The sequence below is a fragment of the Doryrhamphus excisus genome, chromosome 15 (genome assembly GCF_030265055.1).
Source record: "Doryrhamphus excisus isolate RoL2022-K1 chromosome 15, RoL_Dexc_1.0, whole genome shotgun sequence".
Lineage (NCBI taxonomy): Eukaryota > Metazoa > Chordata > Actinopteri > Syngnathiformes > Syngnathidae > Doryrhamphus > Doryrhamphus excisus.
This window is the reverse complement of record NC_080480.1, coordinates 9,605,001-9,824,173: the sequence shown is the minus strand read 5'-3', so window position 1 is coordinate 9,824,173 and position 219,173 is coordinate 9,605,001. Positions and strand designations below refer to the sequence as shown.

The 219,173-nt window shown below is 41.7% G+C and overlaps 6 protein-coding genes and 2 long non-coding RNA genes across 19 annotated transcripts; 5 read left to right on the top strand and 3 right to left on the bottom strand.

Moving 5' to 3' along the window:
• The first annotated feature begins 7,436 nt into the window (after positions 1-7,436).
• Positions 7,437-9,980, top strand: LOC131103408 (peripheral myelin protein 22-like). The gene is made up of 5 exons (XM_058049688.1): positions 7,437-7,590; positions 8,127-8,212; positions 8,443-8,536; positions 8,617-8,757; positions 9,128-9,980. Exons 2-5 carry the CDS (start codon positions 8,135-8,137, stop codon positions 9,283-9,285), a joined length of 471 nt encoding a protein of 156 aa, XP_057905671.1. The 5' UTR covers positions 7,437-7,590; positions 8,127-8,134; the 3' UTR covers positions 9,286-9,980.
• A 262-nt stretch (positions 9,981-10,242) lies between these two features.
• LOC131103411 (uncharacterized) lies at positions 10,243-63,663 on the top strand. 2 transcript variants are annotated; one of them, XR_009119606.1, is made up of 4 exons: positions 10,243-10,413; positions 10,596-10,647; positions 36,996-37,118; positions 62,572-63,663. It is a non-coding gene; the product is annotated as an uncharacterized LOC131103411 (long non-coding RNA). The 2 variants fall into 2 exon arrangements; XR_009119607.1 differs by having other exon boundaries at positions 10,596-10,651.
• hs3st3b1a (heparan sulfate (glucosamine) 3-O-sulfotransferase 3B1a) lies at positions 28,350-56,351 on the bottom strand. The gene is made up of 2 exons (XM_058049674.1): positions 55,674-56,351; positions 28,350-38,953 (listed from the first exon to the last, which is right to left on the bottom strand). Exons 1-2 carry the CDS (start codon positions 56,144-56,146, stop codon positions 38,338-38,340), a joined length of 1,089 nt encoding a protein of 362 aa, XP_057905657.1. The 5' UTR covers positions 56,147-56,351; the 3' UTR covers positions 28,350-38,337.
• A 16,465-nt stretch (positions 63,664-80,128) lies between the features above and the next one.
• arhgap44a (Rho GTPase activating protein 44a) lies at positions 80,129-144,215 on the top strand. Of its 7 annotated transcripts, XM_058049668.1 has the most exons (23): positions 80,129-80,479; positions 110,203-110,242; positions 110,328-110,447; positions 110,528-110,607; positions 117,255-117,366; positions 117,460-117,536; positions 118,044-118,158; positions 119,418-119,486; positions 119,618-119,699; positions 121,957-122,084; positions 122,907-123,018; positions 123,244-123,325; positions 123,507-123,587; positions 123,670-123,783; positions 123,855-123,946; positions 125,516-125,705; positions 131,263-131,280; positions 131,385-131,573; positions 132,207-132,716; positions 134,676-134,821; positions 134,900-135,307; positions 137,624-137,674; positions 139,807-139,947. In XM_058049668.1, exons 1-22 carry the CDS (start codon positions 80,427-80,429, stop codon positions 137,629-137,631), a joined length of 2,826 nt encoding a protein of 941 aa, XP_057905651.1. In that variant the 5' UTR covers positions 80,129-80,426; the 3' UTR covers positions 137,632-137,674; positions 139,807-139,947. The 7 variants fall into 7 exon arrangements, with proteins under 7 accessions (XP_057905651.1, XP_057905648.1, XP_057905647.1 ...); XM_058049665.1 differs by lacking the exon at positions 137,624-137,674 and having other exon boundaries at positions 110,531-110,607; positions 139,807-144,215; XM_058049664.1 differs by lacking the exon at positions 137,624-137,674 and having other exon boundaries at positions 139,807-144,215.
• A 12,910-nt stretch (positions 144,216-157,125) lies between these two features.
• On the bottom strand, positions 157,126-158,758 carry LOC131103406 (RING finger protein 222). Its single transcript, XM_058049686.1, has one exon. The coding sequence runs from the start codon at positions 158,691-158,693 to the stop codon at positions 158,061-158,063; it is 633 nt and encodes a 210-aa protein (XP_057905669.1). The 5' UTR covers positions 158,694-158,758; the 3' UTR covers positions 157,126-158,060.
• A 1,801-nt stretch (positions 158,759-160,559) lies between these two features.
• On the top strand, positions 160,560-184,421 carry ndel1b (nudE neurodevelopment protein 1-like 1b). Of its 4 annotated transcripts, XM_058049677.1 has the most exons (10): positions 160,571-160,765; positions 168,355-168,426; positions 168,808-168,904; positions 175,399-175,552; positions 177,759-177,907; positions 182,540-182,676; positions 182,739-182,906; positions 182,981-183,072; positions 183,144-183,259; positions 183,365-184,421. In XM_058049677.1, exons 3-10 carry the CDS (start codon positions 168,819-168,821, stop codon positions 183,450-183,452), a joined length of 990 nt encoding a protein of 329 aa, XP_057905660.1. In that variant the 5' UTR covers positions 160,571-160,765; positions 168,355-168,426; positions 168,808-168,818; the 3' UTR covers positions 183,453-184,421. The 4 variants fall into 4 exon arrangements, with proteins under 4 accessions (XP_057905661.1, XP_057905662.1, XP_057905660.1 ...); XM_058049678.1 differs by lacking the exon at positions 168,355-168,426 and having other exon boundaries at positions 160,560-160,765; positions 183,368-184,421; XM_058049675.1 differs by lacking the exon at positions 168,355-168,426 and having other exon boundaries at positions 160,580-160,765.
• On the bottom strand, positions 184,144-207,274 carry LOC131103399 (medium-chain acyl-CoA ligase ACSF2, mitochondrial-like). Its single transcript, XM_058049672.1, has 16 exons — positions 207,008-207,274; positions 203,105-203,300; positions 202,902-203,030; positions 201,041-201,094; positions 200,861-200,979; positions 199,163-199,325; positions 198,990-199,085; positions 198,523-198,674; positions 195,765-195,856; positions 195,615-195,691; positions 195,396-195,503; positions 195,173-195,324; positions 188,174-188,315; positions 187,966-188,076; positions 184,638-184,706; positions 184,144-184,578 (listed from the first exon to the last, which is right to left on the bottom strand). Exons 1-16 carry the CDS (start codon positions 207,127-207,129, stop codon positions 184,522-184,524), a joined length of 1,839 nt encoding a protein of 612 aa, XP_057905655.1. The 5' UTR covers positions 207,130-207,274; the 3' UTR covers positions 184,144-184,521.
• Positions 189,796-205,481, top strand: LOC131103409 (uncharacterized). Of its 2 annotated transcripts, none has more exons than XR_009119604.1 (4): positions 189,796-189,988; positions 202,884-203,046; positions 203,150-203,303; positions 205,351-205,481. It is a non-coding gene; the product is annotated as an uncharacterized LOC131103409 (long non-coding RNA). The 2 variants fall into 2 exon arrangements; XR_009119605.1 differs by lacking the exon at positions 189,796-189,988 and adding an exon at positions 191,730-191,869.
• Positions 207,275-219,173: the final 11,899 nt, after the last annotated feature.

The window sequence follows — 219,173 nt, the reverse complement described above, 5'->3', positions numbered from 1 at the left end:
TCATCTTTGCTTAAGCATACTTCGTACTTGGAATGTTGTGAATGTATATATATATATGTATATATATATATATATGTGTGTGTGTGTGTGTGTGTGTGTGTGTGTGTGTGTGTGTGCACTGAGTTTATCAAGTCCTCACCTCCTCCACTGAGAGGATGAGTGGGCCCATTGTGATGACTTTATGTATGTGTGTGTCCGTGTGTGTGTGCGCTCATCCATCTGCATCAGTTTGGACCACAGCCTGGTTCAGCTACACACACACCCACGGACACACACATACATAAAGTCATCACATTGGGCCCACTCATCCTCTCAGTGGAGGAGGTGATGACTGATTGATAAACTCAGCACACACACACACGACACAGCCGTTTCTCTGCTCCAAACCAGCAGTGGCCACAGTTTCCTTTAGGGAAGCCACCATAATGACATTAAGTGAGCCGACACAGGCTGGATGTGCCCTACTAAACAAACGTTATTTTTTTTTGACTAAGCAGCTTCTGGAATGACAGAAGTCCATCACCAAGGGTAATAGTTCTCTATTAAATTCCATGATGACATATCACTAAATCACTCTTTTGGACTTTTAACGCAGAAAAATATTCTATTTTGTGACACAATGATACCCAATTGCCATGGCAAAACATCTTATTTTGCTGGGAAAACTGGGTGCTTGCTGGGTGTTTTGTGTCAGAAACATTGCATTTTTATGGCAAAATATGCTATTTTCTGGGACTGTCATGACATGAGTTTCTCCTTTCATTTCTCATTTACCAGACTGTGAACCATGGCACTACTCCTGTGAATGATACTATGGTATTAAGTGGCAATGTGCCAGACGGGATTGAGAACCACACTTTAAAGGGATAGTTTGGATTTTTGACATGATGTTATACAACATCCCCATCAGCAGTGTAGTTCATCAGCATTGAACACTCTAATACTTTGTCAGGTGAGCAGGCTGGCTGTTATGTTTATGATCAGTTTTTGGTGTTGAAGAAAGTAGTTCCGGCTAGTTGGTGGGGTCACAAAAGTGAAGTGCTCTGCTTCTGAAGCCAAATAAAAACACCGTCATAGATGTCCAGCGTCCTTTTGAAATCAGTCAAAATAACATGGGAAATAAGTGGAAACAAAGCACATGTAAACTGGTTGGGCAAACTCCCATGCACCCTAGCGAAAGTGTAAAGCTGGTCCAGTGTTCTGCGACCAGGACGAAAACCGCGTTGAAGCTCTTGTAGCAGAGGTTCTACCACCAGTCATACCCTTCTCTCCAGCACCCAGGAATAGATTTTCCCAGGGAGGCTGAGGAGTGTGATCCCCGGTCACCCTTCTTAAAGAGGGGCACTACCACCCCGGTCTGCCAATCCATAGATACTGTTCCACTCAATGTTGAAGAGACGTGTCAGCCAAGACTTCATGGCAAAACACGTCCATCCAGCTTTGCCACTGAGGAGCATTTTGACCAATCTACCAAAGCTTGGTTGCAGACGAAGGGCTGGGAGATTCTGGAGTGGCCATTGCAATCACCCGACTTAAATCAGATAGAGAATCTCTAGTGGGACTTGAAGAAGTGAGTTGCAGCATGAAAGCCCCAAAATGCCAGTAAACTAGAGGCCTTTGCCCATGAGGAATGGGGCTAAGATTCCTCTAGATCCCTGCAAGTGTCATGGTATGTGTCAGGTCTGAAGGACGTTATTATTGCCAAAGGGTGTTTGAGTAAGTATTAAAGACGTATGTGACCAAGGGGTTGAATAATTTAGTCAAAGTGGTAATCACAGAAAGGACATTTGTTGGTATATTACAAGAAATATTGTTTTGATTTAAGTTGCATTCGTCTAATTTACAAGTCCTTCTTTGATCTGATTATAAACGAGATAAAAAATGAAAGGCAAACTTGCTAAAATGTATTATTGCAGTGGGGATTGAATAATTTTGAACACAACTGTTTGTGGTTTAGAGGTCAATGAGGCAAGACTACATTTTTCCTAGAATTATGTTGTTTTTGTGGCATACCATGGAAAAAAATGTACAGTATGTTTCTGTGGCAAAATATTCAGTTTGGAAGCCAACAATGAAGGGAATTTAATGAGCTTCTTCTATGAGACACACTACTGAGAGAAATTTAAAAAACGGCTGATAATAAGTCGGTAAGAGCAGTTTCTGCTTTCAACTTTCAAAACATCCAGGAAAAAAATGAATAGCAATTCCAAAGAGGCTGGAATGCAAACTAAGAAAAGAAAGCTGTGATTCCATCCTCTGCAGCTTGGAGCCCTGCGGCCACTTGGACTCTGAGGTCATACGTTGGACTGGCCTGTTGTGATGCGTGCGATGACATCTCCTCAAACAGGAAGCCAGCAGCTAATGACAAGCACATGTTTGGGATCAGTGCGGTGCCATGAGCACACAAGGCCTTCATGCCGTATGTGTCTGATTTATTCTGTTGTTACCGCCTCAGAAGGAGGGGTCTGCCATTGCTCAGAGGACAGAAATGAAAGTCCTCCCCCTCTCATATGTCTTTATCTGATTCAACACCCAGCTGTTTGAGATCTCTCACTGTGGTCACAGCTCGTTTGTGAGTGTCAGAATGCTGCGGTTTCTGTTTTGTTTTTAAAGCACATGAAATGAAGCTGCAGGCTTTCCATTGTGTTGCGTATCAGTCTTGTTGAGCGGAAAAAGTTCTTGCTTGCAAAGTATGCAATCCTCCAACATGCAGCCCCCTCATATGGACGTGGTCTGCGGGATGATATTTGATAGTCACTAAGTGGCCAAACACAAACACTAAAGAGCTGCAGAGCTAAGCCACACTGGCCCTGGGGATATGATTGGGCCACAAGCACAGAATACATCTGGAATGTCTTCATCAATGTAGGCGATGTCTTCGATGACTGCAGATTTACCCATGGAGGACCACAATGAGATTGATGGGGGCTTCTACAGGTAAAGAAATGAATAAGCTGCCATGTTCGGCCACACTTTTTTTTTTTTACAATTTTTTTTTGCTACAAAATTTTTCATGTTTCCCACCACAATGCCATGTTTAGCCTTTAAAAAATTTATGTAGTTTGCAGTATGTGGCACAAAACTACTAGTTTCATACTATGGAATGCAATCTGTTGCTAAGAATAAACAGAATAACACTATATTTGCAAGGAAAATGCTATATTTTACTAAAAAGTACATAATTTATCAGGAAAATACAAACAGGGAAAGCACGTTATGTCATAAAAATGCAATATAAATGGCAGTTGACCCATGGATGACTCCAGTGGAATTGGTGGGGAAGGTGAAGGGTCACTGGGCGTGCCATCATTCTTTCATATCCCCATAAGTAGTACAGCCCAGTCCAGCTGTTTGCTGAAGACATCCTCAATGCCGCTAACTACGCTTGTTTCCAAAGTCCAATTACAATTATCTACCCAATTCCCTCCAGTGGTTTAGCTGTTCAGGTTTACTAATCAGGTTTACTCCTCTGGAGATGGAAACTCTGCAATATGGTTCAGTAGAAGGTCAGGTACCAGTCGGATGTCTGTTGTTTCTGAAATGAGTCAATAGGCCCTTCGTAGTTGAAGGGTCACTGGGTGTTTTATCATTCCTCCATTTTCCCATAAGTAGTACAGCTCAGTCCAGCTGTTCTGCCAAAACATCCTCAGTGTAGCTGGGTTCCAAAGTCCTATGCTGAATTGTCTACCCCAGTCCCATATGTACAGTCATACTCCTGCAGGTGTAGACTTACTGTAGGTCCAAAGCTATGACTAATGCTGACTGTATGCCAGAACTGTGTCTTCAGGACTTTGAACTCTCAGTATTGATTTAATTTCTCATGAAGATTTTGAATGAATGCCCAACCAACGCTAGTCTTCCTCTCCTTAAACCATCCTGACAAATGACTCGAGAATCAACTGTGCACATATAGTTTTCTATTTCATTGTGCACGATTGCTATTGGTAACCTCTCAAAATCTAGTCACCTCTACAATGAAAAGAAAGATTCAGCAAAAAGCACAAACATGGCAGACAAGATGCGAGACCCAGGTCCAGGTCGTGGGGGCAGTCGTGGGGCAGTCGGGAGGTCAGACTTCCCTATCTCCAGCCACCTCTTCCTCTTCCATCCGGAAGAGACCAAGGAGTTCCCAGGCCAGCTGTGAGACGTAACACCCCCAGAGTGTCCGAGGTCTTCCCCAGGGCCTTCTCTCAGCTGGGGCATGCCCGAGCCACCTCAACTCGCTCCTCTCGATGTGAAGGCGCAGCAGCTCTACTCTGAGCTTCTCCCTGGTGACCGAGCTCCTCATCTTTTTGAATGAGTCCAACCACCCTATGGAGGAAACTCATTTCCGCTGCTTGTGTCAGAATTTTTCCACAAAATGATTCTGGGGAAATGCTATATAGTATATTGCTTCAATGAAATAGTTTTTTGTGACATGAAAAGGTTTCTTTTTGCAAAAAAACTAAGAATATTTCCAGTCAGATGCAATACTTGCGGAATTTCTATTGCATCCTTCCGTGAATACTATTATACTATACTGTTTAAGTTGCAATCAAGCAGGATGATGGGCTCCATTTTTGTGCCACGCCTACGCCACACCAACGGGAAAATTATTGAAATTTTTGTGAGTGGAAGTAGGATATTGTAGGACAAAGTGCAATCCACTTCTCGAGGTTTAGGGCTGGACACAGCTAACACAGCTTTTCTCTTTGAATGAGATTCATGAGATGAGATAAACCAATGAAAATATATTTTGTATCGCATGCCGTGGCTGTTTGTGGTTGGCTGAAAAATGTGAAGTTATTAGTTGGCTTCATACTTTAAGCTGCCATCAGGTTGAGTTCCAATCATGTAGAACATATTTGATCTGACATCAGATGTAATGGGACAATTAATACAAAAATGTTCATGCTGGTTCAGATGGCTACATCCAATAGTGCATTGAATCGTTGCATTGAAATGCGCCTGACCCTCTGAAAAACCTGCCTGTGAGGTTTTGGTGATGTGTGTGCACTGTGTGCCTGTCAGCCAATTTACCACTGCGCATTGTGAGTTTCACCTGAACCAAGAATAGACAAAGTCGGAGCTGCTGCACAACATTTTCACTGCACCAAGCTGAAAATGTGGACACGCCCATCTCAGCGCAGTTGTGTCTACCACATTACCAAATTGGTTGCGCACATCGGTGCGGTGGACGAAATTATCACTGCATGGGGTGCTAAGTGTTAAGTTGTCCTGACCCATGGATGACTGTAGACAGATACAGCGTGATGGTCAAGGGTCACAGCGTGTTCTGTCATTTCTTTGTCATATTCATATCCATAAGTAATGAAACTCAGTCAAGATATTGTTCTGTCCATATCCAAATCCCAAACCCCATTTCCCCAGCCACAGTAACCTCAGTCATATGGACCTTGCTGGAGGTGGGGTCTGAAGTATGACTCATGTTGGCTCAATGCCAGAACTAGTTAGAAAATACTTGACAACTGTGGTATTGGTATTGATTGAACCCAGTCAGGTGATGTGACAGAATCAGATTCAGATCAACCAGAATTAACCCGAGGCACCAAATTCCAGAAATAACAATTAGGACTTTCATTAAATATCATTGATGACGTGCTTTGGTTTTGGGTCAGCTGCTTTGCTTTAGGTAATATTGTAGGAAAAGAATGTTGGAGTTTGCCCAAAAATTGCAACAATTTGTAAAAAGATATGTACATCTTTTGCAGGAAAACTCTGTATTACACAACAAAAATGCTTAATTTCACCAGAGCTGATTCTACTCTGAATAGTAACCAAGGGAAAAGGACTAACCCATAGATGATGGTGGTGCCGTTGGCAGGGACTTCTTTAGGTGAAGTATCACTGTGCATTACATCATCCATTCATATGTATGAAACAATCCTGGTTTTGCCACTACACATTTTTTCCAGGAAAATGTTATACCATTTTACCTAAAAACAGATGTTTTATTCTCCAGGAATTTGCAGTGTTTGCTGGGCTGCTACACAAATGTCCAAAACAATTCTGTAATTTAATATTTGCAAAGAAAATGCCAGGAAAATGCTACATTTGCTGCAAAAATGCCCTGTTTTGCCTTGAAAACATTAGATTTTGTCAGGAAATTGTATATTTTCCTGCACAATACTACACAAAATGTCTGGATTATGTCATGGAATAAAATGTGTAAAAACCCTGCAAAAATATTTCTATTACCAAAAAAGTGCAATATTTACCAGGAAAATGCTTTACCAAAAATCATGGATGACTGCAAAGCCATTTTTACACAAGTAAACCACAAAGAGGAAAGAGATAGTCCGAGCTTGTCTGCTTTCCCCCCAAATGAATCCCACAATAAGTTAAGGCGTGCCGGCTTCAGATTTCAGCTTCACAATGACAGCGATTTGAGTTACTTCCAGGCCTGTTTGCTGTAGAACCATTGTGTTGTCAGTCAGTGGCTTGGAAAAGAGCTCCATACTGTAATCAAAACCCCAAGCAACAATCGCTGTAAATGATTTTAAGAATCTAGCGTAAAGCATAATGAAATAATCTACTGGTACATGAACATTAGTATTTACAACTACACTTTCATCAATTGTGATTCTGCCATTCAGAAACCGTATTGGTTAACTTGATTGAGATAAAATAAATATAATACTAATGTATGTAATATTAAGTACTACTACTAGTGTCTACAGTGTGTGGCAGACGTATTGCATTGGTACGGAACAACATCTCTTACATCATATTGGGTGCCCCCTCCATGCCAGGACACGGTACAGCCAACGTCTTGACCCAACATCCCACCATAGTAAGTCTGGGAAGCTGTCCATGTTCCTCCCCTGTTTACAAACACACACCACAGGAATCCACCTGACGAGCCACAACTGGAGCAGCTCCAAAAACTACTTTTAGCTACATGTTTTAGCTACTTGTTTTTAGTTTGGGGCACTTGTTACGCAGGAATGTAGCAAGAGAGCGGGGCAGGTCATTTGTCCTCACTGGTTACTCCATCAGCGTAGCATGACCAAAACATTGCACCATGTTAAACCTCCCTCTTGGCGTTGTCTCTGCCTTCGCTTTGGGAGTAAGCACAAGGCATTCTGGGCATTCCACAGGGCCTCCACAGGGCGGGCCAGCCTGCCTGCTGGACATGTGTGTTTGATAAAGGCCAAGGAGTCACCTCTGTTTAGCCTGACACCCTTAGTGGATTTACTATACCATTATGGTTGCACATTAGCTGTGTCATATTCATTTTAACATGATATTGAAACAATAAGTGTGTCATTATTGACATGTGTGTTGAGAGCTTTTACTTGCAAAGTCTTCCAAAATAGCTAAACTCTCCAGTGTTTATATCAAGGTACACTGATGAAGTACAAGCAGAAACATTGAGATGACGGGCTTGGGCGGGAAGAGGAGTTAAAAAAGGGGGGGGGGGGATTGTGGGAGTTGGTCCATGATGACGTGCACGGCCCTGCAGGGCGGTGTTCTTCGGCCCAGAAAAAGACAGACTGGGGTGTGAGAGCAGCATCTGGAATAGTAGCGACAGAGGAAGGCGAGTCGAGAGGAGCACAATCATTTTCTCAAACCAACTTTTCACTTTTTGTAAGTTTGGACTACTTTTTCCTCTTTGTTCTTCTCTTGTGTTGTTCTCTTGAGCCTTTTCGCCTCTCGCCATGCAAGCAGGAACTTACCCCTTCTGGACTTTAATTCGAACTTTTTGGAGCTCTTGATCTATAAACTGCGAATTGAATGAACTTTGTTGTGTGTAAGAACATTTTGAACAAACGAAACCGTTTCCAGTAGTCAGTTCCAGTCCATGCGGACTTTCTCTTTCTGGTGGGCGTCATGCCGTCTTTTCCATAGTGTTTAGGCTTTCTAAGTGCTTTATTGTACATTTCCTTGCACCAACCATTGATTTAGGAATTATTTGCAATACTTTAAACTTAAACAGTCGTTCATTGTCTCTCTGTTTTTTTTACGTTTGTTTGTAACGAGATACTTTCTCATTGAGGTAAACATTGCGGTCTATTCGAGAAGTGAGGAAATGTTGCCCTCTAGCGTGAAAGCCTTGAAAGTACATTATTTAAATATTTTTAACTATGTCAAATGCTTCTCATTTTGTCTGTTTTTTGTCATAGAAATAAAAATGCTGCTCATCTTGCTTGGAGTGCTCCTCCTCCACCTCATTATCCTCATCCTTCTGATCGTATCAACAGCAGCCAGTGTAAGTTATTTATTGGGCATTATTCTTCTGCCATTAATTGTCATAACATGGGGAAATATTTGCATTTATTGATAAAAAAGAACAACAGTGGACTTGTGTATATTGGTGACCTAAAGCCCATTGTATCTATTATTTAAAAATATGGAATAACAGAAATAAGTAAACGTGAATTCAAAATATTATGCACTTTTGAATGTATTGAAATAGGTTTATGTTGTTGTGTTTAACAGGCCTGGTCTGTAGGTGGCGACACAAGCACAGATCTGTGGTACAACTGCCTGACCAACAATGGAGGCTACCAATGCAGCCCAGCCAGCAATGAAGGTTTGTCAAGCATTCTGTTAAAATATATGTTTTAATACACGTGTATTATAGTCAAATGGGTGTCAAATTATTGCTCATAGATTGGATCCAGGCGGTGCAAGCCCTCATGATCCTGGCTGTGCTCTTCTGCTTCTTCTCCCTCATCGCTTTCGTATTCCAACTGTTCAGACTGGTGAAGGGCGGACGCTTCTTCTTCACGGCCATCTTCCAGATCTTGGCCAGTGAGTATGCTCACACTCAAGAACAGACCAGTCGACCGGTCGAGAAGGGGGCAGGAGTGTGGTAGTAGAGTGGGGTAGTGTCAACAGCGTAGTTAACCTCCACCTTGTATAACCTCGTATACCCTCGAATAACGTTAATGTCTGATAAGCATCTTTGTTTGACAGTATACGTTTATAATCATCGCTTTACTAAAATGCCTCATTTTTAACCTTAAAGGCCACCATACTATGCCAAAGTAGAGCAAAACAGGCCAGGCTGCCGTGTATAACAGTAATAAAATACATACAGACAATTTGGTGATATTAAAATTAGTAATCCATGTTTTATATTTATTTTATTATTTATATTAAAATAATATATCCCTCCCAGGTCTGTTTGTGATGTGCGGGGCCATCATCTATACGGTGATGAGGGCGGACAATGTCCCCGGCTTAGAGTTTGGCTACGCTTACGTCCTGGCTTGGGTGGCGTTCCCGCTATGCCTCATCAGCGGCCTCATCTACATTGTGCTGAGGAAGAAGGAATGAGTATGAAGAGCTCGGGAGAAGGAGCAGGAGGAGAGTGAAGAAGAGGCGTCGCACTGTGCCTACTGCCCACAGACCAACACAGACTGACATCACTACCACACGACAAGCGTGCACGTGTCCCTGACCATCGTAAAACACACACACACCCCTTTTGAGTTGCTGAGCTGACACGTCGGACTTGTTGCCACGCAATGATACACCCTCCAGCGTGATGAGCAAAGACCTTCAAGATGTACATAGCGTCTGTGGTTTTTAGACATATTTATAGCATTTTTACATTACATGTTGTACATAGTGTTGTGTTAACATCGTCTCCCTCATTATTAAGAGTGTGTGTCTCCCACACAACATGCAGCTGTGCCAAAGAATTGTTGCTTCATCAGCCAGATATTATGCTTTTTGTTGTTGTTTTTTGCTTCATAATGTGCCTTAACTTTCTGAAGGAATTGACAAAACTATTAAATCATGAAGTGTCTTTATTATGTTTGCTGAAGTATGTTACTTGATATTCCAAATTAAAAATGTTGCATTTTGTATCCTAGTTTTGATAAAATGGTGCTTTAATAATTGTATACCCTCTTTTCTGTTTGTTTATGTACTTTTCAAACATGTCATGTTTTTGAATTTGCTTTGTCTAAGCATCAAGTTTTGAATATTGACAATATTCTTCAAAATAAACCTTCACTTGACAATAATAAAAGAAAAGAAAACACTAATTAAGTAGTACTGATTGGACCTTGCAGTAGCGACAATCTACCACTAGATGGAGGTGTACAGTAAAACGACAACATACAGAGGTGCTTGCAATGCACTGTTCTCTGAAAGAGAGAAAGCCTTTCATAACCCTATTTCAAGTGCAAGGCACTCTCCAAGGATTGCATCTATTGTGCTTTGCAGAGGACACCTTGGGCTTTCTAGTGATTTGCAGTGGTCTGTAACCAAAGTAATCCCTAAAAGGATACACACTGTGATACAGTAGTTGGCGCTATGCGCCTAAAACGCTGGTTGCGACGCGCCATAAACAAAATGAAGAAGATTACAGCCAGCTGAGAGCTAGCTTGCTAGTATAACAAAAACAACAGGTGTACATCATCAACAAACACAAGGAAAAGCCACAAATGCCAACTAGTAAGTTTATCACTTTGGAAGACCTTTCTTTGAGAATATCTTTAAAGAGCAAAGCTCTTGGGGGTAAATGGGGGCTAAATGGGGGTTAATGAATTGTTTGCTATTTGACAAATTGTTTTGCTAACCTAAACCAAAAAAGTTTCAATTTGTGCAACTGAACTAAATGTTATTACAATTTATAGACACCAATCTTTGGATTCCAGAGAAGCTGCTTGATCTGCCACAGACTCCTGAGTGAGTGAGTTACTTGACATCACACACTGCATTTATTTGTAAATTGGTAAAAAAAAAAAAAAAAAAGCAACAACAGAAACAACTTAATTTGATCTTAAATTGTGGCAAAAATAAATTCATTGCCAATAGTAGGGCAATCATGTCCTTAAAAATATGTATGTATATATATATATATATATATATATATACCAAAAGAAAACATTTTGTTGTTTTCTCCACGACTGATTCATGTAATTTAATCTTTTTCTATTGCTGAGTATTTTCACCCACATATGATATATTTTAGCACTTTTTTTTATTAATAGTAAAATATTAGGCGGAGTTTTGTTTAGCAAACGTTTGGAGACGTTCTCATTTTCACGTAATGATGTGTCATTGCCACTAGAGGGAGAAAGCAACGCACCTTTGTACACAATGGGAGTAACACCCATACCAATATATCAAATATGTAATCAATAGGATTTTATGTAAGACATGTTATAGAAATGTCCAACTCTTTTTTTTCCTCCCATGCTAAAATATCTCCCCTACCCACCCGCTTGCATCCCTGTTGAAAGCACACAATAGTGAAGTAACATGACACTAATCTTCTCATGCTTGCGCTCAGAAGTTGGCACCATGGTGGATTATTGAAAGAGGATTCTGCCTGTGATCAAAAGCACTTTAGATGTGTTACACTTTTTTGCATCTGAAACAAAGTTTCACTGAATTTTAGCTGTGTCCAAAATTAGATGCAAGCGAATGTGAAAAATAAATAAAAGCTGTGGCAGCCAGATCCATAACATATATTAGAGCATCTTCAGATGGCGGACATCTTCTCAGCCCTAAAATGATATGTAAGATAAACATGATGAGCCACACTTACCATCAGCACACAGAGGAACCAATGCCATCTGTGCACACATTCCTGGCTCCCAGTGAACACAGCCATGCATTTGACACAAGGCCTCACAGGGCCTACAACACGTGTACACACTAATTAAAACCTGCAGTATGCTCTTTGCTTGCTTGCATCGTTTATCCAGTGTGGACGTAGGTGAAGAAGAGCATCCACAGCTTGCATTTAACACATTGAGAATGCCAAGAAAACTCCAGAGGTCTATAATGGCCTCACAGCTCCATTTCAAACGCAATTAACCTGAAGAGTTATTTATCACTGGGAGGGTCACTGGTGGGCACTTAGTATTTACTGCAGGACGTGGACAATAGGGGCAAAGCCGGATGAAGCTGATGCATCAGCTTCACTAAACTTTCCTGGAATTTCTTAGGTTGAACACAAAACATTCAAACAATATTTGCAATAATTTTTCCTTCATAGACCACAATGTTAATGGAAATATTCAGAAATAATCAGTTTAAGAGTCAAGCTGTTGCCATCATAAAACCTGCTTGACATGTTTAAGTAACGTTCTAACTTTCCTTTATATGTAAAAATAAATGTATGAAATCATGGACTTAACCTTTACTTTGCTGTAAACATTCATAAATGGGGAGAAAACCCACACACGCACTGGGAAAACATGCAAACTCCACATGCCCAACAGAGATTCGATCTCCTGACTGTGTGGCCAACATACTAACTACTGGCCCACCGTGTGGCCCTGTGCCAGACATGATAGAGTGAAAAGAAGTTCTCATTCCATTTAATGTATAAGTGTTAAGTTTTGGGCTTCTTAGTCCCTCTTCCCCACTCTGTGTTAAACCCTTTCTTAAGTTTAGAATACAGTAAGTAAATCTAGGCTAACTAGTTCGCTTGCTGGCTTGCTAATGCTTAAAACCATGGCCATCTCTTGTGTTCCTGCAGTGATTCCAAAGTCCGCGCATTACAGTTTAGCAATGTGATGTAACAAAGACTAGTAAGACCATGTAGGGTGACTATAGGGGTGCTATTTCATGTCTACAGGGCTCTAATAATGGGAACAATTGTATTTAGAAAGTCAAACAGGTTTTATATGCTCAAACTATGAGAATTCCAGTTATAAATATAATCTTTGTGGAAATTCACTTATCACAGTCAGGTCTGGAACTTAAATTAAAATTGATATACAAGGGATGTAATTGAGAACCTGTAATTGAGGACTGTCTTGGCTGCCATGTCGGAAACAGAACCTGGATGGTGGTCCCTCTTTTTAAGATAGGTGTGTTCAAACTCTTTCCTCCTGGGAAAGTCTATTCCAGGGTGCTGGAGAGAAGGTTCCAACCGTTGTTAGTAAGTTACAAGAGGTTCAATGCAGTTTTTGTCCCAGTCGTGGAGTACTGGACTGGCTCTACACCCTCGCGAGGGTGCATGGGAGTGTGCCCAACCAGTCCACATGTGCTTTGTGGACTTGGAAAAGGCATTTGACCATATCCCCCATGGTGTCCTTTTGTGGCGAGCTACTTTGTGTCATTCAGTCCTTGTAAAATTGGGGCAGGAGCTTGGTTCGCATTGCAATAAGTCGAGCCTGCTTCCGATGAAAGTTGGCCTCCGCCAAGACCATGCTTTGTCAGCGATTCTGTTCATAATTCTCATGGACAGAATTTCTAGGCTCCTCGCTTAGCTACCACGGTTGATAGGCGGACAGGCGCAGCATCTGCAGTAATGCGGTCGCTGTACAGACTGTCGTGGTGAAAAGAGAGCTGAGCTGGAAGACACAGTTCTCAATTTACCGGTCGATCTATGTTCCCAACCTTGCCTATGATCATGAGCTTTGGATAGTGACCGAAAGAATGAGATTGTGGATACAAGCAGCTGAACTGAGTTTCCTCCATAGGGTAGCTGGACTCACTAAGACATACAGCGAGGAGCTCAGTCATCCAGGAGGGGCTCAGAGTAGAGCCGCTTCTCATTCACATTGAGGGGAGCCACTTGAGGTCTGGATGCCTCAGATGGACCACAGATGATTGGAGCTGTCCCTTCTGCTATTTATAACACTGAAGCTCAACTTAAAAAAGCACCACAGACAATAAGAGAAAGCTGTTTTTCAGATGTAGGTTCAATTGGTTACACTGGTGATGGTGAAACACTACTCGCTGATGCCTCCTCTGAATAACAAATGTGAGGTCTTCAGAGAAGCCTCACGCCCTCTGCTTCTCTTCAGATTTGTTGCTCCTCTTTCTTTTTTTTTTTTAAGAGTATGTCTGCCTCCCGGAACTAACCCGGCAGCCTTCAGATGGTGTTGATAGAGAAAGTGGGCGGGGACCCGGTTTATTCAGAGCTAATTTCATCACGCCTATAAATCTGTGGCGAAATCAAAGGCCATCTCATGCCCACCCTTCTCACCCCTTTTTGTTTTGCTAATACACATTAGAGCACGGCCGGCTGCTTTCTTTGACTGCAGTGCCGACAGGATCCGCAAAGTTGCACATGTGGAACCTGAATGCACCTTTGACCCGTGGAAGCCACCCCCCACAACCACTGTGAAATCCGGCTACTTGTGTATACCTTAGAACCCCGCCGTGCACAGGGATCTACAAGTTTCATTTTCCTGCATTCACCGCTCAGTTTGGGATGCATTCATTATTCATTTCTATAAGTACTACAGCATGAGTCATGCTCAGTTTGACACATTAGCATTGTTATGGCAAAATTATTGACAGCATGTCAATTTCATAAGTTTGATGTGCTGAGATCATTTGGTCAATCAATATGGTGTATCTCTCGTCGTTTCTGTGCATATGTGTGTGTAACATGTAGGCTTGACGGCCAACAAGTGTTTCTGTGTGAGTTGCAGCATGCAGCACCGGTAGTCACATCAACATAGTCATATGCTGTGGCGGGATGGCTGAGGTGGTCCAGTGGTTGTTGCGGGTTCGATCCGCCGTCCCTCGATGTTGATCATGTATCCTTGTACAAGATACTGAACCTCCATTTGATCCTGATCCTGCGTCATCAGTAGGTAAATGTGCTAAGAGTGTCAAAGCGCTTCTAGTGCCAGACCAGACCATTTACATCACCTTTATGGTAATCAATAATGCAGGCATAACAAAATTACAGAGAGTACCCGGAGACAAACTGCCTTTTCATAGTATATGGTACTGTGCAGAAGTCTTAGGCCAGGGGTCCCCAACCACTGGGGACGTACCAAGTTGCAGGTGTATTGATAAAAAAAATGAACTTCAAAAACAATATATTTAAAATAGCTACTAAAATGTCTTGTCAATGCAAATCAATTATGATATGCAATAATTATTTTATTTAAAAATACAGTTACAAATCTCATAGATTTTGCATGTATATATTGTTTGTTGCAAGCAGCGACCCTTCCCACCTGGTTTGACGGGTCTTGAACGCACCATTCTGTGTGTGCTAACTTTCTGCTGCACAAGTAGGCTACTCTACTGTACCGTTTTCTTTCACCTCATATTTGCTTTCAAATGCTGATACTATATGGGAATGCATAAACTAAAGTTTTGGTGACGTTATTGATGCAAATGTGCATGTTTGTTGGTGCACAATTCATGCTAGCACACTACCTTTTACCACACAGCGAACGGAAAAACAAACTCCAGGCTTGTACCGGTTGATGGTGGGTCTGTATTCATTTTGTGCTTTATGAGGATAAGCGGTAGAAAATGAATAAAAAAAAAAAGAAAATGTATGAATTAATTAGATGTTGTTCCTGTCATTTTTTACAATACATAATAAATAAGACGTATAAGATCATGAATTTAGACCTACTTGCAACTCCTACAATTTTTGAAAGTAGAATGTCAGGTAGAGCCTTTAGTTATCTCCCGGACTCAATCTGGGGGGCAGAACCCCTCTCTCTTAAAAGTAAACTCAAAACTCCTGATACGCCTCCCTGTTCCTTGGACTAAAATAAAAACTGCCCTGTTTTCTTGCTTGATTTAACATCTGTCCCTATACTTTAGTTTTTTCTTTACTAACCCAACCCAACCGGTTGAACAGATGGTCGCCCCACAAGCCTGGTTTCTTCCCCAGAGGGAGTTTTTCCTTGCCTTTCTCGCCAAATATTTTCTCATGTGGGGTTCAGTTGGCATCTCTTTTCATTTATGAGAAGTGTGGTCATAGACCTCATGTATCAAGTGTCTTGAGATAACTGAGATTTGATGTGATTTGTCGCTATGATATAAAATGGAATTTAATTGAAAATCTTGCTGTGGCTAATATAATGTTGCATTCTTATGAAATCACACACAGTCTTATATTCTTTTACATTTTTATTGCCAAGCGTGATGCCGGTAGGTGTGCTCAATTCCAACAAAGAATGCAGTTCGGCTGGCACACTTGTCTCCTCCCTCTCTCTCTCTCTCTCTCTCTCTTTCTCTCTCTCCACAGCAGCAACACTGATAACATTATCAGCAAGGTGCGTTCACAAACATAAGAATTTAGAGTATCAACCTTACAACACGGGCTGCAGCTCGGCTGAGGCCTCACAGCTATGAGATCCAAGTTCAATTCCACCCTATGCCATCTCTGTGTGGAGTTTGCATGTTCTCCCTGTGCATGCGTGTTTTTTTCTCCGGGTAATCCCGTTTCCTCCCACATTCCAAAACCAACCTAGGCTAATTGGCGACTCCAAATTGTCCATAGGTATGAATGTGAGTGTGAATGGTTGTTTGTCTATATGTGCCCTGTGACTGGCTGGTGACCTGTCCGGTGTGCTCTTGCCCGAAGACAGCTGGGATGGGCTCCAGCACCCCTTGCGACCCTCGTGAGGATAAGCAGTAGAAAATGAATGAATGAATGAATAAACTTTACAACACAAACAGGTCGTTACAGTGACATTACTGACACCTAGTGGCCAGTGTAGAATGCTACATTTCAAGGTGTCTTTCAATGCGTTATATCTTGCATTAAATCTGTTTGACCTAATGAGAGATGGCAGCTGTGGGTCAATCAGGGGTTGAAGTCGTAGTCTTATTTCAACCCCAGCTAGTGGTCCTGGTTTCCTCAGTAAATTTGGGAGCAGGACTGGCCCAAGACGTGTTTTATGTTTGTCTTCTCAGGCTAGACCTTCACTGGTGACTGATGATAATAGAGGGTCCTTAAGAAGTCTTGAGAGAGGAAAGCTAGAATTACACCTTTGGTAAACATGGAATAAAGAGCTAGAAAATGAAGTGATTGTTGCTTCAACTAGACAAAGGTGCCACATATCAGACTGCCAATAGACTTTAAGAACAGTTAATTAATCAATCATGGGTTGGGATAGACACCATAGATCCCCCTAAATTCTTCATCAAGATATGTATGCTTTCAACTTTAATTCTTCATCTTTAACAATATATTTTGGATATACTTCCAACTGGGATAGGCCCTTTTCTCTTCCAGAAGGAGAGTCCGTCACAGATATCTGGAAGGTGTTTTTGCTGCACTTCTTGTTTGTTGTTCTAGCCGTGCATTGGTAACATTGTTTTTTTGAATGGGATGTCAGCCTCTGCACACATTCCTACACAATCCTAAAACAATGCTTGTGATTAAGAAATATGTAGCCACCCATGCAATTCCAGTTGCATATGAAAGATGTTTTTTTTCTAATTTTTACACAGACATGGGGCAAACGGTGCTCTTATTTTGAAGGGTGGTCACAGAAGTGTATTCCCTGTGTGTGGGGAATGTGTATTTACGGCTAAGAGGGGCTATGTTAAAACATAAAGGTGCTTCTTGTATTTATTCATCCAGAACCTACACACCGTTGTCGGACATTGTAAAATGTTTCTTACATTAAAGCTGTTAAACACAACATGATGAAAATATACTCTTCATGCCTGAGTTGCACACGCACAACCCACACGAGCATGCAAAACTAGGCTAGCTTCCATTCACTCTCAAGAATGAATGGTCTGCAGAATACATACTTCCATACACAAATATTCCTTCTCTTCATGATGACTGTATTTCATTCATCTTATATAGGCTTGTGGTCATCAACTCGGCTTGTTTACATTATCATTTTTACAGGTATAAGTCATTGTCTTATCATTGGAAGAATCTATATTGATATAACGGTATAGAGAAAAATATCGCCCAACCCTAGTTCGTTTAATGAACAGGCCCATGCACGACATGAGGACCACCCAATGAGCAGTAAAGTGTTGTGATTGTGACTCTCAAGACTCTCATAGTTCTAGACTATGTTTGCGCTCTCCCTGTAAGTAACTAATGGACACTTTTATAGTGCACTCTGGGGTGAAATTTGGCCTTGTGTTTTATGTTGAGTTTATTTCCCTTAACAATTTCAAGTTTAAAGATAATAGCATAAAGTGACCTGCTGAGGCTTTGAAGTGGTGTTGACGTTGTGAGACTAGACAATGTAAGCAGCCCTTCTCAAGGTGCTGGCCCAAACTTATAAGCATAGAGTTCAAATCGTGTTAACCCCGTTACTGACAATGTTCGGAAATCTAAACATCACTGAGAGAGACATGTCCGGCCAGATCTCAATTCTCTCCATCCCCCTAAAAACATCTGTGTAAAGCAAATATTGACAGTGAGATGCCACGTAACTACCTGTTCCTCATCTGATTGAACCTTTTGCTTTGGAGCAAAGACACAGCGATCATGACTTGTTGACCCACATCGTTAATGATTAGCCACATCTTGCTCAATAAGGGACAATGGTTTTAGGGGTGAAGCGATCTGCAGCCTTTGGCTACAATGAAACCGCTGACAACAAAACTAATATAGTTAATAGAAATAAGCAGAATGGCTCAAAATTCATTCAGTAGATGTGCCAGAAATAAATAGTGCCATGTAGAAGCGTGTGTGTGCGTCTTATGTCTTTACGTTTATACATTAATTCGTTAATTTTCTAGCGCTTATCCTCACAGGGGTCGCGGGGGTGCTGGAGCCTATCCCAGCTGTCTTCAGTCGAGTGACGGGGTACACCCTGGACTGGTCGCAAGCCAATCACAGAGCACATATAGACAAACAACCATTCACACTCACATTCATACCTATGGACAATTTGGAGTCGCCAATTAGCCTAGGTTGGTTTTGGAATGTGGGAGAAAACCCACACATGCACAGAGAGAACATGCAAACTCCACACAGAGATGCCCAAGGGTGGAATCGAACTCCGGTCTCCTAGCTGTGTGGCCTGCGCACTAACCACAATCTGCCGTGCAGCCACGTTTATACATGTGAATGAAATTATTTTAAATTGTGGAATCAGACCACAATATTTCTTCATTGGTTTTGATCACTGCTTATAAACTGCACTGTTTTGATAAACTGCTTATAAGATTGTTATATTTATGTATCACAAAAATTACAAAAATTGTCAGTATGATAGTTTGTGATGGGAGTAAATGTACTCATCTAATGTGCATAATATGTCTGCTGAGAATTTATCAGATCCCTGTCTCCATGTTACACCTCATCAAAATGTCTGATCCACTTGTGATACTCCCTTTGCACATTTTGGGTTTCTGGCATACAGAGACTTCCACGTTTTCCACGTACATATTTATAGATGAGGACCCTGATACTTTCTGGTAAAAGTCTTATCACCTTCGGGAGCGCCACAAGCCGCAAATGCTAAAATTTTGTCATGATTTAGTTTTAGTTTAGTTTTTTTTCAAGTAACACATACAGTTTGTGTTACAGTATACTACTAAAAGAACAATACTTGTTGTCTCCTACTAAATTGTCATGATGACTGACATGACATTTTGACACAAAAACAAGAAACAGGGTTCCTTTGTAAGTATTTTTATGTAATACCTGAAAGAAAGTGCCACAGGGCTGCACAGGGCCGTAAACGTACTAAATGTGTTTTGGGAAAGTCTGAACTCGCAAGTCGTTTGTGGCTATGCATGAAAAAACACTTTGTAGATGCCTCACCACAAAACATCTCTGTTCCAAAAGGAAGCGTGCCGCGGCGGCTCTTCATGTCTGGAATGTACTGACTATACCTGCTTGTATCACGACAGCTGTATTTCCTAACAGGGCGATGTAATGAAGAACTTGTATAAAGAAATTGACTTTTCAATCATGTTAGAGGAGCAATATATCCTTAAGGCCTGTTTATGACACCAAACCTGAGAAAAATCTATCACTTTATTGCTTCATTTTGAGAGAAGAGGTGTTATATATATATTTTTAAAGTAAATAGCTCACATGGCTATGCTAGTGAGTGATGAGCCTAGACTACATAAACATTGAAACTAGGTGCATGTTGCTGTCATTACAGCCTGAATTCCGAATAGTTTGGGTACGTTTAATAATCATTTGTATGCCGTACTTACGGTGTAAGCCCTATTTACTTTAGTTAAATGATCGTATATAGTAGTTACAACTATTGACCTATTTATTTTGGGCGATTAAGCTAGCCAGCCACAGGAACAAGCGGTGCATAGAACCCTATTGTTGCTTGTGTGATTATGATCATGTCTATCTCTGAAACTTTCTCCTCCATAAGAAAATAAGTGGCGCATGAAAGTCCAGGTGCTGAAAAGATGAAAGTGAGGTGGCCTACACTTTTCTATATTAATGAACTAAATATTGTACATGTTTGCTTCATCCAGTCTGCCTCTTTTCATTGTGCATTTTCACTGTGTAGTGATCTCACTTTGTGTATTACAAGAATCACTATTGCCTTATAACCGAGCACAGCGTTACACCACTTTTTTAGTGTGCAACAGATGAATGCTGAATTTCAGCGAACTACAGCAACCTCTCATGATGACCTCTAGGCATGGTTGGGCAATGTTCAGCCTCTGCTGACACCAGTTTTCTAGAAAAAGGGTGGTGTCACTGGCCAGAAACTAGCCACAACTTCAGATCTTACAAGAGGTAACTGTTAATTTCATTGTTGTCTACATGTGTGCTTTGATATATTCTGTTTCAGTTAAGCTTGGATAATTAATGTAAATTTTTTTTACATGTTATGGTATCGCATAACCAGCCCTGTTTTCTCTGGTGGTCCAGTAAATTTACGGCACCTGCACTGAGCACAGTGCGTTCATCCTATAAATCCATACCATCCATACATGTCACATATTGTAACCACACCATTACAGTGGTGTGAAAGTGTTTGCCCCCTTTCCGGATTTCTTATTTTGTTGCATGTTTGTCACACTTAAATGTTTCAGCTCATCAAACAAATTTAAATATTAGTCAATGACAACACAACTCAACATAAAATGCTTTAAAGTTTTTAAATGAAACTTTTCATTAAGGGAGAAAAAAAATCCAAACTGACATGGCCCTATTTACTTAAAATATGCAGGACATCAAAGTCAAAGCCCCTCCGTGAATCACCACCTTATCGTGGTAGAGGGGTTTGAGTGCCCGAGTGATCCGAGGAGCTATATTGTCTGGGGCTATATGCCCCTGGTAGGGTCTCCCAAGGCAAACAGGTCCGAGGTGACGGGACAGACCAAGAGTGATTCAGAAGACCCATATGAATAAAAACAAGAGGAGGAACCGTACCTCACCCTGGAGCCAGGCCCGGGGGAGGGGCTCGCAGGCGAGCGCCTGATGGTCGGGCCTTCACCCGTGGGGCCCGGCCGGGTCCAGCCCGAAAAAGCCACACAGGATCTCACCCTCGTAGACCCACCACCTACGGGTGCAAGTATAAGGGTCCGGTGCATTGTGTGTTGGGTGGCGGTCAAGGGCGGGTGCCTGGGCGACCTGGTCTTCAGCGGCCAAATGTGGTTCTTGGGACATGGAATGTCACTTCTCTGGTGGGGAAAGAAGCTGAACTTGTGCGAGAGGTTGAGATATTCCGACTAGACATAGTTGGACTCACCTCAACCCACTGTTTGGGTTCCGGAACCAAACTCCTTGAGAGGGCTGGACCTTGTTCTACTCTGGAGTTGCTGCAGGGGAGAGGCGGCGAGCTGGTGTGGGCTTATTAATAGCCCCCCGGCTTGGTGCCTCTGTGTTGGAGTCAGCCCCGGTGAACGAGAGGGTAATTTCCCTACTCCTGCGGGCTGGGGAAAGGGTCCTGACTGTCATTTTTGCGTACGCGCCATTTACGGCATTTTGGAGTACCCGGCCTTCTTGGAGTCCATCAGGGGGGTGCTGGAGAGCACCCCAGCTGGTGACTCCTTCGTTCTACTGGGAGACTTCAATGCCCATGTGGGCAATGGCAGTGAGACCTGGAGGGGCGTGATTGGGAGGAACGGCCTCCCTGATCTGAACCCATGCGGTGTGATGTTACTGGACTTCTGTGCAAACCCCAGTTTGGCCATAACTAACACCATGTTCGAACATAGGGATGGCACTTGGCACCAGGACACCCTAGGCTGCAGGTCTATGATCGACTTTGTAGTGGTATCATCAGACCTGCGTCCGCATGTTCTGGGCCTGCTGACCTCGACTGGGGATGTAGTCAGACGGTGGATGGAATACTTTGAGGCCCTTCTCAATCCCACTGACATACCTTCAGGAAGCTGAAGTCTGAGGACACATACGTGGACACATACGTGGACAGTGCCATCACCGTGGCTGAGGTATCTGGGGTGGTTAAAACGCTCCTCGGTGGCAAAGCTCCGGGGGTGGACGAGTTCCGCCCAGAATTCCTCAAGGCTCTGGATGTTGAGGGACTGTCTTGGCTGGCACGTCTCAACATTGAGTGGAAGTCGGGAACAGTACCTTTGGATTGGCAGACCGGGGTGGTGGTCTCCCTTTTCAAGAAGGGTGATCGGAGGGTGTGTTCCAACTATATGGGGGATCACACTCCTCAGCCTCCCTGGGAAAGTCTATTCCAGGGTGCTGGAGAGAAGGGTACAACCGTTGTTACAAGGTTCATGGAAGTTTGTCAACCAGTCTACATGTGCTTTGTCGATCTGGAAAAGGCATTCGACCGTGTCCCTCATGGCGTCCTTTGGGGGGTGCTCCGGGAGTACGGGATTGGTGGCGCGCTACTACGTGCTATCCGGTCCTTGTACAAACGGGGCAGGAGTCTGGTTCGCATTGTCAGTAGTAAGTCAAGCCTGTTTCCGGTGAACGTTGGCCTCCGCCAAGGCTGCCCTTTGTCACGATTCTGTTCACAATTTTCATGGACAGAATTTAGAACTTAGAATCTCATCTCTGCTATTTGCAGATGATGTGGTTCTTATGGCCTCTTCGGGCTGTGGGCTGTGGGCACTTTGGTCACACACCCAAAGTGCTTCCTAACTATGAACCATATCAGGAAACCAGCCCCTCTGTGACATCACAAAGGAGCAGTTTTACCACGCCTTTTCAAACAGAACGTTTTGAGCCATCCCAAACTTCTTTGAGGGCTCACACAAATGTGCAAACCTCATTATCTGAAACTTTGGCATCGTTTAACACGAGAATACAACATTCTAACTACATTTATAGGTCAGAAAAGAGGAAAAAGCATAATAGGTCCTCTCTAAACTATGCTCAGCTAATACCAAAAGAACAAAATATGAAATGAAATGCCTTGTTATACAGTAGTATAAAAAGGTTTGGGCACCCGTGATAATTTTCAAATTTGCTTTATAAATCACTGGTTGTTGGGATTAGCAATTCCAGTTAACTATAAAGCCAGTGAACTGTGCCTATGGTCTTCCATTTCCACACTATGTTCCTCAGAGTGGAACCTGACAGCTGAAATCTCTGAGCTAGCTTTTTGTATCCTTCCCGTAGACTATGATGTTGAATAATCTTTGCTTTCAGGTCATTTGACAGTTGTTTGATAGTTCTTTGAGGCTACCATGTTGCTACTGTTCAGAGTAGATGCAACTTGCAATTGGCCACCTTTCTCGTGATTGGCTTCACTTGTGTATGCAGGTCAAGGGTCAGTGATCTTACCAAACAAATTTTGTGTTCCAATAATTAGTGTTAAAGGTTATAAAGGTTTTATATTAATAAAACAACAAGGGTGTGTATGCACGTGTGTATGCACCTGCCTACTTTTGTTTAAATAATTATCACACATTATTGTAAATGTCACGGTTGCGCATGTTGGCGTTGTGTTGCGTTGTGTTGCGTTGTGTTGCGTTGAGTTGAGTTGCATTGTTTTGCGTTGCGACCCCAGGATGCAGAGAACAGGCCCAAAATGCAGGCAAAAAGTATTTTTAATGATAATTGCGCTATGCAGCAGCAGAAAAATGGCAACTGGCCAAACCAAACAAACAAATGACAATGAGCTAACTGCCACATTGTGACAGTAAATACTATAAACTTCACTTCTCAAATATCTGCTATATGTCTGCTATATGATACTATATTTAACTGAAATTGCTGATCTGCACAACCAATGTTCATAAAGGAAAATCTTGAAAATGATCAGGGGTACCCAACTTTTTTCATACCACTATATAATACATCTACTGTATTGACAAGTGCAGAGATACAATATACGTGTAAATTTCAGATAAAGTGCACAGCAGCACTTCTTGGAGCTACACACTCACACAGCTCAAAGCTAGACACTCAGAACAGTGTCTCCAAAGTAGGGGCTTACTAAAACTACTTCTAAACCAGCATTTGTGGGGTAACACACGATTTAATACACTATTGTGGGACTTAATAATAACATAATAATATTAGCATGAGAGCAGCCTTTCAAATTGAATTATTTGATTCGTTATGGCAACAGCAAACAATAATGATCATAAGCTATCATAAAGAGCATCAGGTAAGGAGCCAGTTAACCTTTCAACCTGCACACACGCGCGCTAGCAATGTTGTTTAGCCAGTGAAGTCAAGCATGACATCATTTTTTAGAAGGCTTCAAACACAATGACAAGGGAGAGAAACTACCTAAAAGGGTACCTAATATCAATCAAAAACTGATCATTTATTTTTTCTTTATTTAGACAGCAGTTATCTCATTATATTGTGCAGGTGTACCTGATGAGGAAGGATAAACAAGCAGGTGATATAACATTGAGAACTAAAATAATATTGATTACATACATGTGCTAATTAGTCATTTAGCATACAGAGAATAGACTGCTGTAAAACACTGATGGGGTCATTCATTGTGTTCTCCGGTTATCAGAGAGGTCAGTTTGTTCTCAGGTTGATTAAGCAGCGACAGGACAGTAAGTCACACACCCCCATGAGCACCAGGGGTACCGTAAAAAACGCACAGCACCATAAAACCACCCTCAGTGGGATATAAAGGAGTAAACAAAGGCACAAATCCACACCTTTACTCTATGCTTATTCAGCCACATCTTCCCATCAGGACTGCAGGGGAATCTAAAGTTTAATGTCTCTGAATTTGTCATTGCTTTCAATGTTAACAATGATTAACTTCTTTTTACACTATGACAGTTAGGTGTTCGACAGTAATGTGACAGTACCTTGGTACATGTCTTATTTTTAGTTACTGTTAATACATACAAATATACACAATCCTGTCCTATAATTTGTCTTTCTTTCAATAAGAATACGGTAAAAATGGGCATATTTCAGACATAGTGAGACATAGTGAATAATCATGATTAATTAATTTGAAAACCATGATTAATCTGATTAAAAATCATTTGACAGCCCTAGTTTATTCACATAAAAATATATACTTTCTGTTAAACACGCTTTGGCCCAGCATAAAAACACAAACACAAATGACTCGTGCATTATATTGGTGCAGGGTTCCCCCCACATTCCAAAAACATGCACATTCGGTCAATCGGTGACTCTAAATTGTCCATAGGTTTGAATGTGAGTGTGAATAGTTGTTTGTCTATATGTGCCCTGTGATTGGCTAGTGACCAGTCCAGGGTGTACCCCGCTTCTTGCCCAAAAACAGCTGGGATAGGCTCCAGCATGCCTGCGACCCTAGTGAGGATAAGTGGTATAGAAAACGGATGGATTATATTGGTGCATTACTTTATATTGGTATGTTCCAATCCCGGAGGATAAGTGGTAAAAAAAGAATGAATGAATTATTTTGTATGGAAATAATATATAATATTTGATAATTTGATAGTTTTAGAGCTTCCACTGTATTTACCATGCAAAATCCTCCAAATTTCAGATATGTCAGTGTCAATGCCAGTTGTAATGCTAACAAACACTGCACATTTTGAGTGTTTGCATCACAACTGGCCCGTGATACAACACCATAGTGGCTTCATCGACCAATCCCTGGTATGGTGTACACTAACCTTGATAAAGTCCACAACATGGTCATCGTGTTCTTGCTTCCCAAGTACACATGTCCACTGGGGTCATGGATTTTTGTGGAAACAAAAAGTAAGGAGGGTGAAGCAGTGCATGATCCATGCCTGCTGTAATTACTCTGCCTTTAATTTAAATTAAGAAAATGCCTATCTTAAGCTTGAAATTAAGCTTTTGGATAAGCTTAAGCTTTTGGAAAGATTAATTGCTTCATAACGGGCTTTGTAATGTAGGCCATATTATTGTGTGTATGTATGTGGGTGTTCATCATGTGGAGGACAAGTGTCACTGAACTCTGGGAAGTTCTCCGTGAGCAATTTTTAAAAGTTTACAGGGCTGTGTGTCATGTTTGAAAGCTGCTTAAGGTCTTTCATTATGTAGTTTGCACTTTCCAAATTCTTAAAAGAAATTAGACCAAATAACCACTTGCAGCCTTTTCTCAGACTATTGTATCAGTAGAGAAATAATTGAATTAGCCTGTGCTGTCTCGCCTGATATAGAGCACGTCGCAAGACCCCGAGCCACGGACCACTGCTGCAGCCAATGGCCAAAGAGGAGATGTGAATTGTTTAACTGTGCACGGTTAATAAGTGGACCTAGCAAGGATAATGTCCTGCTACTGGAAATGTGGAGTGACGTGAACTAGAAAATGTGTGTGTGTGTGTGTGTGTGTGTGTGTAGCAATGACGATGTGAGTTCTCAAGTTCCCATCCCCCATTGCTGCTCGCCCATTATTAGAGGAGGCTGGTGGTGTTTAAGGTTACTGTCTTTCTGACCAAATGTACTTGATCAATCTATTTTCTATGCCGCTTGTCCTCACTAAGGTCACAGGGGTGTGATGGAACGTATCCCAGCTGGCTTTGATGAAGAGGCGGGTTGTACACTGGACTAGTCACCAGCCAATCACGGGGCACAATTAGACAAACAACCATTCACACTCATATTCATATTTTAACCCTATGGACAATTTGGAGTCACCAATTAACATTAACATGCATGTTTTTGGAATGTGGGAGGAAACCGGAGTACCCGGAGAAAACCCACGCACAGGCAGAATACGCAAACTCCACACAGACACGGCGCTGCCCAAAGGAGATCCGAACCCAGATCTTCCCAGTTTCCTGACTTTGTGGCCAACATGCTAACCCAAACCTTTACCAATCAAACAAAAATATTTATCAGTTTATCGGCAATGTCTGGTGGCATTGCATCATCTAGTTGATTTTAAAATAATATCTGACACAAGATGGTGGCACTGCAAAGTCAAAGGTCAAATATAGTATCTGCATGTTGTGTGCCATGTCACAATTGTGAGCCAATCTTCCTAAATCTTTGACGTCTAAAACTGCAAATTTTGAGTGATGTATGACACAGGTTACTAGAGGTAGCGTCATATCACGGACCTCATCCAAATTTACACTCCAAGGGCCAGCTCCAACTTCACTTATAGAGGACCTATTATGCTTTTTCTACTTTTCTGGCTTATAAATGTAGTTTGAATGTTGTATTCTCTTGTTAAACAGATCATGAGGATTGCGCATTTGGAAATGGGCCCTGAAAGAAGTTTGGGATGGCTCAAAACACTCTCTTGGGCGTTGGTAAAACTGCCCCTTTGTGTCAGAGGAGCTGACTTCCGTATTTGGTTGAGAAAAAATATTTTCACATGGGACTTTTTTTGTGTACATGAATGTGAAATATCCGCCAAACTATTGTTGGAGCCAGAAGCAGTGCGCTTTCACCGAGAGAGGTGCATTAATTTCAGACACAGCTTTCCTGTAAAATCAAGGGAGAGTGGGCCTTTTCTGTAGTCAGCCCAGAGCTGTGGAACGTTTAGCCCCCACAGTTTAATGTCTCATGTTAAAACCCACTTCTATTCTCTGGCTTTTAACTCCTTGTGACTTTTATTTGATTTGGATTTACCGATTTTTGTATTTTATTATTTATTGTTGTTTGAGTATATTGATTTTTGATGTATTGTTTTTTATCTGATCAATTTGCATTTTTATTGTTTTTACTTTTACTTGTTGTTGTACAACTTTGTACAGCACTGTGTTAGAAATGTGCTCTATAAATAAAGTGCATTGGATAATAGTGCCTGTCACCGCTCTACCAGGTCCAGCTCTCAACAGGGATTATTTTTCCGTCATGGCAAGAACGAAGATAACTGACACGAACATGATAAATTCTCTTCCCCGACAGCTTTGTCTCTCTGTGAAGGGTGCCCAACTCTGGTAGATTGAGAGGAAGTCAGCAATGAACTGCATTGTAGGTACTTGATTGAAATAAACCTTGATGGCTCAGAAACATCGCCTTCCAAAAGTGGCACAGTGGCACGCCACAATCACACCACGTCGCTGCTGATGTAAAATGTTACACTTGGCGAGAGGCTAAATAGAAGCTCACACCGCAACATTTGGTAAGATTTGTTCCCCCCCGTGCATGGGTTTTCTCTGGGTAGTCCAGTTTCCTCCTACATTCCAAAAACATGTTAGGTTAATTGGCGATTGTAAATTGTATGGTATGAATGTGAGTGTGAATAGTTGTTTGTCTATATGTTCCCTGTGATTGGCTGGTGACCAGTCCAGGGTGTACCCCGCCTCTTGCCCAAAAACAGCTGGGATAGGCTCCAGCATACCCCCACTGCCCTAGCCAGGATAAGCGGCATAGAAATTGGATAGACTTTACTTGAAAAAATTATGCAAACACGCTGCCTCACAAAACTTAGATAAATTACATCGGATTTAATTCATTATTGTGAGTGGGTAGTACTAATTAAACTAAATAATTTGATTCTAGGTTTTTTTCAATAATCATTCATTCATTCATTTTCTACCGCTTATCCTCACGAGGGTCGTGGGGGTGCTGGAGCCTATCCCAGCTGTCTTTGGTCGAGAGGCGGGCACACCCTGGCCTGGTCGCCAGCCAATCACAGGGCACATAACAACCATTCACACTCACATTCATACCTATGGACAATTTGGAGTCACCAATTAACCTAGCATGTTTTTGGAATGTGGGATGAAGGTGGAGTCCCCGGAGAAAACCCACGCATGCACGAGGAGAACATGCAAACTCCACACAGAGATGGCCGAGGGTGGAATCGAACTCGGATCTCCTAGCTGTGTGTCCTGCACGCTAACCACTCACCCCGATACTCAAATGATCTTATCTTATATTTTTTATTATATTTTATATTTTTTTATTTATTTATTTTTTTATTAGAGTGACTTGTTTATTTTGAGTATGGAGTACTCAAATTAACTTGAATTAATTACATTGTAGTGAGTTTTTTATTGTGAGCTTGCAGTACTCAAGAGATATCTCAATTCGCTTTAGTGTTGCTCAGCCATCATATTCAGGTCAACATAATCTAATCTATTACATAATTTACAAAGAAGACCCATAAAACAGATTGCATTGTTCTTTTCAAAAGTGGTTTCCTATAATCAAGTGTAACTTTCAAAATAAAATGTCTAAAGTAACTATACGTAAAGGACTGCTCTCGTGTAAAAAAATATCAGTTTTTCAATGTTTTGTCAACTTTTCTGTTGAAAAAAAAGGTTATAGGCAACCATCCTACGAGAACAGTACACAGTGCAGTTCATTAAAGTTAATGTTATTTTAAACAATACAAATACATGAATTATTTAACATGAAAAACCTTAGTGGCCATTGCCATTCCAGCAAGAAGTTATTTTAATACGTAATATGCTTCGAGAAACTCTCTTGATCACTAAATAATTCACTTTAATCACTAACAATTTTTAGCCCAATCAATTCTAAAAATGAAAAGTTTCATCCAAACCTTTATTGAGGAATATGAACAAGGAATCTTTCTTCAAGCTTCAAGCTTTCAAATTCATTCATTCATTCATTTTCTACTGCTTATCCTCACAAGGGTCGCGGGGGCTCGAGCCTATCCTAGATGTTTTTGGGTGCGAGGCGGGGTACACCCTGCACTGATTGCGAGCCAATCACAGGGCACACATAGACAAACAACCATTCACAGCCACATTCATACCTATGGACAATTTGGAGTTAATTAACCTTTTTGGAATGTGGGAGGAAGCTGGAGTATGTTTGGGAAGTATCATATGATGATATATAAATGATATAAAATTTTAATTCAGCGGAGTCTTGTAACTTTGCACTTTTCCTTTCATGAGCAATGGAACAGGAAAACGAAGCAAGCAACGGTCTTTGGGTTGTGGCAGGAATTTTGTGGAGTCGTGCAGCCGGGGCTGTTTCAGCTGACATGCCTCATGTTTGAGTTTGTGCCAAGATTTAGGATTTCTCCTAAGATGTCCTGGTCTCCCAACATTATATCACTTTTCTCATCATTTTACAACTGTGCCTTATTCTCGTTAGTTGACAGCTTAATTGTTTTCAATTGTTAATTGTTATTCTTAATTGTTGCAACGTTTTCTCCTATCTACTTGCTTGTCTCCCCAAATGCACCATTAGCATCACTTCGCTCCCATCGGCTGACATGTCTTGCCTTGTTGTCTGTTTGGTGTTGGTGCAACAACTCTGAAAATAGCAGATATGGTGTCGTCAAAAAAAGAAAACTCAAGCTTGTCATCTTCGCTAAGTGACACCGCCCGCTGATGCCATGGCAACACAAGGAATTCAAACTCAGTCAATCCAAAGATGAATTGGGCCCTTGATGTTGGCTGCTTTCTAACAAAAGACAGCACAGGGAGGGACATGAAGGACAAAACTCTTTCACATTAGCAATGGCTTGAGGACCCTCTACTCACTCTACACTCTACATTCAATCTACAAAGAAACAGGAAGGAAAGATAGCAGCCATGTTGCAGATTCAAGTTATTGAAATCTAACAGCAATTTTACCCAACAAGAAGAGCCTAAACAATTTGATGCAAACACAAGCAGCTGTAGTGGCACTGCCAGAGGGAAAATGAGTTGCCATTGTGTCATTTCCCTCCATTATCACTTAATTCCACCTGGAAAACAAAATACTCATTATAAAGTTTTTTGTGTCTTTTATTAGATTACCAAAGTTAACAGGTGGAAACTCAGAAGAAAAGAGTTCAATGTGTTTTATAATTCTTGTACAGTATTTTCTTAAACAATTTTTTTTAACCGACCCATATAGTTCTTTTCCATACCTGACAGCTTCGACCGTGTCATGCCATCTGATTCATGTGGATGTTTCCGCTGTCTTCCTGTCAATGAAGGCAGGGCCACAGCACTCATATTGCCACAAAAAAAGACTTTTTAAAAGTTCTCTTGTACTGATTACATTGTATTGTAGTATGTTATTGTAGTCGGCCATTTTCATCTATTTATTCATCTTCTTCCTACTTGTTCTGATTCTGCCTCATTTTATGTCTGATAACTATTCAATTTCTTAACCAATTCAAACAAATCCAACATCAAAATGTTCAGCTCACTCAGAATAAGTTGTCTACCTATTTAGACTTTTCAAAATAATCCAACATTTGGTGTAATTTCATATTTTCGTTATAAACAAGTATCCGGTTCATCGCTAATAAATACACACATTATATTTAAATACACTCTGTGTATCTACTTGTGTACATGGAATGACTAAAAAAGCAAATACAGAACACCAGTGAATTATTGGTAACGGTATAGGCCGATTTCACTCATGAATGATCAGTATTGGCTTTATAAAACGGCAATTGTAACATACCTAATTAATATAATAATACTAAAGCTACTACTAATAATATTTTACTGTACATACAGTGTATGACTTTTAAATTATTTCTTTTCAACCAGAAGATGATTAGATGATACCGACTGCAAACTATAAGCACAATAAACATTTCAAACATATATGAATATTTCCCTGACACAATAGGTCAAATTCTAATATGAGATTATTGACCTCATATATTGCACCTAATATTGTGGCCATGAAGGTATATACAGTAAGAGCATCAGTCTGTACAGCCTGGGATCTCGCCTAACTTAGAAATGAATAAAGATTTTCCGGCCCTTATCCTGCTTTCTCCCTAATGAGGTGTATAGAGACCACTATTCTTTGTGGACCAATGTCACCTTCATAATCCAAGATTTGGACTTCAAGAAGTGGAGGGGAGTGCAGGACCCTCAGTGGGATTACAGGCCGGATTGTCTGTGGTGTGGTCTGTCGTCTGTCTGCACCCGAAAAAAGCACAGTGAGCCCGGAGATCATTTTGGCCTTTAGTTTAGCTGCTAATCTGTAGTGCGTGGTCCTGTCTGAGCTGTGTACAGCTGGCCCAGAAGCAGACAGTTCTATCTATGTGAGCATAATGAGTGGCATAGATGAGGGTATTTTTACAAGTGTTGCTGTGGGACAAGCCTAGGATGAAATGCTGCTTTACAAAGAGATTTTGGAATAGGATGAGGAAGATGACTTTTGGTTAAAGAAGGAACATGATGATGAATAATACAGCCCTCCAAAATACAAGCACATCAAAGAAAACACTGAAAGATAATTTCCAAAAGATAATTTCCAATCCTTCAGGGATACAATCTGATTTTGCAATTAATTGTTTGGTTAAACTGGTGCTCCTGGGAGTGAGCACAAAAGGCAAAAAGGAGCAGGAAATTTCCCAAGACGGCCTTCCAAACCAGATTCTGTTTATCTCCCATCCGTATAAACAGGCGTCGCTTATCTCCAGTATTTCTGACGTCTGGCGCATATTTCCAATGTGCTTTAACCTTAATCCGTGCGTCTGGGCCCAGCCGATGCACATGCTACTTCCTGTCACCGTTCGTCTTTTATTCCTGTTTTGTTGTGACTTCTTTGTGAGTTCATTTTATGGTCATACTGTTTATACTCTGTTTAACCACATAATGTGCTTTGCAATTAAAACTAAATACATATACCGTATTTTCCGGACTATAAGTCTCACTTTTTTTCATAGGTTGGCTGTTCCTGCGACTTATACTCCAGAGCGACTTATAAATGAAAAAACTATTCATGTTACGTAAACACTGGACACCTTTTCTGTTCATGTTTATTTTTTGTGTAGCTGAATAACCATTGTGTTAGCATATCTTACACTTATTCAACCTGTTCTTGATTCTTTTATTGTTAGATCTTGCCTTCCAAGAGGTCTGTTTTGGTCAAGTAGTTTATAAAATAAATTACCCGCAAAAAGTGCGACTTATACTCCAGTGCGACTTATGTATGTTTTTTTCTACCTAATTGTGCATTTTTGGCCTTGTGCGACTTGTACTCCGGAGCGATTTATAGTCCAGAAAATACGGTATTATGGTGTGCACAGTATGCAAATATTTGTGCACTGGTGTTGTTGCTGGCTGGTATATGCTACAAATTTACTTTCCACACAAAATTGATATGTTAATATTAGGTGATTCAAACACATCATACTGGATAGACTAATTATAACAATTATACAATGTGTACAAGTGCACAATGTAATTAGATGATGCGATGTCAGCCGACATTGCTTGTGAATTCTAAAAAGTTGAAGACAAACTGAAATGCTTTGGAAAGGTGCGAAAATAGAAATTTTGAATGAACACTGGAGCAGTTTGGAAGCTGAAGCTAAAATGCTGTGGAAATATGCTAAAATGTATAATGACTTATGGAGACTTTTGATGTGAGAGCAGCTTGATGGTGCTGCAGCAGGAGCCCCTAACAAACCTACTGCAGCTTCCTCCTGTTTGACCAATCCAACCACTTCTCACCGGCCTCTGCTGGGCCCCTCCAGCTGCTGCCTTCTGAGCCGCAGATGCAGTCGGCCCCCTCTTCTGATGCCGGCACTCGTCTGTTAGCTTTGCACCACTGCTGAAAACAGTACACACAATGCTTGTTTTAAGCGCGGCACACATGCTCACTCGGCACCCAAATGCTGCACCAATCTAAAGCTTTTTAAAGTGCTATAGGCCGGATGCTGCAATGGGGCGGAGCTGATTGGTGGAGGCAATCTGCATTATAAAGCAAGTATTGGCCGATATCTATACCGTGCTTGGCCCATCACACAGCCACCAGTTTATTTACTACAGCCACCTGCCTGGCATCCCGCCCTGCTGATAGAAACGTGTGTCGCAGGCTATGACGCAAATCTTTGTTGACAGAAATAATGAATATTTACTCTTCTATTTACTCTTCACATTTTTACAGCATTGGAAAACGTTTAGAATGTTTGTGTCGTTTGTCCTCCAACAGAAACCATAAAATGAAAAAAAACTAATCATGCTGTTTATTTTTCAGTTTTTCCACACAAAACAATTTCTCCTCCTTTGGTCGGACTCATATAATGATTTCAACACCATACCGCTGAGATTTGAGGGTGAGGGGGTGGGTGGTTTTGTTCTAATGGATAGTCCAAAGTGGTACCAGGCAGGCGGGTTACAAGAACAAATGGTGCTGGGAAACCACAGAGTAATCCTTACAGGCACAAATGTATGTATTGGTAAGATGGCACTTCTCCTCTAGGGCAGCTCTGGTTACCACACTGGTGCTGATACAAGTTCCAGACGGCACAACATCTCTTCCATACGTGGCAGGTTTCGCCCATATCGAAACATCATAAGGTCAGACATATAGGTATTATAAAAGGAGGATATAAAAGAATACAAATAGCGATAGACCTTGAAATCAAACATACTTATGGGGTAATCTTTGGATCACATTTAAAAGAAACTAATTCCAGCTCAATCCTAATGATTTCTTCTCAATTTTGTAGGACAAGAATCTGTGAAAATCCTCAGGTCATTGAGCTTTCTCATTTTACCCGACAAGCCCAAAAGTGTGTCAGCATTACTGCACAAATTTACGATTTAGAGAAACAGCTGTCATCATCATCATTGTCATCATCTTCTAGGTCTAAATTCTCTGTCTGCCACATTTTATTTGAAGTTAGCGAAAACCAAGTTGGTTTCAAACAGCGCTAAGTAGCACCCTTTTTGGGAAGAGGATTTGCGATGACTCTGTCAGCACATATATGTCAACTCGGATTAATACTCACCCTTTCCTATCAGATTAGGATGAAGCACTAGGACAAAGCAGAATAAAAGATTAAGAGAGGAGACAATTGTCTTATAAACCTGTTAGACAAAGTTTACCTAAGAGATGTTCCCCCTTTTCTTGTAGGTCACAGAGTATTCTGTTATGATGTAAAATGTCTTGACAAGAGGTGTTCAATATCTATCAATTTCAGTTTGAGCTGTGGAATTTTGAGGAATGATGATACAGCTCCCAAATAACTGCCAAGATGGCAACATGATGACCTCACTGAAAACGGTGATCATGTCCAAATTGTGTCCAAATACTGATACTTGTGCACATTATGCCCCTCCACCTTCCGCTTGAGCAGTGATTCTCAACTAGTGGGTCATTGAGCCCTTTTCAGTAGGTCATGGAGTCTTTGCCTCCCCCCGCCCCCCAAAACTTATATAGCCCAATGTCCATGAATGCACCTCATGGCTGTGCTATTTGCATGCTAGACCATCATGAGGTCTTTAGTCGGGAGATCTTGGTTCATAGTTCTGTTGGAATATCTTTCCCCTCAAAATCTGCTCATCTGCTTGATAAAACCACTCCACTCTATGGGTCTATCTTTTATTATCACTATATTGTATTATTCAGCTGCTTTGTTTTGTTGTCCAATGATTGCTGCCAAAGTGGATATGTGTGCAATCTGGCTGCCAGGTGTTTATTTTCCCTTGTCTTTTCTCTCCTCCCCAACTTTCAAACAAAAGCAAGCCACACTTACAATTGCCTGGAGGGATGTGTGGTAACAACAATTCCCCAGTCGGGAGCCTGGCAGTTATTACACAGGCCTCTTCCATGGGCCATAATTGCAGTGGGAGCGGCTTAGTGACTGAGCAGACTGCTTGCCTTGCCACCAGGGAGACTGGCTTCATCAATTCTGGCAGCCTTAGGTAAATGAGGGCATTTTGGCTGAGGTGTTAAATAAAGGTTGAATGTTGGGGTGGTTCACACAGTAGCTCATTTTCAGGTTGACCTTTGCCCACCCAGATAAACATACTAAATATTCTCAAGTTAAAATAGTCATTGTGACTAGGATGTCATATCTGCAGCAGCTGACCTTACTTAACTTGCATATGGTGTCATCTGTCACAACATCACCACAGTTTATATATATTTGTTTAGTTTATTGTATTTATATACAGTAATAATTTCTTTTCTGTCTGCTAAAAACAGCTTAGAGCGTTTTGCTACTTAGCTCGTTAGCTAAGAAATGTGCAAGACGGCCAATTACATGAAGTGGTACTTTATTTATGATAAGTGGTATCATTCAGGATTGCTTTTCATCCCTTGCAAATAGGTAGTTATTAAAAAACAAACATTTGGGCAGACAGTCTTTTGTTTCCCTTTTTTTTGTGAAACAATTTTTGTACTTTTTGACACAAACCTGAATTTAATTTGATGCATGTTTTAGAGTAATACGGATACATGAGAAATAAACTGTTGATGATTTCATCTTGTTTGTAATAATTAAGAATTACTCCAAAATAACAAAATTAACCAAATAAAATGTGACAAAAATGTCAATGTGGTAAAAAGTCACATTTGGGGTCCAGAGACCGGCACAGCATGTAAACAAGAATAGAACTTCAATAGGTTTGGTAAGCGATCGATTGGCAACCCTACATGATACAGCAGACATGCAGGATTTTTCACTGTATGCCGATCGTTTTTTGTGATCGCCTTGGAAGGCCGTTTATCAACATATGCCAATCACATGTTTTTCATGGAAATCAGCCGATCTCGATCGGTGGCCGATCGATTGGAGCATCTCGAAGAATGACACTATTTAATTGAAAACCTTGGTCCAACCTACTTCATTTTAATATTCAAAGAACACAGAAATAGAGTGCGTCTATAACAACAGGGAATGGCATTTATTCATTTATTATATTGTTGTTGACTAAAACTCAACAATACATGACACTTGAATCACCCACTTTGGCCAGTGTTTATTATGTTTTTTCCTGTATAGTGGATTCTATCAGCTGAATTATCATAGACAAGGGCATCACTGGTACGTTTTCATTTATGCAGAATGATTCTCAAGAGCCATTTGGATGCAGCTCAAGCATCTTATGAATCATGTCTGCTGAAGAAAGCGCTCCAAACATGCATCTTTGGAAAACAGGTGGAATCCCCACCTATCAAAATGCATCTGACACAAGCCTCTTGTTGTAGAAATGTTATACACCAAATATTGTAATTATTGTATTGTATTTAAATATAAAGGAAATGTTAAATTACATTAAATAGAATTGGACTTAAAGGTCAGCCATACCCATGTGAACATTAATGGATCTGTGTTTTATTGCAGTGCTTGAACCATCACGGCAGCGCCATCTGTCAGGGCTAATTGACGTGATGAGGAGCTATTACAGTATCGATCGACCTGGCCGACTGACACTGGCTCATCGTAGGCCTGCATCGACCTTACTAAGTGAGTCCATACACCACCTAGGGTCAAGCAAATGTTAAGGGGATATTACAAGTTGGATCTCATATTCAGGTTGAGGTGAAGGCCCCTGAAGCAGCTTTTCAGAAAAAAAAGAAAATAAACTAAATTAAAAGACAAAAAGCAAGCTTGAAATACCCGTAACAACATTGTGCTTCGAGGATAATATTTATAACCTTGAAGTGTGTATTTAATCTAATGTTACATAGCTTAGTAATCATAGCAATAAATTATCATAAAATAGACTTCTTGACTTTTTACATATCTGGCAAATATACTCTCTACACCAGGGGTGCTCACACTTTTTCAGCATGCGAGCTACTTTTAAAATGACTGAGTCAAAATGATCTACCCACTACAAAAATGCAAAACATCTATTTATTTTCAAATGTATTGAGGATTATTTGTACGTACAATGTATGTTGATGTACCTTACATAACCAAATGAGCCAATATTGCAAAACACACATAATTAACTATTAACATTTTTTGTAATTACCTGAGTTTACTTTGATGACTTGCACTGAATTGAACCAGCCAGGGATGCATAGTCCGGACAGTAGCTGCTGATAGCCAGCCTCAAGCACACTTCCAAATGTTTATCAGTCATGGATAATATCCGTATCACAATATCTGTATAATATTCCATATCCGTATGGAAGTGATATGTTTTTTGCCTTTTTACTTGGTCCAGTTTTTGCCTTTTTACTTGGTCCAGCTCCTTCACTCATTTTAGTGACCATAAACTTTAGCGAGGGCTTTAAAATCTCGCAATTCGCCGACTAGCTTAGCACTTTGCATCGTTGTTTACGCATGAGCGGTGACCTAAAGGTCAAAATTCAGTTGTCATCTGATTGGTTGTCCTGTATGTCAATCAAGTAACGGGGATGGATGATAGGCTGACATCGTAAGTTCTGCTGCACTTAGAGACGTTGTTTGATTTGATTGGTCGCCCGAAGGGCAACATTCTGTTGTCATCTGAATGGCTGCCCTGTATATCAATCAAGTGACGGCATTGATGCTGGGATGATATTTTTTTAATGTCACGCCGCGATCGACCAGCGATCGACCAGCGATCGACCAGTACCACCTCCGCGATCGACCGGTAGCTCGCGATCGACTTAATGAGCACCCCTGCTCTACACCTTCTGCATGATACAATTATATAAAAAACAAAACTAGCATGAGCCTGCAGCCCGCCCTTTTAGTCCCAGCCAAAGTCATGGCCAGTCATCTGGTAAAACTTCCTGTTAAAGGGCTTGTAGAACTCCCGTAGTCTCTGCACCACATCAGGGTCAATGTTAGGATGGGTTCTACCTTTGGTTTTTCCCAGACAGTGAGGCTTGCTGTTCCCCTCCGGCCTCTTTAAGCAAGGGAAGCCCTTTGCCGGGTTAAAGTGGAAATGTTTTTCTGTGACAACCCTTCTGAGCCCGAGAAAATCCTGGACCCGCGCCACCTCTCCGGCAGGGTCACTAATGAGCCTCTCGCCGCTCACATACAGCATCTGCTCCATGGGGAAGTACTGGAGCCAGCGTTCCAGGTGCTTGGCGTACATGCCGATTTGGACGGCACTCCACGTTGCATCGATCACACCTGATGTGTTCTTAAAGGTCAGGCTCTCAAAGGACGGAATGTCTGGTTTCTTGGAGCGGGTCTGGGTGTAGTCCGAGATGGCTCGTGTGACTGGGTCACGGACGACCACAATCAGCCTTGTGTCTTTAGACATGGTATAAATACGAGCAGGGACCTCCTTGGTGATATAGTAGCTTGGTGTCTTTTCCATGGTCAGTTGGCCCTCGAATGACTTGGGCATCAGGTCCCTGCAAAGTACATTGTCATATCATTAAATGTGGGCCATACATGCAGCTTCACATTCACAATCACTGGTAATTGACTGGTGATCAATCAATTAATTTGGGATAGGCTCCAGCTACTGTGCAACCAAAACAAAAAAGAAAGCACCACCACTATCAAAAATAGAGAAAGGTCAAGCTCTGTCCTTCAAGGTACAGTTTATACCAATTCCCCCGAAGAGGTTAATTATGCAAATCTGAAAAATTTCCCAAATAATCAAACTTCAATCGTCAAACGTTTAGATTACTACCTTATTCAGGAGTCATTGAGAAGGTGCAACAGTATTTTTTTTTAAAGATTGGGTCAATACTTGGGGTGTCAGGAGTCACCCAACTCAGGAGACAAGGAACAAGATCGGGTTCAGGAAAACAAAACTAGGTTTTAATGATAATTTTAAGAAAGGTTAAACAAAAAATATTACTGAGCAAACAAACGGAATCACACAAATTGACACTAAATGATAAAATGATAGTATTGTCAACATTTTTTGATACCAAAATATAGATACATAAAAGATAGATACACAATGGATACAGATACTTCACCTTTTTTGACCGCTTGTATTTATTTTATTCCATTTATGTATTTATTTCACCTTTATTTATCCAGATTAACTTCATTGAGATTAAGAATCTCTTTTTCAAGAGGGACCTGGCCAAGAATTAATTAACAAATAAACGCAAGATGCAATCTTTCTCATTCAGCTTTTCCCTTCAGGGGTCGCCACAGCAAATCAATCTCCTCCATCCAACCCTGTCTTCTGCATCTGTCTCTCTCACACCAACTACCCTCATGTCCTCCTTCACTACATCCATAAACCTCCTCTAGGCGTCTTCCTCTACTGGTCTTCCGCTACGCCTCCTACCTGGCAGCCCTAAACGCAGCATCCTTCTACCATTATATTCACTATCTCTCCTCGGGACATGTCCGAACCATCTCAGTCTGGCCTCTTTGACTTTATCTCCAAGGCCTCCGACATGCACCTCAGCATCCTCATCTCTGCTATCTCCAGTTCTGCTTCCTGTCTTTTCCTCAGTGGCACTGTCTCGAGACCAAACAACATGGCTGGTCTTACCATAATTTGTACCTATAAAGTGTGTTATTAATAAGTTATGGTTGCCACAGTACCATTACTAATGAAACAAAACTTAACCCTTTATCTTCTAATACATCGTGTCCTTTTAAAGGTACCACCCCAACAACAAGCCATTGTATCTCCAAAGGCAGAAACATTTTAAATTGGAAGCTGTTGTACCTCTAAAATACATACAAAAGTCAAAAGAAAGTGAAGTTAGGCTTGCCAGCCGTCATTAAGAACATTAACAGTGCGTGTAAATAACGAAAACTAACATCTAGCTGTTTGCAATTGCATGTGAGCATCACATGCAATCCTAAACTGCAAGCCTAAAGGAAGACATTCATCTGCCGCCACTGCATTTAATCTACCGTGAAGCCTCAATCGTCATCCAGAACTCACATTGAAATATTCCACTCCCTTCATCGCCATACACAAAGGGCGGTTTAGCCTAGGTGGTCTTACGCTCCTTAATATCATGCCTACAAAAGACACCTCGACCTTTTCTGCGTCATTTTGATGAGATTTCTGTAACATAGCTTTTTTTCTTAGGGTTGGGTATGCAAACCTTCAGAGCTCTTTAATGCCTTAACTGTGTGTTCTTCTTGACCCTGGATTTCTCTAGTTGAGCGTAATGTAGCCTGTTAACTTCAGCCCCGACTGGGTAATGGCTAAAGTGAGACAAGGGGGATTAGATTTAAGCCAAACACACTGGAGCATTAGAGCGAGACTTGGTGGCTGACTTGTTCGTAATAAAAGAGATATATGACACAGGAACATCCAAGAACTCCACTAACTGGAGACCAAAAATGTACAAGAGAATTTGAATTAACACCATAAATTGGATGCATTGTTAAACTGGCGGCCTTTTTATTCAATGCATTTTGAGCGTTTTAATATTTTACCAGAGTGTGATGTGTTTACGGGAATCCACCCTACCAACTATCTCAAGCATGACATCTTAATATTGTAATTACTTTAATCATTCAAATGAAATGTTTTCTTAGTCAGCATTTGAGCAACAGAGAAGAGCGTGACACCGTGTCATTAAACATGATTACCGGTAATCTCATTTATGACAATGTGTTGTGACATGCTCAAGCAGCTCCAGCACCACTCACGTCAAAATCAGATACATTAATTTGTCACAAGTAGATACTATATGAAGCAAAACAAAATCTTTGTAGTAAACCCTCAGAACCTTTAATATTGATGGTATAAATTACCTTGCTATTAATGACACAAATAAACACACCTGGGCCACCTGCTACTCGGGGCCCTGGGGTCTTTATTATTATTACTGCACTTTACTCTCCCTCGGAGGCTCAGTAGTGATTGTATGTGGTGGAAAAAATTATTAAGCATGTCTGAGACTACAATCACACTATATTACCAAAACATGTGACTTGTAAATGTCAACAGAGTGTGTCTGTGAAGTAACGTACATGCAAAGTACAGAAGTACAGAAGTATGTAAATGTGGCTCCAATTTGTCGTCTTAGTCCTGGAGCATTTGTGGCAATTTCAAGGATTTTGTGCAACCAGGGTCAACATTTACCTATTATGGACCAATTATGTAAATTTTCGGCCCTTTGTATTGAGTTGCCGACTCGTATAGAGCAGCTACACACAATAAAAAGCACAGAAAGCTTTCGTCACCTTCCAGAATCTGCACCTTTTCGACCTGTATTTCCCTATAAAAAACAACAACAAAAACAGCAACAGTGGTCCATTTACATAACTGACTTGTACGCTATATTGCCAAAAGTATTTGCTCACCCATCCAAATGATCAGAATCAGGTATCCTAATGACTTGGCCTGGCCACAGATGTATAAAATCAAGCACTTAGGCATGCAGACTGTTTCTACAAATATTTGTGAAAGAATGGGCCGCTCAGTCAATTCCAGCATGGAAATACCAGCGTGTCATTGGATGCCACCTGTGCAACAAATCCAGTCGTGAAATTTCCTCGCTCCTAAATATTCCACAGTCAATTGTCAGCTTTAATATAAGAAAATGGAAGAGTTTGGGAACAACAGCAACTCAGCCACAAAGTGGTAGGCCATGTAAACTGATGGAGAGGGGAGTCAGCTGATGCTGAGGCGCATAGTGCAAAGAGGTCGCCGACACATGAAGCTCCAAACTTCATGTGGCCTTCAGATTAGCCCAAGTACAGTACACAGAGAGCTTCATGGAATGGGTTTCCTTGGTCGATCAGCTGCATCCAAGCCATGCATCACCAAGGCAATGCAAAGCGCCAGATGCAGTGGTGTAAAGCTCACCGCCACTGAACTACAGAGTAATGGAGACACGTTCTCTGGAGTGATGAATCACGCTTTTCAATCTGGCAATCTGATGGATGAGTCTGTGTTTGGAGGTTGCCAAGAGAACGGTACATTTGGGACTGCATTGTGCCGAGTGTGAAATTTGGTGGAGGAGGAATTATGGTGTGTGGTTGTTTTTCAGGAGTTGGGCTTGGCCCCTTAGTTTCAGTGAAAGGAACTTTGAATGCTACCAAAAAAAATTATACCAAAACATTTTGGACAATTCCATACCCCCAACCATGTGGGAACAGTTTGTAGTTTGTAACATCAGTGCGCGACCTCACCGATGTGCTTTTGGAAGAATGGTCAAAAATTCTGATAAACACACTCCTCAACCTTGTGGACAGCTTTCCCTGAAGAGTTGAAGCTGTAATAGCTGCGATATTATTATTGTAGCAGCTCACGTGAAAAACTATTTGTTAGGGCTGTCAAATTATTAAAATTTGTAATCATGATTAATCACCATTAACAACTATGTCTGAAATTTGCCAATTTTTACTGTATCAGAATCGTTTATTTAGACCGTGGTCCACAGTCTGCGTTTTACCCACACTCGTTCTTGTTCGCGATCAACCAATCAGCGATCATTTGACTACGATCTATCATGCCAACATCTGCCCTGCCAACATCGTCTAATTCTTCAACAACTTCTGAAGAAAAACACCAAAAACTGATGAAACGGTACCACCTAAACAAGTATTTTATTAGCGGCAGCAAATCAAATGATGGCACAGGTGAGTGAATCACATTGCTGTGACAATTTGAAGTGGTCACAATGAAACACCACCGATTAGATCCAATACCAAGTGCTGATTTTGCACAAGCTACAAAATCTAGCTGTTCCATTTCTCGGTGTATTTTTCTCACCTTTGCTTCACAAATTATTGTTTGACCATCGAGCATTTTTTTCTGGATTAAAAACACTTTACTAGTACACAAATGTGTCCATTCAATAATGTTTCATTGTGGTACACAACTTATAAAATACGGCAAGATACTGCAACTATTACATGTTATCATCAGTGTATGTATTAATGCATAATCACAGCATGGATATCAAACTATGCAAAGTTGTTAGAGGTTTATTTTTAGAGGGATTCAAACTCGAAAGTGTATCCCAATGACAACATTGTAATGAGTGAATGATGGGCAAAATTCCCCAAAAAGTGCAGTTCCCCTTTAAGACGCCCAAAACAAACCTAATTAAGTGACTCCCAAATAGATGTACTGTATGACCTCACAAAGTTACAAAAACAAATGGCTGACTCTTGCGAATGCCATTTAAAAGGTCGTTAAGGAGGAAATGTGTGCTTTCACATGGAGTTACCACTATACCTAGCGGTAAAGCTAGGTTTATACCTTAGTTTATGTGCTGTGACAATTAGTGATGTAATGATACACGGTAAAACTGTGTCTCGTTCAGTCAGCCCTGCACGAGACAATCCACCCTTATGGACTGCGGTTTTGCGATACATTTTGTACTGTGTGTGTGTATTTCAAGTTACTGCTCAGTAGAGATGAGAGTGGTGATGCAAACTATTAACTTTGCACTTCAGGTAAGGAACTTTACCAAAAATGAAGTAATCATCACCCCGGTCCAACTCTTGCACTTGCACCTTCATAAATCAGGGGTGTCCAAAGTATGGCTTCTGGGCCATTTTTAGCCTTTTTTAGCCTCTAGCTTCTTCTTTATGTCGCTGTTTATCCTAAAAATAAAGGCTGTTATTTATGAGATATAATGTATTATTCAATATTACACTAATTTGCTTAGTCACCTCAAACAAAAGCTTATGTAGCTTACAGCAGTGGGTCCCGAAGTGGAGTATCCACACCCCAACGGGTACGTCAACCGCTAGTGCGGTTTCACAGATGCAGTATGTCAAGTACGTGAATAAAAATGAAAAAACAATTAGCGCCTAACAATCTAAATTACAAGTGCGCCTGAACGCCTCACAGTGTGAGAATTCCTAGCAGCAAGGAGACAGAGCGGCAAGTTGTTCCCAGTCTGAATGATTACGTTTAATAAGTTGCCACTGAATTCAGGTTTGTAAATCTCAGCCACCCTGAGGAGACAAAAAAGTGAAGCTCAAATTAAGTCCATTCAAATTAAATAAATTCAAAGGGAAGGATGTCAACATCAGAGTGGAATAAAAGATATCACCAAGATGTCACCATGTAAAATACAGATTTTTACCCCGGAATTACTATAAAATGAATGAATCAATGATATATTTAAGTAAGTTATAATAAACATGACCTACATAGGATTGGTTTTAGCTTTAATGTAGACATTAAAGTGGCCCCACATCCTTCAATATTTCTGTATGCAATATCACTATTTTACATTTTATTTATCAGAGAATTACCTGCCAGTACCTCACAATTGCATTTTCATGCTTCATTTTCCATTTAATTATATCATATATAGTAAAAATGACAGCAATGAGCCTAAATAATTAGTCTATTCTACGTATGTCTTGGAAACTTTGAGTCCAATCCAGATGTAAATACCTGGAAATAAAAGCTGAAATGTTGCTCTCTGGTCTTATGGTCATCTATTGATCTATCAATCTATTGATCTGTATCTGGCATGTCTGCATGTCTTTTTTTCTGCATGCTGGTCTGTGTCTTTAGGATGTGTAACATCCACATTTGAGCTCAAGTGAATCGACAAAAGAATTCAGTTGCAAGAGGACCAGCTCAAACCAGGGTTTGGATTGATTACCTTCACACTAGAGTTGATTTTAATCGAACCAAGTGTGAACACACTCTTAAACTGTCCTGATGACCCCACAAAGGCTGGGAGATAGGCAAAAAGACGAAGGCAGTTACAAGAATGAGATAAAGCAATAGTAGTAGTCACTTCAAATGTCTTGAGTGTTGCAGAATCAGCAGTCGACAAGTGGCTTCGTTGTGTTGTGGCTGTTTAGTCTAGCACCCAGTCAGGTGTGTCCATTAAAGCAGCACCCAACATTTGAAACCTGCTGCCTTGTTTGCATTGACTGCTATCAGTAGAGCAGGTTCAAAGGTAGGAATTTACAACATGACTTTGTGCCTGGTTGCTGAATGATGGAGCCCTAGTAATGATTGAAGTGTGTTCCTGCTTGACAGCCAACCTCTCACAAAACAAAAAGCCTCAGCGCTATCTCACATCTTGATGAGTCCTAATTTGACACTTTGCAGCGCCAAGAGGGGTTGACTTACTGTGGGAATCGCTCAGGAAAGGATGGGAGGTGGTGGTATGTGACCACTTGGAATAATCAGAGCAAATTTTGAGTGAGACAAGTTCCAGACTCAAATCAAAAAGGGGGAAGGCAATTGGTCATATCACAGCAACACATCATCATGTACTGCATGCAGAATCTTGTTATGTGACAACAGAAGCAAAGGATAAGCATGTGTTATAATGGTTTCTGGAAAACAGGCAGCCTTGCATTTGTACATTATGGCAGAATCAGCATTGCATCAGACAGTCAGTGCTATCAGGATGACACTAGTGTGCTTCCAGGAATATACCACCAACTGTACGTGAGAACAACTACTGGAGCATATAGTACATTTACATGCACCAGAATTCTTGAAATAGTTCGGCTACATGTTACATCTAATGCTATGTGCCTCCCATATTCCGGGGGACGATTGTGGTCATTCCAGCTTTAGCTATGTGGGTAGAAGAAAAAGGATAATGACATTTGTTTATGTTCTTGTGGTTGTTGTCTGACTCTGTTCCTCAGCATCATTGAAAAAAAATTGCCATTGACCACAATGACGCCTGTTTAAAAACAAACTTTATCCTATGCAGTGAATTAGTTTTTATTTACGGATCACATTTTAATGTCGGGGCTGCACGGCGACCGAGTGGTTAGCACACAGGCCATACAACTAGGAGACCCGAGTCGATTCCACCCTCGGCCATCTCTGTGTGGAGTTCTCCCCATGCATGTGTGGGTTTTCTCCGGTTTCCGCCCACATTCCAAAAACATGCTAGGTTAATTGGCGACTCCAAATTGTCCATAGGTATGAATGTGAGTGTGAATGGTTGTTTGTCTATATGTGCCCTGTGATTGGCTGGCAGCCAGTCCAGGGTGTACCCCGCCTCTCGCCCAAAGACAGCTGGGATAGGCTCCAGCATTCCCGCGACCCTTATGAGGATAAGCGGTAGAAAATGAATGAATGAATGAATGTCGATGTCAAGCAGTGGTTCCCAAACCTTTTTTTGCAGCGCCCCTTTTTGGAGATGAAATTTGGAGATTAAATATTTAATTTCAACTGTGAATACAAAAAAATTGTTATTGTAATCAATTGTTTATTTTATTGCATATAAGCTAACTGTGCCTGAAGACATTGTTATGTTTGGACTAGGGGGCGAATGTGAACTCAAACAGCAAAAAACGCTAAATGTACTAAATGTGTTTAATTTGGAGCCAAAACAGTATTGCACAAGCTGAAGTGGTATGTGATAGGATCGCTCTTTAAGGAAATTAATCAAAAAACAAAAACAGTGAGTAAGCTTTCTAAGTGCAAGCACATAAATAATATTGGACTTTTCCCATGAGAAGATGAAAGCTGAGATCTTTGACAGACAACAAACAATAACTCGAGGACCACAGCACCAGCGGTTAAATAGAAAAGCATAACTAGACCCTTTCACGGAATGCAAAACATTCCCAATCTTCAGGCCAAATTCAGCCAGTCATTAAAAACAATTTGTTCGTTATTTGCGGCTTAATTGCTTAATGTCATGTAACACGACAGTATAGTTATTGAAAGTCACCATAACGCAGTGGTGAAATGCAATAACGTAGAGACCCTGTCATCCATCCATTTTCCTCTGCTTGTCTGGGTCCTGGTGACTTTTTACTCAGCAGTTTTGGTTATTTTTTTGACCTAATACCTAATAAAGTTGCACTGAGGTACATCATGTTAGTTGTGCAACATGCCCGAAAAGGAGCTGGAAGGAGTAGATCATATTCATAGTGGGAGGGTATGTGTACATTTGTATACAATTGCATTAAATGTTTACATTTTTCTGTTGTTTTTGATCGGATGCATCAAGGAATATAAATAAATAACAACGGTTGAAAACAGTTTAAAGGTCCTGATGCACATTACCGAGTATAGTCAAAGATTACAAATATGATGTTAAAGCATCCCTTTCCCGACAATGAAAGATCCATTCTACATTATTGTACTGTCGTGCCAGTACATCACATGCTGGTTGGGGAGTACGAACTAAAAAGCAAACAACATGGCATCAAAGAAAGCAAACAAAAGATGACTGTGGCGGATTGTTGCTTTCTGAAGTTGTTCAGACTTGCCATCAGGGAGGAGTCTCCAGTGGAGAGAAACACAGTGAGAGAGACAGTTGCCGGAAGAAGCGCAGTGTCTCTGAAGATGCTACAAAACAGTCACTTTCAGGGTTTCCAATATGCTGAAATAAGCGGTGCAGTTTCACATACTGCTTCAGGCAAAAGCCCATAGGGCTGCTACAGTGAGTTCTAAGAGAAAAAAAAGTGGTGGTGTGCGTTATCTGTGTTGTTGATCTGGTGCAATAGATTCTGTGAAAGCTGGAATCAAGTATGACATGTCTGTTATTTAAAAAAAAACTGTTGAGAAAATACTATAATAACAGACCTTAAATAAGTATCAGAGGTTCCACTGCAATGTATTGGGGCTTTGTTGGCCAAAATCTAGACATGATTCTGAAATTTAGACAAAAGTGTTGGGAACGCTATGGTTTGTATGTCTGCCATAAGTCTGTGCGGCTCCAACACCTACACAGAGGAGACAAATATTAGCAACATTAGCATTGCTATGTGAGCTACAGTGGTAATATTATAGTCATATTGTAACCGAAACATTCTAGCTGAGTCTATTTGCTGAAGAAACAAACTTCCTGTTCCCATGTCTATAGTTGACTGACGGATACGTACATGGCAGCTTTTTTTTTAAATGTGTAGCAAAGCCTTCCTTTGTAAAAGCTATCATCTAGCTAGGGCCGGGTCAGTGGCGGCATGTTCATATGGAAGGAGGTTCTATAAAATAAGGGACTCCAAAAGCAATGTAGCAAACAAGTGAAAAGAGATCATTTTTGTCATATTTGGAGCTCATGAATATGCTTTAGGGCATTCAATCATTCATTTTCTACCACTTGTCCTCACGAGGGTCGCGGGGGTGCTGGAGCCTATCCCAGCTGTCTTCGGATGAGAGGTGAGGTACACCCTGGACTGGTCGCCAGCCAATCACATTCAATCACACTCACATTCATACCTGTGGACAATTTGGAGTCACCAATTAACCTAGCATGTTTTTGAAATGTGGGAGGAAACTGGAGAAAACCAGCCACGGGGAGAACATGCAAACTCCACACAGAGATGGCAGAGGGTGGGATTGAACTCCGGTCTCCTAGCTGTGAGGTCTGCGCACTAACCACTAGACAGCCGCGCAGCCCTACTTTAGGGTAGTGGTTCTCAATTATTTTCGCACCGATTTTGAAATGCTGGTAATGTCTATTTATCTATCTGTACTGTACAGACTGAACTTGAAACTCTAACCAGCGTAACCAGCGAAATGCAACCAAACCAATATGAGAGCAGTAAAGTATACAAGCATATCAATTTGTCAAATTGGATGCTGAGTACGACAAATTCATACATGTTGGCAGGTCAGCACTAATATTGGAATCCCCCCAGTAGTTCACTGCGTTTGCCACTCCCCACCCAACTGAGAAGTACTGCTTTAGGGACACAGTTAGGACATTATTTTAGTGGTTGTAATGTTTGTGGTGGTATTTTATGGAAAGGTGGTGAGTGAGTAAGGACCTCTGATTGTCTTTAGCTGTGAAAAGTGCTGACACATTTGTTTGACGTTCCTCAAATCCAGAGCTCGCTTCCACTTCCACCATTTCACCATTGTGCTTGCTAAAGCTAAAAGTGCCTAGCCAGCAAAAACGAGCACCAGTTAAATAATGTAGCCAGGGATGAACCTCGCTCTTGGGGGAAACTTTCACCGACATCTCCCAAAGTCAAAACTTCTAAGCACAAAGTGGCTGGGACATTTGAAGCACATTTTCTTGGGCAGATCCCAGTGAATGCTCCCATTGTGGCGAACCCCTGCTGACTCTCGTCAAAGGGCACTTTCACCCCTTTTGAGCCAATTTGCATACAAAGTGAAGGCAGAGAAAACATGTTTCACACTAATTGTCTTCTTCTTTATTGTCAGGGTCAATGCAGACCCTAGGGGTTCCAGGAGTCCCCTTTCATGGAGCTCCATAATGCAGTTGTGCTTTTCTAAAGACGCACTCTGAATTTACTGCCCTCTATCTACCAGTGCATGCCAGTCAGCATCCCCCCACGGGCTTGGAGAATTAGCCTGTCCTCAGTGAGTTAGTAGGAAGGCTGCTCACTGTTCCATATATGGATCCTCAAGGGGTAAAACATGATTTGAGTAATTAAGTCACATCTCGCGAGCGGCACTTTAGGGGGAGACATAGTTAACTTTTAAAGAAAGGAGCTTGTTTCCTCATGAAGTGTGTAGCATTCGTCAATCTCTGCAAAATCGTGCGGCACTGTGGCCACCGTCCCGCTGTGTGGACCTCCAATGGCGCAGACACACCAATCACAAGCTATAAAACAGGACTCAATGCCACCACAGGAGCCCGATAGGCCCACCCAGTGAACCACTACCTCTTCCCAGGCTCCAGTAAACCGTTTGTCCGTGGAAAGTGAAGTGAAAAACACAGTATAGGTGCTCTCGGCTTCATCTCTGATGGTCTTTTGACAGGAGGAATATGGTTGTTATTGGACCTCCATTGTTGACCTCCAGAAACAAAAAGTACTGTATGTTCTAAAGCTATAATATCATATCATATAATATCATATACTACAGTAAACCTCGGATATATCGGAAATTCGCTCACAACGGACAGATAAAAAAGAACCGATTTTTCTGTAATGCATTTCCAATAAAAATTCATTGCATATATCAGATTTTTTATAACGGATTTTGCCTATTTCGGACAAAATCTCCAGTCCAATGCATTTCCATTAAATTTCCCTCGCATACAGTGCATCCGGAAAGTATTCACAGCGCATCACTTTTTCCACATTTTGTCATGTTACAGCCTCACTCCAAATGGTATTAATTTAATCTCTTACCTCAAAATTCTACACAAAATACTCCATTATGACAATGTGAAAACGTTTTTTTTTTTACTTTTTTTGAATTTATTAAAAATAGAAAACTAAGAAATCACATTTACATAAGTATTCACAGCCTTTGCCATGAAGCTCAAAATTGAGCTCAGGTGCATCTTTTTTCCACAGATCATCCTTGAGATCTTTCTACAGCTTAATTGTAGTCCACCTGCAGTAAATTCAGTTGATTGGACATGATTTGGAAAGGCACACACCTGTCTATATAAGGTCCCACAGTTGACTGTGCATGTCAGAGCACAAACACCAAGCATGAAGTCAAAAGAACTGTCTGTAGACCTGCGAGACAGGATTGTCTTGAGGCACAAATCTGGGGAAGGATACAGAAAAATTTCTGCTGCTTTGAAGGTTCCAATGAGCACAGTGGCCTCCATTATTCGTAAATGGAAGACGTTTGGAACCACCAGGACTCTTCCTAGAGCTGGCCGGCCTTCTAAACTGAGCGATCGGGGAAGAAGGGCCTTAGTCAGGGAGGTGACCAAGGCCACCAATCAGGCCTGTATGGTAGAGTGGCCAGACGAAAGCCACTCCTTAGTAAAAGGAACATGGCAGCCCGTCTGGAATTTGCCAAAAAGCACCTGAATGACTCTCAGACCATGAGAAACAAAATTCTCTGGTCTGATGAGACAAAGATTGAACTCTTTGGTGTGAATGCCAGGCGCCATGTTTGGAAGAAACCAGGCACTGCTCATCACCAGGCCAATACCATCCCTACAGTGAAGCATGGTGGTGGCAGCATCATGCTGTGGGGATGTTTTTCAGACTAGTCAGGATAGAAGGAAAAATGAATGCAGCAATATATAGAGATATCCTGGATGAAAACCTGCTCCAGAGCGCTCTTGTCCTGCTGAAAAATGAACCTTCGCCCCAGCCTGAGGTCAACGACCCGAAGCACACAGCCAAGATCTCAAAAGATTGGCTTCAGAACCACTCCGTGAATGTCCTGGAGTGGCCCAGCCAGAGTCCAGACTTGAATCCGACCGAACATCTCTGGAGAGATCTGAAAATGGCTGTGCACAGACGTCTCCCATCCAACCTGATGGAGCTTGAGACTTATTGCAAAGAAGAATGGGCAAAACTGCCTAAAGATAGGTGTGCTAAACTTGTGGGATCATATTCAAAAAGACTTGAGGCTGTAATTGCTGTCAAAGGTGGATCAACAAAGTATTAAGCAAAGGCTGTGAATACTTATGTAAATGTGATTTTTTTGTTTTCTATTTTTAATAAATTCAAAACATGTCAAAAAAAACTTTTTTCACATTGTCATAATGGAGTATTTTGTGTAGAATTTTGAGGTAAGAGATTAATTTAATACAGTTTGGAATGAGGCTGTAACATGACAAAATGTAGAAAAAGTGAAGCTCTGTGAATACTTCCCGGATGCACTGTATATCGGATGGCCGCATCGTTATGCTAATCTTGTTGATGTCACTGGCTATTGTCTTTCTCCTGGCTCCAGATTTAGGACAAATATAAAAGTGAGTGACGTCAATAATACTAGCACAGCAGTGAATGAGATCTTAACCTCACTATTGGAAATAACGTAGGCCTGACGGGTGTAACAGGGCCTAGCTTAATTAACAATTTGTTATGCTCAGAGTCCAATAAAGTTAAATTCTCATTACCTTACGTCTCTTTTCATTGCCCAGTTCAGGTACGTAGTCAAGGAAGTGCCTTTTTATAACGGATAAAATCCGATTTACGCATATACCGGATATAAATCCGATATATGCGTAAAACGGACATTTTCCGGTATACGCATATAACGGATTTCGCTTATATCGGACAAAACCAGTGGGAACAATTGAATCCGATATATCCGAGGTTTACTGTAATATCATATACAACACTCCTTATTTTCAGAATTTTGTTTTTCGGTACTGAACATAGAGGGGTACATAGAGAGAGGTACAGAGGGGTACCAAGTTCCCATATGATACCCATTCAGTGTCACACTTGTACTCTATAAAGTCATTGCTTGAAAACCTCTTGCATTGTTAAAGTCCTTCAATCCGGTTGAAAAATCCTAAAAAGCCATACAAATGAATAAAAGTTTAGTTTTTCCTCTTTCCAAATGGAATCTTTCCAAATGATTTTTCCGAAAACAATGATATACCAGGAATGCAATATTCCAATCTCCTGTCTAAATGTGCCGCTATAATCAAACAGAATAGTCAATGGGACATGCACAGTAAAGCATAAACATCAACATCACGTGATACCGGCTTCCCCAAGTTTTTCTTTCACTTGTTGGAATAACTCCTTATTATTGCGAGTTTTTCATTCGTCCAGTCTTGAAATTTTGTTTGGATCAAAAACAAACTTTCCGCAGCAGTCCAGTGCTGATTGCTCTCCTCCATTTTTAAAACTGAGGAACGTCTCAAGCTGTATGTGACATCATATCTGAACATGCGCTGAAAGAACGCACCCCGGATAAATTTAAACAGGAAATGATAAAATTCAATCTTGTTAATATTTTGTAATTAAACTAGGGAAATGTTTTATACATATACGTATATATATATATATATTCTTTTTAAAGAAAAACTAGACTTGTGAATAAAGTATAGAAGTGTTTAGTTTATGTTCCACAGATGGCGGTAATGCACACCGAAAGTTGTTTGCCAACCGCCAATAAACAGAAAAAGAAAAACATGACAAGAAAGAACACATGCTGACAACCTTCCGTTTGAGTGGGTACAAGATACCTCAAGATACCTGGGTACAAGATATAATTGGACTCACCTCTGTGAGTTCAGGAGACCAAACTTATACCTAGTATCTTTTTAAGGGTGGAATTGATGTGTTTGTGTCATAATTCTAGGAAGAGAAGCAAGCATACTGGAACCAGCTGATCCATGATCTCTGGTTTGGGTTAAGTGGGACACATCTGTTTCAACTGTAAAGAGAACCTCCAACAGTGTTTTATGGTTTTATATACATACTCTGACAATGCAGTAACAGGTACCTGCATGACAAAATGCAATATTTAGTGTTTTGCTGTATCTTCGCTGTATTTTTGTCTTTATGTGCCCTGTGATTGGCTGGCAACCAGTCCAGGGTGTACGCTGCTGGGTTAGGCTCCAGCACGCCTGCGACCCTTATGAGGATAAGCGGTAGAAAATGAATGAATGAATAAACATTACCGCTGTCAACGACTACTTTTGGACAAAATGAGGATCCAGAACCTTAACTCTTAACAGAGCCTGAAAATACAGAGAATGAGCCACAGATTTTAGACTGTAGCGTTGGGTGATGAGAGAGTCAGGACCAGCATGACTCTGTAAACGTGGACCTTGTCAAGTCATGCTGACAGAAACTGAGTGTTTCTGCTGCACTGAGTGGAATACAGTGTTAACTTCGATAGAAAGCCTTCACATATATATGGCAAGGAGGACATTCCGCCAAGAGATTGTATCACAACAAATGAAGAATTGCAGTGGTGCAACTTTTTTCACTTACCACTACCCGAAATTAAGTTGAAAAGTAGGCGGGTCCTATTAGTGCATTATTAACTTCCACATGCTATTTTTTTCTGTCTTTAGAATGTAGAATGCACAGAAAAGCTAAAGAAATGTGGTCATAAGGGCTGTGAATGATGGCGAAATTCCCCAAAAAGTGCTCCTGTCATACTCAGGATCTTTTTTAAAGTAGGTGCTTAAAAAGAAACATTGTGCTTCTTCATCTTAATTTATGACTTTATTACTTTGACTCATGTGGTGAAGTTAAAGTTTAAGGCTATGGCAGAGCCTTGAATTGACATGATATGCAAAATGTGAATTATAGTGACAGTCAAGGTGGTCCCTAGTCTTTAGTTTACTATATGTCCCTGAAACAATTAGGTCAGAGTTTTGATTGACACAGCCTTGTTATATAATGTTGTTTTGTGATATACAGTATATGATTGACATTCTACACTGCATTGATTTTGTTACTGGGCACAAAATATTGGAGACACCTCTCTCATTGCAAACTACAATCACAATCACGTATACGTACTGGTTAAACAGCTGTTGTATTGGATGTCATTAGATTGGTGTACCTACTGTACCCCTCAAATTAAAGATAATTAGAAAGGTGACAGCATGAAGTGGTTCATTGTTTTGTGTGCATTAGAGGAACAAATAAGTATGTTTGACAATGACATTGTGCACTGAAAGTGTTTCATCGTGACAATTTTTCAATTTAATTTACATTTGTGTGTGAAATGAGAGCTGGTATTTTGACATGGTGCTGTGGCTAATTAGTGTGTTTTCTGATCTTGTCATTAGTTTGTTGAATGGATGCACTGACTATGTTAGAAAGCCCTCCGATTTTGCACGTGTGTCTTCGAGCATGGCCGCAACTTTTTCAGCGGTCCTTTAACACACTATGTGTGATATAAATTGAGACTTGCGTGTATGACCTTCTCCAAAGCTGCACAGATAGATGTATATTTTCTGTTCTTATTTTCACCTCTGCCCTGTTCACAAATGTTATTTCTGTGTGTAAGTGCACAGAGGTGAGGTTTAACAAATGGTGCTGTACATATTTGCTTGCTGAATAATCTAATGCTATATACTGTGTGTGCTCATATGTTAATTCGGCTCAGTCATACCCTAAGCCTCACGTTGAATGTTACATGTAACATTAGTTGCATTGCACTGATTATTTCCATGTTGTTGCAGACCAAGGCACAGCAAGAGACCATGAAGATAAGTTCACCACATCTTACAATAGCTTGTTACCAATTAAATCTTAATAAATAAACCCACCAAATAGAAGACAAACCTGCCAGGAGATATTTACCCCTCTAAAACCCTCTGCGTTTTAAATTTGTAGACTATGTGTGCAGTTGATAACAAGAAACACGTTTTTTTTTAAATATATATCATAACATATGATATAATACAGTTTATAAAATATGTTTCATTGTGTGGTTTATGTTCTAAGTGTGCGGGAGGGGGTACATAATTTCCAGTCAGATGCCTGAATGGGAACCCGACTGTGAAAAGTTTGGAAACCAGTGGTCTAGGATTATAGTGGGATGAACATACAGTAGAATGAGCTGGAGGTAATACAAATGTTCCTCACTTGTACCACTCCAGTCCCTTGTCGTAGTTGCGGTCAAAGAAGTGTGGCTCAGCTCCGGCCGCTCGGACGTCAGGATGTAGCCGCAGGAACTCCAGCAGGGCGCGCGTTCCTCCTTTCTTCACCCCAATGATGATAGCCTGGGGCAACTTTTTAGTCTCCGATTCATTCAGGAAAGCCGACATGACATTATTGTTGCTAGTATCATTTTCGGTCCTCACGTCCTCCCAGTCGTCCCCTCTGCTGTCCAAGTCGTTGTCGTTATTCAGCAAGTCTCTTGACGGCCCCATGGAGGAGACTTGGGGCTCGGTGCGGGCGGTGTAAGCCCGCAGACTGGGTATGGTGGAACTGTAGCCGACACAACAGTAGATCATGTAGACCCACAGGGTGAGCATAATGCAGAAGACAAAAAGTTTGTTCTTCAGGTGGGATGATGGTACAACATGGAGACTGTGGAGGACTGGACTATATTCCATAGGAGCAGGTTACATTCCAGGTGGTGGGCATCTTGCTAAAGTGCGCCTCACTCATGGACTTAAATCCATCCAAAACAACCGCTAAGGACATTCCATGCGCATTGTGCATGGATGAACATCCGTATAGCTACACTCTAAAAACATTTGAATAGAAGAAAGTGTAGACGGTGAGCTCCCATCACTCGCTTTGCAGCGTGTGGCTGCTCACAAGCACAAGGCAAGTTGTCAGCGCCAGGCAATACCGTCAAACCACAACAGCAGATTGCCCTTCAAAGTAAAACAACCGTTGATTATGTACATCCCAGTGTTGCCTCCTATTTAGTGAAACACCATTACAATTACCCATCATATAGACAGAACGACGTTTAGGGTATTAGGTGCATATTTAATATCACTTTAACTAGAAATCAGACAAATATTCAACTGTCTCAAGGTGGGCGGCTTTTATTTTGGAAGTAACATTAGTTCCACCAGTATAGGGGTACAATAGATATTACGACTATTTAAAATTGTAATTTATGTGTGTGTGTGTGTGTGTGTGTGTGTGTGTGTGTGTGTGTGTGTATATATATATATATATATATATACGTATATATGTGTGTGTGTGTATATATATATATATATATATACGTATATATATATGTGTGTGTGTGTGTGTACGCATGTGTATATATATATATATATATATATATATATATATATATATATATATATATATATATATATATATATATATATATATATGTATATATATATATATATATATATATATATATATATATATGTATATATTTACATGCAGTCAAATAACCCCATCATAACTGGAATGTTAACAATAAACCGGTTGCACATGGCCATGTAAACACCAATAACCGGAATATTCTGTTTTTTAAAAACCCAAATATTACCCTTGGGCCTTTTCTAACTTGAATATTGACTGCATGTAAATGTAGTGCATTACTTACATAGGGATGGCAATAGGTTGTTACATCTAGAAATGTCTAGATGGCCAGACACTGCATGTATATGTACAGTACATTTCTTATATTACTATTATACCTCTTTTGTATATTATTATTAATATATTATTATTAATATATTATTGCTCTTCTTACAGTCCTTTCTTGTTAGCACATTTTCTTAAACAACTTGACACAATTCCCTGTGTTGTGTTACGAGCTGTGGAGGCGTCATAATTCCTGTCAATTGATCGTCCACACAATGTCAACATGCACTTGTACATGAGCACAGCTGAAATATTAGCACATCTTAGCCAGCCATAAACAGCAGTTGGTTCACTTCTGTCTGGGTGTGGTTTCAGCCACTGGAAGTCACAGCGAGGACGTGTGACTTTGAGTTGTAAAGTTGATATCTGGAGTGTGTGTGTGTGTTTGTTGGCACGTTGTCTCTAGGTGGGGTCAAAGGCCTCCCGCTCCAGTGCACCCCTGAGCTATCAGAGGATTACCAGGATTACCCCCTGAGCAGCCATGTCAGTCAACGTTTCACCAGAGACAACCCAGCCCCCTTCATCTAAGCCCCTTATCTCATCCCTCAGACTTCTATGAGATGTACACTCATGGGTCAATAAATTAGGTACACCTGCACAACTTACGATATCCAATACGAGCTGTATCAAAAAAAGCATCATCCAAAGGTTGACGACTCTTGAGTTTAGATCTACACACATTCTTCTTCTGTAGCTTGAAAACAGGCGACAAAAAGGCCTGCTTGAATAATTAATTGCGGACTTGTGCTGGCTCATTTTAAGGACAGAGATAAATACTTCTCACCGTTTTGTTGACTCGTCTGCAACTGGAAAACATTTTGACCATGCAGAAAACACTGCAATTAGACTGAAATGGAACACAACATTTGTGATTCAGTGGCACTTGGTCTTGGTCATTTTGAAAGACCCGAGTTTGCATGAGTGCCCTCTTAGCCACATATGCATAAAACAGAGTGTAGTACGCAATGGAGCAGAAATCATGAAACTTAGCATAAAGAATATAAATATGAACTGCTCAATGCAGTGTGTGAAATGAATGACACAGTTCCTTCAGTTCCACGTCTGTGACACTTTAATTAATTTTCAGCACTTCCTTTTGACTGTAATTCAATTTACCGTTGGCACAAAAAATCCCAATCATTTTTTTATGACTATAAGACAGAAATTTGGTTAAAAAGTACTTGCGTTATATGGATAATTAACTCAAAGTATTTATACATTTAAACATTTATTTCAGTTATTGCATTGCTAATAGACTTGATAGACTAAGTTCCAAATGATCATCACTGACTTGTCATTCGCAGCTTGAAGATACATAGGTACATTACATATGGTAATCTCTTGTTTATCATGGTTAATAAGTTCCAGAACCGACCGTGAATAGTACATTCCTGTGGATTAGGATTCCTTATTTATAAATGGAATATTTTTGCAGTTAGAGCATGCATAACCTGTTTATGACTTCAGAAATACAGGGTGTGTGGCTGACAGGAAGTGATATGGGGTTTCAGAGTTGAGTTGCAGCTTTGCCTGGGTAATGGCCACAACAGTACCCGGTGTTCTGATTATGGATTATGGGATTATTGTACCGGCAATTAAGTCTGGTCCTATCAAAAATAGGACACCACGCTGTTACTTCCTTATTTCTAGTTTTTAATGGCTTTATAGTTGTGGAATCCTAAACTCATAAAGGCACATGATGGTGTACCTCTGCTATGTCAGATGTCAAGAGATCTTAAGAGGCCTAAAAGGTCTGAGTGGATGATCTCATCTATCCCACAATAAGCAAACAAATCCTAACAACAGCAGGACCAAACCAAAGCCCTCTGCTCCTAATGGCAGGGTTATCAGGTGTGCCAAGACGCAGCTCAAGACACAGCCTGGACTTCCTTAAGGTCTTTAGCTGTAGCTAAGGCCATTTAAAATGTCTATAAATGCTGTGCAGCAGTGCTAACTGGGTATACAACCTGAGAGGATTTCCTGTCTTTATCCTGCAGAAACGCTTTTATCCCTTGCTTGCTTTTATCCCTTGCTTGCTGTCCTTCCTGAACATGAAGGCAGGAAACCTCACATGACCTTAGCTGCCAAATCTCACACACGTTCAAAAGCCGGTGAGCAATGAACAGCTGACCCATTTCTTTAACAAACCTTTTTACTTTTTGCACACGCTTTTTGATGATTTTAGTGGAATAAGAGTTGATGTAATGGCAAGTGGGTGTCCTCCATTGCCATTTCTTAAAGTGACGACGCTAATCCCGATGATGCACTTTAAAGGTATAAATCCTTGTTGACAAATATGAGCTCAATTGTGTTACTTTATAGGCTTAAAAGGTTTTAAATAATTTGAAAGCAAAACTGCTTTAAACATGTCCCATCCATTTTCTATACTACTTATCCTCATTAGGGTCGCGGGGGTATGCTGGAGAGTGTTTTTAATTCAGTTCAAGTGCTAGCATTTTGATAAAGAAGGTGACAAAAACCATTGAACTGAGTTGAATTCAAGAAATAACCAAAACCAAAATAGCCAAAACAAGAAGGTGGTGTGGGAGATGGTTCCACAAAGGAGTGGAATGGAAAGGAATTCCGGCAAATCAGGTCCAAACCGTAATATGGGCCAGAGAGGTGATACATAAAAACAAGTGCTTATGTTCATTCAAATGTTCATTCAAATGTTCATACATTCAAAGCAAATGTCTGATGTTGAGGTTTGCGGTATATATATAAGGATGGCTGCAACTCCTTCCCCCACCAGAGTCTCTTGGGATGTGGAAGTTGATGTACGTAAGTGAGAATAATGCGTTCCTTTAAAGGGATAGTTTGGATTTTTTTTTTTACATAAAGTTGTATGACACCCCCATGAGCAGTGAAGTCCGTCAACAGCGACTCACCCCCGACTTCGTGTCCTGAGCTGAGTTCTGGTCGGATTTCGGTGTTTCCTTAATGTGTTGTATGAAGTACTTCATGTCATCATGCTGTTTCTGGTATTTTGTTCACCCCGTCGACCTGCCTTTCATGTATTTGAACCTCTCAATTTCATTTAATTTCATTTAGACTACCTGAAAAAGTATAGGTATACAGAGGGACAGCAGCCACACACTGTCATTTCTTGCCTTCACTGAGGGTCTTAGACAAGGCTATGTGGTCCCAATTCCCTGGCCTCCCCTGTCCCTGTCGAACCACAAAGGCAGGGTCACTCCAAGGAGGGCAACATGCATGTTTTCTGAAAGTATGACCGATTGGATTCAAAAAGTAACTATGAATGAAGTCACATGATTTCTTTGAAGAACCTCAACCATTAGAAATGCTTCATGTCTTTTAGATAAGTAGTTTTTACACAGGTCCCAATCAGTTGTCAAGTCTGTTGCATGTATCCTCTTGTAGTTGAGTGTCAGAGCTAAAGCCTGTTTTTGAGCATGGAGAAGGAAGACAGAGAACAAACATGATAAGAGGCTGTTGCAAAAAATTACAGACTGCAAGCAGCTCTTTATGTATAGTTCAGCTCAGGGTTGAGGCAAGTAAGGTCGCTCAGTCATCGACACTCCCTGGCACTGATGCTTTCTGCATTCCTCAAATCCAAAGTAATTGGGATGAGAGGATGATTATTGCATTTGGTTCCAGCCTGTAAAATAATAATTACCAAGAAGAAAGACCACAAATGTGGCAGCAGTCATCAAGGAGGCGGATGAAAATCTTTTCCCAAACAGGGGGCTGTAGCAGTAGTCTGGATTTTTTTAAGTCACTACAGATCTGGAAGATGGGTCAAATGGGTTCTGCTGGGACATCATTGAGCACACACTTTTTCAGCCTGAGAGTTACTTATGACATGACCGAGTCAAAATGATCTACCACCTCGTAAAAATACAAAAACACATTATTTATAAATATATTGAGAATTATTTTTATATGTACAATATATGCTGGTGTACCTTCCATTACTGCATCAACCTATATTGCACAATACAACTCTGTACATTTTTTTTTCATTACCTTACTCTGATGACTTGCACTGAATGAAATCAGCCAGGGATGCATAGTGAAGTTAGCTGTGTGCAAAATGACTGCTGTCCGGACAGCTGGGAGTGTAGTTTCTTCACTTTTCTTCTTCTCACCTCGCTTTTCGGGGGAACTCGGTGTCATAGTTTTGATGAACAGTCGGAAAATGGCGCTCCACATTTTCCTTCTTCAGTAAAGCAATTGTAGACTGACAGATGAGGCAAATGCACTTCGAAAATTACATTGTGAAAAAGAAGTCCTCCTCCCACTCCGTATGATAGTGGTAGGTCTTTGGCTTTTTACTTGGTCCAGCTTTTCCAATTATTTTTATCCCCTTTCTTACTCGCTAGCTTGCAAGAGTTTTGCAATACTTAGCGCGGTTGTATGCGCATGCGCAGTGACCCGTGTGTCAGACAAAGGTCAGGTCAGATGTCATTGTGAGGATGGACGATGGCGGGCGCCAACTTTTTTTTCAATGCCATGCGATCTGCCCACAATGCCTTTGCGATCGACCAGTCGATCGTGATCGACGGCATGGGCACCCCTGTCATTGAGAGTTTGGGATGTTTTGTGGAACTCCTGTCCCCAATAGGGGCCATGCTACTAAGCTAAAATAACCTGCCAGGACCTCACTGAGATTGTGGGAGGTTTTTGAAAAGAACTCTTCTGGTAATTTTGGCCATTTTGGGGTCCTGCCAGGAATTCGGTGAGAGCATGGGGTAGTTTTCTGGACCTTTTGCCCTCCAAATAGGATTGCAGCAACCTTGAAAAGAACAAACAAACATTTATACTGGTATGCTAACTCTGAAAATCAACTGAAAATCCAACCTGTGGAAGAGGCTTATGTTTTATGCCATTTTTTGGGTCCTGCTTCTCAGACCTCCTGGCCCAAAAATAGGGTGTCGGCCATTTAAAAAAATAGCCTGTTTTTATCCAGGTGCGATTGACTAAACAGCTCAAAGTAAATCTTGTGGAACAGTTCCATTTTCTGTTTCCTGGATTTCCAATCTCAGAAATATGGTGGTTGGGTTATTTTTGCAACACGCCTGACTAAAACCTAGTTAGCTATTATTGTTGGTGCCATAAACTCGGGTAGTTTGTGAAACTAATGTGAGACCTCCCAATGGTCTGGCTGTGGAGGGATAATATATCATATACTGTATATGAAGAGCTCTGATGATGTTTGATTTGTGACGATTGCTCATTTTGGTGGAGTCCAACCCAAACCTTTTGCCCCGCATCCCCAGCCAGTGCAACAATATTTTAAGGGTGTCTCCATGAGCATTTTACTTTTCCCACTGTGTATAACAATTAGTCCTGCCTTTTAAATCAGCATCATTACAAGTGGGTACATGGCAGCCTTTGGGGGAAATGTTGGAGTAGTCACTTGCCTTAATTCATAAATCTTGCACCATCTGTCTTCCAGATCCCATGAAATGTCAAAGTTACATCACATCAGCGCATTGTGATCGTCTTGTCTCCAATGGCAGCATCCTCACTTTCAATGTCAAGTTGTGATTGTTTGGAGAAAACATCCGACTGATGGCTTTTTTCCAAATACTGTACATTGGCTACCTTTTTTTCTTTTAACTAAATGTGATTCCATGAGTCAATGTAACATCTACCCAGCATTGTGAAATACAAGCACATATTCTCATGCTTATGCTGCCCCACAGCCAGGCATATCTCGATAACAGGGATATTCAAAGCATGGTTTGGGGCCATTTGTGGTCTGTAACTTGTTTTTTATCAGCCCACAGAATATTATTTTATAGTCAACTGGGTTAAGCTCCAGCATGCCCGCAACGCTAGTGAGTATAAGTGGTATAGAAAATAGTTTGATGCAATTAAATTTATTTTAAAAGGTTAAATTGTTAAATATTGGCACTTCTTTATCACCTTTGCTACAACGACTGTTTTGTAATTATAGTTTTGTGGCACACTGTTGACACACTGTGTACTGCACAGCTGTTTCTCCTTCCGGTAACACACAACACAGTAGAGCAACATTACTGTGTGATCTGTAACCCAAGTGAAATTGATAATATAATTTATTTATATATATATTTGTATACTATATATTTTTATTTAATAATACCCTTTCATATAATTATAGGTGCATATATATATATATATATATATATATATGAAGTATAAATAAAATGTTTTAATATACAACACTTAGCAACAGGTGATTTGAATCAACACTTGCTGCACAGGTAGGCTTGCAAATGTATTTCAAACCAACAATATGTTTTAACACTGCTGCATCTAAATGCGTTATAGACACCAACTACCACTGCTGCGAGTGGGAGCACTACTGGGGGCATTTCATATATTATAGATTGAACAGAACTGGTAAGCTAAAATTAGCTTCACTTAGCTTAGCCACCCAGCCTCATTGTGTAGGCTGGTTCGCATGAACAGAACAGCATGAACTTTATGCAATTGAGAATTGAGTATTGTGTGCACACAGATCCTTACCAATAACACAGATCATGTGTTGTTCTGGTTAATTGATGTGGCCCTGTTTATACAGGCCAGTTTTGGTACAGGAAATTGATGGCAAGCTAAGCGAAGGAGGCCAAGAGCCAGGACCGGCTTGGACTCCATGTGGATGAACTGACGACCCAATCTCACATGTTGCATACTTGTATATTCTTGTAAATAGCACCCACTGAATGGCCATTCAATCAGGTACAACCTTGAGCACTTAAACTTTGAACCGTAATTGTCACTATATACCTTGTATTTTCTTTCTTTGTTGTTGTTATATTGTTTTGGGGTTTATGATATGGAATACACTGCCTAAACAAACTTGTATTGTGTATCTAGGTCATTTTTCCTCTCTCCCTGAGTCTTACCTAATGCTTCTGATCATAGTCGGATATTTTCCCAACAGTCAACTAATTACTACTAACTACAAGTAATTAACCACTGGTTACAGATCACTTCCAAAAAAATGCCATGAAAGCAATTTTCTCAGAAGCCTGTATAAAGCAGTGGGAAAAAAGAAAAAAAACTAGGTCAACGTGACAGTTGACAATCTTTTGACAATGTGGGAGCCATTGTGTTGTAATGGTTGCCTTATTTTGCAATAATGTTAAAAAAAGATTTTACTATGACATAGTGCATACAATCGTCATCAATTTCCACGTTGATAGCTGTGGTGAAAGCTGCCCTGTGAAAAATTTCAAAAGCACCATCTTCTCCAACATATGCTCACACCTTATAAATAGATTTCATGACTTATCCACACTTGTCTCCTGTTATCTCTCCTTTTTTTAATCGGCTTTTTTATTCCCATGCGCTGAACAAGCCATCGACAATGCTGCGTTGCCTGAACCCTTTGCTGTGAAGCAGCAGCAGCTCTATGTTTAGAGTCTGAAAGGTGTTTGTGATAACCATCATTTTGCTGCCATTTGATGTGTGTCAAAGCAGTCACTGTGACGCCTAAGACCTGTAATATCTTGGCTCCTCAGAAGTCCCGTGGTTTCATTAGGCCTTGCCTCACTAGGTCTCATTATGTCCACAGATAAACCTTTAAAGACACACTGCAGAGTCTGGCCCAACACACAGAGCTTTTTACAATGACCCAGGCCAAGTGGAGCAGTGTCCTATCAAATATGGTAGATGGTGCTGTATTTCTGTTATTTCTTGCAGAATGATAATGATAAAGTGGTAATGGTCCATAATGATATTCTGCTGTGTGCCCCAACTCTTGAAATATTTTTTCTTCTGTGTTGGTTTGTTGGCTAGTTTCAAATGCAACGGTAGTGGCATGTATGCCACGGTATGCCACAGAATGGAACATTGCCTAGTAAGTGGTTGAAAAAAACCCACGATCAATTCTGCAGACCACCAGTGGAACCAGTTTTTTTGTTATTAATCGGTTTCAAAAGGTAATGATTAGGGATGAGCCGGATACTCGTTATGAACGAGCCTCATTCACGTACACGGTGCAATTGGCAAGTTAAAAATGGCTTGTGTTGCGTTGGTCACACTACCTCAACTTTATTAGGTTTTCTTCAGTTCACCTCTATTTCAGTTTGTATCTAAAGGTACTTGGTAAACTTGTCTTGTAATTTACGCGGTCTGTTATGCATCAGGGGTAGCATGACTCCTTTTTGTCCACAAAGTCATCATAAAACAGGCGTGCTACTTACAATATAAGAATTTAGTTAATTTTCAGTTGGCAGTACACAGACAGTGTTAACAAACGATTGACTGCCGCATTGACTGGCCACAACATTTGGTACACCTGCACTGTATCAAACACTGCCTCATGGCTATCGTCAAATAATACACTCTCAATATGTTGCAGTATGCACGTTGTAATCATAAACTTGTTTCGTACGCGGTGCATTTCACAAGAATGCTGTATATGGCTCATTGTGTCACTGCCATTTTTTTTCTTCTAATTTGGCTGGCGATATGAAATCATTTGGGAAACTGTGCTTGAAATACTGAACGCTGTGATTTTTTTAATAGAAAAATGCAGTTTGCCATCATTTAATGTATGCATGAATTACCAACATCACACCGATAGTTAAAAAATGAAGTAAATAATAAAGTCTTACAAATCGGTCGCACGGTGACTGAGTGTTTAGCATGAAGGCCACACAGTCAGGAGATTAGGAAGATCTGGGTTCCATTCTCGGCTTGGACATCTCTGTGTGGACTTAGTATATTCTCGACCATGAGTGCTTGGGTTTTCTCTCAAAATGCATATTAGGTTAATTGACCACTCCAAACTGTCCATAGGTATGAATGTGAGTGTGAATGGTTGTTTGTCTATATGTGCCCTGTGATTGCCTGGCGACCAGTCCAGGGTGTACCCCGCCTCTCTCCCAGCTGGGATAGGCTCCAGCATACCCACGACCCTGTTGAGCATAAGCGGTAGAAAATGGATGGATGAAAGTCCTACAGATCACTTATACACATTGACAATCTGTGTCAATTTCAGACTTATTGTAATGTAATGTGATGTCATGGTAACAATGTGATGAAAGCGCCACCAATTTCCGGTTAAACCTGAAACTCCAAGTACAGATACAGATACAAATAATTTAGATCGGTGAACAGATACAGATAGTGGGCTACTCGCTCATCCCTAGTAATGATCATGGTAATGGTTTGGTTTATTTTGAATATTCAAAAAAAGGGGTTGTCTGTGTAGCATACAGGGAGCGCCATATCTGCATGCATGCACATTAAAAGCTCACCAATGTCTGGAGTTGCTAATAGCCTTTTCCACCACGATCAGTGGGTCTACACAAGTTTTTTTGTAATGGGTAGTCCTGCAAATAACGTAAAATGACCACATACCAATGTTGTGCTAAGATTGTCTGCACTCAATAAACACATCTTCATACACGTTAAGTCAGGGGTCCTCAACCAGTGGTTTGTGAGTTACCAGTAGCTCCTAACCACTTTTCAAGTAGCTCTCCAAAGGGTTTGCGTGTGTACGTAGCTGTTCTATAGCAACACACTCAATACAAAGGGCTGAAAAATGAGCATAATAGGTCTCCTTTAAAAATGTAATGTGAATTAACTTACTATGTGGAACACATTTGTGTGGAAGTGTGGTTAAAGCATAAAAGTTTAGACATAAAAGTCTATTATTTATCATCAGAGCTACGGAAGGTTAGGATTAAAATCTATATTTTGCAATATTTTTTAAATGTTTAGCTTTAATACATAAATATATATATATGTATTGCTTAAATATTGTACATGATTAATATACAATGGAACCTTGGAATTATGTTTCTCACCTCAGTAACCCAAAATGGAGTTATGACTTCACGAGAGTCGCGGGGGTGCTGGAGCCTATCCCAGCTGTCTTCGGGGGAGAGGCGGGGTACACCTTGGACTGGTCGCTAGCCAATCACAGGACACATATAGACAAACAACCATTCACACTCACAATTAACCTGACATGTTTTTGGAATGTGGGACAGAGAAAACCCAGGCATGCACAGGGAGAACTTGTTGAATGAACATTCATTCATTCATTCATTCATTTTCTACCGCTTTTTCCTCACAAGGGTCGCGGGGGGTGCTGGAGCCTATCCCAGCTGTCTTCGGGGGAGAGGCGGGGTACACCTTGGACTGGTCGCTAGCCAATCACAGGACACATATAGACAAACAACCATTCACACTCACAATTAACCTGACATGTTTTTGGAATGTGGGACAGAGAAAACCCAGGCATGCACAGGGAGAACTTGTTGAATGAACATGTTTTTATTTAATGAGATCAGTATACAATATAACACAAAACAAAAAGTCTTAGTCTTCAGTCCAATCAATAATAAATAAATAGTGCAAAGCCCCTCAAGCAATAACAAATTTCTTTGAACGTGTCAAAAATATGGAAAGAAAAATAAATAACACTATTCACTCCAAGTAGGTTAGAAAGTTACAAACCAAAAGTGCCCTAGTACACCGGGCACCATACTGTGTCACCTTTGTTGCGTGTTCCATTCTTTTACAATCCAAAGACATTCCAAACTTTAGATTTTTGTTTTGTGATTTGTGATTCATGTAATGATTTCCTATAAGTATCTCTTGTTTGTCACCAGATAACCGGCTCCATTGGTTTATCATTCACAATTTACCTGTTTGAAATGTAAATAAATGTAAATAGTCAATGAAGTACTGATGTGAGATAATGGTTCTGGGATCTTGAAGAACAATTTTATTGGTTTCTGTGTCAATTCCATTAAAATCAGTTACTGGTTTTGATTTACATTTGTTCTGTGTATATGATCATTTGTTCAGTGTATATGATTTCCTTATGTAGCTTCTGTAAGAAACTATCAAATTGAGGTTGATGTCTAGCAAAATCCAAATGTCCGGCGAAAACCGAAACACACAAAAAGCCGAATACTTGTTTCCCATAAGAAATAATGTAAGCTCAATTAATTCATTCCAAAAATTTTAACACATTTTAATGAGAATGATTATAGTTATATACATAGATATAGACACAAAATATAGTACATGCATACGTTTTGAACTTCCACTAATTACAGACCCTGGAGATGATTTGCTTCTGGTGAATACGCATCCAGTGACTTTTGGAGAATGATGTCAATTGAATAGCAAGTATAGCATTAATTGGAATATTTACAGAATGCGTGTGACGGCACGAGATATTGTGTTCACAAAAAACAGCACACTCACACCTCATTGTGGAACATGTCACACTTCTGCTTTAATGATAGACCGAAGGCTTGTCAGAACGCATCCCTTGCTCACGCCCCTTGTCTGATGTAGGTAACGCGACGCTGCACATTTTTGAGATAAAACGGCAGCATAACACACAATGGTCATTTCCCTCTGTTTAGCAGGTGGCTTTTAACCTGAGCTCATAACATCACCCTGCCCTTGTTTGTTTTATGGCAAATGAACACTGCATCCTTTTGTTTGTAGCAAGGCCTGACAAGAAGAATGCACAGTGCCTCGCCTGCCATATCAGTGGCAACAATGGGACATCAGTTGGAGAGGTTATGACCTTTGAGGATCGGTGCAGGGATGAATCTGGATATTTTGTTGGCTGACAAGATGTGACAAAACGCCCAGCGCTGATTTATCAGTGTCCATTGACCATTCAGGAGTGTAGGAAGTGGGTTGTGGAAGACCTCTTGTGGTGCTTAAAGGGGTCAGGGTTTGTGTCTGACCAGCTAATGAAAATAAATGATCTGACAGGGTCAAAAGGTGGAGCTCAAGGCTGAGGGATTCTCGCGGTAGATGAATGATGGCTGAAAAAAAAGCCATTTTGCTGTACTACTAACTCCCTGAGGCCTCTTCTTCGTGGCAGTGGTGCATAGCCCACCTGTTGTTCCATGAAGAAGATGTGGAGCCGCAGGGTTTCCTGATTTGACTTGTGTTGCTCTCATATTGCATGCAAACACATTAACGTGACATTTTTCTACACTACTGCCTGTCATTAAAAGTGACAGTCCACAATCATTCCAAAAACACTTACATAATGTTGGCTGGTGATGTTGCTTCTGACCAGTATCTATAGTGTAACTAATAATGTGTTACTAATAGCAAGACTGCCCTCTTGTGGACACCTTTGTTAAACGCAACACCTTTCTATCATTTATGCCATGACATGACTGGAGGTCATCATAAGGAACATCCCCGAGTTGTTTTAATGTCATAATTCAACAAAGGGCTTATAAATGAGAGAAGTGACTAAGATGAGCTCAACCAACTCATAATAGTGTATATAGGCTTATAGTGGATATAGGCCATGTATACCAACCCAGGATGAGTAGACTGATCAATCATGCCAGGGGAACCCCAGTCCTGAATCAGTGCGCATATGCGACTTCCTTAAATGGACCCCACCTCTTGATCACAAAGTCACCGATTCACCATGACAACTAGAGCGGCATACTTTCCCCCCAACAGAAGCAGAAATGCTCATTGACGCTTACAGCAGGCAAAAGGGAAAAAGAGGGAAAGACAACCCTAGCACAGGCATAAAACAGAAAGCATGGCAAAGATCTACAATGCTGTAGCGTCGTTGCCGACGCTATGGAATGTGGTCGATAGCAAACTTTTTATTGCACAACAATAATGGCTACTGTCGGTTGTAACCACACCGCTAAAACCACAGCCAGCAACTCAACAGTGCTTCCTCAACAACAACACGACCACACACCTGGTGCATTCCCAGTCACCCAGAACAGTCAGGCACTTAAGAGCACAACATGTCAACATGAACACGTCAGGGTCGCTACAATGCTCCCCTGTACAAAAACTCTCGAGGGGGTCACACAAAGTCCCTGAGGTGGCCCGGAGGCCTTCTCTCCCTCTGAGGCACCTGCAGTCTTGGGGAAACCTGCTGGGGGACAGGTGATAAGTCCCGGAATGGGGAAGAATGCAGGGAGCCCCCAGGGGAGTTCGGGTGTGGGGGTGTGGTTTCCTGGTGCTGCTGGGGAGGTGCCAGAGGCCTCTGGCGCTGCTGCGGGCCACCATTGCCCACCCGTCTCCCCCTTGGTGGCAGTTGGACCTTATATACCACCTCCCCCAGCTTCTCCAAGGCCCCACCCAGTGGTTGTCCAATTTGGGGCACCTGCCCCTCTTCCTCTTTGGGCTGTACACCGAAACCAAGTCCCCGGCTTCAAAATCTTTGCCCATGACCCTCATGTCGTAATTCCTTTTCTGCCTTACGCCCGCCTTTGCAGCTGGTCTCGAGCGAAAGCATGCGCTGAGTCCATCCTGTCCTACAGCCTCTTGGCATATTCAGGACCAGGCGGCACCCCCCGCGCATCAGGAGGCCTGCCAAAGACCATTTCTCCTGGCGTCCGCAGCTCACGAGCATGAGCAAGGCAGGTGTGCATGATGTGGACTCCTGCACAGCTGATCTGTAGGCCCACAACACAAAAGGAAGGTGCGTGTCCTAGTCCCCCTGATGCTCTGCCGTGAGGATGGTGAGCGGCTTCGCGAGGGTTCTGTTGAATCGCTCAACCAGCCCATCACTCTGCGGGCGTAGGGGGGTGGTCTACGCCTTCTGAATTCCCATTCGCCTGCACATTGCTGAGAACAGAGCCGACTCAAAGTTCCTCCCTTGGTCGCTGTGCAGGACCTCCGCTGCGCCGAATCGTACGAACATGCCCTCCACCAGAGAGTCTGCAACGGTGCCTGCTTCCTGGTCCGGGATGGCATATGCCTCTGGTCACTTGGTGAAGTAGTCCATGGCGACCAGAACGTACCGGTTGCCGTTGTCTGTGCGGGGGAACGGGTCCAGTATGTCCACCGCCACCCTCTCCATCGGGGCCCACACTGCCAGCTGCTAGAGTTGGGCACGTGACTGACCTGGGGGACCCTTGTGCGCCGTGCAGGGGTCACACCGTCGGCAGAAGTCCTCGACATCCCTCCTGAGCCATCCCCAGTAGAAACTTTGCCGGAGCCGACGAAGTGTCTTTGACACACTAAAGTGGTCTGCTCCAGTAGTCCCATGGGAGAAGTTCAGCACCTGTTGTGTCAGAGACCTGGGGACCGCCACCTGCCATCTTTCTTCTCCGGTGGCCGGCTCTTTCCAGGCCCTCTGGAGCACTCCATCCTTAATCCGAAGTGCTCAGAACTGTGCATACAGTCCTTTAGTGGTCGGGGAGTGCTGTGCCACCTCGTCCCATGACGGAGTCTGCCCTGACTCCACCCACTGCAGCACTGGAAGTATATCAGCATCCTTCTCCTGCTGCATCCTCCAATCAGGTGCGTCCACCATTTGTACCTCCCAACACGCAGTATCATCCCCGTCAAGCATGGGGCCTCGTTCCTCTCCACACAGTTCGTTCTCCCGGGCTTCTCTTTTTTCACAGTAACGGCAGCCAGCAGGAGCGCAAGGGTGCTGTGACATGGCATTACCACGTAATTACCAGCGTTACTACGGCGAGGACCAGCCCTGTACTCCACTTGGAAGACAAATGGCGACAGTTCTTCAAGCCAACGTGCAGTCTGTCCTTCTGGCTCTTGAAAGGACGTGAGCGACTGGAGTGCAGCGTGGTCAGTTCGGACTATGAAGTGCAGCCCACACACGTAATATTTGCAGCGCGTCAACGTGAGTAGGTGATGGGGTTGTGGAGGAGTTTATACTTGGAGGGTCTTGCCCCCGACAGGCCTCTACTGCCCTTGAGGTTGGGGGGTGTGGTCTAGGAGCCTGTGTGGGGTGCACCATTTCAACTGTGGGACCACCTGGGAAGGTCAGGATGTTCCTGCCCAGGTCCTACACACACCGGGCTGCCCGCAAGAAATCCATTCCTAATATGCAGGGGTCTTGCACTGCTGCCACCCACACCCAAAAGTTCATCTTCAGTTCCCCCACCTGAACGGCTACCACTCCCCTTCCAAGCATAGGGGCATGATCGCCAGTCACCGTTCTCAGCTTCACAGTGGTGGGCTCCAACTGCATCCCAGGTGGAACCACATCGGGTCTCATCAAAGTTGCTGTGGATCCGGTGTCGACAAGGGCTATGCATGGGCCTCACGCCAGGGGGATGGGGACATGGCAAAAATTCCCCACATTGGTCCACCCTACCACTCTTGCCGACTCAATGCTGTCATCTGCTGCGGGGGGAGCCACGCTCTCCCGCCTGTGCAGCCGGGCTCCGTCTTTGGGAAGCCAGGCTTCTGGGACATAGGTGCAGAGGTCTGTGTCGTCCCCATTACCGGATGTGTTGTTGCCCACTCTGACAAACTGGGTTCTATTCGTGAGGAAGTCAAACAACCAGTTGCACAGGGAGGTCTTGAGGCCCACCGTCGACCCACCGAGCCGTCATGCCGTCCGTTTTTTTTTTTTACTTCTGACACCAATGTAGCATCGTTGCCGACGCTATGGAAATGACACGACTGTGGTCGATAGCAAGCTTTTTATTGCACAACAATAATGGCTACTGTCGGCCGTGACCACGCCGCTAAAACCACAGCCAGCAACTCAACAACAACACGCACCCCACACCTGGTGCATTCACAGTCACCCAGAACAGTCAGACACTCAAGAGCACAACATGTCAACATGACCACGTCAGGGTCGCTACAATACAATGCTCCACTTAAACCATCACAATTAAAATCCAAATAGCTAGTTAATAATATGTTTGTTGTTTGTTTAGCAAATTAATACACTAATATCTATGAACTCTTTGATTAATTAGCATATCACCATCAGCCACACACGGAGCCACACACGGGAGGCGACAAGATATCCCGGCTTAATCCCTATTTTTGGCAATAGCCCCCTGAACTGTAGATAACTGTAGAAAAGATAGCCATCCCTAGCTTTATAAGTTGATGGTGTGTGTATGGTTAGACACCAAAATTAGTGGAACATTGGTCTGGAGCCCTGCAACGGCCTGCGTCACTGTTTGGCCTTACTATGACATAGTCTGTACACGAGGTGGCGACATTGTGTTTCACTAGTTAGTGTTTTCAAGTGCATTACTCTATTATATAGTTTTATGTTCTATTTGTGCTGTTTCTTTAAAAGTATTAATTACATGATCACTCTGATATATTTCCCCTTTCTGCATGTGTGTGAATTTCACTGAAAAACAATAAAATCTGCCTTGTATTTAAAAATATACCCTTTTTCAAATAAAACAATACTAATCACATTAGGTTATCATTGCTAACATTGTTTTTAATTCTTGCTATTTATGGTAATGGTAATGGTTTTATTTCATTTGAACATTCATCAGATTACAATTGAGTGCATCACATAATCAGTTCACAGTTCCACATGTCCAAAAGGAGTAGAAAGAAGCAAAGCAAAAAAAATTTGAACACTTCAAGCAGAAGGAGCAAGTGAAAGGCCAAGGCCGAGAGCTCAAGGGGACGGACTTCAGCGTGAACGACCAGTTTTCAAGGGAGATCCTCGACAGACACTGTCGCCTGATCCCTGTCCAAAAAAAAGTTCATCAACGAGGGGTGCCGAGCTGTCATCACAGTGGATAAACTCTTTGTTAATGGACAGCTATATCGCGACCGGGAAATTACACCATGGCTGTATTAAACATTCTATCGTGGTATCGTGGTATGCTTGGTAAGGTAAGGTAACATCCTACTTTTTCACACCAACATGATGAAGGTTCATAACGCGCTCATCCCTTGTTAACAACGCCTGCACCCTGCTTTCAAATTATCCCCCATTTCTCTGCCGTGCATGTCTCTTCATTCCTTTCCTCCCTGTCTCGCACACTTTCTCACTGTCTTTCCCCTCTTTCACTCACTTATATTCCTGTTTGTCACTTGTCTGTTTTCTGCACCAGCATGTCTACAGTTCACTTGGAATGTCAGGGGAGTCGGGTCTCAAGAAAAAAAGACAAAAAATGTTTAACCATCTAAAGAATATCCAAGCAGATATCCAAAGCAGCTGCCCATACATTTCACTCACCACAGTTTCTACATAAATACTTAGCAAATTACAACTCCAAACAGAGGGGCGTAGCCATTTTAATTAGCAGGAGGGTCAATTTTACACTGCACAACACTATTACAGATATAGAAGGTAGATATATAATAATTAACATATCTGTTGACAATGTAAAATGTTGCATTGCAAACATATATGACCCTAATGTTGATGACCCCTCTTTCTTTCACACCTTTTTTTCTTCTTCTTTCTCTGCACACCTGGATTCAAGCTTGATCTTGGGAGGGGACTTCAACTTAGTATTTAATCCAGATATAGACAGGTCTAGCCCAGCTGGGGGACATCGTGAGTCTCAATCAACAGCGACACTAAAGAAATATATGATTGATTTTGGTCTTTGTGATGCTTGGCGCTCTTATCACCCTACTCACAGAGAATATACTTATTTCTCTCCGGTGCACCACACTTACTCTCGAATTGACTACTTCTTAACAAGTAGCTCAATCTTATCAGACATATCAAATATTCACATACACCCTATCATTATTAGTGATCACGCACCAGTCTCTCTCTTTCTCACTAACCAAAGCACAAGTGCACCTACTAAATGCTGGAGATTTAATTCATCATTGCTTAAAGACCCAGACTTTCTAAACGACTTTGAGAGAGAGTGGACAATGTTTTTAGATTTTAATGACCAACCGGAAACCGCAGCTTGTGTTCTCTGGGAGACAGCAAAAGTAGCAATGCGCGGAAAAAATATCTCCTATTCATCATATAAGAAAAAGAAAGAAAGATTATTGGAATTGGAATTGGAGAAGAAAATCAAACTCCTTGAAACCGCTGATGCAGATGAGAATAGATGAGATGAGAATACTCTGAATAACCTTAGAAAATTGAAATTAGATTTAAAAGAAATTACTGATGAGAAAATTCAGTTCCAATTACAAAGACTACATTTGGGGAAGTTCGAACATGCCAATAAATCTGGAAAATACTTAGCTAACCAACTAAAATTTAATAAAGAAAAAAGCTCTATCTCTTCCATTAGAAACTCAGAAGGTAACCTCACTCACCTTCCGTAGGAAATTAATTCAGTTTTTAGGGACTTTTATAAAAAAAACTATGCACACCTCAGATTAACCCTTCTGTTCCAGACATTGAAACATTTCTTAGCACCATAGAATTACAAATTGGATAAAATTGGATAAAATTGGAAAAAGATCAGGTGACAACCCTGGACTTTGTCCGCCCCGGACCCTGGACCCATTTCATTAACAGATCTTTATGATGCGCTACCACACATGCTAAATAACAAAGCACCAGAACCAGACGGGTTCCCTGCCAAATTTTATAAAGCATTCTGGTACCAGTAGCACCAGTATTTTTTTTAAATGGTTCAGGAAATAAAAGAAAATGTACGCCTACCCCCATATATGAACTCTGCTGCAATCAGTCTCCTGCTAAGAAAAGGACCCAACATTACCTTCCAGTTATCGTCCAATTTCTGCAATTCAACAACATGTAAACATTAAAGGGATCCACACAACGAATGTTCATCATAAGATAAGCCTTTATGCTGATGATGTGTTACTCTTCCTAAAAAACTCACACTCCTCACTTCACCAATCTATCACATTCATCAACAACTTTAGCACCTTTTCGGACTACTCTATTAACTGGTCTAAATCCACAGAGCACCCCCTCTATACCACTGCGCTCAGGGAATATCAGGCATTTGGGTATCAACATTTCCTCCGATCTGTCAGACCTGATCAGCTTGAATTGAATAATTGAATACCCCACTGTTGAATATCAATTGAGGATGATCTTGACCGTTGGAGAACTTTGCCGATCTCTCTTATGGGCAGAGTATCCACTGTGAAAATGATTATAATACCAAGGATTAATTATCTCTTCTCTATGTTCCCAACCAAACCATCTATAACTTGGTTTAAGTCATTAGATTCATATATAAATAAATTTATTCAGAAAAAATATTTCTATTATTATTGTTATTATCAATTACTTTATCTATATAAATTTATTTTTTTTATTCTCTACTTTTGGCTCACGTTCCTTGGGGGTGTGGTTGTGCTCTGCCTCACGCGTGGTTTGTCCGCGGTTCCTGGTGGCCTGGGAGTGGCGTAACTGGCACAATCTCTGGTTGGGCCCTCTGCGTGGGGTGGCTGGAGGCCATCGCGGGGGTGGGGTCTGTGGCTGGTCCTGCAGCCCACGGCTTGCCCCGGGCGGTGCTGTGCTGGCTTGCCCCGCTCGGTTGGTCGGGAGTGCGGGGTGGGGTCCATGCTACTGGTGGCTTGAAATCTGCTGTGGTGGCTTGGGATTGCTGCGCTGTGGTGGCTGCTGCGGGGACCGGGCTGTGTGTTGGGATGGGGCCTGATCTCGCTCGTGGGGACGGGGGCCTGGGTGGCGTGTGGGGGTGGGGGGCACGCACCTCGGAGTCGGGCCTGCTGTGCGGGCCTCCCCCCTCACCCGCTCCTTTGTCTGCCTCACTGATGTAGCCCCGACGCCGTGGTCGAGGGGGGTCTGGGGTGCTATCCCTTAGCGGTCCGTGTCCCGTCTGGGCTCGGGGCCTGGTTGTGGATCTGGGACCTGTGTCCCCCGCCCTGGACGCCCCGGAAGCCCGACCCGGAGACGTCCACAGTGTGTGCTTGCATGTGTGCGTATTGAGTGGATGGGGTGTGTGCGTGTGTCTGAGCTATTTTTATGTATTTATTGTTTTAAATACTTATTAATTATTTGTTTTATTATATATATATGTATATATATATATATATATATACACGCATATGTATACATATATACATATATATGTGTGTGTGTATATATGTATAGCTATATAGATAGACGGGGTGGGCTCTGCAGGGGTCTGGCGCTGGGTGTTTCATCTCTGGCCGCCTGCCAGTGGGTCCGGGCCTCTTCTGTCCCGGCCGGGGCAGTCCTGTGTCGGTAGTCGGGCCTGGGGTTACCTGGGGCGGGCCGGGTTCCGCTTCCTGGGGGTGGGGGGCGGCGCCTCCGGTCGTGGGCGGGCTCCCTTCCGGTTGGCGGGGGCGCCCTTGTCCCCGCAGGTGTGTGGCCTGGAGGCCCTTCTGCCCTAGTGGTCTCCCGCTGGTCTCGGGGGTGTGGCTCTCCTCCGGCCTGCTGGCGCCCTGTTGCTGGTTGGGATTGCTCCTCCATAGCCCCTTGCTGGTCTCTTCGGGGGGATGCTTTGGGGGCGTGTCTTGGGGAGTCGGCCCTGGCTTTGCCCGCACCCACAGGGGCTGGTGGATCTCTGGCGGTGAGGGCTTGACCTGCATATGAGCACACTTACGCACACATATATGAATATGCACACCAACAGAAGTGCACACCTCCATATGGACACTCACAGCACTTGGGTGCTTCTCTACACAATCTACCATCTTATCCCTGATGTCTTTATGCTATTGGTATGCTATTATTACAGTAATAATTTTGTCAAGCAGTGAGATTTTAATTACTGCAAATGTATGGCTGTAATTGTGTTTACTATCACGGTTCATGTCTTCATTGTTACTAGGAATACTAGGAATTTGTTGTGGTGAAGTTGGTGCAGACACATCTATTAAAAATGAAAATACAAAATATAACAGTATAAATATATAAACACAATCTGTTTTTTTTTTTTTTTTTTTTTTTTTTTTTTCCAGAAACCCAGTCTGATTATTTTTTCAGAAAATGTCCAAACTGAGCGTTAATGTAACGCATAAAGTTGTGTGTGGCCTTGTTGATAAGGTTGACAGCAGACGGGAAAAAAATTGTGAGGTTCTTGTGGCGTGAGGTTTTGGTCCTGATGGACCGTAGCCCCCTCCCAGAGGGGAGCGTCTCTAAGAGTCTGTGTCCGGGGTGAGAGGGATCGGCCACAATCTTTTCTGCACGCCTCAGGGTCCTGGAGGCATCCTGGAGAGATGGGAGATTGCAGCCAATCACCTTCTCTGCAGATCGAACGACAGCCTGCATCAGTCCATCTTAGATGAGCTTGGGCCCAGCTATTGCTGTTGATAAATGGCTTTCGGTTTGCATTGTACAGTTTTAACTTGCACTTGCAGATGCAGCGGCGAATTGTAGTTACTGACAGTGTTTTTCTGAAGTGTTCCTGATCCCATGTGGTGATGTCCCTTACACACTGGTGTTGGTTTTTGATGAGTACCACCTGAGGGATCGACGATCACAGGCATTCAGTTGGTATTCAGCTTTGTCGCTTACGTGCAGATTCTCTGAATCATTTGATGATATTGTGGACTGTCGATGATGAAATCCCTAAATTTCTTGCAATAGCTCGTTGAGGAATGTTCTTAAACTCTTCAACAATCAGCTCATGCATTTGTTCACGAAGTGGAGACCCTCGCTCCATCATTTTTTGTGAATGCCATTTCAGGAAGCTGCTTTTATACCCAATGATTGCACCCAACTGTTCCCAATTAGCCCGTTCAGCTATGTGATGTTCCAAATAATAAGTGTTTGATGATCATTCCTCAACTTTCTGTCTTTTTGCCACTTTTGCTAGCTTTTTTTGAAACATGTTGCAGGCATCAAATTCCAAAGAAGCTAATATTTACAAAAAATTACAAAGTTTACCTGTTTGAAGTAACTTGTCTTTGCAGTGTATCCAATTGAATATAAGTTGAACAGGATTTGCAAATCATTGTATTCTATTTTTATTTACGATTTACATAACGTGCCAACGGTCGAGTCGTTAGCGCGCAGACCTCACAGCTAGGAGGACCAGGGTTCAATTCCACCCTCGGCCATCTCTGTGTGGAGTTTGCATGTTCTCCCTGTGCATGCGTGGGTTTTCTCCGGGTACTCCGGTTTCCTCCCACATTCCAAAAACATGCTAGGTTAATTGGCGACTCCAAATTGTCCATAGGTATGAATGTGAGTGTGAATGGTTGTTTGTCTATATGTGCCCTGTGATTGGCTGGCGACCAGTCCCCGCCTCTCGCCCGAAGACAGCTGGGATAGGCTCCAGCACCCCCCGCAACCCTCGTGAGGAAAAAGCGGTAGAAAATGAATGAATGAATGAATAACGTGCCAACTTCACTGGTTTTGGGTTTTGTAGTAGAAATTAAATTAATAGATAGCAATTATTGTCATGTATTTTTTTATTGTACCTTTCTTAAAAGCCATTAATATATTTCTAGATCCAATCCCATATATCGTCTCAAGTATATATATCGTGACATCCCTATTCATTACCATTCCAGTAATCCACTAATTACCACTCCAATATGTTGATTTTTAAAATCCTGGTTATTTCATGACTACGGGCTGTATAAACAACAGAAATCTGAATTAAAAGTTCTTCTATCAAATGGATAATTATCAATGGATAATTACACAATGTAAAAGTTACAGCGGTATGAAAAGGTTTAACACTTAACACTCAAAATTACTGCACTTTCTGTAAATCCTATAAACTTCATTTCACTTCTCAAATATCGCTCTGTTTGTCTGCTATATGATATATTTAACTGAAATGGCTGATCCAACAACCAGTGATTTATAAAGGAAAATCTTATTTTACTATCCGGGGAGCCCAAACCACTGTATTTCATGAATGGCATTGATACATTAAATCATCATCATCATCATCACTGATTTGACATGAATTAAATTCCACCCAGAGAAACAAAGCAGCTTGAAGATATCAAGTGTTGGCCATGTCCTGTTGATTTATAACAATCAATGTTATAAATCCACAAAGTTTTTATGACAAACCGGGTCTTTTGGACAGTATATGAGAGGAATTCATCGCTGAATATCTTAAGAATGCACTAGTTCTGGATTCTGCTTACCATCATGGCGACCAAACCGACGTAGGGCAGACGACGTCATGTAATGTGCCTTTGATTCACACAGTCCCCTTAATTATGCCACGGACATCGCAACGTCATGTTCTGACATCATGTCATATTTGCTAATAATATGAAATAGTATAAATATACGTAAGTTGTTTGTTTACGCCATACATCATTTGACTGTATTCCTTCTTCGGGCACGGACTCCATTTCCCACAATGCACTGCCGCAGAATCTCTTCTCGTGGATTGTGTGTTAGATGTGAGGGTGTGTGCGAGTGGCGGAGTTGAGCATTTCCAGCTCCAGCATCCTTTCCCAGGCAGTGCGTATGTGTGTGTGTGTGTGTCTCATAGATACACTGGGTCCTTTTTGGAAAGATGTAACCGTGAAAATAAACGTTTTGGGCGTGAGCACGATGAGGCGATGAGGACAGGAAATGACTGCAGAGCTGGAGTTTGGGGCTCTCCTTTAGAGCATTTATTTAATTTCATTTTTAGTGAGATAATGCGGAATCCTTGTAGGCGTTAATTTGCAGCATTCAAGAAGATGAAGAAGCAGTTCAATCGGATGAGGCAGCTCGCCAACCAAACGGTGGGAAGGTAAGAAGGGGCTCATCTCTGTGTGCGCCATTCTGCAACCCCCAGTAAAGCTCCCCTTGCACTTCATTGCCATTAACCATTTCGTGCGGTGTTTATTAACCCTATGGTGTTGTTATTAAATGCACGCCAGGATTAAATAAGCGCGTGTGCGTGGGGTCCATTGGTACAGGTTACCGCATTGGCAGCGTGTGGGAAGCGCACTGCCCCCACGCAGGCTCCCAGCCTGCCTGCCTGCCTGCCCACGGAAATGCGTACTATATGCACAAGAAGAGCAGGAACACATAAGATTGCTCTCCCATGCAAACAGAATGCATGCTTGTGTGTGTGTGTGTGTGCGTGGGGGGGGGGGGGGGTGTCATTTAGAGAGCACCAATGTAGAGCGGGCTGCGACATTAGAGCAAGTGCAGAGGAAAAGGCGCAATGTTTTCATTACGCAGTAATGTCAGCTGTTTGGAGGGGAACCACCCCCACTACCACCATGCGTGCAGCCTTGTCATAATTCCTAAAGGTCGTCTACTCCATCAAGCAATATTTTACTTCAATTTGGACTTTGCCTTTTTGCACATTATGACCTTTTTCCCACACCACTCACTTCTATTAAATATGTCGTCTCCTCAGTGTCACACCCAAAAGGTGCAGGTCAAAATTGATGGCAGTGTGTATGACTTAAGAATAAACTCCTAGCATACCTTTTTTGCTGTTTTTGAGTCATGCATGTGTGTGGGCGTGAATCTGATGTGTGGTGATGAAGAGGCTTGTGAAAAAGAGGAAAAAAAAGGGTGGGTCCTGGTTGAGGTGTGTGGTGCCTGCAGCCTCCAGATTTATTTCAGGGTTCGGAGTCATAGCTGTTATAGCATGTTATAGAATACTATAGAATACTATGGAAGTGCATGTTCACAGGTCATAGTCTTCTGTTGCCTTTTGACCAGTTAGGCCAGTAATTACCCCTAGTCCATTAGTGCGCTTTTAAGTACTGACTAAACATGAAGTACACTTGCACAATTCCGTCTCTTTATGCTGCAGTGCACTTCTACACCAGTGCACATCACAGCAATAAATATTCATACAATAGCACTGGATATTCATGAGACATATTTACCATACATTAAATGTTTTGGATTGTAGCAGGTGTGTCTAAAGATATGTCTTCACCTCTGTCGACCTTGAGCTCCGCCCCTCCCTATGTCAGAAAGGGAAACATAAAATATTGTGAGATTTATTGAAACTGTGAGGATTGACAGTGAAAGGTTGACGTCCAAATGTCCTACTTGGTCTTGATGAGGGAGATAATGAATTTTCTCTGGGAATTCTGGTCTATTCTTAGGGAAGTGTTGATGATGTGAATGGCTTTTGCTGTTGTACACTGTAAAGGCGGACAGGGATACAGCATACAGTAGCTGTACAATCGCCACACACTAACTATACTTTCAGGCTAAGTGTCAAGTATACAAAAGCACTACAACTATTTCCTTTTTAAAAACTGTAATCATGTGTTTGGATGAACATTATTCAGAATATGTGTCTAAACATTAATGTAACAAAATAATTCAGTGTTTCATTTCATCTCACGCATCATTTAAGCACCTTTTTCCATTTGTCAGGGTGGGATGATGTCCCATGATGACACTGTGAAACTATGATATCGCAAGTCATGTGCTTCAGACTCGGCTATCGTCGTATTTTGTGTCAATAATAGTGCTCGTCTGTAAAATAAAACAAAAAAGCATTGACAAGTTTAAAGCGAACCTAATTGGATGTAGATAATGTCTTTCTATGTTAGCCACACTTACTCCCTTGCTCAGCATTTTGAGTCAAAGTATCTTAAGTTCAACATGTTTTTAATTGCAAGTACGAAATCTTGATAATTTAAAAGGTTTTGCTATTGTACTCTTAATTATGATACCACCTCTGACCCGCTCCCAGCTAGATGAGCTCACGCTGTGTCTAAAAGGCTTTGCTACACATCTTAAAATAAAGCCTGGAGCTCTGCTAGCTAGAGACATGGGAGTTCCAATTTTGTTTTTCTTTAGTAAATAGGCTAACCCAGCATGATGTTGCTCTTAAAATGTGATTTGTAATGTTAGCAATGAAGCTCACCTAGCTCTGTTAGTGTTGCTAACATTTGTATCTTCCTGTCCCACTCCCTATTATGCTATTTTTTCCTGTATTGCGGTTCTACATGATAGCCAGCACACAAAGCCTTATGGTTCTTCCACAATATGCACTATTCAGCTGTATTTCTGAACGGTCTGTTTTAATGTATTCCACCCATGGCCCATTTCCAGACACGCCCACTCCGCTGTGTTTAGTCTAGCAAGTACGTAAAAGGAGTTCCTGTTTGTGCCGCTAGCTGCAAACGGTGTAGGAGTTGATAATAAACGGTGATTTATCTTATTAAAATTTTGGCTATTAACATACAGCCATATGTGTTGGATCCTGAGTCCGATCTGAAAGTAGGGACTGGACAGTCCAAAGTTTCTCAAGAAAAGAGCTTGCATCAAGACGTTTCTCAATGGAAAGTGGCTTTAGCATTTTAGTATTTCCCTACAGCAGCGGTAACCAAATGTGGCCACTAATTGTGGTGGGAAATGGCTATTAGCAACATTCCTGTATACAAGCACATTTGCTTCATGGCTTACACAAAATAAACAAAGTTAGGATAAATTGTTACTTAGGGCCTGCTCAGTCCACACAACCAAGTAACGTTGGAATGGCGTCGGCTAGTGCAGCTGCATACTGGTCCATGTTCACAAAACAGTCCAGAGTGAAATGCCATTGACAGACTAAAATCTATTCCTTCTGCTTCTGGAATCAGGAACTCCAACCACTTGTGCCTGACGGTGGTGTTGTTAGGAATTGTAAACAAATGTGTCTTTGCTAGCAAGTAAACAGAGTAGCAGAGCTTAGGGGAGGGTGGTGGAAGCAGAGCTTGGGGGAGGGCAGAGCGCTCATCTGCTTATAGGCACGCCCATATGAGGATGTCCACCCCTCTGTGACATCTCAAAAGGGGCAGTTTTATGACCGTGTGTTTTATGACCGAGTGTTTTGAGCAATCCCAAACTTCTTTCAGAGCTCACTTCCAAATGCGCAAACCTCATTATATGACACTTTGGGATCATTTAACACGAGAATACAACATTCTAACTACATTTATAGGTCAGAATAGTGGGAAAAAGCGTAATAGGTCCCCCTTAATGTTATATATATATATATATATATATGTATATATGGCATATATACATATATATAAACATATAAAAGTGCAGTTACAGTGTAACTGTAAGTGTACAATAGAGCTTCTTGGAGCACACACAGGTGTGGACAAATACAGGTCATTAGCATTGAAGCTGCACACACAGATGGTGTACTTACTTAAAGCACTTTTCAATTCCAGTATAGAGCCTCGATTTTGGACACCACCCTTGGACACCCATGCAAGACTGTGCATCCTGTGAGACATATAACGGCTTAGTCTGTTATGAGCCCTATGGATGCATTAGTACATTTTAAAGGGGAACTTTAATTTTGCCCATCATTCACACCTTTTCTGTCCATCCAAATGAGAGCGGACATGTTAAGTGCTGTTGCTGTATATGTACGTATATGCTGCTGGTGTTGACGGAACTAGCATAATAAGTTCCGTTAGTGTTTTAAATCATCAAAATAGGGCGATATACTGTAACATTACATGTTATCACTGTACTTGTTAATGCATGATCACAGCATCTATATCAACTTATGCAAGGTTGTTAGTTTTTTTTAGAGGGCTTCGTAGCCGATATAGGTGTGTTCCAATGACATGCATTGTTATCTAGCTCATTAACTAATTTTCTCATGTTATAATGCATAGAAAAGGAAATGTGTGTTCATGTTTCATGTTCCCTTTAAAGACCTCTAGTGTACTCATATTGCTGACAGTCCTGTGTCACTTAATATCAGTGAAAATATCAGTGCCCAAGTGATGCATGGCCTCACTCTTTTTATGAACTTTGTCTTTCCCAGGCAGAATTGACTGAGGTGATTTCCCAAGAATTCATTATATTGCTCCATTTTGTAATTACTGAAATTTAGGCTTGTGCTTATTCAAGCTTAAAACCAACATTTAGAGAGGGGGAGCTTTTAACCTTCTTGATGGAGCCATCAGTGGTGCTGAACTTTGCTCGCATGTAAACATAACCTATACTGTTGCAGCAGTTAAATTAGACAGATGTGTGTTTGGAGTGTTTTGTCATAGAATGATGGAGTTTTAAACCTTCCTGCTTCTTTTTGGCATGTAGCGTTGAGTAACTGCTATTTATTCAGAGCTTGAAGGTCTTTTGGTATCAGGGGGTGTGCGTAAGAAGGGTATCAGGTGTGCTGTGTCAGCATCTCACCAGCCATCCAAGGCTGCTGCTGCTGCCTCCCAGGGTGACATCCATGTCATGTGATCACCCGTTTGACCAATGGCCTCTGTGGAGCAATGCTGAATGCCTGAGGATGTGCAGCCATGCATGCACTACAGCGTAAAGGAGATGCATGAGGGTACAGTGGGAGAGGCAGTGCGCAAATTATTTCTGGCCTGCTTTTGTGCTCTCTACCCAACTGTAACTTTCACTGTAAAACCTGACAAGTTAGTTAAACTCAAATGGTTTGAGGAAACCGATTGCCTTAAATCATTTAAGTTTATTAACTCAAACATTATAAGTAGAACATTGTTTTTCAGTTAAGTCAAAGCAACCCTTATTGTTTAAGCTACAAAGACTCAATTTAAAGTTAGAATTACTTAAGCTAAATAAATAATTCAGATAGTATTGTTTGAGTACTAGAAACTCAAACATGTCTCGTTAACTCAAATCTAAAGGCACAAGTTTAGCTCACTTTGTTCAACCTATTAAGTGTACTCACCTCATTCTAGTGGTATAAACTGTTTTGCAGTAGTGATTACTCACTTCATTTAAGGAAACCGATTGCCTTAAACTGTTTAAGTTATATGAACACAAATGAGACAATTATTTAAAACAAATTTGCCATTTATTTAAAAACAATACAAGCATTCTTTATTGAAGATTGTTCAATAGACTGTTTAAGTCTACAAGACATTAAGAATTAAGGGAGGCAGCAACACACTTAACACCCTCAAAATAAAGCTGATCCACACAAAACTAGCAAACTGAGTAATTCTATATTACTTAAGACATTTCCAGAAATGTCAATGCTTTTCTGTGTTACCTTGTGTAGACTTCTAATTGAAATTACAAGACCATATTTTCGAGAATACAAACTTGAAACTCAAACATACAACTTAGATTGTTGTCACAATGAGACTGACTCATGGAAGTTTGAAAATGTAGAAATGTACTGGAATATCTTTTTTCAAATTGGAAAAGCATAATATTCAAAACAACAGCTACTCAAGGGATCTGTGAGACATTAGAACCTGACCCTCGAGGACGATGGACACATGGTGTGTTTCAAAAGGTATCCCAGTTGGCACCTCATCCTCACTGACCACAGTCAGCAGAGCCACTGCTTCACCATGGGGTGCCTCTACTTTGCCTCTTCAAAGTAGAAAATGTTCACCCATCATATTAATTCAAGCATTGACAGGAAATATTCAGTACATACTCCTGCTGATTTAAACGGTTTAAATGTTGTGCTCGCAGACTGCAAGTTAAGAATTGGTTATCTTATATCAAATACAAATAATTTAATCAAAATAAAAATGACTTTATCCTTGAGGAAATTGCAACGTAGTAAGGCTTTCTTTTTTCCCTTCAAAAAAGTGACACAAAGAAACGTTCGAGCTATTCACAGACTTTAAAGGAGTAGTTTGGATTTTTTAACATGAGGTTGTATGACATCCCCATCAGCAGTGTAGTTCATTACCCGTGACTTACCGCCCACTTTGTCCTGTGGGCGGTGTTCTGGTCGGATTTTGGTGAGGAGGAACATAGTTCACAGTGTAAAGAGTTTGGATTCTCATAACAATATGCGTTCAAAAGAGTATCACATTTGCATCACAAAAATGCCTCCTCAAAGAAAATCAAAACTCACAAATTGCTCGGCATTACATATGTATCCCTTCACATGGTCACCTGTCCATTGTTGAGTATGGTTCCACAGTGGATGAAGACGCAATGACGCAAGATGGACAGGCAAATACTCGTACTGATACAAATGGAGAGAAAATAACAGAGACTGAGAGGTCTGACGTTTTTGTGAGCAACGGTATTACTCTTTTGAAACCATATTGCTTTGAAAAGCCAAACTCTTTACTTAAGTTGCCCCACCAACTAACCGGAACTACAGTCTGCCTCACTGAAATCTGACCAGAACTCTGCTCAAGGGACCAGGTGGGGGGTAGGTCACTGTTGATGCACTACACTGCTGATGATGTCATACAACTTCATGTAATAACAAAAATCCCAACTATCCCTTGAAACTTACATCTGCTTCAAGACAGGATTTCTGTAAGGATTTTATTTCTTACAATATGTGATCACCAATGACATGTGATCAACTTTGATTAAAGAAATCCCAAAAAAATACCTGTGAAGTTTTGAAGACACCAGAAAAATCCTCCTTTAGGTACAGCGGGAGGCCGGCCAGGGCTGCTGTCCTCGCTGCAGTAATGTTGTTCTTGTCCTAAAGTACACAAAAAGGACAAGATGTGAACATGTGAAGTTAGACTGAATGCAATAATCAGATTTTATCATTGATTTATTGTATGGGAGTAGCTGTACCTGGTCCCATTAGAAGAGCTTGTAACCTTTCACCGAAACTTCAGATTTTCTTCATTTGGTAGAGCTTTAAAAGCTGAGGTGTGTGCTTGTCGAGTGCAGCAAAGAAGGAGTAGCGAAGACTCCGATTGGTGATGTGATGGAATTACAGTAATGGATTACAAAAAGAGACGGGCTTTTTTTTTTTACAGAGTACCCATTACACAATGAAAAAGTCCTGCATCTCAATTTTAAACTTATGATAGACTTATGTAGACAAAATAGACAGTTATTTTTACATTACATGTGCTCTTATATTTTTACCCACCTGGGCTTCACAGTAGAGTGCAGGCCATCTTGCAACAACATCAACAATGGGAGGGTCTGAATGTACTATTTCTTCCCGCCTCAGTGCGAAGGTCTGCTGCATATGTTGATGAATGAGAACCATAGCTTTCTCCATGGACATCTTCTTAAACTGCTCCACCATCTCGAGTCTCTGTGTCTCCAGTGTGTCCTTAGTCTGTCCTTGAGGGTAATTTAGAAGAAAGTTGAAGACGCAAGTCATAGGTCAAGTTCAACATGTATTTACCGTCATATATTAGGGCATTTACGCTCTCAGGACGGGACGGCAAAATAAGCCTCTCTGCATTTACATAATCAAGAATGACCCTGAGTTTCAAACTCTCATTTGTTCCCATTAGCACTGTTTTTAAAAAATCTGCAATACAGAAAGGGAAAAAACAAAATTAGTATAGTTTTCTTCAAAAACAAATAAAAAAACATTCCAGAGGCAAGCACATTGTCTAATAGCTTTCCTCTAGCTTTGTTACAAATCTTGAGAGGTCAAAATTGGAAAATGAAATTCCCCTTTAAGTGTATTGTCAGGAATATCCAAGACAGTTCTTAGAAATGTCCTTCAGGTCAGAAGACAGGACAGCTGCTGGATGAAATGTTGCTCTTACATCAACTCTGAAATGAAATGTTTAGTGATGAGAATGAGTTGGCAAACAAAGGTATCTAGTCAGTTATCTGGCACACAGACTTCACTGTATGGCCCTTGCTTTCATCATCTGTTAGCTTATAAGATCGTAGATGCTCAATGTACCATGTCTTATAGCTTTTCAGCAAAAACAACATCTCACTTCCAATAAGTTCCTGAATGCATGCCCTCAATGTTTGCTTGTTTTGAACAGTACATCTGTTACACAAGTTAAGGAAACAAAATCCGAAAATATACTCTTGTGAAAACCCCGGTTTATTTAAGTTAAGTTCGGTACAACGAACGTTAACTAGAGCCACCAAGCTAGTCATCAACTTCACGTTTTAAGCTGCCGAAAAATATAATTCTGTGGAAAGCGTCGATTTAAGTTACTAACTTTAGCTGCAACGAAAGTGTGCTATCGCTAACGGCCAACAACTTCACTCTTTAAACTGCCGGAAAAATATAATTCTTTGGAAAGCCTCATTTTAATAAACTAACATTAGCTACGACGAACGTTTGCTAGCGATACCAGTGAACAACTTCATTTATCAGGCAACATTTTTATTTGGCAATGTGACACGGTTTGGAGTTTTCTGTTCTGAGATATGTTAATTGGCTAACTTACCCTTAAAAGCAAACGTAAGCAAAGGGTGAAAGACAAAGCGGGGGGGAGGGGGGCATAAAAAATGTTCTTACCATAGACAAGACATGAAGGTCCATTCGCCGCTGGCCTCAGCAAAAGTGAAGAGGTCGTTTCTGATAGCCTTCTGATTTCTTGATAAAACTGAAATAATTCAGCTGTGCTCCCCGTGTGGGTACCGTGCTGCTGAAGATGTGAGGTTGAACAGGTGCAAACAGGTTCCAGCAGGTTTCACAAAACTCGCTCAAAAATTAAAATCAAATCAGAGAAGATGAGTTTATCTAACTAAATAGGTTTGTTTACATCTACTTGAAACCTTCTGTAACTTTAAATGAACTAAAAATGAAAGAGTTATTAAAACAATTGTTATCGTTTAAGTATATTCAATTCATTTTAAGTAAGTGAGTGTAATTTTTTTCAAGAATCAAGTCTAATTAACTTAAGTGGTTTAAAAAGATGTACTATTAGGTTTTACAGTGTTTTGAACACTTCCAATTTAGCTGAAGCAGGAGTTTGGAACCTTTTCTGTATTTTTTTACACTGAATACAGCTTAACGCATATGCATTTTTAGATCATCAATCAATTTTCCTCTTCCAACATGACTATGCACCAGTGCACAAAGCAAGGTCCATAAAGACATGGATGACAGAGTCTGGTGTGGATGAACCTGACTGGCCTGCACAGAGTCCTGACCTGAACCCTATAGAACACCTTTGGGATGAATTAGAGCGGAGACTTAGCGCCAGGCCTTCTCCACCAACATCAATGTATGACTTCACCAATGTGCTTTTTGAAGAATGGTCAAAAATTCCGATAAATACACTCCTCAACCTTGTGGACAGCCTTCCCAGAAGAGTTGAAGCCAAAGCTGCAAAAGTTGAAGTTGAAGCTGCAAAAGGTGGGCCGACATCATATTGAACCCTATGGGTTAGGAATGGGATGGCACTTACGTAAGTTCATATGTGAGTCACGGCAGGTGAACAAATACTTTTGGTCATATAGTGTATGTCAATAGGGCCATATGGCAAGCCAAATAAAGAAAATGTTGTTCATTATCAACTCCTATAAAGTTAGCAGCACAAACTGTGTGACCAACCACAGCCGAGTATCCATGCTTGGTGGCGGGCTGTGGGTCGAATACATTAAAACAGACCGTTTTTGCAGGAACCACAAAATCCAAAGAAATACCACTGAATAGGTGCAGATTCTGGAAGAACTACAACGCTGTACTGGTTATCGTGTGTAGCTCACAAATGCGATCTCTGGCTTTCCGCTCTTCACTATTGCTAAAAAAAAAATGGCAAATCTGGCCAGCTACAGAAATGCTGCTGATTAGCTTGAACTTTGGACAGTTGACATGCCGGTCTTCTTCCGGTTGTCCCCTGCGTGACATATAGATGCACTTGTAGCATGGCGTGTGTCAAAGTCCCGCTTTATATTTGACAATTTCATCGATGAAATGTTCTCACTGCATATTAGACACACCGCCAAACCTGCTCTCCCCACGGAGGCAAATTCCTCTGTCCATTCAAGCAGAAATGTACTGTACTTTTCGCCATTCTGTTTGTCAGTCAGCTAGCTAATTCTGTAACGCAATTTTTGCGTTACTGTCTGACTAAAGGCGGATGTTTACTTCTTGAGTGGTAGGCTACCGCATTATCGCAATTATAATGGTGTTTTGGCGTCTGACCAGGAAAAAGGATAGTTGGCATTGGCTATAGCCATACACATTGTGGTACAAAATGAATAAATGGATTTAAAATTCATTGTAATGTTTTATGTTTTGAACATTATGACCAAGTGGTTAGCGCGTTTGCCACACAGCTAGGAGACCCGGGTTCGTTCCCAGCTTGGGCATCTCTGTGTGGAGTTTGCATGCTATCCCTGTGTGTGCGTGGGTCTTCTCCAGGGACTTCGGCTTCCTCCCACATTCCAAAAACATGTTAGGTTAATTGCTGACTCCAAATTGTCCATAGGTATGAACGTGAGTGTGAATGGTTGTTTGTCTATATGTGCACTGTGATTGGCTGGTGACCAGTCCAGGGTGTGCCCCGCCTCTCGCCCAAAGACAGCTGGGATAGGCTCCAGCAAGGCCGCAACCCTTGTGAGGATAAACGGTAGAAAATGAATGAATTGAATGAATTAGGGATCGACCCATATGTTTTTTTTCGGGCAGATGCCGATACCGATTTTTTCCCATCACCCTTAGCCGATGGCCGATTTTGCTTAGGCCGATATTTGTGGCCGATACTGCTTTCGCTCCCTCAATTTACATGAAAAAATGAAAATGATGAATATTATAGGTCTCAAGTTCAAACAAATATTTATTGAAATGTAAATCCTGAACACAGTAGGATTCAGCTTTCTGAAACATACATTTACAAGGCATCAACTTTAAAAGGAATAAATATTCAACCATGTGCAAAACATTTCTGTCATAATTGAAGTTTTATCTAGCATCGATGTGATGACTGCTCCTCCGCCTCCACACACACAAACACATCACACTGACACAATTTAGTACGAGATATAAAACATTTCTCTCATCATTAAAGTTCGTGTTGTGCACGCTAAAGACCTCTGATAGCAGACACGGCTGCTCCAATTCGTTCTGTGTGTGTGTGCGTGCATGCTCGGAGAGAGCGCACACACATAATACGATACGCATTTAACTTCAGCCCGGCGTTCGCTGAATGAAACTCCTACACCATGGGACTGAATTGACAATGTTGACATTAAAACGGTGTTGGTAACAGCTGTACATATTAGCCTCCAACTACATCAACAGCTCCCTAATTACAATGGTACATTTAAAGATGAAGCATTCAGCTAGGGCTGGGTTAAACGATTATTACTGTAATCCATTAATCTAGAAAATAGTTTTCGATGCATCGATTAATCCCTGAAAGTCCCTGATTAGTCCCAGAAAACATAAACCACAAACACATGCACAGGTTAATAAAAATATATATATTTCTAAATGATCTGCCCATATCAATAAAGTATAATAACATGAATAATACCAATAATAATAATATAAATAAAACTATAGCATGTATTTGAGGAGTGTGTGTCTGTGTCAGTTAAAAAAAAGTGTCAGCAAGACGCCAGTGTGTGAGGAGTGTGTTTTTGTTTGGGCACATGCTCTGTGTGTGCGAGGCTGGAGCACAAGTTACGTGGTGCGGTTTGAATGAATGACGGGGTTAATCATTGCAAACAAGGAAATAAAAAAAAAGTTGAAAACGTACGGCATCTTCTCCTCACAAGCAGCTCCTGTGTTCTTCCTCAATAGGTGCTGGTGCATCGCCGTCGTGCTTTTGTGATATTCCATCTCAATTTTGCATAGGTCACAAACCATCACATCATTACCTTTTGGCGTGAAGTATTCCCATAGTTTGGATACTCTGTTGCGTGATCTTTTCTTCTAGCCGGACTCACTGAAACTTGTTGCCGTGGCCGCCGCCATGTTTTGATTCTGAGTAGTGGTGTGGCGTTAGTGAACGAACGGGTCAAAAGAACTAGTTCTTTTTTGCGTACAAATGAACCGTCCATAAAATACCCGTTCAGTCTGCCGGCCGTTTTGTTCATGACCGACACAGCACTAGTTGGTGAGCTGTTGAGTCGGAAAGAACGTGAACATGAGTGAACGGACTGACTAGACACGACTGACCGGGGGAGATCACAGGCTAACGACCAACTGACCAATCTTTTTACTGAATGAAGCAGAATGATCCTGAAGCGGAATGTTCACTGAAATGAATGTTTTTTTCCACCACGAATTCTGAGTGAAGGCGCATCAACATGCAGTTCAAGTGTCAACGTATTTTTTGTGTCGATGTCATCGATGACCTATGCATCAAACCTGCCCGGCGGATGCCTGTCTGTAAATCATGCGGTGGAAAAAAACATCGGCGAACACACGCGTGTATCGCCCAATACCGATTCAAGTAAAGAACGCAAATATCGGCCTGATATATCGGCCGACCGATGTATCGGTCGATCCTTAGAATAAATGAATGCATTAGGGAACACTAATTCCACACAAATGTAATGGTTTCTTCCTCTGCATGTTCAAACATTTTGTCAGGGCTCTACGTTAAAAACAAAAATTACTTGCCCATGGGGAATCCTTAAGGTGAGAACTACTTGCCCGAACTTGCCCCATGTAAAATGAAAAGACTGCCATAATGATATCATATATCAATATATGCTGATAATTCATCAGATAATAGTACTGATGCATTGTATTTGGAGGAATGTCTGAAAAATTGTGGAGATGTATGTTAACATGGCATACCATACTACCTTACACATGGTAGTCGTAGTAAGCAGTGATATTTATAAGTTGTGCACCACAATGAAACATTATTGAATAGACACATTTGTGTACTAGTAAAGTGTTTTTAATCCAGAAAAAAATGCTCAATGGTCAAACAATAATTTGTGAAGCAAAGGTGAGAAAAATACACAGAGAATTTGAACCGCTAGATTTTGTAGCTTGTGCAAAATCAGCACTTGGTATTGGATCTAATCGGTGGTGTTTCATTGTGACCACTTCAAATTGTCACAGCAATGTGATTCACTCACCTGTGCCATCATTTGATTTGCTGCCACTAATAAAATACTTGTTTAGGAGGCACTGTTTCATCACTTTTTGGTGTTTTCCTTCAGAAGTTGTTGAAGAATTAGACGATGTTGGCAGGGACACCATGATAGATGTTTTCCTAGTAAAACGATCGCTGATTGGTTGATCACGAACAAGAACAGGTGTGGGTAAAACACGGATTGTGGATTACGGACCGCGGTCTAAATAAACGATTCTGATTGGTCCATTTCAAGATTTGCAAGGATTGGTTTGCAAATTACCACCGGAATTACGCAGTCCGTGTTTTACCAACACCCAACAAGAACCGCTTTAAAAAAAAACTCTTGGCAGTACGGCATGCTATAGTGCACTTGCCCGACGGGAATATTAATGATTGGATTTACTTGCCCGAATTTTGTTTTAACTTGCCCCGGGCCATCGGTACATCGTTATTGTCGAGCCCTGTTAGTGGAGATATGTTCAGTAGTTTGTGCCAGATTTTGCCCGATTTTTTTTTTTACATGTGGTGTATGGCTTTGGTATGAGCTTCAGGCAAATTGATTAACTTTTGATTAGGTTCTGAATCCTGAACTCTGGGCCTGATCCCAAGTAAGTTGTGGTCTGCCAATAAGTGCCGTTCTAGTTGTCGTTTTGCCTTGCAGTGGTTGAGCTGTTACCTTTGTGACTCAGCTTTTGTACTTTAGTAGATTTGCATTTTATTTTTTTGTCACTTTGAATTTTAGATGTATTTTTGCCCTCATTCAATACAGGAAGAGACAGCACGCTTTCACTTAACCTGTTTCTCCAGTCCCCAACTCACTGGCCTATATACGTAGGTTGTCTGTGGCAATGCATCACATTCTTCCACATTCTTCCATTCTTTATGTGTTTTCACACATAAACCCCATCTGCCTGTGAGTATTCTCATTTATCCGGGTCATTATATACACAGGCATTCAATCGATGGCAACTGGACTGTTCAGGTTGTCTTAGAAGATATTTCACCTCTCATCCGAGCAGGCTTCATCAGTTCATGCTGAAAGACTAGGTGGGTGACTAGGTGACTAGGTGACTTGTGGGTGTCCACCCACAAGAGGATAGGACAGCTGTGTCCAGACTAGTAGCTACACTAGAGTTCTATCTATCTAGTACATCTCTACACTGGAGCTGTCATGTATACTAGTAGCTAGACTTCAGTCGGTCTATCTAATGCATTGACTGATTGAATTGCCTTAAGAATGAACCCCTTTTTTTCTCCAACACCACATCTTCATGCACTCGCCTGTGTGACACCAGTGTATCGAAATAGCTTCCCCACCTTCCTCTTGCTTTTAGGATTAGGCTCACCACCACTGAACAATGCTGTTATCAGAAAATGGCAGCCATTTGAGGGCTAGCTTTATAGTCGGAGATGCTTTTTTCTCTCGTGTTGGCTTTGCATGCATAAGTGCACTTGTAAGCAGTGTTTGGTCCATTTTGTTGAAACACTGCATGTGTGTACCCTTGGCTATTTTATTTGCATACATACACAATATGCTTTCATGTAAGCTGTCCTTGCCTGCCTTCCAATGTATTGCTATACAAGTGTGTCACACTCTCAAGGAGCATATGTCACCTGGCAGCTAGAATAAGCGTAGTTTGCCTTGCCGAGGTAGCAAATCAGGACACATGCACACTTCTATAGTTTTCTTCAGTTTTGAGTCCACTGTCAGTGAGAAATTAAGCTGTTATTCTTAGTTTTATAACCATATCTGTGCCTTTCTGAGACAGCATGTTGCAGTAATGCATTAGCAATAAGGACCCTTTGTTAGGGCGCCATCAAGAGATGATGTAATATTGGACGCTTCCCTTTCCACACTTTCGAATCTCTTAAAGAGCCTGTGTTCCTGATTCTTTAAAAACTACAGCAAAGAAGAAGAGGCAATGTGGGAGGAACAGCATGACGCACAAATAAGCGGACATATGGCATCTCCATCACAGACTTTCATTCGCGCTATGATTTTGTCGATAGCTGCCTGAAATTTGGCTCGAAGGAAAGCGAGTCCAATGCACGTCACAGGTGTCGAGGTCGACCTTTTAGCTGTGAGATCATTTGAACAGGAAGTGGCCTCAATGGCAGACAGAATAGATGCAAATTGTTAACAGGAAGTGGAAAGAAAGAATATCATATACTTCTCAAACACGTTGGCAATTGGGTGGTACAAATATATGTATATATGTGTTGGCTGATTGTTAAAGACAAGAACAGAGGCAAACAATGACTGTACTGTACGTATCTGTGTGAGCTAATTCTCCTACCCCTGAATCGGACCACACACAGGTTGGGCAAAACCTGACTGTGTATGTGGAAAATACACAGACAAAAATACACACACAATACATAACAAAAATATACATAACAAAATAGTCCAACATGACTAGTTCATAGGTGATCAGACACTATTGTGTCATAATATGTTGCTATGTCTTTTACATAAAGGGAAAATAATTTTGGAAATAAGGGGCATCATTTGGAAAAAATACTAATTTACATTCAGGAAGCACATTTTTCTTTATCAGCATATTACCTCTTAAACTTGCTGACAAAGGTTTAGCAAATACTAAATGTGAGCGAGTGAGACCTCTCACACAAACATATTTTTTTGTTTACAGTGTCAGCTCAAAGTAAGATTTGTTTATTTATTATACTGGTTTTAAATTCTCAATGTTTGTGAGTATAAGCCGCAGGCTGGCTCTGTATTCATTTAGTGCTTTTAATGATGTTGCCTGCCATAGTTTTACACGGCACATAATAAATAAGATGGATCAGATAATGTATGTATGTTTTACTGACGTGTTGAAAATCTTTCTAGCTAGTTTGATGCTGATCCTAGCACAACACTCGACATTTGTCCTACGTTAAACTGACGTGGTCACTGATGTTCCGCTGCATTTTGGAGATGATGCAACGCATAACGACACTGCTGAAAAAAACAGCATAGACCAGCTACCAGCATGACCAGCATAGACCAACATACCAGCATATGTTGTGTGGTATGTACGGACACACGTCACCGTATTTAACTTGCTGTTTAGCAACATTTTCTGTCATTTTTGTTTTCCTTCTCTTTCTTGACACATTCTCCCACACCTTCAAACCTCCTCTTCCTTCTTTGTTGTCTGCATGGGTGAAGTAATTGGTGACGTAAGTGATTCCTTAAGGCAGAAAAAAATCCTCGACTATTTTTTGTAACCAAGGTATTGAAATTATTTTGACTAATCGTTGTGCCCCTCGAATAACACAAAGTTTGCTAATATACATGTTTAGCCTCTTTACAATATGAAAATATATACAAATATCAACATGGCCACCACATCCTTTGATTTTTCAATGTGCAACCCCCAGTGAAAAACAACAATTCCAAAAAACAGGAAACTCTGATCTACTAGTCACACTTTACTTTCACTTACACACATGAGATTTTACAACCCTCTTTTTACACAACAGGCTTCACACTTTTTTGTTGCCTAGAAACTGGCATTCTGCCATTTCGTCTTATTTGTTTGATTCTTTCAGCTGGCTGTTATGGAAAAAATAGCGGACATGATGACAAGGACATGATTGCAGCAGGTGGTGATATGTGTTTCCTCTGTCTTCTTGTTGCAAACATCTTCTTTGCTTGAAGACTCAGAATAGATAGAGGCATATATTGAAGTGTAAGAACATACTGTACACTTAAAGGGGACCTGCACTTTTTGGGGAATTTTTTCCCCATCATTTACAATCCTTATGTGAAACATGAACACATATGTATTTCCCTTTTCTATACATTAAAACACAAGAAAACTAGTTAATATGAGGTAGCTAACAATGCACGTCATTAGGACACACTTATTTTGACGCTTAAGCCCTAAGAAAAATCTCCACAACTTTGTTCCATTTACATAACTGACCTAATAACTAACCTAACAACTAACCGAACGCCGTTGATATTGTTAATGTGGCAGCTAACACAAAGTATTATATTTCTGGCAGAGTAACACATGGCCTCACTATCGGCGTTGTGAGTGACAGGGTATACCAGCTCTCAACTGAGATCGACGACATCGCTACGGACGCTCAGGAAGATGATTGTTTGTTCTGAGCATTTTTGTTGTAATGAAAAATAACCAACAATTATGTGAGCTTTAAACATGTCATTTATTCAACATTTACAACAACAGTACAGCAAAGCACTCTGGGAAAAAGGAAGAGATCCCGTGCTGAGCATACTTCATCAACATCACAGCCCTGTTGTGTCAGGCGGGGCACGAGATGCCGACCTACCAACATGTACAAATTTATAGTACTCAAAAGGCAACATGACTCCTGAATACGTTTGTATGCTCTCCATTTTGTTGCATTTTCCTTGTTTCAGTTTCAAGTTCAGTCTGTACAGTACAGACAAATTAATAAATAGTATCACTTTCTCTAGTATTTCAAATCAGAGTGGCGCTAAAGTATTTTCGTCCTTTGGTAGGTCATGACAGAAAATAATTGAGAAACACGGCTCAATAAAAATGTGTTTACACATCGGTATCGGTTGATATCGGAATTTGAGTTTGACAATATCGGCATGTCGGTTATTGGCAAAAAAGTCATTATCAAACATCCCTATTCAAATTTCCTTGTACCTAAAGCATACCATCAGTAGTCATGGTAAAATAGGGAAGAGTATTCCAGCTTTAGCTTCTCCTCGGCACTACACAAGCCATGACTCCCTTTAGCCTCGTGGCTGGCAACATTTACTTTCAAAAGAGCCATTTTGCCTCCTATTCCTCTAAACGAAAATAGTTGGGTGCCCACAAAACACAAAATAGCTTATAAACTTGTAAAATGTGTCATCTCCTTTCCATTTTACCTTTTACAACAACAGAATACACCAAACAGAAGTTCAGTGCGACTATCCATCCACCCTTTTTCTTCCTCTTATCTGTGTTCTGGTCGCAGGGGCAGCAGCCTAAGCAGGGAAAAACTCCATGTCCTCCCCTATTCCATCTCCTCTCCTACTTCACCCAGCTTCTCCTGGTGGATCCTTAGGCGCTCCCAGACCAGTTGAGAGACAGTCTCTCCAACGTATCCTGGGTCTTCCCCGAGGCCTCCTATGAGCCAGACATGCTCTGAACACCTCCCCAGGCAGGCGTCCAGGAGGCATTTATAGAAGCCTCATCTGGCTTCCCTCATGCGGAAGAGCAGCAGTTCTACTCCGAGTCTACCTTGGATGACAGTACTTCCCACTTTCGTACTTCCCACCTTCTCCATAGGGTGGCTGGCCTATGGAGAAGAAAACAAAATTTGGCCGCTTGTATCTGCCATCTTGTCCTTTTTTCATCACTGCAGATGCTGCAGCAATCTGCCAGTTGATCTTGCATTTCATCCTTCCAAAAAATACCCCAAAGTACTTTACAATTCCTGTAAAGTCCTCTTCTTGGGGCAGGATCTCATCCCAGACCCAGAGATGGCACTTCACCCTTTTCCATGCAAGAACCATGGAGGTAGTGGTGGAGGTGGAGGTGGACTTGGAGGTGCTAATTCTCATCCCAGCCACTTTACACTCAGCTGCGAGTTTACAAGTGAGAGTTGAAGATCACGGTTCAAGATTCACATGTGATTCACATGTGATTCACATGTGATTGGTAGTCTTACTTTGAAATAAATGACGACATTTCCGAAAGTGCAGAGGGCGTTTTTTTTGCTTGTACATTTCTTGCCACATTCTGTGAAAGTTTTTAATTAGCCACCATTCTACTTGCATAGCTAACACAACTGTGACCTACTTTGCTGAACAAATACAGTAAAATGTTCTGTTTTAGAGATCCACCCATCTTTGGGGAGGAATGAGAGATTGTCCTCTGCAAAAGTGAATTGAGGAATATTCTAGCATGAGTACTGCTTGTGTGTCTTTTTTGTGTGGATCGGCTCCAGGCCATGCAGACCCCTGCTGAGGCCCACGGCCATCATTCTGCTCCACTACCTCTCCACTCCCCTTCACAGGAACCAACAAAAACATGTTCAGACCTATGAGCATCCCATGTTCTTCTTGACAATTTGGCTAGCTGGCCAGCAGATCCATGTGATTAAAAGGGCTACGATTGTTGTTCTGCACACATGAGGACACGCAAGGAATGTATTATTTCTGCTTTCATAAAGCAGTGAGCAATGCTGCCTGCGGGGGCTGAGCATGTAAGCAGCTGACCAACAGTCATTTATAGAGACGCATTCCTTATATAAGACATGTTTGTTACGGCGTGTGCAGCTCAGATGGTCAGCTGTGCACATTTTTGCTGAATGCTATGTGGAATATCGGAATGTCTGCTGCCGTTGGAAAAATATGCCTATCAGTTTGAGACACCTCTGCTTCTTCACAACTTTCACAACTTTCATATTAATGCTGCAGCCAGTGGAGGAAAAGTCTGGCTACGCACGTCTTAAATTCATGAATTCATCAATTATGGGTTTGGCTTGACCCCTGAAAGTTAGCCAGACATTTTCTACCATTCGCAAAATTATTTCTGTGTTCTAATTTTGTGACATCTCATATACTTCAGAATAGGGCTGGGTAATATGACCTTAAATCAATATCACGATAAATTTGACAATTTACATAATAATGATAAATGCCCAACCACTGTATATCGTTGCCATCTGAAAATAATCTGGAAATGCAAATTAATTGCTATTTGTTGATTTTTCGACCAACTGGTACACATGACTTTCAATGAAATATAATGCATCTATTCTGCCTAGATATCCTTCTGAAAAAAAACTCAAAAAAGCGCCAACAACGCTCCATTTATATAATGTGCATTGGGTGGTTACAACAGTTTTTATACTCACTTTGCATTTTGTGTTATTTTGCTCAACGTCATCATTGTGGTCCACAAATATAAATGTACCCTGTACATACCCTGGCATACTCCATCCTGTACATCAGGGGTGGGCAAATATTTGGACTCGAGGGCCGCATTGAGTTAACTAAATTGTCTGGGGGGCCAGAACATATATTTAACACACACACACTATTTTATGCTTATCATTTTCCTTGAATTATTTGTCTAATTTTATCTGTAAAAGTGTTATCCTATATCAGTTGTATGTTCTCATGTCCCTTTTTTAGGAGCACTTTAAACATCACACCACATCAAACTATGTCATTTAATTTTACAGTTTTGTTGTTTATTTTTTACTAAATCAGACATCCGACTTGCAAGTCATGTTGCCAGTTTGTATGTTAAAAGTTGAAGTTACTTAGAAAGCAACTGGCGGGCCGGATTCAAACGCTTGGTGGGCCGCATGTGGCCCCCGGGCCGTAGTTTGCCCACCCCTGCTGTACATGCATGTACTAAGATACACATACAGTCACATAGCATGAGTGACATCACGTCGTATTCAATGACATTACTGTCAGACTTATCAAGAAGAACAGTGTTGATATCCCTCAACCATGTCAGGTAGTATTTTCCAATAATAATACAATTTTTTAAATATAGTGATATTCTTATTTTTTTGACAATTCACACAGTCAAACTAGACAAATAATTTTGGTTTCTTTTTCATTTGCCGACATGGGCAAAATGTTGTAGTAAAACGCTAAACTTTCAGTTGATTGCCCAGGCCTACTTCAGAACTACTAATCATATTAAATATGTACGTATTTCACTAAATGCTATTGCAAAAAAATGGGAAAAACAACAAATTTTATCATCTTAACTAACCAGAACAATGTTGTGAAAAAGTGTTTTCCCCCTTCCTGATGTCTTATGTTTTTGCAGTTGATACTGTAGTACTCTAAGGTTCTTTGAGAAAGAGGTAACTTTTTACTAGATCTCACAAGGAACTTACCAGCTCCATAGAAATTGCGTGGAGGTTAGTATTCCACATTAGGGTGGGGCAATATTTTATACCGGTATAGATTCTTCCAATGATAAGATTACTTAATTACTTAATTATAAATAATAAAGGTAAACAAGTTGAGTTGATGACTGCACGCCTCTGGAGATATATAAGATGACTCAAATGCTGTCATCATGATGAGAAAGAACGTTCACGGGGGAAGTATTTACTCGGCGGACCGCCTTTCAACACGTTGAAATGGCAATAAACACCAGTGGATGTTGGCTGAATGTCCTCTTGTGAATGGAAGCTGGCGGGGGTTAGCTTAGGTTTAGCATGCTCTCGTGGTTGTATGTGTGCGACTCAGGTTGGATGAGTCGCACAGTATATTTTCACCAAGTTGTGTTTTTTGGCTTTAATGAAAAATCAAGAATACGAGAAAATGTTTATTTTTGAACGCAGCCCGTCTTAGCCACAAATACACATTCTCCACACATGGAACACACTTTAGTGACCATCCTTCAAAATAAGAACCCTGTTTGCCCCATGTCTGCTTAAGCAAAATAAGAATGTCATAAAAAAATATATCTACATATGCAGTTGGAATTGCATGTGTGACTACATCCTTCTTTAATCACAAGTGCAGGCATTACGGTTTGTTGAAGATTTTGTAGCAGTATGTGAAGATGCTGACATCCCATTAGAAAAGTTAGCCAGCTTGTTAACAATAAACAATAATGTGTGTGTATGTATATACATGTATATGCATTTAGAGCCCTGATCAAAATCAGACCTCGAATTTACCTTTTGTACATTTGGATCTTAATGAGGTTTTAAGGAGAGCTATGATATGTAAAACAAGAAGGGGGTGTGGGACAAAAAGCACTTAAAAAAGTTATTAATTGAAAAACAACTATTAAATCAAATAGGCTGTTCTCAACTGATCAAAAGTTTAAGACTATCGCTCAGAAAATGACAAAAAACTCTCCAAACCAGAACAAAAAAATGTCTCAGTAGGACGCATGCTTGGGCATGGTTTGGGCATGCTTGATGCGAGTGTTTCCAGGAGGCTTTTGGGAACATTGCTCCAAGTGGTGAAGCTGGCTTCATGTTTTCAACTGTCTGGAACTGATGGCCATTTTTATGAACTTCCCTTCCCATCCATCCCCAAATGTTCACTATGGGATTTACGTAAATCAGGAGAACATGCGGGGTGGTCTAAAAGAGTGATGTTATTCTCCCTGAAGAAGTCCTTGGGAAGTCATTGTGAACTGCAGCATTGTCCCTTTGAAAAACCCAGTTGTTACCACACAGACGAGGACCCGCGGTCATTAGGGTTGCCCGCTGCAACATCTGCACGTTTGACGACCCCGCACCACCTAAAGCTCCATCATGATCCAGGTTGTTTTTTCATTAAGTGGAAACTTAACACTGTGCCGGGTAGAAAACATGGTGGGATCTCCTTGTCACAGTAACATTGGAAGCCGTCTGGACCAACAAGGTAAATTTTTTTCTCATCAGAGAATAAAACTTTTTTCCACCTTTCACTGGCCCATATTTGATGCTCCCTGACAAAGTCGAAACAGGCAGTTTTGTGACGTTGAAGGAGACAAGGTCTTTGAATTCCCTTTTTGTTTTTTAAACCGGTTTCCCGCAGATGCTGTCTGATGGTTATTGCTGCAGTCCCACCAGTAATAGTGTCATGATCTATGATGTCGCTCTGCTGCCGCCTGCTGCCTCTTCTCTTCCAGTGCACCCCGATTGGCAGCAGGTGGTCTCCTCCTGTACACACCTGAGCCCAATTAGCCCTGGGACTACTTAAGCCCCACGGTTGTACCTGAAAACCGCCAGATTGTCCCTCAAGCTACATCAGGCTTCCCTTGTGACTGCCTGCTGCACACCCACGTGCACAAACTCTCAGACCCTTCACTTTCTGGCTTTTAACCCTTGTTGTGAGTTGTGAGTACTTGCCTGCTGGTTTCTGCCTTGAACTTTACCTGTTACCTCTGCCTTGTCTTTGCCCACTGACCTTCTGTCAGCTGTGTTTTTGTTCCCGTGCCTTGTGCCCCATTTTGCCTTTTGTTACAGTATTTTTGGTTTTGTACTATTTCTATATACTATTTGTACTATATAGTACTATGTACTATTAGCTTGGACTGCTCCCTTGGTTGTGCTCTTGATTTTCCTTTTTGGTATTTTGTTTTTACTGTACCCTTTGTGGACACCCTTGTGTAACAAAACATTTTTGGGCAACACCTTTTGCCTCTGCAAATCTTGTTCCGGTCCACTAGTTCCTGACAAAGTGCCTTCATTTGGGTCGAGGACAGCCAATTGGACCCTCCGGCTCAGAGCAGGTGTCATTTTTGGGGGTTTACTGCTTGACCTTTTTGTTCCATTATGCTCAGGATCTTTCAAAAAATGTAGAATGACTGTCTTACTGTGTCGAACCTCAGCAGCAATGGCACACTGCCAGAAGCCTTGCTTATGTAGCTCGACAATCCAACGTTGTTCAAGAAGAGAACACGTCTTAGCTTTAGCCATCAGGAGGGTTTGAATGCCTAACAGAAAATGAGACTTTTGAGCAGATTTGGGCTTCTGTAGCCTGTGGTCTGAAACATTTGATCAGGTGAAATACATGTTTCAGTTTTATTATTATTATTATTTCCACTGTACCAGCGGTGCCTATGTTACCACTTTCAGTTCATACACGGTAAGTCAGGGGTTTCCGAACAGTAGCTCATGAGCTACAAGTAACTTTTCATTCCCTGCATGCATTTTCAAACCCGCAGACAGCATGTAAAGCCCATGCCCAAGCCCATGCCACATGTAGTGCCTTATAAGAAAGGAGGATAATTTTAAACTTAATTCTACAAAAAATTTGTGAAAATTATCAGGGGTGCCCAAACAAATGCAAATTGTTCAACAACGGAGATCCACTGTACAGTGGGTGTCACCTGGAACAAGTGATTAATTCCAGTGTTTTAAACTTGTGTGTTTGGGTGTTTGCATGAGTGTGCCTCTTTGCGTCATCAGCAGCCTCAGGTAGAGGAATGCCGGCAATGTGGCAGATGGCTGGGATTAATGAGCGGTGCGCCCCCATGGCTGCCACGTCTCCCACAGTTTACTTTGCTCCCAGGACACATACTGTATGTAGAGAATAATCATTGCTACTCACCCCCCCAGTGTAGTCATGTAGTAGTATGCTTATATGCTTGCTCTAGCTGTGACTGTCCTAAGAGAGGCAGGGGTTACTGTTGGAGCCCATCTGTCTAGGTCACAATATCATCAATGCGGATGCTCAAATTTGTGTTTTAGATTCCACAGATATAGTACATTAAATAGACAGATGACTAAATGAACATCTTGATATTGTTATGTACAGTATCTTCATATTATTATTCTTTACTTGTATCCGCTTATCGGGCTCCGGGTCGCAGGGGGAGCAGTCCAGACTTCCGGGTCCCCATCCACCTCTTCCAATTCCACCGGCAGGGACAACAAGGCGTTCCCATTCCAGGCATATTCCCTTCTGCATGTCCTTGGTCCGTCAAGGGGCCTTCTTCCCCGGCTGGGCATGCCCAGAATACCTCACCAGCGAAGTGTCCGGAAGGCATCCAGACTAGATGCCGGAGCCACCTTAACCGAGTCCCTCACCTAACCTCACATAACCCATGTCAGCCGCTTGTGTCTGCGATCTTGTTCTTTTGGTCATGACCCAATGCTCATGACCAAGGGTTCAGTTCAGTTCAGTTCAGTACAATTTATTTGTCTCCCTTGGGATAAATTTGGTTTAGAGGCAGGGTACAGCTGCATACTACCAACAGAGACATACAGTACATGACAGACATAGTAAAACCATATACAACAAGCATAAACGAGAAATAAAAACACCAGAACCATACTGGTTCCCAGAGGGATCAATGGTAAGTTAAAGTGCACAGTATTTAAAATGCTAATTCAAAGTGCTAGTTCACACATAGACCAGATTTCACATTTGCTCGTTTATGAGGTTGACTGAGAGAGGGACAAATGAGTGTTTGTAACGGTTGTGTTTACATAGCGGAACCCTGTACCTTCTCCCTGAGTGCATTAATATGTATTCATTGAATAGAACGTGAGAACTGTCATGGAGGATGTTTTTTGCTTGGGTGATGGCGGCCTGATTGAACAGCTTAGGGTTGAGGGGGGAGTTGCCCATAATCTTTCCTGCTGCTCTGACCAGGTTGAGAATCTGGGATTTTGATTTGACGTTTAGATTCCCAAACCAACTGGTGATCCCGTACCGTAAGATGGACTCGATTGTTGCTCTGTAAAAAATTAGCATAATGTTTTTGCTGACACCGAACAACCGTAGTCTCCGCAGGAAGTGAAGGCGCTGATGGATTTTAGCACAGACAGTGGCGGCTTGTGTCTGCCTGCTCAGGTCACTGTCTATGTGAATGCCCAGGTACTTGTATGATGTCACCTGTTTTATATTGTTACCATGTATGGTCACAGGGCTTTGATCACCAGTTGATTTGGGGTCAAACAGCATTTCCACAGTTTTACAGGTGTTAATGTGAAGTTTGTGGTCCTCACACCAGTGCACAAATCTATCCACACCCCCTTTGTGGATGGATGCGTTGGAATTCTTGGTGAGCAGACTAAGGATAGCAGTGTCATCAGAAAACTTCACCACATATTGATTTGGCTCAGAACTAACACAGTCATTTGTGTACAGAATAAACAAGAATGGTGAACTGACACACCCCTGGGGGGCGTCACTGCTGCTTACTGCTGTATCTGACAGAGTCGAGTTAAATTTGACCTGCTGAGACCTCTGAGTCAGGAAGGAGTGATACCATCTGCTTAAAAAGGGGTTTACATTCAGCTGAGAAAGTTTCCTGAGGAGAATGTGAGGTTGGATGGAGTTAAAAGCAGAGCTAAAATCAATAAGGAGCAATCCGGCATATGCACCTGGAGTCTCAAGGTGTTTCAGTGTAAAGTGCATTATGGTGGAAATAGCATCACTTGTGCTGCGCTTGTTTGTATAAGCAAACTGGTATTCATCCAACTTCGACTGAACCTCTGCCCAAAGAACATTTAGCATGAGCCTTTCCAAAGATTTAAAAACATTTGAGGTGAGTGCAACAGGCCTGTAATCATTCTTCTCCTAAGGACATGCCATTTTAGGGACTGGGACTAGAGTGGACTTTTTCCAGATCTCCGGTACGACTTGTGTGTCGATGGAGAGCTGAAATAGCTGATGCCATGCAGGCGTCAGTTCCTCAGCAAATGTTTTTAAAAGAAAAGTGGACATGTTATCAGGCCCTGTCGCTTTTCTCAAGTGAATGGATCTAAAAACCTTGGTGACAGCGTGTGGATCTATATGAATCCTGTCTTTCACATCACAAGTTACATTTTCTAAAACAACACTGCAGTCTCTGATATTGTCGATTTCAAAACGCATGAAAAAATTGTTCAGTGCATTTGCCTTAGAGGTTTCATCCTGTGCAAAGAGAGGTTTCCTTTTTGCCTCCATGTTTGTCATTCCCCTGATCAAGTCCCACAGTCTCTTGGAGTTATGCCTGGACAGATCCTGTTATGCCCGCTCCTTGTACTGCAGCCTAGCCGCTCTCATCTGTTGGTTGAGATCTCGTTGAGCTGTTCTGATTTTTTTCCTGTTAATACACTCCTTGATGCCACTTGTGATGTAGGGTTTGTTGTTTGGATATATCTTAACAGTCTTCTGTGGTATGATTGAGTCTACACAAAAGGATATATAGTCAGTTATGGATTCTGTAGTGGTGTCAATGTCAGCGTCCTTGAAGAAGATCTCCCAGTCTGTACATAGGAAGCATCCTTTCAGTTCCTCGACTTTATCATTTGACCACACCTTTACAGTTCGGATTTCTGGTTTGCGAGACTTGAAAACTGTCCTATATGTGGGTAGCAGGTGGACTATGTTATGGTCAGAATTGCTGAGAGGAGGTTTGGCTCTGGCTGTATAGGCGTCCTTGACATTGCCATAGCACTTATCGAGGATGTTATTGTTTCTTGTGTTACATTTCACATACTGGTAGAAGCCAGGTAGAGTTTTGGTTAGGCTGCAGTGATTAAAATCCCCAAGTATCAGCATAGGAGCATCAGGTTTGTTCTGTAGGTGACGATGGACACAGTCAGCAATTTGACTTGCTGCTCTGGTGGCATTCCCACTTGGTGGGATATAAACAGCACATACAAATATGTTGGTGAATTCCCTTGGCAGGTAGTGTGGCCGCAAAGTTATACACAGCAGCTCCAAGTCCGAATTGCATAAGGTATCTCTTATTGCAAAGTTTGAACACCAACTGTCATTAATATAAATGCATACTCCTACTCCGCCTGATTTGCCCGAGTTTTCATCTCTGTCCAAACGTACATGGGAAAACCTGTCAATCTGTATAAGGGTATCTGGTACATCGCTGCTAAACCAAGTCTCTATGAAAACCATTAAGGCAGACTCACGGTATTCATAGCAGCATCTGGTCTGTACACGCAGTTCATCCACCTTGTTTCTCAGGGAGCAAGAGTTGCAAAGTACCATTTGCGGTAGTGGTAGCTTGGTAGCCCTCCGGAGCCGCTGCCTCACGCTGCCTCCGGCCTCTTTTCCTCGCCTTCCTGCCCCGTCGATAGCCTGCTCCATGATGCTGCCACAGTTCCCTGGGCACGTCATTTAGCAGGCTGGACGATGGTGTAACTCCACTGCCCCGTAGTGCCAGCAGCTCGGTCCCGGTGTAAGTTAGCTGGCCGATGATAGTGGTCCCCACAGCAGAGCATTGAATGAGGAGGCTCGACTGGACAGCTCACTCTTCACCACGACGGTCTTGTACAGCAACCACATTACTGTAGACTCTGTGCCGATCCACTTATCTACTTTGCGCTCCAATCTTCACTCATTCGTGGACAAGACCTTAAGATAGGAGAACTCCTCCACCTGGGGCAGAATTTCATTCCTAACCCAGATGGGTGCAGTCCACCCTTTTCTGACTGTGAGCCATGGCCTCTGATTTGGAGGTGCTGAGCTTCACATTTAGCTGCAAACCGCCCCAGTAATGCTGACGTCCTGATGAGGCCATCAGGACCACATTGTCTGAAAATATCAGAGAAGAGATCCTAAGCTCAACGAACTGGATGGCCTCGATGCCTTGGTTGCGACTAGAAATTCTGTCACCCCTCTTAAGGAACTGTCTGCGTTCGTGTCGTTAGACTGTGCTTCCTCCATGGAAGGTATGTCAGGCATTGAAAGGGCCTCTAAGTATTTCTAACACCATGCGACTACTTTAATTTCTGGTTTGGTTTTTCAAATTTGGAGGGAATACCAGATTTGTACTTATATAACCCACACCGGTATACAAGCCCAACAAGTGCACGTCATTCATTCATTCATTCATTCATTTTCTACCACTTATCTTCACGAAGGTCGCAGGGGTGCTGGAGCCTATTCCAGCTGTCTTTGGGCGAGAGGCGGGGTACACCCTGGACTGGTCGCCAGCCAATCACAGGGCACTAGGGCACTAGACAAAAAACTATTCACACTCACATTCACACCCATGGACTACGGTCAGCAATTAACCTAGCATGTTTTTGGAATGTGGAAGGAAACCGGAGAAAACCCACGCATGCACGGGTAGAACATGCAAACGCCACACAGAGATGGCCGAGAGTGGAATCGAATTCAGGTCTTCTAGATGTGTGGCCTGCGCGCTAACTACTCGTCCAAGTGCACGTTTTGTTTGTGATTGCAGACACTCTATTTCACACTAATTTGTGATTCAGTATGGTCTTGTAGCTCCTTCTTCTCCTTCCGCAAGGCTTGATTTCTATCTCGGTCATCCTTCTCACCCTGATTGACCCTATTTCTGATTTTGAGTCCGTAGTTCCAGGGCCTGTGTCATTTTGCTTTGTATTTTACATTGTTGCGAGGCAGCTACTTTGGACTTCAGCAGTTTTAGCTTGACTTGCTAGCAGCTATCAACACTTTTTATAAACACAGTTTATTTTAAGGAACCTGTACCTCTCTCCTATTCAACTTTAGGCTGGGGGAGTCAGCAGTGCTGATTGTAAAGTGTCGTCAGGAAAGCACCAAAATTATTCAAATTTCCAGTATCTTTAACAGAGCTCCTGACATGTACATCCTTTCCTTCCCAGTAAGGAAGGATCTTCTAAGACTTTCCCCAAGAATGGCTGCAATCTTACCCAAATATTATGAAACAGTTCTTATCATCACACAGACACAGTTTTTCAATAAATACGCTTAACTTACAAACATTATTCCTTGGTAACGAACAAAAAAACAAACAATAAAGTCCAACAAAAACCTAAAAAATAATTCTACTGTACACAGAAGGGGCTGCTCAGCGTCTGCACACTATGATACTTGACAAAGCAGCCCAAGAATGGCACGTGTTGGCAATAACGCCATTCCCCATGAGAACTGTGCCAAATTTTCCCGTGTTATTTTTGTCCCCCCCCTTTTGTCACATAATCAGCAATCTGTGATTAAATTTTTCACACTTTCCCATTTCTTTTTTTTTACTGGACTAGTGCTCTAAGTGCCTCTCATCGTTCTGTTTATTTTTGACTGTTTCATGTGATGTTATCTTGCTAAAATTCAGATTTTGTGATGAAAAATTGAAGCAACGTTCTACGTAACTGTTGCAGCTCTATTATTTTTGATTGACAATAAACCAGTCTTCTATTCTCTTACCAACCAAAAGCCAGCTTTTAAATGCATAATTCAAGAAGGCCGCTATTGACAAAGGCCTATAAGCATGGTGGTCCAGGCACAATTGTAGGAAGTGGTTACACACGCAGGCAGAAGTACAGTGGAAGTATTTGCTGCACGGAATGATTACTTCGGTGTTTCTGAAAGTCAGATATTGACCCAATTTAAGAGACCAAGGTGTCATTCTAATACTCAAGATACCATTTTCTGTTTTAGGGCCGAAAAAACAGAGGTGTTAAGCGAGGACCTCCTACAGGTGAGCTGTATATGTTTGCTGTTGTGCTTCTTTAATTAGTCAGCAATTAGCCATATTAAATACTTTTTATGTGCGTATGTTACAGGTGGAGAAGCGCCTGGACCTCGTCAAACAAGTGACACACAGCACTCACAAGAAGCTGACTGCTTGCCTGCAGGGTCAGCAGGGGGCTGACGTGGAGAAGAAATCTATCAAGTCACCCTCTGTGAGTCCAACATGCAATAATCAGCTTGTCTGTGATACACAGGGAAACTGATGACTAAAATCTGTCTCTCTCTGTTCTAGCAGAAAAAACTACCACTTACTATCTTGGCACAATGTATGGTGGAGGGAGCTGCAGTTTTGGGGGATGACTCCCTTCTGGGGTACGCCACGCAAAGCCTCACACATGATCGGTATCTTCAGCGCTCCCTGGTGCACTAGTCCAGTATTGAACCTTTTGACTTTACAGACAGACAGACCAACTGACAGACTTTCTTTGTCATTGCACAATAAAACGGCAGTGAAATTGCCAACAAAATGTTGTTGCCTGGCTCCCATATAATACCAGAGACAAAAGAAGATAATAATAATAAAAATATATATATATATTAAAAAAATAATAATAATAATGTGGAGAATAAATAGATGCCCATGTTGCCAAGAAAGTTAAAAAAAAACACAACACAATGATGGAAGATGGTGCAATGTCAGCAGACATTGCGTGTGAATTTATATACATGATGAATGCATAAGTACATTTGGGTTGGGAAGGACATACTTTTATCAACCAATCCATGCAATCATTGCTGAATCCGCTAAGTAATTCAGTAATGGAAAATTTTAAGTGACTTTTCACCAGCAGAGAACGCCATTTGAATTGCCCTTTAATTTTAATGGGACAGTTTTCACAGACAAAAATGAGGCGGAATAAGAAAAAGTAGGAAGAAGAGGAAGAGGAATAAATAGATGAAAATGGCTGTCAACAACAACAATAACATTTGTTGGAATGCTTTCAGCAGTTGTTGTGAAGTTGTGATTTTCAAATGAGTTGTCTGAACCGCCGCTATCCTGGCTGTGATGTCACATCATGGACGCACAACTACAGAAATTGAAATACAGTGAAGTGAATTTCTTTGAAGTTGGAATCCCTCTTTAGAAATGAAATATTTTTGCAAATACAAACATTGTGCATAAAGACACACATGCACGCACACAGGTGGCTTGTACTGTACATCTGACACATAATCCTACATCACTGCCACTTACACACATGCATATCTCACACATGCATACACCAATATTACACCTTCACTAGTTAGATCAGGAGGACTACATTATAATATGCCTATGTGCAATTTAAGCATATATTTAAATGTATATGCTTACATTACCTACAGGTACATATACTTCACACTTGCACATCTATACACACACATCACCATAATCTAGGATGTCCTCATTACAATTTGTCACTTGGAATGTCAGGGGAGTCGGGTCTCGAGAAAATAGACAAAGAATGTTTAACCATCTAAAGAATATCCAAGCAGACATTGTCTTATTGCAAGAGACTCACATCTCCAAAGCAGCTGCCCATACATTTCACTCACCTCAGTTTCCACATAAATAGTTAGCAAATTACAACTCCAAACAGAGGGACATCGGCATTTTAATTGGGTTGGTCACCTTTCAATTTTAACCGCACCTTAGACACTCTGGGGGATCTGGGCAGGCATGGGACCCACCATTGCCATTTTAATTCTTAATAATTTGCAGGAGGGTCAATTTTACACTGCACAACAATATTACAGATATAGAAGGTAGATATATAATAATTAACATATCTGTTGACAATGTAAAATGTTGCATTGCAAACATATATGACCCTAATGTTGATGACCCCTCTTTCTTTCACACCTTTTTTTCTTCTCTCTCTGCACACCTGGATTCAAGCTTGATCTTGGGAGGGGACTTCAACTTAGTATTTAATCCAGATATAGACAGGTCTAGCCCAGCTGGGGGACATCGTGAGTCTCAATCAACAGCGACACTAAAGAAATATATGATTGATTTTGGTCTTTGTGATGCTTGGCGCTCTTATCACCCTACTCACGGAGAATATACTTATTTCTCTCCGGTGCACCACACTTACTCTCGAATTGACTACTTCTTAACAAGTAGCTCAATCTTATCAGACATATCAAATAGTCACATACACCCTATCATTATTAGTGATCACGCACCAGTCTCTCTCTTTCTCACTAACCAAAGCACAAGTGCACCTACTAAATGCTGGAGATTTAATCCATCATTGCTTAAAGACCCAGACTTTCCAAACGACTTTGAGAGAGAGTGGACAATGTTTTTAGATTTTAATGACCAACCGGAAACCGCAGCTTGTGTTCTCTGGGAGACAGCAAAAGTAGTAATGCGCGGAAAAAATATCTCCTATTCATCATATAAGAAAAAGAAAGAATGAATTGGAGAAAAAATCTAACTCCTTGAAACCGCTGATGCAGATTCACGAGATGAGAATAGATGAGATGAGAATACTCTGAATAACCTTAGAAAATTGAAATTAGATTTAAAAAAAATTACTGATGAGAAAATTCAGTTCCAATTACAAAGACTACGTTTGGGGAAGTTCGAACATGCCAATAAATCTGGAAAATACTTAGCTAACCAACTAAAATTTAATAAAGAAAAAAGCTCTATCTCTTCCATTAGAAACTCAGAAGGTAACCTCACTCACCTTCCGTAGGAAATTAATTCAGTTTTTAGGGACTTTTATAAAAAACTATGCACACCTCAGATTAACCCTTCTGTTCCAGACATTGAAACATTTCTTAGCACCATAGAATTACCAAAATTGGAAAAAGATCAGGTGACAACCCTGGACTTACCCATTTCACTAACAGATCTTTATGATGCGCTACCGCAAATGCCAAATAACAAAGAACCAGGACCAGAAAGGTTCCCTGCCGAATTTTATAAAGCATTCTGGTACCAGTAGCACAAGTATTTTTTTTAATGGTTCAGGAAATAAAAGAAAATGTACGCCTACCCCCATATATGAACTCTGCTGCAATCAGTCTCCTGCTAAGAAAAGGACCCAACATTACCTACCAGTTATCGTCCAATTTCACTTATTAATGCAGATCTTAAAATAATATGCAAAGTATTAGCTAGAAGACTGGAAAAAGTCACCCCTCATATAATACATCCCAATCAATCAGGATTTATCAAGGGGAGACACTCAGTTAGCAATGTACGCCGCTTAACCAATCTGAGTGATCACTCTATCATCCATAATTTGGAAACCACAATCGTTTCATTAGACGCTGAAAAAGATTTGACAGAGTTAACTGGAAATTTCTCTTTGCAACCCTACAGAAATGTGGCTTTGGAGACTAATTTAGAACATGGATCAAAATATTATATAGCACCCCGAAGGCCTCCATTCGGACCAATAATCTGATCTCTCCAGAATTCACTTTACAAAGAGGTACTAGGCAAGGTTGTCCACTCTCTCCCTCATTGTTTTCTATCTTCATTGAACCTCTTGCAGCTGCAATTCGACAACATGTAAACATTAAAGGGATCCACACAACGAATGTTCATCATAAGATAAGACTTTATGCTGATGATGTGTTACTCTTCCTAAAAAACTCACACTCCTCACTTCACCAATCTATCACATTCATCAACAACTTAAGCACCTTTTCGGACTACTCTATTAACTGGTCTAAATCCACAGAGCACCCCCTCTATACCACTGCGTTCAGGGAATATCACGTATTTGGGTATCAACATTTCCTCCAATCTGTCAGACCTGATCAGCTTGAATTATACCCCACTGTTGAAAATCACTTGAACTTTGCCGATCTCTCTTATGGGCAGAGTATCCACTGTGAAAATGATTATAATACCAAGGATTAATTATCTGTTCTCTATGATCCCAACCAAACCATCTATAACTTGGTTTAAGTCATTAGATTCATATATAAATAAATGTATTTAGAAAAATAAGCCAGCACGAATAAGCCTAAAAACATACCAAAAATCTAAAGAATGTGGTGGCTTAGAACTTTCTCAAATTACTTCCTGGCAAGGAAGTATATTACAATATATTACAGTATATCTTAAAATGGATAAAGCCTAACCCCTTGGATCAGTTATGGCTAGACATCATTTAGCCAAGAAATCCCCATCTTTAACTTACATTTCATAAGCCAAATCCGTCGGAAAAATTATTGTTTTAAAAGTATAAATATGAACACCACTCTGACAGCTTGGTGGGAATTTTAAAAAATAACTAGGCCCTCGCTCACTCCTTGCCAATACACCCCAATCTGGAATAACCCTGATAAACCTTGGATTTTACAACATGGCATGAAAAAGGAATAAGTTGCATGGAAAATATAATAAAAGGGAAAAAAAAATATTCAATTACCTTGTTACACAGTATGGGTTAAGCCAGAATAATTTTCTTGAATACTTACAAATTAAATCCATAATTAGAGCTAATTTCCGTAACATATCTTGGGAAAGCTATCCCACCACTGATCAATTCTTAAATGTATCCGCTCCCCAAACATTATCCAAGCTGTACACTCTTTTGTCAAAGTGTGACAACACCGTCGAGGTTCCAGTCTCCAAATGGAACCTAGATTTATCTACAAGTTGTGACCCTGAGTTCTGGAAGCAAATATGCCTTAATTATTCCCGTCTAATAAAAAATCCCAACCTACAGTTGGTTCACTTCAAAACCCTTCATAGAGTACACTACACAGGACAGACAGACATGTTTGAAATGGGTCTAACTGACTCTAACATTGGGTTGCCCTGGCGTCTGGGTTGCTGGGTATCTCTGTCCCTTCTTGCTGGGCTTACTCCCTGGGGGTTCTGGTGGGGGTTGATGGGGGGCTGTCCGGATCTGGGGATGGGGCGTGGGTGGGGTGGTGGTGGTCGTCCCGGGGGCGGTGCAGGCCATCCCCTGGGGTGGTGGGTAGATGGGGTGCCGCATCCGGTGGTGGGTGCCTACTGCTGCCTGGGGGGGGCTTGTGTGCGCTCGGTGGTGCTGGTTCTTCTGCGGCCTCCCTCGCCTCTGGGGCTGGGCCGGGGTTTGCCCTGGGTGCTCTGGCTTGGCTACTGTGTGGGCTTTGGCCCTGCGCTTGGTGGTTGTACCCCGCTGCCCTTGCGGAGCCTTCTCCCTTAGGTATGTATATGGCTATATTTGTATATATGTGTGTGTATGTATGTACTATGTATGTATGTATGTATTTATTATCATGTCTAAAATAGCTAAAAAATCTATATTATTAAAAATTATTATTGTATATAAATTATTATTATATATTAAGTATTAATAGTAGTATTATTATTATACATACATAACTACATACATAATCATCAATTTATTATTATTATTATTATTATTATTATTATTATTATTATTATTATTATTATTATCAATTACTTTAGCTATTTTAATTTTTTTTTTTAATTCTCTACTTTTGGCTCACGTGCCTTGGGGGCGTGGTTTGTCCGCAGTTCCTGGTGGTCTGGGGGTGGCGTAGCTGGCACAATCTCTGGTTGGGCCCCCTGCGTGGGGTGGCCGGAGGCAATCGCTGGGGGGGTTGGCGGGCCGGACTGGTTGCCACGATGGGCTCGGTGGCGCCTGTGGCCGGTCCTGCAGCCCACGGCTTTCTCCGGGCGGTGCTGTGCTGGCTTGCCCCGCTCGGTTGGTCGGTAGTGTGGGGTGGGCGTGTGTGGGCCCCGGTCCTCCCTGGTGCACTGCACCACCTCACATATATGTAGGACCTTGGGGGGTGTTCTGCAATTGTGTGTGCCGGGGGTGAGGGGTTTCTTTGCGGATGCTTCTTTGTCCTCGGCATTCCTCTGGCTTGGTCACCTTTCAATTTTAACCGCACCTTAGACACTCAGTTCTGGGGGGTTCTGGGCAGGCATGGGACCCACCATTGCTCAGCTTCCCTCCATTTTTAATTACTCCATATGAGACATACACACACATACATACACCACACAGGTCCTCCCGGTGGATGGTGAGGTCCGGTGGTGGCCTAGTGCTGGTCTTGACTCCTCGTCTCTGGTGCTTGGCCTCCCCGTGGCTTGGAGCTGTGGCACTTCCTCTCTGGAGGTGAGCTGCCCAGCGGGTGTCGGCCGGCGCGATGGGGTTGCTTGTTCATGTGCGGGCCTCTGCCCCTCGCCTGCTCCTTTGTCTGCCTCACTGCTGTGGCCCCGACGCCATCTGGGGTGCTATCCCTTGGCGGTCCGTGTCTCCCTGGGCTCGGGGCCTGGATGTGGATCTGGGACCCCTGGGTTGTTGCTGCTGTCTTTGTCTCTCTCTCTCTACTGTCTCCCCCCAACCCCAGTTTATCTTCTTCTTCTTTACTGTGTTTCTTTTTGCTCCGGTTCGGACGCTCCAAATGCGCATAACAAAAACATCAAATAACGGCAAATAAAATTTCATAGTACAGGGAAGTTATAGCTTACACCTTTCCTGACACAGAGCAAATCTGGTCAGCATGGTCAGCAAGGGCATTTAGATCAACAATACGATATGCCCCAATGGCTGGACGGGACACACAAAAAAAAGAAAAAAGAAATGAAATATTTTTGCAGTTATTGTGTAGAAAACCTGTTCACGACTTTATAAATATATTTTTTTAACATTATTAGAGCCTTCAAGACGTTAAATAACATGCATATGGTCATCTTTGGATTTGTATTACTCCACCCATCCATTCTTTGCCATTTGTCCGCATTAGGGTTGTATGTTTACAGCTCAATGATTTGCCAAAATAACACTTAATAGTGATGAAAGATGGAAACATCAGATGAACAAAATTGTTTTTGGTGTTTTCGTGCTAAATGGGAGTTTTGGATACCAACATTTGGTGGGGCACTACTCCACTTGCCCTCCTTATGTCAAATCTCCTCTGTACTGGGATAGCTTTAATTGCTAATTCAGCCATTCACAATTTTAACTTTATTGGATTACCCCAATCAGGAAGATGCTGAAACTATGTGGAGAGACGGAAGAGAAGTTGGCCCAGGAGCTCATTGACTTTGAATTCCAGATAGAGAGAGATGTGGTTGAGCCTCTCTATGTTCTCGCTGAGGTCAGTGGACTTTGCTTTATAACAACACAATAATAACACTTGTTTTCCAGACAGAACGCTTATGCATAGCACCATGTTATGTTTGTGTCTTAGGTGGACATTCCCAACATACAGAAACAAAGAAAGCACTTAGCTAAGCTTGTCTTGGACATGGACTCAGCACGGGCAAGGTGAAGGACATCTTCTACTTCTACTACTGCTGGTATTGTTTATCGTGGGTAGCTCATACTGCTGAATGAGAAAGTCTGAACAATTTGGTTTTTTTTTCCCATGATCATGTGGCAACTCACATTTGCTGCCCAAAATGTGTTCTCATTTGAATTTAATGGAATATTTTACAAATTCACATGACTATCAATGACAGTTGTGGTCCCTTTATGTGTTGTGGTCATCATCAAGCTAGCAGCATGTAATACACATATACTCATGAGACTTATGACCATGAGACTTATGGTCAATAAGTTGCTAAATCCAGCCATATCCCTGCAAATACACTTTGTTGGAGGCCATGTTTTTCAACCAATCTCGGTTGTTTGAATTTGGTACTCAATCAAATTTCAGTCTTAAATAATTTCAGTATTTCATGTTGAAGGTTCAGTTCATGCATCTTAGTGCAAACTCTCACTGGATCCATTTAAACCCAACAGAATTGATGTTTGCTGACTTCCTGCTTACAGATACCAGCAGTCATCCAAGTCGTCCAGCCACCCCAGCAATCTGCAGCCCGGCACCAAGACAGAGTCACTCAGAGAGGAGATGGAGGAGGCAGCCACTCGGATGGAGATTTGCAGGGTCAGACTCACAATTACATAAAATGGTGTGAAAAAATGTTTGCCCTTTTCTGTTGTTTTATTTTTTGCATGTTTTACACACTATTTCAGAGCATCAAACTAATTTGAATATTAGTCAATGACAACACAACTGAATACAAAATGCAATTTTTACATTCAACTTTTTATTTTTAGGGGAGAAAAAAATCCAAACCTACGTACATGGCCCTATGTGACCAACCAAAATTACCCCAACAGCTCAGCGACAATTCATTCAAGAGTTCACAAATGGTACCACAACAGCATTCATAGAGCTGCAGGCCTCAACTGCCTCAGTTAAGATCAGTGTTCATGACTCCACCATAAGAAAGGTACTGGGCAAAAACGACCTGCATGGCAGAGTTGCAGGACAAAAACCACTGCTGAACAAAAATAACATAACGGCTCATCTCAATTTTGCCACAAAACGTCTTGATGATCTTGATGATCCCCAAGACTTTTGGGAAAATACTCTGGTCTGATGAGACAAAAGTAACTTTTTGGATGTCCTGTGTCTCATTACATCTGCCTTGAAAAAATGGCGCATTTCAGAAAAAGAACATCATACAGTAAAATATGGTGGTGGCAGTATGATGGTTGTGGGCTATTTTGCTGTTATTTTATCTAAATATAACTATAAATTCTGCTGTCTGGCAAAAAATCCTGAAGGAGAATGTCCGACCATCTGTTTATGACCTCAAGCTGAAGCCAACTTGGGTTGTGCAATAGGACAATGATCCAAAAAACACAAGCAAGTCCACCTCTGAATGGCTTATACAAAAAAAAGAAGACTTTAGAGTGGCCTACTCAAAGTCTGGACCTGATTCCTACTGAAATGCTGAAATGTCATGAACTTAAAAAGGCGCTTGGAAAACCCTCTAATGTGGCTAATTACAACAATTCTGCAAAGATGAGTGGGACCAAATTCCTCCACAGTGCTGTAAAAAACGTGTTGCAAGTTATCTTGAACGCTTGATTGCAGTTGCTGCTAAGGGTGGCTCAATGAGATATAGGTTTAGGGGGCAATTTCTTTTTCACACATCCATGTAGGGTTTGATTTTTTTTTTGTTAATAATAAAAAGGTTCATTTAAAAACTGCATCATATGTTCATCTGAACCACGTAAGTGTGACAAACGTGAAAGAAAATAAGAAATCAGGAAGGGGGCATCCACTTTTTCACGCCCCTGTACTGTTTTAACATAAACATGAACATTTCAATAAGTTTGAGGTTTTTGTTTCAGGATCAGTTGTCTGCAGACATGTACAGCTTCATGGCCAAAGAAATAGACTATGCAAATTATTTCCAGACAGTAAGTACTGCAGTAGTGTACTGTATATTCACAGCTGTGATCCCTGTGGCAAAATAACTCTGCATACTTTAGGTGCATGTTCTTTCTGCATGTAGACAATTGTTCATAGTCTCCCCTTCTCCCATCCACAGCTAATAGAGACACAGGCGGAATACCACAGGAAGTCACTAGAGATTCTTCACAGCATTCTGCCCCAAATTAAAGCGCACCAAGGTCAGGCATACACTGTATGTATGTGTGTGTGCTACAGTATGTGTGTCATTATCTGCCCTGATAATGCACCAGCAGGATTGATTGGATTGATGGCTGATTGACAAAATAATGGAATTTGCAGCACCGGATTTGTTTTCCAACGGTCTCATGAAGATTATATTTGTGTCCTGCAGCTTAATTAGTTGCACAAAGAGCGATCACGCGCTGGTTTAAATATCCAAATTAAAAGCACTTAGTATGCTTCTTATGCAATATTAAGTAATATTTTATCAGCCCACCGATCAGTATCTGATTTTCTTCCGACAATTTATATATTTTTAAAATGCTGTTTTGATGGACATTTTAATGTTGACATGGCCAGGATGAGACCCCAGTTTGTTCACATACAGTGCCAACCCACATCCTTTGTGCTTTCCACAGGTTCTTGTGTTCCTGGCTGCTCTGACTGTGCTGAAGTAGGCTAGCTCTTTATGTTAGCCTCTGGGACGCTAGCTCTTAGCCATTCAGTGAAGTACAAATTTGAAGGTCTGGACGTTCTTGCCAACTCGTCAATCTTTCTCGGTAGTGAATCCACGGTACCAACTCTGCACTTCCTTGCTGGCCCCAATCATACTGATGCCACATACGACGGCTTCCAAAATTTAGTCCAACTTTAAGCCCTTCAAACTCATGGTTTGGGTTTCAGGACAACATAGTAAAGGATGTGTGGAATATAAATTCACTTTAATATTTATCTGTAGATTAGAGTTAGGGGATAGATTTTTATATACTGCTATGGAGTGTCCCGATATTAAGAAAATAACTTAAACTGGTATAAATGATAAACATAAGCAAGCCAAGCTGATAAGATGAATCAAATGCCGTTATTCTGAGGAAAAGGAACATTGGTGTGGGGAAGTATTTACTCAGCGGACCGCCCGACCCAAACAGATTGAAATTACAATAAACGCTGGCGAAAGTTGTCTGAATCTCTTCTTACAGAGCGTAAATTGAAAGTAGCAGGAGTTAGCTTAGTTTAGCATGTTAAGTGGCTGTGTGTGTGCGCAACTCGGGCTGGATGAGTATATTTTCACCTCATTGTATTTCATCATATTGTGTGATACAGCCCAAAAATATTGTGATATATGCTAAGGTCCTTATCGCCCAAGCCTACTGTAGATGAAATGTCATTTAAATCTGGTGGTGCGAAATATGTTCATTTTGTTTCAGAATTACTGTGTACCTGCAATTTGTAGTGTGACATAGAAACCAACAAAAAGTGCTGCTGCTGTGGTAGAGCGACAGTACGTGGTGGCCAGTAAGTTGATACCTGGGTGGTCACAGACACCCCTGTGCCCACCCCAGGTATCAACGTATCGCCACCCCTATGTGACTAATGTTCTCAATGAAAGATTTATGGCTTTGCCACTTCTGCTGCACAACACACGTGAAACCGATATGTGTTAATTACACCACAGGAGATATGTCAGTTTACACATTGGTATCGGTATTAGGTGATATCGGTATCGGAAATCGGACAATATCGGCATATTGGTTATTGGGAAAAAAGCCAATGTCGGACATCCCTAGTTATATTATATCATGTAACATGTTATACTCCATTACCGAGGTCTCAAACTCAATTTACCTGGGGGCCACGGCGCTAGGGTCTGGGTGAAGCTCGGCCACATCAGTTTTTCCAAAAAAAAAACAGCATTTATTAAAAACAGAAAAAAAATAATAATAAAAAACTGTCTTCAATGTTTTTGCTTCTGCTATACCCTACACTTTTTCAGTGTTTTGGTTCCGGTTTTTCACAAGAAAAGCTCTGATAAAACATTCCACGGCTCTCAAATATCTTTTTTTTTTTTTTCAACACAAAGATGAAAAATATATAAACAAATCAAGAATAAAGAAAATCAATCAATCAGTAATAAATAAATAAAATAATAATGAAACAGCAAATAAGAAAAACTTACGAAACCACATATAGTTGGTGGGTAGGGACATTTTTTTATTGTAACCTTTAACATGAACATTAATGAAACTTAATAATTTCACACAATTTGTAAGTTAGCATCGTACTCAGTTCCATCTGGGAGCAGCGTCGTAACTTTAACCACATGTTTGATGAGCTGCTTTATCTTGTGACCAGTGTTGGGCACGTTACTTTAAAAAAGTAATTCGTTATAGTTACTAGTTACTTCTCCAAAAGAGTAACTGAGTTACTAACTGCTGTGGTTCTGTGTGTGACTGTGGTTGCGGTTCTGCATTGCAGAGGCATGGGTGGAGAAGCCGTCGTTCGGCAAGTCTCTGGAGGAGCACCTGAACATTAGTGGGAGAGAGATCGCCTTCCCCATCGAAGCATGTGTCACCATGCTGCTGGAATGCGGCATGCAAGAGGAGGTAGGCAATAACAATATTTATGTTTTTCTAAGGTAACATTTGTGTGTTTTTGTGAAGTTGTTTGATGAGTGTGGGTTAAGGTTAACTTATTTATTTTTTAAATAAGTTTCATAGTTCCCACAGAAGTGTGTTAGAAGTGTGTTAGCCAAAATCTAGACTTACTATCTAACTCTACACTTGTCCTACATAATAGATGCCATATATCACATACAAAAACGTAACATTAAGGAGTAGGAGGATACAGGAGGATACAAAACTTAACAACACACAGCTATGTGAGCTACAGTACTTACATTAACGTTACAATTTAACAGCAACATCATTCAACTATTCAATGAAGAATGAAGAAAGGGTCTGATACATTTTTCTCACATTTAGTGCTCATAAAGAGGCTCTAAGGACACATATTGCTGTTACAATCGCATTTAAAATTAATGATGCGTTCTTTAAAATGGTACATTATGTTATCAGGTGGCGCACGGTGGCTGGCATGGAGGCCACAGGAGGAGTTTGCATGTTCTCCCCGTGCATGGGTTTTTTCCGAGTACTGTGGTTTCCTACCACATTCCAAAAACATGCATGCTAGGTTAATTGGAGACTCCAAATTGTCCATAGGTATGAATGTGAGTGTGATTGATTGTTTGTCTATTTGTGTCCTGTGATTGGCTGGGGACCAGTCCAGGGTGGCACTCTGTGTCTTGCCTGAAGACAGCTGGGATAGGCTCCAGCATACTGTGACTCTACTGAAGATAAGCGGCATAGAAAATGGATGGATTAGGGAAGTTTTAGTAATTTTTTAATAATGATGTGTTTGGATGACAGGGCCTCTTCCGTGTGGCTCCATCAGCCTCCAAGCTGAAGAAGCTCAAAGCCTCCCTGGACTGCGGCGTTCTAGATGTGCAGGAGTATTCCTCTGACCCACACGCCATCGCAGGTGAGCTCCACCCACACCGATGTTCACATATTATCACTGTAACAACAACACCATCACCACTTACACTTCTGTCTTTAAAATAGTATTGCTCTTTATACAAGCAATGAAGTGGTCATTTGTCCATGTCACGCATGAACGAAAACCAAATGTGTGTTGGAGAAAATTGAGAAAATGTAATTGCTGCACTAGCTGCACAAGAGCTTTTAAGCCTTCTGTCACCCACAGGTGCTCTCAAATCTTACCTCCGTGAACTCCCTGAGCCATTGATGACCACTGAACTTTATGATGAATGGATTCAGGCCTCCAAGTGAGTCACTGATTCCTGTAATTTAAGAAACTCTTAAGACACTTCATTAGGTACATGTGCTCCACCTAACTTACACCTCAAAAGCAGTTTCAAAAAGCTGCAGATAAAAATGCTCAATTTTGATTATAATGAAGTGTTGACATTTGTATTGAAGAAGTATAATTCCCTTCTCTTTTCACAGCATTCAGGACATGGACAAGAGACTCCAAGCATTAATGGCAGCATGTGAGAAACTGCCCACAGATAACTTGAACAACTTCAGGTCAGTCAGTCACCATATCATTTATGATGTGCTTATCCTGCTGTAACATCTTTCAAATACCCACTTCTTCTTCATGCAACAGATATCTCATCAAATTCTTAGCCAAGTTGAGTGAGTATCAGGATGCCAACAAGATGACACCTGGTAACATGGCCATCGTCCTTGGCCCGAATTTACTCTGGACGCACACAGAGCCGTATGTATCCTTCCCGGCAAATAAATGCATAATGTCTCATGTAACTGGTCAGGTTTGGTTCCTCTTTGCAGGGACATGACAGAGATGATGACCACCCTGTCTCTGCAGATTGTAGGCATAATCGAGCCCATCATCCAACATGCTGACTGGTTCTTCCCTGGAGGTGAGGAATCCAATGCTTTGCATATACGTATGTGTAAAGGATGCCAGTCAGTGTGGCTTTGCAAGTGTACGTTGGTAAACCTCACTCCCTGAACCTTAGGAGCTGTGCTGAGCATCAACTTGACAGTCTGAGCTTTGAGAATACAACAGTAAAAAGTCAAATATTTTGGGGGATGTGCTCAAAACAGGTCAGTTTTAGCAGTAGTAATGTTGTTTCTATTTATTTATTTGCTTATTATTATAATTTAAAAAAAGCAGTGTTGTCTTCTTCTTCAGTTAAGTATTACATTCATTGGTGATACTGATTTACCACGTTTCCACTAGGCAGAGTGGAAACATAACCAATAACTGATACACTGTCTAACTCTCAACTTCTGATTCTGATATCAACCAATACAGATACCAATATGTGTAGCATCACATATATTTTTCTTGTGTAAAATTGTTGTAAAGTAACAATGCTCTTAAATAAGTACAGTTGTTTTGTTGGCTACTCCACCCATCTCCGAGTAGGTCATTCATGTATTACATAGTTTATATAAGAATACATTTGTGTTTCTTGTCCTTTGATTTCTGTTATTTTTGGAAAGATTTAATTTATTTTTTGTTAAAGACACAGGTTTGTGCTCTATAGCTGATTTAATGAGAATTACTACTGTGTGGGTTCTTATCTTAGCCATCTGAGAAGGACAAATACATGTATATTTATAATACAAGTATACTACTACGTGTGTGAATGTATAAACGAGATGGGCATGGACATGACCCGAATTCCTTTGTAGAAATGCGCTCAATGAAAGTAAGCGCCTTTACTTGTATTCACTTAAACCGCAGCCTTGCCACATCCAATATGGCGGCGACATTACATATGTACGCCTAGTGCTTTATGCAGGGTGTCAGTGTGCTATACTTACGCAACGCAATCAGTGTCCTGGTGCCAAGTGCACTAATGGACATCCCTATATTCGAACATGGTGTTAGTTATGGACAAGCTATGGTTCACACAGAAGTCCAATATCACACCGCACGGGTTCAGATTGGGGAGGCTGTTCCTCCCAATCCTGCCCCTACAGGTCACACTGCCATTGCCCACATGGACGTTGAAGTCTCCCAGTAGAACGATGGAGTCACCAGCTGGGGTGTTCTCCAGGACACCTCTGATGGACTCCAAGAAGGCTGGCTACTCTGAACTGCTGTTTATTAATGCTATGCCCGGTCTATTGGAATGTGGCTGTCCCGAACTAACCCAAACAATATTCTTAATTTGGATTTCGGCGTCCCCACCACAGCTAACCAAGGTCGTGTTGTGAAAACAACTTCTCCCAAGAAATTGCTGCAGCGTGATGCTCTGACCCTCCATTATTTCTTCACGGACACCTGTTGTTTCTCTTCTCTGGGCACACCACGGACTTCTCCATGGCAACTGCTATGTAGCGAAATGACACCCTGCGAACTGAGCTCCAGGTTCGGGCACCTGACAGGGAAAGCGTTGCAGACCACGCACTCATGCATCCAAAGACACACATATGTATTGCAATCACCCTCCCCATGTCTGCTCCATGCGCTACAGAGATTGAATTCAACCTGACTGGCAGCTACGGCAGCCCCATCCACACCAACCACAACTCCAACTACAGCTCCATGCCCTCCCCCGACATGGAGCAGTCTGACCGCAAGCAGCAACACCACCACGACCAGAACCGGCGCCCACTCAGCGTTGCCACGGACAACATGATGCTGGAGTTTTACAAGAAGGATGGGTAATGACATCAAGTGCATTTGACGCCTACTTCTCACTCTCTTGCCATTTTCCAGCCTCCCACGCCTCCTCTCACCTCTTCTGAAATTATCTAACACTTACATTAAAAAGCATCACTTTGAGGTCACCTGTCACACAAACACCCTGCCCCTTTTCATCAGACCCATCTTTCCAACAAGTCAAGGAAATACATGAGTCACGAATGCTTGAATGAAACTATCTCCATGGTGACAGAGCCTGTCGAGGTGGCTGCTTGTTGTCGCTTTTGCTCATTAAATATTTCTCCCCATCCTCCCACAGACAGCTCCGCCTTTACAGTCTGGCTGTATATGACACTTCCCAGGGCTAGAGTCATTAATGCGGCTGATGGAAAATCACTAGCAAAATTAGAAACCAATGTCCTCATGCCAAAAATATGCTGCTATCTGAGGCAGTTATCTAAATGTGCGCAGACCATTACAATGGAGGCTGTGGTTTGTTCCTGACTTAATGACTAAGGTGCCATCCTGGAACACTCAATCTCCTGTGGTGTGTCCTTTACTGTTGGCAGTGGCTTCTTCAGTGGATTGAACATGTTGAATCGGCGTCAGAGGTTGAATTGAATGCAGGCTCATCAGTGGTATTACTAAGCAAGATGGGGTGTGCAAGATGAGCAATCGTTTGTGATGTGTTTGGAGGGGACATCAGCTGTGCTAATTTGGCCTGTGTTAGTATGCCTCTTTCACAAAAGTGAGCAAAAGACCAAAAAGTCCCAATGCAGATTGCAGTTATATATATATAACTTTTAGCTAAACTTTCCTACCAAGGATGTGACTACTAGTTTGTATTTGTGTAAGTGTTCTACTTCTGAAACTCCTGAAAATGCTAAAAATGTGTCAATAGATGTTCCTTTGCTGTGTTGCTTGGAACATCAGGGTGTTTAGCCAAATCAACACAGAATTTGGTGCCCATCTTTTGGGGACAGATAAACATGTGTGTACAATTTCACCAAGGTTGGTTGAAAAACAGGCCGCATGGTGGATGAGTGTTTAGCATGTAGGCTAGGGGTTTGAATCTCTGTGTGGAGTTTGCATGTTCTCCCCTATGTGTGGGTTTTCTCCAGGTACTCTGGTTTCCAAAAAATATGCATGTTAGGTTAATTGTCGACCCCAAATTGTCTATAGGTATGAATGTGAGTGTGAATGGTTGTCTATATGTGCCCTGCGATTGGCTGGCGACCAGTCCAGTCAATCCCTGGCCTCCTCTCGCCCAAAGTCAGCTGGGGTAGGCTCCAGCATACCCGCGATCCCAGTGGGGTTAGGGTTAGCAGCATAGAAAATGAATGGATGGTTGGAAAAACATGGCCGCCATCAATCAATCAATCAATCAATCAAACTTTATTTGTAGAGCACTTTTCATACATAAAATGTAGCACAAAGTGCTTTACATGTTAAAACAAAAAAAGAAAAACAACAACAAGGCACACATACACACACACAGACACACACACATACACACAAGTTGTTTGTTTGCCTGAGTATAGAGGAACCAGGTCAGGAAGCGCTGCCATCTGCGCTGGGGGCTGCCCACGGCCCAGGCCAGAATGCCACAACTCAGGGGCCCACCAAACAACAGGTAGGCAGGGGACTCACAGCGCTGCAGTGGGGCACCGCCACAGAGCTCCCACCCACCCCAGCCGGTGAGTCCCCGAGAAGGGACGCCCCAGCCCCCAACCGAGAACAGCCCCCAGTGCAGACGGCCCCCACTGAGGAAAAACTCGATATATGGGATAAAAAATATAAAAACATATGAAATAACAATATAGACAGTATATATAGAGATAACGACATAAAAAGTACAGAACATTAATAAAAAACTAAAATAAGCATGTGTAAACATATAAAGACATTTGGTTAAGAGCCAAAACAAAAGGTATAAGGTATAAAATAACCATTAGATAAAAGTCAAGTTCAAAGGGTTAAAAAAGAGTATATTAAGAGCCTATTTTTAAAAATATCAACGTTCTCTACGGCCCTCAGGTCCTCCGGCAGGCTGTTCCACAAACGGGGGCCATAAAACTGGAAAGATGCCTCACCGTGTGTTCGTGTTTTAACTCTGGGAATACATAACAGGCCAGTGTCGGAGGACCTGAGGGTCCGCGAGGGTTCATAACGTAAAAGCAATTCAGAAAGATAAGAAGGCCCACAACCCCTAAAACCCCTAAAATCTATTAGGAGAACCTTAAAATCGACCCTGAAACATACAGGGAGCCAATGCAGTGATTGTGTGGTCCTCGTCAGCACACATGCAGCTGAGTTCTGTAAAAGTTGTAGACTTGTGACGTTTCTTTTAGGAAGACCAGAAAGCAGGGCATTGCAATAGTCAATATGACTGGAAATAATCTCTGTATTTGCCCGAGAGAGAAACGGGCAAATATTCTTTAAATGATAAAATCCTGTTTTTAATGTGTGGAATAAATAAATAGTTCAGAGTCAAAAATGACGCCCAGATTTTTTACGTAATTGGATGGGTTTAAATACAGTGTTTGTAATTCTGGTAAAAGTTTCACTCTCTGGGCCTCAGGACCGATGATTAAAACTTAAGTTTTATCCTGGTTGAGCTGCAGGAAGTTTTCTGCCATCCAAGATTCGATTTCTGAAATACAGTTAAAAAGCGTATCAAGTGGACCTGTGTCACCAGGAGACATAAATATAGGAAATATACAGCTGTGTGTCATCGGCATAACTGTGAAAATTGATCACGTCTCCTGGTGACACTGCCAAGTGGGAGCATATGTATATGATTTAAAAAGAATGGGGCCTAAAATTTATCCTTGGGGCACACCACATTTTATCTCATGTATCCAAGTTTACCATGAATTATCTTGCTGTGACATAGGAAGTGAACCACTTAAGAACAGTGCCAGAGAGGCCAACCAGGTGTCTGAGTCTACTTGAAAGAATAGTGTGATCTACTGTATCGAAAGCAGCGCTTAGATCCAGTAGCACAAGGACCTGAAAGCTTGTGTGTCCAAATTGCACCTGAGGTCATTAACAATTTTCAACAGGGCAGTCTCTGTACTTTGATTCAACCTAAAACCAGACTTAAACTTGTCAAAGAAACTTGAATGGCTAATTAAAAAAATATTCAGCTGAGTAAAAACCTTTTTTTCTAAAATTTTACTTAAAAATGGTAAGTTGGATACAGGTCTGTAATTATTAAGAATGTTGGGATCCAAGTTTTTCTTCTACAGAAGGGGCCTCACTACAGCTGTTTTAAAAGCTGCATGGAAGACGCCTATCTGAAGAGACAATGTTTAAAAGCTCAACTTCAAAGAATCCATACAATGTTTTAAAAAGTGATGTTGGGATCGGGTCTAAAAGGCAGGTTGTTGGTTTAACTAGGGAACTTACTCTACCAAGCATGTCAGCATCAACCAGGACAAAACTGTCCAGTAAAACAGACGTTCAACTGAATTAAAATTAGTATTTTGATTACCTAAAATTGTGGATCTGATTGAATCAATTTTACCTCTGAAGTGGACTGCAATGTACACGCAAAGAGAGTTTGTTGGAGTGGCTGTCTTTAATTAACTGTAAATCATCAACAATAAAATCACAGGGTGCAGGTAAAGAAACTGGAGGATGTTTGTCTAAAATGTCAATACAATTTGCAGCCACTTCAGAGGTGATATAGCGCAACCGGTGGTATTAAAAAACACGTAGTAGTGGTCGGACACAGCCAAGTCAACAACAGAGGACACACCAGCTGAGAGGCCATGGCTAATGACCAGATCCAGGGTGCATCCCCTGTTGTGAGTTGGCCGTGTGATGTGTAAAATCCATGCAGCTGAGGAGGTTTAAAAACTCTTTGGACATGTGATCTGATAAAATTGTAAGTGGCATGGATTATTGATGAAAATTCTGAGAAATCACTGATAAAAGCAGCATCAAATTTGGTGGTCTGTAGATTGTGATGCAGAGAATGGAGGGGCCTGCTAAAAACAAAAGAGAGCGAACATTAGAAAGAGCCATGTTGATGGTGACAGGTGGCTTATTGTGTAAAAAGGTTGATTGCTGGTGTTTTGGGAGAGATTATTGCAGTTCACAGAGGGAACATGGTGGTGTCTGGTGTGTTGACGTAGTGTTATGATAACGGGAATGGGTGAGGCTCTGGGTCGTGGGGGGGCCTCAACCAAGGGTTGTCTCTCCCTCTACTCTCCCCCCCCCACCTTTCTCTTCTTCTTTTCTGTTCTTCTTCTTGCTCCGGTCCGGTCGCTCCAAATGGCATAACAAAAACATCAAATAACGGCAAATAAAATTTCATGGTACAGACAAAAAAAATGGACAAATGGACACAAAAAAAAAAAAAAACACTCACCTGGAACTGTGACAAGGTTTTAAGAAGGTGGGTGAAGTCCCGCTTTAAAAGTTCAGACTGCTGCCTGACGATGCCATTAGCTCCTGCGTGGATAATAATCCTTTTCGCGTAGGGATGCGCACTGAGGATGTCCAGGATTTTCCTTGTGATGTCCATGGCGGTAGCGCCGGGAACGACAAGGTGAGCGCCCCTCTCATGCGGACATGCCTCACGAAAGAGTCCCAGGTGATGATAGTTGTGGGAGCATCCGCTCGATCTCCAGGGGGGCATGTTTGCTCAGCCGCCATGACACCCACACCAGGACCCCGGGTGTGATCCCTCGTCTGGTGGGGAGAACGGGAAGAGTGCCAGCGCACCGCGTCCTTAACCAGCCGCTTGCGCTGGGATGATGGACACCCATCCGATGCTGGAGGGCAGCTAGCCTTGAGCGGAGGGAAGGCTGTGGTGTCCGTCAACGGGGCCATGATGTCTGGGGCCGTAGGCCATGATGTCTGGGGCCGTAGAAACAGGCGCAGTTTCCTAGTACGGGTCCCCGGCCGCCGGCTTCCTGCTCACAGACAAAGCCGCATACTTATTCAAGAGCGACAGGCTCTTGAATAGCGACGATGTTCTGTGGTGCGGGGTCACCGGTTACTGAGGACTCTAGCCCGTTGGATAGTGTTGGGAGACGAGACCTGATGGTGGTCAGCAGGAATCTTTCCTCTGCAGCTCGCCCGACATTCTTTCAATGTCCTCGAGAAGGTCAGCAATCCTTTTGTTTGCCCTTTTTAATAATAGTTCCACTTCTCCAGGCGAGTCAGAGTTCAATGTTGGCATGGCGAGTGTAGCTTGCCTAGCCTCCAGGCAGCGTCAGCGGTCCAAGGTAGCACTTGGAGAGATTTGCTTGCTGGCTTGCGAATACAGAGCTGGCTAGCTAACACATCAATTAAAATGACTTTTCAGGGACACATGTGGGACTTTGCAACCAACTGGCCTTGAGTCATTGACCACAACCCACAATGAGCGCCGCAAATGTCATTACTGTAGTAGATAAATCAGTTATGATAGATTTGTCCAATAAGTAAAGAAAGTACACACGTGTATGTCATGAGTATGCATCCAAAGTTCTTCAGTTAGTTTCACTGTGTAAATTAATCAAGTGTTTTTTTATTTCTGATGTCTTATGCCCTTTTTCCCTGCTATTTGCTTTATTAATGCAGCATTAGGAAAATCCAAAGGTACTGTATCATGGCATTTTCCCCACATCTCTCCGGCATCCTCATCCATCCATCTATCACTGCCTACAGTTTTCATCATCACTAATGACTGTGTGTGTCTCCAGCATGGGTGTCCGGGTCATGGATACTTCCTGGGTATCACGTAAGGGCTCATCCACACTGGCACGCAAGACCTGCTCCACCCCTCCAGGCATGCAAGGCCCCTGCTCCCCGGCGGACTCGCTCATCTCCGAGCAGGCCGGAGAGTTTGTAATCTCTCCATCTGCCACGCCTCCTCCTGGAGAACGAATCCGGTAATACCGCTGCCTCTATTTGCTCTTCTTCCTCACTGTTATCTGTCATCACCATCAAGCTTTGTGCGATCACTTTCACTTTTGGTTTATGGGGTGTCAATAAATACATTGTTTCATGCATGCTGACATACAATAATCCATCAACATGGCTACCCTTTTTCTGTCACCATGTCAAGCGTTACCACCAAGATAACAAATATGGCTTTCTTGTGGCCCTTTCAGCCAGTGAAAGGGTGTTGTGTCTGTTGCTCTCTGCCGGTGGACTTTATAGGACCTTTTGGATCAGGGCCCTAATAGTATCAATCTCGATAGTGCAAACAGATATTCACAGCTCCAAGCAGCGTGCAGACACAAGACAATATAAGTTCTCACCTGACAACAGTGCCACTTTTTTTCTTTCTTTGCAGTTCCTTTGCGCTTGTCTATTTATTTGCATTAAGATGACTGTGTTGCGAAGCTTAATGCCCACCACCCACCTAAAAGGCTATTTCTTTTCTCTTTTTTCTTCTTATTTTGGATCGACTAACCCCTCTGATCATCCAAGCAGCTTCTCCTCCTTTCGCTCTAGTACATCTCCCTGTTCAGTCATTAGAGCTGTGTCTTTTGTGCTGTTTATTCTGTTAATATCTACAGCTCAGACGTGTCGCCCAATCGGCCGGACACCATTCATGCCCACCCACCCCCGGGGGAGGACCGGCCGCCCCCTCCTTACCCCTCCTCCTCTTGCCACACTGCCCACCACCACTTCTACCCCAAGCCACCTCCCTGCGCTCGCCCCGTGGCCCCAGGTCCGGAGTCGCAACCCCCGGCCTCGCCTCCGCCCCCTCAGCGTTGGTCCGGTTTCACTCCCCCTGCTCCTCTGCCATCCTCCTCGTCTTCCTCCTCCTCCTCCTCACTCGACATCAATTCCAACCCCAAGCCCAGCTGTCTGCACTTCCCCAAGCACAGCCCTCCCGGTGACATGACGCATGCCCCCCCACCCGACATTAATGCATCACCGCTCTACATCAAACCCCCCCTGGTGCTAACCCGCCACGAGCAGTCCCTCGGCAACCCCCCTAGCCTCCCTTCCTCTGCACCCCCGCCCCCACCGTGGGCTGCCTGTCCATGTGCCAGAGAGAGAGGACTCCCCAGGCTGACTAGGTAAATATGACACACCCAATAGCGAGTGGCGCCCTTTGTCAGTCCTCTTGCTCACTGCATTTTCTTTTCCTTCTTTCTTTTTTCCCCACCCCTTCAAATAATGCACCTCCAACTGCATAACATTCGCAGGATTTCCTTTCACTTGGGTTGCTTAGCAACCGAGGATGTTGAATTCATGTTGACATACAATAAATACATGTACATATGGCTCTTAAATAGCTTATGGATGTATTTATTACACAGTATGCAGTAAGCTTTTAAAAACCTGCAAGAACATTTGTGTTATAATAGAAATAATGTTTTTTTTAAGGTTGATAAGGCATGTTTACACCTACACAAAATGTCATGAAATAAAAATACCACAGCAGCTTTGAACAGTTGTGTAGACCTGCACTTCATCATCCTGAGATCTGAGGAGTTGTGAACGGTATTATAAGAAGACTTCTGAATGTAATTCTGCACCACAATTATAAACAAACTGTTCAGTGAATACCTCTCAGACAGTCTCAATACAAACTGAACAGTGTTATTTTTGTAAAGGCACAATATTTAATACACTCTGATATGTTCTCTCATTAGAGAGTGTCTGCTGAATACAGCAGTGCTCCAACTATATGTTGCGTGTGACAGTGGCAGTTATTATTTGCGGGTGTTTTTTGTTGGGAGACAGAACTCAAATGATGGCACAGTTAATTTGAAGTTGATGATGAGTCATTTTAGGCTGTATGGTATTTATCTAATAGCACCTTTGCACAGATGTATTCATGCATTTTGCGTCTACATTCTACCTGCTCTACTCTGTTCTTTCTACTGTAAATACAGGATATATTCAATTTACCGGGTATGTTATGTATGTAATTGATGATGCCACTTTCAGTTTGTTGCTGGGCCGGAATGTCTACATGTTTTGTTGTGTTCACGCTGTTGCTGAAAACTGGGTATACCTCACAATCTAATAAATTTATATCAAACATTATGTCTTTACAAGATAATAATGCTCAGTTTTGGTAATAATTTACATGGCAATATGTTAAAAAGGCAGAACTTTTGATAAAACTGTTATATTGGACCTTCTTAGATGTACAGTAATATTCAGTGTCTTATTAGAAGTGCATATGTACCTGATATTGTGTGATGTAGTCTTCTAATTCTAATGTGCCTGGTGTGTCTGGTGTAAGCATGTATTGAATCCATTTACTGTTTTACTGATGTTTTTTGACTTACCATTATCTCAGTAGACATGTTTGTCCATGTCATTGTAACTACCTTTGGTGATGTTTAATTAAGCCTGAGTCACGCCATTGTGAGCTCATCTTTAAGGGAATGCTTAGTCAAGGTCTGCATGGGGTTACATATTCATTGCTACTTTGCATTCACGGTAAATGCTATAGTTATAGTTTGGAAAGTCAATTGAAAGGAATTGATATTTGGAGAGAGGCTTTTATTTTCAACATTTCGAAACTCTTTGTAACTAATAATGCATGAGAAGTGGAAAGGACAAATTTAGCTCTTTGACCACATGTTCAACTATTGTGCAGCACAGCATAAAAAGAGCCTATGTTGTTAACAGTGGTTAGGATCAACGTGGTCAGCCAGCATTAATACTGCTGATATAGACAAGAGTACAAGTGTAAGCAAGAGAAGCACAACCGACTTTTTAAAGTGCATGCAGAGGTAGATGACGCAACTGGATGCTAACCACTAGTTCAAATGCAACTACTGCCATCTTGTGGAGTTAAAACTATCTAAGGAGGTTGCTTACAGCCATTGCTGTTAGTGGAACTGTTTTTTCATTTGTAGTTGCTGTTGACTACAACGGATAATAATTGGAGCTTTTACAGTAATATCATTTAACAGGATGTGATGGTGATGGTGGCTCTTATGGTATGAAGCAACACAAGGTGTTCACCTTTAGCTTTGATGCATGGACTGATATTAAGGTGTGTTTGCCTTTCTTAGTTCGTTGAAGAGTAAAGAGCACTCCCCTGTCATTGGACACAAAGCCATCCAAGTGGCAAGTCCAACAGTGCCCCCCATCTGCAGTCCCCAGAGCAGCAGTCAGTGTCCCCATTCCACAGAGCACAGCCCACACACCCTACGCAAAGGTCAGCTTTACTTGCCTTTATTGTGTAACTCCAATTTCCAATTAACAGGAAGTAACATAATGTGATATGTGTACCCAGGTTCCAAAAAGTTGGCCCCCGTGCCTCCAAAGGTCCCCTATTGCCAATCTGGTGTGATGTCAGAGCAGTCGACAGGCCACCCCTCACCGGTCAGTCTGTCCCCCACCCCTCCAAGCACCCCTTCCCCTTACGGACTGGTGTGCAGTCCAGGGCAAGTACCCTCATCGTTCCCTGGGCAGACCCCATTGGGGGCACCTCACTCCCTTTCATCCCCACCCTCCTTAACGGGTACACTCACCAAGACACGACCTGCTCCTAAGCCAAGGCAGAGACCCAGCCTCCCCCCTCCGCAGCCGCCTACCGTCCCCACCGGGTTTGCCCCCCCACCCCCGGTCCCAGCTCCAGTTCCCCAGCCTCTGGAACAGGGCCTCCTGGATGGACTGTCTCCTGGAGAGAGCATGTCTACAGGTAAACAGCAACCACGACCCCCACAGATGGAGCTGCAGCAGCCCTCACTCAGACTCGCTGTGGCTCTATCCAGTGGAGACAGTGAACGAGTGTAGGACACTGTAGGACTTTAGACACAGACATTATTTTATTTTACCTTTCCCAAGTCTGACTGACTAACAGCCTTTCTAGACACAAAAGGCCAATAAATACAAGAATGTGGGTACACTATATGGACAAAAGTATTTATAAATTGGATTTATTGTTGTTGGGCCATTGCATACTTGAGATCTCAACATGGCCTCATGGTCTTCTATCTTTGTTAGCTACTTTTCATTCATATTATTTATTATGTTTTGCTAATCCACCATCTAGCAGGGTTGGTACGCAAGTAGAATTTGATATCCAGGTCTGAAAAAGTATGGAAAATGGAAATTCAAGTATGGAAAAGTATTCACTTTTCCAACAGTGTACCCACTGTTGATGATGATGATGATGATGTAGCCCTTTATTCTTGTCACTTATACAGAAGTAGGAGCGAAATGGTGCAAATCATCCGTCCATACATATACAACATACTATGCAGTGAGACAAGGGGTGACAGGACAAGATAATTGGGCGATGAAGGGAGGGAAGAAGGGGGACAACACTAGGAGAGGGGAGGAAAAAAACAACAACTCCAAACTAGATTCTTAAATGAAGGAGCACAGTGTGGGACTGTTAAAAAAAACTTCGGCATACAAATTGGCATACAAGTAAAAACATTGTTCACACACATAGACACAAGACCAGCGCCACAAAGGGAAAATAGCCGATACGAGCAGCGGCCACTACCGCTACCACTACCTGGCTACCTGCAGCCGTGGCCCCCGTCATGCCCGCACCGGGGGCATATAGCGGCAAAGGCGTTGGATTGGGGGGGGGGGTTAGTGCCTGCGATGCTTCCCCCGCCCACCTGGAGCTCAGTTCGCAGGGTGTCATTGCGATACATAGCAGTTGCCATGGAGAAGTCTGTGGTGGGCCAAGAGAAGAGAAACAACAGGTGTCCGTGAAGAAATGACGGAGGGTCGGAGCGTCCCGCTCTTGGGAGAAGTTGTTTTCACAACACTGACGCCGAAATCAAGATTAAGAATATTGTTTGGGTTAGTTTGGGCAGCCACATTCCAATAGACCGGACCACCCTATTGTCCATTCTGGCCTCCCAATTGATCCAACTGCTTTTGCAAAGCCGAAATCTTCACCAAGATGGCATCCTTGTTGTGATTGGCAGTCACAGTCAGAGTGTGAACGGCTTTGCCCACCAAATCATTCATGATGGGCAGCTGTGAGCCAACTTGATCCGGTGCCTTCATCATAGGTGACGCATCCCGGAAAACATTTGGGAAGTTTGACACATTGAACGGCCAAACCACTGCTCTTAACAAATGATGAATTCCATAATTTATTTACATGATACTAGGGCTGCTTGATTAACACATTTAAATAACCAGTTAGGCTTTAGACGGATCAAATCAACATGAATTAAACACAGTTAGTGGTTTGGTCCGTAACATATGATATATAACATATCAGAAAACAGGCACTGTTTTACAAAGTCAAAGCTGATGTGCGTGACTATCCTGTTTTGTCTAAAATGCAAAGTCTGCTTTAATGGGTGACTATGTAAAAAAAAATCACATTTGAGAGGCTGAAATCAGGGTATTTACATTTTAAAATTAAAAAACATTGATCGAATATCAATATAATTGATTAATTGGCTAATCAGTTAATCATCGATACATTGGTCAGTTGTTGCTCAAACGCTACATATCTATTTACTGAGTCTGGAAAAAGTAAGGTACATTGGTTAAATTGCAGTCATCTACCAACATGCATTTCAATCAGAGATTATCTTGAGACACAAACTATGACTCAGCACTAAATCCCTGTAGAAACACTTCAAAATTTTGCATAAATACTCCCTAGGAACTCCATATCAAGTACTTTTGTCCACTGTGTGTATTAGCATTTGCTTCACAAACTTGGCAATGAGGGTTCTCTGCCTTTGTATTCATCGCTTGTGTTATGTGACGATGTTTCCTGTTTACTGCGCGGAAACATCCAACAAAGCATAGCTCGTCCTGCTTGTACGAAGTTGCCATTAGAATCATCATGTGCTCTCTCTGTATATATCTGTTACCCCGCAGCGCTTGTCCAGTTGAGTGAAACCTCAAGATACAGTGTAATGTTCTGATGATGAGGTGTTCTGTCAATATATACCACTCATCTTGTTTTCTATATTTTGTATATATTTATCGTTCTCTTGTTCCCCCCTTGCTACTATTTTGTACTTTGCAGCTGTGTGAGGCCAGGGCTTCAGTGTGAGCTAAGTGTGAGGGGGACATTAGGGTAAGCCAGACCGCCCACGCCCCATGCGCTCCCATCTTCACTGCCTGGCCTGGTGTGGTTGTGCTGCCTCTGGGCTCTCCTGCAGCCTGCCTCAAAACATGCCAGCTCCCCGATCGATCAAGTCATAGCTGACCCCCCTGTAATTCATTCTTAGCGGGTGGACACCATCTCATGTCTCTTTGCATGACAGTGCATGGCTCAAGGACTTCCCAGAGTGCATCACAGCACGCTCACATTGCAGATGCTTACATAGGTTCATTTGATAGTCCTTTTCTTTACAGTGGAACCTCTAAGGACCAACACAATCTATTACGGGAGGCCAATCATCAGTTCCAGGGTTAACCTGTTGCCATCATAACAACTTTAATATTCATATCTTCTGCATCACGACCCTGCTAACCTCAGGTGTCACCATTAGTTTGGGTGACACTGCCACTGATGAAAACTTACAAAATGTATGAACTTATATAAACAGCTCAGATCGGTCGACTCAGGCTACGAATACCGCCCCATTCGGACTCAATATCCTCGTCCTGTCTCGGGATGCAGGCAAAGCATTGCTGGATGGAAGAATTGAAGACTGCAAACAGGGACTGCCAAACAACATGACAGCAACCACTATTTAATGCAATCATCTGTACCAGCATGTACATTTTTGTATTCATTGCCACACAGCTAGGAGACCCGGGTTCAATTCCCCGCTCTGGCATCTCTGTGTGGTGTTTGCGTGTTATCCCCATACGTGCGTGTGTTTTCTCTGGGTACTCCCGTTTCCTCCCACATTCCAAATCAGCTAACATGCAGCGTGGATTTTGTGAAAACAGTGACCCAACAACTAAAACAATAATTAATATAAGAAGACTAATCTAAGGGTGGTTGTTAAAATCTGACTGTAGGATATACATATTTTTTAATGTTCATTTTTTTCCTCGAGGAGGATTAAAAGGAGATACCGCAAATATACCAACAAAGTTTCACTCCTATTTGGCCAGGGAGAGCAGGAATTCTCTTGGAAAACAAGCAAGGATTAGCCTGCTGCTGTGTTTAATGTAACTGTGAGGAACAGATGACGTGTCCCACGAGGTGGGGTACGTGGTGAATGATGCACATTGTGGCCTCTGATGCGCAGTCCAGTCCTGTGCATCGAAAGGCAATGAGAGGTGTTCGTTTGATTGGTTAGGATTACACTCGGCTGTGTTCCCTCATGCCTTCTCTCCTCCCTCTTTGCCACTTCCACCGGTGGGAGGGACGGAGGCGTAGGTGTGCGGCGCTGCGCCGGACTGCGCTGCTCCCGAAAATTGCAAAGTGCGCCAGCCACACCCCGTTGGTGCCTGGTCTATGAAATGAGTGACCAATTATCCTTGCATGCCTAAAGTTTTTACGTAAAAAAAAACTGAATAACAAATGCTAATATTTTCATACAATTGTTCCAAGTATAAAGAGTTTTTGTTTTTTTAATCTTAACAGTGGTTAGTTAACCACTGTTAAGATTAAAAAAACAAAAACATTGAAACACCCAGTTTTAGCTGAACTGAGGACCATTGAACAGTGACGTCCGGGCCATTGCACTTTAGAGGTTCCACTGTATGTACACATTCTTAGCGTTATTCTAGCTAACATCGCCCAATAAACTAGCGCCAATTAATATAACAGGTGGGCGGTGGCCCTAAGTAGCCATCAGTCTCTGCAGTCCCTGCTTGGACCCTGAAAACAATTCAGCACACAGAAGCTGAGCAGTATTTTAAGACTTAGTGGTGTTTAGCGGGCCACATGGTCCTCATGAGTGTCCATCTAGGCCTATTTGGAGCCACACACACACACATGCACACGCATACATACATACACATTTTGTTGCCTCTGTGTTGGTTCACCTGGCCTTTGTTGTCAAAAGTGTAGTGTCATTGTGTGATCATTTTAAGTTGAAAGGATATGGTATTGGCCACAAAATGCTGCTTCAGGTGGGACTAGCTGCAAGCTAATCAATCCTGTGGAGTGTGATTTCATATACGTACCTCCCCTCAAAAAAATAATACCTCTGCTCTCTTTCACTTTTTTACACCTCATTTTCCATGTTCTCCCTTTTCTTCCTCCTACTCCTCACCGTCACCATTCCACATACCCACCACTATTAGATATCTTCAATTACGAAATCCCCAGCATCAATGTCAATCTGGACAGCCTCATCGATGAGTTCAGCGGTGGCCCCTGCAGAAGGTCCCTTCCGGTGATGGACTCTCAGGCAGTGGAGGCTGTGCCCGAGGAAGAACCCCAGACAACCACTCTATGACCTATGATCCCAGTTAACAGTGCCCCCAAGTGGCTGTTCCAGTTGTCACCACCAAGGCCTGAAGGGAATCATCAATAACCGCCCCTACCCCTCAAAACAACCCCAAAAACTCCATCCTCACATGTGCTCCAAACTGCAAAAACACGTCTCTCTTACCATCGTTCACAAGAACTTGCAAACACCCCACCAAAATGCCACCATAAGAGGAGGAACTGATGCCTTTTGGACGAAAGACTGGATTAATATTTAAGATTAATTTATCGAATTTATCTTTTTTATCCTGCTTTTGCTTTGTTCACTGGTCTTGCTGTTGTGAGTGAGTTTTAATTTAGTTTGCTTTAAGTCAAATATAATTAATTTTGAGGAGAAACTGAACCTGATGTTGATATGTTTGCTCACAGGGTATCTTCATGCTTTGTGCACACGAGGCCTAGCCTGAGTGACAGGATTTGCATGCAGGTGAAATTTACTAAGCCGTTTACCGTATTTCCTCATATAGCTTTTATACACAACTGCATAGAGTACTAGGGGTTTACAAGAGGGTAGGGCATTGTTATAATATTCATAGTTTTTGTAATTTTACCATGCATAAATAAGATCATGTATTCCATGACAATGTGTCTTAAATGAAGTATATATTATTATTGTTGTATTATGGCCATTGTCAGTCACTTAAGGGGAGATGTCATATTTTTTGCTGGACACACTCAATTGCGTCTTTTCTTTTGTCAACTTTTTCTTGTTTACCTTTTAAATTTCACCTCCTAACTTCAGCTTTAGTCACAACCTCTGCAGGGGGTGGTCCTGACTTATCAGTCAACAGACTTATCAGTATCAGTCACAGAAAAGGTCATGACTATGCTGCAAAAACTGGTTAGATTAAATCAGATTAAATATCTGTAATTGAAAAAACGTAAAAACAAATATTTATTTTAAATAATATAGAAAAAATAATTTTAAACATAATTTTTGACAATCAATTTGTGTTTTCTTTCAATGTTACACCAATTTGCTTATCTTAAGTCCCGTGATGTGCAACATGGTCACCAAGTTGTTAGCATGTTGGCCTCGCCATCAGGAAGAGGGTTTGAATCCCCTTTTGGAATCTCTAAGGAGTTTGCATGTTCTCCCCATGGTTTTTCACTGGGTACTCCGGCTTCCTCCCACATCCTAAAAACATGTTAGGTTAATTGGTGACTCCAAATTGTCCATAGGTATGAATGTGAGTGTGAATGGTGTGTGAATGTTTGTTTGTCTATAAACAAACATTCATGATTCGTGATTGACTTACCCGTCATTTGTATGCCCAGTATTTCTAAAATCATCTCTGGTGTCCCTGAGTACCATGAGGTAGAGTCCTCGTACCACCTTGTATTTGGGGCATAATTTAAAAATCAATTTTCCAAAATTACTAAAAATAAGCAAAATAATCTACCAACAGAACAAGAACAATTACTTGAATGGCTTGAAACAAATGAAATGACTTATTTTAGAAAGCATATTCTCCATGTCCATGTTACACACATTAAGCAAACTGGTGCCTGGTAAGAATAAAAAATGTTTAGTTCAAAAGAAGTAATGTCAGATATTGATTTTAGATATTTAGTTTTGCTTAGGGTTTAGTTTTTGATTTTTTTTTCTTGGGGGGGATAAGGGAGGCATTTATTTGAGGTGCAGAGTTTATCTGATTAATCGGGGTACAGCGTCTATTTGAGGGAATATGGTACTTATGAGCCTGTCTGCTAGTTTTAACCCCAAATACAAAGACTCACATTTGGTTGTACCAGTTGAACCAGCACAATAATAGAAGAATGTTTAAAGCCGGGATAAATAAATTGCTTCCTATTGAGGACCCCAGAATGACAGAGGGTGATGAGTTTACTGTAAAGTTTGATATTGGTTTAATGGAAAACTCTACACTGCCTTTTGCTTTTTTGTTGACATTATTTTCTCTTTTATTTACCTCATTGAATGACCTTTGAGTGTAAATACAAAAACTGTACTGTATATAATTCGATGTATATAAAGCTGAGAGGAAAGGTGTGTGTATAAAATGTAAATACAGTGGTATGAAAAAGATTTTATATATCTATAAATCATATATTTATAAATCACTGGTGGTTTGGATCAGTCAACAAAGACGATGATGATGTTTGAGAAAATTAAGTTTATAGGATTTACAGAAAGTGTGCAATAATTATTTAAATAAAAGTATGCAGGCGCATAAATTTGGGCACCCTTGTTGTTTTATTGATTTGAATACTTTGCCTACTTACTTTTGTTTAAATAATTATTGCACACTTTCTGTAAATCCTACAAACGTCATTTCCCTTCTCATCTATCACTGTGTTTGTATGCTATATGACATATTTAACTGGAATGGCTGATCCCAACAACCAGTGATTTATAAAAGAAAATCTTGAAAATGATCAGTTGTGCCCTAACTTTTTCATACCCCTGTATATATTATATATACACACACATACACACACACACACACACCTACACATACACATGTGGGTATTTTTGTCTCCAGCACACAATTGTGAACGGTTTTATTGTATTATGTCACACATTTAACGAAACATGTTTTTGGGGGGGGGGGGTTTATACACTTATTTAGGTAGACTCTATTGCGGTCTTTTGGAATAATATTGCGGATGACAATGCAAGATTTCCCCAACTTCCCAAAATCTCAAGACCCAAATTTTCTCAGATATTTCCAATCACATGTACTGTGAATGATTAGAGAAGACATGGCTTTATTGCTCAAACCACCACCTCAAAAATACGTAAGAAGTACCGCCACTTTTGCTACCTCTGCTTACCATCACGGTTTGGCTTCCAATATCTACTCGCTTGGTAATTGGCTTTATTGGCTTTTGTTTTGTTTTTTATCTTGGGTGTTCTTTCGTAACACTTGCTGGAGTACCGCCAGTGGTACTTGTAGCACAAATTGACTTATAGTATTTTACATACTTACAGTATAGTATACTATACTATACTTATAGTATTTTATTTTACATACTTACGTAAATTTGTTTTAATTGTAGTTCCATAGTTACTAAAAGTGTGCACTCTTGCATCCTCTGTAAAGGTCTTTTTTCAAACGGCTCTTCATCAATATGCTCTACTTCACAGTCAATTGGAACAAAAATATAATCTGTCACTTATGTCACTCCACAAATGTGGAGGTACATGCCTTTTATTGGACACTGAGGATATTTTATTTATAACCGATGTCTCACTCATACCTTTTTGTTATTGTAGTCAAACTGGATTACGTGAATTTACAGTTTTTCTGTTTTTCAGCCCACATCTCTGTCTGTTTTAATTTTGTTTCCTTTTGCATAAGAAGAACACACTTCAGAAGTCATGTATGGTACAGTATGTATCATGTGTGCATCGTGTGTGTGTGTGTTATGAAGATTTTGGTGGTCATGATATAGGTTTTTGTGATGACTATATGCCAACATTGCAAGTGCCCTCATATACATAGACCTTTGATGTTTTTGGAACTATAGGCATAATCAATGTGGACTAAAGATTTTTATTTTCCATGCTTGGATCTGTACATTTTTACAAGGAGGCCGATTGAATGTGGTACACTTCAAACAGCGTTATTATTATTAATGTCAGATGCCTGATTTTGTAATGAGGGTGGCATGTGTTATCAATAGCGGAAGAATGGAGATTACAGCACATGTGCCAAAATGCATGCATTCACGGTCATATGGAAGAGGCTGCTCTTACAACACGAGGAAGTTCAGGAGCTTTTTCCCAACATGGGATGTTCATAAGATCCACTTTTTGTAACGGATGGGTTTCACTGAACATTTTAACATTTTGTAACTCACCACCCGGGGCTATATCATGTTTTCATTTGAGGGCAGGGTTTAAATTAGTTCATAAAACGAATGGAAATTCTGAAAAAGCATGCACCTATCGATAGTCTTGATGTCCATCACTGTCTTTTTTAGGGAGAACGAGGGGTGCAGATCACACACACACAAAAAGGAAGAAATAAATCAAATGTGTGTGGGAGCAATATGAGGTGGGGGGGGGCAGATGATATTGCCCATGGATGTCCTGCCTCCCTCTGCTTGTATAGACAAACAGAAACCACAGTGATACCCCCCAACCTAACCCCCTCCTCTTGTGCTTAGCTTATCAAGTGGAACACAGTGTGTACTGTGAAGCCTTTCTGCAATCCTGATCAGAATGTCAGACATAAATAGATCTCTATATATTAAAGTCTACGTTTTTAATAATTGCTTTCGTGTTTTTTTTACATTTTAATGACATTTTTGTTATTAGTTTTGTTATCTATCTATCTATCTATCTATCTATCTATCTATCTATCTATCTATCTATCTATCTATCTATCTATCTATCTATCTATCTATCTATCTATCTATCTATCTATCTATACACAAAGTCAAGCAAAATGATCTGACACATTTGTAGGTTAAATAAAAGTCAAATAAAGTAAAGAAACAAAAAAAATATTTTCGAAAAGTACATAAAATGGCATTCTGTTTCATTATGTTTTAAAAATGTAATCAGTCAAATGAGATCCATTATTGTCCACACACTGATTTTCATTTCAATGCCGATCCAGTAACTCTGAAGTTGGTAACCCATAACTGGTACCGAGCTGGTACAGGATCATGTCTACCAAGATTGAACTGCAAACCGAACACTCACTGTGTGCAGTTACAGTTTCGTTTGTTTTGGAAATAATTTCCACAATGACAGCACGATTCTCACCAGTCCAATTCTTGGCAGCAACTGAAAAAGAAACAAATAACAATGACATTATAAATAAAACAAAGCAAAATGGCGAAAATAAAACACTTTTTTGTTTCTTTACTTTATTTGCCTTTTATTTAATCTACAAATGTGTCACATCATTTTGCCTGACCCTCAACAAATATACATCCAGAACTGTGTTGCCAGAATCCTGATGAGGGTGCGAAAGTTTGACCACATCACCCCCACCCTCAAATCCCTCCACTGGCTCCCTGTTAAATACCGGATTGAGTTTAAGGTCTCCCTCCTGACCGACAAGTACCTCTATGGCACTGCCCCCCCAACTCCTCCAAGGACCAAGCTCAAAACTATGGGTGACAGCTGCCCCAAGTCTGTGGAAGGGACTCCCCAATCATCTGAGGGCGCCACAGACATTAGACTGTTTCAAAAAAGAGTTAAAAACATATCTTTTTAGAAAAGCTTTTACATACCTTGCCTATTTTGATACATATTTAACATTTTCGGTTCACTGTGTTGTGTTAGTTAGGCTTTGGTAATTTCCACCTCCACTGCTCTACTTATTTTGGTTGTTCTTATTGTGTTTATTGTGCACTTTGAGATCATTCATTTGATGTAACGTGCGTTATAAATTACATTTATTTTCATTATTATTATTATACACTCAACAAAAATATAATGCAACACTTTTTTTGCTCCCATTTTTCATGAGATGGACTCAAAGATCTAAATTTCATTCCAGATAAACAATATTGCCATTTCTTTGAAATGTTGTTCACAAATCTGTCTAAATGTTTGATAGTGAGCACTCCTGCTTTGCTGAGATAATCCATCCCACCTCATTGGTATGCCACATTAAGATGCTGATCTGACATTATAATTAGTGCACAGGTGTACCTTATACTGCCCACAATAAAAGGCCACTCTGAAATGTCCAGTTTTGTCTCAAAGTAAAATGCCACAGATGTTGCAAGCATTGAGGGAGCCTGCAATTGGCATACTGACAGCAGGATCTGTTGCTTGTGCATTGAATGTTCATTTCCCCACCATAAGCCGTTTCCAAAGGTGTTTTAAAGAATATGGCAGTACATCCAACCAGCCTCACAACCGCAGACCATGTGTAACCACACCAGCTCAGGACCTCCACTTCCAGCATGTTCACCTCCAAGATCAGACAGCTGCTGAAACAATTGGTGCATAACCAAATAATTTCTGCACAAACTGTCAGAAAACGTCTCAGGGAACCTCAACAGACCCTCGTCATCGGGGTCTTAACCTGACTCCAGATCATTGCCATAACAGATTTGAGTGGGCAAATGCTCACATTCAATGGCGTCTGGCACGTTGGGGAAGTGTTCTCTTCACGGAATCTGTTTACATTGTTCAGGGCCGATGGCAGACAGCGTGTGTGGTGTCGTGCGGGTGAGTGCTTTGGTGGGGTTATGTTATGGGCAGGCATCTGTTATGGACTAAGAACACAGGTGCATTTTATTGATGGCATTTTGAATACACAGAGATACCGTGATCTGTGCACAATTCTTGGAAGCTGAAAACGGCCCAATTCTTGAATGGCCAGCATACTCACCGGACATATCACCCATTGAGCATGTTTGGGATGTGCTTGACAGGCGTATATGACAGCATGTAGTTTCCACTGATAGCCGGCAACTTTGCACAGCCGTTGAAGAGGAGTGGACCAACATTTCACAGGCCACAATTGACAATCTGATAAACTCAAAGATGTGTTGCACTGCGTGAGACAAATGGTGGTCACACCAGATACTGACTGAGTCCCCAGACCCCCAATAAAGCAAAAAAAAAAAAAAAGCACATTGTTTGAGAGAAATTGTATAATTGTGTATTTGGAATGAATTTTAAATCTTTAAGTCCATCTCATGAAAAAAGGGAGCAAAAACAAAAGTGTTGCTTTTATATTTATAGAGTATGTTTATACTCTGTAGCCACAGGCTGGAACAAATATTGAGCAGATTGGAGAAAGAAAAGAGTAGTTGGGATCAAAGTTATTAGTGTCTACTGTCGCTGTGTTTGAATTATCAAGGATTACATGGCCTGCCAGAGATTGGAGCAGTGCAGGTATTGTTTTTATTTTCATATACAGTGCTACCTTGGCATAAGTGTCCTAACTAGCCAGTGTTTTGTTTTTTTTTTTACATTTTTACATCTCTCTGCTGGCTGCACGGTGAGAGTGGGTAATGTGCAGGCCACACAGTCAGGAGACCCGAGTTTGATTCCACTCTCGGGCATCATATTCTCCCTGTGTATGCGTGGGTTTTCTCCGGGTACTCCGGTTTCCTCCCACATTCCAAAAACATGCTAGGTTAATTGGTGACTCCAAATTGTCCATAGGTATGAATGTGAGTGTGAATGGTTGTTTGTCTGTACACCCTGTGATTGGCTGGCAACCAGTCCAGGGTGTACCCTGCCTCTCCCCGGAAGACAGCTGAGATAGGCTCCAGCACGCCTGTGACGCTCATTGAGGATAAGCGTTAGAAAATTAATGAATGAACATCTCTGCTGATTTTTGCATCAACAGCCAGCTGGAATTGGAGTTCTAGCTGCTATTGAAGTAGTTGGTAGTTGCACATCGAATCGTTTTAGAGGTTTTGTTTCCTAAATCGACATCGTGCATAGTGTAAGTGGTGGTTATTTTTAATACTATTTACCCAGGGGGTGCAAGACCCTCGTTCCCCTCATGTTAAAGAAGCAGGCGTACCTCCCTGCCTGACTACTCCGCTTAAAGGGTTATGGTCTCTCCATTAGAGGGAAGGAAGACCTCTAAGTCAGGTGCGAGAGAAACTCACCCAGGTATTAACAGCCGCGGTAGTGCAGAGGCGGCCCCTCTGCATCCGAGCCTACGCATAACCAGAGTAACCCCAGGTTGGTTGTACGCGACACCGGACCCTCTGAATCAGATAGTTGGGTTATTTACCTATCTGCTAGCAATCAGAGGGACCTGTCACAAAAAGGTTACCCGAACAACCTCAAAGGAATTCTTATGCAACACATTGCCTACTCTTGTACATCACAGAAGTAGGTACGGGAGACAACTCTTAGTACAAGAGTGAAAGGTTTTATTAGAAAAGTTGGCAAGGGCATCTCAGCAGGTATAAGATGAACTATACGGGTATTATACTTAAAGGACTAGCTGCAATGAGCTCCACTCACATTTACCTAGACAAGAAGAAGCGTAAGGCTGCCGGCCAGCGCCTCAATCCTACCTCGATAATGAAGCCAGATGTGAAGATGAAAAGTCTGGTAAGATAAAATTCTGCTGCGTGACAATTCAGTCTTGAGCTGGTTGGAAGTCGGGTGATCAGGTCGACATCCTTCCCTTGTGCTACTGGTGGCTCTAGGTTGCACTCAAGAGCAGGTTGGGGACAGCTGCCACGGTGGCTGGCTCTGTGCTCACACAGCCTCGACTCTACTCTAGATAGCACTCAAGTATAAGTATCTTTAACCACATTTGGGAGCTCACTTTGGCAGGCTTATGACTACTTTAGTTTCACTTCTGTCATGGTCGTGCATGGTTGGCTTTGTGTAGCGACCCCAGGATGCAGAGATGAGGACCAAATGCAGGTAAAAAGATTTATTTTCTGTAGCAGGATAAAGCACACAGGTAGGCAGACGGACAAATGATAATGATCCCACGCAGGGAGAAGCACACACCCGAACTAAATACAAACAGTAGAAATTAGGACAGGTGTGGGTGATGAGGATAACTAAGGAAGACGAGGCAAAGCAGGAAGTAACATACAAAGTGGAGTGTCCGAACAGAAACTAAAGCCCAAGAAGGTGACATAAACCAAACTGTCACGCGGGAGCCTGCACAGGGCGTGGTAACTTTTCCATAGTTATTTTGACATTCCAGTCATAATCAACATTTGAACATTGTTATCTTTTACATATACAGCTGTTTAGACATCCAATAGTTGTTCCATTCAGACATCAAGTTGACAGCTGCTATAAATCAAGTTACTGAATAATACTGATTAATATGTTACGGAGTACAAGTGCTTAGCATTGTGATAATTTATGCAAGAGTCCCTACTGTGGTGTAGTTTGAGGGTGTGTGTGCTTTTTCTCTATATTTGCACATGTTCACTAACATGAGGTACCAGCTGACTTATGTGTTGTATGGTTACCTAAAAGTGCTAGATATACCGAGCATGCTAGACCGTGTTATGTTTCATGACTGTTGCAACTTTAATCTGATTTCTGATTTCTACTTTAATATTGCAGGACCCATTTCCTCACCGTCTCATCGATCTGGTCCAGCTTTGCATCCGACTTCAGGATCACAAAGAGCTGCTCACTCTCACCTCCTTTCACCGGGTGGTAGGGCTCCTACATAGCTGGAGGTGCCCACATCTGACTTCATAAGATGCCAAAGCAGGGTCAAAGCCTGGCCTTGCTTTAGCTTTTCCCGGGCAGCTGCGATGAAAGTATCTTCATCATGCTCCTTGGCGATGACACATCTTTCATAGACCTCTTGAGCGGTCTCCTCCCGACTCACTTCTTCTGTGGTGACAAACTGCAACCAGTTTTTTTTGGTTCTGTTCAGCTCTGAACAAGCCTCCACATTTTTCGGAGGTAGGCTTCAACTGACTCCCCAGATTTCATGGGTCTTATCAGGTTCTTAAGGGTTTTCAATCCTTCATAACCTCCCCTTGCTGATCCGTCGTCTCATCGTTGGGGAACCGGAGCGACCTCAGACATGGTGCCTGGGTCTGGAGCTTACTGGGGCAATGTCATGACAGTTGCCCTGTCCTCTTGGTCCACAACATCGCAGATGGTTAGATCTCTCTTGGTTAGGCTTGTCTGCGTCAGTCGTCTTAGCAATGTGTCATATAGTACTGCCACAAAGCCTTCTCTGAATTTCTTGGTTAGGTTTCGATAGTTCACCAGGGTATGGTAGGATGGTCTCATAAGACAGTTGGCCATCTCGCCCCAAGTCATGCAAACCCCAAATTCTGTTTCTTGGTCCATCTTATGTTGCCATGCTGGTGTTATAGTATAGTTTGTTTGTCCTGCTTCTGTTATGTCGGCCTTTCTTCCATCTCGGGTTTCCAAATATCCCCATTGCATGTCTCGGGACAGTCTCTCTGATGCTCGGTAGATGTCAAGGACCTGCACCACACTCCCCTATCCCTTGTAGAACCCTGACTTCAACGCTTGCTGTGGGGGTTCCGTGTGTTCAGCTTCAGAGTGCTGGCTTTGGTTTCCCTGGTCTCCATCATCATCATCAGCTGGGTCAGTGGGATCTGGTCTTGGCTCTCCTCTCTTCTTCAGCCTGTTGTTGTGCAGCCAGAGCACATCGCTCTGCTCTTCTTGGTTGTTCGGCTTCAGCAGGCTGAGGTTCAAATACTGGATCCCGTTCCTCTTCCACCAAGATGAGACTGTGTGCGGCCACACTCCCTTGGCGTGAGGCTGGATGTTCTCTCCCAGCTGCTGCTCCACTTGGACCTGGTGTCACGTCTCTGGGCCGATGGCGCGAGGGTGATGGACACCTACTGAGATCCCTTCCTCGATCCCTGGTCCCTTGTTGCGAGATGTTACTCACAGGGACTCTCTCTGGGATCCTTCCTGGGCGAGGCTTTGGGGTTGATACAGCTGCTTCAGCAGATGGCCACTGGAGTAAAGGGACAGAGTCTTGCTTCTGAGGGGTAGTCTAGGTTGAACCAGCCAGGGCAGCAGCATACCTCTCCTCATTTTGCTTTGGAGAGGACGCTACTATTGTTATTATTATTATACTACTATTAAATGGCTTAGTTTGAGGCACACTTGGCCTGCCACTTCAGCAGCTAGTCGGTCTTCAAGCCATGTAAGGGTATGAAAACATAGTCCAGCGTGATCACTAGGTTCTGAGGACACGGCTTAGCCCCCTGGAGATGCACAGGATATAAATGAATGTAGTATACATTAGGAAATCCAAAAAACAAATAACGAACAAGAACCGAGATATAACTTGCCCACTTTTGGACAGATTTAGTAGAGATACTCAATTGTTTTAGACCATTAAATTAACACAAGTACACACATTCTACACTGCAAAACCGCTGCTCAAGCTCTGCAACCATTCTGTACAGTGGACAGTGATCAGTTATATAATAGTCATTATTATATCATTAATTAGCCTATTATTATTACTATATATATATATATATGTGTGTATATATATATATGTGTGTATATATATATATATATATATATATATATATATATTCTTCTTCTGCTGATTATTACTACTACTAGTCGAATTGTAGGCTTATTATTACTATTATTATCATTATTATTATCATCCACTGTTACACCCGCAATAACGTAATAACTGCCCACAAACGTAATAAACCACAAATGTAATACAAATCTGCAGCTTTGAATGTAATAATCTCGCAAATGTAATAAATTTCCCGCAAACGTAATACTGAATCTCCTGCAAATGTAATAACTACTACATTTGCAGGAAATTCCGTATACTGAATACTACATAATACTGAATAATACAGAATATTAATTCATTCATTCATTCATTTTCTACCGCTTTTTCCTCACGAGGGTCGTGGGGGGTGCTGGAGCCTATCCCAGCTGTCTTTGGGCGAGAGGCGGGGTACACCCTGGACTGGTCGCCAGCCAATCACAGGGCACATATAAACAAACAACCATTCACACTCACATTCATACCTATGGACAATTTGGAGTCGCCAATTAACCTAGCATGTTTTTGGAATGTGGGAGGAAACCGGAGTACCCGGAGAAAACCCACGCATGCACGGGGAGAACATGCAAACTCCACACAGAGATGGCCGAGGGTGGAATTGAACCCTGGTCTCCTAGCTGTGAGGTTACAGAATATTCATTCATTCATTCATTCATTTTCTACCGTTTTTTTCCTCACGAGGGTCGCGGGGGGTGCTGGAGCCTATCCCAGCTGTTTTCGGGCGTAAGGCGGGGTACACCCTGGACTGGTCACCAGCCAATCACAGGGCACATATAGACAAACAACCATTCACACTCACATTCATACCTATGGACAATTTGGAGTCGCCAATTAACCTAGCATGTTTTTGGAATGTGGGAGGAAACCGGAGTACCCGGAGAAAACCCACGCATGCACGGGGAGAACATGCAAACTCCACACAGAGATGGCCGAGTGTGGAATTGAACCCTGGTCTCCTAGCTGTGAGGTTACAGAATATTCATGATGGATTAAATTCTACATTTTAGGTGAAATGGCACATGTTCGCGCTGGATGGTCAGCCTTGAGGGACACATGATATGTGAGGGGATTCAGGCTACGTTCTTGACGGGGCTTGCTGCCTTGTTTTCCACCTTCTACATCTTTAATCTCCAGTACCAAGAAGAGGCTCCATGCACCCTCAAGTTCATCCAGAGGTTAGATACATTAATTAAATAGAACTTGAATTTTTCTCATGTTTTGATCCTACATCTATACATTTTCTACCTTTTATTGTGTTATTAATCTGATTGAGTTCAACACCTTGATTTTTATAAACTGAATAATCACAATCATTTTTCAGACGTTTCGCTGGAATAAACCCGGAGAGAGGCACCAAGATGTTTGAGGCAAATTTGTATCCAAGAAAACGGGCAAAGTCACAACCAAAAACAGTCAACCCACATGCAACACCACACAGCTAAAGAGACTCTAGATTTTGAATGGGACTTAATTTGAGATGGGGAGATTACTCATTCATTCATTCATTTTCTACCGCTTTTCCTCACGAGGGTCGCGGGGGTGCTGGAGCCTATCCCAGCTGTCTTCGGGCGTGAGGCGGGGTACACCCTGGACTGGTCGCCAGCCAATCACAGGGCACATATAGACAAACAACCATTCACACTCACATTCATACCTATGGACAATTTGGAGTCGCCAATTAACCTAGCATGTTTTTGGAATGTGGGAGGAAACCGGAGTACCCGGAGAAAACCCACGCATGCACGGGGAAAACATGCAAACTCCACACAGAGATGGCCGAGGGTGGAATTGAACCCTGGTCTCCTAGCTGTGAGGTCTGCGCGCTAACCACTAGACCACCGTGCCGCCCGGGAGATTACTCAATCTCATTAATATGTTTGTCAAAAACACCAGTTTGTCTCAATCTTCTAATTCTCTCTCCCTCTTCCTCTCAATGTTACTTATGTGAACTTATTTCCTTCATCTCTCTCCCTTATACGTATAGTAGTCTTAAACCCTCTTTTCTTCTTGCTCTCTAATAATTTTTTTATTCTCAGTCATTCTTTTACTCATGACATCTCTTTTTCTTACACCTTGTATTCATTCTACTATTTTCTCTGTTATTGTGTTCTGTTTCTGAAACTACATATAAACTGTTTCAAATGTTTCAGCCTCTCCATCCTCTTCATTGCAGGGTCTTTTAACCTTATATTTTGTAAAAAAGCAGAGGTTTATTTTGATACCGCGGTGACTCTCCTACTAGTATGCTGCTGAATTTATGCATAAACACATAAAAAATATTTTGCGTCACATCAAAACACAACATGTGTCAGACACACATGACGCCAGCTGGTGTGAATTGCCAGATGGATTTTTTAAAAAGCAAACAAATGAAGCGCTGCTACGCCCGCACGATGTGACGCCCCTGGTGTGAATTTGAATTTACATGCTTTATTTTAAGTCACTAGTACTATGGTCACATAGGCTACAACAACATGTGAAATTCTGATTTATCCAGTTTCTAAAACCAACATGGCACACATATAGGCAAATCCCACATTTAACATAGGCCAAACGGTGGACGAGTGGTTAGCATGTTAGCACAGGAGATCCGGAGATAGGAGATAGTGGTCCGACAGCAAACTATCTATCTTTTTTGATTTTGGAATTGTTGGACGTCTGGGATCCATCCTTGAAAGTGTGTACTGTCAGGTTCTGTGAGTGAGTTAATGTGATCGTTTATGTTACCTTTTTATGCCTTAGTTCCAGTTTTGATTATGTGATTTTGTTTACTTCTCACCAATTTACTTTCTAATTTGCCTTGTTCTGTGTTTTCCTGCTTTGCATGTATCACTTGCACCTGTTTCTAATTTTAGTTCCACTTCCTTTGTTTAACATTGTCATATGACCCTGGGCTCACACTGAATCCGTCACAGCTCCATTGCGTTCATTCATTCATTCATTTTCTACCGTTTTTTTCCTCACGAGGGTCGCGGGGGGTGCTGGAGCCTATCCCAGCTGTTTTCGGGCGTAAGGCGGGGTACACCCTGGACTGGTCACCAGCCAATCACAGGGCACATATAGACAAACAACCATTCACACTCACATTCATACCTATGGACAATTTGGAGTCGCCAATTAACCTAGCATGTTTTTGGAATGTGGGAGGAAACCGGAGTACCCGGAGAAAACCCACGCATGCACGGGGAGAACATGCAAACTCCACACAGAGATGGCCGAGTGTGGAATTGAACCCTGGTCTCCTAGCTGTGAGGTTACAGAATATTCATGATGGATTAAATTCTACATTTTAGGTGAAATGGCACATGTTCGCGCTGGATGGTCAGCCTTGAGGGACACATGATATGTGAGGGGATTCAGGCTACGTTCTTGACGGGGCTTGCTGCCTTGTTTTCCACCTTCTACATCTTTAATCTCCAGTACCAAGAAGAGGCTCCATGCACCCTCAAGTTCATCCAGAGGTTAGATACATTAATTAAATAGAACTTGAATTTTTCTCATGTTTTGATCCTACATCTATACATTTTCTACCTTTTATTGTGTTATTAATCTGATTGAGTTCAACACCTTGATTTTTATAAACTGAATAATCACAATCATTTTTCAGACGTTTCGCTGGAATAAACCCGGAGAGAGGCACCAAGATGTTTGAGGCAAATTTGTATCCAAGAAAACGGGCAAAGTCACAACCAAAAACAGTCAACCCACATGCAACACCACACAGCTAAAGAGACTCTAGATTTTGAATGGGACTTAATTTGAGATGGGGAGATTACTCATTCATTCATTCATTTTCTACCGCTTTTCCTCACGAGGGTCGCGGGGGTGCTGGAGCCTATCCCAGCTGTCTTCGGGCGTGAGGCGGGGTACACCCTGGACTGGTCGCCAGCCAATCACAGGGCACATATAGACAAACAACCATTCACACTCACATTCATACCTATGGACAATTTGGAGTCGCCAATTAACCTAGCATGTTTTTGGAATGTGGGAGGAAACCGGAGTACCCGGAGAAAACCCACGCATGCACGGGGAAAACATGCAAACTCCACACAGAGATGGCCGAGGGTGGAATTGAACCCTGGTCTCCTAGCTGTGAGGTCTGCGCGCTAACCACTAGACCACCGTGCCGCCCGGGAGATTACTCAATCTCATTAATATGTTTGTCAAAAACACCAGTTTGTCTCAATCTTCTAATTCTCTCTCCCTCTTCCTCTCAATGTTACTTATGTGAACTTATTTCCTTCATCTCTCTCCCTTATACGTATAGTAGTCTTAAACCCTCTTTTCTTCTTGCTCTCTAATAATTTTTTTATTCTCAGTCATTCTTTTACTCATGACATCTCTTTTTCTTACACCTTGTATTCATTCTACTATTTTCTCTGTTATTGTGTTCTGTTTCTGAAACTACATATAAACTGTTTCAAATGTTTCAGCCTCTCCATCCTCTTCATTGCAGGGTCTTTTAACCTTATATTTTGTAAAAAAGCAGAGGTTTATTTTGATACCGCGGTGACTCTCCTACTAGTATGCTGCTGAATTTATGCATAAACACATAAAAAATATTTTGCGTCACATCAAAACACAACATGTGTCAGACACACATGACGCCAGCTGGTGTGAATTGCCAGATGGATTTTTTAAAAAGCAAACAAATGAAGCGCTGCTACGCCCGCACGATGTGACGCCCCTGGTGTGAATTTGAATTTACATGCTTTATTTTAAGTCACTAGTACTATGGTCACATAGGCTACAACAACATGTGAAATTCTGATTTATCCAGTTTCTAAAACCAACATGGCACACATATAGGCAAATCCCACATTTAACATAGGCCAAACGGTGGACGAGTGGTTAGCATGTTAGCACAGGAGATCCGGAGATAGGAGATAGTGGTCCGACAGCAAACTATCTATCTTTTTTGATTTTGGAATTGTTGGACGTCTGGGATCCATCCTTGAAAGTGTGTACTGTCAGGTTCTGTGAGTGAGTTAATGTGATCGTTTATGTTACCTTTTTATGCCTTAGTTCCAGTTTTGATTATGTGATTTTGTTTACTTCTCACCAATTTACTTTCTAATTTGCCTTGTTCTGTGTTTTCCTGCTTTGCATGTATCACTTGCACCTGTTTCTAATTTTAGTTCCACTTCCTTTGTTTAACATTGTCATATGACCCTGGGCTCACACTGAATCCGTCACAGCTCCATTGCGTTCATTCATTCATTCATTTTCTTTTACCGCTTTTTCCTCACGAGGGTCGCGGGGGGTGCTGGAGCCTATCCCAGCTGTCATCGGGCGAGAGGCGGGGTACACCCTGGACTGGTCGCCAGCCAATCACAGGGCACATATAGACAAACAACCATTCACACTCACATTCATACCTATGGACAATTTGGAGTCGCCAATTACCCTAGCATTTTTTTGGAATGTGGGAGGAAACCGAAGTACCCGGAGAAAACCCACGCATGCACGGGGAGAACATGCAAACTCCACACAGAGATGGCCGAGGATGGACTTGAACTCTGGTTTCCTCGCTGTGCGGCCTGTGGCCTGTGTAACAATTAGACCGCCTTGCAGCCACATTCTAAACACTCCCATTCATACCTATGGACAATTCTTTTTTTTTTGGTAATGTGGGCAGGGGACCCAGTGATCCCACATCCACAATCAATCCAGACCCAGAGCCGCAGAGAGCGCGGACATTTTTGGAATGTGGGAGGAAACCGGAGTACCCGGAGAAAACCCACGCATGCACGGGGAGAACATGCAAACTCCACACAGAGATGGCCGAGGGTGGAATTGAACCCTGGTCGTGCCGCCGTCTTGCCCGGTCGTTCAGAGAGATTGAAATCCCCATTATAGGTTGATACTAGCTCCGTGCGTCACAGCTCCGGCAGATGTACAGCCAAACACCACAGAAGCCGGTCACGCTGGTCAAGCAGGGGGTTTCCACAGCCAGAGCGAGGCTCGTTGTTGCATCGACCGGAGTCAGTGTGGCACTTTGCCGCAACGGATTCAGGTGCAGCCTGGGGTGACTGCTTATTGTTGCTATCGCTACTTGCAGCATTACGATTAAAATAAAAAATGTACTTGCAATTAGGTTTCTTGCACACGTCAACATCAGACACAAAGCAAATAGTTATTTGTGTAATATAATAATATATTTGTGTCCGATCTAATGATATATCTTAGATCTTTGCTGCGATACAGAACACTATTGTTATGAAATGGTTCTCCACTTCAGAAATCCCTGATCTAAAAGAAGTCTAAAGTGGCATTAACTTAATATCATTTGTAAACATTTGCTAACATAAATACGCTTACTGAACACTTCACAGCACTTATCAATTTCAACAATACCAACTAAAGCTCACTCGCTCTGCAAATAGTAGCTTCACTTTATTCCACAGTTCCTTTCCACTTGTGATTGACAGAGAATGTGATTTTTACTATTCAATTAATGAATTGCAACAAGTTTGTGAAGAGAGAAAGCTATTATTTTCAACCTGCCCCTTCTCTACATGCAGAGAAGGCAGGTATGTTGGGTTCAGTTTGTAACAAGTAAGACTGGCCAGACGGGATGCATGCTTCTTAGACACACAAGGAAACGTTTGTGTCTGAATCTCAGTGTTGTGTAATGCAAGTCAGAGCTTTAAAGAGCCACAATAATGTTCTGTATAGCAGCAAAGATCAAATTATCTGTTGGGGGTAATTCAATGCTACACTATTGTTAGGTGGGGTGTATCGCCTTGCAGCATCTCCTTCAGATGAAGGTGCATCATCGATAATTTAAACACTTGAGCTGCACACAAAGTTAAAATAGGAGCTTTATAATCTCCTGAGATGATAAAACATGATGCTGGCACGTTTTCCTGTTGCTTGGAAACATGTGTCCAACAACATTGGGAGTCGGCACAACTTTTCTTGCATTGTATTGTAGTATTTTCAAGGTTGCACTTCATTACTTACAGTACAGTATGGATAGGACAGGCAATGAATGCAACATAAGAAAACAGCAGGTGCTCTTTGGAATGTTGCCCCACGCAAGACGATATTCATATATTTTGTAAATGGCACCTTGTCCTTCATTCTCAGGCCAATAGGATCCATGGTAATATTGCAGCCACCAGTGCGAGCATTGTAAATGCGGACAGCAGCACCAGCAAACACCGGGCAGTGGTGCACAGTCTGTACCTATGCCTACGATGCGGATGCACCACAGTCATTACCATGCTGAAGGCGTCCTCCTCAGTCATGGGTCTCCCTTGGGTGCTTATGATGAAGATCTGGGAGGCGCTGTGACATGGCCCGATGAGTCTCTGCCGACGGAAGCGTTCTGAAACCCCATGAAAACAGTTTCTAATCCACCTGACTCCTGTGGGTGAAGCTGGTGTCTCCTGAACCTGGACCAGTGGTGGTGGTAGAGTCATCATGGGAACCTCCAGGGTCTGTCGTCCTCCTCCATCCTCTGGGTCCCCATTCGTCTCTGTCAAGGTGAGCAGCTCATCTTTTTGCTTCCTGATGAAGGTGAGGTGTCTGCAGATTGGACACACGATGGTGTCCCTGATGTTTCCATCAGTGTGGATGCTCACCAGTGTTTTGACCAGGCAGTCGTGACAGAACACATGTCCACAGCTGAGAGTCCTTTCAGTACCACACAGACTCTCATAGCAAACTGGACATTCGCTCACGTCCTCCTGAGCATCATCCTTGTAAAACGCCATTAAAGAAAAATGTTAGCGATGATAGCAAAGGCAGAGCTGTAGCTTGTCTGTCTTCCCCCTCTGCGTTCCTGACTTCAGTGGGTGGAGGCGAGGCTGTAGCATGCATAAACCCTTGCCAAACTGGGCCTGCCACCTGTGTACTTGCTGCACACTAACTCACTTTGCTCACAATGCTCACCTAGGAGGACAATTGTGTGTGATACCTGGCATATCCTTCACATTACACAAGTTGCTTTTCTGATTTTTTTCCCCCATTTTGTTGGACTTAATAAATATTATGGTATCATTTTATGGAAAGATATTTATGCATTCAATTATTGTAATATGTGATGAAATATTATTTTCACTCTGCTGGTCATTGCCTTAAATACAGTACGGTGTTCTATTCCGTGGTCATGCCATGTTGATATAGATATTTAGGCTGGGCCTGGGCCATTCTTGCTCCGGGAATTTGCTACCCGGAGGGTGTCAGCTGGCGCCCACCCACTTGCTCATGTGCTGGCTTTTGTCAGCCTCATTGTTGTCATCCTGACGATGGGATCGGAGGACCTGGGGTTTTCTTGTCCCTTAGCTGTCCGCGCTCTCTGCGGCTCTGGGTCTGGATTGATTGTGGATGTGGGATCACTGGGTCCCCTGCCCACATTACCAAAAAAAAAAGAATTGTCCATAGGTATGAATGGGAGTGTTTAGAATGTGGCTGCAAGGCGGTCTAATTGTTACACAGGCCACAGGCCGCACAGCGAGGAAACCAGAGTTCAAGTCCATCCTCGGCCATCTCTGTGTGGAGTTTGCATGTTCTACCCGTGCATGCGTGGGTTTTCTCCGGGGGCTCCGGTTTCCTCCCATATTGCAAAAACATGCTAGGTTAATTGGTGACTCCAAATTGTCCATAGGTATGAATGGGAGTGTGAATGGTTGTTTGTCTATATGTGCCCTGTGATTGGCTGGCGACCAGTGCAGGGTGTACGCCGCCTCTCGCCCGAAGACAGCTGGGATAGGCTCCAGCACCTCCGCAACCCTCTTGAGGATAAGCGGTAGAAAATGAATGAATGAATACTTGCAACTGAATTGTACTGTTATGCTGGTATTTTAATACAGTATTAGCTATCTAATAATGACTAATGTAATGCAGCATAACGTAGTGATGTCTGTTTGCTGAATTATAGCCACCTTAGTCCACCCAAAATTCTCGTGGTGAGATATGTGAGATAAACCCCAAAACAGGGTTTTTTTTATACCTTGTAATAACGGCTGGTATTCTTTATACATTTGTTGATGTTCATAAAGTTTGTTATGTTATCATGTTTCCTACCATAAAGCACGATTCACAAATTTCTACATCATTTCAATGTTATGTATCCTCCCTCAGAATTACATTTATTGACAAATATAAGTTTGTTATGTTATCATATATATATATATATATATATATATATATATATATATATATATATATATATATATACATGTTCAATTCTTTTTAGAAATGTTGTTAGAGGGCTGCTTGTTAGCTGTTTTTTCTTAGAGTTGTTTGTTATTTGTCAATAAATGTAATTCTGAGGGAGGATACATAACATTGAAATGATGTAGAAATTTGTGAATCGTGCTTTATGGTAGGAAACATTTATTATTAACAATTTAATTAACTTGTGATCTGCCTACTCACATCCAGCGAGCGGTGAAGACGAAATCACCTGCTGGAGAAACTGGTGAGAAAGAAAACCTGCAGTGTTTCGGCCCTCTCTCGACACATGTGGGCTAAGGGGTAGAATCAATGGCAACGGGACTATGCTGAGTCCAACAGTCTGGTGGGGCGCGGTTCAACCCAGCACATATATTTCTATTGTGACTCATCACGGTTGGGTGACGCTAAAAAGTGACGTAGGCACGCACACCCCCGCATGGGCGTTCCGCCGCTTCCGGGAGACGCGTTGGCAATTTCCTAAACACGACAACGCGACAATTCAGCAGCTAGCGAGGCCGAGGGACGAGGGCCTGTGGTGTGTCTTCATTTTTGGATTATCGCGACGGGGAAGCCAGCTAACCAATTGACAGCTATTTATCATGAACAGGTACCGAATTTAAGTTTCATATGAATCGCTTTTGAATGTATTTCAGTCGAAGCAATTCGACCTCTGTGGTGAATGTCTCAAACCTTCTGTGTCGTGCGGCTTTGACGGGTAGTTTTAACAAACATGTACATTTCAAAACTGACCATTCCACATGTATTTTTCCCTTAAAACGCTGACATAAACGTTTTAAATGTGCCAAATAATTGGTGGCCAAATAATTGTGTTGAAATTAATGTAAAATGGTAGATTGTTGTGGTCGTTCTTTTTTTATTTACGGTATTCTTATTTAGATGGGTACACCCGCTGTGTCGTCACCGTCAGCTCATGTTCTTCAGTTGTTGTTGTTTATTCTTTTAACCAGCACATTTCCTTTAGAAATTGATGTCCGATTATAGTGGATCAAACTAGTCATGCGTTTAATCCTCAGACACTTGTGATAAGAGGATGGATAAACCAAAAATGTAAAAAAAATAAATAGGAGAACTCTGTTTTGAACTCTTGTTCTCCTTAAATTTAACTCACATTTTGACAAGAAATGCTGTAGATGTATGTGTGTGTGTGTGTGTATATATATATATATATATATATATATATATATATATATATATGTGTGTGTATATATATATATATGTGTGTGTGTATATATATATATATATACAGTGAAGAAAATAAGTATTTGAACACCCTGCTATTTTGCTATTTCTCCCACTTAGAAATCATGGAGGGGTCTGAAATTTTCATCGTAGGTGCATGTCCACTGTGAGAGAGATAAACTAAAAAGAAAAATCCAGAAATCACAATGCATGATTTTTTTAACAATTTATTTGTGTGATACAGCTGCTAATAAGTATTTGAACACCTGAGAAAATGAATGTTAATATTTGGTACAGTAGCCTTTGTTTGCTATTACAGAGGTCAAACGTTTCCTGTAGTTTTTCACCAGGTTTGCACACACTGCAGGAGGGATCTTGGCCCACTCCTCCACACAGATCTTCTCTAGATCAGTCAGGTTTCTGGGCTGTCGCTGAGAAACACGGAGTTTGAGCTCCCTCCAAAGATTTTCGATTGGGTTCAGGTCTGGAGACTGGCTGGGCCATGCTAGAACCTTGATATGCTTCTTACGGAGCCACTCCTTGGTTTTCCTGGCTGTGTGCTTCGGGTCGTTGTCGTGTTGGAAGACCCAGCCACGACCCATCTTCAATGCTCTGACAGAGGGAAGGAGGTTGTTCCCCAAAATCTCACAATACACGGCCCCAGTCATCCTCTCTTTAATGCAGTGCACTCGTCCTGTCCCATGTGCAGAAAAACACCCCCAAAGCATGATGCTACCACCCCCATGCTTCACAGTAGGGATGGTGTTCTTCGGATTGTACTCTTCATTCTTCTTCCTCCAAACACGCTTATTGGAATTATGACCAAAAAGTTCTATTTTGGTCTCATCTGACCATAAAACTTTCTCCCATGACTCCTCTGTATCATCCAAATGGTCATATGCAAACTTAAGACGGGCCTTGACATGTGCTGGTTTAAGCAGGGGAACCTTTCGTGCCATGCATGATTTCACATCATGACGTCTTAGTGTATTACCTACAGTAACCTTGGAAACGGTGGTCCCAGCTCTTTTCAGGTCATTGACCAAGTCCTGTCGTGTAGTTCTGGGCTGATTCCTCACCTTTCTTAGAATCATTGAGACCCCACGAGGTGATATCTTGCATGGGGCTCCACTCCGATTGAGATTGACCGTCATGTTTAGCTTCTTCCATTTTCTAATGATAGCTCCAACAGTGGACCTTTTTTCACCAAGCTGCTTGGTAATTGCTCCGTAGCCCTTTCCAGCCTTGTGGAGGTGTACAATTTTGTCTCTGGTGTCTTTGGACAGCTCTTTGGTCTTCGCCATGTTACAAGTTAAAGTCTTACTGATTGTATGGGGTGGACAGGTGTCTTTATGCAGCTAACGACCTCAAACAGGTGCATCTGATTCAGGATGATACATGGAGTGCAGGTGGACTTCTAATGGGCAGACTAACAGGTCTTTCAGGGTCAGAATTCTAGATGATACACAGGTGTTCAAATACTTATTTGCAGCTGTATCACACAAATAAATTGTTAAAAAATCATGCATTGTGATTTCTGGATTTTTCTTTTTAGTTTATCTCTCTCACAGTGGACATGCACCTACGATGAAAATTTCAGACCCCTCCATGATTTCTAAGTGGGAGAAATAGCAAAATAGCAGGGTGTTCAAATACTTATTTTCTTCACTGTATGTGTGTGTGTGTGTATATATATATATGTGTGTGTGTATATATACATATGTGTGTGTGTGTGTATATATATATATGTGTGTGTGTATATATACATATATATATATGTGTGTGTGTGTGTATATATATATATATATATATATATGTACATATATATATGTATATATATATGTATATATGTATATATATGTGTATGTATGTATGTGTGTGTGTGTGTATATATATATATGTGTGTGTGTGTGTATATATATATATGTGTGTGTGTGTGTGTGTGTGTGTGTGTGTGTGTGTATATATATATATATACACACACACAGTTGTGCTCATAAGTTGAGCACCTCCCTCCGCAGTCCCACCGCAGTTCCTCAGCTGTCACTCATGCCTGAGACTTTGTCGAGCACTACTGTCTAAAAACATAAAATAATCATCACAACTCCAGCATGTCTTATGGGCACCATAGAACTGAGGAGGGGAGGGTGGGTGGATATGTCAATGTATGAGTGTCAGTCTTTCACAGAAATTGTGAATATGTGTGTGTGTGTGTATATATACATATGTATTAGTGTTTGTGTGTGTGTGTGTGTATACAGTTGCATTCAAAAATTTTCAACCCCATTGCAGGAAAGGATGTTCGGGAATTGAAAAAAACATTTAATTGTGTTTATAATAAAATCTTACAAGGACTTCTAAAATAACTAAATGCAACTAAAATTACAACAATTTTTCTGATACAATGACAAATGCCCTTTGAGTGGTTTGCTCACTGACGCAATTATTCACCCCTGAAGATGACCACATATGAACAGAGGTTTCAAACAGGTGTTTTCAGTCAAGTGTTGAAAACACCTGTAGATGTGGACAGAAAAACAATGCAGCAGATTTAAAACGACTGTGATGCTCAGCTCCGTGGTTAGTAAGACACCACGTCTTTGAAGTCCAGGGAATGGTCAAAGAAGTCCAGAGAGGAAGGTTTCTTTACAGAAGCAAGGACAATGATATAAAAACATAGCAAAGGCATTCAACATCTCAAAAGACATAATCTGAAGCATTATTTGCAAATTTAAAACTCAAGGCACAGTGAAAACGCGACCTGGGCTGAGGATGTTGTCAGCGACTGCTGTCCGGTACCTGAAGCAAAAGGTGGAGAAAAATCCTCGAGTGACAGCTGAGGAACTGCTTTGGGACTTATCAGAGGGAGGTGCTCAAGTTTTGGCCCAGACCATAAAAAAGTACCTTTTTACCTCCAAATCTACCAAAGCTTTGTTGTTGCAGACAAAGTGCTGGAAGATTTTGGAATGGCCATCGCAATCGCTTGACTTAAATCAGATAGAGAATCTCTGGTGGGACTTGAAGAAGGAAGTTGTAGCATGAAAGCCCAAAAATGCCAGTAAACTGGAGTCCTTTGCCCATGAGGAATGGGCTAAGATTCCTCTAGATCAGGGGTGGGCAATTAATTTTTATCAGGGGCCGCATGAGAAGCCTGAATTGTGTCAGAGGGCCACCAACTTTCTTTCATTGTAAAATACTTAAATTAAATATTTTGAATAGCTCTAAGTTCCCCGCGATGTCCTCAATCCGCCTCGTTACAGTGCGTCGGGAGAGTGAAACGTTCTCAAATGCGCCTTTTTTCTCTGGGCACATCAGCGCAGCAGAGTCCAATAAACACTCCTTAATAAACTCTCCGTCGGAAAACGCCTTACTTTTTCTGCCGATTTTGTGAGAAATGACATAACTTGTCCTGACGGCTGCATCTCTGGGAGTGTGAAGTTTAGTGAAAAATCCTTGTTGGGTTTGTAGTTTTGCAAGCAATGCATCAGACTCCCTTGCACGCTCTTCACCAGACAGATTTCTGTATTTATCTTCATGCTTGGTGGTGTAGTGGCGATTCAAATTATATTCTTTAAACACAGCAACCTGTGTACCACAGACTAAGCACACTGCTTTGCCTTTACTTTCTGTAAAGAAATATTTGGAAGTCCATGTTTTGTTGAAAATACGGCATTCGTTATCAACTTTTCTTTTCTTGGGGTGTGCCGACATCTTGGGGATAACCTCGCGAACAGCATCACCTTCACTCACACACGTGTATACGCGAGTGAAGGTGCTACGTCTACGACGTGCATACGTAGCGACGTAACGCTTTTCAAAATAAAATTTCAAAATAAAAGTTAAAAAAAAGTTTAATTTATGGTGTTTATGATTGGCCTCACGCGGGCCGGACAGGGACGTACAAAGGGCCGGATGTGGCCCGCGGGCCTTAATTTGCCCAGGTCTGCTCTAGATCGCTGCAAGAAACTTGTGTCAAGCTATGTGTCATGTCTGAAGGACGTTATTATTGCCAAAAGGTGTTTGACTAAGTGAATTACATGAATGTACCCGTTACTACATAGTCACCGCATGTACTGTATATAAAACCATAAAACGCTGTTGGTTTTTGGAAATGTATTAATAGTAGCCAGCATCGGCAGATCCCATCATGTGCAGTACTTTTCATCTGTTTTTGTATCTTTGGAAGGAACACGCAGAAAAGACAGACATCCAGGTATGTGTTTGTGTCTCACATAAAGATTGTGCATGATGGGCTAAATGCCTAAAAAGTGCAGTTTTCCTTTTAAGAGGAAGGCTTAAGAGAGCGAACGACAGTGAGTAATGCACCATTTTGTGCTGTTTTGTTTATTTACTCTGCCGAGCAAATGCCTCAGTAAGCGTTGGGATGAAGGCTCCGTTGCATCTCCATCCATAGTTTTTTTTCCCAGTTGGGAAGGGGAGGATGGTTCTGACAGGATGGTTATGTCATACAGTTGGTCGTACTTTTGATGTATGTATTTTTCAAAATATGCTTTTTATGTGCAGAGCAAGGGGTTGTGGACCACTCGAGAACCTGATATGGAGTTGCCCTTACTATTATTAAATTTTTTTAAAAAGAAAGATGCTAAGTTTTGTTGTAAAAGATAGTTAGTTACTCGGTTACTTAATGTAATCATGACTCTTGACTGGTCCAGCTTTGTTTTTTGTAATTCAAGTCACAGTATTGTCCAATTCACAGCACCATCTCCTGACAGAATAGCAGTTTCTGTGGCAGATTACTCGGGATGAGCAACTACACCTTTCCGTTCGCCAATCTAGTTCTGACATACACTTTCGGTGCAAGTTAGACACATCATCAACGACATAATAGTGACGGGGCTGAAGATCAAACCCAGGTCTTATGCCAGGGCAGTCAGGAACAGGGAGGAAGCAGACTAAATGGATGTCACCTCAACGGAGCAACAAGTAATGGATTTCCTAACATCGAAAGAGGTAGATGTTGACATCCTATCCATCGACACTTGCATCCCACTGTATGGCAAGAACAGAACCACACCCGTCAAGTTCACTAACAGGAAATCCAAGACCACTGTACTAAAACAGTGAAAGAAGCTGAAAGTTACAAATGTCTACATGAATGACCACCTGGCTAAACGTAATGCTGAAATCGCGGAGAAACCATGTGACCTGAGAAAGCAGGGAAAGATTCAGGCTAACTTGGAGTGCCACCTGCCAGTGTGCTCGTTGTCAAAAATACCAAGGATCTGGAACAATACTGAAATGGAAATGGAAAATGGCTTAAACATCACCATTATGACACAAGAAGATCTACAATTGGACACCTTTGGCTCTACAAATCACACACAATTGGAATTGGAAAAGGATATAGATCCGGACAAAAAAAAAAAAAAAAAAATTCACACATGAGAATTGACTGTCGTTATTATACAGAAGAGCAATACAATAACAATATTGGCGACAAGTTGTCAGTCATACATATAAACTGCAGAAGCATGTACGCAAACTATGACAACATCAAACAGTATTTGAATTTATTCAAGGAGCCTTTCAAAGTAATCGCAATCTGGGAAACCTGGCTGAACAACAATAAAGGCACAGACTTTGAGCTGGAAACAACTACATTACAAAGTAGTAAAGAATGTCAGTTGCTATTGACAATAATTTAGAATGCATAACTATTGAAATCTGTAAAGAGCAAAGCAAAAACTTGTTCATAAGTTGCCTTTATTGTTGTGTGTATGTGTATGTATATATACTATATGTGTGTGTATATGTATATATACTATATGTGTGTGTGTGTGTGTGTATATGTGTATGTATATATATATGTGTGTGTGTGTGTGTATTTATATATGTGTGTGTGTGTGTGTGTGTGTGTGTGTGTGTGTGTGTGTGTGTATATATATATATATATGTGTGTGTATATATATATGTGTATGTGTGTGTGTGTGTGTGTGTGTGTATATGTATATATATACACACACACACACATATATAGGTGTGTGTATATATACACGTACTATATATATTCTAAGGGTTGACATGCACTGTCAACCCTGGTATGGGATGGTATAGACAGGTGTGAGCCTTTCCACATCATGTCCAATCAACTGACTTTACCACAGGTGGACTCCAATGAAGCTATTGAAACATCTCAAGGATGATCAGTGGAAACAGAATGCACTTAAGCTAAAGTTTGAGCTTCATGGCAAAGTCTATGAATACTTACGTAAATGTGATTATTCTTCTTTTTATTTGTAATAAATTTGCACTATGGGGTGGTGTGTGTAGAATTTTTGAATTGTAGAATTTAATCAATTTTGGAATAAGGCTGTGACAAACATTCATTCATTTTCTACCGCTTTTTCCTCACGAGGGTCGCGGGGGTGCTGGAGCCTATCCCAGCTGTCTTCGGGCGAGAGGCAGGGTACACCCTGGACTGGTCGCCAGCCAATCACAGGGCACATATAGACAAACAACCATTCACACTCGCATTCATACCTATGGACAATTTGGAGTGGCCAATTAACCTAGCATGTTTTTGGAATGTGGGAGGAAACCGGAGTACCCGGAGAAAACCCACGCATGCACGGGGAGAACATGCAAACTCCACACAGAGATGGCCGAGGGCGGGGACCGAACCCTGGTCTCCTAGCTGTGAGGTCTGCGCACTAACCACCAGACCGCCGTGCCGCCTCGCTGTGACAAACAAATGTGGGGAAAAAATGAATAGCTGTGAATACTTTACAAATGCACCGTACACCCCAAAAATATTGTGATATATGCCGAGGTCCATATCACCCAACCATATTGTACATGCATGCAAACTGCTGATTCCCAATGTTTCAGAAACCAGTCTAATATTGACTGCATGTAAACGTACTCATTGATTAATTATATTAAATTGTTGCTTTCACTGAAGAGTGTGGTCATTTCCTTGCCACTCTTGTGTAATTAGGATTGTTGTGTAATTATTCACATATGTTCTCATTTCAGTATGTTTTCTGGTTTTCTGTGGGTGGTGCCTCTCTGTACATCTTGGATCACCATGGCACAAGATTTTTCCCAGTAGGTGTTAATGTTGAAAGCAGAGAGTCGGGCATTTGCCATTTTTTTTGTCCCACAAAACTATGCCACCGTGTTTTTTTTCTTTGTTTCCCTCATGATTATGGGGAGCACACAGACACGTGAGTGCGGGTGAGAGGGAATGTTGATGATGCAATTTCTGAGGACTGTTCAGCAAGAATGGCTTCTGCAGCAATGGAAGTTCTACGAATGAAATAGCTGAAAAGAAGTGTGTCCATTTTTACAGGCCACTGAGAGGTTGTGGATGCATTCAGAGACTTGTGTGACGTGATTTTGCTGGGGGGGTTTTCACACGGCTTTGAAACTCATTCCGCTTTTGCATCTCTTTCATGGAAGCTCATGACTATTCTCCTGAACCTGCAGGTGGTCCTGATATGGATAAACAGATGAGTCCCAAATTTTCCTCAAAAGACGAAGAAGTGGATTACTGGAAGTCCCAAGCCATTAAATATAAGAAAAGGTATGATTTATGCCTCAAATGTACTGCCACAAAGTTTTAGGAAAAGTGGGTTACATAACAATGTCCGAGTTTACTCTGTGTTTGGACTTGGAACAATCCAGATTCCTTTCACTAATATACACAGTGGAAAAGAAATATATGAAATCACTTCAGGACAGCAGTTTGTTCCAGACAAGCAAGACGCTGAGTTGCTGATTACGTGAGTAGCTGTGGTTTTGACCAACTGTTTTTTAAATATTTGCAGTTATCCTTCATCTTAAAGTTTCAACCCCTTTGAGGAAAATGATAATCAGACAAGCATTTTGAAATCTGTGGCTACATAACGATGTTTGAATTGCACTTGAATAAATAATTAACATTGGGTATTATTCCTTAAAGAACTGTGCATGAACATGAACACGTATGTCTTTTTTTTCTGTGTGTTTAAAAAAAATAGCACAATGCTGCAAGTATGGGACCCACCTATAAGCCTTCTGCAAAATACTTAAACAGCGCCAACAATGGTCCATTTACATAGAATGTGACCTGCATAATACCCAGGCTACAGTGACATTATTATTATCGTTAACATTGTTAGTATTGACACTTGGCCATAACAAACCAGCTAGCTACTAGCCAGCTAGCAAATAGCGCCTCACATCAGGTAGGCTACATATTTGAGCTGACACCACAGGGCTTGACAATAACGATGTACCGATGGCCCGGGACAAGTTAAAACAAAATTCGGGCAAGTAAATCCAATCACTGATATTCCTGTCAGGCAAGTGCACTTTGGCATGCCATACTGCAAAGAGTTTTTTTAAAAGTGGTTCTTGTTGGGTGTTGGTAAAACACAGACTGCGTAATTCCGGTGGTAATTTGCAAACCAATCCTTGCAAGTCTTGAAATGGACCAATCAGAATCGTTTATTTAGACCACGGTCCGCAATCCACAGTCCGCGTTTTACCCACACCCGTTCTTGTTCGCGATCAACCAATCAGCGATCGTTTGACTAGGAAAACATCTATCATGGTGTCCCTGCCAACATCGTCTAATTCTTCAACAACTTCTGAAGGAAAACACCAAAAAGTGATGAAATAGTGCCTCCTAAAGAAGTATTTTATTAGCGGCAGCAAATCAAATGATGGCACAGATGAGTGAATCACATTGCTGTGGCAATTTAAAGTGGTCACAATGAAACACCACCAATTAGATCCAATACGTTGTGCTGATTTTGCACAAGCTACAAAATCTAGCGGTTCCATTTCTCTGTGTATTTTCCTCACCTTTGCTTCACAAATTATTGTTTGACCATTGAGCATTTTTTTCTGGATTAAAAACACTTTACTAGTACACAAATGTGTCTATTCAATAATATTTCATTGTGGTGCACAACTTATAAATATCACTGCTTACTACGATGTGTAAGGTAGTATGGTAGTATGTTAACATACATCTCCACAATTTTTCAGACATTCCTCCAAATACAATGTGTCAGTACTATTATCTGATGAATTATCAGCATATATTGATATATGATATCATTATGGCAGTCTTTTCATTTTACATGGGGCAAGTTCGGGCAAGTAGTTCTCACCTTAAGGACTCCCCATGGGCAAGTATTTTTTGTTTTTAATGTGGAGCCCTGCACCACTGCTGCTGTGTTTAATTCCTGAGTTTAGAAAAGTTAACGCAAGGTGTAGGTGTTCTTTTCTATATTGCTGTGTGAAATCAATGTGCCAAGTACTTCAAACCTCCACTAATGCTTAGAATGACCAAAATACTAGGTCAATATTTACATGAATATACCCGTTACTACATAGTCACCGCATGTACTGTATATAAAACCATAAAACGCTGTTGGTTTTTGGAATTGTATTAATAGTAGCCAGCATCGGCAGATCCCATCATGTGCAGTACTTTTCATCTGTGTTTGTATCTTTGGAAGGAGCATGCAGAAAAGACAGACATCCAGGTATGTGTTTGTGTCTCACATAAAGATTGTGCATGATGGGCTAAATGCCTAAAAAGTGCAGTTTTCCTTTTAAGAGGAAGGCTTAAGAGAGCGAACGACACTGAGTAATGCACCATTTTGCGCTGTTTTGTTCATTTACTCTGCCGCGCAAACGCCTCAGTTGGGATGAAGGCTCCGTTGCATCTCCATCCATAGTTTTTTTTTCCTAGTTGGGAAGGGTAGGATGGGGAAGGGAAGGGGAAACCCCAGCGTAAGAGGTTTGACGGGCTTGGGAGCACATCATACACTGACCGGATGAGGAACTCGATCCGGTGTGGCTCAAATCGCCATAGCTCTGTCCACGATATCTTCCGGTCAGCTGCCTCCTCCCATCGGGTCCATGCTCCCTGCTGCCGCATCCCTACTGTCCTAGTGCAGTGGGCTTCCTCTACCCCTGCACGGACCTCCTCCTGGATCACCTGACGCCTTTCCTTTCCCTGGGCCTCGTTGAAGTGAGGTCTTTGGTTGCTCCCGAGGCCTGACTATCCGGAAGCCACTGTTCCCACCAGCTCACTGTGTCGCAAGCAGGACTCAGCCTGGTCTACTGCCTCGTGATCCTTCCACTTCTTGCCAGTTCGTACTTCTATGCCAGCCGAGGAGACTTTCATGTCACTGGATTCCCTATACAGCAGCACCTCTCTTGCTCGGGTGACCATAAACTCCTCCATCAGACTACTATAGGGCAGTTTCAGCTTGATGCTCCTCCCGTACAAGGTGATGCTGCTGAGGCTTTGTGGTAAGACCAACCACCTCCGCAGGAAACAGCTGACCTTGCTCTCAAAGCCCTCGATGGTGGTTAGTGGCACATTGTAGACCAGCAGCGGCCAGAGTAGACGTGGCAGGATGCCGTGCTGGTAGATCCAGGCTATAAACTTGCCTGGTATTGACTGCTGCCAGCCAGGTTCCCAACTCCTCTGATGTCGCTTGGAGTGCTGCGGTGTCCTTCAAGGTGCAGTCATAGGTCTAACCCAGACTTTTAACAGGCTTCTCTTATCTATTTTTTTTTCCCTCTTATCTAAATTATCTGTATCCGTATCTGTACTCTGAATGAGTGGGTCAAAACCCAGATGTGGGCGTGGTTTAGCCAGAAATGGGTGGGGCTTAAATCACTACATTGTTTTAAGTCTGAAATTAACATCAGAAGTTGCTATATTTATTATTATTCCGCTATATGTGTACTGTGTATGTGTAAGTGATCTTGAATACTTTTTTAGTATCAACTCTTCTACAACTTTGTTTTTTCTTAGTTACTTTATGCTTTTTTTTTGTCATTATACCATTACTCAAAAAGTCCAGTCTTGACCCCTGATGATCCTGCCAATTACCGCCCCATCTCCAACCTCCCCTTTCTTTCCAAAGTACTGGAAAAGGTGGTTTTTGCACAGCTCCACAGCCACCTCGAGTCAAACTGCCTGTACGAGAAGTTCCAGTCCGGGTTTCGTTCAGGCCACAGTACCGAAACAGCACTGGTTAGGGTCATCAATGACCTAATAATGGCAGCTGATGCTGGCTCTCCATCATTGCTCATCCTTTTCGACCTCACTGCAGCCTTCGACACGGTTGACCATCACATCCTTCTTCACCGCTTACACTCCTACGTCGGACTCTCTGACTCCCCCCTTGGGTGATTCACATCATACCTCACAGGCAGAACGGAATATGTGTCCTTGGGGGGTCATAAATCAGTCATCCTCCCTGTCACTTGTGGTGTCCCTCTCCCTTGGCCATGTTATCAGCCGGCATGGAATATGATTCCATTGCTACGCGGACGACACGCAGTTGTACATCAGAACAAGTCGGGCACCCTCTGTCGCTCTGTCCACACTCTCCACCTGCCTGAACGAGATAAAGGCATGGATGACAGCTAACTTCCTCCAGTTAAACAGTTTCAAAATGGAAGCTATCCTCATTGGCACCCCACACCAGACCCGGTCATCCACTATCACCACCATCACCGTCTCTGGCCAGGATAGCCACCTCTCATCTGCAGTTGCCAACCTCGGTGTCAAAATGGACCCCCACCTGACTTTCGAAGGTCACATCAAAAATCTGTGCAAAACCTCCTTTTTCCATCTCAGGAATATAGCAAAACTCCACCCCACACTTATCCTCACTGACGCCAAAAAACTTGTCCATGCCTTTGTCTCCTCTAGGCTGGACTACTGCAACACACTCCCGATCAGGCTTCCCAGCAAAAACATCCAGCTGCTGCAGCACATCCAGAACTCTGCTGCCAGAATCCTGATGAGGGTGCGAAAGTTTGACCACATCACCCCCACCCTCAAATCCCTCCACTGGCTCCCTGTTAAATATCGGATTGAGTTTAAGGTCTCCCTCCTGACCTGTAAGTTCCTCTATGGCACTGCCCCCCCCCCCCACCTCGAAGAACTCTTCACCCCACAAGCCTCCTCAAGCCACCTCCGCTCAGGGCAGGCCAATCTCCTCCTCCCCGATCATCTGAGGGCGCCACAGACATTAGACTGTTTCAAAAAAGGATTAAAAACATATCTTTTTAGAAAAGCTTTTACATAGCTTGCCTATTTTAATGCATATTTAACATTTTCAGTTCACTGTGTTGTGTTAGTTTAGCTTTGGTAATTTCTACCTCCACTGCTCTACTTATTTTGGTTGTTCTTATTGTGTTATTGTGACATTTGCTGTTAACTTTGATTCTTCTATTGTAACTGTTGCACTGTGAGATCATTAATTATGGACTTGCATTATGAGCAACCCCATATTGTTATTCCTGTTTAGCTATTATTATTATTATATCTTAATCTTCCCATTTTTGTGCGCGTAATGCAGCCAAACCCGTAAAGAGGACTCCCACATGGTACACCGCTGGGATCGTGACGCTCAGGACTACAGCGGCATTTATTTTTTAGAAAGGTTCGTGTAACCATGGCGACGCTGTTAACCAAAACGTTCAAAAATTGGCCACTAGATTAGGTACACCTGTTTCTATTTTTAGAACAGCACATGCCAGAGAAAAGATGAGAATCTACAGACTTTTCACAGCCTTGTAGCTCAGCCATACAGCCACGTAGAAATGTGATTAATGGCTAATTTATTAGATAAACTTCTCAACTCTCTCTGTGGCTAATTAGTTTTTTCGTTGGATGTTTAGTTTTGGCTCTATCTTCGTCAGAAGGAGGTTTGCGCAGGGCCCTCGTCTCCCACTGAGCTAGAGCAGGGGAGGCGAAAAGATAACTTTTCTTTTTGCAAACAACTCCTCTTCCTGGCCACACCGTTTTAGCTAGCTTGATTTATTTTGGTGAAAACGTAGGAATTTTTCTCCCCTTTCCAAAAATGGAAATGATGTCTATTATGTCTGAGAGATGTACGGATTGCCTTCTGGGCCCCTAGAAGCGAGAAGAGTGCAAAATTTCACCCGTTGACTCCCATGTGAAAGACACTCTTCAATTTTCTATGTTTTCGACTCGTCCTCTTGCAGTCGTTTCTCAACCGATATGCAAAACGAGCAGATCTATGCGAAGCCCTGACCCTCGGGCCACTCACGGTCGTCTTGTGGTGTCAATATCTTGAATCGTTTGGCCGTATGAAGCTTCTGTTCGATTCAGCCTTTTCAGTCATTTGTGCTCATTCATTGTAATGGCCGCCATCTCCTCCTCCTCACCGCCCCTCCCTTCAAAAACGACGGTGTGTCGACATGTGCGATTACAATGATTCCCTTCCCGGCTGACACCATACAGTACAAAGTTTTATTTAAGTAATGAAGCACAGTGACTATAGGCACCTCAAAGACCGGAGTATCAAAATATCAAAATGTTTATAGAATCCATCATACAGCATTATGCTGTGTTATCAGGAATCGATAGTTCAGTATCGACCTGCACGTCACTACCTCTCTGCTCTTTAGTACTCCATGACAAGGCAAGTGCTGCTTTCAATTGAAAAACAACACATGACATGTACAGACACCACAGCAGTGCCTGGCAACTTTCATGACTTGATGCTGTGTTGCTCGGTGCTAGCATGCTAATTGCTAGCATGTTAGCATTTAAGCTAATTTACTCATGTCTAAAGGCAAATACACACGTGCCATGATGTAGGGAGGTTATAGGACAACCTCGGCACTTTCTAAACTTGAGGCTCTCTTGCTAGGTGCTAGCATGATAACTATTAGCATGTTAGCATTTCAGCTAAGTTACTCATGTCTAAAGGCAAACATACATGGTATGATGTGGGGACACTATGGGACTGCCTCAAACTTTTCGGGACCTGAGGCCCTCTTGCTATGTGCTAGCATGGTAGCCGTTAGCATGTTAGCATTTAAACTAATGTACTCATGTCTAAAGGCAAATACACACATGGCATGATGTAGGAGGTTATCGGACAACCTGGCACTTTCTAAACCTGAGGCTCTCTTGCTAGGTGCTAGCATGGTAGCTGTTAGCATGTTAGCATTTTAGCTAATTTACTCATGTCTAAAAGCAAAATGACCGTTTGTCTAACCCCTGTGTGTGTTTGTGCCATCCAGCTGCCATGACACCCAGGAGGAGCTTCAGGAGTTCCAGGAGGGGAGTCGAGAGCTAGAGGCTGAGTTGGAGGCACAGCTTGGCCAGGCTGAACATCGGCTGCGAGACTTTCAGACTGAGAATGAGAGGCTGAAGAATGAGGTGGACAACCTCAAGGTAATGGCTTGAGTGGGGTATTTATTTTGTTTCTTTTGTTTCTGACTTATGGTTACTTAACGGTCATCTAAGTGAGAAAGGTTATTTAGGTTTTACTACAAAAAAAGTAAGTTTTTAAAGGTGACCTAATATGCTAATTTTTTGGCCCTTTGTATTGAGTTTTGGACTCCTATAGAACAGCTACACACGATAACCAGCACAGTAATCGTTGTAGTCCTTCCAGAATCTGCACATATTCAGCTGTTTTCTCTTTGGGCAGATTGGGTATTTCTCAAAATTCAACTTTCAAGATTCTCCATTCATTTGTCCTATTGACAAAATGAATGGCGGTAAATGGGACATGTTCACATGGCCTTACCCTGAATTTTATGTAGCAGTGATGGATATTTGACATACATATAAAGTTGAAACACTTTATTGTTTTTTTTATTTTACTTTTATTTTATTGTAAAAACAATAGTAACATTAAATGGTAACACATTTAAATAACAAATTCTCTCTACTGGCAAAATCACTAGAAACTCACAGGGATAAGAATATTAACTAAACTTCAAACTTGATTGCTCAGTCTATTTTGCCAGAGTCCTCTCCACTGAGCAAGATCACAAGGGAGAGATGAAATCTGAACTGAACCTCACCAGTGCATCCAACTTGTCATCCCCCTGCCACCCAGGAGTAACCCTCCTATTCAGGGATCAGCTTGCGTTTGCAGCGACGAAGGTTTGGCTGTTGGCTGTGGTCATGCAGGTGCTGCTCCTTCCTGGCCACAGCGACAAAGTCGGATGTGAGTTTGACCCCACGCTCGGCACAGTCATTCACCACATTCACCGCACGGACATTGACCTGACTTTTTTTGAACGCAGCATTGGTAGCCCATTCTCGGTCAGCTGTTGCATAGGATGCAGCGAGATGTGTATAATCACCGCCTGATTCTGTCACCAGGCCACGCATGAAGGAAGCCTGTTGCATTGGTGACATCTTCAACCTTGCAGCCAGTGACACAACACTTGGTCAGCTAAGGATATCAGGCGGAATGAAGACGTGTGTTCCACTCTTCTTACGCTTCAGGGATGGTTTGCCTTCAGATGGTGGACAGACTGTGTTAGAATCATCCTCTGGCTCCTCATCACTTTCTGACACCAAGATGGACATTTTCATCATCTCCTTCAGCTTCTTTTCACAGCAGGAGCCTGGCTGCTGCGGCAGCTTGACACTCCTCTCGCCGCTTCACCTTGAGCTGCAGCTTTTTATCTAATGCACCAAATGTGGCCACTCTGTCCGTCTTCAGGGTTATCAATCAGCTTCTCAACATTTGGAGGCCACAGCGGAAATGTGGCATCAAGTCTGCACTCCATTTTCTCCAGCTGTTGCACTGCAGCCTCACTGGAATGCTTGGTTTGGGAGATTTTCCACAGCTTGTTGTTGGCATTGACTACATTCACCAATCTTGTGGCAGGCACGCTTGTCACTCACCATTGGGATGTTGGCCTTCTTGAAAAATGGCCGCAACTGCTCCAGGACATCCTTAGCTGCCTTGAACAGCGACAACGCTCCATTTGCACCAGGTTGCTTGGCAAGCATGCAGCGTAAGATCTGACGACCGGTTGGTAGCTTGGCACCGGTGATGATGCCATCCTCACTAGTGATTCTGGGGCCCAGACCAAAGACCAAGCTGCGACTGCTAGTCTGAAAGGAACTAGTTGTTGAGGGCAGCATCTTAGGAGAGCTGGTGGGTTGTGCTGCACAGTGCCTAAAATAATAAATGGACAAGTGTATATCAGATTATGTAGGACTACAGTACTACTACAGTACTGCTCTATAAATATGCCTTTTCAAACCGAGAGTTTTGAGCCATCCCAAACTTCTTTTAGGGCTCACTTCCAAATGCGCAAACCTCATTATCTGAAACTTTGGCATTGTTTAACTGTGAAAAAGTTTGTTTAAAGTGAAAGAGCATAATAGGTCCCCTTTAAGCTATAGTGCTATAGTCTTACATTTAGGTAAGCCTATTCGCTGAGGAAAAACAAAAAGGATGAAACTTGCAGTTCCCACATCTGTACCTGACTGACAGATAGTTGGCAGGATTTATTTTAACATGATGTAGCAAAGCCTGCTTTTTGTTTTTCCTCTGAGGTTGTGAGTACATCCATGAGGCATTTTGCATAATAGGCAATTGATTTCTCCTCCTCTATCCTCTTATTGTCAGGAAAAACTGGAGCTGCAGTATGCTCAGAGCTTCAAGCAGATCTCTGTGTTGGAGGATGACCTGGGCCAGACACGAAGCATCAAGGAGCAGCTCCACAAATATGTACGTGAGCTTGAGCAAGCCAACGACGACCTGGAGAGAGCCAAAAGGTCAGACGTTTGGAGCATATCTCAATACACGTGTTTGGATGATTTGTTTCCTTGCCACTAGGCTGAGTTCACACGGCTCTATAAACTTATAAATCCCTGCCAAATCTATTCAATTCAATTAAACTTTTATTGTCAATTCTGCCATATGTACAGGACATAGACGGGATTGCAATGCCGTTTCTCTCAGACTTCTCTCTCAGAAAAAAAAAACATGCAAGGCACAGTGGAAGACTAAAACTCAAGACTGGAAAAAAAGCTGTCAGGAGGCTGAACTCAGTCTGGTGGAGCCATTTCTTGGTAATAGGTTGTGAGCTTGATGCATTATTTAGCTGTTTGAAAATTATATCAAGTTTTAGTATTTCTGATTTTAGAAATAAGGAGTTTGTGTGTTCTCTATGAGCGGCATTATGGATTATTCTTGCTGATCTTTTTTGCAGGACATTTAGCGAATTCTGTATAGGCAACTAATAAACACGTTTTTGCTTTTTTCTTTACAGATCTCAATGGTCATACATTGTAAAATATTGTCAATGGCAGTTGACATGTTCTTTACCACTTTGTAATGCAGTTGTTTGTCCACATACAGGGCGACTCCTCCTCCCTTGTCGTTCCGGTTGATGCAGGTCATCTTGTGACCTTCCAGCTCAAAGTCCATGCCTTTATCTGCGTTCAGCCAAGTTTCTGAGATTGCGATTACTTTTGAAGGGTTGAATAGATTAAAATATTGTTGAATGTTATCATAATTTGCGTACATGCTTCTGCAGTTTATATGAATGATTGACAACTTGTTGCCAATGTTAAAACTTTTATTGTATTGCTCCACTGTGTAATAACGACAGTCATTTCTGATGTGAGAGAAAAAAATTGTGTCTGTATCAAAATCTTATGCTGATTCCAGTTTGTGATTTGTAGTGCTAAAGGTGTGCAATCGCAGATATTTTTGTGTCATACTGATGATGTTTAAGCCTTTTTCCGTTTCCACTATGGAGTAATCTTAGAATTTTTCCAGATCCTTTATATTTTTGAGAATGAGCACTCTGGTCTACGGCCCTCCTTTTCGCTTCATGAAAATCTTGCAGTTGAGACTCCAAGTAGCTTTCCCTGCTTTCTCAGGTCACATGCTTTCTTAGTGATTCGTAGACTATTGTACCTCTCAGCTGCTTTCCCTGTTTTAGTATGGCGGTCTTGAATTTCCTGTTAGTGAACTTCACGATGACGAAAGGTGTGATGGTGTTCCTACCATACAGTGGGATGCAAGTGTCGATGGATTGGATGTCAACATCTACCTCTTTAGATGTTGGGAAATCAACCAATTGTTGCTCCGTAGAAGCAACATCCATTACGTTTAGCTCATCCCTGTTCCCAACTGTCCTGGCATAAGACCTGGGTTTCCATGTATGTATGTTAGTATGTAATCCATCGTTGTGTTCTGATCTATGTCGTCGATTGCAATTTTCAGCTCCTCAGTTATTTTATCTTCTTCTCATGATCTTTTTTGATGGTGGCCCTCAGTGTGGCATTACTCTCTTGTAATTCTTTATTCACTGCTTTCAAATCTTGAATCTCCTGCATTAGGGTTTGATTGGAACAGATGGATCAGAAAGTGGATCTACACAGTATTTTGCCCCATATATTCCAACTTTCCAACTTCGTACCTTACTGTCAATGTGATCCAGCCTCCGGTTTGGGTAATCCAGCTTCGTTAGCAACTTTGTTATGCCCTCTTGTGTGCTAATCTCCTCCATTAGCGACTGCACCGACTGGTGGTAGGGATAGTTTTCATACTGCTCAGCGGGTCTCGGCAGCGGCGGCTCATTCGAAGCTGTCTGTGTGTTTATAATCATGTCTGGAGTCCTTCAGCCAGAGCTACATGAGCTAGAAGGTGCGCTAGTTTGTCTGCAGGGTCAACCCTTCCCCTAAAACCTAGGCATTGTTGCGGTTGTTAGTCAACACCGTCCATCGATTAGCCCGTTAGCTTGCCTTAACAACTATTATCAGTGTTTAATGTTTATTGTTCTAGCGAGTGTTGTCTCTCCCCACTCGTTGTTATAGTCCACAAAGATCCCAAGATGTTAGTTCAAGCTAGGAGCAGCTAGTAGCTGTAGCGGCTGTCGGCTCCTTACTGTTCATTTGTTATAGTGAGTTTAGACCTCACTTGTCCTGAATTAAGACAAAGGTGTCAGCGTACTTATTAGAGGTGCTGACACAAGTAATGGTCTGGAATTTTCCCCAAAGAAGTTTACAACTCCGGTAGCAAAGTCAGAGCTCCTGCCATGCATGTCCTTCATAAATATGGCTGAATTTGTGTCAAAGTAAAAGTTATGCTTGAAATTTATCTTTTCACAAAAAGCCTTTGTAAGCAACTGATGTTTTGCTGAAAATGACCATGTTCGATTGCTGATTAGAAAACGGGAAGAAACAAGCTTTTTTTGGCTGATGAAAGACGAGTCTAAATGTTTTTTTGGTATAGCCCTGGGACACAATGTTCTGTGTGCCTTGAAAAATCAAGCAAAAACATCAAAAGATGGGGTACCCGCCATTTTGTGCATTTGGTGGTGAGTAATAAAAAAGAAAAATTCAAAAGTAGTAATAAAACTAAGGGCATGCAAAATAAAAATGCACTTCAGAAATTTAGACAACATACACGATATAAAATAAATATACTAAACTCGTGTACAAAAAATTTAATTTCTGCATCCAGAACAAATCAAAGCAAAGTGAACGTGTGTGTGTGTGTGTGTATGTATGTACGTACAGTATGGAATAATGGCAGTGGGTGTTCTGATGGCAGATGGGAAGAAGCTGTTTTGGGGCTGGAGGTTTTACTCTGATAGAGCGTTTCCTGAGGGGAGGGGGACAAATGGACTGTGTACAGGGTGAGAGGGGTCAGCTGTGATCTGATTTGCACGTCTCCGGGTCCTGGAGGCAAACAGGTCCAGGAGAGATGGGAAACTGCAGCCGATCACCTTTTCAGCAGCACACACAATTGGCTGCACTCTGTGCCCGTCCCTGGCAGTGGCCCCAGTATACCACACAGTGATGGAAGAGGTGAGGATGGACTAGATCAGGGATGTGAAACCTATGGCACGTGGGCCAGTTCAGGCCCGCAGATGAGCTTAATCTGGCCCGCAAGACGACTTTATAAGGATTGTGTTAAGCAAGCAAGTTGTTTGTATCGGTGCAGAGCAAGTAAAGTGCAGCCAGCCACCTGATGTTTTCCCTGCGTCATCTATTACAGCTTCCACATTTAACATGACGTGCTTTGGCACCCTCATTATCCCAATCTCTGTCAAAAAAGAGAAAATGGACACAGAGTGCCAAGTGTTCTAATAGAAATGGGAAAGCTGCATGTTCGTTCATTCATAGCATGTTGCAGTGCTGAAGGAATATAACCTTCATTGCCACTATGTGAGTCTCCATGCTGACAATTGTGAAGAGAACTTTCATTGACAGTGGAGAAGAGAGAAGGTGAATAAACTGTTGACGGATCTGATGAAACAGCAGAGCGTGAGTGGAACCCAGCAGTGATTATTAGCTTGTGTGGTTTTGTGTGCTTGACTCGATGCATATATTTTCACCACATTGTATTCTATGGCTTTAATGTAAGGAAGTTTTTAAAGTGCCGGTGACGATGTGGAAGTTCTGGGAGAATGTAGCTCGTCTTTGCCACAAATACACATTCTCCACACACACTGAACACACTTCCGTGACTGTCCTCCACGTCTGCGTAAACAAAACAAGAGTGTCATAAGTGCAGTGGGAATTGCATGGGTGACTACATCTTCCGTAATCGCAAACACAGGCATTTCAGTTTGTTGAAGATATAGTAGCATTGTGTGTAGAGGAAGATATCCCATTAGGAAAAGCCACTTTTTTACCAATAAATACATCTATGCCGCTTATCCTCACGAGGGTTGTGGGGGTGTGCTGGGGCCTATCCTCGCTGTTTTTGGGCAAGAGGCAGGGTACACCCTGGACTGGTCGCCAGCCAATGGCAGGGCACATTTAGACAAACTATTCACCTTCATACCTATGGACAATTTGGAGTCACCAATTAACCTAGCATGTTTTTGCAATGTGGGAGGAAACCGGAGTACCCAGAGAAAACCCACGCACGCAGGGGGAGAACAGGCAAACTCTACACAGAGATTTGAACCCAGGTCTTCCCAATCTCCTGACTATGTGGCCAACATGCTAACCACTCAAGCACCGTTGCCCCCCCCCCCCCCCCCCCCCCAATAAATACATGTGCTTTACAATTTCAGACAAGTGTATTTCATCATATGGCCTAAGGGTTGTAGCTTTATGTACAAGACTGATGAATTTTAATTTAATATTTTCATATTGTGATACATGCTAAAAATACAGTGATATAAGTCCATATCACCCAGTTCTATATCAGATTATTTGTTTTATTAAAATCATGGTATATGATATATATATAATGATATATATATACTGTAAATATAAAAATGGCTGTTATTATAAGTTAAAAGCTGCATTGTGTTTTTTACAACTGAATGTCAACTGCTGTTGAATATAAAATACAGTAAATGTTACAAAAAATGCATAACAGTGCCATCAACTGGGTCTGATGCAGAACTGACACCACACTACCATGTTCCTGTGCAGGGCAACAATTGTGTCACTTGAGGACTTTGAGAGCCGTTTAAACCAAGCCATTGAGAGAAATGCCTTCTTGGAGAGCGAGCTGGATGAGAAGGAGTCCCTGTTGGTGTCTGTGCAGCGACTCAAAGATGAAGCGCGGGGTATGCACTCAAGGACTCAACTTGGCAAAAGCGTCATGACTTTATCTTGTTATCCTCCACAGACCTCAGGCAGGAGCTAGCGGTAAGAGAGAGGACCACAGACAGGATGTCAGCGCCCAGCTCACCCACGTTAGACATTGACAAGGCAGACTCGGCCGTGCAGGCGTCTCTCTCATTGCCAGCCACGCCGGTGGGAAAAAGCATGGAACATCCCTTTGTTGGTCCAAAAGGTCAGCTTTACATCTATTTAATTACAGCAAAAAGTGCATTTTTTATGTGAGCATGTGCTGCTGTGTGTTCTCAGCATTGACCAACGGCTGCGGCAACTCATCCCTCACACCTTCAGGCAGAATCTCAGCTCTTAACATTGTTGGTGATCTGCTGAGAAAAGTTGGGGTATGTCTTTTTTGGCCAAAGATACAATGGACACAAATGTTACAACTGGGTCTAAATGAGGCTGTTGTTAGGCTTTGGAATCCAAACTGGCCGCATGCAGGAGCTTTGCTAAGGACCAGGCGGCAAGGCAAAACCTTGCCATGGGCAATCCCGCTCTCATCAAGCACAGCACCTACTTTGACAAAAAGTGAGTCTGCATTTGTATACTTCCAGATGCACTGACATACACACACAGACCCAAAGGCACACAGATCACTAATTGTGTATGTGGTCACTGTCATGTTTTCTACAGCAGCACTCGTCATGGACTGGACCCCAGTGTTTTGACCTCCATGACAGCTTCCAGAACCATTTGTCCACCAAGCCTGCTGAGTATGTGAGGTGATGATGGGATATAACAGGACACATGCCACTGAGGGTGTGTGTGTGTGAGTGAGGGGAGTTCGCACAAGAGAGGCTCAACAAGGCACACTTGTCATTTGTGCATTCTTTCTCTCGCACATAAACGCTTTTGCAGAATGCAGCTCTTTTTACACTGCACCATGTCTGAATGACATCGGCAACGTGTCACCCCTTGGGACGGCACCCCCAATCTCCCACCCCATACATACACACACCATGACAAAAGGTCCCATTTGACCTCACTTCTTCACTTTCTTTACACAGTTCAACTAGTTATTCCCATCTAGAATGTATGATATTTTTTCAAAAGGGATGTGTTCACGTGTACTAACTGATGTCAACAGTTGTTTTATAATGCAGTATTCTGTTGCATGGGTGCTCACGGAGTGTGTGGAATGTGTGCCAGGGGCGCTTGGCCCGACCCACACTTGACTGAAGTGAATGTTGATCATTCAAGTGTAGTGTGTGTGAAGTGCTCATTTTTTGAAATGCATTAAATATCATTTTTAATATATTTATGGTACCTCATTTTTAAAGTTGCAGCTGGCTCTTTAAATTCAACAGTGCATTTTTGCTACTATACATTTCAGTCAAGCAGCGAGGGAACACATTGAACCAAATGTTGACCAGGTTTCATTTCAGAGCTCAAAAGCTCCTCACGGGTTCCTGTTGCCAATTTTCCATTTTTACCATGACAAATTGTTTCATAGTTATTTAATGCTACAAAGTGTTCTTTGGCACAAAGCCTGTTTTATTATAATGTGTTCCTATGCTCAGTGTGTACTGTACAATGCTTGCAAGGCTGGTTGTTTAGCCACCTTTTGGACATGAAGGTCTTTTTATTTATTCCAAAGTTTGTATGGCATGTGTTTAAACAGTGATGCACAGTGCTTAAAGCCATTGTGGAATGATCTTGACATTAAATAAACATTGAGATTAACAGTGTTTACGCCATGACTTGTGCTTCTAATGTGAGGAATCAAAAGGTGACTTTATCCATCCATGATTCCACTGCCTTGAGGACTTTTCCATGTCAAAGGTATCACCTCAAGCTTCAAGGCCTAGTTGGTTTTCCATGTTCACCTTCAATACGTTCTTCTTGACCTAGGAAAAAAAAAAATAGCAGCCATGTATGCGCCTGGATTCAATGGCTCTTGTCTTACCTTTCCAGATGCAGTCACGGGGTAGCTGTCCACAAAGATCACGTAGTGAGGAACTTTGAAGTGGGAAATCTATAAGCATAGAAACACCTAACCATTAGTCTTCTTGTAAAGGCAAAATACAGTCTATCCATTTGTTACAATTATAGTTTTACATTCAGAAACAGCAACCTATAGAAACATGATGAATGAAAGGGATTCATGAACATTGACGGTTCCTTTTACCTTCATTGAAGATGTGCTCCTTCACTATTGACTGTTCCGAAAGACCAGGTGTGGCAGCGAGAGCGATACCTCCCAACACCACCTTCCTGTTTTGCCATGAGTTATTTTTTGAGTTCAATTGTATTCCTCACCTCACTTCACACAAAATGGAGTCAAAGAAAGGTGCAATGAAGGGGCACCATTCTAATAAAGAAGGTGGAAAATAGTATTATAATAGTATATAATGAATTCACAAGGAAGGTGTTGATCTCGTTGCCACAGTCTTTCAGAAGAGTCACGTCTTAAATGAAGGTGAAAGTAACGTAATGGTCATATATCTCTAATTTGTCATTCACATGGATTATTATTGTTTTATGCTTGTAAAGCTATTATAAAACTATTAAAAACATTTTTGAGAGTCAAATCAACTGCTGATGACGGACTTCTGGTTCCAGTAACCAAGCTAAAGATGCCTGTGTTAAAAATACATTAGGAAGACTGTTGGACATAACACGACTATCTAGCATGCCATAGTGCATCCCAGAAAATGTATGCGAACCGGGGAAAGATTTTGGCATACATTTTCAAAAAACAAGCTTCAACAAGGTTCCACAAAGTTAGGAGTGCTCCCATCGATGGGCCACCAATCGGTATCGTACAATATCAGTGAAAAAGGACTATCGACATTGGCCGATACTTTAAAATGCCGATCCCTTCCACCGATCAGCTCCGCTCCCACTACAGTATTCAGAACAAGCGTGTGTGTGGGACTTCCAGTCTTTGTGAGAGTGCTAAGTTTGCGCCCTGCAAAACGTGCCTCAAAGTCAGCTACAATATGTGCAATACTACCTTTTGTTTACTGCAATTCCACATTTTGGTTACTGCAATTCTACATGTTGATACTGTATAGGTTATTGTTTTTGATGTACATATATTTACATTTATTCTCAACAACACCTGCCAATTTTAAATGTATATTATTATTCCTTGTTTTATTTATATTCTTCCCATATTTTTATTTTTATTTTCTACAAAATGCACCGTGGAGTTGCACTCAAATTTCGTTGTATTCAATACAATGACAATAAAGGCGATTCTGATTCTGCAAAACATGCCTCAAAGATGTCTCACCAGGGTGAGGCTTTTGAAAAGCTTTAGATTGGTGCAGCATTTGGGGCAGAACACTCGGCAGGGTGTGGTGAGTTTGAGTCTCACGATGTGATCATCCATCAGGCAGAGCCTATCAAGCCCAAGACAAGTCCCAACCCGCTGTACTTGCAAGTGTGGGCAAAATTTGGGGGATGAGTACCACCTCAGGAAGGATTTGGGAGCATGCAGACACTATGTAGCACTTTTAGTGCAGGAGGAACTTCCATTGTGTGCGAGGCTTGCGTTGGACTGATGCGTATCATGCAACAAGTGTGACGCATGACGAGTGAGCATTTGAAACAGGAGTTGTGAACACTATCACATAGTAGATATTGTATCACCTCTCGGGACACATGCGCTTCAGAAGCCAGCGGATGTGGCTGGAGGGACCCAGTAGAGGTGCATAAACTTGCTTTTCATTCAGGTTTTCAATGAATAATGTAAGAAGACTAAAAATAAATGCATTGTGAAATACAAAAGATGAGTTTCGGATACTAGCATTTTGTTCATGTTCTGGCTTTGTTTTTGGCTTGAAATAAGCTATGAAAATAAATGTTTCAAAAACGGCCATTTTCAATTTGTAAAAGTAACTCTCATAAGAAAAATCCATGGTGACCTCTAATATAGCCAGTAGTGCAACATTTACACATTTTTGTGATCATTATTAGTATTGGGTGATTTCACTCATGGATTATCAGGGTCTGTATCGGCAGCACAAAATCCTGATCGGAACATCCCTACATTAAATCAATCCTAATACATGGGAAATTAATTGATCAGTAATATAGTGATTCCCACCCACTGTGCCATTAAAGCTCATCAGGTGTGCCACGGGAAATTAATCCAACTTAAACCAATAAATTGTACTGATGATACAGGGCTGCATGGTGTATAAGTGGTTATCACGGAGGCAACAAAGCTTGGAGACCTGGGTTCGATTGCTCAGGCATCTCTGTGTGGAGTTTGCATGTTCTTCCCATGCGTGGGTTTTCTCCGGGTACACCGGTTTCCTCCCACATTCCAAAAACATGTTAGGTTAATTGGTGACTCCAAATTGTCCATAGGTGTGAATGTGTGTGTGGTTTGTATATATGTGCCCTGTGATTGGCTATCGTCCAGTCCAGGGTGTACCCCACCTACTGAGGACAGCTGGGATAGGCTCCGGCATACCCGCAAACCTATTGAGTATATCGGGCATGAGGCGGGGTTCACCAAGGGCTGGTCGCCAGCCAATCACAGGGCACATATAGACGAACAACCATTCACACTCACATTCATACCTATGGACAATTTGGAGTCGCCAATTAACCTAACATGTTTTTGGAAAGTGGGAGGAACCGGAGTTCGGGGGAGAACATGCAAACTCCACACAGAGGGTCCACAAGGGTGGAATTGAACTCCGGTCTCCTAGCTGTGAGGCCTGCGTGCTAACCACACGCCGCCATGCAGCCACTTCAAATAGATGACAAAAAAAAAATTTAATCAGCTTTTAGTGGAAACCTTGGGGCCCTAGGCAGTTGCCTGTGACACCCTTGTGTGTCAAGGCAGAGAATATTTAGTTATGTTTTTTACTTTCTATACACAACAGACCAAAAATTAACTATTCAGTATTGTTTCGCCTCCTTATTCAGTGTTTTTGCAGTATATTGTTATTTGGTTAAAGCTGCAAATCACAGTAATCTGTGTGTTATGCCCCACAAAATGTCGGCATCCTCTCTGTACCCCTTTCAGGCAAATGGCCCTATGATGCTGTACATGCGATACTATGCTATTATTATTTTTTATTATAAATTGTTATCAACTTGGAGTGAATTACATGGGCTTTCTTTGAAAATATTTGAAGAGAGAGTGCATAATTGGATCACATTTTATTACATGGATTTAAAAATGTATTTTGAGAAGAAATACGCAAATACGTGGGATAGCAAACGCAAGCTGCAAATATGCAGCAATATACATTATCCACCTGTGCACTCACTTGGCCTTTGCAGAATGCTCTTATCTCCTCTGCAGTCGATGTTTGCCCTTCCTTTAGTCTGATGGCTGCACACACTTGCTCTGCGAGCCTCTCATCTTTCACTCCAACCACCTTCAAGAAAGAAACACACAGCATCCTGTTTTTTTAATTCATAACAAACGCTAAACAATGTTTCTCTGCTGCCTTCCAGTGGTAAAAATGTCCTAACCTGCACATCCTGCACTTTGGGGTGAGAGAGGAGAAAATTCTCTATCTCTGCAGGGTAGATGTTCTCTCCTCCTCGGATGATCATGTCCTTTATGCGTCCCTCAATACGGCAGTATCCCAGCGCAGTCAGACTGGCGATGTCACTAAATACAAGTATAACTGTATCACGTATACTGTTATGAAACAGGTGGTCCTGTATGAGGACATAACATACAAGCCAGAGCCAAGCAACTTTCCACTTCAATATTAAAGGGACAGTTGTTGGGTTTTTTTGGGTTTGTTTTTTTGACACAAAGTTGTATGCCATCCCCACCAGCAGTGTACTGCATTTTATCCCACACTTCATCACATGAGTTGAGTTCTGGATGGGTTTTGGCGGTCATGAAAATAGTTCCAGTGGCAACACAAAAATAAAGAGTTTTGCTTCTCGATATGTGTTCAAAAGAGTAGTACATTTGAATCACAAAGCTGTTTTCCACGAAAAAGTCACATCTCACAACTGCCCAGCGTTATTTCCACTCCTTATTCCTTCTCCCTTCACTGTGTGGTACTGCCTGCTTATATGTTCAACAGTGCTTACATGTGCAGATGACGAATGATGAATATGCAGCGCAAATATATAAAATTTGAGTTAGGCAAGAATACTAGCGTCAAGAAAGTATAACTAAAAAAACAAATGGCACAGACTTGTGTCTGAATCACCATCTTTTTCCTTTCACAGACATTGCTATTAGCTATTGCTATTGCTATTAACTTGGACTTTTTGCCATATTGGCTATAATGTGGGAACCAAGTGGCCAGGACAGAATAGCTTTGTGTGTGTAGTGCACACTTCAGTGAGGAAGAATAGTGTCTACATGCCCAAGACAGATGAAGAAACATGATTTTTAGAGTTCTGCTGCACCAGCTAACAGCTAATTAGATGCTACCTACGACCATGTTTAGAAGCTAACGCTATGGCACTTGAAACAAGCATGTTTTAAAGTATGCACCGTGATAAAAAAAAAAAAACCCAAACAATCACGTTAAGATTCAAGGCAAAAAATTGTGCATGAGAGGAAAGGGGGACTTATGAATCATACCCCCAATAACGATGCTGACATTAGCTTCCAATTCGACAGCCTCCAATTCGATTTAAGTTGGTATTAACCTAAAATGCAACGTGACTGTTTCTTCACTGATTGTCTGTTTTTTGTGACACTTGATGTAAAAACATTTCAGGACACCCACTATTGTTTTTTTTTTCCTGTGCTGGACGAGGTTGTGCACAGTGAACTTTGTAAAGACACAACCCCTCAAAAGACATATATTCGCATCTCTATGTGAGGAAATGGAAGCGAAGCATAAAGCCTTATTGCTCCATACGGAGGTCCAATGGTTGTTGCGCGGTAAGGTTCTGACCCGTGTGTATGGCTGTGAGAGGAACTTAAAATGTTTCTGACAAATGAGAGGTCTGATTGCTCTAAATTGTTTGCAAGTGAAAAGTGCTGCACAAAGCAGGGACATTTCATCCCTACTTTAATATTGTGTTACTGTGTCTTTAAATGTGCCGAATATCTGTAAACGGCTGTTAAAAGCACACAAAAAAGTGCAGCGTGATCATCTTACTCTAGCTAAGATCTTTGTCTCCTCCTTTAGTGCTCAGCTTGGAAGTGCTCTGCGCAGACCTGTCAAGGTTCCCAAGTATAAGAGAGCTTAAGAGTCAGATAACCATTGGATTTTGTGCTGGAAACTATCATAAATTTTCAGAATTTGATCAGAAAGCCACAACGTCAAGCTGAACCACCTACTGTATTGGTACAGACAATCTATCCCGGTGAGTCCATTACTGTGATATCCAGTGTTAGCCACATTAGCATAAAGCACCTGTTGATTAGCTGTAAGGATAGCCTCTTGCTTTATTAAAAAAAAACAGCTGGGATAACTGCAGATGATGGAACTGTTTTTGCCCATGTGAAGGTGTTGTTCTTTCTTTTGTGCGGTTGCACTTGAGTCTGTTGTAATATGATGTTTTGGCGAACTTTGGCTCTCAGGCCCATTTAATGCAACAAGTAGATTAAGTTATGTTGAGATTCTCCTGTATGGATCCTTCATTCATTCATTAATTTTCTACCGTTAATATTTGTTAAAACTGTCATTATAAAAACTAGTGTAGTTATAGTAGTTACATTAAAGTGCACTGTGCATTTGTGAGACAAAAACCAAAGATACATTTCATTGTTTGTAAGAAATACTTAAATATTAATGCTGTGTGATGGGCCATGGATCTCAAAGGGAAAAAGAGAAAAATAACTGAAGTGAACAGAGGATGAAACGTTTCTTGGACCGAATCATTGGCATTCATTGCATTCATCTTACATGCCCGATGTTGAGAAGCTGACGAGTCATGTCCGAAAACAGAAGTCACATTAAACGGGTAAGAACACAATCCTGTCATAGGCACATATTTAGTAACAAGCTGTTTTTATAAAGTGATTTCTGATTTTCGCCAGTATATATTTGGAATGACACGTAGGGATATTATTGTGTTTTGTTGCTTGGTCCGAGTGTTACAGGCATTTACCTTGGACAGCTATGTAGGGTGAACTTGCATGACCTTTGAACCAGGAAGTTCGTCCAATGTGAAATGCCTCAGGGCTGGAATGTTAAAATAAAGTTGGTTGGAAGCAACGAGTATTTTCCTTCTCTGCTGAAGTCAGGTCGCCCTTACTATGGTTCAGAGCTGAATAACACTGACAAGTTAACACGAGGATAGCTACGTTGGTTAGGTAGATACTTTATACATCTATCTACCTACCTATCTACCTACCTGACAAGTTAACACGAGGATAGCTACGTTGGTTGTGTGTCAAAAGAGAAGAGGACAGCTTTTACCCTTTGTTTTACCCTTGCACCGACTTGCTTGGCATTTGCACAGAAATCAAACTTAAACTGTATTAATTTGATTTTATACACTTTACCTTTTCGAAAGGCTGCTGTTTTATTTTTATAAATCTAGGCTGCGTTTTATTGCACTCTGTTTGTTGCCCATATCAGGGGCACATTATGCATGTTCCATTTTGTTGTTGTTTTTTTTTCGAATCCTCAAACTAAAAATGACATAAAAAAATCTGATTTCTTCGTTGCATTTCTTTAATTTCATCAAAGCAATGAACATAATTTATTAATATTGTAATGAAGTTAAACTTGAGGCGCCGTTGCTGACCCCTGGATTAACCTAACATGTTTTTGGAATGTGGGGGACATCAGGGGACTCAGGTTAATTGGCTACTCCATATTGTCCATAGGTATGAATGTGAGTGTGAGTGGTTGTTTGTTTATAGAAGACACCCCCTTGATCCTTGTGAGGATAAGCGGTAGAAAATGAATGAATGAATGACTAATGCTGAATTCATGTTCAGTGTTAATGGTAAATAGTTTCATTGTAAAATGCATTTCTTTTGTAATATGGTACACTTGAAATAAGATTCATAGAGCAGCTGTTGTGCAAAAGAAGATCCCAATGGTAATTTATGATTCTGATTTGAAGACTTATGAAACTTTGGGTAGTAATTGTCGCTGTTTTGTGGATTGCATCATCCATCGACCACCACATCCGCCTACTCCATCGATCGCCTCATCTCCATTACCCATCCATGCTTCAGCTTCACTCCGCCAGTCATCTCCTGGATTAATTCTACTGTGGGAAAAAAGCGTGGTAGGACATTGTATGAGTGCACTAATTTTATTTATGTGGGGATTTTATGGTCATAATCTATTTGTGTACCGAACTTTAATGTTGTGTTCATCCGTTTGGGACCGGTAGTTTTTTTTTAATAGGCCAAATCATTTAAATTAATCTACTTCAAACTGGCAAGGTTGTTTATGTATGCATTATTTATTTCAATAGTTACAGTAAGCAGACACCAGCCAAGTTCCTCCTAAACCCAGATACTAGATAGCCCCAGATCTAAGTGAGATATTGTCACTGTCTTAAAAGGACAGGCACCAAAGTGGGGTTACACTGGCATACCTTGGGAAAGTTGGCTTCAAAGCCCTGTCAGATGGCTCTTGTAGCAAGACCAAAGTTATTTGTATCTACTGTTGCTGTGTTTGACTATCACATGGCCTGCCAGAGACTGGAGCAGTGCAGGTATAGTTTTTATTGTCATATACAGTGGTACGTTGGCATAAGAGTGGGCCAACTAACCAGTGTCTTTCACATTTTTACATCTCTCTGCTGATTTTTGCATTGAACTGCCAGCTAAATTGGAGTTACACCTGCTATTGACGGACTGTCAATGTGATGACCGTGGCTGAAGTCCAGTGTTGTGCTAGCATTAACGATTTAGCATCGAACTACCACAATGATGCACATTAGCACGCAGAGTCATCAAATCTTACCTTTATGCATTCCCACATACATAGTTTCAGCATTTGGTGGGAGGTAGAAAGTTAAAGAAAAACGGGTAAAATATATCCAAACATCCCTCTGTGCAGCGGTGCGTCCAATGACCGTCACAAAAGTAGGACAAATCATAGCTCACATTAAACATTCATAAGCTGGGGGATTTGTAAGTAATAGTTACTGTATTGTAATAAAATAATATTTACTGTAATATAATGATTAATGTGTATTTATATTAAAAGAGAAATTAAATTATTATTGAGTTTGCCCAGTTTGACTCTCGCCCTATGTTTTTTGCCCTAGGTATTTTCATTTGTATTGCATTGTGGCAATCCTTTCTGAATGTTCCTAAATAGGCTTTTTTATTCACAAACATTTAGAATTTAAAACCAGTATCATAAATAAACAAATCTTATTTTGAGCTGACACTGTAATAAAAAAAAATGTTTGTTGTCAGTGTGAGACGTCTCACTTGCTCACATTTTGTATTTGCTGAACATTTGTGGGGGGTTTAAGAGCTAATATACTAATAATACAAAAATATACTTGCAGACTGTATTGTTTTAAATAACACTCCGAGTTCCGAAATTGATATAATTTACATAATAATCTGATGTAATTATCGTTGTAGTTGCACATCAAATCGTTTACTAGAAAGAGCTTTACCCTATTATTACTATAGATAAAAACTTTAATGTTCTGTATAAATTTGTTTTTTTGTTAGTGGTGTGCTGCCAGATTTTTGCAATGTAAAAAACATGCCGTAGCTCCAAAAAGGTTGAAAACACTGGTCTACCATATGAAAATATTCAATTTATTAACATTGAATCATAACGTGCAAATTAATTAATCGCGGTCAGGTCTGAAACCAATTAATTGCTATAAATAATGGTCGACTGTATTACTTTGAGCGACACAACCATATGCATCTGTTGATTTAAAGTGTTTTTCGGTGTACCAGAGGAGAGTCAGGTTGATCAGGTTGCTTGTACTCATGGAGCTCTGGTGAAGAGTGGATGGCAGTGATTGGCACTCGTGTAAGTAACCACTAACCCACAGTAGCTAACAACTTTTACTGTAATTCATGGAAACCGGTTGTTGCAATTTTTGTAAACTGAACAACAAAATATTATTATTCTATGTAATTTTAATATTATGTGGGCCAAGACTCAAGAAGAAGAAATACAAGATGAAACGTAGTACGTGAAACTGAAGTTTCTTTGTGCTGGAAGGGCATCTGTTCTGTATAAAGCTCTGGAATAGCAAGAGAGTACTTATAAAGAAGTGGTGGATGTCTATGTATGTGCTCGCAGATACAATCTCAAAGCTGCCCTATTATGTCAATTTTCGGCCCTTTGACTTTCTGATAGTAATTTATTCTTATTAATGAATTTGTCCAACCTGTTCAGGGCTCTACATTAAAAACAATGTTATTACTTGTCCTTGGGGAATCCTTAAGGTGAGAACTACTTGCCCGAACTTACCTGAATATGCTGATAATTCATTAGATAATAGTACTGATGCATTGTATTTGGAGGAATGTCTGAAACGTATGTTAACATGGCATGCCATACTACCTTACACATCGTAGTCGTAGTAAGCAGTGATATTTATAAGTTGTGCACCACAATGAAACATTATTGAATAGACACATTTGTGTACTAGTAAAGTGTTTTTAATCCAGAAAAAATGCTCAATGGTCAAACAATAATTTGTGAAGCAAAGGTGAGAAAAATACACAGAGAAATGGAACTGCTAGATTTTGTAGCTTGTGCAAAATCAGCACTTGGTATTGGATCTAATCGGTGGTGTTTCATTGTGACCACCTCAAATTGTCACAGCAATGTGATTCACTCACCTGTGCCATCATTTGATTAGCTGCCGCTAATAAAATACTTGTTTAGGAGGCACTGTTTCATCAATTTTTGGTGTTTTCCTTCAGAAGTTGTTGAAGAATTAGACCATGTTGGCAGGGACGCCATGATAGATTCCTATTCAAAAGATCGCTGATTGGTTGATCACGAACAAGAACGGGTGTGGGTAAAACGTGGACTGTGGATTGCGGACCGCGGCCTAAATAAATGATTCTGATTGGTCCATTTCAAGATTTGCAAGGATTGGTTTGCAAATTACCACCGGAATTACGCAGTCCGTGTTTTACCAACACCCAACAAGAACCGCTTTAAAAAAAAACTCTTTGCAGTATGGCATGCCAAAGTGCACTTGCCCGACAGGAATATCACTGATTGGATTTACTTGCCCAAATTTGCCCTACTTGCCCTAATTTTCTTTAGTCGAGAGGCAGGGTACATCCTGAACTGGCCGCCAGCCAATCACAGGGCACATATAGACAAACAACCATTCCCACTCACATTCATACCTATGGACAGTTTGGAGTCGCCAATTAAACTAGCATGTTTTTGGAATGTGGGAAACCGTATCCCCCGGAGAAAACCCACGTATGCACAGGGAGAACATGCAAACTCCACACAGTGATGGCAGAGGGTGGAATTGAACTCAGGTCTCCTAGCTGTGAGGTCTGTGCGCTAAACACTCAACCACCATGCAGCGGCCTTGGACATATACAGTATAATTATATGAAGAGCAACTCACCCAGTCCTGTACCAGCGGTCTTGGGAGATGACCTCTTGGGTTTTCTCATGCTCATCCCAGTATCCATGCATCACACAGCTGCCTCGGATTAGCAGCTCACCTGTGCTCCCCAGAGGTACTGTCTCATTAGTGTTGACATCCACCACTTTAGCCTGTTGTGACACAAGTCCACTATAAATTGACATGAACTTAATTTGATAGGAAACACCAGAAAAAAAAATACCTCAACATGGTGCATGACGCAGCCAACAGTGTGCAATTTCAGCTCGTCATTGTCAAGTGGGAATCCCAGAAATGTGACAGGGCTGTTCTCAGTTGTGCCATAACCTATCTGATCAACACATGATGCATAGTATACATACACACATCTCATGGTATCCAGTAGAAGTTGATTTGGGTGTCGTTAGATTGTGCTCATGAAGTGTTCACTCAGTGTACCCACCATAAGCTCTTTCATGTTCATGTTTGCTCTCACTTTTGCAAGAAGCTCTGGGGGACATGGGGAAGCTGCCATGATGCCTAATGCACAACATAATAAGTAAATCAGTCGATTCGGTATTTATTACAGTTGCCGTTCTCACATTTTTCTTACCAGCTTCCACTGATGAAAAATCATACTTTTGTAGATCTTGCCGGCTGACCATGTCTGTGTACATGGTTGGAGTGCCGTAGATGAAATTGCACCTTGAAGGAATACATTTTAAATTAGTATATATGCTGATGCACAGTAATTTTGAAATGTTTCAAGGTGTTAAGGTTGGCATAAAACCGAAAACGTGTCAAACTATTTGTTTGTTTTCTTTCAGCTTTTTCCTTACGGAGTATCAGGATACTATACTACTAGTATATATTCATATTTGCAAAATTCTTTGTTCAGACGCGTTTCAACTTTTTTGTTATTTGAATTTTTGGCTGTTCTGTCAGGCAAAAACAAAATGATACACAAAAAAATCAGACAAATGACAGGTCTATGGCCCACGTTGTTGTTTTGTGTATATGATGCAAACAATAATGTTTATTATTGTTAGCTCTTTAAGCGCCAGTCACAAAATTGTGACAAGCAACATTGGTGAATTGCTGAATTTAAATTAAACCAGCATCTGTAACGTCAATGTGAGCATCCATCAATTTTCTATACCGCTTAGGGTCGTGGAGCATATCCCAGCTGACTTCTATTCCAGCTGAGAGGCAGGATACACTGGACTGATCACCAGGGCACATCGCAGAACACATATAGACAAACAACCATTCAAGTCCATACCTATGAACAATTTATAGACTCCAATAAACGTAACATGCATGTTTTTGGAATGTGGGAGGGAACCGGAGCGACCCACCCTGGGAGAACATGCAAACTCCACACAGAAGATGCCCAAGGGGAGATTTGAACCCAGGTCTCCTGACTGTGTGGCCAACATGCTAACCACCCGTCCCTCAATCTGAGCAAAGTTTGTAAATTCATGGACTTTGAAGCCCATGTTTGTGCTCGCCACGACAGTCCACTTGAGTTGATTATTTGCTAAACCATGTTCAGGGAAGGTAAAATATAGTGGCATAAACAATACAATCTGCAAGAGACTCCTCTGCAAAAATGCACTGCTAATAGATAAAAGTGGCCAGAGAATACAATGACCTGGATGAATGAGAATATCCACAGGCATAAAAAAAAATCCAAACTCACATGGCCCTGTGTGAAAAGTGCCGCCCTCTAACATAACTATGGTATCACACCTGACTTTCTCTTGCTACACCTTGGTGTGGCCTGATTACTGCCACACATGTTCTCAATCAAGAAATCACTTAAATAGGACTTGCCTGACTAAGGGAATCATGCAGAGGAACAAGTACAACGTTCTGGAATTCCCATCTCAGTCCCCAAATCAGATCAGTTTTGGTCAAAAAGGAATGGTCAAAAATACCTTCAACCAGAATCCAGACCCTCATTTGAAGCTATAGGAAGCATTTATTTCTGCAAAAGGAGGAGAATCTACTAAATATTGATGTCATTTTATTTTTTGGGGGGGTGACCAAATTTATGCACCTGCTTACTTTTGTTTCAATAATTATTGCATGCTTTCTGTAAATCCGATAAACTTCATTTCACTTCTCATCTATCACTGTGTTTTTCTGCTATATGATATTTAACTGAAATCGCTGATCCCAACAACCAGTGGTTTATAAAGGTAAATCTTGAAAATGATCAGTGGGGCCCAAACTTTTTCATACCTGTGTGTGTGTGTGTGTATGTGTGTGTATGTATATTAGGGGTGGAGCCAAACCCGAATACGTATTCAGAACAGAACAATAATGAATTCAAACCAATACTTTTTAAAATATTTGTATTTGGGGACAATGAAAACATATCAGAAAGCTGCGTGTCTTCGTGAGGCCGCAGTGCATGCCTGGATCAGCGAATGTAATGAGTAATTAATGTTTAGCAGTTGGGGGCAGGGACAGAGAGACAGAGAGACACAGACTGCTCGCCTCAAAGCTGGCTGACTGCTCCTCACAAGTTCAGGGAGGAGGCTCTACTTCATTGCATCCGTATTTTGCTTTGTAAATATACTACCCTTCATGTCAACTGGGTTTCAGATTCTGTTTTCAACTATTACTGATTGAATCCCTGAGGAAACAGTTGCACTTTCTTTAGCAGTTGTCAATCACTAGCTAGAAGGGAACGACGAGCTTGTCACACAAGGAAATCACACAACATCATAACAGTCGGACTCACAGTGTTATTTTAGAAAAAACACAAAATCATCGAGTAACCTAACACTGAAAAGGTAGGTAAGGTGGACAGAAGCAGCCAAATGAATTATTGCCGCACCCTGGCAGCCACGTTCAATGAAATGCTTTGCTGGGAATAAATGCATGGAAATCCTTTAAATAGTTGATGTTTTTTTTATTCTAAACTCGTATTGGTACTTGTATACCTGTATTTCTCACCTACCTTTTGAGTGCTGAGTTGCTGTGTGATGATTTTAGTGGTGTTTCGAAGATGGCACCATGTGTCATGATGTGAAAGTTGCCCCCGTGACCGCTTGTTTAGTTTCCTTCTATGCCTTAGTTCCTGTTTCCATGTTTCCTGTTTCCTGATTTTGTAGCCACTTCCTTTGTTGTTCCTTTCTGTTTGTTCCCACTTTGACTTGTTTCACACTGTAATTTTCTGTTGCCTATTTAATTCAGGTGTGCACTTTTTCCTGGTGTGCCAAAACGTGATCTCCTGCAATTTCCGATTAAGTTGCCTCATGGCTCATTTTAGGCTCTTGTCAAATCAAGAGCTACCTGGTGTGCATCACTGTTTATCGGTCTAAATTTAGTGGGTGTGAACAGATGTGTGGTGGAGCTACCTTTCATTGTGAATGGCCTCCAGGTTGGCCTGGCTGTCATAGGCAGTGGAAGGAAAGACCAGTGTGATTCCATGCAAAGCCATGCACATTCCTCCCAACACAGACCCAAAGCAATGGTACAATGGCACCGGCAAACACACCTTCACACGAGGCTGATGGGAAATAATGTCAACAGGGCTCACATATAATACTTGCATTGAAACATGTAAACCAAATTTTAACTGAGATTGCTTTCACACTTGTTGTGACACGCATGTTTGATTAAACAGCTCTGCTCATACGATTCATTTGGTGTCGTCTGAAAATGGGAACTATAAAGCAGAATATAAAATAAGATCAAGACAGCAGACTGCATATTGTAGTAGTCATGTAGTACCAATGTGCACACAGAGTATTTTTTAAAATATATGTTTCGTCTAGACAAGAGTGCCAAACTGGGTGAAAAAAGTGTGTGAATGCAGCCTTACTCTCCAGTTGTAACCCGCTCTAAGCCCAAGGAAGTAGGCATTATTGACAATGTTGTGATGGGATAGCGTGACTCCCTTTGGATTGCCGGTGGTGCCCTGAAAGGAGGGAACAAGTAAGTGCATGCCAAATGGGGTGACACAAGAAGCATGACAAGGAAGCAGGGTCATGTTACAGAGGTGAACTGAATGTTAATGGCTTCATCGCATGATATCTTGCTGTGGAGCTCCATCAGCTGTCCGTAGTGATGACTCTCTGCCGCTTGGAAGACGTCATCCACGTGCAGCATGCCTGGCTGACGGCTGTCCGTCACAATCACCATGCGGAGGTCAGGTAGCCTTTATGTCATTATTACAAAAATAATAGCACATCAAACAAATGTCTCAAAAAACAATAACAAAATGAAAGTACTCACTTAATAAAAGGGTTTTGTATAATGGTTGATCACATCAAGAAGTAACAAAACAAAGCGAAGAAAGTGAAATATTCACAAATATAACACAATAATACCATTCACTCATGTTGTGTTGTGATGAGTATGATACTGTATAACACATACAAAATGGGACACAACAGGTATGTTATTGGACTGGCAGAGATTGATACTGGCAGCTCTATGCATAGCCTGGGATGAGTGGCCGCTCACTCATCTTGTATCTGGCAGAATAAGAGCAAGCTAGCTCGCCCAGAAATTTGGCATTATTCAAAGATTTGTAGAATATATCTAGTAAAATAATTTTTTTTCCACGGCCTGGGTTGAAGAAAAATGGAAAAGCACCCTCCAGTAATACACATGCAGTCCCAAACTTTCTTTTATCTGAGGAACAGTTTCGTATCAAAATAACTGCCCTCTAAATCTGCTGAAATGCGATACAGAAAAATCTGATGCAGCACATGACATCTTTTGGAAATGAGAACAGGCTTACTCCATCTAAAATATAATAATAATAACCGAACATCAACAACAAATGCACCACAACAATGTACAGTAAACCTCGTATATATCGGATTCAATTGTTCCCACTGGTTTTGTCCGATATAAGCGAAATCCGTTATATGCGTATACCGGAAAATGTCCGTTTTACGCATATATCGGATTTATATCCGGTATATGCGTAAATCGGATTTTATCCGTTATGAAAAGGCACTTCTTTGACTATGTTTCCAATGTACCTGGACTGGGCAATGAAAAGAGACGTAAGGTAATGAGAATTTAACTTTATTGGACTCTGAGCATAACAAATTGTTAATTAAGCTAGGCCGTGTTACGCCCGTCAGGCTTACGTTATTTCCAATAGTGAGGTTAAGATCTCATTCACTGCTGTGCTAGTATTATTGACGTCACTCACTTTTATATTTGTCCTAAATCTGGAGCCAGGAGAAAGACAATAGCCAGTGACATCAACAAGATTAGCATAACGATGCGGCCATCCGATATATGCGAGGGAAATTTAATGGAAATGCATTGGAACGGGACTGGAGATTTAGTCTGAAATGGGCGAAATCCGTTATAAAAAATCCAATATATGCAATGAATTTTTATTGGAAATGCATTACAGAAAAATCGGTTCTTTTTTATCTGTCCGTTGTGAGCGAATTTCCGATATATCCGAGTCCGATATATCCGAGGTTTACTGTATAAGTAATATATTCTCTGTGTAGCTGTGGGTTCTCGAGGCCACGTCACTTCTTCAATCTCCAGTCTCCCAAGGAAGACTTTATGAACAGTGTAAAAAAGAATAAATATGTAATTTGACGCACACATCTAACACAAAAATTATTAATTGGTACTTTTCACTGCAAAAATAACAAGATTAATGTGTGACATGAACACTTTAATAATAATAATAAAATAATAAAAATAATCTTGTACCTGGAGCTCTTGATGGCCTCTGCTTGTGACATGTCAATTTCTGGGCAGAGCTCCCGCAGCATGTCACAGAACCTTTGGGTCTTAAAATAGCTGGGACACACCACAGCTTTACACTGGACCTACAGTAAGCATCAGGTTATTTCATAATGAAAATAATACAAAAGAATGTTGAAAACAAACCTTTTTAAGAGTGAACTCCACTTCTTTCAGTTGATAGGCTGGGTTCAAAGACACCTGTCAGAATCAGGTCACAGCATCATAACTTGTATAAAGTACATTTATTTTATGTAATTTTATGTCATTGCGGTAAATCTTTGTGAAGCCAGTCAGTGTCACTCGTTCTTGGCATACAGCTTGAGGTCATCCATGTGACGAGGTAGAGATGAACTCCTCATTGAGTTCTTGTCCTTTTGATGTTGTGCAGTTCCAGGCACTCCAATATCCATGTATGTGGCATTGAGTCGTAGGTTTTTTGTAATCAGTGCACATGTTGGTGCTTCTGGTCTTACAGTCTTGGCTGATTGCCCTGACAACCAGCAGCTAGTGTTTGACTCCACTGGTGTTACTGCCAATACCTGTCTGCGCTCTGCTCATTTAGTGATCCATATGCCTATGATGTATATATACTTTACATTGGCTACTATAATGCTTGATAGCAGCTCCCATGTGGTGCTGAGGAAGGTTATTGGTCAGTAGTTTGATGTTGCTTACATCTGAACTTTGGTTAACTATTCTGGGTGGGTCTCCGATTATTATTCTGCAGCCAGTCGGCATGAATCATGTCTGGCCATGCATGGTGCTGTTCAGCTCTTCATCTTGGACACTTTTGCTTGGATTTGCCATTGTTATGATTTCTGGGAGGTCACTCTGCTCTGCTTGTAAGTCTGCCATCCATTGGGCTGAGTTGTGTGACTCTCAGTTTGAGTATTGCTCAGTCTCTGAGTCTGTTATGGTCGTGTTATCCTGCTACTGACAATGCAGCTAATTTAGCTGTGTTGTTGGAGAACATCACATGTAACAAGGTCATGCCACAGCATCTCAATGAGATTAAGTCAGGACTTTGACTAGGTCACTTCAAACTCTTCTTTTTGTTTTTCTTCAGCCATTCAAGATGTTTTCTGGCAAAATTGAGACAAGCCTTAATGTTCGTTTTGTTCAGCAGTGGTTTTCTTCTTGGAAATCACACACGGCCATGTAGGTTTTATATTTGTTTGACAATGTCGAACATTTAAGTGTGACGGCACGGTGGTGGATCAACATCAATGTGTCATATTTTAACACAAAATTCAAGTTTCAAATGTCAATAGCTAAAATACTAAGCATGCAAGTAATGCTGGCATTGTAATTATTATGACAAAAATGGTACGTGTCTGAGTTTAAACCAAAGATGAGTGGGACACTGTTGTTGCTGCTAAGGGTGGCCCAATGAGTTATTAGTTGTAGGGGCATTCACGTTTTCACACAGGGCCATATAGGTTTGTATTTTTTTCTCCCTTAATAATCAAAAGTTCAATTTAAAAACAGCTTTTGTGTTCAGTTTTTTTGTCATTGACTATATATGTATGTATATGTAAATGTGTTTTGATAATACGAAACATTTAAGTATGACAAAAATAAGAAATCAGCAAGTGAGCAAATACTTTTTCACACCACTCACACAACCATACACACACACACACACACACACACGCTTAATTTATAATCTCAGCAGAATTTAATGGGAGGCTTCTTGGAGATGGTGTACCTAATGTAATGGTAATAAATTAATAACAGTAATAATGACTGTTTATGAGCATAAAATATTTACTGATTTATGTGTACAGTATGCCTATGAATGCATTTTAAATCTTGCATATTTCCAATGATGATAATTTTATGTTTAAAAAAATGTCACATTTTGCCAGTTATTTTGTCTAAGCAAACATTTGTGCATGCTAAGCAAACTGAGTAACTTCATGGGTCTAAAGTTACCTTACATTCGGTAATATTCAACAGGTTCCATGCACTTGCCCTGTTTCACCAGGACCAAAAGTCAGCTGACCTGTATGATTCCCGCCTTGGCTGAAGCAAACTGGAAGAGGACCCATTCATATGTATTGGGTCCCCAAATACCTAGACGGTCCCCTCTCTGCAGGCCCAGTGCCAGAAGACCTGCCGCCACCTTGTTAACCTGCACAGACATCATAGTAAGTTAGCTCTATGACGACATCATCTTTGAATTTGACACAGTCCAAGTTTTCCTACATCCTGCTGAAACTGTGCAAACGTTTTCCTAACACCATTCTGCAGGAAGACCAAGGCCTCACGGTCAGGCCAGCGCTGCGCAGCATCTTCCAGGCTCTGTCCCACTGTCTGGTTGAGTAGGGAGATGGTGGAGGTGCCGTGGACATAGCTACTGGTCAGAGAGGGTCGACATGGAGGACTGTCCACATGGAGTCGCCTGGTAATGCATTAAATAAAACCTACATGTGAGCACAATTATTAGGCAAGTCAGTATTTATGTCATATTTCTGCATATTTTCCAACTCCAATTTCTATAAACTGGAATGCTAATGGAATTTAAGCAGATCAGGTCATGTTTATTGGTGTAACGAGAGACGTCACAGTATAACTGTGCACTGTGAAAGGTGATAACACACTTGTCCCTGCAAGGACATTCTAATCAAATCATAAAACTAAAAAAAAAACATCATGATGTATGGAATGGAATGGCCTTTATAAAAGATGTACAATGAGATTGGAAAGCTTCTCTTTTCAGTGCAATAGTTAAGTAAAAGAAAGAAAGTATACAAAAAGTAAAAAAAAAGAAAGTTTAACAAGATATCCAAGATATACACATAATATATCTATGGAAAGTTACAGCTACAATTGAAACCAGAAGTTTGAAATTTTAGTTTGGACTTATATTTTTTGTGAAAAAATGTACTGCTATTTTTACACAAAAGAACAACTTGATAAGAAACTTGCTATCAGCTGTCCCTGTATATCGAGTCTCGCTGCCCGGACCAAACGCTCCAACATAGCATCTCAAGCCATTCACCAGGAAGTTGAAACGTGGTCACGAACTGGTCTTTGCAATGAACAATGATCCTAAGCATACCACCATCAACGTTCATTAATACCTACAACTGTATTTGTATTTAATAGTAGTTAATTTTGCCATTTTTATGCTTAAAAATGCTTAATTTAGGCCGAGGATACATATAATGTGCTTAATATGCATATTATATTTGGCTGTATTCAACCACAAAACAGCAATAATTTATTGATACATTTTTGGAAAACCATTATAGGGCGATGGTGTGATGTTCGCACCGTGAAGTGACGAGATAGCTATCTACAAAAAATACAGTAAGAAATACAGGTGTGGAAAGGTTTGGTCACACCTGATAACTTCCAACATTTTCATTTATAAATCACTCATTTTGGGATCAGGCATTTCAGTTAAATACATATATCATATAGCAGACGAACACAGTGATAGATGAGAAATGGGGCTGACAATCTATTAAAATATTTGATTGTGATTAATCACATTTTGTCTAAAGTTAACTCACAATCACATTTAATCGCAGATGGAAATAAGTTTTTATCTATAATAAGTAGGCAAAATCTCTTTGTGGTAAACGATTAGATGTGCAACTACAATGATAATTACATAAAATATCATGTAAAGGGATATCAATTTGGGAACTTTGGCCCATTATTTTAACAAATACAGTCAGCAAGCATATTTTTGTATTAATATTTTTCTATATTATTAGCATATTTTCTTAATTCTCTTAATGCTCTTAAACTCGCCCACAAACGTTCAACAAATACAAAAGTTAGTGTGACCTGTTCACACTAACATGTTTTTGTTTATTTGTGTCGGCTCAAAATAAGATTTATTTATGATAATAAGATTTATTTATGATACTGGTTTTAAATTCTAAATGTTTGTGAGTAAAAAGCCCAAAATCCCAACATTCAGAAAGGATTATTATTAAAGAATTGCCTCAATGCACCTTTCCTTCATGAAATGAAAAAAATAGGGCGAGAGTCATAAAACATTTCATCCAAATTGCAAATCTAATGTAATGGTAATATTTCATTTGAACATGCATCGGATTACAATTGAGTGCATCACATAATCAGTTCACAGTTCCACATGTCCAAAAGGAGTAGGAAGAAGCAAAGCGTATTAAATCTTATCCCTCCATCGGTACTTTTACAATCAGTAACTGTTACATTTGTTCACTTCCTGCTTTTCTAATATAGTTTGACTTTTATTTTTTATTTTCATTTTTTGTCACGCACCAAAGTACGAGATGATATAACCATACAAAGACATAATCAGTACCATAGTAACTGTAATGTCATTTCATTTATCTTTTAAAACACATACATAGAAAATAATCTTTATATTACATATAATATTATTTTATTCCAATACTCCATGTTTCCACAGTTTTTTAATGTTTAATGCGATTTGTCCTACTTTTTCGAAGGTCATTGAACGCACCGATGCACCGTTCTCCGATGCAAAGATGGCTGTATGGATGGATTTGGATGTATTTTCCCCATTTTTCTTTCACCTCATACTTGCTCCCGAATGATGATACTATGTGGGAATGCATAAGGTAATTTTTGATGACTTTGAGTGCTCATGTGCATCATTGTGGTAGTTCGATGCTAAATCAGTAAGCACAACAGTGGACTTCAACCACGGTCATCACATTGACAGCCCGTCAATAGCAGCTGTAACTCCAATTTAGCTTTAGCTTTTCAATGCAAAACTCAGCAGAGAGCTGTAAAAATGTAAAAAAAAACACTAGTTAGTTGGGCCACTCTTAGCCACGGTAGCACTGCATATGACAATAAAAACAATACCTGCACTGCTCCAGTCTCTGGCAGGCCATCCATGATTCATCAAACACAGCGACAGTTGATACAAATAATTTGGTCTCACTACAAGAGCCATCTGCCAGGGCGTTGAAGCTAACTTTACCAATCTAAATACTCTTCTTCTTCTCAATTTCTGCTCAATATTTGTTTCAGCTTGTGGCTACAGAGTTACCGTGCTTCAATCAAACTACTGTGGGGGCTGAGGGTCAAACAGGAGGAGTGCACATTAATCGCATTGCATCAAAAAATTGTCCTCCTTTTGCAGAAATAAATGCTTCCTATAGCATCCAATGAGGGTTCTGGTTGAAGGTATTTGTGACCATTCCTCATGTGTTGTTGGAAGTATCCAGCCCCGGCGAAACTGATTCTTGAGCATTTTTAGCAAGAATCTGCTGATACTGACTGGAATTCATGCCATCTTCAACTTGAAGATTTCCAGTACCTGCACTGGCCACACAGCCCCACGGCATGATGGAACCACCACCAAATTTTACTGTGGGTAGCAAGTGTTTGTGATTTAGAATACTGTGTTCTTCATCAGCCATGCATATCGCCATTTGGTATGGCCAAATAACTCAATTTTAGTTAAGTCCACAGCATATTATTCCAAAATGAAGCTGGCTTGTCCAAATTTCATTGTGCATACCTCAAGCAACATGTGCCCAGAAAAGACTTCTTCCCCATGAGTTTCCTTTTCAGCATCCCCCTGTGCAAAGGCCCTGAGTAATTGAACGATGCACAGCATTACCATCTGTCCAAAGATCATGTTGTAGGTCTTTGGAGGTGAACTATTTTCACCATCTTTCACCTCTGTTTATCTGAAGTTTTTCTTGGCCTGCCGCACGAGGCCTTAACTAGAACTGTGCCTGTGGTCTTCCATTTCCTCACTATGTTCCTCGAGAACCTGACAGCTGAAATCTCTCAGCTCGCTTTTTGTATCCTTCCCTTAGACCAGGGGTGTCAAACTCATGCCACAGAGGGCTGAGACACTACAGGTTTTCTTTCCAGCCAGTCACTGAAGCAGGTGATTTTAATGATTAACCCTCCTTTGGTTTGAGGTGTCAATTAAATCACCTGCTGGAGAAACTGGTTGGAAAAAAAACCTGTAATGTCTCGGCCCTCCATGGCATGTGGTTGACACCCCTGCCTTAGACCTTTTGAAAGTCAAAACCAACATAGAAATATATTGCAGCTTGTGAAGGTCTGTAGAGAAATTTGAGAAATACACACACATACAAACTTTTATGTGGACCAACTTACCGACACAGCTGAAGCCAGCTTGCACTGCATGTCCGCCACATTGTGCTGTTTTTAAGTCCATCCACACATCTGAGACTTTGACAACATGGCCGCAACCATAACAAAGAAATGAGCGCTGACATTACAAAGTCAAAATGAAGTGAAAACACTTCTAAAATGTCCGGGCTGATTGACAGCCCCAGCAAGAAAATTGCAGCTTGTCTTTTCTTTGTTGCTCCAGTGTGTAATCGTTAACTGCTTAACAGCGACAAAGTGACCCCTGTCTCACTCACCAGTGATCCAAAGTACAGCGTAGTCTTGAAATAAAAAAAAAAGCATTTCAAAGCTGATTCATTCAGCTGCTTTGTCCACCAGCGGAAGCCAGAGGCTATAGGCTTCTGCTGTTCATTACAATATTGTATGCCTTCCATCGAAAAAGACCAAAACATATATTAAGTAAAGTAGAAGAAACAAAAATGGAAGCAAAAGTTATTCGTTTTTTTAAATGTTGTTTTTGCATAAGAGAGAAGAGACTCCACCAGCTACACTAGAAATATACGTACAATACTAATATCATTTATTACGTTTTGGCTACTTTGTTCATTCGTACAACACTCTGATCAGCAACACATTATTTTTGAAATGTGTTTGTAGATACATATGAGCATTTACGGAAGACCTTCACTAACTTGCATATTTATTTATTTAAGTTTTAACATATGTATTCTTTGAACACATGACTTGATGCAATAAAACAACGCAACATCCAATGTACAGTAGCATCAGCCATACATCCTTAAGATGAGTGTAGAGACATACACCAAGTATGAGTGATTTTGTGATGATTTCGTGTAAAATTCAGGCTGGTAAACAGAGACTTCAGATAATTCATTTAATGTGTTTTAACAATTAGTCTATTTAACATCATAGTATAAAAAATATTCCATTAATGTATGAACTATGGGCATGCACTGCATTGCAGAGCAGTCCATCTTATCCTGTTTAGCTATTATTATATCTTAATCTTCCCATTTTTGTGCGCATAATGCGACTCTCTCTGTGGCTAATTAGTTTTTTCGTTGGATGTTTAGTTTTGGCTCTATCTTCATCAGAAGGACCCTTATCTCGCACTCTGACGCTAGAGCATGGGAGGCGGAAAGATAATTGTTTTGTGCAAACAACTCCTCCTCCTGGCCACACCGTTTTAGCTACCTTGATTTATTTTGGTGAAAACGTAGGGATTTTCGTCTCCTTTCCTAAAATGTCACGCTTATGTCTGAGAGATGTTCGGATTGCCTTCTGTGGCCCCTAGAAGCGACAAAAGTCAAGAATTTTTGCCAGTGACTCCCACGTTAAAGACGCCGTCTTTTTTTTTCTCCAGCTCTTCAATTTTCTATGTTTTTGACTTGTCCTCTTGCGGCCATTCCTCAACCGATATGCAAAACGAGCAGATCTACGCGAAGCCCCAACCCTCGGCCCACTCACGGTCGTCTTGTGGTGTCAATATCTCAAATTTTGCCGTAAGAAACTTCTGTTCAACATGTGTGATTCAGCCTTTTCAGTCATTTGTGCCCATTCATTGTCATGGCCGCCATCTCCTCCTCTTCCCAGCCCCTCCCTTTGAAAACAATGGTGTGTAGACATGTGTGATTACACTGATTCCCTTCCCAGCTGATACCAGACAACTCGTGTATTTGGTAGATTCTTAAAGTTTTATTTTTCTAATTAAGAACAGTGACCCCAGGCACCTCAAATGATTGGAGTATCAAAATATCAACATTTTCATAGAATCCATGATGCAGCATTAAGCTGTGTTATCATCTCAGGAATCGATATTTTGGTATCGACCCACACGTCACTACCTCTCTGCCCTTTAGTACTCCATGACAAGGCAAGTGCTGCATGCAATTGGAAAACAACACATGACATCTTTTTAGTGTGACCATTTATTCTCTGACCTTTCCAATGATTTCGTCTGTACTCCCTCCGGAACAAAAAGCAATGGTATCATCCGCAAATAATACCAGCTTTAAGTCTTTTGTGACTTTGGAGATATCATTGATGTACAAGTTGAACAGTTTTGGTCCCAGTATTGACCCCTGGGCTACTCCACACATGATATATGAACTTGCAGATGTGTATTCTCTTAGCTTTACGTATTGCTTCCTGTCAGCTAAGTAGCTTTTGACCCAGTTCAGAACTAATCCTCTTATTCCGTGCCTTTCTAATTTAGTTGTTAGAATGTCATGATTGATTGTATCAAAGGCTTTTGTCATATCCATGAATACTGGGGCTGCACACTTTCTATGATGTATAGCGTTAGTGATTTCCTCCATAATTTTGATCAGTGGCATGGAGGTAGAAATGCTCGCTCTCTATTCATACTGACTTTCTGATCCAGCCTACCCAGCCTATTGTTGAATAGCTTCTCAATAATTTTGGAGAATTGTGGTAGTAAAGAGACTGGCCGATAGTTTGTAAATTGGTGTTTGTCACATTTTTAAAAATTGGAACAACCTTAGCTGTTTTAATTTATTGGGGAAATCTGAAAAGAAAAATTACTGATGTACATAAGCGGTTCTACGATCTTGTTGACTACCATTTTTATAGTGTCCATTTCAATCAGTTGATGTTTTTGCTTTACAATTTTTGACAATGTCGATGATTTCCTTTTTTGTTACATCTATCAGAAACATAGAATTAGGATTCCTTTTCTATTGTTTCATTCCTTTCCTCGCTTGTCCTTTGTTTTGGACTCGCTCCTTCTAGTTTGGGACAAATATTGACAAAGTAGTTATTGAACTTTTCAACTGTCTCATCCATATCCTCATTATAGGTGTTTCTCACCATGAAATAATTAGGGTAGTCTGTCTTCTTGTTACTTTTCCTGATAATAATATTTAGAATGCCCCAGGTTGCTCGAATATTGTTTTTGTGCTTGTCTAATAGATGTAATATTCCTTCTTACACACTCTTGTGAATGTAGTAAACTTATTTTTATAAGTCTTGTGTGTTCTTTCTGATTCTTTAGTCTGTTGAACGATGAATTTCCTGTATAGTGTGTTCTTCTTCTTGCAAGCATTAGGAAAGCCCTTTTGTCAACCATGGCTGGTTGTTTTTCTTTTGCTTTTTTTTACTTTTCTCTCCAGGGACAGTTCTTATCGTACAGCTTCATATAAGTATGTAGAAAGTGTTGGTATGCTTCATCCACATTTCTGGCGTGGCCAGAGGGAGCTATGCCTGCCCTGCAAGACTGTTTTGAGTGTACCGAATAGGTATGTTCAGAGAGGCTGCAACAGACAACCAGCAGACCAACGGGGTAGAGGATGCTGCATCTGTAACAGGCTACATACAGTGGTGCATGGAGGAGGTTACAGTCACCAAGACGATCATCACACGGGACAACCAGAAACCTTGGCTGACTAAAGAGGTGCGTGAAAGACTGAGGGAACGCAATGTTGCTTTCAAATCTGGTGATGTGATGGCACTCAGATCAGCAAGGGCAAATCTGAACCGTGCCATCAGAGTAGCAAAGCGTGCCCACAGTCAGAAGATCCAAAGCTTCTTCCAGGACCCATGCAACACCAGACTACTGTGGCAGGGCATCCAGTCTGTCACTGGCTACAAAGCCACACCTGCACCCTGCCAGAATGACATCAGCTTCCTCAATGAGCTAAATAAATTATTTGGAAGGTTTGAAGCTCTAAACCACAACCCTGCTAGGAAGGCTACCCCCCACCCCGATGAACTTTTCAAGTCAAGTTGGATGCCGCTGCAGTGTGGAGAGTCCTGAGGAAGGTCAACGTGCGGAAAGCTGCAGGCCCCGACGCCATTCCAGGATGGGTGATCAAGGAATGTGCAGACCAGCTGGCCCATGTGCTCACGGACATCTTCAACACCTCACTGGCCCAGGCTGTCGTCCCCCCATGTTTCAAGTCTGCCACATTATTCCAGTGCCCAAGAAATCCTCCATCACATGTCTAAACGACTTCCGGCCCATTGCACTTACATCCACCATCATGAAATGCTTCGAGAGGGTGGTTAAGGACCATATCACCTCCAAACTCCCCCCATCACTCAACCCATTGCAATTCGCATACCAGCCAAACCGCTCCACTGAGGACGCCATCTCCACTACTCTCCATCTGAGCCTGGAGCATCTGGAGAAGAGAAACAACTCGCTGTTCCTGGAGCATTCAACACGATCATCCCCCAGGACCTGGTATGCAAGTTGGAGCCGCTGGGTCTAAGACCTCCCTGTGCAACTGGCTGCTTGACTTCCTCACGAATAGAACCCAGAGTGGGCAACAACACATCCAGTGTCATCTCCCTGAACACCGGCTCACCCCAGGGATGTGTTCTCAGCCCCCTGTTGTTTACCCTGATGACCCATGACTGTCGCCCCAGATACAGCAGCAACCACATCCTGAAGCACGCGGACGACACAACAGTTGTGGGCCTCATTCAGGACAACAACGAACTGGCTTACTGGGTCGAAGTGAAACACTCGTGGATTGGTGCAAGGCGAACAACCTGGTCCTGAACATTGACAGAACAAAAGAGATCATCGTCGACTTCAGGAGATCCAGACCCAGCCACACTCCACTTTGCATCAACGACACAGCCATAGAAGTTGTGAGCGCAACTTGGGGGTGCACATCACATACAACCCCGGCTGGTCACTCCACGCCTCCTCTCTGGCAAAGAAAGCACAGCAGCGACTGCACTTCCTGCGGAGCCCCCCCCCCATTAAGGACATAGCAAACACCCGCTGCGTGTCAAGAGCCCGTCAAATCTACTCTGACCCCACACACCCGCAGCATGGACTGTTTTCTCGCCTGGCGTCGGGGAGAAGGCTCTGCAGCATCCGCTGTAGAACAACCAGGTTTAGAGATAGCTACTTCCCTCTGGCCATCAGACTGCTGAATGCCAAATAAGCCCTTCTACCTGCCCACACGCACATGCAAAACTTAAATTATTATTATTTATTCTAAATTATTTAAATGATTTGTACAAATTACTGTTTACGCTGTACATTGTTCATATTTGATGACATCTATTGATTCTCCACATTATTATTTATTATTTATTATTACAGGCAACGACATTTCGTTGGCAATTTCACTGTTGTGTTATTGTGCAATGACAATAAAGAAAGTCTATATCTATGGCTCTGTACACACACTCCCATTTTTGTTCTTCTAGATCCTTCTTGAAAGCATTGACTTTGTCATCTGCCATCATGCCACCAATATCTATTTTAACTTTAATTTTAACATCCAGCTCTGCATTTAAGTTTTTGCCAAACAACACAAGGTTTCACTGAATTTAAACCAACACACCATCTGGTCTGAATTTGCATTAAGATGGACATTGTCACACTGTAGTAGTGTTCCTTGCTCACAGCTGGAAATTTGGGTTTCAATGGACCATTTGCTCTCATTAACATGACCATTGGCACTATGGAAGGCAAAGTACCAAATACAGTAATATAGTAAAGAAAAAACAAGATACAGTAACTTACCAAAGTCTTCAGCGTGTTGTACAATCCATGGAGTGTCATTACTACTGCTGATCACTGATCATTATCAACCTCTAATGTTGGAACTCATACCTACCTTTGTTTCACTCACTTTGGTTTTGGAGAAACCAATTTTAGCAAAAAAAATATCCTGTCCAATTGTTAACCATGATTACTCAACAAAATCATATTCTCCCCCCTTTTGACACATGTATTTCCCATGTGTCAACTTGGCAGTTCCCTGTAAAATCAAATGACGTTATATTTTTTTTATACATCTGCAAACAGTAATCTGTGAAGCTGGACAACATCAAACAAAGTTACAACAATTCAAACTGTGGATCCTGAAGAAGTGTCCTGTTGAACAAACTGAAGTTAAAATGATGACACACCCTCCCAGGTGTGTGAATGACCTCAAGTGTTACAGTGTTAATGTTAGTACATGTTAGTACTGTTAAACAGTTTTAAACAAAAAAGATGTCATGTTTCGGCCACATATGACATTTGTCTTCTCCTCCTCCAGGAGAATGTGCTTTCCTAATGTGGAACAATGAAGGTTAGGCTGGAATAGTTCATAGTAGTTGATGTCTCTCCACAACACAAGAACAACCCTGAAAGAACAATTAACACATTTCAATTTCAGTCAATTAAAATTTTTGGCCCAGTCCACTGTCCCCCATGAAGAACCCTGCTGTCGGTGTGTCGCACTCATAGTCGTCATGTCAGGATGTCATTTGCAACACTTAAAAGGTCCAAGTTCCTTTGAAAGTCGGATTGTCCTAATTTACAAGGCCTTTTTCGGAATAGCTAATTTTTAGATGAAGGTTCTGCATACCCTAAATGAACTATCTACATTTTAGCAGATTTAATTTATGCCTATTGATGCTAAAAGAGCAGAACAGCCTAATATGTTCTTTGCATGTGTCTATTAGTAAACTAATCATTGGGTTTGTTCTGTATTGCAATACATTTGTTTCCTTTTTCCAAAGTGATGGTCAGGGATGGCTTCAGCCTCACATTCACACTCACACAGACAAACAAGACAACACAACAATGAAAAACCAGCTGGACAGTCCTTTCTGAGTGTATTTTTGCCGAAAACACTTTTCAAAAAATCAAATTCCGGTCTGTAATAAATTAGCCAATTGAATGTAAAATAGCATGCTTGTACAAAAAAGGCCCACATTATTCCATTTGTCACTGTGTCTCTTTTAGATAGAGACCCATGAGGAATGGAATCATTGACGTCAAAAAAAAAAAAAAAAACGGTACCCGAGTAACCCAAATGTGCATCAAGGCAGCACTTATGCCCAGAACAAAATATTTGTGAGATAAACATTCCCTAAGCAGCTATCCCTATGTCAATATCTTTTATCAAATTTCTCATCACCATAGTATGATGTGCATTGAAGACCTTGCAGAGCAACAATTTGCATTAATTGTATGTGTGTGTGTGTGTATGCGTGTGAGAAAGTACATTCTTAACCTCCTCCACCAGTTGAGCCCTCATGTCACCAGTTTGCATCTTCCTTTGATATGCATACAGCTGATTGGCATCTTGCTTCACCAAAGTGTGAACATCAGGGTCAGTGTAAGTTTTTACAACTTCACCTCCATCTGAATTAGAAAATAGGCCATTTGGTCCTTTGCACCATATGCCAACAAACTTAATTTTTGAAGTTGAATTTTCTCTTCAACAGAAAATCCAATGGTGACTTGCCTAACCCTAACCCTAACCCTAACCCTAACCCTAACCCTAACCCTAACCCTAACCCTAACCCTAACCCTAACCCTCTGAGCGAGTGGAGCGCTTTTTTGGATGTGGCACACATGTGCCATATATATGGAGAAGATTTAACTCCACAGCAGTGCTTCTCAGTCACGTGAAACTGTTGCCTATAGGACTGGATGTGATGCTGCGCCAGGCACACTTGGAATGAGCCTCCTGGCACCTTCCGCTGGCTCACGATGAGCCACCGTATCATCCTTTGCTCACAATGTTTTTCAGAGTGAATAAATTACATTTTCGAACAATGGTTGTGTGTGCCAAGCAGTAAAGCACATCACACTAAATGTGTTCCATAAGTGCCAAAACGCTCTTCGGAGGCCTTCTCTGAGCGGAGTGGAGTGCTTTTTTGGACATGGCACACATGTGGCCATATATGGAGAAGATTTTTACCACAAAGCCTATAGGTTGCTAACCCTAACCCTAACCCTAACCCTAACCCTAACCCTAACCCTAACCCTAACCCTAACCCTAACCCTAACCCTAACCCTAACCCACAGGGATGGAAACACTTTTTCTCATTTTCGCTCTAACTCCACAGCAGTGCTTCTCAGCCCCATGAAATTGTTGCAGATAGAACTGGATGCGAAGCTGCGTCAGGCACACTTGGAATAAGCCTCCTGGCACCTTCGGCTGACTCACAATATCCCGCCGTATCATCCTTTGCTCACAATGTGTTTGAGAGTGAATAAAGTGCAATTTCGAACAATGATTGTGTGTGCCAAGCAATAAAGCACATCACAGTAAATGTGTTCCATAAGTGCCAAAACCCTAACCCTTAACCTAACCCTAACCCTAACACTAACCCTAACCCTAACCCTAACCCTAACCCTAACCCTAACCCTAACCCTAACCCTAACCCTAACCCTAACCCTTAACCTAACCCTAACCCTAACCCTTAACCTAACCCTAACCCTAACCCTAACCCTAACCCTAACCCTAACACTAACACTAACCCAAACCCTTAACCTAACCCTAACCCTAAACCTAACCCTAACCCTAACCCTAACCCTAACCCTAACCCTAACCCTAACCCTAACACTAACCCTTCTTCTCTGAGCGAATGGAGTGCTTTTTTGGACGTGGCACACATGTGCCATATGTGGAAAAGATTTTTACCACTAAGCCTATAGGTTGCTTGAAATACATTATCACAGCGAGTGAAACACTTTTTCTCATTTTCGCTCTAACTCCACAGCAGCGCTTCTCAGCACCATGAAACTGTTGAAGATAGAATGGGATGCGAAGCTGCGTCAGGACACTTGGAATGAGCCTCCTCGCACCTTCCGCTGGCTCACAATGACCTGCCGTATCATCCTTTGCTCACAATGTGTTTTAGAGTGAATAAAGTGCATTTTCAAACAATGATTGTGTGTGCCAAGCAATAAAGCACATCACACTAAATGTGTTCCATAAGTGCCAAAACCCTAACCCTTAACCTAACCCTAACCCTAATCCTTACCCTTAACCTAACCCTAACCCTAACCCTAACCCTAACCCTTCTTCTCTGAGCGAGTGGAGTGCTTTTTTGGACGTGGCACACATGTGCCATATATGGACAAGATTTTTACCACAAAGCCTATAATAGGTTGCTTGAAATACATTATCACAGCGAGCGAAACACTTTTTCTCATTTTCTCTCTAACTCCGCAGCAGTGCTTCTCAGCCATATGAAACTGTTGCAGAATGGGATGTCAAGCTGCGTCGGGACACTTGTAATGAGCCTCCTGGCACCTTCCGCTGGCTCACAATGACCTGCCGTATCATCCTTTGCTCACAATGTGTTTGAGAGTGAATAAAGTGCATTTTCAAACAATGATTGCGTGTGCCAAGCAATAAAGCACATCACAGTAAATGTGTTCCATAAGTGACATAACCCTAACCCTAACCCTAACCCTAACCCTAACCCTAACTCTAACCCTAACCCTTAACCTAACCCTAACCCTAACCCTAATTCTAACCCTAACCCTTCTTCTCTGACCGAGTGGAGTGCTTTTTTGCACGTGGCACACATGTGCCATGTATGGAGTGGATTTTTACCACAAAGCCTATAGGTTGCTTGAAATACATTATCACAGCGAGCGAAACACTTTTTGTCATTTTCGCTCTAACTCTGCAGCAGTGCTTCTCAGCCATATGACACTGTTGCAGATAGAACGGGATGTCAAGCTGCGTCGGGACACATGTAATGAGCCTCCTGGCACCTTCCGCTGGCTCACAATGACCTGCCGTATCATCCTTTGCTCACTGTGTTTGAGAGTGAATAAAGTGCATTTTCAAACAATGGTCGTGTGTGCCAAGCAATAAAGCACATCACAGTAAATGTGTTCCATAAGTGCCAAAACCCTAACCCTAACCCTAACCCTTAACCTAACCCTAATCCTAACCCTAACCCTAACCCTACCCTAACCCTAACCCTAACCCTAACCCCAACCCTAACCCTAACCCTAACCCTTAACCTAACCCTAACCCTAACCCTAACACTAACACTAACACTAACACTAACACTAACCCAAACCCTTAACCTAACCCTAACCCTAAACCTAACCCTAACCCTAACCCTAACCCTAACCCTAACCCTAACCCTAACCCTAACCCTAACACTAACACTAACCCTTCTTCTCTGAGCGAATGGAGTGCTTTTTTGGACGTGGCACACATGTGCCATATGTGGAAAAGATTTTTACCACTAAGCCTATAGGTTGCTTGAAATACATTATCACAGCGAGTGAAACACTTTTTCTCATTTTCGCTCTAACTCCACAGCAGCGCTTCTCAGCACCATGAAACTGTTGAAGATAGAATGGGATGCGAAGCTGCGTCAGGACACTTGGAATGAGCCTCCTCGCACCTTCCGCTGGCTCACAATGACCTGCCGTATCATCCTTTGCTCACAATGTGTTTTAGAGTGAATAAAGTGCATTTTCAAACAATGATTGTGTGTGCCAAGCAATAAAGCACATCACACTAAATGTGTTCCATAAGTGCCAAAACCCTAACCCTTAACCTAACCCTAACCCTAATCCTTACCCTTAACCTAACCCTAACCCTAACCCTAACCCTAACCCTAACCCTAACCCTAACCCTTCTTCTCTGAGCGAGTGGAGTGCTTTTTTGGACGTGGCACACATGTGCCATATATGGACAAGATTTTTACCACAAAGCCTATAATAGGTTGCTTGAAATACATTATCACAGCGAGCGAAACACTTTTTCTCATTTTCTCTCTAACTCCGCAGCAGTGCTTCTCAGCCATATGAAACTGTTGCAGAATGGGATGTCAAGCTGCGTCGGGACACTTGTAATGAGCCTCCTGGCACCTTCCGCTGGCTCACAATGACCTGCCGTATCATCCTTTGCTCACAATGTGTTTGAGAGTGAATAAAGTGCATTTTCAAACAATGATTGCGTGTGCCAAGCAATAAAGCACATCACAGTAAATGTGTTCCATAAGTGACAAAACCCTAACCCTAACCCTAACCCTTAACCTAACCCTAACCCTTGACCTAACCCTAACCCTAATCCTAACTCTAACCCTAACCCTAACCCTAACCCTAACCCTAACCCTAACCCTAACCCTAACCCTAACCCTAACCCTTAACCTAACCCTTCTTCTCTGAGCGAATGGAGTGCTTTTTTGGACGTGGCACACATGTGCCATGTATGGAGAAGATTTTTACCACTAAGCCTATAGGTTGCTTGAAATAAATTATCACAGCTAGTGAAATACTTTTTCTCATTTTCGCTCTAACTCCACAGCAGCGCTTCTCAGCATCATGAAACTGTTGCAGATAGAATGGGATGTGAAGCTGCGTCAGGACACTTGGAATGAGCCACCTGGCCCCTTTCGCTGGCTCACAATGACCTGCCGTATCATCCTTTGCTCACAATGTGTTTGAGAGTGAATAAAGTGCATTTTCGAACAATGGTTGTGTGTGCCAAGCAATAAAGCACATCACACTAAATGTGTTCCATAAGTGCCAACACCCTAACACTAACCCTTAACCTAACCCTAACCCTAACCCTAACCCTAACCCTAACCCTAACCCTAACCCTAACCTAACCCTAACCCTAACCCTAACCCTAACCCTAACCCTAACCCTAAACCTAAACCTAAACCTAAACCTAACCCTAACCCTTCTTCTCTGAGCGAATGGACTGCCTTTTTGGACATGGCACACATGTGCCATATATGGAGAAGATTTTTACCACTAAGCCTATAGGTTGCTTGACATACATTATCACAGCGAGTGAAACACTTTTTCTCATTTTCGCTCTAACTCCACAGCAGCGCTTCTCAGCACCATGAAACTGTTGCAGATATAATGGGACGTGAAGCTGCATCAGGACACATGGAATGAGCCTCCTCGCACCTTCCGCTGGCTCACAATGACCTGTCGTATCATCCTTTGCTCAATGTGTTTGAGAGTGAATAAAGTGCATTTTCGAACTATGGTTGTGTGTGCCAAGCAATAAAGCACATCACACTAAATGTGTTCCATAAGTGCCAAAACGCTGTTCTCTTAGCGAGTGGAGTGCATTTTTGGACGTGGCACACATGTGCCATATATGGAGAAGATGTTTACCACAAAGCCTATAGGTTGCTTGAAATACATTATCAGAGCGAGCGAAACACTTTTTCTCATTTTCGCTCTAACTCCTCAGCAGTGCTTCTCAGCTCCATGAAACTGTTGCAGATAGAAGCAGCGGCAGGTCAGTTGGAAAGAGCCTCCTGGCACCTTCCGCTGGCTCACAATGACCCGCCGTATCATCCTTTGCTCGCAATGTGTTTGAGAGTGAATAAAGTGCATTTTCGAACAATGGTTGTGTGTGCCAAGCAATAAAGCACATCACACTAAATGTGTTCCATAAGTGCCAAA

Bases quoted from the DNA above. Each gene is read 5' to 3' on its own strand.
- LOC131103408 (XM_058049688.1), top strand. From the start codon at position 8,135: ATGCTGCTCATCTTGCTTGGAGTGCTCCTCCTCCACCTCATTATCCTC. The intron at 8,537-8,616 runs GTTTGTCAAGCA...TATTGCTCATAG, and splicing joins CAGCCCAGCCAGCAATGAAG to ATTGGATCCAGGCGGTGCAA. The intron at 8,758-9,127 runs GTGAGTATGCTC...TATCCCTCCCAG, and splicing joins CATCTTCCAGATCTTGGCCA to GTCTGTTTGTGATGTGCGGG.
- hs3st3b1a (XM_058049674.1), bottom strand. From the start codon at position 56,146: ATGGAATATAGTCCAGTCCTCCACAGTCTCCATGTTGTACCATCATCC. The intron at 38,954-55,673 runs GTGAGGAACATT...TGTACTTTGCAG, and splicing joins AAGGGACTGGAGTGGTACAA to GGACCTGATGCCCAAGTCAT.
- arhgap44a (XM_058049664.1), top strand. From the start codon at position 80,427: ATGAAGAAGCAGTTCAATCGGATGAGGCAGCTCGCCAACCAAACGGTG. The intron at 118,159-119,417 runs GTCAGACTCACA...TTTTTGTTTCAG, and splicing joins CTCGGATGGAGATTTGCAGG to GATCAGTTGTCTGCAGACAT. The intron at 131,574-132,206 runs GTAATACCGCTG...TAATATCTACAG, and splicing joins CCTCCTGGAGAACGAATCCG to CTCAGACGTGTCGCCCAATC.
- LOC131103406 (XM_058049686.1), bottom strand. From the start codon at position 158,693: ATGGCGTTTTACAAGGATGATGCTCAGGAGGACGTGAGCGAATGTCCA.
- ndel1b (XM_058049677.1), top strand. From the start codon at position 168,819: ATGGATAAACAGATGAGTCCCAAATTTTCCTCAAAAGACGAAGAAGTG. The intron at 182,677-182,738 runs GTATGCACTCAA...TATCCTCCACAG, and splicing joins ACTCAAAGATGAAGCGCGGG to ACCTCAGGCAGGAGCTAGCG. The intron at 183,073-183,143 runs GTATGTCTTTTT...GGCTGTTGTTAG, and splicing joins ATCTGCTGAGAAAAGTTGGG to GCTTTGGAATCCAAACTGGC.
- LOC131103399 (XM_058049672.1), bottom strand. From the start codon at position 207,129: ATGTCAGCGCTCATTTCTTTGTTATGGTTGCGGCCATGTTGTCAAAGT. The intron at 200,980-201,040 runs GTTTGTTTTCAA...TGCTTACTGTAG, and splicing joins TGGAGTTCACTCTTAAAAAG to GTCCAGTGTAAAGCTGTGGT. The intron at 188,077-188,173 runs GTTAGGACATTT...TCTTTCTTGAAG, and splicing joins CCAAAGTGCAGGATGTGCAG to GTGGTTGGAGTGAAAGATGA.